Here is a 288,358-nt window from a genome sequence, read left to right as displayed (position 1 = left end):
GTTATACTGAACGAGCAAATTAAAACAGCCTTATTTGACAATACAGGAACAATAAGTTTATTACCGTGATGTGCAACATAATGAAAAATGCCACAAAAGCTAACTGGCTAGCCTGTTCTATATGAAGAGAAATTAGTCTCAGTATTATTGACAAATGTGTGTATCATGATCCATAAAGTTGAAGCACAAATGTGTTTCACTATCCACAAACAAATATCGGTAGCTATTTGTGTGGGGATCGGAGTGCACAAACAGCAAGATAAAGCGCCATAAAGATGTTGGGCTTGGGCCTCATTTTTAGCCTGATGCAGACCTCTAATAATTTCACTAGACTATTACAATAAGGTTACTTTATATTCAGATGGGTTGGTAGATTTGATATAATTCAGGGGAGACTTCTTGTGCTAAGCTGAACTGAACTGATGCATAATCAAGGTTCACTGATAACCCTTTTTCTTTTTTTGATGTTTCCTGGTGGATGATATGATTTGAGGTTTTGTCATTTTAGGCATACTTTCCTCCTGCTTGCAGTTCATCCTGTTGTTTAAGGAGGGAGAACTGTCTTATCTTTGTAAGGGCTATAAATCACATTACACGTGTAATTTGACACTCACTGCAAAACTCAGTGTCAAGATTACTCTAAACCTAGCTAAATCCCCCAGTTGGGACTCCCTGCTTCCCAGGAGAAGCAAAACCAGATGTCTTTAGAAAAAAAAAATGGCTCATCCGAGCAATGGAAGTACAAATTTGATCAGGCTGCAGTGGTCAACGAGGATATAATGCCTGGTGATCGTGAGAGGGTGGATGGATGCTTTTGGAAAAAAGAGTTCAGATGGCAGGAGACTACTGGCAGTTACAAGTGAGCCCTAATCCCTTAAAGGAAAAGAATCCTTCTTCATATTCTGAAAAAAGGTCTAGGTCAGGATGACATGCTAGAGGAAAGTGTATTACATTGGCATGTAGACTCGAAAAATGCATATGGCAACCCATTTTCATTAATGAGGTCCCTAAAGCTTATCCTGGAGTGCCAGTCTAAACAGATCAAACCCAAAACCCCAGTCTCAGACTCTCAGAGCAGATACACTGTAGTACTGGGGTCAAACCTCTGGAATTTTTCAGTTCGTCCACAAGCTAAAGACCTTTAAAAAACTGTCTGACCTTTGACTTCCCCCGCGCATGCAGATACAGCTTGAAGTTAAACCTTAGGAGATATTGCAGAGCAGGGGCTGATGAATGTAATGTGTAACGAATGAATGTGAGGTGTAAGCTCTCCCTTTGTAGAAAAGGAGGTAATTTTGCTAATTTTCAAAATGCGTGGGAGACCAGTTGTTAAGACAGAGAGTTATTCTCCCAGTCTTGCTCCATTCATGGATCTTGTAGTTCTGATATCATCTTCCCAGAACACAACACCAGCGAGACAAGGCAAGCCTGCACCCATCCAGACAATGCCTCCCCATGTCATCCCCTGGAGAACCCTCATCCCTCATGCTCACTCTAATTGGCAAAATGATAGATAAATGCAATCAGTGAGGCCTGGAGAAAATTACTGGGTGTTAGCCTCTCCAGATTTGTCTTGGAGGGGACCTATCGCCACACGGCTTAAAAAAGGACCAGGGGTTGTCCTCGGCATTATCATTCCTTCGCTCTCTTTCCTTATCTCTCAGGCATGAGTCGAAGGCAAAACAACAGAGGTTGCCAGCCAAAGCAGACACGAATATTTTGAATGCTCCGCATGCAACATACTGAACCATAGACCATGTACAAATCTGCCAGACCGGAGAGAGGCTGCAGTTAAGATCACATCACATACCCAAAAGTAGAGGGCTCAATCTTAAGTAGATGAAGCAGACAATCCCCCAAAACCTATTTATCCCACCCCACTCTATGACTTGGCTGCACTTAGACATCAGATTTTATCTGATAGTTCTCTGTTCGAGCTGAAAAGCAAGATAAAATTGCAATTTAAAAAAAAATTTGTTTTCAATGAGGATGTCATTTCATGTGGAATATAGATAGATCTAAATGTCTTAAAGTAGGAAAAAGACCATCTGTTTGTGATTGACAGCTCTACATGCTGGGATTGTCTGTTTGTGATGTAATTCCACAGCACATTCTACGTGATTGTGTAGAAATCTGATGACCAGAGCTGACTGGCTTGATTCAGGCAGCTTTTATTAGTAGTGATCTTGTATTTGTGGTTGAGTGCATGGAATGACTGCTTGTGTGGTCACTTGTGAAGCCAGTTGAGTTGATGACAAGCCATGAATCCCCTCTGAACCTTTCTTTATTGCTCTCTGATGACACATGGAGATATTTCTCTAACTAAAATTGCAATGAGGCAAACACTTACAGAATTTGAAAATGTGAAAATGTGATGTTTGTCTGTGTGCCCATCCCAATGTCCTTTGTTTCATTGTTTTGTTTTATTCAGACAACCAGCGTGGCCAGACATGGACCTGCGAGCCTAATCATCTCAGTCCATTAGATTTCAAGGTTGACCCTCCCTGTTTTCCACTATGTCATTTGGAAGAATTCCCCCTCAGTGCAAATCTAACTTGTGAGTGTGGTGAGGCTAGAGCTGGTTGAGAGAAATAATTCGACAAAATCCATAGACAGAGCACATTACATTTCTGTAGCGGGCCACCTGCCCATACAATCAGTATGAGTCCAGGAGGGACTACAAGGTGAAGTAAACTCCAGAACCAGTCCAGACATGCAGCTGTGCACCGATCCCACTGGACATAGAGAAGACAGAACAGTCCGTGCAACTGTTCAACGTTTCAATGACCTCATTTCTAGTGCAGATTTTTTGGAAGCCAATGGAAAAAAGTTTTTGTATTTTTGTGTCCAGGGATCAGAAATAAAATTGCTACTACCAATTAAATTACTGCTGTTTACTGAAAGCCTACTCATGCCATCATCTTTACAATTAAAGGTAAAATAAATTGTCATTTAACAAAATTGTATTTTTACATACATTGGAACTGTAGCTGATACTTTGTTTCAAAAAAGATTTTCTTTTTGATTCTGTTAATTTTGTTCAAATACAGACAATCCCAGGGACATAGTTTTCTAGCCAATTCATTCAGCCTATGAGTTTCATAGATTTTTTACGATAACCCCCCAAGATAAAGCTATACCTGTTTGTCTATTACTGCTCGCACTGAGAAACTATTTGGGCTTGCAAAGTCCCCAAACAAAGATGTCATCAGACACCGATGGCAATTTGGTATGCATTGCCTCTGTGTTTACTGTTTTATTGTATTTCGTTTCATTTTTGTGGCTGTATAATCTAAATCTATAGGCATTTCTCTCATTTACACATGCCTAACTGGAGTCTGATTGGGTTTTTCTAAACTGGAAGAGAGTGCCCTGTGATCCAACAAATTTGGAAGACATGGTGGCACTGCTATGCAATGTCATATGCACAATAAATAATCAAAGGTCAGCAGGGTGGGACAAAACAAAAGCTAACACAATTCCTCCTTGCAAATTGGAACAGGCTACACAACAACTGTTGCTACATTCACTCTCCATCTGTATCTTTATCTGCTGTTGCTCTTACAAACACAAAAGCAATAAACTACTGATCATATGGTATTGCTCTCCTCACAACAATTCACAATGCCTGTGGTATTCAACCAACCATTTGCATTCAACTACACACCACCTTACAGGATGTTATTCCATATGGTTGTAATAGACCGAAATCTGCTACATTGCACCCTACTGTACCTTCTTTTTTATTTTGCTCCTATGTTTATCAGTACAGCAGACATGTTCTGTTCAACACAATGAATTTGTCTGGTATGTTAAGGGATGTTGGATTGATGTGCAAGCACATTAATTCATCGTACCACACAGTCGGTGACCTGTGAAACTTGACCATATGTCGACCACTCCTGAAAGGTGCTGTGTTCAGTCTGAAATTTCTGTACAAGCCTAATCGTGCTCATTACAAGCACCCCTGCATGGTTTACATTCGTGGCAAATGTCAGAGCTGAGGCCTTGCATTAAGTGGGGTCTGGATGACAGAGAGACCAGGCATAATGTAAATCACCATACCAAGACAGGAGGACACTTCTGCAACTGCACTGAATAAAGTTAAATAAAGGGTGAAATATTTGTCTTCTACAGAATGTCATAAAAGTAGGCTGCTGTTAAATCAATGCACATCTGTAAATCACCATAAATAAAGTATGAGTCATGCTATACATGTATCACTTTTTGGACCGCTTCCACATGCTTTACCATTTGACATCTGCTATCATACCGGAACTAAGGAATTTTAAGCTGTGTTCATCACGCACTGTTACCAAGCCTTGCCCTGCAAAATGAATTAGGCAGTAAGTGTATGTAGCTGCACCCATCAAAATAAGAATGTACTGTGTAATCTGTAAGTATTTGGATAGTTTCGCAATTTCTATTGTTTTGGCTCTGTACTCCAGCATATTGGATTTGAAATAAAACAATGCATATGAGGTTAAAGTGCAGACTGTCAGCTTTAATTTGTGGGTATTTATATCCATATTGGGTGAACCATGTAGGAATTGCACCCCCCATTATATAATAGTTTGATTTAAAATCCAATGTCCTAGAGAACAGAACCGAAACAACAAAAATGTTGTCGCTGTCCAAATACTTACAGACAGCACTGTATGTTCCATGTGAAGAACTAAACCATATAGAATTTTACAAAATTGGGTTCCATACATATGTAGACTTTTGAAACAATATGCCACAAGCCAGTCACATTTTGGTACCAGCTTCATTATGACATTATGACACCACAATGCTGAACAGTGATCGCATTTTTGGCATATGCCTCATTATGACATCACTGTAATATGTCCCATTACAGGGAGCCATAATCATATTCTTGGTAACAGCCTGATTATGACATCACAGACTACATCTGAACCCATCCTCAAATCCTGTGAGGGCCTGCATCTCAGCCCTGGAGTGTGTCCCTCTGGCTCCCCATGTTTACATCAGACCTGCCCCTTAATTACCTCTATGTCTGAGAGATCCCCTCCAAGGGCCTGTCCCAATCTCGAGATAAAACACATTAGAGAGCGACAATGAAAAAATATGCTTATCTTCATCTCTCCGCTAATTTCCCCGCATCTAGCCCTCCTTTGAGTTGCGTGCCGCCTGCTTCTTTTTGAGAGTCTGACAATTTTATCTGCCCACTTCAAACAAAAGACAGACGTTTATAACACAATGTGAAGCAAGGGGGCTCTTGCTGGCTAGCAGCGGGCTATCAGCCTCCCCCTCACACCCTCTCCGCACGGAACACAGATTACCTGCAGGGAGCTCTTTGTTGTTGCTCTGGGAGCAATGGGGGTATTTGAGTTGCAGCGGCTTGATTGCTTTGGAGATTGCATGTACATGTCTTATGCGCTTTTACCCCGAGGACTTCCACGCTGACTGTGTTGATCTGCCATTGACTGTGTGCCACTGACAGTATATTAATATGCTGTCTGTAACTGCCTATGTCGACACCTGGCTCTGGCAACACTAAATACAGAATCCAGGAACTAAAACAAAAACAGCTCAACCATCTTTTAAAAAACATTAATTTGTTGTGATATAGTAATGGTTCTAACTGTGTTTTTTATTTTAGATTTGCTACTGATGGGGGTGGGGGGTAGCATAGAATGTGTACTTGATATGCATTACTTGATTTATTTAGGAGTATTAGGAGTATATAGGGGTATTAAAAAACCTACGTCTTTGGGACAGTCACTCTATTGTCAAGGTCTTGATTTTGTGCTTCTTGTTTCACATGTTTGACATACCAGTGAGAGAAACAAATGCAGGTAAAACATATGAAATCATGTCAAACACATAAAGCTGTGGAAATAGCAATCATGTTGCAAGAACAGAATTGCTGCGGGTTGCTAGGTCCCTCGCATCGCAATAATATTAATGGTGTGAGCTGTGAGGAAAATAAATCCATGTTAATTGACAGGTGGAGGTGTAATTTCATTTCCGTTAGCCCCCTGAGCTTAATTTACAGCCCCCTGATTATCTCTGGGGGCCACAGATTTGTCAGGTTTCGTAGAGTTACGAGCGTGACTGGGCTGTGGGGCACACCTGTCCCCAGGGTTCTGGGGCTGTAATGAACATGCTTAGTGTGGGCCGAGGGCGTGAGAAAGCCTGTCACCCGTCTATGAGTGGTGGGGCCCTGGACTAACAGTGTTGAAGTTACCCCCATCGTAGCACAGTCCAAAAAAACTCAGACAGCAACAATGTGTTATTAATAGCACCTGACCCGGCTCAGAGATCAGTGGGGCACCCGCCCAACATCGCCCTGCCAACACCCAGCCCCCCCACGTCTGGTCCGCCATGGGCACATTTTCAGCGTGACACAGGGGCCACACCAGCTCCGGCTGTAACAGGTGAATGTCATTTTTTATCTCCCTAATTCTGTGCCTGCCAACACAGCTGTGAGTTTTCTACTCTGGGACAGTTAAGGCCCTGAGCAGAGGTGTCACACATGCCACCCCATGAAGTGAGACTGTCTGTGACCCTGCTGAACAGGAAAGGCCATGTCAATGAGAGAGAGACAGAAAGAGAGAGCGAGAGATTCAAGTACAACCACTAGCCTAAAACACCCAAAATATAAATGTGCATATGTTTCAACTTGCTAGGATCCTGGTGTGCTACGTGTCTGTTTGTAGCTATATCCCCATGCACATAAACCAGAGAGAGAGAGAGATCCATAAGTAGAGGAGACTATGATCCTGCCTGGTTTCAAGGTTTAGTCTTCACCTTTCAGTTTTTCTCCTGTGGTTTGTATTTTCATGGTGTGTTCAATCTCTGTGGCCAAATGGGTAGACATGGGCAATGGGGTGGCAGATAAATATGTTTGTCATTGTTTAAGTGCTTGAATTCATCTCTAAAATGTGGTCTTCTTGGCTGGGTCCAGGCTAGTGCAGAGTGTGTGAGTGTGTGTGTGTGTTTGAGTGGGAGAGAGAGAGGAAATGAAAGCTAAAGCGGGGCTGGACACAGATGAAAAGAGCCGCCATTCCCTCAAGAGCTCTGGCATCCACCTGCTCCCTGTAGTCTAGAGTGTGATACCTGTTGAGGAACGAAAGAGACGCTGAAATATAGTATCGCGTCAAGGAACACCCTGCACCATCTGTCTCCAGCTCACGGCTTATATGGAAGCACGGCGGGGACATCAATGCACTACAGTGACGCTTTGATTTGTCACACGTCTCTGCTGCCAAATACCAACCAGGCTTGTCCAGTGAGTCTGACAAACACGGGTCAAAACCTTTTGCTGAGTAGAGCTAAACCCATTGCTTGGTCCCACCATTTATTAGAACTGCTGTGTAAATGTTAGAATTCAATGTGGATGTAACATTTTTATATACACTCCACTTACAGTATACAGTTGGATATTTTACTGAAGTAATTCACAACCGCAGTTCCCTGGCTAGGAATCAAACCCTCAACCTTTAAATTAGAAGCCCAGTTTCCCCACCGTTATACTACACTGCTGTCAAACAAGGTTTAGCGTATTGTGTACCTTCACTCATTTCCCTCAGTGTTGCAGGAGCTTCTTCCTTCTCAGAATGAATTTGATTCACGGTGTTCCAGCATGTTTTGGGGCGTGTTTTATTGGCTGGGTAACATGCATTGTGGTGAGCGGTCGGGACGCCAGTGCGCTCTCTCCCTCCTCTGGGACGTGTCCGCTCTTGGTGAGAGGAGTGTTCAGCGGCTCTGAGAGATGACAGGGCTATGAATGATGGCCGTTTATGGCAAAAAAAAATCACCTCTTTAACTCAAGAGGCTGTAAATTACGAGCCATTAAGCGGCCTTTGAAGTGTGGAAGCGGCCGCGGGTGACGCGGCAGAAACACGCCCGCCGCGGATTTTAACGCACCACCAGCGTGCCAATCCAACGGCGGATTTGTGGATTCCTGTGTTTGTACCGTTTCTCAAAAAATTCCATTTCACAATTAACACAGAAATGGAATGGTTTTCATCACCTGGAATGAAATGTATTACATACCATGAAGAGGAATTCAAGGAGAGAGGTAATTTCATTTGCTGCAGTTTGAGGTAGATCCTCCCATTCCGTATCCCTCTTCCACACAACTTCTTTTTCACCAGGTAAATGCAATGTGAATGTTAACAGGACAAGATGTGGAGCCATTACTGAGTTAAAGATCCAATGATTCCCACATAAGGGAGTGTGGGGGGTGAGTGCTGTCCAGTGAAAAAATGGCCACATATGCTGTTCGTAACATTGAATGTGAATGAACATGGTGAGTAAGGTGAGGTTAACAAGTCTGAGATACATTAGACTGTATGATAGGGCCCAAATAAAACAGACTATTCTAGCTCACATGCACAGGTTCTATTATTGTAACTCTGTAACATATATGAGCACTGAGGTTCCAAAAGAGGAATGATATTCTTTACTCAAGAACTATGCAAATACTCTGCTTATTTTGAAGAGCGCTTTGGCGCGGTGTTGCAGAATGTGCTTCAGAATGCAGGGGGTGTCACAGTGAGTGTGTGTCCAAATTCCCAAGGTCATTTAGGATAGCGCCAATCCTATTTTAGAAGCATATTATGATCCAAACCACCTGCTGCTTCCTGGAGTCTGATCTGGAGCCATGGTGGTCAATCAAGGTCATGCATTTATTATCAGGAATGGTGTCCTCTTTGCAAAAAGTTAAAAATGTAAATGTATATTCATCTGCCACTTTCCTCAACTGCATTTTATAAATTGGGGTTTCCCAGAGGTCATTGGAGGCACTGTAACAGTTCTTTCCTCCATCGTGGACTACTATGGATGCTTCAGAATTAGCCTGCACTAAACTGGGGGGGCATTAATAGTCTTGTTGGAAATAAATATCATCAGGCATCCGATCCATCACGTGAAAGGGAGCCTGGTCCCTGCTTGGATTTCTGCCGCACCATACAGCGCTCCTTCACTGTGCTGGGCCTATGCATTGCTAAACTCCAGCTGGATTCAGCTGGTCGGACAGTCCATTGCCCCCATTGGCCCTGCCCTGTTCGACCATAATAATCTCACCTTGAAAATTCAGCCACTTCCTCACATCCTCTCCCTGAATCTGTGCAGCTAGGGCTGCCGGCCATCCCACTGAAGTGCTCAGGGGGCAGTAATCTCTGTGAGTCCTACTCTGAATGGGGTGCAGGGCAGATATCAGCACTCTTGGAATAATTCTCAAGACAGGATGAAGCTGTGGTAGGGGATGACCTGCCACCTTCATCTTTTAAAAATTTTTTTTATCAGGAATCAGCAATCGGAGAGGTTTTCTGATGGTTGCATTGGTAATATAATAAAACTAAGCCAAGTCAAGTTTTTTTTTTTCTTTTTTTTTTGCAGGATACTGGGGCTGCTTTCAAAATGGCATTGGAACACCCCGTGGGAGGGCATAGCCTGAGGATAATACTAAACCACATTCATCACCAGTGTACCTTCTCCTCACTATACATTTGACATTTTCTTTGATGTGGGAATATCTAGAGGTTTCAATTTACTCTACTTCACTGAAAAGTACAGGAGAAGGGGCTCCAAAGGGACTCAGTTGGTAAAGGTGGTGATCATGAGCAAAGGCTGAGCCTTAATACCCAGGTATCACAAATCTGAGTCTGGGCTACATAGGTAACCATCCATGAAGGATAATGCCTTAAGTCTGTTAGGGTATCTTGCGTTACCATTGTATTAGCGCCCCCTTGCTGCACCCCAGCTGCCATCAATACCTGACCAACAACAATGACACTGTCTGCCACAGCAATGCATACAAACCCACTTTTCTTCTCTATCTCTGATCACATCTTTAAATATAATCCTCTGATGGAATAATCATGCACCATGGGGTTACGAGAAAAGTTGGGAGTATGCATATATTGTACATTTATCTGTTTGCAAGCAGTATTGCCAGACTGCCATGCTAGCTGCCTGCTGGTCATACCTGCTGAAATAACGGTTCCATTCATAAATATCACTTGTAATTGTGTTGTGGACATTTCATAATCCACCTGTGCATTTGGGTTAGGGAAGGGATGGTGTAATTCCGAGTGGGTTTTTGTTTTGATCATCATTTTTTTATTTTGTTTGCCTTACAAGAACACCTGAAATAAATTTTAAATCATTTTCTCTCCTCCTGTGTGTGACGTTCAAGTCGGCTTTGACACAGCCAGGCAATCATAAATAACCTCTGAAACTTGAAAGCGGTCTTCTGTCAGGTTTACATGGACCGTGGGCATGTAGAGGCAGAGCGGAGGCCAGTTGGCCTCTGACATTCCAGTGGATTCTCAGTACAAATACTGTGGTCAGGGTCTTTGGTGAGAAGGAACATTAGCAGATCTTTGCTGTAAAGTGTAAATGGAGCCTAATCCTCCATTTAAAGCCAAGCCTAAAGCAGAGGCTTTCTCAGCAAGGATTTCCCTTTCTATAGACCCCCCGCAAGCTATCTGCTATGCAAATAACTACAGGGGATTTTACACAGGATTACACCTCAGCTCCAAGTAAGTAGCGGGTCATTGTCATTGCTTAACATCCATCCTTCCATACATCCATTATCTAACCCGCTTATTCCTGGTCAGGGTCGTGGGGATTTCTTAACATCACAAATAATAAATCGGTGTGTGTGTGTGTGTCTGTCTGTCTGTCTGTATGGGTTTGTGTAGGCTTCTGCATGAACATGCATGCATGTGTATGTGTTTGTGTTTGTGTTCATGTGTATTTATGTATGTGTGTGACTATTAATGTACACTTATTTTGGACACACTGTCAGAAAGAGGACTTGTATGAATTACATAGTATATAGTACAGACTGGAGCCAAAGAGAATAAAATGTGTTCTGGCCAAAAGTCATTAAATGACATGGATATAGCACTCACCTCATGAAAGCTGGAAGATTTAAGATTTTTAGCTGCAATTAGTCTAAAACGTTTAAACAGGTTTGATGCCTTCCTCAAAGAAATATTTTAATATTATTACCTGAATGTTGTATTGATAACTTATTTCTGGCAATAATTAAATTGCAATGAATATATAATCAGTCCAGTTAACATTATATCACATTAAGGCTGTGAGGAGTTTGCTGAATGTTCACCTTGGTGGCAGTGAATTGATCTCAGTGTGTAATGTGGCAGTATTACTGTGGCTGTAGCCATAGTAACAAAGCCCAGTTGGGACCCCACACATGGGGGTTGGTTTGGGGGAGGAGGGTGTTGTTTCAGTGTAGGAAATAAGAGCCTTACCCATCCATATAAAAGCAGCTATTTCTCACAAATGTCAAGAATTGAACCAGATAGACTGCTACTGTTTTATGAATAGAAAAGAGGTGTATACTGCAGCTGAGGAGTTGAGGTTGGTGCCCCGTAATGTGTGTGCATGTATGTGTGTGTGTGTGTTGGGGGGGTGGGGGTCGGGGAGGAGGGCTAAGATGAGACCACACACTTATACATTATTTCCCCTGGTTGTACTTACAGGTAGCAGTTTATACAAACACTGCATTTCAAAATACTGTGAAGAAAATCAGTGCACATGGTAGGACTATTAGAACATTTCACGCATTTGCTCTACAATATGACATTGCGATGTATTATCTGGATTGCTAGAAGACAAAGCTATGTGCATTTTGGCACCAAGAGGTGCCTAAAATTGCATACATACATTCATATATACATGCATTAGAGTACACAAGCTGAATCTATTTTTGAATTTAGGCAACTTAAAACAGAAAGTCAGGTGTGCAAACATCAAACTTTGTACTTCTTTATGGACAGCTGGTACAGCCAGTCTCTGGTGATAAGATCCTATTAGCTGTCATGGGCGTTAATGATAATTCATGCACAGTTCAGTCTGGTTTCCTTTAGCTGTTGATGTCAGCTTGCATTAGCTGGGACAACAGCTGAGGAAAATAGCTCTTCATGAACATAATCCTTGAGTGACAGCTGGGAGTAAATCTAAAGTAGGTGGTAATTCCATGAAACATGAGTTTGATTATTTTATCCATTGTTGAATGTTGCAGCAATGACGTACTCTCTCTCTGCGTTTAATGAGAACAGGGCAGTTATTGTACCGTTACTGTTGAGCAATAAGTTGTTTGCCTCTAACAAAAGCTTAGGTTCATATTTTTAATTATTATTATTATTACTGAAAGTAATAAAACTGTTTCAGGAATAGTTTTATTCTTTGACTTATTTTTTGATTGCACAATTTGATGTTCTTTCATCCAGTTGTGATCAGTAACGTCTATTACTCTATGCCTTTTAGCAGGCAACCCATAGTTACTACAGTTATGAGTGATGTCATGCTATTTCCCATGATCATCATGAAATTTTGTCACCACTTTTTTCAAATACATCCTGCAGAAGCAATATTCTTTACTTTTGCTTTACTTTACTTTGCTTTACTGTTGTATAGCAGATTATAGCTCTAGTCCAGAGGGACTCACAGTGCAAACACAAGTTAAATTCAGAGGTTCAAATAATGCCGGGGGAAACTACAGTCCAACTACAGTCCAGAATAAGTGAAAGAATCGGAGGTTAACTTGTTAGCAACCATATTAAACAACATTATATGAACAAGAGCAAATAACCACCAGTTCTGATAAAAGAAAATCTTTTATCACAGAACTGCAGACATGCAGGCTGGGGGAGGAGACATTGCAAGTTCCAGTTTTCAGTAGTGTTGCATTATTTTTCCAGTTATATGCAGTGTCCCTCCATAGTCCATATTTTTCAGCAGTGTTCTGTAATTTCTCGCAAATCACATTATTATGTATATTCACTTCAATATGGGCATCCCCTTCAAATCAAATCACAAAGCAGAAGTGTAGCAGTGCTTCTCAATGCTCCACGCCTTCAAAAGGGTAACACCATTTCAGGATTTTAGTTGTAAAAGGTTTCCTCCCGTAAGCCACATTTTACCAGTTTTTAACAATTCTCCCACCTCCTGCCAGAGCACATGCTAGTTAGCTGCCCCAGGGTTGGTAATTGCAGTTTAAGATGCTCAGGCCTATCATTGGAGAAAAGTGGGAGGATACGACCAATAAAATCGTCTGAGATTCAGTCGATGATCTTGGCCAGGCAGCTGGATTCTCTGTGATAATTAGAAAGTCTGCCAATCTAGAGCTTCTGTTTCCATCTTGGCCATTCGACCAAGGCTCATCAAGTCTTACTTGCCATTAGTCTGAGGTGTTAAAGTGTAAATACTTTTTTACTTGCATTTTTGGCCTCTGTTTTGTCATTCGGTTGAATTCAGTCAAGCTTGCTATTCTTTATTCAAGACAATTTATAGATATCACTTCACACTTTTCTTCCACACCACATATTTATAACCTTTAGTATGATCCCTTTGTATAAACAAGTTCCAATTAATTAAACACTAACGGTTTATATGAGTCCAATAGGGACCATGTGTATACTATTAGAATTAAAAGTACATTGTAATAATTGATTTAACTGAACATTTTACTGTGTATAGATTTACTTCAATTTGAATCCATAATCAGTGTAGTGTTCTTGTTAGAGTTGATTTGATTTCTTGTCTGAGCTTGTCAGAGTCACTTTGAGATATAACTATTATTGTTTCCTTTATGTTCCCTAACAGGGATAACATATGGCTATAACAACGCTTGTTGGGTTGGGAGTAAAACAGACAGTGTTTGTTTTCCAGATCTGGCATTTGCCATAACAGCCTAATCCTGATGTTGCCGGAGGGCTTTGGCAGCTCCCATCGACCCGGTGCTGGGATATTTTCCCTCAGTGCTCCAGAGACAGAGCCCCAGAGGGCTCCCCTCCCTCTTCCTAATCGGCCTGCTGCATAATGAAACCCCACAGGATCCCACAGGATGGCAGAGAAGCTGGTGAAGTACAGAGCATGGCAGTGGGAGAGCTAGCTCTGGAAATGTCACTCACAGAAAGAGATGATGAGAAAACTGATGGAATGAAGCAGTGTGCTATCATACTGCCAGACTGTAGTACAGTACATTCACACTAGTGAAGGCTAATACTGCGCTTTCACATCGGCTGAGTGAAACACTGCCTGTTTACATTGCAGGAGATAGCTACTGTGTGTTCACACTCAGAAGCGTTTCCCTATATAAAGTGTCCAGGCCTAGGGAGTTCAGGGCTTGTAATCCAGCCCTGCTCACTAGCACAGTTGGACAGACATGCTCTGCATACCATCACACTGTAGCCATCTCTCAGCCTATTGTCAGGAGACATTATCATGCTCCGCTATTCCATCTTCCACCCATTTGTCTCGCTTTGTGTTCTCCGCCATTATCTGACTGCCCATCTGCTCAGACATACAATGCTAATACCTCAGAACTGGGTGCTTAGCAGGACAGAGGGTGCTGCGGATTGCTCGTCGCTTATCAGAGCCAGTGTTTGACAGTGGGAATCCTACGTCTGGGTCTGTATGAATATAAACACCTGACACTCGTGCCCCCACTTCCAACCCTCCGCTTCCCCTCCCCTCACCCCCTTTCTCACTTTGTCTCCGAGTCTCATTCATGTTCTTAATATATATCAGTTTCCTGACCATCCAGTTCCATTGATATGGGAACCTGCTCATTTTTACAATCTTGACTATGGTACGGGAACTCAGTCTATCACAGTTGATCAAACCCTGTAGTAAAGACTACATTATTACATTATTATATTTTCTTTTATTTACTTCCTCGGGCAGAAGCTAGAATACTACCCCCAGCCAATATGCACATCACTGATGCCCTGCTCCCCACTGGTACTACTTTAGCTGGCTCAGGGATTCTTGAAATGCCCACAGCATTCCACGAGTAGAATCTTGGCAGGACAGCTCCCGTGACCTACCCTATTGCATTGACCCTGATGTCTGGTGTAATCAGCTTGATGTACTAAAATAGGGCAGTTAAATCTACCAGTGGGGATTTTTATAACCTGAAGTTTGGAGAGGGTGGTTGAGGCCAGTTAGAGCCCCCCTGCTGATCTGTAGAGAGCAGGCACAGCCAGTGCTGCTTTGTGTCCCTCCGCCTTGAAACAAAATGGTTCCCCTTTTATCCTTTTCATATTCGAGAGGAAACAAGCAATCCCCACCCATGCGCCCAAGGGTATTTACTGACACATACCTGCAGTGGGACACTTCCTAGCAAAGCACAACAAAAAGAAGGTAAACGCAGGTGAATCTTGTAAACAGGTTTGAGCAGCCAGGTGGTAAACAGCCTGTTAGAATTCATCTCTCACAATGGCTCAGCAATAGACATCACCCTTCTCTCTGTAGAGCTTGGCTCTGGGAACAATGTGCACAGCCGGCCAGAAATGTCCGAAGGTCTCCAAGGCAAAAGCAAACGTGTTCTTAGTGCTTGCAGGTATGCGTCAGCGCCGGCCTCAAGCTAAGCGGTGTCTAAACAGAACACTGGTCCAAGTTACCTGTCCACATGATTTGGAATTGCTGAGTGAGTTCTTTAAAGACACAATGCAAAGTCCCCTAAATAATATTTCTATTTATTATGAGCAAAGCGTCTGACTTGATTTTGAAACTCTGAAGTGAACCTTAATAGCTTCATGCCCCCTCAACACCCCCATGCCCCATCCTTAGCCTGCCCCCACATGACTTCTGTCTCACATTCAGGAACTGATGGTTCACTTTTTCTCTGGGCCTAGTGTTTTTTTTTTTTTTTTTTTTTTCAGGGAATGTCTGTATATTTTTCATTGGTAACACATGTTGAACAAAAAATTGAAACCCCCTTGCAAAAAAAAAAAAATTCCCCTTTGCCTCACATAGCCACGTGTACATGTCATAAATCAGGACTCATACAAGGAGAGGGGTTAGGAAATCACTCCAAAGAAGCCTGGCCCAAAGTGTCCAGTGTTCTGACACTAACAGATCGGGCTCCACTAAACAGTATGGGCCCAGTCATACTGCTAAGTCGTCACGGTTCTCAATAAAGAGAAACACCGCATGCACACACGGACTACTATTGAGCACTGAAACCTAAGGCCATTTTTCAAGTGCCTTCAGAAGAAAGTTTATTATTTTATTGATTTTCATGCTGTTTGCTGTCATGTAGGTGTTACTCTTCTTTTTTCAGTGATGACATTGATTCCTCAAATCTCTCAACACAATAACATTCTCTCTTCATTTGCCCTTGCTTGCCAAACTTTATCTGTCCCGTCTGGGTCATTAAACAAACAAGAGTTTTTCCCTCTTTTTTCCTTTTTTCCCCCCAATACATTTATTGCTGCAATTCTATGGAATGATGTATGGTGTTAAATAATAGGTTTTGGGCCCAGGATAGGAATGTTTCTGACTTGGGTTACGTGTGTAACTGCGGCTGTAGCCACTCACCACTCGCATGCTTGGTTCTTTGCCCTCAGGTCTATTATGGGCTAAGTGATCTCTGGGGAATGATGCACTCAGCCTGACCTAAGATCAGCCTCTGCTCTCCCGTGCTCGGCTGTGCTTTGGCTGCTCGGTGTCGAGGGGATTTGAGTGCAGCAGCACATCTACCCTGAACACCATTACATTCCAAGTATGCATTACATTACATTCATTTGGCAGACGCTTTTATCCAAAGCGACGTACAAAAGTGCATTTTCATGATCGTAGACAACTGCTGAACACGGGTTCAGTCCTCAGTGGGGGACAGCAAGTGTCTCTCAGAAAAAGGAAATGTTGTCCCTCTTGCAGAAACATGTACCGAAAATGAAATGAACACCGTGTGAGAGCCCGAAGTCACAGAGCATCTTGATGAAGTGCAAACAGAGCCCCCCCCCCCAGACACCTTGAACGTACGGCCCAGCTTTGTTCGTAGGTACATTCCAGCTGTGTCCTGTTTAACGATTTGGCAAGTGCAGGCGGTTAAACATACACTCACTTCAGAACCGCCTTGCTCTGTATACCACAATTAAATCTATATTACCAAGCTGGAATATGTTCTCCTCGTCGAGACAAAGAAATGTGCCTTGATGTTGCATGAAAACTATTTTATAATTGTGGGTGATGACTGTTTTTATAAGTCAAGCATGATTCACGTTAATTTGCAGTAAGGCTTTGTAATTGTTCAGCCTAAGTCCTGCATTCGCGGCTTGGTTCAGATTTGGGCTGTAAACCCTATAAAACTGACAATTCCAATACAGCATGCACGTGAAGGCAGGATGGTTCAGGGAGGATGCAATTATGATTGAGCATCTGTGCTATAACGACACAGCAATACTGTGAGAACATTGTTTGTGCTCTGGGTAGTACAGTAAGTCCTCATTACAGTTAACAGACCACTCTGGTATCTAATCAATGTTTTATGCTCATCAGTCTCAGTTCCATCCAGCACCCAGCTCACACAATATACACTTATTATTATTATTATTATTATTATTATTATTATTATTGTTATTATTATTATAAATAACACATGGTTTCGGTTTTTTGTATAAAAATAAATATACCAGTTATGATTCTCGGAGTGAAATTTCATTTATGGAATACCATGAATAACTGAGATGACTATACAGTACTACTGAGAGTTAAGTTTTAAATAAAATGTGGGGAAATCAGTACACTCAAGTTTTTGGGATGCTGCATTTCACTCACCTTCATATGCCATGGGTTGTTCACTGCAGGACTAACGCAAAAAAGTACTGCTAATACACAAGTTGGGTGATGTTCAGAGCAAATAATCTGTTCCCCTATGACATTCATCTCCCTCTCCATCAATGAGAAACCTGGGACCTATTCCAATGAGATTCATTTCACACAACAAACTCTCTCTCTCTGTCTGATTTGACTCAGATGTAAATCAGGATGAGTGTGTGTGTGTGTGTGTGTGTGTGTGTGTGTGTGTGTGTGGAGCAGGACAAAATGTAGGTGAATTCCAGGTGCAAGCTAGGTGGTGTAAAACTGTGTTTCAGGTCATTAGGTAGTTAGCCAGAGGAATTTTCGGGTGACAGCCTTATCAATGTTGCCTGTCATTAGGAGCTCATTTGTCTGATGGGGGAAATCAGGCTATGACCTGTGGACCTCAGTGGGGTGTGTTCTCTGGGTTATGCATGGCAGGATGGGAGTAAACTGGCATTGTGCGTCTGGGTGTATTTGTTCAGCAGTTGAAGCTGGAAGTGCGGGGCATTGGCATTTACTTGGCAGATGTGCCATCCCTGTTGAGAAAGACAGGGCGAGATCCTGTTTTGGCAGCGCTGCTTAATACCTGACAGGAGGAGAAATGTACTGCCATGCCTTGAGCTTTGGCTCAGAAAACCTTGGCTTGTATGTTTTTTTTTTTTACAACCCCCGTCAAATTGAATATCTTTGTCATTACCTCAGAATCAAAATGGCAGATACGTAGAGAATCCTTTCGGAGTCTGTCTGTATACTGTTTCTCATATTTCTCTTTGTTACCATATAATGCCGATTACATTGAAGAGCCAATACGTCAGAGATATCTTCATTTCACAGGGGAGGTCTTGGGGCAATGGGAGAGAGAGGTTCCTTGAACCTCCAAAAATGGGTGGCAGCTGGGCTGTCATGCATTATAATCATTAATTTCACCAACTGATCTGAACCAGTTATATCAATTTGTAATGGGGTCTTTTGACTAGTTAAGACTAAGGTAGATCAAGCACAGAGTAGCAGGAATAGATTGAGACTTCTATATTTTACTCTAGATGGCATCACATACTTTCTAACAATCCTGATTCTTTGTACTTTTAAATAACCAGCTGCACATTATTAAATCCACCACACGGTCCCTCATGTTCTCTCTCACATGTCTCTTGTCAGGCAGACAGAAGGCCAGAATTTCCCCGGTGACATCACATTAAAATCACCCTCTTTTTAAACAATAATGCATATTTGAACCAATGCATATCTGAGGCTTTGTGTGCAGTTAAGTTAAGCCCTTGTGTGCAGAAGGAGAAACAACCCCTCAAGGGGGGCTGGGGATGTGACAATCAAAAGGAGCTGGGTATGAGCAGCTTATACCTCCAGAAAGGTTCAAGTCTCTTATGGAACAGAGGTGGAAAAGGGGGGGTGAGGGGGCAGACCTGATCCCTGGGCTTTCGCGGGAAGCTCTCTGCCGGCTGCGCCGCGGCCCACAGCAGCCCAGACTTGTAGCGCTCACAGCCCTCCAGCGCAATGGCAGACGAGACAAGTGCCCGTCTTAGCAAGGCAGGTTCTACCTTCTGCCCCAAAACAATTCCTGCAATCCCTCTCTGCGCTCACACAGCTCCAATCCACTGTCTGCCTTCCCTCCCTCTGCCCCCGGAGCGAGGCGGGGTAATTATTCTGCAGGGGATCCTGCCACCCAGGTTCCAGCCCCGCTACCAAAGGCCAGAAGCGCGGTAAACACGAGCTGTGGTGATGCTGGCGAGGCACACTGAGATGTGCTGTTGCAGCTCTTGCATTGCCTCAGTGTGTCACTTACTGTGGAAAGCAACTAAGAAGTTTCTGATGCTCTTGTGCTCTTTCCCAACCGATTTTGAACATGAAGCCACACAATATTGTTCACTCAGATTAAAAGAAGCATGCTGTATTGTTCTTTTTCAGATATAGTTTAGCAGCTTTTTGTTATGGCTATTCAATGAGAACAAACAAAGGCTGAGACGCCAGTGTTGTTCAAACAGCTCATTTCCAGTAATCATTTCAACACCAGCATTTACATTTTTGATGCATCCGAAATAGCTGATGAATAACCATTACTTAACCTGTGCTGACAGGAAGGAACATGACGGATGTATGAGCAATATCAGAATTTCCCATTTTTCCCCGCAATTGAAATAGATGTGAAGATGTCCAGCCATGATTGGTAAGCAGGCTGAGTAATATTGGAGGGAAATGGTGCCGTCTCTGCCCTGAGACATACTGAGATCTGGGTTCTCTGTGTTTCCTGTGGGACGCTATAGGCAGACAGATTTGGGCCTGATCAAAGACAGAGAGAAAGACGCAACATCACTACACAGCTGCACTCAAAGTTCCTGGTGTTTTATAATTTAATTTAGCATTTTGATGCATTGCAGTTTTTTTTTTTTTTTTTTTTTTTTTGAGTCTAGTCCACTCATAGTGTTGTTTCTCGTAAGTGCAACAGGTTGTGAAACATTACAGCTGCTTGCTGGACTTCAGTCAGTGTGCCTGAAAAATAATGCAAGTGTTTATTTGGACATTTGAGTAGGGGTTGGAGCTAATTTACTCTAATCACTAAAGGTGTATGAGGTGATGGACATGAATGAGATCATCCACCTTTTGTACCTGTTCTTTCAGGCATGGGACAGGGGTCTCACAGGCCCCAAGTCTAAATTCCCCATCCATAAATCCACACAGTCCTTCCAAAGATAGCAGGAGCAGCAGCCAGATTGCCAGCTCACCTCATTTGGAGTAAGAATAATGCCATCTCAATAATAGCCTCTATTTGGCTGAGGGGCAGAAGGACACATGGCCATGTACTGTGTCGTGCTAGCATTCCCTTGTTAATGGAAAAGCTTGTAAGGATTCCCAGAGGACAGTTTGTGCTTGCTTACAGAAACTGACAGAAGAGCTCTGGCTGACACAAGTAATTATGATGGCCCTAATTAAGGGAATACGAGGGGTTGCTGTTTGGAGCCCTTTCTAAATTGTTTTTCTATTTTCAACCTGCGGTCCGTCATTGGGCTCTTGAAAAGCATGTCCATTTCCGAATCACAGCTGTGTGCCAGAAAACAATGACGTGTGTTGCAGCACTCATTACTGAATGCTAATGTGTGAGGAGAACACGCAGCAGAGGGATTAGCTGTCATACTGAGCAATGTAATGGCTGCAAAATGCATCAGCTTGACATCAGGGCTATTTTCTCTTATCCTATACAATACTGGATGGATTTCTTGATGAGCTGCCATCGCGTTTGATCCTCAGCTGCATTCCACTGCCGATGGGGTAGAGCTAACAGCTGAAAAGCAGGTTGGTAGGCACAGTGCATTTTGAGCGTGTGCCTGAGAACAGAATTCTGTCCCTGCAGCCACACTCTGAAGGGAGTGCAACGGAGAGATGTCATTAGGGCGAAGTTCCTAGGAAGGCCTAAGCTCTGGCATGGCCAGTACGGGACAGGAAACGGACGCTGATTCAGCAGTGAGATCTGTCACTATCACTCTTGCGTTTCAAAACCACTCCTCACGGCCTACATCCTCTTTGCCATTCGGTTCCCTTGGCAACCAGTCAAACAACCCTTTCCTCCTCAGGAAACATTTGGCTGCACATGCGATCCATGATGAAGTTTGAAGGCACTTCTGCTTGTCTGAGAATGCTGTTAGTGTACACTGATAAATCTTTATCCATTTATCATAAACAAAATCTCAACTTTCTTTCCACCCTCAATTCACTGTATGTTACCCAGAATACAGAGCCAGTGGCATTTCAGCAGCTCTATTCAGCAATATTTCTGACAGTCATGAACGTCATTTAACTTCCTTTAAGTATTAAAGTGGGTTTAGGGAAATCCTGGGCGTGACTACTGGTTATCCCTTGTGTGTCATCTCCTCCACTAGTTTTATTGGGCAGAACTTTTATGTGTCAGTGTTTCATTTGGTGGCTGGTAAACTCAAATATAAAAAAGCCTACATTAATTTGTGAGGAAATTGCATACATTTACAGTGCAGGGGGCAGATGACGGTGCAGATTGACTTTCTGCTGGACTTTCATCTCCCACTGATATGAATCATGAGCTGAACACTGAGACCATTGTTGGAACATTTCTTTTCAAACATTCTTAATTTTGCATGCTTAATTATGCAATTCAATGAAAGGCTTTTTTTTGTTTTTGCTTCTATTGAAATGTGTCATTAAATTTCTTCAATCCTTTCCCTTTGTTTCTTATTATTTTAATTTTTAAAAATCAAGTACTGTGTCATTTTGAAAACTACTGGAGTCTTGAGTTTGATCTGCAGATACCAGTATTTATACACTGCCTCCTGCTCCCACTCTCAGGAAGTCCTTCATTCTGGGGCCACACAATCTGGCTCAGACAGAGCGTGCCCTCTCCCATTAGGCTTAATGCTCTGCTGTGGCATCGACTGATACCCCTGACACTCACCTGGGTAGAAACCTTGTTCTGAGGGGGCAGCTGCCTTTCAAAGCCAGGCAGCTGCTAAACAGTTTTTAAACACAAACATGCTGTACCTCTCGCTGCCTACTTTTTAAAATCACTCATCTCTCATCTCTTACATTGGCTGCCAAGGCAATACACAGAACAGGGTGGACTGATTTCCTTATATTTGTAATCATTCATACAGGTGGGTTAAGGCTTTTAAAACTGAAAATCTATTACAGGAAAAAAAAATAACAAGAAAAAGGTCTACAGTGGATGGTGCACCATGTCCCCGTCTATTCTCATGATGCTCGCAGCCTCCACAATGTGACCTTTCCATTGGCATTTAAACATTTGCCGGGAGATTTCTTCTTAGCCTTGTTTGATGATTGCAGAGGGACCTATTAAACAGTCCAATGGGGTTAGCAGGATGTTTTTCCACACATATTGCTTAAAGGTGTCAAAGGTTTCTTGCAGCACATAACTGTTTACCATGAACAGAAAATGATAAGCAAAAGATATTAATTATATAATAAAAAACCATTTAATCAAGAAAAGATGGTATCTGCATAAAAAGCATTGCTGTAATAATAATAATAATAATAAAAAAAGTTATTATTAACATGAAAAACAATTTTGTAAAATCCTGAGGAAATGAATGACAATGAAATAAAATTCTTTGATTTTCAAAAAGTAAAAACTATGAGCACAGAAATACCAAAACAACATTGATGAAGGAATGAATCATTGTTCCAGTTTGAAATCGGTTCAAGTTCCTCATTTCATATTTTAAGCTGTCAAAGCAATAAAAGCTGTGTAAAATCATGGGTTGGAACTTTCTATTCATCTGCTTCATACTTTATTTATCTTCTACCTTTCTACTTTCCACTTGCTTTCTACATTAGAGACTGAAACAGAGCACTGGCGGTTACTGTATACAGTACAATGGCCAAATCTCTGAGTCAGCCGTGATGCATGCTATAATGTACAGCCTATGAAAGATCTCTTCAGCTTAATGAGACTTTGCCTTGAGTTTTTTGAGATACCTTAGAATGTGATTGCACACACCTATTCATCAGTAGGAAGGAATGTGTTTGTTTAGTTAATTATTTGTTCATTCTGTCAGCATTGTTTTCAGCCCTCCCAAAAACTGGTTATTGTTTAAATAATTAAATCCATTCCTGTCCTGCGTACTTAGCAGCAGAAGAGGCCGTAAAATTTCCTGGCCTTCTAACAATAGATCATTTTTCAAGAACTCTGAAGTAGAGAAAACTTCATTGCTGCAGATTCTTGATTTTACTCACAGTTATTGTATTTAGAACATTTCAATGCATAGAATAAATGACATATGGATAATAGGAGTCAATACTTGAACACACACACACACACTTGCATGCATTCACATACACAAGCGTGCCTATGCCAGCATACATAAACACACACATCCACTGTTGAGAATGCGACGGCTCTTCAGACATGCTCAAATTCTCTCCTGGGTTTCTGGCTGTTTGAACTGCTTGGATGGGAGCAGTTCGCTCCTTCTTCTTCCAACTCAATGTGTGAAACATGGAAGGAAATCAAAGCGGTTTCTGCGGAATGACTTGAGGTTATGGTCTGAGTGGGCTTGCCAAGTAAGAGAATGACAGCGGAGAGAAGCTGCAGGTCAGGGGGTGTACAGTGTCACTGGAGCCAACATTCCTAAATCTCACCAGGCGTAGGTAAAAAAGAAGACAACAGACATCAGACATGCCCTATTTCGACTTAAATCAAATAATTATTTAGTCATTATATTTTGATACGTTTTGTGTGTGTGTGTGTGTGTGTGTGTGTGCGTGCGTGAGTGCGTGCGTGCGTGCATGTGTGTGTGTGCGTGTGTGTGTGTAAATGTATAGCTTTAGACGCAAACATAGCACAGAGATTATGAGCATGAGTCTAACCAGCAATGCAGCTCAGTGAAACTGAAACACAACCTTCCACTCCCCTGGGAAGTGACTGCTGTTTCATTTCAAAACCACTTCCAAAAACCACTTTTAAGTTTCCCCAGGACCACAAATGGAAGCCAAAGGCAGAGTACAGTATTATTTAAAACAACAGTTTTCACGTGCTAATCCACATCCCTCCTGTTAGCCTTTCTGCCCATCAACGCAACAGATGAAACCTTATGTCCAACAAGACCCTTGATTTTGGTCAACAGGTTCAGCTGTAATTTATGTTATAATATTAATGTTTAGGACACAATCTAGAATGAAGTTATATTGAAAGTGCATATCCAATATGTGTGTAGAGTTGAGAGCTGGAGGTTCTTCCCAGGAGCGGAGCAGTGGTCAGGCAGGAGGAGAAGAACAGTAGAAGCAGAACTGATTGTGGGGGACAGAGCTGTTCTGGGGCTATGGTGCTTCTGATTGGCTGTTTTTGCATGGTCAGTGCTATTCTGTGCTGAGGTAAGCCAACACAGCAGCACCAGTCCCTAACAGCAGGCCAGTCCCCCTCTGATCCCTCTTGTTCCTGGATGTCAGAGCACCCATGAGTGTACGGAGCAGTGTGTGTGTGTTTGTGTTTGTGCGTGTGCATGTGTTTGCTTGTGTGTGTGTGCTGGTTTGTGTGTGTGCATGCGTGCGTGCGTGTGTGTGTATGTGTGCGTGTGCATGGGTTTGTGCGTGTGTGTGCGCGTATGTGTGTGTTTGTGTTTGTGTGTGTGTGCGTGTGTGTGTGTGTGTGTGTGGGTTTGTGCGTGTGTGTGTGGGTGTGTTTGTGCATTTCTCCCTTTTCCCATTGCCTCTGAATCTTTATCATCTTAGTATCATACTGTTTTGATAAAAAAGAAAAGAGAAAAAACTCATGCCATTTTCAAATCATTTTTGAGTTGCAAATTAAATTTTCTTTCACAAGCTCAGACACAAAGTTCTCCTAATGCTTGTGCCTCAGATCTGTATGGGTATGTGTCATGGGCATCTCACTTCAGTATTGAAAGAGTTTCAGACTTTATTTTTAAGTCTCACTGAAGTTCCCCTCTCAGGTTATGTCTTTACTAGGGCAAGTTGACAAAGATCCTCTTTGTTCAAGGTGAGATGCCGTCAACCACTACATTATCTTTTTCCATTTAAATGCTAATGAGCCTGCCAGCATAGTAGCCAAAACACAGCCAAGACTGGTGAATTTTTAATATCTTATCTCACTGTCAGGTAACAGCTTTTCTATTGAGGTTGAAAGATTACTACATGTTGAGTCATTAAACTCAACAGGCCAATTTGCCCCACAGAGAGAAAGGAAGAAAATTGTGTGTGTGTGTGTGTGTGTGTGTATCGCCATGACATTCTGAAAGAAATATCTATGTCCAGAACCTGGACTTTTGGTTAGATGGCAATTAATGAAGTGGCACTTTTAGTTAATAGCTAAGATTTACACCTGTCCCTGTTTAAATTTCTTTCTTACACATTTCTCTAAGGTTCAGTGCCATCATTTCAATATGCATTATCATAACTTATATTATTTATTTTGGGGCTTCTTGATTTGAGAATATAGGCTGGAATAATAAAAAGAAAAAAAAGAAACAAACGTCCTCCTGGATTCAATTAAAACCACGAGTACATCTTGAGGAAAAATTGTGTGGATGTTTAAAAGAAGTGGTTTTGAAGATTTGCTGAGTAAAGGAGTCAGCAGGCAAGGAAGCAGATCCGAGAACAAAAGATGTTTTGTGAGTGAAATTTCTATTGATATGAGAATGAAGCAGGGTCAATATAAACATGCAGGCTTTGTGTTGTTTTGTAGACTGGAGAAAGCTTGAGGTTATGAGGTGAGTCTGCTGTCTGAACTAAACACCATGACAAGGGAGTGGGGGAGAAATTACAGGAGTTTAATTAAGTCTAACTTACACCAAAAGATTTAGAGAGGCTTTGTTTCTTGTCACTGAATTAAAGTCAGTTTGAACACACATATGCATGCATGTATGCACACACACACACACACACATGCTTGCACGTACATGAACACACACACTCACACACATGCAGACACAAGCACAAGCACACACACACACACAAACACATAAAACCCAGTAATTAGAGTAGAGTTTATTTACATGCCACAGTATCACCAAGGTAATGATTTTCTGTAAACAGCTCCAGTGTTTGGATGGTGCCCCTCATGTCAACATTGGGATGACTACAAACTGGGAGGTGCTCATCACTGCTAATTGGTCTGATGGGTAGAGAAAAGAAGGATGTCCATCTGTAAATGTTATGATGACATCTCTGTGGAAAGAGAAGCAGACCACATTGCACCACATCACACGTTTGCCAATCGAAAGGCAGGTTTAGTAAGGATTGCCATTTCTTTGTTTGCTATTATGTTGTTCATTTAATTTTTAAGTGAGTAAACCCTCTACCCCCAATTTCAGAACCTATATTGAGACAAAGAGCAGAACAGAAACTTTTTAACTGACCATTCGCCAGGCTAAAATATTTTAATACTGGATGTGAACTTCCAAAGTATTTCATCTAAAAAAATGCATTCCTCACTTAGCACAGTCATAAAAACAACACTTCAGTGAAAATTCACAACTGAAAAAATCACAAAAAAGTAGAGCTGAACTTTTTAATGAGACCAGCCACAGAAGGGACAGGGAATGGCAAGATAGCTCTCTGTGGCACTTTTTCCCAGAGGAATGAAGATGCACTCTGCCATTGTTTGAACAGATAACTTTGGGGGGGAAAGTCGACAGACTTTTATTAAAGCAGTTCTCTCCCATTTGGGAAATGTTTTGTGAAAGGTCGGACTGACAGTGTGTGGAGCAGACAGCAAATGTTCAGGACTCATCCGGGACTGAAATAGAGGATTCCTTTTCTCTTTGTGATTCAACGTGGACATTATCCACTTGCAGGTCACATTAATATCACAATACAATTCATTTATCTACACAAGGTTAAAAACACGTCTGACAAACAGGGAAGAAAATAAAATGGCAATAATTACTAGCTCAGAAATAGTCAGGGCAGCATGGGGGTGCAGTGGGTACAACGGTCACCTCTCAGAAAGGAGGTCCTGGCCTGGCTGGACATTTACGTGTGGAGTTCTCATGTTCACCTCGTGTCCGCATGGGTTTTCTTCGAGTACTCTGGTTTCCTCCCACAAAACAAAGACCTGCAGGTAGGCTGATTGGAGACTCTAAATTGCCCATAGGTATGAATGAGTGAATGAATGGTGTGTGTGCCCTGCGATAGATTGGCAGCCTGTCCAGGGTGTATTCCTGTCTCTCGCCCAACGCATGCTGGGATAGGCTCCAGCACCCTCCACAACCCTGACCAGGATAAGCGGGCATAGATAATGGTATGATGCTCTGAATATGTGACTGGTGAGGTCTGATCCACTGTATGTGTGATTGGCAAGGTCTGATCTTTTGTATGCATGACTGGTGATGTCTGCACCTCTTTACATGTGACTGGTGAGGTCTCATCTTTTACGTGTGTTTGGTGAGGTCTGAAACGCTGTACACATGATGCACACATACAACAAAAACACAGACACATACTCACACACGCGCACATGCACACACGCACACACACTTTGTGAAAGAGAAAATTGTCCTACATTTTAACCCCTGGTCTCTGCAGCTCTTTCTTCTCCATGGTGTAGCATCTGAGGTCATTCTCAACTTTTTACAGATGCAGTGTGATAAGTGTTTTCCCTGAAAGGTCTCACCCAATACAATCTAACCTCAAAACAGCTTAGCTTTTGAACCTGCTCTCTCCATGGTCACATCTGAACCTCCTAATCTGGAGTGCATGTGTAGAGCGCCTGTGGGGTCCAGGGAAAGTGACTTTGAGTCTGGCCAGAGACACCTTCAAAATACAGTACCTAAATGTCCATAGGCGATAAAAAATAACAAAATAAAAATCTTCCAATTGAGACTGGCCCCATTCCAAATTCGATTTCAAAAACACGTTTAAATGAGAGTGGACCTGGCCCGGAGCTGGCCGCGTATGATGAACACAGCAGCCACCCTCTGCAGAAACATAAAAGACAAAAGGCTGCCTAGGTCAGAGCTATTCCATATGGAGGGTGTCTTAGATGTGCAAAAACAGCGCTTTTATTGAAATTTGAAAGGACACTTTGAAAACAGTGAAAATAGGATATATGGGGTGTGGGAGGGGAGGGTTGGATGAGCAACTGAGCAAGTGAAGTTGATTGATGTTTTTTGTGCTGACAAACACACGTTTCTTTCCTGGAGATTTGCATAGTTAGGTTGCCAGTAGCCACCAGAGGGAATGTGTACCATTTTTTTTTCTTATGAAGATCATAAATACAATGCACAATTATACATTTACACTCACACACACACACGAACACATACACACACACATGCATAAAAATTTCCATTAAAAAAATTGTTATGGAGTATCCGTGAGTGTGTTCATATTTATTTATTAATTTAATGGGAGTCTTTTTGAGCTCTATGACAACTCATCTAGTTTACATTGCATATTTTGTATTTATACACCTGGAAGCACTTTCCTCAAGGATACAAGTGCATTGCCAAATCTTGGGAATCTAATCTGCAACTGTTAAATCACAATCTCCTTGGCTCTGTGCATGATGCACAACATCACTTCTACAGACATGGTTGATGACATTCAGACTCAAGGTCACTTCAGACAAATTCAGTTTTCCTCCTCTTTCAGGTCTACAGTCTGGTGTGAAGACGTGTGGATTGATTATTTGTCTCTAAGGATTTGTATTGTATCCAAATTGCCAAGACAGGTTGGACAGTGCTGTCAGGCATTGTTATCATGGACAAACTTGCCAAGCAGTGAACACATAAGCAGCTGGAACAGGAAAGACTTGTACTGCAATGCTAATCCACAGACCTGTAATCTCCACACTGTCAAAGTATTGGTGGACAAGTGCTTTGCCATTTGATGGAAAATGTGCAGCGAGCTGTTCTACTCATCCTTGTATCCTTGTTTCGTCTGAGCTCAACTCTCAGCTGTTTTCTGTACATAGCACAGCACCTGCATTGCAATCTTCAAAGCAAAGGCTCACTGGCAAAAGTTTGTCATAAATTAAAATGTTTTTGCTCGGTCGTGAAATTATGAAACAAATACAATGCAGTTCATTTAACAGGATGTTTTTGTGTTTTTTTTTTTTTTGTTTGTTTGTTTGTTTTTTGTTCCTGTCATTGCCAAAGACTTTGCTCGTCCAAAGTAGAATTGCAATAGATATATACCAGTAATTAACAGTTCAAACTGGATTTGTACAACTGGAGTCGTAAGGTGATTAGTGCTGAAAGGCTGTTGTGCTGCCTATTAGTTTAATGGTGCTTTTAAAAGGACACAGCAAATATTAATAATATCAACATGTAAAAAAAGAGAAAAGTTTCTCTGAATGTCACAAAGAACTCAAAGAACTGAAAGCTCCAAGAGCCACTGGACATGGTTCAGATGTTTTCACTCAACCATGAAATTCACCCTGACAGAGTTTGTACTGCGGAGACCGTAAATCACTAAAAAATATTGAAAGTCTTAAACATTTATTTTATTTTATTTTATTTGGCAGAGACAAATAGGAAGACTTATGACAGCATGCAGTTCTATACCCTCTGATACGGAAATATCCCAACAGGTGACAGAGATGCTAGAGGGGACAGGAACATGGAGGACACAACAGTCTATCAGATAGAATAACAGTACATCAGTCATTTGTGCTTGCAGTCTGCATTCACTAATACTGTATGGTAAGGATGAGTGCAGTGAGACTTTCCAACACCCAATCTTCACTCTGATTTTATTTATGATGCCCCCCCCCCCCCCCCACCCAAATCAACTGACAAAATCTTTTAACAAATGCTCAGATTACCAGGTGTGTTCATTCTGACCTGTAAGAATGTGCCATGACATATTGAGTCTCTGCCAAAATGAGAGAGAGAGAGGAGGGGGGACTGGCATTATATTTCCTCTGCTTTTTTGATGGTTGCACAGATAATACAATACATTTGAGATTTAAGATTTAGAATGTATTTCAGAAATGTAAGAAAAGTCAAGTTTTTTAAATTTATTTTTTAAATTTTCTGCAGGACACTGGATTTGCTTTCAAAGCAAGCACTGGAAGAGTGGAGCCTGAGGACAATTCTAAACCACATCCATCACTAGTGCACCAAAAATATACACAGTACACACACACACACACACACACACATATATATATATAATTGGCATCGGATGCAACATTTACACATACATGTAAGAAGTACAATACCACAAAACCACACATATTTTTCAGTAATTTGAATAAACAAAATGCATTATTAAATTACATAGCTGACATGTTAAAAAGCAACTGGCATATAAACCATCTGGATAGGTTTTAATGTGTTTCAGAAAATATAAGTAAAAGAAAAAACTGCAGTACCCTGAAATCAAATTCAATAATCTACCTGTAAACCCAGAATCTGAACCGTTATGCCAAGACTGCCATCCTTAAGTGGATGCTGTTAATAGACTCACACGTTGTGCCAGCTGGTTCGCGGGTTGGTAGCTTTCTTCTTGCTCTTGTTCTTTTCTGTCTTTAACAATGAGCCATGCAAAATGCGTGCTCACGCCGTTCACGTTTCAATGCAAGAAGGTGCGTAGCCCTCCTCGGTCAATGTTAACGAAGTAAAATGCATCTGAACGCTTATGTACTCTATCGGAGGCGGAGCAAGTAGCAGCAGCAGGAAAGGTAAGTCCACGCCCCATGGGTGTGTCCAACGCAAATGAGAGCATTGCATCCACCTGCCAGCGCATTTCTACAGCAGTCAGGAGCCACTTAGCGCGCAGAGAGAGACAGCCTGGTGTTTGAGCTTTCAGACCAATTAAAGAAAACACGGAATACTTGAAGTTGGCCGTCTCGAGGATTTGCCAGTCGGAGTATTCTATTGCTTAAGATCGCACTATCCTAGCGAATACTAAAGTGGAATTTTTCAATCAATGAAAAAGGCAGAAAGTGGCGGCAAATCAGACCAGAAATAGCCCGAGCTCGAGTGCTTTTCAAGATAAGGGACCCAAGCCATTTGACACAGAATCGACACTGTCTATTCATATATATATATATATTTTTAGAAAACGTCAATTTCAGTGGATTCCTGACTTTTCCTAGATGACTTTTATGAGTGGGATCTCAACTGCCTGTGGCGGAGAGTAGCTAACAAAGAGGTAACTATTTACTTGAACTTTTCACTGACAGCAGGCAATGTGCATCATTCCTTCCAAAAGGATAAAGGAAATTTACAGTATTTTCTATTATCAGACGACTGATGTGACAGCTGTTCAAACCGTTCCTTCAGATGTCATTGAATTTACAGTTGTGTGTAAGCTTTTTTGAACATTTGATATGTTGGATGTGCCAATTGAGTTGTGCATTATTATTATTATTATTATTATTATTATTATTATTATTATTATGGCAGTAGTAGTAGCAGCCGCAGCAGATGTTATGTATGCATTGGAATGGTTCTAGAGTTTTTCTTCGGAGTCCGAGTCGTTACTTTTAGAAAATGCTTTGATTTCCAGAGTTAAAAAAACTAATTCCAGTTGCATGTGCGATACTAAGTGGGTGTATGTTAAAGAATGTGTGTTATATCTGGTTACCTTAGAGTTTATTTATGAGTAGTCTGGTTTTAAAGGCGTTTGAGGTATATTCAACTTGCTCGTAATTTGCGGGTGATGCGCTCATATTGCATAGCTCTATCTCTCAACGAGACACAGCTAAACGTGCTAAACCTCCGGCTTCTCTGAACTTTTACTGTACGCAGTTTCTGTTGCCAGGATTTTCTCTGTCTTTCTCTTCCTTTTTTGCAAGTCCAGTCAGTTCGCCAGTGAACTGTCTGTTCAAGCAGACTTGCCAGAAAGGCGCTGGGACGCGCATAAAGTGGAATGGTAGCCTACATTACGCACAGCGAATCCAATGTGCTTTCTTTAACCATAACCTCAAGCAGTTAAAGCAAATGGGCCACAGTGTAAATTAGTGCCTAATGTTTTCGTTAATTGTACTTAAACAATCAAAATATTCTATATAACGACATTCTTATCTGCTGTATAAAATATTACACCCTACTTCTACTACCAACGTCTTATGACAGATCCATACATTTGAATGAAACCCCCCATTAAATGAAACCACCATTGAAACCACCATTAAAACTACGTAGGTAGCTCACTATGCTATTACAAAATCTAGGCTAAAGAAATATAGCCTATAGATCTAGATGGAGAGTCGAGGTCTAAGCTATACCTCACCGGTCTCAATTTTTCTTTACACATTAATAAACCTACATTAAGCGCAAGGTAGTTTTAAATGTGTCAGGCTAATAGTCTACACAAGCAAACGAAAAATAAATAAAATTCGCGTAGATTATTGTAAAACCCTCTATGCACGGTAGTTTTCTCTGGAAATATATCATCATTGGGGTGACTAAGGTTATTTCAACATTGTAAAACAACGTGTATTAGCCTACTTTCCACACATTTCAACTTGAGCCTGAAATTATTTGCGCATGCAATGGAATGTAACTCCGGTCCTCCTAAAGTAATTGGGTATTTTAAATGATCTTACCATGACTTTCTATTATAAATCTTGCGTTTGTTAAACGATTCTCCCCTAGAAAATGTGGTTTAAGCCCGCTGCTTAATATTTACAGGCGCAAGACAACCATGCCGTGCATAGTCAGTGGCTAGACACAGATCTTAAAGTTTGTTCTTATAGCCTAACTGTTCTAGCGATAAATCTATTCTGTCATTGTGTTGTCAAAAGTATTGGAATATAATCAAGTATATAATTCGACATGGCAAATTGATTACCATAAAAAAATGTACTGATATTAACACTGTACTAGCTAAATTGATACTTTAATACTATATTAGCTCGTTTGCTGTGAATGATGATGATGATGATGATGATGATTATTATTATTATTATTATTATTTCCTTTAATAAACCCCAATAATTGTAGCGTAATCCCTTTTTATCGACTTCATATGCAAGGATTGAGTTGTCATATAGCCTACTTTGATTAAACTTGTCACCAATACGCCTTGTTTAGCTTTGCCCGCCGCCGTGAGCAATCGATGTACGTGTAGCTTGATGAATATTTCTGGTCGTTGACTACCTTTGTTATCATTCACTTATGTGAAAGCCATATCCAAAAGGACAGAACGTAATGGAATTATGATTTCGTTGGATTTGTTTTTCTTCGGGCCACATGCGGTTTTCCAACGCAAAAAAGATTAGCATATGTTCAGGAAGCGTTATGAAACCACCACAAGCAGACGTTTTGTACAGTAGCCTAGGCTACTTCGGGTGTTTGTTGGCATTCACTCACTGACTGATTTTGAGAAAGATCTGGTTCATGCATAAAATAATGTGACGTTGCCAAATTATGGGAACATGTGTTTCGTGAGGAACTATATATTTTGGTTTTAGTAAAACCAAACATGAAATAAAATTAAAAAAAACAGGCCTTACGCCAGGATTTAGCAGTATTTATTGGCCTTAGCTGTAATGGTTGCTAAATTTTTTCCAATTCGGTATTGGCATGGGCAGGCCCGACTACATGTCTTTTTGTGTTTTAAATATAATCTCATCAAATGAGTCAATATTAAATTAAACGCAGCAGTGAAACCTTTTAATTATTTACTGATTTTTAGTCAGCAGTTTGTTTTCTTTTTGCCAGACGGTTATCAAACACCTCTTTGTGCCGCATACCTAGCAACAAGAATGCCAAAGTCGTGATGCATTTTTGTTCATACTATAGCCTGCTGGCAGATATTCCCGTTAGAGACGTATATGAGCTAATTTAAGATATTTGATCATATAATTTTATAAAATCGGCATATTTATTTTACATTCCCTAGTTTCTGAGGCATTGATAATGTCAACCGGTTTCGAAAATGATGCATTGGATTGGCCGCACATTGTTTTTATGTGCGATAATGGTTAAGAGCAGTTAAACACTTTTCAGTGCCGCGCAACGAACAATCCAAATGACAAAACTAATACGACATGTTTGATAAGTAAAACAAGCGAAAAATTCGCATTTTAGTCTTTATAGGCAGTTATATTTTAATTTTAACTTACCTTTTTAACCAACTAGAATAAATAAATAAATAAATCAATAAATCAATAAACCCTCCTTTATCTTCGCGGATGACTGACTCTCTGCTGCAGGCCTACCTTCAGGCAATATTGTAGCCTATGCAATGTATAGTGTTTAGAACTTTTTTTGAAATCATTGTTTTTAAAAAGGCTATATTATAGGTATGGATTTATGGTCAAACGCTGCATTTTTAATAAGTTGGCCTGTGTAACTTGCAGGTGGGAGGGTAGTGGGGTTTGACTAGATAAATAGCAGGATAGTTAACAGATTACTTGCAAATAGCTGAGGTCTGAACAGCTGGTTTCATTCACGCATGTAAATTAATTATTTTCAACAATATCACGATTTCTGTCCTCTTTCTCCTTTTCTTCATCTTTTCAGCTCTTCTGCAGCTTGACCCAATGTTTAGTGAGATAGATTGCCTTGGATTTTTACAGTTTTGTTAGATATGGGGTGATATTTAAAATGTTCTTCAGTGCTGTTTTTTTTCTGTGCTCTTCACAGTGTATTTTCATTAAGATTGTAAGAAACAGAAATCTACAATCAGAATCCCAGTATAAATTACCTGGAAAAAGTGAACAGGGGCAGGATAAGTCCACAGGATGAAGCTCATGGTGTTTAGCATTTCAGGGTGAAAGTCTTGTTATGTTGGTTAAGTATTTCTGGGGGAACTAGCCTGTCTGTTCCCCATTCACCATGTATCAATACATTGAATTGTTCCAGTTCACTTTTGCTGATGCCAGTTTCTCAAAAGGCCACAGCTTTTTACTCAATGATGGGCGCACCTAAAGCATCTACATACAGAGGACTATTGTACTTGTATTGAGGCAGAGGCACTTGGTGACATTCAGGATGATGAGTTGTTTGATTACATAGGCTTAATTTATAATCAGGAACACCTTTAACAAAATCTTTGCCCTGGGAACGTTTGCTTTACGGTATTGTGCATGGTTACTTTGAAATAGAAACCTGTACGTGGAGAGTAAAGTGACATGACAGTAATTGCCTGAGACAATTATTCACTTTTGGTTGTCTTCTTTGAAGTAACCTGCTCTGTGTCTTCTCAAATGTAGAAAAAGGAATATTACAAATTTAAAAGGTAATGATAGAGGTGACGTAGTTATGGAGGGACCCTAAATTAGTGAATGGGGGTGCTGAAGGTATCTCTAGCTGTAAAATAATCAATCACCGGAATAGGATGTAGTGAACATAGGTTCAGTTCAACATAAAACAACACTATTCAATGAGTCGGAATGGACTGTCTGCTCTGGTTAGGGGTGCTAGGCTATGATTCTGTTTGATCAAAGGGGCTACGCTTATGCATATTTATGGTTGGAGTTTATGAGTACTTCTATAAACATCAGGAAAACTACTGTCTGTAAGTGAGAATTCAAATTTAAAAGGTCAGTATGAAAACAGGAGGCAGAGATAATTAGATGTAGCCTATTGAGAGGTGAGGAAATGCATAGAGATAATTAATACTTGAAGATGTCACTGTTGCAAGTTTAACAATGTAGGACAAAATATGTATTTCATGCAATGAAATATTTTGTGATCACCCCTTTGCATCTGTATGTTGAAATTGACAGAAGACTGAGCTGGGCTTCGTATTGCTTTATGATGTAGAAGTTCTTGCCACTGAGTGATTTTGTTTCTTTGGCATGGAATGGCTGGAACTTGGCAGTTGCATGAGATCCTCTAGCTTTGAACCGTACTGTTTCTTATTCAGTAATGTTTCAGACATTCGGAACTCACAGTGCAGCTGTGTGGTCTTTTCACTGTCTCTCAGACCTCCCCACTCAATCATAAGACAGATGTGTGTGTGTGTGTGTGTGTGTGTGCGTGTGCGTGTGCGTGTGTGTATTTTGGACTGAGAGACTGTTGCACCCTTGATAGTGACCATATCAGTGATATCAGAGCGACGGCTATACAAATAAAAAAGAAGCACTCGCATAAGATCTGGGCAATTATTCAAGTGCTTTATGATGCGTATGTTCACTGGATGGACAGGAGTGGGGGCTTTTATGAAGTGCATGTTTCTGAGGTGTGTGTCTGCTGTAACCTGTAAAGCATATAACCTGCAGTGTTTGAATTTTAATTTCACTGAATGACTTTACCATCATTTTCTCACAGGTAGAGGACACTTCTACTTCTACTGAATTTTTACCTTTTCATCAATTACTTCCATCGAGCTGTTTTATTTAAATACTCATGAAAGATTAATTAGTCTAATAATTGATACTAGGAGCAGTTGTTGAAAGCAATGATTAGTTCACTGAAATTGAACAGTTAAGATTTCGGTCTCCTCTGTTTCAAACCTATGAACAGCCACTGTTGTAGATACACACACCACCCAGTAAACATCAGATATAAAAGCAGTCTGGAATGTTTGATTATTTTAAGACATTTAACAGTTTCCTATAACATTAGTTTTATCTGTGATAAAGACCTGTTATCTGTTTGAAAGCAAAAGATTGTAAACATCAGTGTTTGCATTGGATTCAACTGGTTTATTTGTTTAAAAAACCATACTGGCAGGAATAGTGGCATTCCAAAATGCATGAATCATGGTCTAACCAGGCTTTTGTACTGTTCACTTTGTATGGGCAAGAGATTATGGTTTGGGTTTAAGCAGTCTAGCAGATATAACTCACCTTTATTTTGACTGTGGCCTGGTGTCGTCGCATCCTTCAACGGTGCCTTTTCCTATCCCAGCTCTATCCTGAGCAGTGTTTCAGACCTTAGCTTAGACCATCCTCTCTTCCTTTCAGGGACCTGGGATTGTTTCTCTGTCACAGGAAGCAGACACACAATGCTACTGGACGCTCAGTGGCCATTTCAGACCCTCGTGGTTCTGACGATATGGGCCCTGGGATCTCAGTGTGACACTCTCTCCACTCCACGCGTCTTCCTCTCCTTCAAAGGTAAGGAACATCCTGCATGCATTACACCTCTGAGAGTTTTCTGACTTTTGGAGATTGGGGAGAGCTGGTGAACCCCTTTTTCTTGTTTCTGGGCTGACATACGTCAGCCTCCCCAATGGAGGGGATTTAGGTCCATTTACTGCCATTCCAGCTTGTCCTGTGGTTGGTGGACCATCATGATGATTAATCATCAAATTGCCAGTTCATGCGGGTTCTGTGCATGAACTGGCAATTTGGTGATTAATAAGTGGTCAGATCTGGCATCCGATAAGCACTTCTGAGGAAGTTATGGAGAGACAGTGTTCATGTTTCACCACGGCCCTTTCCTAACAAACAGAAAGAAATCATGCGGCTCTAATTCACTTCCCCTCAAACATCCTGTCTATGGAGATTTCCGACAGCTGTTTTCACTCCAGTACGTAGTAAGAGTGACTGAAAACAACAACATAAAAAAAACCCACGAAAAAAAAACAAATCAAATCTACAATGAAGGCAACAGTTTGTTGAGTGATGCCGTCCCTGCATGTGCTTGCTTATTTGCTTTAGTATCACTGCAATCATTCAGAGGCCAGTAATTCCCAGATCAAAAACTTTTCTTTTTTTTTGCTGAAAAACAGAGGCTGTGGGGGGTGGGGAGGAATAGCCTTTGACTCAGGACCACATTACATGTCTTTACATTCATTTTTGCTGCCTCTTATCCAGAGCGACTTATAAAAAGCACAGAAATACACAAGTGCGCTCAAGTATGTTAACAGCAGCTGCACTCAGAAAAGGAGCAGTAACAGTAACTCATCTAGAGTCTAGAATGTACAATCAGCTGTACTGTCAGAATGCTGAGCTATCCTGCATGCATGTTCAAGTAACTTGGCAGCATAGCTAGAATGAAAAAAGTAGGAATATTGGCTATATATATAGTATATATCCTAAATGTTCCTACTTCTTTTTAAAAAAATCTGCTTTCTTCAATTGTTCCATTAAATAACTGAATTAAAATAAATTTCCTGCTTTGGCCAAATTGAAATTCAGTTAACCCCAGCTGATACACAGCGCTCTAACAAATACATCTTTCCAAGTTTTTAGGAATAGTTGTTACCCCTGGTAGTGGAATGTGGTTCGGCAGCATTGTGTGGCTTGTGCTATGGCAGTTGTATGGATTAGCCAGGGAGCATCAGAGTATGGAGAGAGTAGGGATTAAGGAAAAAGCAAATTGCCTGGATCGTCAGAGCAGAGCGATGTTCCCCTTAGCCTGTCCTCCTGTGGTGAGATCAGACCTGCGATTAGCAATTGCAGTCAAGGGGACAGCAAATGCTTGTGTTTGCTTTGCTCTACATTCCCAGAGCTGGAGAGCAGGAGTTGACTTCATTAAGAAGGCAACTGCAGCTCGCTATTATAGGCTTTTTCCTTTTTTTTTCTTTTCTTTAATCAAGTCGGATTTAACACTTCACTTGGTACAAATCCAGAGCTTGCCATTTATTTCCTCTTTTTTCAATATGGCCTCAAAAGTTTATTTTCTTTCTCTATTTACTCCCCCCCCCCCCCCCAAATCTCCGGCACTTTGAAATGTATTTTATGTGTGTTCTGTGTGTGTCTATGTGCGTGCATGTGCATGTGCGTGTGTGTGTGTGTGTGCATGTGCGTGTGTGTGTGTGTGTATGCATGTGTGTGTGTGTGCAACGTGTCTCCACTGCCCCTTGGATCTGTCACTTCCTTTCGGGTCAGATCACCTTGTGCATTAAAAGCTGATCATATAGAAAAGCAGGCTGAGTGCTCAAAATAAAAAAATAAAAATTAAATAGGGAAACCTTGCTTTGCCATAAATGACTGGTAATCCTCAGTGTTTCTCGTGAGAGTAATGAAATGCAAAGAGACTGATCCCAGGGTCATTTTAATTCCATTTTAGTCTGTAGTCATGTATTTTTTGTAATCTGGTTTAATGCAGGAGCAGGGAGTGTACTGACACAACATGAAGTGGTTTAGTTTGAACATGAAATGTCTTTACTTTTGTCGGATTATTGCATTCTGTATGTTAGGTGTGAACAGAAAGCCAGCCTTCTGAAGCAGCAAACCCACATGAGGAGTTAAGAAAGTGTTGTTGTCTGCATAAACAGCATTACATCAGCAAAATTCTTTCTTTATACTTACCTGTTTGGTTGCTTTCTTAGCAGAGTGAAATTGAACATTCTGCTGGTTCTACATCCATAATCCTCAAGTATTAATCATTATGTTTTTATTATTTTTATTTCCAGTTTAATGGGTTTTAGAGTTCCTGGTTATTCCTGTATTTGCATTATAACTTCACTGTTATCTGTGGCTGGATGGCAACCTTCACTCCTTATATTATCATGTTTTAACATTACACTCATGTTAAAGGCATGGTTTATTCCCCATTGGCCAGAAACTTGTCATATGATTATTTTATGAACCATGGCCTCTAGTGTCTGCAATTAGCTTCAGCTAGAATATCTCTATTTGGGGTGCAGCCAGAGAGGTATTAGCTAAAGTTCGGTGTTCGATGGTCACAACCTACCCCCAACAACAAAAGCGCTGCTGGCCTTTTCCGCTCTTTTTCAGATTTTAATGAGAATGCATGTCCTGCTTCTATTGGCTGACCCTGGAATTCAGACGTGATTTCCTTGTGCACACACAGACGTTCTTTATTTGAAAATGTGCATACGATATGTTAATGCTGGTGCCGCTAATTAAATTCTAATGAGAAACGTGGTGGCGGTATCCTCTCAGCAATAGCATGAGTCGAGTCGAGTTGATCTGTCGCTCCACGCAAAGGTCAAAACCTTGACCTCTTAAAGCATATGCACTTGTGTTTGCCATTAAAATGGACCTGGCTCTTCCTAATGAACCTGGCCCACTCCAGTGGCAGAGTCAATGAGTGTTGTTTGTGTTCTTCAGTCTGAGTCTCCCTCCTCAAGGTTTTCACACTGATCCTTGCATCCTTGCCTCTTTCTTTGAAAAATGAGTGAAGCACATAGCAACTGTAAAACTCCAGCCTACAGGCAAATGTGAAGATATGTGTGTCGATGCCTTGGGGGGAGATATTATGAAGAACTTTATTCATTCATTGAAATAATTGCACAATCTATTTTGTTCTCTTATCATGTTGCTGTTTGGATGCGCTTTCTCAGGCAATGTAGTTTCAGGTATTCCTCAAATAAATGATGAAATACCCTTACAGTATTGGAGTGGTTTTGGAAACCAGCTTTTGTATTTTTTTTTTTTTTAATGTTATTCCTATTTCTTTAATGACTGCAAACACCACTATTGAGCACCCAATGAAATTGTGTAATCTGCACAATGCTTTTCAGCATCTGACTTGCATTCTGCATGATTGCTGTTGTTCTGTAGTGCAAAGGGTTGTGATAATTTGCTGTCAGTTTTATGGCTGCAAACTGGATCTAGACAGGTACAGAGAAGCGTGCATGATCAATATCAACCACAGCATATACTGCCAATGAGCATATTTGAGGAGCGTATATACAAATATACAAGGCAAGAGACCTGCCAGTGGACTTTGGCCAGGCTTATCTCTGTCATCACACCCAGCTGGTGTAGAAAAAAGAAGACTTTGACAGGAAAGTCAGAAGTGAAAGTTGATTGGCTGGGAGAGTTCTAGTAGGAATAGCCAGTGAGGGTGAAAAAAGGCTCAGACTCAGAAGGAAGGGGGTGTGAAAGGAGACCCTGTGGAGAATCGATTACTTGGAGGATCTGGTGAGGACTTAGCTGGCAGTGACCCGAGAGAGGAAAGTCCACTTTTTCCATTAAAACAGAACCTGACCTGGGTTAATCACACAGTCTGAAGGCGTCCGAAACCTCAGCCAGAACCAGCAGGGATTAAAGTTGAATGAGGAACCCATTATGGGTTTCATGGCTTTCATTAGATGTACTTTCTGCCTATGACTCTTGGGTGTATGCTGGAGCCAATGGTAGATCTTTTTCTTCTGTCAGTACAGATTGTGCTTCCCCCTTCTATCCAGCCAAATAGCAAAAGGATATTTTCACAATATTATTTCAGATTTAGATTTTTGTCATGGAGCTGTGGCACAGAGCAGAGTGCACCGCATTTGGAACACACTTCTACATCAGCAGCGAAAGCCAGATCTGAATTCAGAGGGATTGTGAAGGGGCTGTGATCCCTGCATCCGTATGTGACCAGCTATGTAAATGTTTACATGCAAGCCTCCATGTAAACTCCTTTAGAGATGCCATCGGCTTTATGTGTGTCACACTGCAGATTATTTCTCTTCCTCAACATCGTAAACACGCCCGTTGTAAATGAGTGCGCACCGGATAAAAAGAAAGAAAGAGAATACAGAGAAAATAAAGAATGCCTTGAGAAGCCATTACTCAGCCGTTTGAACAGAAAAGTCTGAACATGTTGTTTTAATCTTACATTTTGCCATATTGTGGCTCAGCTGCTGGAATGCTTGCCTGAACACAAACCATGGCCAGAGAGGGCCCTTTTTATGATTGCAGTTCAAATTGGTATTAATGTCAACGCACCCACACGCTTTGTAACAGGCAGAATTCATTTCTCTTAGCAGTGCAATCATGTAAAGCCGGCTCATTTTTGCTTCTTCTTTCCCTCGTTAGGCCAAAAGAGTCCTGTTTTCTTTTATTGGGTGTGAAAGGTTAAAAATGTTCTCGCTCTACACTAAAAAAGAATTTTTTAAAAACTCCTTCACCAAGGTAATACGGTTTATGGGGCAGCAGTGCCCTTAGAAATGACCCAGGATTCAGAAGCTGTTAGAACTAGCCTTGATCTATATCAGCTCTGATAAGGCAGTGTGTGTATATCTGTGAGAAGCAAACAAGTTTCCTCATGATTAATAAACTCAAAGAAGCCGCCTTCAGTATGACACTGTAAAGACAGAGGTTGACTTTCCACTCCACCCCCTCCTCCCTCCCTCCCACCACCACAGCCTCCTGCATTGGTCTCTGGCGGTATCTGTATGCTGTGTTTCAAATGACTGGAGACATATTGATTTATTTGTGCTCCACGTTGGTATCAGCTGTTTTCTCAAGGCCCCGGTGCATAGGACAGAACACGAGGGACATATTTGAAAAGCAGGGGAAAGTGTAAAGCCAATGAATGTATAGTGAGTGATTGTATGCAGGTGTCGGTTAAATGTTGCTTCTTGTTTGCCAGCCAGTTGTATTGGGTCTGTTTTAACAGTGCAATCAGTTGCTTTCACAGCCTACTGGCTGAGGGTTTAAATTAAATAAACTTGTAAGATAATGTAACATAACATAATATTAATGTGTGTGTATACATTTTAGGGTATTCAGTGTTGACTAGTGTAAATAAACAAATTTTTTTATTAAAATTGAATATGAAGAGCAAGTTGAGGATAACCTGACAATGGATTTATGGAGTGAATTTTTGTTTATGAAGAACATTCAAGTTCAGGTTAGTAATAATTAATCTGTCTGTGTGGGCTCTCTGTCACTTCATTCAGCCACAGATGCTAAATGTGGAATGGCTTGTTTCTGAGCTGCAGGTGGGACTACACTATGTTGTGGGAATGCTCAGGAAGACCCTTTTAAAGTGCCATGGCATCACATCAGATTATCTCCTGCTTGAAAATGAGGGATGCTGACAGAGGCCAAATCCACTGGGAGAGCTGAGAATGTGGGTCACCATTATCGCCATATCCGTGCACTACTGCAGCATTGGGCGTATCCCAGGGCAACATGGCTCCGCCTCCTCTTTAGGCAGAGAAGTGCCCCACCCTTCCATCCTGCACACGTCTGTCCTCTCGCAGTGCAGTGAGCGTCCAGCATCTATTTTTGTCCTCTGGCTAAAACACACACTATTTTTGGTGTGGGGTTAGGACCACCTCTTGGAGTAACAGGGTGTTATGGAGAGGGAGAGCCCTGTTATGTTGAAATGGTTTAATATGTATCCGATCACTTAGTAGTGTTTTTTCTCATTTTTATTTATTTGAGGTTTAGCTACATACTGAGACTTCTTGTATTAAAGGATAAAAAAGAATTGAATAGGTACTATTCAAGGAAGTGACCTTTCACCATCTAGGGGTTTAATGAAGCATTTCTTTGCAAGCATTGTTGTTTCTTTGCAAGTCATTGGGTTCTTTTCTCAATGAAGGTTTGAGTTGCTTGATGATTGTGTGAATGAGTGTGTGAGTAAGTGAGTGAAGCATGCTGCCAGTTACAGGGCTGTCTCCCCTAGTTACAGGTAAAAGTGTGTGTCCTAGCCATTTGGAGGTTTTGGAGTATAAATGTAAATCATCTTCGAGTATATCCTCAGTGCTGGCCTATTGCAGTCATAGCTTGCTTAAATGGCGCCCTCTCACACAAAGAATCTACTATTCACTGACTTCTCAGGAGAGGACACATTAGAGAACAGGCCAATTCTCGTGGCGTCCACTTTATTACTGGTTACCCATTATCCACGCTTGAACTTCACAGAAATGTGATTCTTGCAAATGTACATAGTTGTTTGAATTATTGTAACCTATATTTTCAGAGATATTTCAGTGGCACAGAGAAAATGTCTTGTGCTTTTTCTCCATCTGGGTATGTTTTACATCACTTACATGTGGTGCAGCAAGATTTTATGTTTACATTTTTTTATTGCACTCGTACTGTACCTACAAAGTTCTCTCTAATGAACTGGTCCTGGAATGTAGCCCTATGTTGAGTTTTCCTCTTTACCAAATGTGAAAGTGAACCAACAAAGACAGAAAGTAGAAAGAGGTACGGTGTGTTCGCTGGTGATAAGAATATATTTCTGTGTATGGTTCAAGGAGGGAGAGAACATGTGTGGGAGTTTTTTTTTTTTTTTTCAAAGCTCAGAACTCCTGATAATCAAGCAGAATAAAGTCCTCTCCAACCCCTATGTCCCATTGGGGTTCTAGGTTCTAACAGTGCTTGTTTCAACCGTACTGATACCAGAGCTTGAGCTAAGTGCCTTGGGTTGACCCAGTCAACCAAGTGATACCCTGCTGTCAATGGGAGGCCGAAATGTCAGACATGGGACTCCGGTGAGAAACGACAACCAACACCAGTCTGCCTGAGTGGATTGAGGTTACCCTCGCCAGCCAGGCCAAACCTCCCATGCAGGACAAACCTGAGAAAGGTGTGCCAGGCCCAGAGGGGAACTCTGTGTCAGAGCGCTCCATTCTCTCAGTGACCTGCAACAGAAAGCAAGTGCAGGGCCAAGGGCACCCCTGACAATCAGTTTGTATCCCAGGATCTCCTTGTGATTCGATAATGAGGGTCACATGATATGAGCTTCTCCATTACTCTGGTTCTATATCTCACCCTTACTCTTACCTCTACCCTTACCATTACTTTCTCTCTCTTTGTATGTCTGTCTGTCTGTCTCTCTCTATCATTGGAGCATTACAGGCTTTTGTTCTCTTACTGTAAACCTGAGATAATATGACAGGAAATTAGTCTGACACCAAGTTTGCCTGTGACTCACACACTAGTTTGATCTAACAGTATATTAGATTGTGAAAAACATGTCTGCTCTTGGAAGTGAAGGTATATTTAAGTACAGTACTTAACCTGGGCAAAAGAAGAAGGGAGTGGTGGCTGAATATTTGGACGCCTAGCCCTTAACACTTGTTAAAGCGGCAGTGTATTTGCATGTGGTGGATGGTAAACGGTTCAGGTCCATGCAGTTGTATCAAGCAGTGAGACTGAGAGAGAGCATATTCCAAATCCACCCAATACCTCAGGATCAATTGGCATGATCAAAATATATTTGTTTTTCCAACTGTCAGGGGCACCCTGACTGCTGACCATCACAGCGTTCGCAAGGCTCACTCACTGTATACCTAACTGAACAGGACCGAGCCCAGATAGACGCTGTCTTTTTGATGGGGGCTGTGTGGGAGGACGAGGGGGTGTTGAACGAACATCTAGCTGAGTCACACATGAGGGTGGCATTACAGTGTATGTCCCAAACACCACAGTATTCTAACATCTCTGCACAGCTTTCCCACAAAAGTACCCCTAAAGTATGCATTGCTACAACAATGTAATTTTCCATCTGTGTCGGCTCCAGTCTTACCTCCTGTGCTGTCAGTCTGTGGTAAATCATTCCCACTTGGCCCACTCTGAAGTTTCTTTTTTCCCCCACTTTTAAACACTAGTGCCACAGTGGGAACACTGGAACACTGGTTTTCATGTGCTCAAGAATCAAAATTTTTTGTATTAGAGAAATGTCTTTAGTTGTTTCTGCAAGATGGGGCCTCAAACTTTTGTTCGCATAAGTCGAATAGCAGCTCATAAGCCCTGTGAAGAAATCTGTAAAGTTCTGAAGTCATGTGGGTGGTCCAGCCCTTAATTTCATTGTTGGAGTCTGAGAGAACATAGGTTTGGGTAGATCCTGGTGGGGAGGTGGGGTTTTGTGGGGTTAAAGTTCACACTTGCTTTTCTTACAGCTGTTGCAATCAGTACAGCTGGACACGCTCTGCTGAGAGAGACAGACAAAGGAAAGGAATGAGACAATATTACTCGGACTAAAGTTTTCTCAAGCTCTAAATGATGCATTGCAGTGATAATGCCATGGCATGCTCTTGTTAATGTTCTCCCTATGTTGTCATTTCCTGTCCCCATTCCATGACATCACTTTCCATTTCCCCATTTCGCTGTGCACTGCAATGGTGGGAAAGACAGCTGTGCAGTTGCATGCTGCCGTATCACAGAATGTCTCCCAGATAAAAAGGACACTCACCATGTCCTGCTCCACCAGTGACAGTGTGCAGTCTACATACATTTGGCTAACTGGTGCCTTTAATCATGGAGCAACTCTTTGATTCCCCCCTCTGAAGGGCTAGCAGAGAAAGCAAAGGAGCAGGAGCAGAATTCACTCTACTCTATTTCAGCTCACGCAGGAAGTGGGCTGTTTAAGAAGGATGCCCTTCGGTCAGACTTTCACCTGTGGATGTCCGCTGGCATTAGGTTTCCATCGCTGTCAGAGCCTCATGTTGATGGAAATTGAGAACACCCCTGTAGGAAATAGCTACGGTCTCCACTGTTGTCTGTCTCATCTTTCACGTCAGTGTTGTTGCATCTGTTGCAAATGACCATGAAGGAACATTCCATCCAGTGATCATGAATCACAATTTTTTTTTAACAGGACAGAAAACATATTTTTTACCCGTATGACAGAACAGTCATATGGGTAAAATAAATTTATATAAATATAATCTAATTTTACCTGTATTTATCACATCAACAACTTTGCAGGGTATGACAGCCACCATAGTTGATAGCCCATGCCATTTACCCTGGATTTGCTTATTTACAAACAGAGCTTTTGCAAAGGTTTGGTTTCTCTCTTATGGATGATTCTGGAAAACCATTGCCATTACCCATAAGCAGGCTTGGAAGACAGCAGGAGTACCCGGTCCTTTCTCTCACCCCACCTTTCCTTTATTTCTGTTTTTCACATTCACTCAAACTCAGATTCTTAGTTTCAATACTGACTCGCATTCACCTGTCTTTTAATGGAAGAAATACCCTTTTTGCTTGATGGTTTAACAGCGCTTTCACCTCTAATCGCATGCTCATTTTATTTATTTATTTCAGAGAATACAGTAAAGTCTCCTGGCTGGAGGACTTAGGAACTGGAGAGTTGTCTTTACCTGTGTCCAGAGTTCATTTTGGTTCATGCTGTAGCAATCTGACTATCTTGATAGAGTACCAGTGAGGGATGCCATGTTTACAGCTTCCCTATGGAGCAGTTACCATGCTCACAGGAAGGAAACTCATTTTATTCTGTTGTCCCTACTCTGACTGTGACACCCCTTGTAGATCATAGTTATTATTGTGGTTTTCCCCCTTAAGACACTTTTCCTTTCAGCAGCGGTAAGTTCCTTGATGAATGGCCCATTGCTTGTGCTCTCTCTCTCTCTCTCTCTCTCTCTCTCTCTCTCTCTCTATTCTCTCTCTCCCTCTCTCTCTCTCTCTCTATTCTCTTTCTTCCTCATTCTCTCAGTCATATAAGAAGGGGCAAAACATTTACTGAAAAAAAGGGAAAAACCATGATTTGTGGCCATCAGACTGGTTTACTGGTTTATTTTGTAGCCTCAGACTCTCTGAGTCTTCACAGGGGCAGTAAAGCAGTGTAGTGGGGTGTGCGTATTTGTTTGTGGTGTGGTTTCTAGTGTAGTGGGGTAACATGTTCCCGACAAAGAAGGTCCTCATCCTTGGCGTGATGCATGCACCCTGATTCCCATGACTGCATATAGCACACTTCATTCTCTCAAAGCAGACCAGTCCTGTCAAACAGGTGTAGCGGCTTGCCATCGCAGACAGCCGTCTGGTACAGATGTCAGCAAGTTCTTCTCTTGAATCCTTCTTTTCAGAGTGACACTTCAAAGGGATATCCTGTACGTTTTAGAGGCTTTGTGCTCCGCCAAAGTACGGCAACAAAAACAATTGTGCGAAAAAATAATAACTGACACCAGTGGCTTTGTGAAGCATATCCGTGTGTCCGTGTGCTTATTAGCAGGGCCTGTCAAACTGAGTGAACTTTCTTAGATGTAATGCTCTTCTGCTAGAAGAGTTAAGTGCCAAGTAGAATAGTAACCCTGACAGATTACAGGATGCAATTATGAGTGAGTCAATTCTAACTCATTGAGATCTCTCCAGTGTGAGGCTGAGGACATCACATTGGCCTCTCAGGTTCACGCACTGACTGCTGGCAGTTATCTGATGGCCTGGAGATGAAGTTTGATTGAAGGAATGATTAATTAGGGTTAATCACCTCAAGAGTTGTTTTTGTAAGAGTTAGGAATGCTGGGGGAATTAAATAGTGCGCTTGGAGTTGTAAGTGTCATTAGCTGGCTTGGCTATCGGAGGGCTGCAAGGCTGAAGAGCTCTGCAGGAATGCTGGGAAAAGACCACTTGTAGTCATGGTGACTCGGAGGACTTTTAGGAGATGCTTGTCTGAACCGTAATCTTAAGTGTCGCTTTGTCTTGTCATTGACTTGTGCTTCTTTCCTTCATTAGCATGATGGGGTGTAACAAAAGTGGACCACTAACAGACTGGGGTCTCTTTCATAATGGAATCACAATGAGACCAGGAAGGATTTCCTTAAAGCTGTCTTTTCTAGCCTCTTCATTTTATCCTCATAAACGTAAAGAAAATCAGTCCCTCTCACCTCTCCATGAAAAGGAAAAAGAGCATATTTTGAGGGGCATCTTTTTGATGGCTGAACTGTTATGTTTGGCCTGGCTGTAGTGGTAGTTCTCATCTTTTGCTGTTAATTATTTGTCACAGAGTGGACTGCTCATTCTGTTGGAAGCTGAGAAAAACGCTTGAGCTCTTTGGCTAGACGGTATTTCCTGAAGTCACAGGGGTCAGCTCTCATCCTTTCCTCTCCTCACATGTACTGAGTTCTGTACATTTCACCGAGGCCATCTGCTAATGTTACTTTGGCTAGTGTTGGTTAGCCATTACTCTGAATGAAATGGTTTAAAGGTTATGGCGTGTGTGCGTGCGTGAGTGCGTCCATCGGTCCGTCAGTCCATCTGTGCGTGGGGGGCATGTGTGTGGATTATCATGTGAGAACCATAATAAGAGTGGTACACACAAAATAAACAAGTGCACAAGCATGCACACACTCATACATACAGACAGAAGGACACACATGCCCTCTGCCCTCCAGATGAGCTTGCGGTGTGGGAGTTCTCTCCAGAAAGGTCACTGCGCGAGGTGTGACCCGCGGGTGAAATTTGGAGGAGTGGGGTCAAGGGCAGCATCCCTTGTGTTTATCCAGCCTGCCGTCGTTTATTACCCTCTGCCTGTCAGCTCTGGATTCAGTTTCTGCAGCCGGTGACCCATACAGCCACTCTGACAACATTTGGACAGTTTGCAGGGGAGAGGCCTTGTCCCGTGGCTAGTCCGACCAATGTCTGGGTTCCAGAAAAGGGGGAAGAGGGGTGCGAAGGGGGCTGTGGTCACTCGAGTGGGGGAGAAGGAGGAGCGTGTTCTGAGAGAATGGTTATGCGCAGCGCTCTCTCTCTCTCCATTAAGGACTATGTTCTGTAGTAAAGCAAGGCCACGCACTCTGTCATTCTCGGTGTGGTTTACATATAGCATTCTGCTGACCCTGTGTGCAACAGTACAGGGTGTCAGATGTGTGTCGGCAGGGAGGGTAAAGAGGCAGTGGCTCCTAGACCTGCTATCCGCAGGAGATGGGAAGTGCAGGGCGCATGGGTGTTGGATTTCGGGGGGCTACTGTATACACCAGTCGGGCCCTGGTTCTCATCACCTTCACCGCATGTCTGAAGGAGAGTATGAAACTTTGGTGAATAACCAGCCTGTCAATGACAGTGATATCCCAGTACTGATCATTACACTGGAGCCAGAATATTTTGGAAATGATTGTGAACTTTAGTCCTATTCTCTTTTAACCATAATTTCCTTTTACAGCTAGGGCTCAACATGCAGCCAAAATGTGAAAAATGCACAAAAACAGAATCATTAAATTGGGTGGACACGCTTTTTGTGAGCAATAATCCTTTAGGGATTAAACACGTAATGTATTTATTCCAGTGGACCCAAACTTAAATGCTATAATAAAATGCTTGCGCCCTCTGCAAGCGATAAACAATATGAATAGTCAAAAATGTACTCTTTGGTGGTGGACCTACTTGTATAAGCATTCGGATAGACTTTCATGCATTCAGATTTAAATAATGTATTTATGAAGGCGTAGCTATTGTTTCTTTTAACACTCTCTTTTCTACCTGCCCAGACCCAGTCCTTTCTAAGAAAAGGAAGAAAGTATGACGGAGCTATGTGCCGAGCGGGGAAATGGAGAGCAGCCGTGCGCGGCTTGATGCAGCTTTTGAAGCATTGTGTTTCGCTCGCTCTGCTGTTTCACTGTCCTGGACGTTTGTGTGAGTCGGCGGAGTAGGTGTTAATAGTTACCGTAGGAGATGAGCCTCTCATGAGCGTCTATTGATGTGATGCCAGGCCCCCCCCCCCAACCCTCCTCCCTACTCCAACCCCTCCACCCCCCCCCACCCCCCCCCCCCCGCACCCCAAGCCTGTTTTTGTTTGCAAGCCCATCTCTTCAGCCTTTCTCAAGAGCTGCCTCCAGTTGGGGGGTGTGAAAGGGGACCCGTAGCGTGCATTCCTGTTGTTGTCAGTGTCGCCTCCGCACTCCTCCCTCTCTGGGGGCTCTATGGCTCAATACCAGCGGGGCGTTTGTGTGGGTTAGCCCTTCATTCACAAACTTCATTCACATTCTGAGAGACCCGGGGGCGGGCGCAAAACTGGCATAAGGCGTTTGTCAATGAATGCCTCCTCAGCACACAGATGTCTGTTTATATTGTTGCATACCACACCATGGGTCACGGCACCTAATGGGAAAATATATAAACGTTTACTAGCGTAGCTGCCTACCAGTGTAAAACAAAATGTAGAACTTTTGATTGCTAAGCAACACTTGGAGCTAAAGTGAGGCTCTTGTTTGCAGTTTCCCTCTTGGCTGCATTTGCCATGTCAACATCAAGTCCTCTGTTACAATTTAAAAAATGTGTGGATTACAAATGCAAGTGGGGACAGCTAGCTGTTATTTACAAGAGTTGGGCAATGGTATGACGTAATGCACTGTAGGAGAGAGCTTTTCAGTAGACATTAAGGTCAATAGACCTTTCTTTTTTAACCTGGCAGAGCAGTCTGTTTATGTATTTCAGCGAAAGATAATTTGTGATAACGCATTTCATTCTTTATCATACTCAGTGAGCTGTTTTTATGATATCAGGTTGCCAGGTTATAATTCTGAACATCATCTCCCCCCCGTCGATGTCTTGTGGTCCGAGACTCAGGGGGCTCTGCCATTGGGAAACCATTATTTATAACAATGGCGGAGCAGAGGTCACCCGTCCATGGCTGTGAATTCTGCAGGGATTGTGTTTCAGAGTGACAGGGGAAAATCCTCTTAGATAGTCAGGGCACTGTGGAGCCAGGCTTTAGGGCCCACTTGGGGCCCCTGCTACCAAAGTAGGGGCAAATAAATATGCTTCTCCATATGCATGCAGGAAGTCTGTTCAAATACATGTTGACATGCACTCTCATGCATGCGTGCATGTGCCTGTGCACCTGTACCAAAGAAATGAGCTTCCTGTTCTGGGATCAGAGATCAGGGGAAAACAGCATCCAAGGTACCAAGAAAACCTGCACTTTTCCAAAAGTTCATCCAGAATTTGTCTTGTTTTGCAAATATTTATTATGCAGAGGGTGGGGGTGAACTTAATGAAGTCTCTGTTTAACTTCCTAACTTGGCTGCTTGCTTCTTCCTTAGCCTTTGAATTGGGTTAATGAATATTTTATTGCTGCTTTACTGTGTTTAGCATGGTGATGATATTTCATTTGTCCCCGGAGGGGCATCCCGCCGCGTTTCCCAGGACATCAGCGAGGCCCTTTTGCCTTTCTGTGGGAAGACAAGCAGGTTCAGAGCACATAGAGAGAGGGGGAGAAGGCGAGAAAGAGAAACTGGGAGAGAGAGACAGAGAGAGAGGGTTGTGATTTCACACTCCCACTCCTCGGCACCTCTGTTCGGCCCCAAGGCCAGGCCGCAGACCCCTCAGTGGAGATACAGTGAGGATCAGGTTTCAGGTTTTTGGTCTTATCTTGAGGCAGAGAGACAGAGAAAGATTGCAAGACAGAGTTGAGAGAGAGGGAGAGAGAGAGGGAGCAATGGAGAGAAAACTATCGGCTGGACATGAAAAAAAGACCATAAACCATTCCTCTGGATATGTTAGCGTGTCCTCCGGTGGACCAGATGATTCCTCTCTGTGTGCTGCTGTAGGTTTGCAAAGCCTTCAACAGGCATGGCTCTGTATCTTTATCACCGCTTTCCTTGAGAGAGGAACTGTAATTCTGCCTGCAGTGGAATGATGTAGTGTGGCCGTGGTAACCAGCGGCAGTTTACATGGCCGTGAGTGAGTGAACGGAGCTTGTTCCACGGCGGCGGTTAGAGGGAGATGTTTTATAGGAGTCGCGCATGCCCTGCTGCCTGTTGGCGGGCCTCCGGTGTGAGAAATGGCTTTTTAATGGCGCCCTTTAACAGAAATAAGGCAGGGCACATAAAACAAACCCTGGGGATTTTTCAAGGGAGGAAGGAGTGGTAGAAAACAAACACCTCTTCCTGTTTTCAATCTTAATGCAGCGTTGAATAAATCAAGCCTATCGGAACTAATTGGCGGTTGAGCGATAATTGATGATGTGTAGAGTTATTGTGAGTTAATGACGCGATGGGGGGGATGCTTGCACGATGGAATTAACCCCTTAAAGCCCACGCTGATGCTAGGCAGGTTTGTTGCAATGCCAGATCATGTTTGTTTGTTGTCAATGATCTTAAATAATTGCGATTCCAAGCGAACATATGTGATTTCATATATTGATTACACATATTAATTCCATCGGATATCTGAAGGTTAATTAACAATAGGACTGCTATGTCTGGAAACCGATTTGTCCCTGGAAATGCTGGTGAAAGGTGTGTTCCTGAAAGTAATGCTTTGGGAGATTTAATAAATCACAATGTAAGTAAACTAAACAAAGTCCAGCAGTGGTCAAAAGATTTAAAAAAAACTCAATTTTAGCTGTTGACCATTTTCTTCTGAAAAATGAAATGTACCAAACCTCCTAAAGGCTATCCCTCGGTCACACAAAAGCAATATTAAACCTGGCTGTTGGATCCCTTGGTGGAATCAAGTTTACGATAGTATTCATTTATTTTTTGTCATTTTCTTCTTTAAAAGTATATATTTTTGGTCCTGCGGCTGTGCCACTGGGATTCTAGCATTACCTTTCTTTTTCAATCTCAAGGTTATTTCAGCTCTTGGCAAGCATCAGCGCAGCAAAACGGTCCTGCAGGGCTCCTCGTGATCAGCCCTCTCTCCGCACTCATCATGCTGCTCCGATCGACTCCTGCTGCTACATTTAATCAGTACCACACGGGGTGGGTGAGGGGTTGTGAGGCTGTGACCTGTCACTCACATACCTCCCCACACACACACGCACATGCGTGCGCACACACAGATACGCACACTCACACAGGCAGACACACACACACCTACACACACACACACATATGCACGAGTGCACACACTCACGCACACAGGCACACGCACACACACACACACACACACACATATAGGGTCTTCACAGTGCCAGCTTGTAACAGCATACTATGCCTCATGCCCATTGACATTGCATAGTACCTCAGTGGCATTATGACCGAGCGAGAGTCTGATAAAAAGGCTTTGGATTCTAATAAAATGTTTTAGCACTTAGGGGTCCCTTTAATTAACCCAGCAGCTAACAATTTTTCTCTTTTTACGGTACTTTGTTTCTTCTTCAGAAGAAAAAAGCGCTGCATGTGGGCACAATATTTCTGTGTGGCTTGAGCACCGGACTAGGGTTTATCACAGTGTGTTCTTTTCTATTTGTTATCCTAGATAACCAGAACCTGCTGCAGACCATTCATTAGTGTCTTTATCTATCCACTCAACAGTGAGACAGTTAATCGATGAAAGATCATTGAGTTGTGCTTCCAAGCGTGGGATTCAAGCTCTTCATCATCACATTCGTATTAGTTCCCTGTCTGGATAAGTTTCTTATTTCTACTTGTGAAAGCTTGGCAATTTATTTTCTGAATTTGTTGCTTCGTGTGTTTAGTATATTTGAATTACATCTCACCTAGTTTCGTTAAATACCATGGACTAAGCTTTGTGTTATTTTCAGGTGCCTATGTGCATTAGTGAGGCATTTGTAAGAGAAAACGTTGGAAAGTCTGGTTTAAAGACAAAATATACTGGCGCTACAGTCTGTTTCATAAGATAATGGGAGAAATTTTCCCATATTTATCATCCTGCACCAGACGGAGTGAAACAGGGTCACTATTTTATTATTTTTTTTGTAAAGGTCTCTGGTTACAGGCATTCGGCAGCCATTAAACTATTTACTGTTCAGTCGGCATGGGACTGAGTTCAGTCAGATTTCAACTGATGTCTGAAGCCGAAGAGGCAGGCCCAAGGCTCAGACTCGACTGCTTTCAGATGGGGTCCTAACAGTCACCTGTTTAGAATGGATAGAATGAGAGATATGAATGGCCCAGTAACTCAGTTAAATTAAATGCTTTGTCCCTTAATGTCTTTTCTAACATGGCCGATACAGACAGTGTAATCCCAGTTTGCTGGTATGGTGTGCAATAAGCATATTCTCTGGACGCCTTGGTGCTGTGTGACATTAATGTTATCCCAATAGTATTGTGAATAAATACGCAATCTATGCTTGTTGAAAGTAATCTAAGGTTAATGCCAAAACTGTTTCACTTTGGCTGCAAAATAAGCTTTTAGTTGAGATTTTCTCACTGTTGACAATGGAGATGGAAGGATGTATTATGGTGAAAACATTAAGGGTTTTGAAATGCATATAATTAAGAAATGTAAACAGGGTTTATGTTGTGTAATTTACTCAACCATGGCTTTTTTTCCTGCAAATTTCTTGTCACACCCTTGTACAATACATTCCAGTGCAAAACTCATAGCTCCATGGATTATGTACTGCCATGAAGTTCATGTTGAGACTAAATCCCACTGTAATTAATTTCAGCTTGATGTAAAACTGAAAGCATTTCTGCATTAGTTTGATTGACTGTGAATCATGCAATTCACTCAAGTCTTAAAATGGAGATTTCACATCCTCTTACATTGTATAAGGGGGAAGTGAAAAAGTATTTGCCCCAGGTAATTTTCAGTGAGTGAGTTGAAATTTGTTCAGTTTTGACTTGTCTGGTATAATTACTGTGGCGATATACAGTGTGTGTATATATATATATAGCGAGAGAGAGAGGGTGAATGAGTGTCTTGTGAGATTAGCTATTTATCTATCTATAGATACAGTGACCTCCATAATGTTTGGTACAAAGACATTTTTCTTGATTTGGCTCTGTGCTTTTATTAAAGGGTTATATATATATATATAAATATAATTTAATTAAATTAAATATTAAATATGGGCTTCAATATCTCCAGAGCTGTGGGTGCTTTTGTTTTGTTGCAGTCAAGATACCAGCACTTTCGAAACATGCAAACAAAAACAAACAAACATAACATATTGATGTTCCCTGTCCAAATCAGATGAGCAAAGCATGACCACCAGATACAGAGATTAGAGCGAGTAGCTTTCCTTCGAGGGCGATATGACATACAGCAGAAACAGCTGTGGAGCATACGGAAAGGTGAGTTTTAATCTGATATCGGGCCTTTGCGGAAGGCTCAGGTGTTGATTTGCACGCAGGCATCGTGCGATAAGGTGCAGTTAGCATCCGGCTGGCATGGCAGTTGCGGCAGCCCCGCCCCACCCTGCCCTGCTCACCTCATTTCTGGCTGCCAAGAGGCCGGATCTCTCTGACACCTCCTCTCTCACACATTGAGCTGATAAATCGGATTATGGGAGTTTCACTCTAAATGCCCTTCTTCATCGAAACTTGTCAGAGCCCATCCCATGCAGGCGTGTTGACACTACTCAGTCTGTTACCAAAGAGGTGGAAGGTCGCAGACAGACCTGTATTTTCCTTTCTGAATATGTTTTCTTCCCTTCTTTTTGTGAGCTAAGTTTCAGATTGGCCAGTCATATACATTGGCCCATTCCATTTCCCATGCCTCTCTTCAGTAATTGTATAATGCACGATAAATGGTAATCAATGGGTTCAAATGAGCCTTTACTGGAAAGCTGTGGGCTTGAAACCAAGACCAAGCTATGCCATGTAGTTCCAGTCATGCCGTACAGTGGTTAGGCTTTGTCTCAAGAGAGGAACCATTCTTGCTGGTACATTCATTATTGATCTGCCAGATCCACCTTATGTGTTATTTTAATTAGTTAATCTTAATAAAGGTCTGATTCACTTTTCATAGTTCTATAACAGGAGCATACATTACTGACTGAATGTGTAAATTTAGACATAGGCCTTTGCAGCATCAGAGCCCCTCTTCACCCCTCACCCATTAGATCTGACCAGGAAAGCGTGTTGCGGAAAATGAGATTAGCGTCCAGGGACCATGGTGTAGATGGGGGACGATGGCTTTTCCATGTTATCCCTCCTAGCTGTTTTAACTGGGTCCATTCAGCTGTGTAATATTCCACCATGCTTTCATGAGCCCTGTGCCCACAAACACAAAGAGAGGGAGAAGGAGGGGGAGAAGGAGGGGGAGGGAGGGAGAGAGAAAAAATTTCAGGGAGAATTTCAGAGTTGTTATTAATAGTTGTATTAATGTTGTATCAATGTACTTTCTGCGGTCGTACAAATACACATTTGTCATACCAATGAAGCTGGTTGAAAATGAAAATTGGGAAGGGAGAGAGAAGCTAAATAAGAGAAAATAAAGAAAAGCTGGTAGCTTTTACCTTGTCTTAGTCTGGCCCTGGCCCTGTCACTGTTGCAGTGAAACACACACCAACAAATTTCATTTTATTAAATGCCTCATTACTACACTTTGAGACAGGCTAGTCGTGACCTGCAGCCTGTTGCTCCAGTATGACAGTTCAGAAATACGCTAGTTTGATTGTAAATTCCGAATGAGTTAGGGGCGCCGTAGAGTTAAGATACAACTTATAATTTACACATACTGTGCTCCCTACGAGGTATAAAGTCATTCCTAAAAAAAAGCCAGTGACATAGTGCTGTGATTTGAAAGACTGGAAAACTTGGTGGACCTGGAGAGTACAACTGAGCGTAGTATAGGCTACATTGGCAGCGCATTCCCCTCCAACAAAATCAGTAGGTGTGGGATGCGCTCCCTACTCTGAATCACCACATTTACATTACGAATAATGATTTCCGCAATTTAGATTGGTGTTGTCAGTACACACTTTAATCAATGGAATTTGCATCATTTGAGACTACACTTGTTTGCAAACAAGATAACATGACCATGATAATTGTCTGTTGAAAATGTATGACTTGGCAGTAAAATTACATTTGCATGTGGTTAGCTCTGCCATGCTTTAACAACTCTGGTAAGAGCATTAAGGAACGCAATGCCTGCAGGGTAAACACTCACTTTTAAGCCAGAACTTACTTTCTTCATTATTGAGGGAGCATTGGAGGACCGAACAGCCGCTACCCCTTGTTTAAATTTTGCTCACACAGTTGTGGGACAACTCTTGTACAAGATTTTGTGAACGTGCAAAATCAGTGTTAAAGTGTAGCCAAAGTATTAGTGTGCAGACAGAGTGATTAGGAGGTGAATTGGGACCAGGTCCACAAATCACAATAGATTTGCATTCTGATGTTGATTGGCACTAGCTTTTTCCTTTTCACCAAGCTCAGATACAGAAAAAAACCGGCCTTTTCTCAGTACAGGAATAAGCTCCACAGTAAATGATAACAGGGGTTCTATTCTAATAAGCATAACTTTATTTCATACCAAGCCAATGAGCAATAAATATCGCACAACTGTAGTGAAGGCAGTCCAAAATACATCCACTAAAGTCACATAACGAATCACCAGCTGGAATAGATGCTAGTTGTTGAGGTAGATAATATGTTAAATAATGATAATTTGACTTGCATAACTTGCAACGGATCAATGTACACGACAATGTTTGGTTTATGGAACCATTTACAGTCGACCTAGTTAAGCTGTAGCGCAAGTATCCACGGTGCAACTGAACAAAGACAGCTTAAGTTTAAAACTAACTAGTTACAACTGAACATTTAGTGTTGACTTCACACCCTAACTTACGTTATACTGGTGCAACAGGTTGCTAATTGGAACTCCCACCACACCCTCCCCTCTCACTTTGTTTTTTTGCAGAAATGGTCATAAAAACCACATTTAGTTTTTCCAAGGAAGTCTGTGTGAGAGCTGAGGTTCATTACATTCCAAGATAAAAATGATACTTCTCCATTTCAGATAAGCCTGATTTCAACATCAAGTCCTCCTCTAGGGTCCATGTGTTGCTGGAGCTGGACATTTTTTATAATACCAGTATGGGGCTCTGGACTTTGACAGTAAATAAAGAAGGAATTATTAATGTTGTTTGTGCAATTTCGTGGCAATGAAAGTACCAACCATTGCAAGCCTTGTTGCTATATATATTCGGATGTTTTTGAGTAGATTGTGGAGAGCTTATTTCCTTTTGGCACTGTGTGGTGTCGACATTGACTGCCTTACCTGAAGGAGCCAGGGTTACTGGTTGGCTAAATGCTCAAATCTGTGCTTTATTACCGTAACCTGAGTGCAGGGAAGAGTGCAAGTAGAAGGGAGTTTCCTGCAGGCCCAGGATGAGGAGGTCTGTGGCAGGGTTCCAGCTGAGATATGGATCTCAGCTTGGCATGGTGATCTTGTGTGCATCTCGAGCGTAATGCACCTTCTCAGGCTACAGCCAAAAACCCAATTACCTGGAAAGGCAAATGTTTGCTGATAGTTATTGGCTCACTCATACCAGTGCCCCTGTTTTCCAACCCCTTTCCCTGTCTGCTTCGCTTTGACAGTGCATTGATCGATATCTCTCTCTCTCTTTCTCTCTCTCTCTCTCACACACACACACACGCGCGCGCATACACATGCATTCATACCAAGTTTGTCCTTCATGCATGGCGGCTCCATAGAAGTTTCTGTCCATTTATCCTACTCAAGCACAGCTGTCTGTGGCCTACTTGTTCTCTGCTGATTCCAGCACATCTCTCCCTCTCTCTGACACCATATTGGAAATAGCTGGGTTTTCCATCCATTTCTTTTTATTTTCTCCCCTCAAGCATGTCAGTCACTGTTCAGGACACTGGGGTCAGAGGCAATGAAGGTTGGGGGGGTACAAGGTCGTGGAGTAGGATGTCCCTCCTGTCCATCAAACCTGAAAAGGATCAGCCAAACGTAGTGCTGGCTGCAATGAAATAGAAATGTCCGTGTTAGGGAGGGTCCAGCCACTCAGTCACAGTGTTGCCCAACCATAAAGGGACCAGGCTCACTGACAGATAGTAATCCACTGCACTGCCAGATCGCTTGCCTGCTACCCCGTTTATTAGCACTAGTTTAGCAGTGGTGAGAGGTGAAAGGGGAGATGAGTATGGCTGCAGGACACACAACTCTAATGGGGCTGGAGATAATCAATATAATGTATTTATACTCTTCATGAGTGTATTTATATGGATTTTTCATCATGGATTTGGAACGTTTCGATGAGGAAGTTGAGAGCTGGAGACTGTGGATAGATTGACCCTTGTGGCTCAGTAAGGATCATGCTCTGGATTGCCAGACGACTGCTCAGGCCAGAGTTTGATTCAATTAGAGCTGCTATTCCCCCAGAGACAGCTGTGGGTTTTAAGATGGCTGATGTGGGTGACCACCGTGGTTGTCCAGGTCAGAGATCTTAGGCCTGCACGAGGGGAACCACAGCAGTACAGCCTTCAGGGCTGACTGTGGAAGCAGCCAGTCCTCCGTGTCTATGTGGTTTCAGTCTGTTAATGAAGGAGGCCTCTGAATTGAAGTGGAATCATCCAGAGGAAATCAGCTTGAGTCTGAGACCAGAAGTTAGAGTACAGTACCCAGTGATGGCCTGTGCTGTGTGGGTAGACCCTTACGAAAAATCAGAACTCCGCATGTGAATTAAAATATTCACGTGTGAAAAGAAAATGTCACATGGGAAAATGTTTTTTTTCACATGCAAATAAAAAATTTCCACATATGAAAAGGAAATGGGTCACATTGAGTCATTTGCTTCTTCACATTTTCACATTCAACTACAATTTTCACATGAGGGAAAAAAAACGTGACTTGAAATTGCATTGGCTACCTTTTTCTGCTCTCATCTCATCAAGTGGGATTGTTTATATAGTTTGCCTGTATACTCTTCACATGTTGGGTGTTCACATGTTGTTTTTTACACTTGACTTCTGATTTTTTGTTAGGGGAGTTAGAGTCTCAACCCAAATGTAAAATAAAAAGTGGTGCTTTCATATGTTCCCCACCTTTCCCTTATTCACGACCAACCCTGTCTGTTCAGTGACATTTGAGTGCAGGAATGGAGATTAATTTTCCATGACTCTATATAACACTTTTGCAACACTTTTTCCAGTTGTTAAATGTTCTTCCTTATGGGTCATGTGATTTCCTTGTTCTGGAAAAATAGTTCCGGAAGGTGCCTCTATTCCACATAATGTAATGTATAGCATGCATAGTAATCTAGTTACATTATTATTATCTAATTACAACTCATAGATCAGATGAATATTTAATAATATTAATATTTGACCATCACTGATTACAACAATTGTTCTAAATGTATTATTATACAATTGAATACATTTCCAGTACATTGTCGCATACAGGGATGTTTTGCAAGCAATGTAAGCTAAATTACCAGTACTCATTCTGTTTATATGAAATTACTTTAAAACTAGACAATTTATTATTTAGCAGGTAATTGATATTATTAAATGTGTCTGCTTTAAAGTGAGACTGAATGTATATTGCAGTACACTAAGACATTATTTAAACTGGATTTCAAAGCGTGATTAGTGAAAAAAGCAGGATTCAAATAAAGGGAGAGGAAGAGAATGAGAGAACGAGAAAGAGGTGGTGAAGGCTCTCAGAGGGAAGAGTTCTGTCACTCTCCTCTCCCCGTTTCCCTGTTTCATACTTATATTCTCACTTTACTCCCAGTCTCTCACCCCCCATTGTGTCCCGTTGTCATGCCCGTCTCAAAGTTATAAATTAGCACAGCAGGAGGATACCACGGGTGAGTGGGGGGGGTAGCCTTTTGTGCCTTGTTCATGAGGGGGTCAAACTGGGGCTATCGTATTTATAGGAATGCTTCGGCTGTCAGAATATGAAGTTTATGTTTGTTATTGAGATGATAAAAGGAAGGAGAGTTGGGGGACACCATCCTGAGTCCCCAGGAAGGAAGGGTTGGAGGACGTTTGTCAGGAGCGGTGGGGGTGGTGGGGGTGTGGACTGGTGAAGCACTCCACATTGCATTGTGGCAAAGTGCTCTTTGTCTGGGAGACATTGAGGCTTATTAGATATTTTAAGGTAGTCCCATTAGAACAGATAAGCTGAGCTGGACTGAGGCACTCAGATCGATGACTCATTATAGAGAGATTTTCGCTGATGTGCTGAGAGAGGTTAGTGGTTTAGCTAAACTGACACTAACACTCCCCCAATCCCTTGGCCCCGAGAATGGCGCTCTAGGAAAAACTCCAAACAAACCAAGCTTTCTTGGGGTTTCCTCTTCAAAAAGGAAGTGTAATGTTTGAGCCTTCTTCTTTCCAGTGTGGTTGAGTTTAATAACTTGCTGGTCTTCTGTGTATATTTTCACGTGTGGGCCAGTTTTATTTTGGAATGTCTCATAATCATTACCTGCTGCTTTTTATTGGACGAAAAAATGCCACCTGTGGTTTTAGCTCCCGTTCAGCTGGAACAAGAATTACTCCATTAACAGAGAAAATGAAGAAAGCGCCCAGGCTAAGGCCATAGGTCTTTGCAATTATTTTAACTGCGCTGGGGCCATGTCCGCTTGCTGCATTGATTAGCGGGTGTGTTTTCTGGTTTTAATGGAATGGGTTAGTTGGGTTTCGTTTTTTTCCTTTGTAACGTTAAGGCAGCACAAGCCACTGCTCCTGTAGAAATTTCATTTTCTGAATCACAGCACAAACCTAATTGCAACACCGCTCGGCTCCCAAGGGCAGATAGTCATTTAGCCTTTTTCTCCAGTGGATCAATATTAATAACAAATATGCTTCACATTTCTGCAGCATCATGCCTTATTTTTGACTGCTTGACTGCTTGGGCCTTTGCCTTGCATGATCATGGTGTGTTTCCTACCACAGAATTTGGCCTGGAGCCAATCAACATTTATCCTGAACCTTGACTTGCGAATGAATGTTAGCATCACACAGGGTCTGACAAGTTCTTTTTGCGATTACCAAATTTTGTGAAGAAGAAAATCATTGTGAGGCAAAACTGAGGAGAAACTGATGGTACATTGAGTTCAGGCCTGTGCTTTTGGATGCATGCATAACCCTTTGTTCTCCATGAAAAGGACAGTGTACGTATACGCCTATGTTTGCATACTTCCGGGCCAAGGCATATTATCCACAGGACCATTGCCTTGTCTCTCCACCAGTCTGGAGACAGACGTGTATCACATCAGAACTTCTCTCTGGGTCTCATTACGTGCTATAGCTACCATGCAGGACGAAGCCTCACATATGCATGATAAAATCAGCTGTATGTTTCTCTCTTTTCACATGCTTGTCTCACGCTTGTCGGAGGACGTCAGCATCAGGGCACAGGCTTTATGGCTTTGTTGACACAAGCCTAAGGCAGGGACGACCCCTCTTTAAGCCCTAGGAGACGGCGGGGTCAAGTGGGTGTGAGTGGAAGAGGGGAACGGGTGGACGTCTGTGACCATTGTCCTGACGCTGTCTCTAATGGGTTGTAAATATGATAACCCCGTGATCCCGTTGACCAGAGAGGGGACTCTCCTCAAGTCCATCTACAGACTCCGACTGGAGGGCGGGGGTTGGTGGGGAGGGTGGGGGTAGGTGGGGAGGGTGGGAAAAGCAGTAGAGAAGAGAAAGTGATACAGAAAGCTTCTCTTTCGCTCTGAACACAGACCGCTGAAACACGGAGGCACAGCAATGGGCTGTTTGGGTACTGCTTAGTCACAGTCATGCATTTGTTGTAATTATTATGATTATTGTTATTGTTATTATCATTGTTATGAAGCTAATTTAATGATCTAAATAAAAAAATGATTGTTGTTTTCATTTCAGATTTGTTTTTATTACAGATTTTAAAAATTGTTATGAAAGCCTCACTGTCTGCTCTCAGAGAATCTGACTGATAGTCAGTAGATTCAGATTAAATGAAGAATGAATCAAAGGTGTGCCTCTTAAATTTGTCACAAAAAATATCTCTAAATGATTTTAGCTTTTTTTAATTTGAGGCAAAAATGTATGACCAAAGAGTTTTTCTTCTCTGTGATTTGGAAGCAGATGCAGTAGATTTAGAAGCAGAGTGGAGAAGTGTATGAGTGTGAGTGTTGTGGCAGAATAGTCAATGGTAAATGATGCATTAATGGCTATAAGCAGAGTGACCCTGCTTGTTTCAGGACTGGGAGGGGGTTGACCCGGGAGGCGTGCTCTGACTGTAATTGACCCGAGCACACAGAGAGCCTCTGTCCGAGTCAGGGCGGGGCATGGCGGAGAGATTAACCCCGCGGCCCGTGTAAAATCGGTGAAAGCGGGAGCCACGGGGGGGGGGGGGGGGGGGGGGGGGGGGCAGCAGCGATCTTTCATTATCGCCCCCTTGCTACCCTCTCTGCTGCTCTGTCCATCCTTTGCCTCCCTCGCTCTCTCCGTACTTTTCTTAAGCTCATGCTTTGGATGACAAATGAGAGCAATTTACCGCACAGTTCAGCACGGATGGAAAACCTTGAGGCCTGATGCCCTGGACTTATTGAACCTGCGATCAAGAAGGATTGAGCAGAACTGTGGGGCGCCTGCGGTTCCGTTCACACAGAACCGTGTTTGTGCTTCCTCACTGCGGTTCTCCTTCTCTTTCCAACGACATACCTTGGCCCTCATTGACAAAGATCATTCCAGGGCCTTATTGTTTTGCTGCAGTGAAGTGTAGCCGTCATGCCATTTAGGGGACAGTAGAGAGTCCACACTGCAAAAAACCAAAAAATAAGTAAATCTCAACAAGTATTTTAGTCTTATGTTGAGACTAATAATCTTTGCTAATTTTTGCTAAATAAGACAAAAATATTGGCAATGAGGTGAGACAGTTTGACACGTTTCAAGATTGGGCCGTGGGATCAGGCAAATAGTAACTTAAAACAAGCTAATATTTTTTACTTGAGTGAAAGAAATGCAATTTTAAATCTAATTGCAAGACAAATACTTGTTATGACTTTTTTGCAGTGCATTCACAAACAATTATAAACCAATACTTTCTAACACTAATAGTGTTTCTAATCACATTGATACGCCTTACTGGGCCTTGAGTAGTTATTGTTGCCCGTATCGATCCCTGTCAGATTGCATCAACATCACATTCCCGGTTTTGAAGGTCAAACAATGTCCCACGCAGTTTCATAGCTGCTGAATTAGCAGTGGCCAACCGTTTGTGTGCATTGTGTACAGGTCGGGAGATGAACAGAAAAGACGCTGTTCAGCCATGTACCAGTACCACATTTTTTGTGGGGGGGGGGGGGGGGGTATGGGTGGGGGATGTGTACTCTCTGGACTTTTCTTAAGAACCAGGGTTGGAAGAAGAATGGAAGAATTCAACAGGAAAAATTGTATTTTCGCTCCTCCAAGCTGCATATCGAATTCAGCCACAGAGTCGATTGAGTGTGCTGAAATGCACTACTGGCCTATGCAGGCTGCCAGCAGCCCCAGCCTCTGCCTCCAAGGGTCACTCTGCAGCCAATGGGAAATTTACGATCACTCAGATTTGGAAGATTACAAAGGCAGCAACATGCACAGGTCTTAAGAAGAAATTATTACTATTCTTATTGCTAAGTCAAAGAAGTATATATCTAACTGGAACCTTGGGGAGGAAATGTAATGTATCGTCATGATACTGCGCAAAGTTGGAGATGAGGAGTTTTCTCCCTGTTTCTCTTACAGCTGATGAACTTTATTATAGCCCCCTCAGGTGAAGTCTGATCGAAGTTGCTTTGTGTGGTCTTGCAATAATGTTACAGTGAACAATGGAGGGTGGATTATGGCCTCCCCAATGTTGAGTGATATTCCCCCTGTGTCTCCACACACCGGGAAGCTTTGGCAGGAGGTTTGAGGTGCAGAGTTGGGCTAGAGACGTTCTCACATAGCCTCAGGTCCCTGCGACATAGCAGAGAGTCCTACTTCAGACAGCACATTGAGAGGACTGGAGATGGTGGGGCATGTACATGCTGTATATGGGGAGAGAGCTCGGAGGAGCATGGAAGGCCCCTCTCTTCTCATCACTGCAGTCCCAGCTCTCTGCAGACTGGGCCAAAGCAAACACCAGCGCTTATTCCACCTCACAAGGAATGTGGTCCATGAACTCTTTCACACGCTTCTTTCTTTCTTTCTTTCTCTCTCTCTGTTTCTCTCCTTCTGTTGGCCCGTTCACTTATTCTTGCTTTTTTAATGACCTCCCACCTCACAAGCTGTCATCTTTTCTTTGGTATTTTGCCAATATTTCACTTTTAAAGATATACAAAACTTTTCTGTACAGCGTGTTTCTTCCAAATTCTGTCCTGACTGAGTGAATGTGTTCAGGCATTTGGCTTGCAGTGGTCTGGTGTAGCTGTGGAAAAGACAGTGAGCTACAATGTGACAAAATAGCTGTACACATTCTTCTCTGCAGCCTGAACATTTAAACTGTAAGGCAGCTTTGCATAAATCATGTCTTAATTACAAACCTTGCAGAGCTGATTGCATAATTCTGGGATCAGAAGCATTTTTTCCCCTTTCTGACTATTGAGCTGAAAGACATACTTTATAATGAATGTAACTATAATTAGGCAGCACGCCATTGTGAAATGTAGTAATTTATAAGCCTAAATGAATGTATAATGAGCAGATGAATATATTAAATTGATTTTATTTGTGCTGTTATTTTATTTTGTTTAGTTTTGGTTGTATGGTTGTTTTCTCGATTGAATATACTGCATAATGCAGTTTAAGATTAGAGCAAGTTTGACTAGGTTCTGTTTGTCTGAATACTAATGTAACATATGTGACATTAAGAATGTGATGTCTGGCTGTGTAAGGATTGCTCTATTGCTAATTTCGTGAGACAAGCACTTGCGCAGTCATGCTTAAGTTCTCTCAGAATCTCTCTTGGGTTGCCTTGTGTGAACCTTTCAGGGGTTTGTCGGTCTTTCGCCAGCGTCGGCTCTGCAGCCATGTGAATCTGGCTGTGACAGCACAGCCGCGGCGAAGGTTTAACCCCGGCAGCCCATTTCCATGGAAGCGTGCGGCAGCGACAGCGGAGGCTGCTTTTGAACTCTGCTTGGTAAGGGGTCCGGAGGGCCCGGCAGCAGACAAAAACAGTGCGCTGTTTGTTAGCAGCTAATCGCCTTTATTTCAGATGAGCGCCCTCTCAAAAGAGAAAGAAAATGATGAGACAAAAAATTTGACCCTGTTGGCATAAGCGTGGGAAAACGGGGTTTGTCGTGTGATCCCACTTCCTGCTATGCCAGCCTGGGAAAGGGGGCACCTGGAAAATGGAGCACGCCTTCGGTGCAGGGTTTGGCTCCAGAGGGACACTACCCCTGTGCCTTTGATCAAAATCATCAGTTCCTATTGAATGTCCATGTGAACTCTTGTTTCACAGTTTCCCCCACACAGGAAGTGGTATTTTCCAGTCACAGGGTGGGGTGAATGAATTGAGGTGAAAATGAAGTAAAAATACCCCCCTCCCTGAATAATACAATGAGGCAGCCATGAGGAGGAAAGGCCCTGAAACAACACTCATGCATTCCAAATAACGCAGGAACAGAGGGATTGCTGCAGGAGGCACCCATTAATAACTGCTAATGTCGCCTGTCCTCACTTCCTGGAAGTAGTGGAACAATCGCTGTCCACAGTGTGACCCAAGGCCATCATGTAGGTGGCCTTAAATTTTGGAACACACACACACACAATCACACACCTGATCGCAATCTTTGGACATTTTATGCACACATATGCGTGTGAATGCATACAATCACATTTACACACATTCATATCATCACTCACATGTATGTGACCATTCTCTGGAAGCTTACCTGTGTATATCCACAGTGGAGGAGCATGGTCTTTAAAACATGGCCTTCAAATTGTGTATCACAGACGCTCTTTGCTTTCATGTCAGTCTAACTGCAGAGAACTGTGAGATTAGGTTCCCTCTACTGGCTATAGACAATGGCCACCAACCTTCACAGGAACCCCCCTTCCAGCTCGTCCCCTCCAGTTTTTTTTCATTGACCTGATATCTGGATGACACTCTGATTTGGCTAATAGTAGCTAGATTGTTGCTTGCATTGTCAAAGCAGAAGTGCAATGGTAGAGAGAGGAGAGTAGATACGGAGGCAAATCTTCCACTGAGAAACACATGCAAGGGCCTCCAGCTTCTCCCTTTCAAGCCACTTCAGTCTCCAACACTCCTAGCACACCCTTAACTCAAAGTACGTGTGTGTGTGTGTGTGTGCGTGTGTGTGCATGTGCTTGTGAAATCATATTAAAATTCCATAACTAATTAACCGTATTAAGTCCCCTTATTATGATATTATGATCCCTTTGTTCACTGTAGGCCTAAAAAGGAAAACAGGAATTGGTGAAAGAGGAGATTAAATCTAAACTGAGATAACATTGAACGGAACAGATTAGCTTAAAATGGGAACAATCAGTTTGTGGGCAAAATTTAAAACCTACGGTTACAGTATGTATAATTGCTTATGTACAACTACGGATGGACTTAGATTTGTGAGCTTGCATATTAGGTGTTAGTGACCACATGCAAATGCAAAAGGATTTTGCACACTGGCTAAATGTATTATATCACAACATCTTGTATATGCAGTAGTGGCGGCTGGTGACTCAAAGAATTGGGGAGGACAGGAGAAAAACCTGTCCTCCTGTTTTAAACAAGTTGGGTACTTATCTCTACTGTCATATCTTCAACAAAAAAATGAAAAAGGAACAAGATTAATTAAAAATAAAACAACATATTTATTCTGTTCTTTCCAGATTCACCATACAGGCATAATGCAGAAGATCAGTATTTATCAATGGTGTCAGAAGTAACAAAAAGCAGGCCAGCTTTAGAGGGGCTGTGTTAAACAACCTCTGATTTAGAAAGGAAAAACAAAAACCCATGAGAATCTGGAATTAATAAAAATTCAGGAAAAAAAAATGAAGTCTGTTAGAGTTATTCTGCCTGTGGGAGGGTTCCACTCACTTCACATGCTGGGAGATCATCTTCACAGCTGCTGCGAGGCCTGTTGTTGATGGGTTCCCCATCAGAAGCCATGGCCAACAGTACAATCTGTTAGCCATAGGACTCCCCGTTAGCCAAGGATGCCTCTCCTACCAGGGCCTAGATTCACGTACGTCGCTGAAACAAACCAGGAGGATTTCATGCGTTTCATATAAACTTATCTCGTTAATCGAATTTGGGCTTATTCCTTTTCATGAATGTAAGTTACGATTTGATTAGTAAATCTGATGCTGAATCATCCCAGATAACTGCGTGCACACGCTCTGAAATGCATTAGATTCATATAAGAAGGCCTGCCCTAATGGATTCATTTTTTTTTCCCAAGAGAGAAAAATGGTTTATTAATTTCAGCCATTTTCTTTTTTTTTATTTTGATCTTCCTCTTGCCTCTCAAAAAAATAGAAGCATCCTCCTCTCCTCTCTATGGACCAGCTTTGTGTGATATGCAGTTACCAGGAGTCAATGGCATGCCATTTTTGGAAATTGACATTGAGAAGCTGAATCTGCTCATGTTTGTGTGCGTATCATCAGGATCAAGAAAACAGTTAGCGTGGATGCCAGCAGTTAATGCACAGGATATACTGGTATCAAGCGGAATATGTTTTTTCTCTTAGTCTCTCACTGTACCCGTTTACATTGCAGCAGCTGACATTAAAATCCTAACTTAGGTGGGCTCATTTATAGATTCCTTCCCCTACTCACACCCCTGCCTCGGTGCTGCTGTGTTTGTGACCTCTGACCTCTGTTTTCAGCGGCATTGGTCCCGCTGCAGTTCAGACCAGAGCTGGGACAACAAACACAGCTTTATCTTCATTACAGGGACATGCTGGCCAGCCCCAGCAGTCTCCCCCATAAGCCCCTGTGCCTCCCATGGCCCAGACAATCATGTTGAGATGTAAACAGAGGGAAAGGCTTTCTCTCCTCCAGGTCAGCAGGATTAGCACTCTGACATGATGCAGAAACAACAGGAACTTCTGTCCACATCTGCATGGGGTTGGGTTTGCGCTGTATTTTTTGTTCTTGGTACTCTTAATTTATTCCTTGTTCTGCTCTTGCATAGAATGTCGAGGTGCTTGTGTGCTGTCAATAATATTTTATTTCACAAGGTGTCAATTCTGCTGATTTCAAATTTTCTCACAGTGATCAAGATAACAACTACAGCCTGGGCATTCTGAGTTGGAAACACAAGAATAGACATGAAAATGTGATTTTAGTTTTCTGGCTTTGACATGCTAGATATGGTCCAGAATTTAGAGATGTTTGATGGCCTCCTGAGAAGGTTAGTGACCTCAGTCTATCTGAGTTTGTCGCTCCTTCTTTTTCTCTCTGTGCTGTCTTGCCTGGCTGATGGCTCTCTCATTGTGATTCAGCTCAGGCAGCAGTAATGCCACTTCATTCCCACAATCCCTGATTCCCAAGTCTGCTCAGACCCAAGGAGATAACCCTGACCCCAAAGTAATCCTAGATTAAATTAGAGCAAAGAGAGGCTTTGCTGCCAGCCCGTGACCTTTGACCCCTGCCTTGACTGCCGCCTTGGCCGTCATGTCTTGGGTCTCACACTTGTGTGTGTGTGTGTGTGTGTGTGTATGTGTGAGAGAGAATGTGAATTCTTACTACCAGAGTGGCGGTCTCATTTTGGTGTGTGACGGCCAATAACCACAGAGCTTAACAGCCATTTTTCAGCCCAGATTAATTTCTTTATTTCATTTTACTGCGGTGCTGCTCTAGTGCCTGTCACTTATCTGTGGTTTTAGAGGATTTTCTCCTTATTCGGGCTGCGTTTAACTTTCATCGTTATCGGAGAGCTCTGCTGTTCCTCGCTGGCCGAGTGACAGGCTCTAAATCACAGCTCTGGCCATACTTGAATCACCAATGCAATCTGGCTCTAAATCCAAACCGCAGTGCTTCTGGTGGAGGAAAGGGCTAACACTGGTCTTGCCAGTCAAATTTTAAAATAGCACAGATAATAGATATATGGCACTATCTTTTTCTTTTTGGAGTGAATACACCTGAAATCACCTCAGATTTCTCAGTCATCATATTTTCTGTATATTTTTGGATTGAAAGAAGTAGAGGAGGTGCCTGGGCCAGAACAAAAACACCTATTTCCTCTGCCTTCAGTTTATTTTTAAATCAACAGGCTTCCTTTCCTGGGTTTTAATTAACAAGCCCAGTTAGAAAACCGGTAATTGGTGTGCGAAAGGATGAGTGTGTCTACATCTTATCCGCCCTATGAGGTGCTGTCCTCTGTCCATCTCATTTACCTCATGCTGTTGTCAGGTGACCAAGCAGGCCTGTCGTGTTGAGGCGGGGTGTGAATATGCAGCGCTGTAGTGGATTTCTTTCTGCAGTTCCTCCTGCTAAATGACCCCTGCATCTGCTTACACAGCCTGTCCGTCAGCACCGAGGAGTGGGCAGGAAATGGAGGGGTCATTGGTTTGACAGGACACGGAACCATGGTGGTCAAGATATTTATTTGGACAATAAAATTGCCACTCATTGCCCCTCAGAGCTGATACTCAAGGCCAATAGGATTTGGTGCCATTCTATGAGGAGGATGGGGTCAGAATATGTGGTCCATAATTTTAGAGGCGGTGAGCTAATAGTCCCATGCTGTGTGTATGTGTGTGTGCGCATGTGTGCCGGGGGACTGATAATGAAGTGTTGATATAGGCGAACAGAGAGCTGTCATGATTTAGCATTTAGCAGGTATGGTAGTCAGTGATAGGTTGGGGGCAATATTTAACAGATACTGAGAGTGCGAAGGGGGTGTTATTTAGCAGGACCTTCACTAAGAGACACTGCAGACTGCAGAAAGCAAAGAGAGGAGAGCACGAATGCAGGCTTGGCAGGGAACAATCCGTGGAATGGGCTGGTTACACCCGGCTCTTTATTAAGACTCTCAGGGTGAATGCAGAGCGGGAATTCGAAGGACGCGCAAGGAATGTCTGGGCAGGTATGCGCCATTGTGTGCTGCCGGAGGAGATGGGTCGGGCTGATAGCAGCTCCACATACAGGTGCCTGATGACAAGACGCCCGTCGCACCCCTCCTAAAACCCGCCGGCATGTTTCATTACCTCCCGCTCTTCAAAGGCACATGCTGGGCCAGGGCACAATGCGGGCCTTTCTGCATGACGCTAAAGCCCCAGCTCAGCTCCACCGGCTCTCTCAAACTTGGCGAGGGGGACAGAGATCAGTCGCTGATGCCAGGTACCAATGGAGGAACCCAATGGATCATGGGAGAGTTATTTTTTGAAGAGAAGGGGCAGTGGAGGGAAGAAATCAAGTTTGATTTTGTGCAGTCGAGTTGCTGGGTGTCTGGGAGAAACTTGTCTGGTTGAAGCATGTCCAAAGCTGAAGCCATGACTCTGTTTGTTTGTGCACTCTGCTACGTGTTTCCCAGAGGCTGTGTGACTCAGACACGGGCACACAGCAGGACCAGGGTGGTGTGTCCTAGCTGTGTAAAAATACAATAACACTTACACCTATCAGTCTTCTGCAAGTGTGATCTCTTCCTCTGATTTCTCCTGTACATGCTAAGCTGTGGATTCCTTCTGATCTTTAGTCAACAATCTCACTTCCTTGGTGTTATTTCCAGATTCATATCTGACCTTAGGGTTGCAGCTGCTCGCAGCCTCCTTTTCAGCAGTGCTGGGTGAGACTTGGCATCCAGGCCTTTTGAACTTTTGATCTTCTCTTGTCGGCAACACCTCTTGCCTTTCTGTGGTGACCGCAAGCAGTCACAGAAATTGCCCTTGTGTTTATTTGTCTTTGGTCATCATGTGTAGAGCCATGACGACAGCAACCCATTAATATTTTTGGAATGGAACATAGAATGAAAATGTCTTTCAAGGAGGAACAGCTGAGTCAGTCGGGAGATGTTTCCTTTTTTCACAGTATTCATTTTCTTAGCAGAAGGCTTATCCAGAGAAGCTTATACACCCTTTTTGGGTTTTTTTCTGTATTTTGTCAATAAACTGCTGAATATTATGGTAGCTACTGGACTAAGTTCCTTGCAAGGATAGGGCCCAACCAAAAATTCAAACCTACCCTACATGCCTAACTCCTGAACCACTATGTGTATTGCCACCAAAGGATCTATGCTACTAATCACAGGTTGTCTCTCTGAAGAGCACAGCTGTTTTCACTGTAGTAACAAGCCATTCCCATAACAAATGTGCACATTCTGCCTAGGCTGGGTGCTGAAGATGGATGTCTATAAAGGTACCTCTGCACAGAACAGACAGTGGACACAGCCAGACCACATTAGGGGATTCTGGGAGCATGTGGCTGTAACTGTTTCTTTAACCTGTCAGTCTTATCCATGGCAGCCCCTGCCCTCATCTCACCACAGGGAATTAGTGTGAGAACGCCACCCGAGACATTCACAGCAGAGTCTAAATTATCCACATTGTGACATATAGGTGTGTCAGATTCACTGTGGGCCTCAGTCTGACAGTTTCGGGTCATGCTGCTTGGGAGGATATTGAGGTGCAGATTATATCTTAGATTCACAAATTATTTTGCCTATGATGGGTACAGCGCTGTGCTCCGTCTATAGCTATTTAGCTTTGACCAGGGTCTGCAGAAGATATGTATTGCAGAGAGCCAGACTGACTGATGGCTCAGTGCTACACAGCTTGAAAGGGCATGTTTTCGTTGGGCTGCTTCTGGAACCTGGTAATTGGGTGTAATGTCATTTGCATCCAATGGCCAAATACCTCATGACATTTCCATTAGAACCCGGGTTCACACGGGGTTAAACATGAGCACCCTGGCTTGAGCTGGAGGAGTTGATCACAGGTCAGTCACTCCTGGTGAAAAACAAGAAATTAAGTGACCAATCTTAAAGTGCACTTCACTCACAAGTCATAAGCACAGTTTACTCCTGAAGAGAAGCTATGCAAACAAGTGTGTAGAGCAGCGAGGCCAAAATTTCATGCCGCTGCTGTTCATTTTCAGTGGCAGCATGCGGTGGGGTGTTTATGAGTAGCATCATGTTTCAATGTCCGGTGGCTCCCAAGGCTAAGAGGTGGCTACTGCAGGGGACATGAAACTTTCAAAGCTCATGTCGCAGCTGGTTGGATGAATCATACAACACAGCCGCATAAAAGGGGTATAAAATTACCAACATTGCAGCTCTTTTTGTTTTCATCATTACTCTCTTATTCCCTGGAGCCATAAACCACACATGATGGCCCCATAGTTCTCTCCACAAAGGACAGTTTGTAAAACCTAAAGCACGGATTCTTTTTTTTGCCACCCTCTTGTTTGAGCGTGAGAGTATGTTACCTCATCCGTCGCTCTTGAACACTGTAATTAACTCTCCTGTCATATTAACTGTGGGAACTCAAGACTGTGGGCCCTCCATCAGGGCTGTTTTCAGGCACCACAGTCCTATCTATGCACAGGATCTCCAGAGCATCAGCTGATCTGTATCCAAACAGGTTTGCTCCAAATCAAAAGATACCCTTCATAATCTATCCTCTCTGCACAGTCATTGTTATCCAAGTTGGCTTACATTTTTTTACATTTTACAGTAGCTAGTATATTGATTACTGCTGAAGCAGTTTAGGTTCGGCAATTCAGAAGGAGTATTGCCCAAGGCTGGAACAGCAGTGTTACACCTATTGTGGGAATCAAACCCACAGTCTTAGGGTAACTGGTTCAGATCCTCAACCACTGCATTGCATAGCAGCTATTTAAATGTGGCCTGTTTCACATCAGGGTTTCAGCAAAGCTCACCTGGCAAGAGATGAGCTTCAAGCCCAGGGGCCTTTTTAGATCTTACTTGGATAGGATATTGCAGTGTTTGGTAATATTACCTGGCAACAGTGAAAGATCATTTCACCATCCAACAGACCGACAATACACCGAGTTGATGTTATACAGGTGGTTGTCATCTATCATGCAATAACCTGAAAGAAAACATAGCAGACTCAGGACTGCCAGGGCTGAAATCCTTCTCCTCCTGCCCCACCCTGTCTCTCCTCTGTAGTGTCAAGCCTTCAACTAACCTCAAAATTCAAAATACCTAGCCCCCCTCCAACCCTTACCCAATCTCCCATCCCTCTAACTCCCCCTCCTTATTCTCCCCCCATCCCATCAGTCTATTAAAGGACTGCCGTGAGCCTTCATGCTGATACATGCTCTCCTCTGTGCTCGACAGTGGCCAGCCTTTTAATTTAGCTGATTTGGAAAGAAGAAGAGTTAAAGCACACGTAATGCAAATTACAGAGGTATGGGCCAGCATTTATTTTTATTTTTGTTGGTTTTGTTGTCTCATGTTGAACATTGCCTGAAAGGTTTTCCATCATCCAGTAATGTTCTTTAATTCTGGATTTGGTGTAAAAGGAGATGTGGGTAGGATTGTGTACTGTAAGGTGATTGGAGATGCCATAATCTTTCCAAAGCTCAATTTCTGGAAGTTCCCACGTTCTTAAACAAACCACACAACACAAGTGCGACTTAATGCATTCACTGTGTGTTTATTTGGTTGAAAAAAGGTTCACTTTTTCAGATTTGGTATTACGCCAGCTCAGTGGCTTGAGCCGGAATGAAGTTTTATCCAGTTCAATATCCATTGCACGCTGCTGAAGGTTGTTCATACTGCACAATGATATTTGAGGGAGTTCTCCCCTGGCTTTCCGGGAATTTTTCTGACTGAGTAATGAAAGATATGCTATACATGGGTCCCTGAGGCTATCTGTAGGTTTGTTTAGAAGCCAAATCTTGTCTCAGCATTGGAAGGAAGGAGGGGCCAATTCAAAAAGAGGGACCTGTCTAAAATCAGCAGCTCCAGTGATCCATTTGTGGTTTCTGGCAGGGACTGCAGCCATTCCGGCATGACACAATGAGCACGGTCCAGAGGGCTTAAAGCCCCTGCATACGGGAGACCGCTTTCCTGGCTTTCAGGAAACAGTGTTTTTAACTGAGCCGGGGCTGAGCCCAGCGGAGGCTGGGCTGTCTCCCCACCGGATATTGAACCATTATGTGTGTGTGCACTGGCGGTACTAAAACTACTTGTGTTCTGGACGCTAATCAATGGTCAGCTGATATGACTGGGAACAGTGGATTACAACGCTGTGGTCAGTGGTTCTTTTTAACAGAAATGTGCATTTGATTAATTCCAGATATTGTTATTAGGTAATAGCTCTGGATAGTCCATGGGCACAGTGGGATGGTTCTGTCACCCATTGTGTCGATGACTAGGTTAAAGGATGAACATATGTTTTTAAAAGAACATTTTCCAAAGTGAGGAAATGAGAGACAGCAGACAGGGTATTCTCCACACTGCCAAGCAGGGGTTAAAGATGGCAAGATTTGGGTAAGAATTTGGTGAGGAGGCTCCTGGCCCTGCTTAGAGGGTATCAGCTGAGAGGTTGGGGCTGAGGAGGGGTGTAGGGAGAAGAGGAGGTGTTGGAGGAAGCCAGGAACATGAGCCTTCTGGGGGATGGCAGGGATTAAAGTGCCCAGTGAAGACAGCTCCTCTTCCTGCTGCCAATGTCAATGGGTGCACCTGTGCCCTTGCTCGGGTTTCGTGCTACATTGGTGTGACCTGGAAAAGCAGGGGTTGAAAGGGGTGCCAATTTGTGATTCAGGTGATATCAGCCCATTGGGTGGGGGGGGGGTGGGTCGGGGAGTGGGGAGTGCATCCTTTGCTGTCATAGAGATGCATAGTCCATGCCCACCACAGGACCCAAAACGTTCTATATTGAGATGGTCTGCAAGACTACAACACTGCCCCCTGTAGGGCAAGGCATCTGGACTCAGCTGTTTGTGCCCATCAGCCAGAGACACCGTGTCACCGTGAGCATGGCTCTCCCTGTTGAGCTACTGCAGCCACACCTTACCGAAAATGTCAGTCCACAGTACAAAGCAGTAGCTTGCACAGCAGTATGCCATTAGCGCCCATTCGGATGCTTGTAACGGCACAGTTTTACCTGAGTGAGCCAGCCAGTAGCAATGGCTTATTGTCTGTGTGTGTGTGTGTATTTTTGCAAGAGAGAACAGCGGGGTTGGTGCTAGTCAAAGCTAAAAGAGATTTTCCAAGCTCATCGGAGTGGAAAGCTAACTGCATGGCCCGTTTGGGGTGTCCATCTCCAGGAATTACCTTCCCATTCTGCACTGCTGCCCACCTTGAGAGGGATGTGGTATCAGGTTCCCCTACCCAGTAACACACAGTCTCACTTTCCCTCTCTAATGGGCCATTTCCAGTCCCTGGGGGGGGGGGGGGGGGGGCAGGGCCACCCCGGGAACAAAGCTCTGCAGTGTGTCCAGCCCTCCAGACCCCCCAGCCAGAGACAGCCTAATTTAGCACACTGTGCTCGTGCGCTTTAATGATTTAGCGGGCCCTAATGGGAGTTATTTGCGCTTTTTCCGATGTGGGATTCCAAAGCCCCAGGATAAGTAGATGCGGTGAAAACACTGTCCTGCTTGAGGATGAGAGGCAGACACAGTGTTTTGAGCTGCACCATCAGGCCTCCAAAGGCTTTATTTCTGAAAGAAAGCTTTCATACATGTTAAAGATGGGGGTCCCTTACTTTGAACATCCTGACTGCCTGGACAACAGAAGGAGTGTGTGTCTGTGTGTCTGTGCGTGTGACTGGCATGGTGTCTGTTGAGCCCATGCTCATTCCTTAGCTAGGTCCTAACAGCTTGCCGACCTGCCAGCATGGCAAAGCATAGTACCAGCCAGTGCCGCAGTACCCTCCTGCTTTTATCACAGGGTTTACACCAATATTTCGCCAATTCAGGTCCAAACTGTGATGTGTTCTGGTGGCTGGTGGACCAATGTATGAGCAGGATGGTCAAGAAGATAATTGCATTGCTTCTATTACGAGGGCTGGATCAACATTTGATGTTGACATATTCCATCAGTACCTCATCTTATGGGATGGAAGAGGATAATACACAGTAGCTGGGACACATTAAGCTCCAGGGTTTGTTCGTTCTTTCTTTCTTCTTATTTTTTTCTTTCTTTGCTTTTTCATAGACCACAAACCAGGAAGTTCCATTACTGTAATATAACAAGCCCTTGTGGCATTTTGTGTAAAATATCTTCCCTTTTAAAACTGAAGATTTCTGAGTGAGTTTCCACAATAGCCACAATGGATGTTAAATTATCCTTCTTAGTAATGCATCAGTGTGTGGTCTACAAGCGTCAGCATGCTTCGAGGAGGCTGTTCTGACCCACTGGTCAATTCTTATAACATAGCAGACAGAACAGGATTAATTTCTGCTTGGCTTGTCGATGCGGACTTTGGAGAGGAGGGATGAGGGCTTTCCAGATATTGTTTCATATTGTTTTAAACCCCCAGAAATGCAGAAAAAAATTGTTGCATTGTACCATGATGGAAATATGTACTTTAATACATGTATTGTTGTTGACATATAGCTGAATATATAATAGGAAAATATGGATGTGCATTGTACTTGAGGACACTTCAGGTATTTGCGGGGATGGGTTTGGTTTTTATGTGAAGAAACTGAAAAATTACAATAACAAGTGTGCGCCTGATGTCCAGACACTGTATTCTGTAGTTTGTATCCAAAAGACTACTGTGTTTGTGTATGTACATATGTGTATCTTTCACAGAAGTAAGTGGATTGGGGGGAGCTTGTGTAATGGAGGGCAGCACATCAGTCTGTCTGGCATATCGTCTGCTGGAGGCAGAGCATGCTGCTAGGTGTCAATCAACAGTGTGACCTGTTAATAGATTCTGTAAATGGCAGGCACTCTTATTCAATTATTATTTATAAATATAGAAACATTAGTGCTATTAACCATGCGTTAATGATGTAAACTACAACTCCACTGAAAAGTGACTCATATACTATACCCTCATGAATATACTGTATTGCTCAAGTATTGCTCAAAATAAAATATCATTTCAGAATGATGAATATGTGATATTTACTGGCTATGAATGGGCATTTGGACTTATGTTTGGTTGTTGGAACATATGTTCACAGTGGTAGAATATGGGTTTGAGTGTGGTCATGCATACGCTAGCCATGTGTCATCAGTGGCATGACTCAGGGCCAGAATCATGCTTGTGGTTTAAGAGGTGGTCTACCATCAACCAACAAGTTCACCATGAACTAGACAGCTGTGCTTATGGGAAGTTGAAAATGTTGAAATATTTCATTGGGAAGCCAGATCGAGGGAACGGCAGATTCAGTTTTGACTTTGTTCTTTGGAAGAAGAGCTATGGGGAGATTAAGATGGCTGCAAATCCGTGAATAGAACGCATAGCTGGGTGACGTGATGATTGATGCTGAGAGCGCACCCCAGCACGTGCCCACCCTCTCGTCCCAGCGGCAGCGCGACAAGCATTTGTTTGGTGTTTTGGGGTTTATGAGACAAGCTCCTGTCTATACACCAGCGCTGAGCTGATGAGACAGTCTCAACAAACCATCCGTCAAACCTGTCTGAGAGGATGCTTGGGGGTGGGGCGGTGGGGGTGGTGGGAGGAGGGTGCAGGGGTCAGGTTACTGTTGACAGGGCTGCGGCGGGCAACTCTTAACTGCCGTGCAACCACGGCAACACACCGGCTCGCAGATGATGAGAGGATACACCTAAATCCGTGATCAGGGTGTCTCCTCTTCTAAGATGAAAGTGAAACCCAATGAGAATCCTCATCTGAAAGGCCTTCACAGGAACCAGGGCCCTGATTTGTGGCCTTGTATTGCAATCAGCAAATAGTACTCACGGTTTTGGGTGTTTACACACAAATAATAAACCAAAAGTATCAATTAAATATTGTACTTAGTGTGTTCTGTTGGAACATGCAACAGACTGTAAATTATCCAAATTACTTCATGTGGGACAAAAACAAAACAAAACAAAAAAAACATCCAGATATATCCTTTAATAACATGGTGTGGGGGTTGAAATTGAATGAAAAATAAAAGATTTGTCAACAAGATGGAACAGATATTGTTATTTGTGATTAGCTAAGCATGCATGTGTGGGTGTGTGTGTGTGTATGTGCGTGCTCATGCTTGCTTGGTGCCCAGTGAAGTTGCATTGAGATGAAATGAGGTTAGAGTTAAGCAAGAGATGGCAGGTAGCTTGCTTTCTGTCATGCACCCAACCCTACTCTGGGGTTTGTGTAGTTTGTAAAATGAGAACCATCCCTGTTTTCATAGCTTTCACAAAGGTAATATTACAAGAGGACTGGATGCCTTGTTCCTTATTCGACCTGACATACAAAAAAAAACATTTCTGTGGATTTAAAAGAACTTGAATTTTGAATAGAGTTAGTCTGAAATTACCCTCTCTGGCCTGTAAAGTGCATTTTGTCCACTTGTGTTTGTGTGTGTGTGTGTGTGTGTGTGTGCACGTGCGCATGCATACATCCTTGTGTTATAATCCTTCTTTTCTGATGTCTCTCCTCTGTTTTCTCCAGAGCTAAGGTCCACTGGCACAGCCCATCATTTCTCCTTCCTGCTCAACTCCACTGACTATCGCATCCTGCGCATGGATGAGGACCACGACCGCATGTACGTGGGCAGCAAGGACTACATCCTCTCCCTGGATCTGCACGACATCAACAAGGAGCCACTGATTGTAAGAGATGACACCTTCACATCTCTCTCCCCTCTCCTCTGACATGGCTGCCCTATGGCGTAATACTAGGTACAGAGCTTGGTTTAATATACCAAGCCCGCATACTTTGCGTGTGAGGCCATTCAATTGGTCTAGCCAAACGGCTGACTTGAGGCCCATTTGCAAATACTTCTGATAATTCTGATACACACAATTGAAATTGCTCATGAAGGGCTAATTGTACAGTAAACTTCTGCTGTATCGTTTTTCAGGATTACAGCCTTTTCAGGCATTTAGGCTTCACAGTAAGAGCCCTGTCTCTCCTCTCTGATCGGCCAGCCCTTCGTTTGTATTGGAGCGCGTTCACAGTCCTTGTTTTTGCAGGGCGTGCAGCTAAGCGCTGTTATAACACCCTGGAGTGCTCCTTCAGGACTAATTACGGCCTGTGTGGACCTCGCCACCACCCCCGATAGCTGGGCCAGGGTCTATAAATCAAACTGATGTGGAATGGAGTGTGCGATGAGCTGTGTTGTTGCTACAGATAACCTCTTCTGCCCGTTCAGATCCACTGGCCGGTTCCCCCGCAACGGAAAACCGAGTGCATCTTATCTGGGAAAGATACCAATGTAAGTATTTGTGTTGATTCTGTTTACTGACGCTAACAACCTTATCCTTAATGACTCATGGGTCTTCATATCAGCCAATGGGCAATGCTGTGACTATTATTTGCCTGAATAATAGCTCTGTGTACGTAATGCATTTAGCAATCACAATTGACATGGTAATATATCTTTATACAGTACATGTGGGTGTCTGTGACATGTGTGCATATAGGGCTTCAACAAAGCCTTTTGAGACTGGGAGTGCAGTGCGCTTGCATAGCTTGGCTACATCTGTAAGGTGTCACATGTTGCGAGTCTGAATAATAAACAGTTTGGAAGTGTTGGCTGACCCGTTGCAACGACAAACCCAACAGTGGAGAATGTCTTTGAAAAACAAGGGATGGCTGTCTGGTTCAGTAGTGCCTGTAGTCTGGCCAAGTTTATGCCAGAATAGACATGCCTAGCTGAGCTTAGAGAAGATCAGCCCAAACTAGCCCAGCTCAGACCACACTTTCAAAACATTGAGCAGGTCAGACCAAACTAGCGCAGCTTAGCTTAGACTAGCCCAGCCCAGTGCTGCTCAGGCCAGCCCAAGACAGTACAGATGGGACTCCCTCTCCCTCTTCACACCCTTTCATTTGGACTTCACTCTACTGTCTGCTCAGACATAGATGGATACATAGCTGGAGCAGAAAACAATGTTAGAGGTGTTAGTGAAATGTCACTCTGTAAACCCAATTTTCCGTTGGAGCCTGTGGTTGAGGCGTTGCTTTCGGTTTGCACAATATCAAACTGCAGAGGAGGAAACTGGAGGGGGCTTATAGTGAGCACTCCAGGGACCATTCCCTGCAGCACAATGGTCTGTAACAGTGCACCTCATGGGCAGACGTACCCCCTCTTTCCCACTCGCCTTCCATCTGAGACACAGACACATAATAACGTTTGTGCTTTGGGGACCTAAAAAAAGACTTTATGACTGGTGGGTATCAGGTAGATGAAGGCAAGAAACTGGACACTCAACACTCCAAAACCTCTGGGTTGAAAACCATTCCAAAAAAACGGAATAGATCTTTTCTCTTTGATGTGAGAAAAAATGTAGAGCCTCTTCTCAGTCTCTTCTTTTGATTAACTCCTTGTGTTCATGTGTGGGGAGTCTTTGGTAAAGGTGCAGGTGGGAGAACAGTGTGTTTGGCTGAATCCCTGGGGGAGAGAGCTGATGTGGAATAGAACCCCAGTTACCTGTTATTTGCAAATAGTGGGTTCATTTAATCGCCACGAGCTCTGGCACTCAAATCAGTGTGTGTTTTGTTTTAAGATTGAGCCACACTGTTGCCAATCATTATTTTTTGTTAGGGATTCCGTATTGGGGGGAGGGGTTGTATTCCAGTAAAAATGCTTAATTGGCAGGTTTAAGACGTGTAATGCAATGGCTAGTGCTTCTCTACCCCATCATTCAGGTGGTCTGGAAAACCTGGGTTAATTCATATGGAGTTGTGGTAACCATGGGAACCAAAGGAACATTGTGTAATTATGAATGTCTGACAAATTATCAATTCATGGAGTGTAAAGAGTCTCTCTGTAACATCTATGCAGTGAGAAGGTGAAGACAAATCAACACAATGGGATGCCTGAGTGGAGTCCTGCAGAAGGACCCAGTCACAACTAATCAATCTGCTGAATGATCTCATACAATTGCACATCTGCTTCTTACACAAGCACACTGCAGAAAAGGCTTTTTATACATGTTTTATTTAACTGTTTTTACTTAAAGAAAATACCTAAATATTCTTTCATTGAAGATCTGAGAAAGTCAACTTTTTAGAGGAACTTGAGGGCATATAACAACCTCTTCTCTCAGAACATCTTGCACCAGTTATCTGTGCAGTGGCACAGATGTGTTAAGCCCTCCTGCTCTGACCACAAAGAGGGTGGTATGGAGAGAGACAAAAACACAAGGAAGAAATTCCAAGACTGACGCCAGTAAAGTTTACACAGAGAGTCACCAAGGAAGGCGCCAGTGTCTTGGTACTGTTGGGTCTCTGGGCTTTTGTTTTGTTTTTTGTTTTTTATCATTTGCACCTGAAGGACTGATGTTAACCCCATCCTGGGCCCTGTGAGAGCTTGCTGAGGAGAAATATGTAGCCTCAGGATGCTCTATAATATACAGATTCAGCATGTGCAGTAAATGGGAGTTGGCGGGTGCCAGGGTTCAATGGACCAAATTTTCTATTTGACCTCCATCCAACTTATCAGAAGGCTTCATGAAAGCCTTAAGTGCTTCAAGATGTTATTGGAGTAGCAGTGTGGTGTGATGTGGTGATTGAGAATGTCATGTTTTCCCAATGGATCCACCATGTGAAAAATTATTATGGATAATTTATGAGATAGTAACATGCAGAAAAATTGATGTATTTTCAGTAAAGGCCCATTGTGACTAGATCTGATGGATAAACTGATTATAAGTGCCATTGGAGAAGTTTCCTACCATGAGAACAATTGATTATTTATATCAGATCTAAATGTAACATGTTGCTGTACATTTGCAAGATGATTGGAATTTGACCAATCAGCCATTAGGTCCAATTGATTTTCCCTCATACAGAACATTGGTCCTGTTGGTTTCTGTTTTGCTTGGGGGGGTGGGTGTGGTGACTTGGGAGGTAAAGTCCCTTCCTGCCTTTTTGATAAGCTGGCCACTGTACTTACTGTATAGGCAAACCCAGTGCAGGAGAGTTTTTAGTATGCTCTCTTGTTTTTGTATGCTTTTTAATGAATTATTTAATATTTAAATATCAGCCTTCATATTTTCTTAAAGGAATGAATTGATGAAGTATTAATGTTTCTTATATTTTTAGCTGTAAGTTATCTTGTCCAGTCTACATAATTTTGTTTTGTTGGTTTAGTATAATGGTTGGGGAATTGGGCTTTTATCTGAAAAGTTTCTGTTTGATTCTCAGTGGGGGCTCTGTTGTTGTACCTTTGAGCAAGATATTTAGCCTGAATTGCTTCAGTAAATATACAGCTATAAATGGATACTATATAAAAAGGTAAGCTCTGAGCAAGGACATGGGCTAAATATAAAAGGTATAGCCTTCCGCTGAAAATATTCATTGACTGTCTCAAATGTTTGGCTTTTGTCACATACAGTCGGAGGTCATCTTCAGTAGATTGCTAATCTTCAAATGTTATTGATGATGAATCCCTTCCTTGGGCCTGTCTTTAGGGGGAATGTGGAAACTTCATCCGCTTGATCGAACCATGGAACCGGACTCACCTGTATGTCTGCGGCACTGGAGCCTACAATCCCGTGTGCACCTACGTCAATCGAGGACGCAAGCCTCAGGTAAAGCTGGCCACTGAGTCTGGCTTCTGCCGGATGACTTGACTCACAGATTCCATGCCAGATTCTGTGTTTTCCATTATGGTTTACACACTCTTGCATAATGCCTCCACTTTTGCCACAGAACTTTCTCCAGACTGCAAAATTGACCCGTGTGAATTAATTTCTGCCTTTAGTTTACGATGGTAGACATGTTGAATTAGTTGTTCTTCATTTGTTTTGAATGTTAGGGATTTTAGACTGATTGAACACTAATGAACTGAAAAGGCCTGTAAATCGAAGTATATCTCATTCATTTGTAAATGTCAGTATAGACAATGCGAGTATCTCTCTAATAGACAATCACTGAGTTAGTATCGAGCATTCATGTGTGTTAGCTAGAAAGATGCACAGAAATGCTGGATGCAGTATTGTCCCTGAGACGGACAGCATGAGAGTGACCCCTGCTGCTAAGGAGGTCCACTGCAGCCAGGCTCTGAGTTCTGGTAGTAAAAAGACTGTGTGTAGTATGTGAAATGTCCCACTGCAGAAGTGGTGCCAGTTTCATGTCTGAGAGGCTCTGAAAGACTATAATGAATGAGTCTCCCTTCCATCGTCAAGCTTGTACCCCCACATCCCCAAACCGCCACATCTCCACCCCCTCTGCTGGCTGCCATCAGAGCCCCAGCAGCTGTTGTCCCCAGCGCACCGTTATTCCGCTACATGTTTAGTCTTATGGTTTAATTGGGAGGCTTGAATTTCCTCCTCCAGGCCGAGCAATACAATTTTGGTGCATTTCCTTCTTATTTTTGGACATCCCCACATTGCGACTTAGCCCCTCCATTGCCCCACTTCTTTAAATGCGGTTGTTTTTTTAATGCCAGTCCGGGGGCTTTTGAAACAGGACTTAAATAAAAGTTGTTTGTTCAGAGTTTGCTTCCTCCAGGGCCTGGATTATGGTGCCAGAGGCCTTCTGGACACCACCCTGCCGATTCCTGTGCTTCCCACTAATCTGCCCTTAACCAAACACTGGGTTCTCATGCACGTCTGCTAGTGCCATCCCTAAAGCAACATGTCTGAAGCCCAGCCTGCTTGTTCTGCCCATCCCCTCTGTGCTGTGTAACTCCAATCCTCGAGTCAGGGTTCAGAGTTCACAAAACGTAAAAGAGTGTGTTCCATCATGGGAACAAGCTTTATAGAGGGCCAGAAGAAAGTCTCCTGTTTTGCATTAACACCATAAGTCTTTTCTCTTTCATATGAAATGGTCTGGGAAGGGTTCACCTTAAGTGCTCTTAGTTGTCCTGGAAACAAGCATCCTCTTAACTGTCCTGGAAACAAAGTCAAACATCGTGGAATTTTGCACCCTGAACACACTGCATTTCCAGGCAGGAAACCAGGTCTGAAGCTGCTGCTTATTGAGTTTTCACATCATCACACATAAGTCTGTGTCCACACACAAAAACATGCACACACACATGATTGCACATACAGTAAATCTTTGCACATTGTATGCACACATATGCATATCATCACTCACATGTACGCACACACTCACACACATTCCAAGCTGCCTGTTTTGTCAGCATAGCTTCCTGTACACCAATAGATATCACTCATATCTTTGTTCCCTGTACACTGGATAGTTTAACTGTATATCAGCAGGCTTTTAGCAGGCTCACTTTCCTACGTGAGGCAGAAAGCAGCCAGTGAGGCTGTGTTGAGTAGAGGTGTTCACTGCAGATTTTTGGAATGAATCAGGGTGTTTTCAATTTGAATGTTCATGTGTTCCTTCCACTATTTTCCAGCGCAGTATCATAGTTTCATGGTATCTTTTCATTGTATTTCTCTACTACAAGGACCATCAATGTAAGGAAACACTGCCGATCTGTGTTTCCCTTGACAGAAGGAAGAGTTCACTGCCCTTCATTTCTAGCTGCTTAATCCAGCATTTACTGTAAATGTCCAATTACTTTACCTGTTTTGTTATTGAAGGGAAGCTGCAAGGCTGTCCCAGTTTGGTGGAACTATAACTTTGAAAGTTTAGTTTGAAAGTTTTATGAAAACGTCTTTAAGTTGCCTCTTAGTAATGTAGGGGTGGAGTGAGTTTGAGCAGGTGAGTTATTCCAGAGCGTGGTGCCAGATAATTATCTTGTACATTTGGGGAACAAATTCAAGCCAAGCTGGAACTATGCTATTAAAACAATGACTGGTGAACTAAATGGCAGCTCGAGTTAATAAAATATAAAACAATTGTCACAAGCATACACAAGATGATGGAGGCGAAAGGGTATAATCAATTTGTTCAATTGTGAGTTAGTCTTCAGTCTCCATGTTCATGTTCCACAGGTTTTTGCTCTAACTTCCCAAGTGATCACATTAACTATTATCTCTGGATGTGCATTCATTTATCTCTGGATGTGCATTCATTTATTCAGTCTTCGTTCCTGAATTGTTGATATATTAGGCGGAGGTCTAACATTCTTGTATTCTGCTGTTGTGACAGAAGTGTCATGGTTGGCGTTTTCTCTCGGTGGGAGAGAGGTCGGCCAGTCACGGCCCTTGGCGGCTGGTGTCACGGTGGGCGGGCTCCGGGTCAGTCCCATGGCAAGTTTCCCATGCCGGGCCCAGTCATTGTGCATATGGAGGAGGTGATAACCCCCAGCGTGTGGTGTGTTCTGTTTTTAGGCCCCGTTGCACCTGCAGACGGCACCGTCCGGAGGGAGGGCCAGCAGAGCCGCGGACCTTGGCGACACGGCCGATCCAATGGGAGCGCAGGTGGGACGTGGGTATGGGTCAGGCGCCCATCGCAAGCCTGGGCGGGCCTGTCCGCCCCCGAGCCCCGCCCAGAATGGGCAGGGGTTCGGGGTGCTGAACCCACTGTGGGCCAGGGCCAGCACGCTCTCTCTCTGTGCGGGGGGGTGCATGCCTCTGCCACCTAACACCTCATTTTTTAAAGAAATTTATTTTTGCTCATTTTATCTCACGTTGACATTTCTGTCATCCTGGGAGGGGGCCCAGCAGCCCCCTGTAATGGGAATCTAGTGAAGTCGCCTGTTTATCTCAGCTAAGCATGCAGCTTCTCTAGTCCCTGTCCATTTTCTTCTTTCATTTTATGAATGTTCGTTTATTCTCTTCTCTTTTTCACTTTTGCATTTTTTGCCATCTTTATTTTTTGACCACCTTGGGCATCCTTTTGCACTCTCTCCTTCTGTTTCTCTCTCTCTACCATGGTTCTCTTCTTGCAGGAAGAAGGCTGTTTGAAAGCCATTGTAGAGGGAATGTTGCTTGCCCTCGGCATCCAGACTTCTGCATGTAGGCTGCTGCTGTTGTCAGAAATGTTCCAATTTTTCATGGCTGAGGGGTGTGGCATGGGCTGTCACTCAGAGCAGATGTGAAGGGTCACCCTGAGTCAGTGAGGTTTACGGGGCAAACCTGCCCACCTGTCAGATTGCTCCACTCATCAAAGTGGTACAACTGTGCCATGTTGCTTATCTCTGCTCCGGCCGGCAATCTCCACTTGAGCCTTTTAGCCATGAAGCCGTTTGTGCTGCATGCTTTGTCATGGGGATGGGGGTGAGATAGTCTTGGTCTGTATTCATTTTTTGTGGCTGGTACTAGAAGTCGGGAGTACAGAGGCCTTCTCACATGCCTGAGAAGTGACTCAGGATGTGAGAGGCTGCTCTAAAAAACATGCATGTGAGCACTGCCACTCATACTCTGCTATCCCACCATCCCACCCACCCCCACCTCACCCAGCTCTCTCCCAACCAACTCTCAGGAATGCTCACTAACCACTCACTCTATCTCTCTCTCTCTCTGTCTCCCTCCCTCCCTCCTTCCCCACTCTCTCTCACTCTCTCTCTGTCTCCCTCCCCCTTTCTCTCTCTTCCCCTCCCCCCCTCTCTCCCTCCCTCCCCACTCTCTCTCTGTCTCCCTCCCCCCTTTCTCTCTCTTCCCCTCCCCCCCCTCTCTCTCCCTCCCCCCTCTCTCTCACTCTCTCTCTCTCTCTTTCTCTCTTTCCCCCTCCCTCCCTCCCTCTCACATGCTCAGTTTGACCTGCTCCCACCACAGCTCTGTTGGTCCAAGGCAAACACCAGGCTTCATGTTCATCTGTTAAACCAATGGAAATAATAGACCCACGTAGCCCTGCATTACTTGGATGTTTGAGGTCTTCTGCCATTCTGGGCAGAAAAAGAAAAAGTAACCCCTTGTTGGCCTTCGTCTTCAGCGCAGTGTCCTGTTGTACATGCGCAATATGTTGTGTTTCCCCTGGAGGAACGTGGCAATGGAAAATTGATGAAATACGTTTTTGGCAAATATAGTCGCATGACTTGCTTAATATTAGTTTATATTATTTGCTTGAATGTACATTGACATCTAGCATGCAAAGGGAGATGCGAACATCTTCAGTTTTTCATGTAAACACACTGCAGTTGATTTTAATTAAGGGTGTGGCTGAGTTAGAATTAGGCACTGAGAAAAGACAGCTGAAAGGACTCTGGCTAGCTGCTCTCCTTTGTGAAGTGGGTGATGATAGAGTGAGACAGTGATGTCTCCCTTTCCATCTCCCCTCCTCCCTCTGAGATAATGGGAGATTTTTAGTTTCGAGTGGTTCTAGTTCACGGCGAGGCAGCGGGGAACATTATCACATAGCTGGTCCAAATACCTGCCAATCTACTGCAGGGTGGCGTTCTACGGACATCAGGCAATCAGGCCTCAGACCCATTCTTCAGCTCTTTGGTGGATTACATATGTCAGCAAATGAGGGCCATTGGTCAAGGGAGAAGTGGAGGATGTTTGGATGAAAGATAGTTTCGAATGAAACACTTCTGGGTTTTTTTCCACATGTTTAACAAAGTCAGGACATCCTCAATGCAAAGGATTATGGGTGTTGAGGCACTCTCTTCATCTTGTGCCATCCATCAGGGTTTCTTCAACATGAGAAGGAAATAGAAGCATAGTGCACCCGCTTAATGCTCCCTGCAGAACAGGGATCATTGCTATAGCCCTAATGTGGTCAACAGCATTATTGATGGTAAGTCTCACATGCTGTTTCCCCTTTCCAGGAATACATATTCCACCTGGAGCCAGGCAGAGTGGATTCTGGGAAAGGGAAGTGCTCCTATGACCCCAAACTGAACAGCGTCTCTGCTTTGATCAGTAAGTACCACCTGCCTGAGTCACATGTTCCATTAAACTGAGAATGCAGAATTTAATCATGACACGGTTCATTTTAGATCCCCATAGAGCTGGTAGCAATTTAGCCAGACAGTGTGGTTCTGTTGCCATCTCTTTAGTCTCTTATGGTCCAGGCATATTTCACAGTAGTATGAATGGGCAACCCTCCCGTTAAAGCACTTCATTTCAACTGGGCTCAGGACAGACAGCTTGGCCACTCTTTTCCAAGACCTTTCCCACAGAACAAAATGGTGAGTGTTTGTTACATTCCTTTATGGAATGATTGGTAATTCTGACTACTTTTTCATCATATTTTATAATGTACTCACTTTAGGCCACATTCAAAAGATACATTCAAAAGATAAAAATAATTCATTTTTTCATTTTTGGATAGTTCAGTAGCACATTAGTGGAAAGCATCTGTTGTATTGGAAATTTAAAATGCCAACTAAATTCTCTAGACATTCTTGTTCATCAAATAATAATAATAGCAGTGGTGGTTGTAGTTACTAATGTGATCTGATGATATATATATATATAATCTAGAAATAAATAATACAGTGTTGAAAACACTGACCTCTAAAAGCAGCTTTTCTCACAGTGGCCTCCTGGCATTCTGAGGGTGGTCCGTTTGCCCAAGATCAGACCGTGCAGCAGTTGCCACGGTTGTAAGTGGATCCTTGTATCTCATCGCTGCTGGATGACACAGACATCCCAGTGTAAACTGCCAGCTGTGCTTTCCCACATTAACACACACTTCCAGCTGACCCAGGCAGAATCAGAGGGTGATTTTCACACGGATTAACCTCCCCTCTGTGGTGGGATCAGTGCTGAGATGGGAGGGCCTGCACATGTATAGGGGGGGCACTGGAGCCCCTGTCCCATTAAGGATCACACATTCTACTTCCAAACCCAAAACCTCAATACCAGGACTCTGAGTGCTTCCTGTGTTTCTCTATCTCTTCCCAAAACTGATCTCACTGCTAGTGTTTAGAGAAAGAGGCTGGGGAATTCATATAAATCTCCCTTTAATCTTTACAGAGGCCCTGTCTTATTTATCCATTCCTTTTCCAATCTCCACCACCTACCCCCCACCTCCTTATGCAAACACCGCCACCGCTACCTCTATCTGCCAGCCTGTCCAGCTTTCGTGTGGCTGCCAGCTGCATGCTGGGACACCTGCTCCCACAGCCGGGCCCCTGACAGCTGCTGGAGGATCCCTGCCCTGTCTTCCCCACTGCTTAACAAGGCCTGGTCTCTGGGACACATCGTGTCCCCTCAGTGAGCCAAACGCTCCATGAACGCTTCCATCCAGCCAAGCACAGAGCACCACCTGTGCCTTTGGCCTTTGGGCCACCATGACCTTTGGGGTGGATCTGTTTGGGACGGGGTCTCTTCTCACATGTACTTTCAATGATGGCATGACTACTTTGGTCTGTACACGAGGGAGACTGTTTATCTCTCTGCAGTTACATTATTGTCCCTCTCTACATTCTGTGTGTGTCCCTCTGGACTTCCTGTCTTTCTCTGTGTACTTCACTGTGTCATTGCACTTCATGTTTGTATCTCTGTCTCTCTCATTTCAATTCAGATCCAATAACTTTTTTGCTATAAAATATTTTGCACACTGACAAGGACTACAGCTAAAGAAAAATAAAGAAAATGACTTTTGAAATGGCACAAGTTAAAATCAATTTTATATACTTGAGAGGTACTGAATATCTTTTTTTACACACTCAGAAAATACTTGACTAAATATGAATAATGGAACTAATAGAAAATAAAAATTAAGAACCAAATTATGACTGTGTTACAGATGGTGAGCTGTATGCTGGGGTCTACATTGACTTCATGGGAACAGATTCTGCGATTTTCCGGACTCTAGGGAAGCAGACGGCAATGAGGACAGACCAGTATAACTCCAGATGGTTAAATGGTACCAGTTCACTTGTGTCTTATTTTTTCACTAGATTCTGGCATCTAACCAGCTCTCATATGCATTGTAATTAGTGCCACTTAAACTTTTCCTCTGTGAGTTTAGCATGGGGTGTCGCATGCTAGAATTTTCCATTTGGCACCAGTTTGGGTGCAAATTAACAAGCTGGGCCTTTCAGCCCTGTTTACTTCTATATTCCAGCTATGTTCATAAAGGATTTGTCATTGCCATGGGCAACACCTACTGGGTGCTGGCTTTTGTGCATCTAGTCATGTATTTGGTACTTCAGTCTACATGGAAACATAAATGGATGCAGAAATGTGCCTGTTTATTGAGTTTAGTAGATATAGGATACCTGATTGTGATAATGTTTTTTCATTGTGAAATAAGTGAATGTGTGTGTCTATAAATGATGAACATGAAACAGGTTTATCTTTGCAGTTAAGAATTTTCTCATCCCCAAAACCCAGCTCCACTCTCACCGGTATTTTCTAATTTCTGTCTCTCTCTCTCTCTCTCTCTCTCTCTCTCTCCTGCAGACCCCTCATTTGTCCACGTGCACCTCATTCCTGATAGTGCTGAGAGGAACGATGACAAGCTCTACTTCTTCTTCCGGGAGAAGTCTTCAGAGATGGGCCAGAGCCCCATAGCCCAGTCTCGTATCGGCCGGATCTGCCTGGTTAGTGATACAACTGGTCAACCAACCAGGCTGCCTGACAGCCAATAGGCAACAGGTCCTGAATACTGGTCCAGAGTACAAACAATGTGAAATAATGTTAAATGGACAGGAAGTACTTTCTGGTATGCTTGGTTGTGGAGCTATAGTTTGTTTAACACCAGTGTGCTGGAATCTGCAAGCAAACAGTTAATTCATAGAAGAAGGTACTTGGACTGCCCCCTCCCCAGTGTGACCCTGCCGCCCTTTGACCCTGTCCCGGATCGGAAACCCAGACCATACTGGAGCTGAAAGCACTGGGCGGCAGTCCAAAGCAAGCCCCCCCTGACCTGCACCTCGAAGGGGAGGGGTGTTGATTCACCAAAATGTCCTGATGAAGCGCTGCCCCCATTCCCCGCTGAAATACAAATGAATGGATCAGGAAAAACAACAAATGAAAGGGGGATGATTTATGCCTGTGGATAAAGAGATAGACTGCAGTTAATCTCACCAGGTCCAGTTTACACTGCACAGTCCCCCTGTCCTCCCCGGCCTCTTCCCTCCCTTCGGGTTAACTGGGTGTGGGTCAGCCTGTGACCCATATAATAACCCCATCATTTCTGTTTTTGTCGCAGTCGGCATGTCAGGGTCTGGGCTACAGAGATGCTCCCTGTCCCTAGCTTGCCTGAAGCAGCAAATCCTACTTTTACATTCATGCCGTTGACTAGCTCAGCTCACTGAAAAGATAGATTGTTCAAAACCTGTGGTATTTTATGCACGGTAGATATTTAAATAAAAATACATTACTGTCAAGCACATATATTATGTTAAATACAGAATTTTTCACAAAGTATGATTTAAAATACCGGGGCGTTAACAAATCTGCGGACATTTATATAATATAATAGTATATAATGATATATATACAGTATCAAATATAGATAAATGCCTCTCCTGTGTTCTCCCATTTTCTAATGTCCTTCGCAGCAAGTTTCCTGGTCATAGTTAAATATGTCTCAGAGAAAGTGGGGAGTGGGGCCATAAATCCTCTTTAGAGGGGTTTTGATCACCCCGGCAGATAGCGTTGGAGTGTGGCCAGTAGCGGCGGCAGATGGGATAGGCTCAGTGTGTTCCGCATCTCGTCTCTCCGAAGCTGAGCTGACATTTTGTGCCTGCTTCAGTGTCTTTTCCCACCGCCGTGTGTTTGACATGAGAACAGAGTGTAGCGCAACGTCAGTGTGTGTGCGTGCGTGCATGCGTGTGGTTCTGAACAGCCTCTCTCCTCTCCCTGACAGAATGACGACGGTGGTCACTGCTGTCTGGTGAACAAGTGGAGCACCTTCCTGAAGGCCCGGCTCATCTGCTCCGTCCCGGGGGCTGACGGGATCGAGACACACTTCGACGAACTCCGTGAGTGTCATTCCATGCTCTCGACAGAGTATTAGAGTATTGTCCTCTTACAGTCTGCAGTCAAAACTGTGCTATATACGACAGAAGAAAAACCTATACTAGAATGGTGGGGTTTAATGTGATCACAGATAAAATGGCTGAGGATGTCATGTAGTCCCACACTGTCAGACTAGATCTCTGCTACACTCCATTCTGACTCCTTTGCTATTCCTGCTGAAACATTACATTACATTATTTATTCTTAGCCGAAACCTTGTGTGTAAAGTTCACATTTTTTGTGTACTATCTATTTTTTATGGATGGATGGAGTTAGGAATTCAAGTCAACTACCCTACTCAAGGGTACAACTGCAGTGATTTAAACCTGTAACCTCTGGTACAATCCCAGTCCCCTGGCCACTATACTGTACTGCTACCCAAAGTCAGCTAGATCAAGTACATCAACTTGCCTTGGCAGGAGAGTGTCACCCTTAGGTAACTTTATGGAAGTGCAGCTTGGGAACCATAGCAACCACTGCCCGGGTCATTTTGCATGGCATGCTTTCATGAGCCAAAAGGGCACTTATAACAAAGTTATAGAAAATAAGCATTTCCAAGGAAATTGTAGTTTTCTTTCTGTGTATCAACTTACATATATCTGCCCTTCCCTTCTGCAAAACATGTCTGTTAGTTGATGCGTGCAGGGCTAAGAGGTCAACTGGCTTTCAGTGAAAATAATTTGGTGTAATGGGAAATAATGCTCTAAATTGTGGGTCTCTTGGGCAGTGTTAAGTTCTGACTTCCCCACACCTACCTCGCCCCTCTGTTGTTCTACAGCCCAGCCCTACGTCCCTCCCTCTTCCCCTCCTCTCTCCATCTCCCTCTCTGCTGTGTATAACTGAATGAGTGCATAAATGTGATTTCCAGCAGCAGTTCTGAAAGTAGTACGTTTATTTTGGCCGGCTGCCACTTGGAGATCAGCTGTAGAGTGAGTGAATGGGACAGATCGCTGATCAACAGGGGGGTCAAGTTTCTCTGCCCTGTCCTCTCTAAATACACCCCCTCCCCTTCTTGAAATTTACTGCCCCGGTACTACTGTGCGCTACTGCCCCCTGGGCACCTCCTTCGCTATTCTATTTTCTGTGTCTGCTTGTGAAATTACAGCTCATTGCAGAAATATTTATAATCAATACTTATTATCTATGTTTTATTATTCATTAATACATATTCAGTTGTGCAAGTTTTTATTAGAAAAATATAACTTATGCAATTCCAGTTGGAAAATGCATCATTTGTGGACCCCAGTCATGGAGCCATGGCAAGGAGGAAGAAACAAATAGTTGCTTGTCCTCTTCTTTCAAGATGTCTGTCACAGAAGGCTTGTTTTCATGCTATAATACAGGATTTGTTGAAAAAATGTTCTTCACCGGCTCTTGTCTCAAACAGATGGCGATTTTTATCAAGTTCATATCTGTCTTGTTGTCCTTGCCAAATCTTTGTGTACGACATTCTCCATACTGCAGTGGGGGACTTCCATTTTTCTATCACTGATTTTGAATTACAGAAGTGGTGAGGGAAGTGCAATGAGGAATATATGATGAACATATATATATATATAAGTAGACACAATGGCTTCTTGCAGTCATTTGCACAGGTTAGTTCTAAACTGCTAATGTCTTTCATCTCTTCTTCCATTTCTTGCACCCAATTCTTTCATTTGTTTATTCAAGTTCATCTCCACATTTCATTTTTCCAACTGAACCGAAATGCTGACTCTGCAAAGATTGAGACTGTATCACACATTCCTGTGTTTAGGTGGTCATTGTTTAGTGCAGCCCCTTAAGTGGCATTGAACTGTGGGTCTCCGGTCAGCTTGAAGCTGTCTGGACCTACTAGTACTCAACAAGAGTAAAACAGCACCGTGTCAGTTCATTGGCTGAAGAGTCAGACCACAGGAGACTGGCGCTCCAGAGCCTGAGCAGGTGGTTTTAGCTTGCCGTAATAAAAATGTCAGCGTTTTCCCCTGGTTTTAATTGGGCCTTCGTTTACCCTGGCGAAGTTGGCGGTTTCGTGACGCGATGCTTTGGAAAGCTGGAGCACATTTGCGAATGTGGCTTGCTCTCAGCGCTCTAATAAAGCCGTAAAGCTGCAGTTTAGCGTGAGCTCTGGATGGCTGTTAATGACCGCCAGGCGGAGAGGTAAACCTGCCGCGCCAGGGCTGCCGCTCACCCGCACCTGGCAGCCGTGGGCGACCCCACTGCGTGTGAAAGCCTGCACTGTACCGGCTCTCACATCAGGCCTAACTTTAAAGAAATGAAAGCATGAAAGCGGACTGACTGCATGGCCCTCGCCCATTAGAAAATGGGCAGCCATAAAATTCTTAGTTTTCACAGTGCACCAAAATAAGGGGGAAGGGAGGGGGGGGGTTCTTTTTTTTTGAGAAAAGTGATGAAACTTTAAGAATAACTGTTGAGTCCTTGCAGTAATATTATGTGCGTGTACCTTTGCGTAAGCATTGTTGGAAACCTGGGGAGTTTAAACAGTTGGAGAGTTTCAGTTCCACTACTCAAATAGCACAAAACTGGACTGTGGCAATATTGAAACAACAGGGGGCTCCATTTTGAAACAACAGGGGGCCCACTTCCAAAGCTGTGTTCAACTCATTTCACCACAAATGATCCACTGTGATTCTTCTACAAAATTATATCCAGAAGAATAAATTAAGCACATGAAGGAAAATAAATGTGGTGATTGCTTGACTAGTTTATTTTACCAAGTGAGAACCACAGACAAAATTAGTAACACATGCTTCCCTTTTTCCATTGAGGCAAAGGATAAATGGCCAATGCAGGTCATTAAATGCATCTTTTTTTTCCATTTACAGGTCACTGCTGAGAGAGAAAGAGAGAGAGAGAGAGGGAGAGGGAAAGAGAGAGAGAGGGAGAGAGAGAGAGATTGGGGGCATGTTATGAGAGGATAGGATTCAGGCAGTGTCCCTGTCTCTGTCTGGACAGGCAGCAGTCAGAGGTACTCTAGCTCTTTCCGGAATCTACCAGGAGAAAGAAAGAGAGATGGATTGTGTACAGTTCCTGCAGAAATAAATTCTTTCTTCACAGGAAAGGAAAAATGTGCAGAGTGGGTTTTATTGCTGTACAAAAGCTGGTGGTGGGGGGGTGGGTTCTGAGTCTGGCTTCTTTCAGTGAGCTTATTACCTTGCAAGTGTTGAGAGCCCCCGAATGCCAAATGCTTCCTCACACTAGTCAGAGATTTATAATTATTTTTACTGTTATTTTGTCATATTGTTAGAGCTGTGGACTGCCTCAGATGACCGAGAGTGAGAGTAACATAGGCCCTGTCTCTGGTTCTCGTAGTAGTGGTGGAGTAGTGAGTCTGGGCTGTGGGGTCATATTCTACCTGATAACACCAACAGTTCCCCTTTCTCTGTCTGTAGTGACCCATGACTGTTCCAGTGTTGTGGCCTCTGAGGGCCCAGCCCGAGTGGCTCTTACCAGCTGGCCGGGATGATAATTGAGGGTGGCAGAAAGGAGAGGGGGAGGTGGGATATTGGAAACACGTGCTGTCCGCCTACCCAGCTAGTTATCATTGGGTCTGAGCTGGATAGCTCCTGTTTACCAGAAATGAATCCCCCATAGATTCTAGACCTCTTCACCTGTCCGTGGGTATTTTCTTCTATGATAATTGCTTACTGTTGGAATATGAAGCTGCCTATGTCTGTACTTCTCAGCAGTATTCCAGGAAAATGCATCTCCAGTTTTTTAAAAAGGGAAACACTTGTTTTATTGTTTTATCTTCATCTGTGCACCACCACCTTGTTTTATCTTCATCTGTGCACCACCACCTAAAACAATTTGCATTTATGTGGCAGATGAGTTAGTTTCTTGGTGCTGTACTTGCTTGAAACATTTTAGAATGTTTTTTAAATCAGGGATGGGCTGTGATTTGTTCTTGCACAGGCTTGCAGAAGCTTACGGACTCCTTGTGCTCTCTGTCTGTCTCACATCACCTGTCAGGCACGCTGCGTTGAGCTTTTTAATTTCCTTCACTGTGGAGAATGGCATGCTGGAGATAAGACTTATATTACTCTGGAGGGTGGGGTGCAGGTTATGGGAGCCGTCAGGGTCTTTAGACGTGACCTTACCCACAGCAGGTGGGAGGGTAATCAGCATCCAATCACACGGCTCCTGGGACTCACTGGGCTGCCGCTGACATCACCACAGGTCATCCTGTGTCCCTCCCATGGAGGCCATAACCATGCCTATAATTGACTATAACCCAAGATACAGGAGCCCTTCCACATCCTCCTGCCGCCCAAACGGGCACGTCATTGTCGGGCTTTTTCCGAGAATTCAGGAAATCGAAAGGCCCTGACCGTCACGCCTTGAATAACAGGCCACTCCTGGTGACCCTGCGACAGCATTATCTCCATCCAGCCGACTCCCACACACCCACCCACAAGCTTGCTCTGCAGCCGTCAGCTTAGATCGTCACTGATAGGGCACAGCCCTGAAACTTCCTGTGACATCATGCTTGTACTTACCAGGGAATCAGGCGGATATCATTTCCCCCATTTTTTTTCCCGGAAGCACGCACAATGACTGTTGAGGTTGCATGGCAGGATGGCAGGTGTGGTAGCTGATGAGCTCTGTTTTTCTCTATTACGTACTTGCAGCCTTGGCCTTCGCCCTGCCCTGATGCGTCCTGCTCTCCTACTGTCCTCCTGTCTGAGAGCAGGATGCCGGGGTCCAATAGGGACAGTGTGGGAGGAGGGGACCCCCCCCCCTTACTCTCTCCCTACAACCTCTTTGAGTCTCACTGCCCTCACTCCCTCACCTCTGTCTCGAGGTGCAGCCCTTGACTTCCTGTCTTCATTCAGTCTGGACATTTCCATCGACAGAAGCAATCCCCACCCACCCCCAAGACTGACAGCTGTACAGACAGTGGGACATTCAGTTCAGAGAGAAACCATTTTTGCTGTGGTTGGCCTCTGGACACACCTTCACTCTGAGTTGGGCCAGCAGTGTGAAGCCACTCATCAGAGAGCAGAGAGCACTAAACTGCCTTTCTCTCTGTGCTTCAGGGGACGTGTACATTCAGCAGACTCAGGACACAAAGAATCCCGTCATCTATGGGGTCTTCTCTGTGTCAGGGTGAGTAACTGTGGTATTTAATGCCTATTTTACCTTATCTATACTGTACCTTGTATCTCTTACATGTATTATTATTAATAGTATTATTAGTATTATCTGTGATTAAACTCCGTATTGGAAGGGGGCTTTGCGGAAGACCCATGGAGCATAGGATGTGCCCTGTACAGCACACACTACAAAGAGTCAAACAGGAAGCCTTTAACCTCACATGGGAGGCCTGCTTCCTGTAAAGCACTGAATTGGTTTCCGCATTGGAACTTTTGGATAACAAGCCATCAGTCAACACTTACACTAACTGCCCCCAGAACCGTCAGAATGCATCAAAGAGAACTCACAGCTGCCACTTCTGCTGTGGGAACTGCGTCTGACTGTCTGCACATAGAAAATGATTTCTGCAGTTCAAACGCTTGTGTGGTCCTGTCCTTCTTCCAGCTAGGATCAGTCACATTACTGACTCCATTCTCATTGGTCAAAACCAAGCCTGGGAACCACAATCACTTAAGGCCATGGTACCACTAATACCGTATGCTAAACACACCAACGTCACAATCAGCTAAACTGTCAACCATACAATCTGGGCTTTATGCACTCTTGTTACTATGGATCCAGCAAATTTCCTCCCTATTATGCGCACATGCACGCACACACACAGACACATATGCACAGACCCACATACACACATACACAGAGACACACACACACAGACACATATGCACAGACCCACATACACACATACACATGCACGCATGCACACACACACACACGCACTGACTGTGTCTCCTTTCTCCCTCTTTCAGGTCTGTGTTCAAGGGTTCTGCGGTGTGTGTCTACTCCATGGCTGACATCCGTATGGTGTTCAACGGGCCGTTCGCTCATAAAGAGGGACCCAACTACCAGTGGGTGGCCTACACAGGGAAGATCCCATACCCTCGACCCGGAACGGTGAGCGGCGCTACCGTCCTCTCCACCCACCACCCCCCACCCCCCACCCCCCAACACCGCCGTCCTCCTCATACCTCACATCGTACTCTACAGCTCAGTCAACTCTCTGTCCATTAATCACTGGGGAAAAAAATCTTTTATTGTAAAAACACCAGAAACAGTCTTCATCACAGGGAGCTGACAATTGATTTGTTTTCACTTCTGTCTCCAGAGGGTGAAGACAGTGTTGGGGCGTTACCTGAGCCCAGCTGATAATTCCAAGTCAAGCAGCTGGCATAATAGACATAAAAAATGGGCTGCTGCTTTCACCAGACACCGTCTAACAAGTAAATAAACCCCCTCATACAAATCCCCACCCCCAACAAAATTTTGCTGGTGTGCTGACATACTGGTACATTTCTGTATGTGGGCTGCTTAATCGAGTCTCTCAATGTGTGCACTGAACATGCAATCCAAAACATCTGCTCTTTGAAGCTGTAATTTGAATAACGAGCATGCCTCTGGCTGTTGGGGTAAACAGGTATCTGATATGTTTTGAGGAGTGAAAGTCGTAAGTAACAAAATGGGAATATAGCATACTGTGGGCCCATAAATTTAAGCCATGTTTATGTTAGCAGCAGCCCCCCGCCCCCCCATCAGAATGACAGATATCTCAGATATCCCTGCCCTAAATGAGAGGGCTCAATCCCTTAGAGAAGGGATCACCAAACTTTTTTAATTTGTTTTTTTATCTCAAGGCTCAATAAATTCACCACTCTGTGGCTGAGGACAGAAACCACACAGACTGGTTAACTTTTTGGCACCTTTATCCAACACCAATTACCCCAGCTGCAATGCAGTGCCTTTTACATCGAAACATGTCTACGTTCTGATGCAGTTGAAGCATGGGTCTAATAATGCATGCTCCTAATACAAATATTTAATAATTATAACGATTACAGCATTATCAATGTATAAATCACAGTGGCTGGGATTCAATCAGAATGTGTCCTTCACTTGGTCTAACAGTTTAAAACAAAAATACGTTTTTTTTCTTTGTAGACAATTTGGAAAATTCAGTGATAATAAAAACTAATGCACCAAAATGAGTTTGTGAAGAAAAGGTCTAACGCTTGCATTTACTTGTAAAATCAAAGTTAAGGACGAACATCGATTGAATTCAGGCTAATACTTGTTTCATAAAAAAAGGAAAATGAATTAATTAAACAGTTTATTCTTAAAAGAGAAGATATCTTTTCTATTCTGCTGAGGACCCCTTAGGATGGTTTCCCACATTGGGATGAATCCCTGTTGCTTCTGAGGCTGTGGCTGTCAGTGGCATAGATCAGTCTCCTCAAATCCGTCTAACCCACAGTGCCCAGGAGGGACCTTCACCCCAAACATGAAATCCACCAAGGACTACCCTGACGAGGTCATCAACTTCATGCGCAACCACCCAGCCATGTACAATGCTGTGTACCCAGTGCACAAGCGCCCCCTAGTGGTGAGGACCAATGTGGACTATGAGTTCACCACCATTACCGTTGACCAGGTTACAGCAGCAGATGGAAACTACGAGGTGCTGTTCCTGGGGACCGGTGAGTCACCACTCTACACTCCCACACCTTACTACCATCATTATCTTTGTTTTTCTCTCTTCCATGTAGGTAGTCCCGTAATCCAAAATGGACTATCTGCACTGAATAGCAAATGCCAAAACACCCCTACACAGAATATTGTTGATGTTAATCTCTTGGGACATAAGGGGAAGTTGTTACTGCTGGGATGCTTAGAAATTGACTGGGGGGGGGGTGGCTATTGCCTGTCACACAATTCTATACAATATAACCAGAACAGTACAGTATTTTACAGTATATTTGTTTGCAGTAAGGGGTGGTGGAAAAGAAAACACCAAAAAAAGCTCTCTCTAACAACTGCTGTTTGTGGTGATGCCGGCGCCCTCAGTTGGGTACAGTACACTGGTACAGTGGCTGGCCGTCTCTTCATTAGCATCCATAATCTTCCCTGTCCTCTTAGTGCTGACTAGTGTCTTTATGCTAAATCTGAGCCAGACCGTGATGTAGATGTTAACTGCATGTTATCAAACTGTGACCATCCATGTGCCACAATCACAGTGAACTGCAGTGGGTTTCTGTTAAAGCTAAACAGATCAATGGCCAATACCTTTTTTTGTTCAGCCAAAGTGGCTTTACCAGACAGAGTTGGTCTCCATCTTGAGCCTGCAATAGGATTGACCTCTAAATGTACAGTGTCTGGTTTTTTGACAGGAGCCGAGAATTTGATCCTTTTAGTTCAAAATGAATGGTTGCCCCAAAACCTGAAGGCTTTAGCTTGCATCATCTTCCCATTGTAAAAGCTTTGGATCCTGTGCCTTTAGGGCACTATAGGCTGCTGGGATAGGATCCATCACCTTAATCCTCCTACTGTTGCTGCCAAATATCTCTCTGTGAACCTTTAAGGGGAATGACATCACTCCCCCAGAATGCAGCATCACTGCATTCGCTCTCTGCTCTCCTTGTTTTCCAGCCTTTCATGTTCCCCCCACCAACCTGATGCACTAATGGATTTTATAGGGCTCGAAGTCCGGCATGAATGTACAGTAGAGCCGTGGACTGTTCCTTCCCTTTCAGCGTCTGCAATGTAAATGTACAGTGTGCATCTTTAGGTTTGGGTCTTTGTTGAGCCTGTCACTATTATAGATCAAAGATGTGAACACACCCTGGAGTGCTGCAGGGGACACACCAACATGGCAGGCTTTAATGGCGTGGCCGTTTGGAATCTGTGGTGCTCCATAGAGGCAGCAGGCTGGGAAAATGGCTGAAAAATATGAGATGGGTTATGGTCCCCTTGTGTTTTCCAGATCGAGGGACTGTTCAAAAGGTGATCGTCCTGCCCAGAGATGACCTGCAGACTGAGGAGCTGGTGCTTGAGGAGGTTGAGGTGTTCAAGGTGAGTGCATCTACTCCAGTGTAGAACACAGCGCCAGTGTTCATCAGACTTCTGCAGTTAAGGGAATATTGGAGGATGAGATTATGCAGTGAACGCTGATTGATTTATTCTTTTTGAATTCCAGGTTCCGACTCCAATTACAACAATGAAAATTTCTTCCAAAAGGGTAAGTGCCTGCTTTTAGCAGTGTTGCAAACAGCAGTGTTGCAGTATCTGCTGACTATTGCGTCTCATAACACCTGCAACACAGTTTATTTTCAAAACACATTTGACTAAATGAGAAATCATGGGAGGAAAACATGTATTTTCTTTGATTCAAATGCCAAGAGCTATATATGAAATTGCGCACAATTATTGCTTCCCCCATAATTCACATTATGGCTCCATTCCGGGAAGGACAATGAAGATTGAATGGAAAAAGGCTTGAAAGTATATTTCATGATTGTCTTTCACTGTAATTATGTTGTTGGCTTCAGATTTATGGATGACATTGCATAGACCTGCTGTCTGCCTGGCTTTTAGATTTCAAAACAGCTTATTATAAAGCTGAATTAACCAACAGAAGGAGAAAAAATAAACGAGGAAGGTAAAGCATAAGTACAAGGCTCTTTCCAGCAAACACACAACATTCTCACAACATAAATGCAACATCATTTCATTGCTTTAATTATTCAGAATAACGTGTACGTTTTTAGCGTCTCCTTCCTCTCTGTGATTGGTTATTAAAACACATAGCATTCTCGCGATGCTTCTGAATAATTAAAGCAATCAAACAGTGCTGCATTTCACCTCCTCTCATTGGGTGAAATTGGCTCCCCACATTTTCATTGGCTGAAACAGGCTCCTCCTCCCTTTAATTGGCTGAAACAGAGCTGTCCAGTCTCTGAAGTCTGTGCCCTCTCTCTCTCCACAGCAACAGCTGTACGTGGGCTCGGCGGTGGGCGTGACCCACCTGGCCCTGCACCGCTGCGATGTGTACGGCGAGGCCTGTGCAGACTGCTGCCTGGCCCGCGACCCCTACTGCGCCTGGGACGGCAAGTCCTGCTCTCGCTACTCTGCTTCTCAGAAGAGGTGAGCTGTGTGTGTGTGTGTGTTCATGTGTGTGTGTACGTGTGTGTACGTGTGTGTGCGTGTGTGTGTGTGCATGTGCGTGTGTGTGTGCATGTGTGTGTGTGTGCATGTATGTGTCTGTGCGTGTGTGTGTGTGTATGCGTGTGTGTGTGGGCGTGTGTATATGTGATGAATGACTTAAAGATCTTCTTTTTTTTTCAAATATTCTGCTTGTTCACATTTTTATTCAACCCTTTCAGGCGTAGCCGGAGACAGGATGTGAAGTACGGCAACCCAATTCGGCAGTGCAGGGGCTACAATTCTAACGGTGAGCCCAGGCTAAGAACCCGAAATAAACACCTTTTTCACAGTATCTATATCTTTACTGTTGTACCAAAAATTAGAAACTATTGTCATGGTTGCCATGGTGCTGTGTCTGCTGTAGCCAATAAGAACACGCTGGAGATGGTGCAGTATGGCGTGGAGGGCAGCAGTACCTTCCTGGAGTGCCAGGCCAGGTCTCCTCATGCTGCTATCAAGTGGCACCTGCAGAAGGACAACAGTGACAGAAAGAAAGAGGTGAGTGCTCACCTTTCTGTCATACTTAGCTCCTCCCACATGAGCCGTTCTCACGTGCAAGCTCCGCCCACCTGAGTGGCTTGTTCTGTTAGAGCACTGCCTCAGCGGGTGGACCAAAGAGTGAAAAGAAACAGCTGCTGTCTGCCGGCTCCCAATGTGGATGACATTGCAGAGATAAAACAGGCCTGCAAATACAGTTGGCTGACCTAAACGGGGAAGAGTCTGTGATCAAAATTGGTTTTAAGACCTCTGCTGAACATATGTGATCTTTCCTTTCTCAATCCTGTTTCCTCTGCTGTAATAGTGAGAGAATAACCATGCACACTATTAAAGGTTCTTGGCATAAGGTGCATAATCAACATGTCACATTGGTTGCCACTGCTATAATTGTCAGCATTTGTACAGGCAGTGGCATTTTTGGCAGAGAAGGTGAAATGGTTACAGGAAACGTCACTGCGAAAAAACAATGTTTCTCTTCACCACTTAATTTGCCTTTGAACTGCATAATGTCAGTGACATTTTAGGTCCTACTGTGCCAGTATGTTGCCAGAAATCTTAATTTGTACTGAATCACAGTTAGGTAAAGCATTCTAGGCTTGCATATTAAGTCTCATTCAGCAACCTATGGAGTGCATTATCAATGGAGGATCCAGTGATGAAGTGCAGGCATACAAGTCTTGACAGGACATGTCTTGTTAGCCTCAGTGGCTCATTACTGTAGGAGGCTTTGGGAAGCCATGGCGTCCTCCTTTGTTGGTCAGCATTCCAGTCGGCATTACTCACTTAGCTGCGCCCTTGCTTTGAACATCTGATTTAGAATATTATGTCATGGAAACAGCATGTGCGGGAATGCAATCAACTTAAACCACAACAAAAACCCTGACTGATATAGTCTCCACAACTCCAGCATCAGTCATATAAATGTGGGCTCATTCATGACATTGAATGCAGGGTGCAGGGAGAGGTGGGTCGTCAACTGGCAACTAGAAGAGAAAACTTGCAGGGAGCTCCACCCTGGCGTGGGCTCTTGGTTGTAGTCATTGCACACAGTAGGCAGAGAGCATAGGGCATTTCCCCTCCTCCCACACCACCCACAGTGCTCTCAATAAACAGAAGAAATAGGTTTCCTGGGAGGGGTGTTTCAGGGACATGCAATTTGATATGTCACAATACAGCCCATTTTCACTACTGAGCATGGACCCCGTTGACCAGAGCTGTCCTGTGCTGCACTTGCAATCTTGTATTATTTATGTGCTATATATTATATACAGTATATTCATATACTCTCTCTCTCTGTCTCTCTCTCGCTCTCACTCTCTCTGTCTCTCTCTCTTTATCTCTCACTCTCGCTCTCTCTCTGTCTCTCGCTCTCTCAGATGCGGTCGGACGGGCGTGTGCTGAGGACAGAGCAGGGTCTGCTGCTTCGCTCCCTGCAGTCCTCTGACTCGGGCCTGTACCAGTGCACGGCCACGGAGAAGAACTTCAAGCACACGCTGGTCAAGCTTCAGCTGGTCGTCCTCTCCAGCCGGGCCGTCAACAGCATCCTGATGGAGACGGGCGGGCCGGTGGCGGCGCCGCTCCAGTCCAGCCCGTGGACGCCCAGCGCGGGCCAGTACAAGGACCTTTTGAACATTCTGAGCCAGCCTGAAATGGGCCTCATCAACCAGTACTGCCAGGACTACTGGCATTACAGCAACGGCAGCCCTAAAGACCCCGCACTGGGGGCTGTGAAAGGGAAGGACCTCAAGGAGCTCAAGGAGCAGAAGAAACCACGAAACCGCAGGAATCACAATGAGGAAACTGGGACACAGGAGACATGAGAGGACCCCACCACCCCTAATGACCCCCACCCACATACACATAAAATGAGAAAGACTCAAATCAGAGAAATAAAGAAAATGGAAAGAACAAATCTTCAGAACTACAAGCAAGAGACACAAAAGTGAAAAGCAACAACCACGTTCCTTTTAACAATAAGAAAATAAGATACACAGTATTTATTGTAGGTTGTACATAGTATCATTCTGTGGATTTCTTTGTACTTAAATAGAAAAAAGGCTCTTTGTGTATAGGTACCTTCTGGGCAAATATTATTGTTTATTATTATTGTTATTGTTATTATTAATTTTATTGTTGTTTTTTTGAACAAAAATGTTTTCCATCTTTTAAAGTATCTTTTGACATCATTTCTGTTACATTGTAAGAGTATACTGAAGCGTACAGCGTTTGAAATGAACTAAAAGGGTTATTATAAACAGGGAACAGGGACTGGGTGAGGGGAGGGGAGGGGAAGGGAGTATGTCTGAGAGGATCTTATGGTTTTGACTGGAACCATGGCTGTGTTCCAAAATTCATACTTGCATACTACCTAGAGTGCATAGAATTTATTTTGTAGCTGACCAATCAAGTTTGTAGCTGACCAACCAATACTGTTCCAAAACTCAAGTACACAAGACTTGGTGCATATTCATAGAAATTCCTGAAGCACCATGCATTGAAGCATAATTTATTCTTTATTTTTGTTTCCAGAATTCCTTGCTGTTTAAGTAATGCAGTTTATTCAAATTCAGAAAATTCTAAGAAAGCTGTGATTTTTACGCAATTGCTATTGAAGTGTGTTTCCTAAACATACTCAGTTTGAAATGCTATGAGGTATTGCTAACTTCTTTTGAAATATGTTGGTTCATGTATTCAGTATACATATACATACTGTACGTCAAGTTCAAAGTTATTCTGTGAACGTGTATTCTAAATTGAGCCAGTTTGTTTCCAAAATACACATTCGCATATTTTATGGATCACACTTTCCAGTATGTTAGGTAGCCCATACTGCAGGTATACAGCATGCAGGTATTTATTTGGAACACAGCTCATGTTTCTGAGTATGATATGCTTCCCATAATTCCCTTGGAGCAGTGACTTGTGACAACCAGGTATGCAGGGTCTCTAAACCAAATGGGTTACCAACAGTGGCCTCGCATGTGACATCAGTCCACACACATCACCATGTGTGTCTGTGTTATTATATACCAGTATCTCACACACAATACCAAACAATATTTCTAAGTGCTTCGCCAGTTTTGAGTTGTTTGCATCATAATTAACGTGTTCACCTGTGTCAGCACTGTTTTGTTGGTTTTCTTGGTCTTGACTGTTTCTTTATTTAGTTTCTCAAGGCTTCTGAGCACAATCTCTTCCAACCTGAATTGCGATGAACATGTTGCCACTGTGTATATATTCTACTTCTTAATATTGTACATGTGAGACCACAAAGGTTTTGAGTAGTGCATTGTTTCCTAGGCAACAATTGTTTGCAGATGTTGGGGATTTAAAAATAGTGTTTATGTAAATCATAATTACTTGTAAAACTCCAAAATATCAATGCATAGCTCATTAATCAAGTTGTCACAATAGGATCCCATTGCATAGTTTCACTTGATACTATTTTAATGAGAGATGTCATCGATGATGATTGTGTAATAGAGAAAAATTCCTTCTTCCAGCTTCTACATAGAGTTCTGTCAGACAAAAGGAATAAGGTTTATGAGGATCTGAATTGGTGGTTCATATTGCCTCCGAGTACAATAGTGGTTACATTTTCAATATATGCACAGTGTGAGGAAATTTAGGTTGAAGAAATCTTCACATTTATACTTCTGTAGCAATGCAATTTAATAACATCTCATCCTGGAGGTACACAGCAACATAACAACGTCAGTGTTTTTGAGGGGTAGCAGAAGTTTGGAGTTCACATGGTATTACTTTGCCATAAAGTAAAATCAGATGTGTTTTTTTAAAGCAGGTAAAATATATACGTATAGTTTTAATGCATGTAAAAATAATTTACATATATGCCGACAGTTTGCAAAGATACAGATGCTTTGAGCTGGAGGGAAGATTTTGGCCTTCAGCACAGAGAAGCTCTGCAATAATTTCTAACATCTTCCTAACCAATGAATTTTTTTTTCTCTCGACAGAATAGGAAATTCCCATACCTCCATTGTGAACACTAGCTCAGCCTGGGAAAGAAAAACAAAAAACGTGTAAATACACAATGGAAAATTACAGCAGTGTGTTACACATGCCAACATATGAGGAAGCTTATTTTTCATTGTGTGCATGAAATGTTTATGTACTGTATATAAATATGAAACTGAAAAGGCTATGTTGCTGTTTTTATTTTCCTCAGATAACAGGAAATGGTGAACTTTCTGTGTGTGAATAATAACACTATGCCTAAGGGGCAGACTCGAGGTGCTTAAGGAATGTGCTTTAGTGGAAGATGATGTACGTTGAAATATTGACACTTTTTTATACTCTTTTATTCAGTGTGGGACATCATTAGTTCCTGTCTTACCAAACTGCCCCTGTCTTCCTCCAGTTCATACAGGGAGCTACAACAGACGGTTGTACAATTTGTTGCTATTTTTAAGGCGCGTGTTTTTTATTTTATTTTTTTTTATTTTAATGGTTTATTTAGGAGGACTGTTAATTGCAGAAAAAGACTAAATGCACAGGTGACGTTATTGTAATGACTTTCTCTCTTTCATTGTTGATGTTGCTGACTAATAAATTAAAGCTCTATATTTTATAGAAATGGAGTGTACTATTTATATCTGAACAGCTTTTTTGTGACTTTTGTGATTGTGTGTGTGTGTGTGTGTGTGTGACAGAGAGAGATGCAGTTGACACAAAATTTGTGTGTCAACATTTATTTGTATTCGATCTGGAAAGCTCTTTCAATGAGGTAAGCTTTCTTTCACAGGAGCTTATTCATTTAAGGGTAGACATATTCTGATTTTAATTATCAATATAGTAAAATAGTGGATTAATAGGTAATGCAATTTCCATTAGGCATCTTTTTCAGTACTCATCCCCAGTAGTTCAGTCGGTTATGTGTGCTTACTTGGGCTAGTCAAGAGGAAAATAATTGTAATAAAGTGAAAAAAGACCACACAAATTTTTTTGTACTGTCTTTTACATTTTTAGCTGCTACCAATGTTTTGACTCTTGCCTATCACAAGGATGTGGAATAAATTTAAATCCAAGAAGACCAAGGAAGGATTGCATATCTGCATATGGTCCTTTTTGTGTAAGTTGTGTATATAAGATACAATTTTGTAGACATGTAAATATACTAAATGCCTATACATTTTTTCATAGAAGGTGTAATTAACCAGTAAAATTTTTGAGTAATTCAGATTGAGCAATCAAACAGTTTTTCCCTTGCAGACAAGTAGGCTCCTGGAAAAAATCAATAGAAACCCTTTTCACTTTTTAAATCTATAAGAGTAGCTGCTTCCAATCTTTCAGACTTGCTGAAGAGCAACCCCCCCCCCCCCACACACACACACACACACATACAAAATATACTGTACATATACTGTAGCCCCCCTGCTAATTAGCACATATTGTTTACATGTTCAAATGCACAGTGACAGCAGCTACAACACCAGAAATTTTCCACCAGCATTTAAAAAGACACTTTGAGTGGTGTTGTATATCTGCATTATTTTATATTACATTCATGGGGACCATTTACTGTAGTGATATTAAATGAAAACAGGTTTCATGGAAACACACAACACAACACAACACCCCCCCCCCCCCCCCCATTCATTTAATTCATGTTAAGGAGCAGAATCAATCAACATGGAAAAAATGACCGGCATTGTAATTCTCTGAAGGCATGCTATCTGTTAAGACTGGTGCTATTTTGGTGTAGTCCACCCCCGCACTGGCACTACAATGGGAGGTCTAGGGGGTCTGTGAATCAAGACCAGCCTCAATGGCTGCTTTTGTCTCTGATGGTCTCTGCTGTGTCGGGCAGGGGGTCGTGGACAGGCGGGTGGGATAGGCTCTCATTACCCCCAGTGCCAGTGTGACCCGGGACGCCTGCGCGCAGTCCCCCGTACCCCTCCGTCCTGCCCCGTGTCTCTGCTGTCCCTGCTCTTATCTGATGTAACCCAGGAAGAGATCACGGAACACAGACTGCGTGGGGGTGTCTGGGTCTCTTCAATAACCCTTAACCCCCCCCCATTCAAGATAAAAGGAACAGACAACCAGGGCCTGTGTTCCTCCCCATAGATGAATGCAGTTTTACCCTCACTGTGGTCCAGCAGGCGCTGCCTCTCTTATCCCTCCAGCCAATCAGAAACCGGCCAAACAGTTCAGCTTTTCTATTATGTGATATTAGCGATGGTCATTAGTCATTGCCAGCATCTTGCTGGAAAGTATTTGTGACTGGGAAAGCATTCCTCTCATTCCCTGAAGGCTTGTGCTCACGTCCTCATTGCAGATCACGCTGATGGGAAGGATGTGTCCCGCTGCGGCTTGTGAAGGGAAATTACGGAGAAGGCCACAACACACACCCTAACCCCTGCCGCTCACACTGGAGCTGATGTTCTACGAGTGACATCACCATGTGCACAAAGGCCGCCTATCCTATCAGAATCTCCGATCAGGGACGGCGGTCATTAAGAAGCCGCCTCGACCAGCAAACGCTCCCAATCTGTCTGTCTCCCTCCCACGCAGAGGCATGCACAGCAACACGCACACGCAAACACACAACAAAGGGTTCGGCAACACAAAGCCGTTTGAGGAAAGCCAGGCTGCTGGGGCAGGGTTTTGGCAAGTGCTGAGAATATGCCATTGTTCAGGACCAACAGGAGTGCCCTTGGAGTCCCCATCATTGAGGGATGCAGGCTTTTCAAAGCAAGCTGAGCTAACAAATGCGCTTGCCTGTGGATCTGCATGGCTTACACTCTCTGCTGCCGATCTTGTTTCAGACTTTGTTTTTTACAATATAAAAGTGCATCTGTTGAATGAAATGTTGATTTTTGGAAAACATTCTGATGTGGTCATCAAACATGGATGTTCTCAGGTTTTGAGTGCATGCTCTGAGTAGATCATAATGACTACAGAATCTAATAAAGTGTTGGGAAACTGTGAGGATCAGTTTGTAGCAGCTGACTCTCAACCCATATAGAAGTTCCTTGATTCCCCACCATACAACTCTCTGTACTGTAATCCCATCTCTATCTGTACCCCGCTCTGCTTTTACCTGCCTGAACACAGTTAAGAGGGTGGACTGTCTGTTTTTCAGGCACTGGGGCTCATCCACGCACCACAGCATGGCCTCAAACAAATGAACCATTCAGCAGCCCAGCCTGTTCATTGTATACATTTTTTTAAACTGAATAAAAATAAAAATATTAGGATTGGAACTTAAATGCTGCAAACCCTCAACCACAGCTAGTGAGTAAAGCAGAATGAAGGGTAACACTGCCACCTATTGGGGGTTGTATGTAGATGCCTTTCATGACAAGAAAAGAGCATAATGCACTAGCTGCTTTGGAAAGTTAAAGTGAAAGGGTTGTATTAAACATAAATGCACTAGCTTTCCCTTGTCAATACACTTCAATAAAACAGCATGGTACTGTATGCTTGATAAAATTAATTGTGTTGGAGACTGAGGCCTACTGGATAGACCACTTGAAGCCTGAGCACCACTGCATGGAGCGTGTCCCACAGATATGCCAAATGAAATATACTGGCAGATATGATGAAATTATATTTCCCAAGCAAATCAGAAATGCTGTAAGGCCCTTTCTCCCAGCATGCTGCAATGGCTGTAGGTCCAAGAGCTTTAATTATATTTAACAGTGGAGAGATGCATGTTATCTACATCAATTTTCACGTTAAGGAATAAACCTTACTGGCATTTCTCTAGGTGGCTTGTTCATGTGACACACGTACAAACCAATGTGGGTGTTCTTCTGAGCGGTAAAACTACCAAATGACTATGTTGTATAAGAAATAAAAGTAATATAAACTCAGTGGCATCACTGCTACAATGATAAAATGATGCTAGCTGTAATTAATATTCCAAAGCATTTTAATACAATGTATATGCTTTGGATAACTGGTGTTTTCAGGAAAAACTGCAGCCTGGAAAACATGAATAAAGTGAATGTTACAAGGTGACTCCTTCATCGACAGTGTATCCAACAGCCTTGATTGTAGTGGTCACCCTGTCACAATGAGGACACAAATCAGATTAAAGGAATTATGTACAGGCGACATTACTGTAACTCGATTGTGATTTTGGTTACCATTGTTCGGCTTTGTTGTTCACATCAGGAATGTGTACACAAGCAGGGTGTGTACACCAGAGGCGACAGTGTCATTCTTTAGGCTAACTCAGATCTAGACAGAAGAATGGTAGCGTGCAAGTGTGTGTGCGTGCATGTCAACAGTTACCAACACACAGTTTTGAGGATCTTTTTGCCCTCAAAGTGGGATGGGCCTACAGTTACTACCCAGCCACAAATAGGGGGGGAAACATAAAATATGTCCACTTCATTTTTATGATGCTATCATAAATTGGGTCCAATGAATTTTCTCCAGTGTAAAATTAATTTTAAAAAAGCCTTGTATATAAATATTCCATAAACACGACCTACAAGTGTAAAATAAAAATACAATTTTCAGACATTTTACAAGAGCTCTATATTTATACTGAGCCTTTAAATATATCCTTGCACCGCTAAGCATCTCCAATCTTTTAAGTTCCATTTATTCTTTAGTCAAACTTTAGTCAATTTTGGTCTCTAAAAAGTATCCCATTTTTACACTAAAGCTTGATTTTAATGCAAATGTGAAGTACAAATGAATAATGGATAAATAATCTATAGATCTGCTAAATGGATATCTAACAGTAAACAGAATTTCTGCTTTGATATCTGCAATTATCAATTCAGGGACAGGAAATCCATTTTAATTTCTTACCATATGAAACATCATTTGTATTAAACAAACCTATGTTCATTAGAGGCCATTGGATTGGATTGATTGGGAGCAAACACGTAAAGAAAAACAAAACTTTGAAGAGCTGTGCAATAAACACAACCCTCTGAGACTCAATACGCAAAGTGCACTCTTTCCACGAGAACAGGACTGGACCCAAGACATCAGATGAATTTCCAGACTGTACATGTTCCATCAGGTCAAGCCCTGAATGTGCATCTGAAGAACTGAAAAAATCACCCTCAAAAACCCAAAATTTATTAAGCAGTCAGAGACAAAAACAAAAAATGCAAGAAACACAGACAACAGCGTTCACCTGAATAAAAATGTTAACATTTCTTATTTACAAAGTCTATAAGTGAATGAATCTGGGTTTCGCACATGCAGTTACAAACACATAGGGGAGAATGAGCCTCTCGTTTTTTGTAATAGTGTAAGATTTCGGTAAAATGCAGAGGGTGGTTACGTACTGTAGCTCAACACCAGATACACAAGCTTTTACCCACACGGCCCCAGTTACTCTCCAACAACACCTGGTCCCCACATTAAGCACACGATAGCAGCACTGCATCACTAGGCCTAGGCATAGGAGAGGTGCCTCACAATAGAGCACACATCAGAGAATGGAGGAGAAGCCCCTAAAGTTCAGTGTTAACAGGATAAAGCGCGCTTTTAGTGGAGTCACATGGCTTCCCATGCTACAATGAGCGAGACTGCCGTCAGAGCACTTCACCTCTCCATAGGGTTCTATGCCCACCACTGTCATTCTGATCAAGGGCACCCATATGGGTTCCTGAAAATGCACAGGCAATAAGAACACTCATCTGTGCTGATACACTTCATTGGCTTGAATTGTCGGTCCAAATACGCTTTAAAAAGATGTTCAGCAAATGTCCAGCAAGCCTACAATTGTGACTATGCACCATTACAACCGGATTGGCGATGTTTTTCAAGCAAGATACTCCAGTAAAGCTGGCAAAGCATGGGCAATCATGGCGGCACCATGTCTATAAATATCACGACCTCCAGTTTTACACATACAGTGAAAAATATTTACATATATTCAATGTTAAAAAAGCTAAAACAAAAAGCCCCACAAACTAGAGCCAGTTCTGTAAGTCTGATGAAGTCAGGAATCTGCTAAATTCAGTAAAGAAGAGATTCAAGCACAGCTTTCCCAGCGGCTGTGAAACTGGAGCACTGGGGCTGGTCTCCTCGAAGCAGGTCCCCAGAAGCGGCTAATCACACCTGCTCCTGGAACACAGGGGGCAGTCCGAGCTCCTGGGCCTTTTCTTCCCACCTCCACATCCTCTCCCCCCTCAAATGCCAAACCCAAGCAGCAGGTAGACAGGAAGCTGAAACAACTACCCTTTCAACCGGAAGGACCAAGGTTCAAATCTCTGGCGAGGGCGGGATCCCATCCCTGAACACTCCGCTAAACCTGAATTGCTTCAGTAATGCTTGAGCTTCCAGCCAAGTACAGTCTAAATGGATGGTGTAAAAGAGTGAGCAGGGTAAGCTGTACTGCATACAGGACATATCAATATTAACGCTCCTAATAAAGTGAACCAGACTACCTCTCACCCTGAATGAATAAAAACTGCCAACCGTTTCTTGGATTTGACTACAGAAAGTCTTCTTTCTGAAAGTTTTCATTTCACTGCAACTTGAGTATTTTCGTTCAGCATACATGATTGTAATTTGCAGCTGTAATGGCACCGTGGTTCCACACCTCACCTCACCTGTCTGACTGATCTGTTCATCTCAGTGTCCAAGAAAAACACCCAAACAGGCCAAAACGGACAGCACAAAGACTCTTTCGAAAAATGACTAATAAAACTCCAAGAAGGTAATTCTATCTAAAGGGTTCTGTGCTCCAGTGTGAGACAAACAATGACCGATTCGCCCTGAATGAGTAGGGAGACCGGACAGGACTTCACATCAGATTAAGGATTCCATTCACAGAATCTGAACAAACATAACAGCCATTGCTAAAGTTGGTGCAGAAACGGGAGCAGGCCTGATCTGACAGGGAACAGCGATGGATATGTGCAAAACATCCAGTTGTGTAAGGCTGTCAGAGATCAGGTTGTCTAAAACACTCGGTGTGATGAGGCCAGCTCAGTTTGAAAGGATGACCGTTCCAGTGAAACGCTCACGACAGACAGAAGCATCTCTCAATAAGACTCAATAGCTCCACAGACCTCGAGCAGTTCAGTAAGGCATTATGGCGGAACATCCAGCACAACTTAGCTAGCATAAGCTCTCAGACCATGAGGCATCATTGTGGCCTATAATCGACACATTCACAGGTTACAGACTGCAGGACTGGCTGACTGACCGGCAGTGAAGATGACCACATGGCTACATGAGCGGTGTGATTGAGTGTCTGACTCACTCAGTCACTGATTATGGGCCGGATCTGCTGGCTATGACACTGACTGACGGACCAACTTTGAGTTTGACAGACTATGGGACTGACTCGCTGATCAACTGACTGACAGACTGATTATGGCCCAGACTTACCACTGTGAGACTGGCTGGCTGACTGACTGACTGGCTGACTGGCTGGCTGATTGGCATTCCAACCGCAGGCTTTTTTTCTATCTAGGCATCTAAAAAGGAGCAGCCCTCATTCATATTCCCCAGTAAGAAAGCAAAGCTATAGCATCCAGCTCCAGCACTTCATTCACACTAGCTTGTGCTTTATACATCACACTGTGAACATTGCATCGCACAATTTCCATCTGTTCAGCTTATTTACATAAGTGCATTAAATACAAAGGGGCATCTCCAGAGTTGTCACAATACATCCACAGAAAAGAGGCCGTCCACCTGGAGGAGTAAATGTCAATGGAAAAAGAGTAGAATCTAATTAAAATGTGCCTTTCTCCATTTCTTGAATGTTACCTATTTTTCAACGTGAGTTCTTTTGTCAATGAACACATGGCTTAGGTACACCAGGTTTCACAGGACAAAGCATTTGCAGAAGGCACTTTAAACTCAGCAACCCAAACTGGTTCAGCCTATGCAGTTTCGCCTCATGTCCATTATACTACATTCATGCTTACAGTTTCTACATTCATAATACACATACTCACTTGGGTAAAAACCAGTATTTGTTAAATGTTTCTAATTATTTTACTTCTTCTGAGCTTTTGTTAGTGTTTGGGGGACAGCTTTACCGCGCCTACAACATGTCTGAATTGGACTGGCCGAGGGGAACAATTCATAAAACGCTTCCTGTTTCAAGGCAACAGGTCCAGAAAGGGCAAAGCCCATCCCCACCTCACGCCAGGCCCAAGTGGCATGAGATGTTCATGGATCTGGGTGCAGGACCGATAACCCCTACGGAGTAGTCTTTTCTGCAGTGGCAATTTAGCATGCAACAGGCAGAGGGCACTCAGATTCCCTGGTGACAGTACCATGACAACTCTGGGACTGTGGAGAGCTGTTGGGGGCAGGCAGCATCTGGCTGTCCGTATCTTTAGCAGGGCGTGAGACATGCTGTGAGCTGGGTGTGTGTGGGCTGTGGGGGGGAGGAGGCGTGAGAGGAACTGAGAACCGGAGAACGAGAGAGCGACCACGCAGCCAGGTGGGAGCATGACATCATCACTGGGTAAGTAATGGGAGACAGGGCGGGAATGGTATGGCCAGTGGGACTTGGGGGGGGGGGGGGGGGGGGGGGGGAGTGGTAGGGGAGGAGCCAGGAGAAGGGAACAGGACAGGGCTTTGCTCTCAGCTCCTCCGGGACTTTGAGTGCTGGATAAGCCACTGCAGTGTGATATCTGTGGAGAGGAGGAAGGAGACGGAGGGGATCAGAATCAGAGCACTGAGAACAGAACACTGCACACAGATAGCCAGCACTGACATAATCAGCACTAACTAACAATGCAGACTCATACAGAGCTCTTTAAGACACAGGCACACATACACACATGCATGCAGGCAGGCACACACAAACACACTACTGACTTGCACAGTAATAACTCAAATCTCACATACATAGTGCTCATACGGCTGAATAAAGGCTGATTCTGACATCCTGTTCTGGATCACGTATCTACAGACTGTGCTCCACACCTCCGCTCCCCACTCACCTATGTTATCCTTCTCTTTACAGGAAATTGAGTAGCAGCAGATCTCTCTGTCCTGAATAGCTGCCAGGTTCCTGTGGAGTAAAACGCAGGGGGATAATGAAAGAAACGCCGCCCCTCTCCACCAGGAGCAGTTTGGGCTTAACCACTCCATCCACTGTACAAACCGCTAATAGGGAGTTTTTCCCTGCTGATTTTGTGAGCACAGCTCTGCGGATCTCCAAGGTCGAGAGCGAATACCACTGTTCTAGCAAAACGCTTCACATAAAATGGGAGACACTAATTCAATTTTATGAGCTCGGCTGTCTCTCCGGTTGCTTTTAAAACAGACGGCACAGGGCATAAAATGTCAAGCATGCGGAAGGCACGTTATTATTTCCCAGATGCTTTTCAGCGTAGCGCAACGTAACACATCATTTTTGGGTGTACCTAAATTCCACAACCACACTGACATGTAACACAGCCATACCTAGATTTCAGAGTTCTTCCTTATAAATCTACATACAAAATAATTTTACTTCAGAATTCAACCACTCTGTAAGGCCTAGGAAGTCACATCATTTTCAATAGTTCCAAGGTTAACAACTGTACCTGTATTTGAAACGGCTTATTTTCCAAGTAAAGCACTGTACTATATATATGGTTCAGTGCTCTACACGGAATTGCTCCCATTAAAATATGAATGCAGTGTCACATTGTAGCAGCTGACAACAATACAATAACAGAAGCACGAGGAAATGTATGACGAGCAGGTTTCAGATCTAGTCAGACCAGTGGTATGGTGATGGGCTAATAGAAACAGGGTTCTTGAGCAAGTACTTACTCTCCTGTTTAATTCAGCTTTACACTAGGTGAGAAATGGTACAGTTGGCTGGGGTACCCTCTGAAATACTTCACAGGTATACCCCATCACACATTCATTTCACTGGGGTTTCTACTTTTTAAACAGATGACTTTATTCCTAGATTTCTGTCTAGGGTACCAAACCAGCCGGTTAATCTTGTTAACCATAGATCATTCAGACCCAGGCGATCAGGTTGACTCTGGGCATCAGAACATTAAGATGACTCAAACTGGAAATTTGCGTCAGGCATGTGACTGCAGCAGTCAGGAGCTTACGGAGCTGCAATCTTCCGCCAGCAAGAGGAACTACAGAGTACAGTACAGGTCACACGTTAAAGGCTTACCAGCTTGTGAGAGACACTGCACATTACTCACATTTTTTCAATAAGCTGCTTCTCATCCAAAGCACTGGGAAGATCTCGTTTGTTCCCTAGCACTAGCACCTGATGAAGGAAGAAAATAAGAAAAAAAGAAGAGTTCAGACAAAGCCATATATCTTCCCCAGATTTTATGGCTCTTCCTCGCGGTAATTACAACCCCTCTTTCGCCTACCAATCACCAAAGTTCATCAGTTTCAGCTGTATCTCAAAAAGAAAATAAATAAGAGGGGATGAAAAGATATCAGAGGTCTGGAGATACATCACTTTTTAGACAGCTAATCTATACGACTTCTGTTCCGTTCCTTCTGTCCTTGAGCTCCCACTGGATCTCAGTGTATATTTTTTATTTATTTTTTAAGCGTAAATGTGCATCGTCATTGGCCCCTCTCATTCTGATCTATGTGACCAAGAGGATGGCTACTGACATCATCTGCGATTACGGTCACGCTCCCCAGCATGGTACAAGCTGGATGAATCAGGTTGGGACAGGGTGGCTAACAGTAATCGCAATCTGTACTTCATCTATAGTTCAGCGCTCTACACAAAATCGCTCCTAAAACAGGAATGCAGTTTCACTTTTTAGCGGTTAACAACTCTATTTGGAGACAAGACAAGAACAGAAACACGAGGAAATGTATGACGAGCAGGTTTAAGATCTAGTCAGACCAGTGGTATGGTGATGAGCTAATAGAAACAGGCTTGTTGAGCAAGTAGTGGGGTACCATGTGATATACTTCACAGGTATACCCCATCACACATTTACTTCATTGGGGTTTCTACTTTTAAAACAGGTAACTTTATTCCTAGATTTCTGTCTAGGGTATAAAACCAGCCGGTTAATCTTGTTAACCATAGGTCATTAAGACCCAGTGGATCAGGTTAGCTAAATGAGCCTGTACATGTTCCTCTTGGACACTCTTTACAGTCCTGTTCCTTCAAGATGTACACACAGATGATGTACTGTATGGCAGGATCATGTACATGGCATAAGCATTCGGATAATATCAATGACTCTCTGCTTCCTGTTGTTCTAGTCATGCTATTATTTCTGGGATCACCTTCTGAACAGGAATCCCATCCCTAATGCTAATGGGTCATTGCTGAGCGCAACTCACCGGGATTCCTTGCAACTGAGGTTTGTCTAAAAGGTTGTGCAGTTCATTTCTGGAGGCCTCGATTTTTTCACGGTCTGCAGCGTCCACCATGTACCTGGAAGCAAACAGTTCAGGAATTACAGGTCATCACAAAAAAACAAAAGTATTGCAGTAATGTCTACAGATTGCAAAATATTTCACAGATCATGAGTAATTCTATCCATTTTATTCAACTGTGCCAACTAGTCCAAGATCTAGGCTAATCAAAGTGAGTGAAATTTAAAAAGTGCCCACGGGGGAACATAGTTGAGAAACAGACACTAGACTAGACAACCAATCATCGAGGACATAGCTCTAATCACCAGAACACTCCCATGTCTGCCGTAGGATTGTTTAGCTAAGACTCTGAATAAGAGCGAACACACTGCCAGTCAGTGCACACAGGCTACAGCTCCACCCGTTTCTGGGCTCATAAAGCCTCACGCGAGCCCGTCGCTAGCGCTAAGCCGCAGACAGGCGGAGGCCACTCACACGATGGCGTTGACTCCTCGGCAGTAACGCTCCCACATGCTCCGGAAGCGCGGCTGCCCCCCTATGTCCCAGATCTGCAGGGTGGAACAAACAGAGAGCATGGCCTCTGGCCCTGAGTCACGGCTGGACACCAGCTTACATCAGCAGCTTCAACTGTGCCATGTGATTCTGAATAATAATAATCATAATAATAATAAAAATAATAATATACACAGCACACTTATAGTATATTCCTAGATGCTGAGTCACCATAATGAAATAACAGGAATACCTTTATGGTTACGTTGCCCTTGGTGACCTTTCGCATGTTGAAGCCCACCGTGGGGATCATGTCCTCGCTGAACTGGCCTGACTGAAAGAGCAGAGAAACGCAGCCACGTTCAGATCACAAGAGAACTTTACTTGGGCTCCCTGAGCACCGTAGAGGCACGCACACATTGGCACGCTCACATGAGCACGCACGCACACATCAGCACAGTGACCGGCATGAGGAGAACACAAGGCCTGCTGGCACGAGTCTGAAGCGCATTTCACAACACAGATGGTTTTTGTAAGAACTCGAAATAGACGTGTCATTAAATTACAGTACGTACAACGGCCAAGAGCACTCAGCGCTGGAAAAGGGTTGTGAAACACACAGATGTATTTACTAAAACAAAAAAAAACCTTGCTACAGGGCCTGGTGAGCTATCGTACGCTTCGTACGTCACATCCCTAGCGTGAGGAAGTGCTGTAGGTGGAGCTCACATTTACTCTACGACAGACATTCTCTAAGACAGAATTTACATATCCAGGCCGCTACAGTATGTTCAGGCCAGCCACGCTCATGAATGCTTTCGTTATTAGAAGAGGAAATCCGATTTGTGGGCACAGCACGAGTCATATGGGGGCTGTGGCGAGGCGCTCCCGCTCTTTTCGAGACTGAACAGTGCTTCTCTGTGTCAGCCTGGAGCACATGACTGCCGTCGGGTCACCTGACAGGGGCTAAATGGAAGGGAGTGAGGCAGGCTCGTGATTTTCCAGCAGGGGTCCGCGCATCCGTCCCAACCTGCACCCGGCACACACTGCTGTCCCCCACAGCCCATCCAGACAAGGGGGCCAGAGAACCCTGGGGCACAACCAGGTTTACCAGTCTTCTGTCAAGGGACAGTGCAAAGCCCGGGTACTTTTATAGCACCCTGTTTCCTTTGATGTCAAAACCCACATGGTGTTCCACACAGGCAGTGAAACCTACAGGGTCAGTTAGGCCGAATCAGTTTACCCCACTATATTACACACATCAAATACCCTGCAGAACCCCTCTGAGGAGGCAGGAGCCTCCCGACCAGATGGGACACACCTGGGGTGGGCTTGGATGGGCAGTGCTCGGAGTATGAGAGTGGAACACTGTTCAGGGCACCAGTGTGGTGGAATGATGAGAACGACGAGAACAGCAGCAAGAGCAAAACTAACAGAAGCAGCGTGCACCATGTGGTCAGGGCAGTGGTCGTGATGCTTGTCGCAGCAGCCATTCTTTTTCTCAAATGTCAGTTCAAAGAAAGTAACAGGTGGTCAACTGACTTAGTCCAAAATTATTCACTGGCAGAGCTGGACCAAAAGAGCAGGGCCTGGGAAGCTTTCTAGAATCCATATTCACACGGCTGGAAACCTTTAGCACTTTGGTGAGGATTCAGAGACGTTGGCCCACTTTCTGACCTTTCTCCAGAGTCTCACTGCTAAAGCACCCAAATAATTCTCTGCTTTACTTCACCTAAAATGTGGCTCTGTGCTTTACTTCATCTAAAGAGTGGCTCTGTGCTTTGGCTTCTCTGTAGAGTGGCTCTTTGCTGAGGCCACTGTAGTTTCTGTTAATTACTCACCATGCGCATGTTAGCACTGCTTCTTGGCCCAACCCCACAAACTATGATCACTTAATTAGACAGCCCATAAGCCATAAATATGTCAATGCACAAATGAAGCCACACCAGACTCAAGGACTGAACAGGACAGCAGGAATCATAGAAATGATAATGACAATGATCCCAACCCAAGTCATTAAGTAACAAAACACAGAGCAGAACTCTCATATTAGGAAATATGCTTAAAAACCACCAATGCAGACAAACATTAGCAGTGGAAACATGATATTGAAATTTGCAGAATGGATGTGGCCATCACAAACATAAGAACAGATTTTCCAGTGTTGCTGCTCTAATGGAGTCATTAACATTCCAGAGTGAGCACAGGAATGTGTCTAAATCTTTCAGCTGGGCATCTAGATAGAGTTAATCCCCTGCTAAAGTAGCTCTGCTGCTGCATTATTATGGGGAGTGGGGCAAGCACTTTGTTCTGCATAACAACACAAGTTGTCCCACAAGCCTGGCCCTTCAGTCTTCACCACCATTTTAAACTCATAGCTTCATGCCAACTTTCCACCAGCCCATCTTAATTTTGTTTACGCAGTCCGTTCATTAGACACTCCAAATACATGCATTTCTCTGCGTAACCCACACAGCTGTCAAAACTACCCAAATTAATGTGAATAAAAACCCTTATGAGCTCATGAGGACCTTTTCAAATATTTTTGCATTTTATTTACTTTATTTGCCCATGTCTTACAGACATGCAAAGAGATGTGCAGCAAACTGCCTGACTGAATTAACTGTAAAAATGTAGCCTATTCCCCATTGTACCCCTGCCAGGCTTTCATGCACTACCAAACGGTACATTTCCAGCTCTTAATGCTCTTAATGACCTTTGTGCTACACAGCTGGGGATATTCAAAGGCAAAACAACTCTTCCTCACCCTATTCTCTACTTTGACTCATGTCCACTCATCTGCTGAATCCCAGAAGTGGAAGAACGACATTCACAATCAACATCTGCATAGTCAACCAAATCACTTGTTTGAAGAACCACTCCAAAATCATGAACAGGAGACAACAGCAGGGAACCTGGAATGGCAGGCACAAGCCTGCAACATCCAATAATGTTTCTTTCAAGTAGCTAACTTTTTACCCAGGCCTATTCGTTAAAGGCATTCCTGGTTTTTTTTTTTCTTTATTGCAGTTATAGTGTATGTTTGCGAGCAGCCAGAAACTTTTTTTATGTATAAAGATGGTATTTTAGATATTTTCAGAAATTTCTGACCACCTGTCAGCTTTACGATGGCAGATATGGGCATAAGGGTTTATGGCCTAAAGCAAAAGAATACAGTTGAAGTAATTCAAAAACACAGCTACACTCTGCCTCCAGAAATTCTGTAACAGAGAATCTCATTATTCTTAAAAAAATCAGGTTTAATCTTATTTTGGTTGGAGCCATTTCTTATGGTACGATGCAAGCCATTTCTTAGTCGCATAATATAAAACAAATTGATATTTGTGTTTATGATTATGAATAAAAGCTAGAAAATGAACCTGTTTGCATATATAGCCTCTGGCAACACAGCCACCTTGGGAACCAGGTTATGGCCCCAGTGGGTTCCTCTATATTCTCTCAGAAGATAAACAGGGAACATATAATGGCTATACACACACCCCTCCACTTCCCTGTGCTACTCTGTATGGAAGAATGCTCCCCTACACAACATCAGACACAAATGGATTGGCAAGCTTCAACATTCACCTAACCCAGGAAGGCCCAAAACCACTGCAAGAACCGGCCATGAAAACAACAATCTAATTCTGTCTGGCTCTGGAATTTAAAAAATACTAATAAAAAAAAAAACCTCACAACTGAATAAATAAGCTTAAGCCCAATTCATCCCAGAGGGGAAATGAGTAGCCTACACCTATACGCAGATCTAAATATCAACTAGCCTAATCTAAAGCTGGCTAAAGTTGGTCTTTACGAACAAAGTTGATCTTTAGAGCTCACACATCCTCTCTCCCCTCTCGCTCTCAGGAGCTGAGTCAGCTCTTATACTGCACCACAGTAAAGAGCACAGCCTCTTACAAGTCATCAGGGACCACGAAACACCCAACATCGTCTTTTCATTTACGTTTCACTAGCTACACGCCATCTTCACGTGCATGAGACTGTTGTGATGATGCACACAAAACTGGAGTACGCATAAATGACGCCAGTGTTTATGCGTACTCAAGCAAGCAATAAATGCAGCATGTAGCCTAGTTACAGACATGCAAATACAGGGTAGACAGTTGACAGCATTCTTCTGAGGAGCCAGCAGCACTCACATGTCTTTTACTGAGAGCTGTCGCTTAGCACATACAGACATTTGAAATTGATTGCACAAAGCTTGCACCTATCCAATTTTCTCCAAGGTCTTTTGGTGCCAATGCATTTCTGATTTATTTCATTTATTTTAGTTAAAGAAGAAAAAGTACCCAATTAAACCACATTTTGACAACAGACTATTTCCTATAATGCAAAAACTGCACACTGAAGAAGGCACTGCGCCGAAACGCGTCTGTGCTGAGATGTTCTTACAAAAATAAAATTTGTGCGGCCCTTTTTTTCAACTCTAACAGACTATGTCCCCCACAAAGACTACGTGAACCAACTTAATTTAAAACACAAAGCAGTTTAGTAAGAATTATTTGGCTGAGACCAGTAAAGGCCTTTGGTTTTTTAGGAGTGGATTTAGCCCATGAGGTCTACACTTCAGTTCCATTCTATTAAAAATAATACATAAATAAAAAAAAAAACAAACATGAGGACAGCCAGTGGCAAAAATGCGCGTGACTCTAAAGCTGATGTGATAGCTTCAGGATGGGTATCCTGCAGTGACGTTGCAGAGAGCACACGAGTTACGATCCAGCAACAGAACACTGCAGACCGTTTGAGCCACCTGAAACACCAGCACTCTCACTTACTGTCCACTGACTGAGCACCACAAAAGATGATGTAATCCTTAATAGCATAAAGCAGAAACGTGCCAGCGGACGTTGTGTACCAATGCAGGTGCAGGCTACTGCATGCCGTTAATCCTTCTATCTTCTGAGAACAAGACCAGGTAGCCTATATCTTGAAGAAATTAGCATTGCGAAAGTTGTCCTGATTATAAAATGGTTTCCAACGTTAACCTGGGCATAACCTGATAAAACTCAACATTGCCACAGACATTTGGCTCCTCTGTACAGTGGCACAGGCATTGCTTTGGAATAACTCAATCTTCCAGTGCATTACGAGCCAGGTGAGGTCATAAACTCACAGAAACCCTGATGTACAGTACAAACAGAGAATCAACACCCGTTTGATAAAGATACCAAGCTTGCCTATAACGTATGGCTTGACTGTGGCATGCATGCTAAAATATGAGAATACTTCAGAGTTCACAAAATCATAAATGTATTCATTCAAGCCTAATAACAATTTTCGAAATCCAACCTCAAAGAAGGAGCCATGAGTAATCCTGATGGTAGGGGTCATACCCACATTTCTGGGGGGGATGTGACTCAAAAAAGGTCTGAACGACCAATCTTGTGGGGTTGGGTTGGACACATGGTTTCATGAACTTCTTTATGTGAAAGCCAAAAATGAGTGAAATCCAGATACATGTATGATTTGCTAAAAAGGATGAAAGAAAGATGGGTTTCATAGCATCAAGATCAGCTGCAATGATCTGTCATTGTAATATCATCTCAGGATTCACAGGAATCAGTCCAGGATCCACGACAGACAGTGAAATTCCCTGCAGCTGGCCTCTGCTCTCAAGATTTTACTGAAGAAAGTCTTTACACTAAGAAATGAGTTCAGGAGTAGATACAGAGCTCTATACCGAAAGCTGTTTGGGCTGCACCATGGCTGTTCAGAAACTGGTCCGCAATAAGCAAACCGCATTTTACATCCCCAAATGCTGTGATCTTACGCTTCCTCAACTACTTCAGCAAATGTACAGTTGTATGAATCTAGACTAAAACATTTTATATGATAAAACAGCCAAATTGCTCACATGAACAAAGTATTTGCATAGCTGTAAAAAACAAAATGCACTTCTTAAAAAAATAAAAATGAACAGATACTAGGCTATAGGTTGCCTAGATATTGACCAATGGGGTGAATTGCTAGATTGGGGAATTTCTGTTGATATGATTGCCTGGAAAATTCACAAGTAGCAGAACATGAAAAAGAAGAAAATAAGGAAGAAAAAGAAAATAATCCAAACTTGGACCTTTACTCTGCAGCCATGTGAAGCTGTATATGAATTATGTGTGTTACCTAGGGTCAGAGGGCAGAGAAGTTAATGTGAGTGAGACTGAGTTATATCTGAGGCAAACACTTAATATGCTGCTTTAGATGTGGGAGTATGCCATAATAACCTATAAAGTGACATATTTCAGATTTGCCAATGCAGTTATACAAAAACAAAAAAAATGGAATGTGTATAGTAATTCTCACAACACCCCACACTGTTGTCCCTGTAAATTAAGATTAAACCTCTGTATTGTCAGCAGTGTCCAACTGATTACTCACATCACATTCTCTGTTATTCAAGTATTAGTTACGGTTTCAAAAGCCCGCGAAACACCAACACATCAGCTCACCAATAAAACGCTGCTGTGATTTATGAAACGCACAGGGGGAATTACTTAGCCATTCATAAAGCCTCACTTTTATTTTGCGTCACTATTTTTGCATACTACGCATGATTCATTATAAGGCAGCTTGCTCTAAAATCCTGACTTACAGGAGACAAGTTAACATGTTGTACTCTTAAGAAGTTCCACAGATCTTTTATAACAAATACATTCATTTGAACCCAAATCTTGTGTATACTGATATACTTGTGTATACCATTTACCAAAATTATACAGCTCCTGCTTTTTTATTCAAATTCATGTCATGTGAATATTTTTGTTGTTCATAGACAATGAATTCAGATTAATATTATAAAATTGAGATGGATAATGAAGCAAGCAGAATATTATACAATTTAAATGGGTAATTAAGTAAGTAGAATATTTAACAATATACATGGATAATGAAATGAACTAGGCTATATATTATACAATATCCCCCCAATTCACTTATTTTAACACATTAGGCTACAACCAACGATTTTGCCATTGGATCTTTTCGATTTATTTATTTATTTATTCAACAGGACACAAGTAACATGCACAATCAATTAGACAGTCTGCTTGGGCAGCAGTGCAGTATAATAGGTAAGCAACTGGTCTAGTAACCTAAAGGTCACTGGATTGTTGCACCCCTGAGCAAGGTACATAACCTGCACTGCTTCAGTATATAGCCAGCTGCATAAATGGATGCAATGTAAATGCTATGTAAAAAAAGTTGTATAAGCCACTCTGGATAAGAGCTTTTGCTAAATGCCGGTAATGTAATGTAATATTGTAACTGAAGCAATGCACCTAATAATATAAATGATCTATTTTAAATGGGAAAAATGTTATTTATTAGTGTAATTACATTAATGTGCATTACTGTTATAACAAGGAGTTAATGGTTCAATCAATGACGCAAAACACAAGTATCTATGACGTACACTCTCACGTGATGAGAAGCGTCTTAGGCCCCTGATATCATAAAACAGATCACGTTATACAACAATGTAAATACAAACTTTCTCTACATGATCATTTCAACAAATTTTCATGTCTCCTATCAAGTGTTAGGCTACAAAATATCAGAATCTTGGGTAATGAATATACATGTAGCTAGCCAGCCACTGCAGAATTTAGACAAAGTTTGTAGCAACTAAAGCGGTTAAATCTGTGACAACTACTTTCGTGTCATGTCAGTTGTCCCAACGTGCTGATGGGATATTAAGTCGAGCTTGTTCAATCATATCACTGGCAAACTAGTTCGCTGGACTTCACCTACAGTCAGGAGTGTTGCGAAATTCTGCGCAACATTTTGCCTAGAGAAAACAATCACAAAGATACGAAAGGAGGCCTCGATAGTTACCTTTTCCCTGGCTCAGCTCATTCATGATTAGCTGTACATGCCGGCTGTATCAACATATGTAGGCAGCTAGCTACAAATAAATATGGAAGTACACAAATTATATAGATTTCCAAAATAAAGCAAGCTAGCGAGCATATATTGCATGCCATTTCAACCGGCCTTGCTCTGACCCTCAACACCAATGGCATTCTTTGGAAAATATTAAAATAACGAAGAGAACAACAAGCCTAGCAAGTCGGCTTGCTATATTTTCACACAGCATGTAAAACCCTATATTAACAAGCTAATTGTAATAAATTATACGTAGTAGCATCTTGCTAGCATGCCAGCTAGCTATGTAGCTAGGGTGTTTCCATGCAGTACTACTGACCATAGCAAGCCAACTTAGCTGAAAGCAGACAGCTGACGTTACCAACTATAAAAACACACATAGTTAGCCAAATTTTTACTTTTTGGAAATTAAATAGCGAAATCACCACCTTCGTAATAATGGGTAAGCATCTACTTCATTCACAATGTTATAAATATATGTAAAACAGAAGCTAAACTAGCTAGGTAGTTAGCCAGCTAATGTTAACTTACAGCTATCACGTTGACGAAGGTGGTCTTCCCAGAATACTGAAGTCCCACCAGAGTCAGTTCCATCTCCTCCTTCCAAAAGAGGGACCTAAACCAGTCCAAAAGTCGGTTTATGAGCGCTAACATCTTGATATCGACAAACAATCGGAAATAAACAGAGTGCGGTTGCTGTTCCACCAGCTGCTATGTGCACAGCGTCTACAGGAAGTGTGGGCTGTCATATGACTATGAAACTGCACGGGAAGCTCTGTTAAAAGGAAAGAAAGGTGGACAAGTTTGGTTTACTGGAACAGATATCAACAGTTGGAACAACGACATCTTCCGGTACTTAATTGTAAATGTTTGAATGTTTGACAAGTGAAATAATTTTCTAACAACATTGGCAGTTCAAGTATACGTGCATATAGTATATAAACGTTGAGTTTACTGTAATTAAAATTGTTATGGTCACACATGTACTATACGGTCTTGTAAGACGCACTTTCTTCTTTTTTTACGTAATGTAATTAGTGAAATAGAAGCGTGAGTTCCAGTCCGAATTTTTAGGGGAGATTATTGACAAGGAAAGAAAGAAAAAGCCCTAAATCCACCACTGGTGTGCATGGTGAAATAGCTCCGTGCTGGTCTCATCTGACCACGACACGGTCCAGTCAAGCCTCAAGTTCAGTTTAGCAAAATCCAAATACAAATTTTTGTTGATTGCCTTCAAAAGAGACTTTTTTTTATTGAAGATATTTTAAGAAGCCTATTGGCTACCAGGCAGGTTTACAACTGTACCAATGGTTTTACATTTTCTTAATTATGATATATACTTTTATACTTAATAGTAGGAGATGGTTTATTTATTTATCCTTGTTTGTTTGTTTGTAGGCATTGCTATCTGACTTGTGAATGCCAACAACCCTGTATTTTCTTTGCCTTTCATGGTGATGGGTGACATGGATTTTTATTTCCATGGATCAAAAAAGTACCATGCAAATGCTGTGGAGGAATATTAGCCGACTCTGCTTTGCAGAACTGCTTTAATTCAGACAAACTGGTTGTTTTTCAAGCATGAACTTCTCATTTCAGGTCCTGCCACAGCATCTCTATTGGGTTCAAGTCTAGACTTTGACTGGGCCACTCGAGAACTTTAATTTTTTTTCTTTTCAGTCATTCAGATGTGAACTTGCTTTTGTGTTCTGGATCATTTTCTGGTTGCATAACCCAAATGCGCTTCAGCTTCAGTTCACAGACAGATGAGCAGACATTCTCTTTAAGAATTTTCTGGTACAGAGCAGAATTCATGCTTCCTTCAATAACAGAATGTCGTCCAGGTCCTGAGGCTGCATAGCATCCCCACACCATCACACTACCACCACCATGGTTCTCTGTTTGTATGATGTTTGTACTGTGAAATACTATATTTGCTTTACGCCATAATTATGACCCATGTCATCCAAAAAGTTTCACTTTTGACTCATCTTTCCATAGAACATTATCCCAAAAGGCTTGGGAATCATCCAGGTGCTTCTTGGTAATTTTTACCTAGCCAGTCTCGCATGAATTCCATTTTTGCCCAGTCTCTTTCTTATTGTGGAGTCATGAACACTGAAATTAGCTGAGGCCAGAGAGGCCTCCAGTTCTTTGTATGCTCTTCTGGGATCTTTTGTGACTTCCTGAATGAGTTGTCGCTGCGTCCTTGGAGAAATTTTGGCAGGCCGGCCACTCCAAGGAAGATTAACCACCGTTTCATGCACCCTCAATTTGAAGATAATGGCACTCACTGTGGTTTGGTGGAGTCCCAGAGTTTTAGAAATGGCTTTGAAACCATTTCCAGATTGATATATTTCAACAACTTTTTTCTCATCTCTTCTGGGATTTCCTTTGATCATGGCATAGTGTGCTTGTAGAAACTATGTGGTGACTACTTCACTCTGATGGTAAGGCTCAATATGAATCAGGCTTAGATTCAACAGGGCTGCCTGCAATCAAGCCTGGCTGTGTTCAATCATCCATCCATTATCTATACCCGCTTGTTCTGTTCACAGTTGCGACAGCATTCACTCACACACCTATGGGTAATTTAGAGTCTCCAATTAGCCTACCTGCATGTGTTTGGACTAGTGAATGTCGGAGTCCCTGGAGGAAACCCACGCGGACACGGAAAACCCACGCAAACTCCACACAGAAAGCCCCAAACTGGTTTCAAACCCTAGACCTTCTTGCTGTGAGGCGACTGTACTACCCACTGCACCACCATGCCGCTGTAACTATCATTATTATTATTATTATTATTATTATTATTATTATTATTAGTAGGTGGTATTGCTCGACGGTGGTATAGATGTTTCAAGTGTGCACATGTTGTTCTGCCAATAGATGGCAGTAAAGCGCTATGATAAAAAGTTTAATTTGATATCCACACCGGTTACAGGTTAACTTTACGATAAAAAGTCCTCTATTGCTTTTATTAGACGCGAAGCACCTATTGGACCTGGCTTGAAACTAACTCATTAGCTTACACACTCACTCACTCACGTTTAGATGACTGAGGATTATTCACAAAAGGGAGCTCTTACCTCTCAAATAGCTGAAATTCTGGGGTGCTACGTAAGAGCGGTGCTTTGAATCAACGACTCTATGTGTCCTTGTTTTATTAGGAGTGTATCGAAACCGTTTGTAGGACCCGAATACAACTATAGGTAAAACAGATGCCTGTGCAAACCGTATATAACTCGCTGCAATCCCCACCATCGTCTTTTTCGGATGCAATCTTATCCAAAAGGGGTCGGTGTGGGGGCAGTAGCCTAGTTTCTTTTTTTAGCCCAGCACTACGACGGATTCAACTAATTAATGAATCACGGTTTCAACGGTTTTGCCCTTATTTGTGAGGCCTTGGTCGTGCATGCAAACGCATAACAGCAGTGTACATATACAGATTTATTTTTTATTTCGAATACATTTTTCGAAATCCTGAAAATATTCCGGCGTTCGCGCGTAAATTCAAAGACATAGGCTAGAATAGAATTATTTCTATAAATGCATTCCACGGTCACTGCGTTGGTAACAGCCAATAGGGTTCGTGAGCCTTCTGTATGAAACGGTGAGAGGTAAAATGAGGTTAGAGGCTCGTTCGCCATGCTTACGGACAGCTGAGCTCTCAGTCTGAATCGCGCCCCCTCAATGCAAATCAAAAGCTGTGAAGTCAACGGACCAATCACAGTACTCCGATGCTGAGCGAAAACAGTGTGCCAGTACATGTGACAATATGCAGCAACGGAACTTGGAATAGGCGTCGACAGTTAAGGGCGCTCCTCTAAGTGGACGATTCTTTGCTGCCAAACTACCCTGAAGGCGCGTCAACGCTTTATTATGTATCATTAATTGTACATAGTTTTCCTGTAAACTCAAAAGAATTTATACCGATGGAGAAGAAACCAATGAAATTGTTCTGCTAAAATGCGTAGGCTATTTAATGAACCTATTAATACCAATGAAATTGCATTCATAGTAAATATTTTAAATAAGCCGAGACGGCGGCATATGTTATCCTAAAACGACGCATCCAGCGGTGGGAGGAGGAACGATTATATAAACGCATGATGCAGGGTTGCTATGATACTGTTTCCTATATCGAAACTGACATTAAGGTTTTGTGATAAGGTAAACAGACGTCCTAAACCAATTTATTCTTATATACTCGTTCTCGCGCTCGTGTATCAATATAGTTTATCTGGAGTTTGGATGCACTTTGTAAATTGACCATTAATGGTCTGTTTTTACTAATAAAAATTAATTTTTGCTGTCGTGGAGGTTTTAGGCAATCAAAATGAAAAGATATGCATATTGCTTGGCGTTGGTTAAAATTAAATCAAAGTGTTTCGTGGAACGGTTTTTTTTTTTTTTGAGGTGTACTGTCTACTTAATCACTAGGTCTAGGTGATATTCTAAACTAGGTTCTACCCAGCACGTAATTCAGTCTGACTGGAAGCACAAATGCATACATGTAGGCTAGTTATAATTACAGCAAAATATGAAGACACACATAATGTTTCATATAGCCTAACATACTGAACCTCAGAAATGAACCCTGAGGGTGAGATAACTATAACATTATCTAGTCTGACAGTACGGAGACCGACAGGTGAAACGGAATGATAAAAAAAAAAAAAAAATTAAATCACGTGCACAAGATATAACTTGTGCTCACTAATTAATGCAAATTGTGTGCACGATATGTAAATCGTGTTACTATTCATGTTAATCGTGCTTACGAAATACTAACCCTCAAATTAATTCCATACACCGGTTTACAGGCGTAAAACGTGATCGTAATTTACATGCCTTAACAGTGTCTCCCGTTTCGTTCGTGTGCAGTCACTTACCATGAACGCCATAATGGCACAAGGACATATTTTTTCTTGATTTGGCTCTGTACTCTGCAATTTTAGATTTACAATCAAACAATTCACATTTGGTTTAGGGCTCATTCTCAGCTTTTATTCAAAGGTAATTATAAACACTTCGGCCATGTAGAAATTATAGCACTTTTTATATATTTGGATTCAGATTGGGTGAATGACTTGGCCAATCAAGAATTGTCCTATAGGATGAAGTTCCGTCCAATGAATTTGGAGGCATTTGATTGAATATGAGCAGGTAACATTCTTCCGTACCCTTCAGAATTCATTCTTTAGCTTCTATCGGAAGTTACATCATCAATGAAGACAAGTGAGTCAGTATTTATGGCAGCCATACATGTTGTTTGATTACAAACCTAAAATTGTAGAGTACCAACAATTGTTCCAAACATTATGTAGCTCACTGTATGTCATACTCACTGGTAAGTAGGAATGCACATTTTCGCGTTTTTAAGAGCTAAAATCTTGAAGTCACTTTCATGAAATGAATCATGTGAAATTCATGTGATCCATAATGGTTAGCCCTCCCATTTTAATACAGTTATCTAAACCTAATAACTTGCAGTTGTTTAAAAGTGACTTAAGACTTTAAAAGTATACTTACCAGCAGGAATGACATAAGTGATTGCACACAGCCCAAGCACCTGCCCCCTTTCCTCAAATGTGCCCCTTTAATTGTATCAATAAAACAATTATTATATTATTGTTGACGTCATTCATTTCTGTTAATTCATTCATTTTGGTTAAACATATTCTGTACTATAACTGGTGCCGTAAAACAGTTGTTCTAGGTTCATGTGCCCTTTTGTCACTTTGAGCACCTGCCCCTCAGTAGGTCTCTGCATGGCCATACACCATTTTCATGATTTAGATCTCGAGTGCTCAAATAAAAATAAATAATGAACAAATCCCATTCAGTGTCACCTGCTGGTCTCCGTAGTGGGAAATCCGATTCTGCCTCCATTTGATTCACGCAGGCCAAACTGCTCTCTGGCTTATGTAAGTATTATGTAACAACGTGTTATTGTTGTGCTGTGTTAAGGTAAGGTTACTTTGCACCTAAACATGTTCACTCACAGCCATGAATCAACAAAACATTTTCCACAGGAAAAAAATACTTTATTAATACACTTAAGTAATTTATATCAACATTTACTTTATAGACAAAATATGTACATCAAGCAACCTTCTGGTAGGTCCCAAAATGAAAACCCCAAGTACCTCTTCCTATACAAAACTAATATTCTGTTTAAAACATTACATTCACGTTTCTCTTTCCACTTCAGACTCCAGAATATACTCAAATACAGTTAAACATCTGTTATCAGTTTGTCAGCTTTAACAAGTAAAGGCAACATAGAACAGGCTTAACTTGACCAGAAATGAATACGGAGAGTGAGGTAAACCAGCTTTAGCGTGGTGCTATGTACATGTTCTCTTGGCATACAATGAATGGCTGTCTCAAACTCCCTCTAAATATAATGGGTAATGCAGACTTTGTAGGTCACGTATCAAAAATAGAGATGTACAAGTAGTATAAAGAAAATAATTACAACAGGTTCCATTACCATTTTCTCACAAGAACACAATCTACTTGACAAATGGTAGCGGAGTCAAAATGCAACACTAAAATGCACGTGTGATCATGTCTCACCCCAAGAATGGTGCACACTGGGTCTAGAGATGGCAAACTTACAAAATGAAAATGTTTTTGGGGGAGTGGGGGAGCTTCATGGGATGGGATGGGGAATATGTCATTTGGGATGGTTCTGGTCAACCCAATCAGACACATAGCAAATGCTGGGAGAATGTCACTGGTTATTTGGTGTGAACTGGTCAAAAGGGACAGTAGTTCCATTTCCAGCAGCTACAGGTGAAAGAGGTGTAGACCCTTCTGTCACTGCTCTACAGCATGTAGAATCTTCAGAGGCAGCATCTACTGGGTATTTTTCTGTCTTTTTCTACATTCAACCAAGGTGTGTGTGTGCAGAGGGCAGGTCCTGATCATTGGGGGCTGTCTGCGAATCACATTCAGAGGAATTACACTGACATTCAGCATAGGAGCAGCGGAGCTATCTCCCACTCTTAACCACAGTGCACTTTAATAGTCCTCATATTTACCATCTTCACAGTGTCGCAGAGCAATGCAGCAGGCTCTCTCTCTTTCAGCCTCCTCCAAGCCTTCCCCACTCTGAGTGCTGGGGTAGTGGCAGGATGTGAGAGGGGTGGCTGCATGGCTGCGTGCTCTAATAGGAGAAGGTATGGGTCATGGGGGATTGGCTTGTTGGGTGGTGAAAGGGGGGGCTACCGCTGCTACTGTTTGAGGGAGGGGCTCCTCCCGTTCTCCTCTCTTCTTCTGCCTTCTCAACAGCACCCACTTTCAAAGCATGGGGCTCCCCAAAATGTCCTCAGTCTTTGGTTTCCAAGTTCAAGGGGGGGACTTGCTTTAAAGCCTGGAGCAGGGCTGGTGAGTCCATGGGGGACTGGGAGGTGGGTACAGGGGACCCCACTCTGGGGGACATCACAAGGGACGAGGGGTGCTTCTCTGGAGACATGCCAGCGGCAGAAGCACTCATTCCAGGGTATAAGACTGGCAGACCCCCTGGGTACCAGCACTTCTCCAGCATGGGGAGGTAGGCAGCAGCAGCAGGTGGGATGAGGTAGAAGGGCATACAGAGAGGGGGCTGGTGGGGAGAGAAGCTCATGTAGCTGCTGGCACCGCCCATTATCTCCCCGCCAGAGAGGGCCTCATCCTCCGAGGACTCGGCTCTCTGACGTTTGGCTCGCGGTTCATCGTCCTCTTGCTTGATGTCATCTGCCACCCTCTCTGACAGCACATAATTGAACCCGCCCTCCTTGGCGAAGTAACCCTGCCGAGGGGCTTTGGAGTCCCGTTTCTCCAGCTCACCGCCGTAGCCGCTGTCGGTGTCTGTGTCGCTGCCGCTCTGCTCCCCGCCCTGAGGGAAGGTCCTCTGGATCACAGGAACACAGTTCTTGCCACGGACCTCTGCACCCTTGGGCAGTGGCCCGGCAGGCTTCTCCTTGCGCTCCAGTGCTTTGTGGGCGGGCTCTTCTACATAGGGGCTGGGTACACCCTGTAGCAGCTCCGTTGCCACCTTGTGTAGATGACTGATCATGTGGGAGGGTGTCAGGTCTCTTCCACTCTCCTGATTGGCCAAAAACTGAAGGACCTCCTTGGCACACATGTGAAACCCTGAGCGAAACATCTCCTCACTGGCACTGGAGCTGGAAGGGGGCTGCTCACCTGTCAGAAGCAAAATAGCACTTTAATAACAGTGAAGGAATGAAAATACTGCCTTCAATTAACAGATGTTCCAGAAAAGTGTTTAAGGAAGCATTTCATTTAAAATTACTCTATATATTTGAACAGTGTTGATGGATGTTTAGTTTGTGGGGGAAAAATTGTTGCACAATGCAATTAAAAACCGTTCTCATTATCCTTTCACAAAATGTGATATACATAGAGAAACAATGGTAGCATATCAGGTACTGGGCATGCAGTTGCAGGTGAAACTCCTGCAAGTTGTGTCCCAAAGAGCTTGATGTTTCACTCACTGATTTGCATGCCATTCTGCAATGCCATGATTTTCTGCTGCTGTTGTTCCAGGAGGCTGGTCAGGGCTTTCACGTGTTTGAGGGTAAGCTCCAACACCACTGCTTTCTCCAAATGGCCCAGCGTCTGAAACAGGAGGATCTCCGATAAGCACGTAGATCTCTTATGTAACCAGCACAGCAAGCGGAGGACAAATGCGATAGAGGCGGGGGCGGCAGTTCAGCCACACAAGCACAAACTGCTATTCAAATACTTTCCAACCAAATAATTCATTACCAAACATAATTATACTCTTATTGATCAATGTATGCACACATATTTGCAAATATCGGTACTTTTAAAAATTGCTATGCGTCTATATATAGCATGAATACATTAATTTTTCAGTTCATAAACATGCAGCAACAAATGTTTTCCTCGAACGACGGAAAAACATTTCTACATTTCCCTGCAATATCACGAAAATTCCCGTAGAGAGGTGCACGCACTTGCTGAACATGCGAAGACTACTCTAAATGAACAACCAGATGGCGCTTTAGATCTTTTTTTTTCCTGCGAATATGTTGAGTTGATTCCAAACTTACTGTAAGTTTAAGGTGCTCCGGCAGTAAATCCTTCAGTTGAGCAATGCACTCGTTTATTCGGTCACGTCTTTTCTTTTCAATTAACCGGTGGGGTAACTTGTACGTTTCCTGTAAATTCAATGCAACAAGTAAGTTTTCACATCAAAAAAATACTTTATTAAAATTGACCAGGTTAAGACACTATAGTGATAATTTGTGTTTAATCTCCACTCAGTTGTCTATCGTTCATTTTTAAAACAGCAAATATTTGAGTTTAATATACTTGCACTGATTTAATGATGGTTATACAAAGTGTAAAAGTGTAACTATACACATTTTCCCAATGACGTAAAATGAAGGAAAAAAAAATACAATAAATAAAAAGACAATTTCCGTACCTTACTGTCTTCCCCGCGTTTCATGCCCCGTCTAGGTTTATACACGTACATAGAGAAATCCATTCTGTACAAGAAAAATGACAATTAGAAACTGTCACAGTTTTATTCGTATTAGCATTATCACAACACTGTTATGGGTGCAGTGGTGCAGAAACAGAGGCGCACATTTTCATAGCAAATTTAATTCGTTTTGACTTACCCTTGCATGTCAGCGATCTCCAGCGACGAGTGCTTTGCCATACAAGGTGGTGGCTGCGCACTTGTAATCCTTTCCATTTAGTTTCTTTGTGAAACCCAAAAATACACAATAAAATCTACTTTATTTTTCCCACTTATTCTACCGTATACAAAACAATATTCTCGTAGTTGATCTACAGTTCTTGGCCAAAAGTCCTGTGAATAGCGTTTTGTTTCCACCGTAGGTCTGTCTGTTTATTTATATAAATCGTTTAGGTGTTTGATTTACTGTTATTTCCCTTGATGTTGGCTTTCTGGAATAGTTCGATACCAGACGATGTTGCTACACTGCCATCCAAGAGTGGTCGGCTGTAGTCCTGAAGCTGCAGCCCTGGTTAAGTGTATGAGTGTGGGTGGATTGCGCTACGTGTTAAATAAACCCTGTGACTACAGACACGTCTCTCGCTCAGAAACTGACCTACCTCCGTCACATGAGCCTCACGTGTTGGACAGCGCTTTCAGCTGAACTGAGACCAGCCCATTTTCTCTCGCTAAGGAGAATCCGCACGAGAACGTTCCTCCTAGTCATTGCAGCCGTCCTGTCCCGTGTAACACCATGCTTTACCCCGACTACTAGTGGGCTAGAACAACCCGGGGCTGAACGTGCACGTCGACCGTGTTTACTATAGAAAGTGGGAGAGACTTTCTCTTAACATAAAACAGCGTCCCTCTCCTTCGCCAAATGTTCTTTTTGTTTGTTTGTTTTTGCAACTGTATGACGCAGATATTATAGAATAAGCTATTTTAGTTGATATATGCGATAAATACACATTCGATTTTTGGTTTAGGGTTTCGAAAACCATCTGAATTGTTATTTTAGTAATTTGACAAGTAAAATTATCAATCCTACATCACCTCACATTAAACTGAATTTTAACGTTAACTGAAATTGAATTCCATGAGTCTTCGCTTTCCTTACTTTAGTGAAAATGAACATTGATATTTTCGAATGAACAGTCCATAACTTCCGATAGTTTGTTAGGAAGGCTCTAAATTAGCCATCGTATCCGACGCTAATTAAAATCGACCATTTCTGTAGCGACTGCAAATTATTAAATAAGAAGATACATTTAAAAGTGACCGTTCTTGAAAAAAACACTAGATGTGTTACCCTACGTATTCGCAATTTTGTAAGCAGCTTTACCCATAGCTAAGAGGTCATGGCTGCAGTTATACTCGATTTAGATTAATGAGATTTTAAAGAAGAGCATACGAAACGGTAGTCTACGCTCCTGCGGCAGCAGTAAATAGCATTTTATAAGTCATGCTGCATGTAGCATACAAGAAGCGGCGACCTCTTAATCGATATACATATATACCACACACAATATTTAAAGTTCATTTTTATGCACCAGTAGATCTGTGGCAAACATGCGAATTATTAACATTGTCCACACTAGGTGTGCATTTTAAACTCTGGTATATGTTTGTGTTGCTTGTAAATCAACTGTAACGCTTGACACGATTCTGTATTGTGCTAGACCATTTGCTTATCCGCGTGCACCTGTTGGGCAATGTGCCTCCTGTTCTCGGCTCGGTTTGTCTGGTGCAACAGTCACGTTGATCTCCTCATGGCTGAGCGCGGAGGACTAGATCACCGCTCTTGACGTCAGCCACTCATTACCACCGGGAGTGCCGAATGTTTAGACCTCCATGCCTAGCACAGGCTGTGCACAGTCGCATGGCCACTACTTGCAATTAACGTGAGCTCGCTGGATTTGTATTAGAACTACCTGTAGCAACTGGCAAGGCGCGTCAGGAGAACTGAATCACCGGTTGCGCGACAGGTAGTGAATATATTTAACCGTTTGGTACATGGGAAGACTGCACAGGAAAGTCCCCTGGGATTTGATGATGGCAAATTAATGAAATGATTACATTAATAGGCTATTATTGAGTCAATAAAATGCGAATTGAATTAGCATTTTCTTAGATGAAAACTACAAAACACATTAGTATTAAAAACATTTAAGGTATTCAATACGGTACCCATGGTGCACTTATTAATAAATATTACCACACACTGAAAATCCGTATGCAACGTGTAAAGCGCGGGTATCAGAATTTTGTCCTGGAGGGCCACAGTGTGTGCTGGATTTTTTGTGTTTTAACACCGGTGGTTTATTTAAGTCGTTAATTACCTATGAGTCAATGCACTTTGTTCGGAAGGCTTTAATTAGCTGCTGTTTAAAAGGAAACCACAGGCCCCAGGCCCCGAGTCAATTAACGTGTATTAATATTAAATCTAATAAAAAACACGTTTTCAATGTACAAAAATGCCACGTTACTCACACATTGGAAGCACTGTCTATATGTCATTCATTCAAATCTAGGCCTGCCACTAAAAATATTGATATCAAAATTATGCCAAATTACATGAAACAATATTGGCTGTCTTAGCTCACACAAATTAAACAAGCTGTATTCCAAAGCAATGCTGCCCAATGATTCCTAAATAGTTTCAAGTAACTTCAAGTAATGTTTATTGTGTGAACTGGACATTTAATGTGTCCATGACTATGAATAACGGTTAAATGAGTATTGTACCTTATAGTAGGGGGAATTATGCAAAAAGTCGTTACACGGCGGACAGAAGCATGAAATTTGGTACACATGTCCCTTGGGTGATCCTAAGTCCTAGAAGGGGTTCCCAAAAAAATCTTAAACAGGACGTGAATTATTGAATAAATTCAAAATGGCCACCTAAACAGTTGGCAGTTGACTCAAAAGGCACCCAAAGGACTTCATAAAAGCATGAAATTTGGCACACATGTCCCCTGGGTTTTTTTATTGGACCTGTGGTTTGTAGTTGTTCCAATGATCTTCAGTATGCACTTATTGTATGTCGCTTTGGATAAAAGCATCTGCCAAGTAAATGTAATGTAATCTTATTTCTGTTGGGAACTCTGAAATGTGGCAAACTCTCGGTGCTGTATAGGTATGAGGCATGTCACCCCACCAAACTGTAACTTGGCAGGATGGAATACCTGCCATCCTAATAATCACCCTCCCATACACCTGCAAAAAGAGTTCAATATGCACAACTCTGTGATTGTTTACTTTTCACTGTACACTGGGATTCCATAGTGTAATGGTTATCACATCTGCTTTACATGCAGAAGGTCCTGGGTTCAATCCCCAGTGGATCTCTAATCTCTAATTTATTATCAGTGCTCATACTAGAGTACCTTTAGCATCTCATTCTAGAGATCTACAGTCTGAGCTTCATAATGGGCATGTTAAGCAGGATTTCCATTATTTTCAAATATTATGAAACAACCTTGCTCAACCATTGCTATGATCTGTGTCTGTGCTCACTTCTGCCCAGTCCTTGCTTGCCTTCCTGTATTTTTGAGGTGCGCCACAGGAGAGGCATACAACTTTACTGCAGTAGCTAGGCGAAGCCATGTAAGACTGTGTAAAGATGCAAAAAAATAAAATAATATTAAAATAAAAGCAACAATGAAATCATGTGTTTGTGAATAAGAATGCTTATGTTACAGAATCTTGCCATGCTTCCAGGCAGGCTAGAGCAGACTGAAACCCGCTGGTGCTGTGCTAGCAGTGGCTGGTGTAGGTCAGTTCTATCACCATTAAGCTAAAACTAGTTGCCCTGGAACTTTGCCGCGCATGACAGCAAAGTGGGAGTTCTTGCTATCGGATATGGCACCTGAGCATTTTGGCATACTTGTGACTGTCTCACTGGTATGAATGCAACTGTATTTTTGAAGGAGATATTATTCCAGCAGTCTGCAATACAATGTTACGAAGCTACCAACATGGCTAGCCAGAGTAAAATATCAAGCTAGTTATTTTGTTGGTGCGTGAGTCTTGTCATCTTGGGGGTGTAGGTGAGGTTGAGAATGGAGGAGATGTTTTTTATTGTAAACACAGGAACAAAGCAAGGAACAAAATCCAGCATAGTAATACCTTTAAAGCTGTTATTTCTTAGGGAATCATTGCACAATAAACAGCATGCTAATCCAGGTGTACTAGCTACTGAAATGATAAAAGAGTAAAGGTTTTATATTAACTTTGTTTTGTCCACATCCTCTGTATTGAACACCAAGAGTGTCACGTTGATAATTGAATAAAAACAAATAAATAAAATAAATGTGGAAATATAAAAATGAATCAATATAAATATATAAATAATCAAAAAATAAATGAATAAACTAATCTGTTAATTAATATAGAAACATAAATTCAATTAATTTATTACTTTATATTTTGTCTTGATTTTTAAAATTACTTTTCAGATTTATTTCACATTTATTTATTCATTTATTTCTGGATACATTTTTCTATTTATTTTCATATATTACTTTTGTTACATATATTTATGAATTATTATTTATTTATTTCTGTATATATTTCTGTATTTATTTCTGCTTTTCTTGACGAGCATAATCTGTCAGTCAATTTCCTTTGGTCCACCCACTAAGTCTGTCGTTCCAAACTTTTATGTGTTCAGAGCTTTCGACAGCATTTCTCAACGTGAGCAAGTACTTAAATGGAGAAGTCCATTTCTCAGATACTGAGAGAAATGGCGAAACAGGTTGATGGTCAGCCTCCGTCTTATATCTTGTGGCCACAACATATCTAACTGAACTGCTCCCTGTTACCTCTCCTATTCTGTAATGTTGAGATTTGCAAAACAGATTTTTATCAGTTACAGTGTCTTTATTGCACAATTATTTTTACTATTTGTGTAAATTTACGTCTGCCACCTGGTATGTAGTGGTAGAGTGGCAACGATCGGCATCCGATCTGTCTTCCGTTTCTTTCAATATGTAAGAAATTGACTTCTCCATTAAAGCATTTGAAATCACGCATTTGAAATCACCCTGAGAAACTCTAGTTCTGAACACATGGAAGGTTGGAACGTCGAACTTGGTGTTTAGACAAAAGCAAATGATCGGCAGATTGTAGAATATATATTAATAAATAAATGTTAAAATATATATGACAATAAATTGTGAAAAAAATGTATGAATACATGTATGGATACATGTATTCAACAAAAAAGAAAATAAAGAAATATATATACTGTATATATTGAAATAAATTAATGTGGAAATAAATCAGAAAATTAATTTAAAATAATTAAGGAAAAAATTACTTAACTTTATTAACTTAATTAATTACACTTATATATTTCTATATTAATTAATTAATTAATTAGTCATTCATTGTGGCATTCCTGACGTTCCACATTACTGTGCTAACACTGTAAGGTGGCTGTTGTGTATGTGCTTGTATAATTATTAAGGTCTACAGCAAGAAATGAAACAGATATATATTGCTGAACTGCTTGAGGTTAAGATTTTATTGTTCAACAAAATAAAACAACTCGTGAATGTTTGTCAAACAGAAGACAAAAAATAATGGTTACTAATATTTTCCGAAAGGCAACAAGAAATGAAGCTGGAAATTTAAAATAATGATTTGGTCAGAAGAGCACAGAACTGGATTGACAGGAGGGCCAGGGTGGAAGGGGATAAACAAACTGCATGCCATTTGGAATTTTCTTCGTGTCAAATGGGAGAAATGTGAAAAACCAAAGAGTGAAAGAGCCCATAGATGTGCATGGATAGCATGTCACAGCCCTGACTCTTGTGCCAGTAAATCCTGAACGAGTGTGTGCGAGGTATACAAATAAACTGTGGTCAGCTCTCAGCACTATTCAGGATGGGCAAAATTTGAGTTTCAGGCATAGTTTGACAGAAGATTCAAGAACACATTTCCTCACCAGGGATGCAAGCAGCTGTGACCACAGACTTGTGTCACAAATGTCTCGCATGCTGGGATTCATAGAAACAGTGGTAAAAAGATGTCCTCACTAGTAAGAACACTAATTGCTGTGAACAATTTAATGAAAATTTCCCTGCAACTAAGTCAGTCTGAAAATCAGTCATTCAATCTCTCAAAAGTGTAATGTAGTAGCCTAGCCAAACTCAGACATTGCCCTCCCTGCAGTAAACAAGGTGCTTGTACTGTGTCCTGTAGCCTACATCTGAGAATCTCCCCGCTATGTTCTCCAGGCTCATGGCCCATGAAGCAGTGTGGTCCTTTTGATGTCACTCAGCGTGCCACACGAGTCACAGCAGTGTCAGACCGAGCCAGGGGATTTCAGAGAGAATTCTGAAATAGACTCTGGCTTTCTCACTTCCTACCATCATAATGAAACATATCAACCTACTGGATCGGAGGAGGGACATAGTTCCTTCTGTATTGTATGGGGGATGCTCTCAAACAAAAGCAGTTTTGGAAAACGCTGGTCATGCCTGCATGGCAGATAGTTATTTCAGTGCTCTGTTAACCAAAACCAACCATTAGCAAAAGATCATGGCTAAAGTTCACACCTCAAAATTCCAGTTGCTTAACAATGCATAATAACCAACTGAAGATGCTGTTGAAGCTGTTCTGTTAAAGCCTGGTCCCTCTGTGGTCATAACACAGTGTACTCCCCTGACCAGTTTCCCATTCAGGGGTTGGATGGCCTGGGACAGGAGAATGCTCAGTGGAGGGGTCAGAACCAGAAGGGAAATAGAGGAGGACCAGAGCCACAGAGGTTACGTTTTCCATATGAGACTAATGCAACCTGACTACACATAGCCCTGTTATATTAAACACCAGATGTGGGCGAATCATAGATCTAGACAGGGTTTAAGCCTTACAGTATGTGACTCCAGTTCTGAGTGCTTTTGAGAGTCATGCTTGAAACCAAAGAGGAAACCAATCGCTACAATGGCAGTCAAGTCACACCAGATATAAACATTTAAGCCTACATCATATTGAGGACTTAATTTTTTCATGAACAAACAAAGAGTAACTATAAGCTATAGAGTTAAACTATAGCATACAGTAACAGGATGCCAGGAGAAATATGAAGGGCTGGAGGTTTTAAGTGTGACAACACACAACTCACTGAAGTCCCACTGCAAACTGAAGCCATCATTGACTCAAAATAATTTATTGCACATATGCATCATAAAACTGTGTAATGCTGTTTTGTACGAGGCAGAAAACATCTTTAAGGAAAGTCATTGTTTTGCTCTGCTAATTGACAAAATGAAATGCTGAAGCTAGTTTGAGGACTATAACCATGCAGATTTTTCTCAGTGCTTTCAAAAAAGCTCAAATGCACTTTCTGTATGGCTTGTGCTTGTGTCTTGTGTTTAATGTTATAATTGAATCAGTCTGCCTTGGAGGAACTAGTTTGTAGTCAAGACAGTAAGTATGTCTGTTAAATTGAGGTTTTTCTGTGTTAGCGTGGCAATCGTGTCTCAGGTTTCATGGCTTGCTGCAGTATTAGTGAATACCAATAAAAACAACTGTTACAGCTTGTCAATGTGAATGAGACTCATATATATTTTATTAAATAGCTTTGAATGAATTTACAATTCCAACAGCATTCTGCCCTCTCATATTGGTACTCTACAAAGATCGATTTTTCAGTAACACTGGTGTAAAATTCTATTTATTTCTATAAATGGAGGCCCCTATACAAAGAAAACAACAGACGTGTACAAAAAGAAATGTTTTCAGTTCACATAATTGAGAAAGCAATGTCGTTTTTTTTTGAGTGGTGTAAAAAAAGACAATGTATTTTTCACAGGTAGAACTGTCAGTGCACTCCTAACAACAAGTCCTAATACCAAAAACAGGCGCCAGGGATAGGTGTCATTCACAAAAAAGAGCAATATAATCCATAAATGGTGATTATAGAAACTTTACTGTAAGAGCCTGCAATTCAGAATAAACTAAATTGAAAAATCTATCACAGCCCCCACAGCTTTAAATGAACATTATAAGCCTACCCCAAAAGCAACTGTTCTAAAACATTAATTTCCAACAGATTGTATGAATGTAGATATCATAAAAGACATTTATAATACAGACATATAAATGGTGCAAACACTTGTCAGATGTGTTATTTTCAGAAGAACACAGGAACCTATATGTTGCTTCCAGATAAATATACAATTCCTATTAAGCGCCCTGTGAATAACTTAAATATAACTTAAATATATACTTTGAATGAAATAAAATAAATAAAACTAAAAAGGTCCATACAAGCAATGTTGACTTGGTCCAACTGCTATCCTAACTGAAATTTCTCCTACATGAAATCTCTAACAACAGATTTCAGATTTAATATTTTTTTCTCCCAAGGATTTTCAAAAACAAGAAACAAAGACAATCCCAAAAGACAAACAAAGACAATCTCTCTTTCAGAAAATGAATATGTTCCCTTTGAGGACAATTTACAGGTCACACACACTGACAGTGGCTGCATATCAAAGTATTCATATTGCACATAATACAAAAATAAGACATTAAATACTGCTCACTCTACCGGTTGTAAATACAAAAAGACTTTCTTTCGGCAGGCCTCTTGTCGAGCTCCAGGGTTTGTTGCATTCCTCTGCATGGTGCAGCTCAGCTGTGCTTCAAGTTCACCCAGTAAAGGCCATGTGATTGGGGTTTACTTTCATTTTTATAGAAAACATTTGGCACCAATCCCAACTGGACAGTGTGGGGAAAAGGTTATGGAAGAGGGAGTTGTGGACAAAAGGATGGCTCATATCTAGGCGCCTAAACTTTTATATGGCTAACTGTTTTTCTTTTTTTTTGTTACAAAATACTTCTGCTTCTACTGGTACACTACGCACTGACACGCTCAGCATTTGAAATGCTTGGACTCCTATGCGAAGCAGCAGCTCCTCCCGGATCCGGCTCTCCAGTGGGCGTGGGGGGCGTCAGGATGAGGGCCTTCAGGCAGGCTGCTGGGGGTTGACATTCATGTGCGGAGGGTGGCCCAGGAGTCCGATGCGCTGTTTCTGTTTCCTCTGCTCTGTCATCTGGAAGGAGGCACAAGATGGAAGGGGATTGGCTCACAGGGCAAACGCATGGGCATCTGCTATACCCCCCGTAAAAAAATGTTACAAAACACAAGAATATGACATACAAATCATAAAAAACATTACATGTGGAGAAAGCTAAAAATACATTTTTAAAAATTATACCTATGTCCTATTTCTGTTCAGCTGACAGAAAGGGAGGTTGAAATTTGGTAAATTCTGAAGCCTCTGAAGCAAATCACTGACTTCAGGACAGTGAAAGTGATGACGAAGGAGTTCCACAGCAGGACTAACTAGGATTTTGGGTTCTGAGAGAGAAGTGTAGACTAGCCAAGCAGGAATAAAAGACTGATCGGTCTCCCTCCTGCAGATTCAGAAAGTGACCCCATTCTGACACAAACGACTGGGCAGAATCAACCGAAACATGAATGAAAGTTTAATGAAAGCCAAATAAAATAAAAACACCACAAAGGGTGGTGATGACACCGGAAATACATTTGTGCAGGACACACGCTCATTGAGTTAGTTATACGTTAATTTCATTACCTCAAGTTCTTTCTAATGAGATCAAGAGGCAAGGCAATGACCAAGCATGCCCTTGGTTTTACATAATAAGCAACATCAACCGTGTATATACAAGGTCTTTATCAAGGAGGAATTTGACCTTAGGCCTTTGGGTTCCCATGCTAATGAAAGCCGACTGAAGACGTAATGTTCTTTGATCTTTAACTACAAATGAGGGGAGACATTAGCATACCTTCTGCCTATACTGCTTTAAGTGAGTGTGCTAAGTACAAAGTAAGTTTAGACTGAGACTTACAGGTTAGCAAATCAGAATCCATCATCTAGAACAAATAACCACTCTAACAGTTTTTACTATAAATATAGGTTACCAGTGCACTACATACTGAGTACAGTGTCTGACCTTCTAAACAGAACATGCAATATCAAACTATAATAGTATAAATAACATTCATACCTGAATAATAATAATAACAATAATAACAATAATAATAATAATAATATTAATAATAATAATGGACATGTTGGGGAAAACTCTGACCCACGTAATCCCACTTCTTTGGAGTTTGACCTTAGAGTTAAAAAAACAGAATTGGCACAAGCACCAAGAATTTTGGGCCTTCCCCCCAATTCAGTTGATGCATTGTGAAAGTAAATGAGATTAAAAAAAAATGTTATCTTTTCCAGAGACTAGACATGTTCTTTCAGCTTCACAGCATCAGTTTCCCTCTGTCTGGTCCTAAAGTTCCTCTTAGACACTTCTCATTTTGCCCCTGCCTCACCTCTACCCACACTTCCTCTACCTTGTTTCCAAAAATGGCACTTCTTGTCAGACCAGAGGTCTTTCCATCCGCGTTTGCACACATAAATTGCCATTCTGCTTAATTGACGGTAATCATTTCTTGACTCTGCGGTGAGCTGCTCCTGTCACAGCGTACCTTAGCCGTACTGCTTTTAGCCATTTTGACGGAAAACCAATAATGGCGCAGCTCTGGGAAATCTTTCCTATGTTGACACCAAGCGCTGATTCATTCTAGGTCAACACATTTCATTATTATTCATGACGTGCACAGAACCGGTTGAAATGAACCCACAGGGGCACTGGTGAGACGGAGGTGACGACACGACACATGCCTCCTCCTCGTCTGCTTTCGATTATCCACCTCCGAAAAGCAGTCCGAGGCATTTTTAGCACACTACTTGAATGCTACGATGACAAAACCTTTGAATCTAATGAAAAATCACCACAGTTTCAGAAGAACATGTATCAAAGCACAGGCATATGTGGTCACGGTCACATGCCGTGTCCAGACGAAGACAAGGAAAAAAGCAGCGAGCCTCACCTGCTCCTTGAGTTCAGTCAGCTGGCCCGAGAGGTTGGACACCAGCTTCATGGTGGACTCCAGCTTCTCCTGCAGGCTCCGGATTTCGTTCTGCTCACCCTCACCATCCATACTGACCAGAGACATGGCCCGCATTCGAGGAAACCAGTCCAGATTGTGCTCCTGTCCCACAAGATTCACAAAAGAAGATATGTAATAATAAAAAAGTTAACTATTGTTTCTTTGATATATATGTTGCTGCTCCAGAAGCAACCCCTTGAGAGATTCTGACATTTGTACTGTTAACCTTGAGTCAGATACTTCAGACTGGTCAATTCACAATAAAATTAATTCAGTGTTTTAGGCCATAGTTTAGGAAAAAAAGGTTAGCTGTTGTTCTGAGTTTTGTTTCATTTTGCCTTATTTTTTAAACTACCCAGTAGTTCAAAGAAACAATATGTTAAAAAAAAAAAAGTTTACTATCCAGGGTAACATGGACGAGGGCATATGCCCAACTAACAGACGTTGTAGAGGATGTGGAAAATGTCAAAGCAAGGTTGTTGTGTTACTAAAAATAAGAGCACTATTGGGGAAGATGCATCTCCAAGGGACATCTTTGCTGCCGACACCTCTGGCTTGCTCACAGGGGGACAGCACAGATGTCATTCTAATAGACTTTACATCCTCTATGTGTGGCACAAAATCAGACTGGGTCTATCAAGTACTATCTGCCCAAACTGGCAAAAAAAAAAAGAAAGAAAGAAAAAAAAACATGATATAGGTCAACCCAGTAATAATAATAATAATAATAATAATAATAATAATAATAATAATAATAATAATAATAATAATAATAATAATAATAATAATAATAATAATAATAATAATAATAATAATAATAATAATAATAATAACAACAACAACAACAATAATAATAATAATATTCTGATGACTCCAATATGTTACACTGTAGAAAAGTAGTGCCTCTTTTATTTTGAGCTTAGCAGTGACTTTGTTAAATTTGTTTTTGATACAGCTGACATTCATAATATTTATAATCCCTAGTTTTAATTGCATTTACACTGAAATTGCATTGCATCAACATGAATAATACAAAAATATTGCAGAAATATATTTAGAGAATAGTAATTTGTTTGCGGTGATGGTATTTTGCTTTTAGTTTAAAAAAAAAACTAATGAACTCATCATGACATCACATGCACTATTGCCCCAGTTGGCAGTTCAATGCCTCTTTCATTTATGTCATTCACATGGATGAATCCCTCTTTGTCTCGGTCCCCGTTAAGAAACTGATCTCAGACACATTCTTTGAAAATAATTAAATGAGTCGGTCACATGACAGGTGAAACGATTTTCCACACAGTTCACCATTGCTAATAAAGAATGGATCAGTTTGGTTAAATCATCGCAGCAGTTGAATTAAATCATTAGAGCAGGTGGGCCTGAATAACAGTGGGGTCCCTAGTCTCTGATCCTGGTGAACATGAAAGGGCTCGGTATAAGGCCAGTTATTCATGGAGTCTAAACTGAATCACTTTCACTAATTAAATCACTCTTGATGATGCATATCTACCAAGCAAACTCTAGTTTACCAGACACCAGCATCTCTGATTTTCACCAGATGCCTTCATTAAATATAATAGATTTATCATGTCTAACAAAGCAATTGTTAAGAGAAATGCAGAGAAGCTACCTAAATTATCAGTATATGTTTGCCCACTTTACATAAATGAAACCTTTATTTCCTTCCTCAGTCGAACTCTTGGTAGTACAGTCATAAAGGTAGACGTTTAATGACATATCCTGCTAAAAGCACTGGGTCCAAGTGTGTGGGACAGAATACTGGTGCGGCAGTGGATCAGGAGAGTGGGCCAGCCCCCTCAACACAGGCCAGCCACATACCGGTGTGAACCGTCTTGACCTGGCCTCTAGCAAGACTTTTCCCATCCGCACAACATTACAGTGTTTCTCCATGCCCAGGCACTGCAATCTCAGACACGAGGGTGGACCCTCTGTCTGCCTGGGGGCTTTACTGGTACTCTCCGACCCAACAGGGGAACCACAGAGACTCATTCTGAGAAGAGGAGTGCAGGCCACTTCCTGAAGGCAGCGAGTTGCAGGGTCTGTATTTATCTCCCCGGCACGTCCACACATCAAATGACACAGCTGTGATATTACTGTCATCTCACCATTCGCTCAACACCCAAAGACCGCTCTACCAAATACTCGCTGCTGCTCTCCTACCCAACACTGCTGTACCTCAGTGACACAGCTGCTCTCCAACCCAACACTGCTGTATCAAATTGACTCAGCTGCTCTCCACCCCAAAACTGCTGTACCATATTGACACAGCTGCTCTCCAACCCAACACTGCTATACCGCACTTCAACACTGCTCCACCACATAGACTCTGCCAGTCCCTACTGCAATACTGCACTCCTGCAGCACTAAAACTATCAATTCATGCTCAGGCTAAATACATGGCTCAAAATAAAAACTGTAAGGTAATGGGGAAGCAAGGTCACCCAGTTTGATCTACAGCAAGTTTCAATGTCATTAACTCAATTACCAGCATGTAGAAGCTCATCTGAAGGCTAAACCCTATATTTGAAGGGCCTTGTGAGTTTTCACACAAAGCCTAGAATTCAACACCTTCTATTAAAGTCACGTTGACATTTTTCAGTAATACTCTGTGTCAAAGCATTTTCTTCCACCCACCTCCCTGCCCCTCCCCCCTTCCCCCTTCAGAGATATTTATATTTGATAACAATGCCAGTAATTCTCAGATCAACATCACCTCATCAAATTCAGCTACATCCCCCTGAGACCTGCCAGAAAATTCTTTTATAAAGGATTTTTTTAATCCTTTTTTTTATAGCAAACTGAATCAGAAGGTGATTACAAATTTAAGGACAGCCCTGAGTTTTGCTTTCATTTTACAGATTGCACAGATGTAAAACTTTCAACACCTGTGTTTTTGATATGTGGGGGACCACGGTCAAATTACAAAGACTACATTACCAAAAGATCTACCATGATTAAATTGCATTTTAACAGTAATATGGGGCACCTAGTAGCTATTCTAAATTTAGCATTTAGCATTCTTTATTACCACTGTGAGAAGTAGCGTCTGGGTTGATTCAGTGTAGGAGTCACTCAGAGAAATCCAATCAGAGGAGCTCACTGTGACCCTGTGTGGGAGCTCCGCTCGGCTGGATTCACCTGGAATGACCGGCTACACTTTGAAGGACCCCCAGACTGTCAGGTCAGGGAGGATTAGCTGCTATCAGGTGACTCCTCACACGACTCCATGGCGCCCCACAATTAGAGTGGGGGCAAGTCGCGCGTGACCCGGAAAAAATCACATTGCCATCAATCAGAACGGCGCCCACCGATGAGATACACGGTCTCCCATCAACTGGACAGCTGCTTCACAACAGTAGCCACGCTTGGAAAAGCTATTTACGGAGCACAAATATTAACATTTTGAAGTCAGTATTTAATCATTTCATATTTCAATATTCTGTGAGTTCACAGGTGCGGGGGTATGAGGTAAGATTAATAAGGAAAGAAGAACTCCCCATTCAGCGTTATGTGCTCCCAAAGCAAATCTAATGGTCTCAATATTTCAACCTACAATGGTCTTAGCCAGCTTTTAAGTAGCCATTAAATCGGTTTTCGGAGCAAGTTAAAAGGTGTGTGGGTATTACTTATTTTCATATTATAACAATCAAATGCTGATGAATTTTTTTCCCAAAAGCACTATGAAACTACAACTCTGTCAGAAACAGAAAAGAGATCTACATTCATTCACTTTTAATATGAATAAACCTATTAAAAGGCCCTCCAAGAACATGGATTTGAAAGAAAGGAATACAATTATATTATTTTTGTTAATTAACAAATTGATCCAAATAATCTCTTAGTGACAGTCTACTATTAGTGACCAAATATGTAAATAATCAAATCAAATTATTCTAAGTAAATACCCATAGGAACCAACCTCAAATCAAACAAAAACATTTTTTAGGTTGATAGTGTCTGGAGTGAATAATTATTAAATACTTTCAGGGAAATACCCAAGCATGCCCTTGAATGTGGGTATGGATTCTGTTCTGACAAAATGTATGGACATTGGGTCAGGTGTGTAGGCAAATGTTCCATTTCCCACAGTGCTCAGCTAGGAAGGAAGGTGCTGAGAATGACTGAAACTAGGATAAACACATTCCACGCCAGGGCTACTCTGCCTCTCATTTCCATTTATACACCAGACAGGCTTGAAAAAACATCTCAGGAATTCAACATCACAAGACAGAGATCACATAATACAATGGCAGGTCTTTAAGAAGCTGGTAGACTCACTTTTTTGAAAAGATACAGTATAATTTAGAAAAAATCACTGGCCCAACAATATAAAACTAATGTTTGGTCTCTACACGTCACAGAGTCCGTTCTTCGTTTAAGGGTTGAAATTTTTATAAAATAACAGCCTCTTAATTTGGCACATCACTGTTGACATGTTAAGGCTGCTATAAGATAGATGGCTGGTGGGCAGCATCATGTGAGCGGTTTTATTATTATTTTTTATTTAACCTTTATTTACCCAGGGTAGGTTCGCGGAGCACGGATGCTCTTTTGCAGCAACGCCCTGCTTCACACTCATACACATTCACACCTGGGAGCTGCCCAGTACAACCACAATTGTTGGCCACTGAGCAGCTCCACTGGAGCGATAGAAAATTTTTTAGCCAATTAAATCAGGGGATGATTCAACAGTTTTGCACTGCTTGTCATCATAGGAAGATATTTCTGATGTGCATGAGAGCAAAACAACAATGCGCACTCACGCACGTACCCATGATTTCCATCTTGTCTACATTACCTAATTTTACTCTCAGGAAACAGACTTTTTCAAAGATCAGATATAATAGAATAGAAACACCCAGGCATATCTGCCAACACCCCTGTGATGAGGCAATTCTAACAGTGGCTCCAGACCCACACTGCCATGATGGAAAGCCTCCATACCCAGGCCAAATGAAAGACAAAACAAAACAAAGATTAAAAAAAAAAAAACTGTTAAATGTTGCAAAAGAACTATGAGCTACTTTCATTCATACACATTTCCCAAAACTTCTAGTCCAAATTTTCAGCCTCCGAATCCCGCCCCTCATTACCCCCCGCCACACCACCCTACTCCACACACTCACCCCCCTCTGGTCATTTCTGTTTGCGAGATGTGGATGTTTTGTAGATCATGCACATACCCTGATCATCTGGGCGACGTAGCTCTCTGGCCCCGTGTACTCGGTGGAATCCTTCACCTTCACGAGAACTATAAAGAACAGGTAGTGCCACATATTGTGCTCCACCTTGATGTGTTCCTCAAAGGTGACCGTCTTGTTGTCAAACTTGTCCCGCTCAAGTCCTGCAAACACACAGGCACACATGTTTTTGGGGAAGTGGTGACCTTTCTTACTTGTGCCACGTCCCGAAGAGGTATGGAGGTTTTGCAACAATGACTGAACACAAGCCAAATCCTAAAGTACCTGTAGTTTTGGTTTTGTCTCATTGACCATAATGTCTTCCATTAAAAGATAGTCATGCTGTGGGACACATCGCCAGCAAATGTCCCAGAAGTCAAATAATTTAGACATTTAACTACATCTTCAAAGCTTTTGCTCTGCTCTATGCAATCATAAATGTATGAGGTTTTTTACATGCCGAAGTTCTCGTGGCTCATCTTGTTACAACCATTGGTTGTAGGTTGTGAAGCCCACATAACAAGCTCTCCAGGCAGGACACTTGAATGTATTCCATAATCCTAGTACCCTCATGACACTAAACAGGGTCCTGAAGAATGGAAATAATGCTTAGACAAAGCAGCAGTAATCGGAAATGCATTTATGGAAAGCAGCCCTGCTTACTGCTATGTGAACAGACCGAGTGGGAGCACTGTCTTGCGGAATCTGATCTGAGGCTGTTGACTCAAGCGGCAAGGAGCAACAGGAAGTACTCCTCCACGGCAGCCATGACTAAGCCTTCGGGGAAAAGGGGTGTTGTGGGGTCATGGCCCAGTGCAGATGGGGCCAGTGTTTACTTTACCAAAAAAAGCATCCCTTATTCTGAAGGCAGCCCAGCTGTGCAATAACCCACGACCTGGCCTCTGCTTACTCAATGCCTGGCAGACTGCTTGCACGCGGCTGTTGCATGCTCGGGACGCACCCATCGACCTACCCGAAACTCCGCCCCAAAAACAGCTCACGCATCCAGTACAGACTGAAGAGATTCTACTCACCACAGATGAAGCAAGTGGTTTTGAGGACCTCCTCTTTCTTCTGCTTCTCGCTCCTGAGGTCAGCAAAGGTGTCAATGATGACTCCAAAGATCAGGTTGAGGACAATGATGATGACCATGAAGAAGAACAGGAGGTCATAGATCACCCTGGCAGCGAACAGAGGCTCCTGCCAAGGTGAATGTCAACATAGGTGAGACAGTGTCTAGACTAACCACCTTACATTCTCTGATGTTTTAACATTAGGCAGTCATGTGGAAACTTTATAATGAACTATGATGAGCAGGCAGCACGTTTGGAAAGAAAAGTCCCCTCTCAATTCCAAGCCATCCATCCATTCATTATCTATACCCGCTTATTCTGAGCAGGGTCGCGAGGGGTGCTGGAGCCTATCCCAGCGTGCATTGGGCGAGAGGCAGGAATACACCCTGGACAGGCCACCAATCTATTGGAGGGCACACACACCAATCAATCACACACTCATAACTATGGGTAATTTAGGGTCTCCAATTAGCCTACCTGCATGTCTTTGGACTGTGGGAGGAACCCGACATACCCAGAGGAAACCCACGCGGACACAGAGAGAACAAGCAAACTCCACACAGAAAGGCCAAGGCCAGATTCGAACCCAGGACCTTCTGGCTGTGAGGTCACAGTGTTACCCACTGCACCACGGTGCCACCCAATGCCAAGCCAGTGCATTTTAAATTAATACATTTATTGCAGTAATCTGTTTCAAGAAGTGACTGATGCATCTCTTATTACAGAAAACTGTTCTCATTTTTATTCTCGCTTTCAGAGATGGTGTAGAACCTCACAGTTCCCCTGTTGCTGCCACAGGCTGCTATTCCTTTCAAAAGAGTGGATGATAAAACACAAAGCCCTATCATCTGTTCAGTAGAGGAAAGAGCATGCCTTGCTTCTCGCTCAATCCCTGAACAAGTGATTCCTAACCATGCTCAAACCACATATCACTGATCTTATATTTTTCTGTGTCTTTTTGTGAGGACCAATTGTAGTGTTATTCATGGGTAGGCAGCTCTTTTATGGGGGTTTTGTATTCTGTTGCTCCCTCTGATAAAAAACCCACCGCGAACACACTGACGGAAAGAGTTGAACAGGGTCTGATTTTAGCCTCTGATAACAGGTTTCAGAATGCTGAATCATGCGCATTCACCACAAGTGCTTGGTACATACTTATACATATGGCATTAACATTTCTCTCTGTTGACGTGGATCCCCACATCTTCGGCCAGAGCTGTATTCCATGCAGAGAGCTCTTAGTCCTGAGCAGCAGGGGAGGTGATTGTTTTGTGAATACAGTTTTGCTACATATGAGGACTCAGGAGCCTTTTGACTTGAAATGTCATCACAGAGAGCTGCTGGTTTTGGGGACATGTCACACGATCAGGAAACAGGCATGTCCTCGACCCGGCTTCTCTGGGCACCTTACCCCCAACTGCCCTCCCCTCCACCACAAACACACATATGCGTACACACGCAGACACACACACACACACACACACACACACACACACACACACCTCCTTGGACGGCTTGCGCAAGACATCCCCCACTCCTCCTCCACTCCGCAGCCCGTGACTCAGGACAGTGACGATGCACATCAGCAGGGTGTCACAGGTGCGCTCTTTGTCCTCGATCACCATGGCCGACGGCTGCGTGAACACCGCTGGAAAACACCAGAAACACAGTGTCTTCAATCGACTCCTCTGTGATAACAGGCAAAACATCCAGCCTCACCTCCATTGCTATAGACAGCAGACTACAGGTATAGCAGTTCATGGGATTCATAGCAAACTGTAACATGCAAATGGTTTTGATATGCAGTAATTTGCTGCCACGTACATAAATGTATGTACCTACACTGCAAGGCCAAAAGTATGTGGATACCTGACATTCAACCTCCACTCTTCTGGGAAGGCCTTATGCTGTATGTTTGAGCATTGTTGCAGGGATTTGCTTCCATTCAGCCAAAGGAGCATTAGTGAGGTGGGGCACCAATTAGGTAATAAGGCCAGGCTCGCAGTTGGCTGTCATGTAGTGGACATTGTTTAAATTGTCATGGTCACCCACACTGACCCTTGAGACTTTTATTTTGAAATGCATAGGAAGTAAGCAATTCTAGTTTCACATTTGTAGGGATGGGAATATAGCTAATATACTGCACCATCACAGTTACTTTAAAAGCCAACCAGTACTTTATTTACATATTTGCTCATTGTCTTCATAAAACTCAAAATTTGTTTTTAAACTTGGGGATTTCAATGAAAAAAAGAAGGACAGAAACCCAAAGAGTGGTGGGATTTTATTAACAAAGGTCTGAGACAGAAAAAATCATCAGCAAAGAAAATACATGCTGTAGATGGTGCGGAGAATGGCAAAGCAACTGTTTTGAATGTTTTTTTATACCACAGACTGACATCCTCAACGACACATCCATGGAGATGGAGGTCAAGCAGCTGGATGAGTGGGCTGCATCCAGTAATATGTTGCAAAATGGGAAAAGTCAGAGGAGCTGAGAATTTTACCAGGAACCCACCACAACCACCCCCTCTTCTTCTGGTGACCTCAACAAAGTAACTTGCCTTCCACCAGGACTCTGACCTTAGTGGAGATACGCACGTGGAGCCTCAAAGAAAGGACGAAAGCCACAAAACGACTCCACTTCCTGACTGTCCTGGCAAGACACGGCCTACACTGTGACGACCTGATCACCATCTACAACCACCCTGGTAAGGCCATGTCTGGACTATAGCGGAGTCCTTCTGGTGAGGTGTAATAAAAGACAAGAAAAGGTGGAAAAAGTGGTCCAGAAAAAAAGGGTCCGTAACTATCTCCAGAGGCAGCTCACTCCAGCCAAAACTCCCTTCTCTACAGAGCATGAGAGAACAAGCCGCAGTAGAACTGCTGAAGACATGGCACACCCACAACACCCCCTGCACAAGATGCTCCCACAGAGCAGACTAGCATGCACAAACAGGGTGCTGCACAACAGCAACAACTTGCTTGTTTCCGGGCCAAGACAAACAGGACTTAAAAAGCAGTCCTACCCACTGCTTTTAGGCTTTTTAACAATCTACATTAAGAAGAACTCTCCGTTTTTGTTATATTTATCTCCGCAGTGTTTTGTGCCTTTTATGATGTGGTGTTTTTGTGCTGCATCTAACACATGCAGGTTTATGTCTTCTTAGTATAATGTACATTCTTTCAATGATTTTCAGCTTATTTTATTGTAAATTGTTAATTCCATTATTTCAGTGTTTCTTTAGTGTGAGCCAGAATTAATAAACTCAAAGAAAAAAAAACATCCCCTTTAACCTTGACAGTATGGTGGTGCCACAATGTGAGTGATATTAACCCATGACCTCTGATCCCCGCCCCCTTTTCTCTTGGAGATGCATGGGGCCTGAGAAGTGCTTCTACCCAACAGGCCACACTTCCATGAAGCCTGCGCCAGCAGATTTACAGCTCAGCACGGTCTACCCTGGGGCACATGCAGTCTCTGGGGTGGGGAAGCTGACTTAAGGGCTTCTGGGGACATGGCAGGCCCAGTCCTCATGACAACGCAGCAGCCTTACCTTCCCCCACAACCTCTGTAGAGCAGTTCTCGCCGCTATCCTTCCGACACACTCCAGCTGACAGGAAGTCCCCGACCATGCTGGCTCCGCCCTCTGTCCAAGGCAACAACAGGAAATTAAAGCAATGTAAAAAGGTGGAAAATAAATACACTAATATGGAATAAAGTACACAAAATAAAATAGAAATAATTTAAAATACAATAATAAAATACAATTTGCTTAACATAACTAATGTATGAAAACATATACCCATCACCACCAGATTCATGTATGTATGTGCAGATTATCCATCAATTTCTATTCAAATTTTGCATTTTATATACACATTTGCCTACAAAAAAATTGAACATCAGGAAAAGGCAACAATAGCCATGAACTGTATATCAAAAGCAACTAGGGTGTCAAGTTTTTGAACAATTATGTAACTTAATAAAGGGTCTTATAGGACTAGATGGTGCCGCAATCAGTGATTTCACTGAGTGGCCTCATCAAAAAAAGCTTTACTCTGCTTTTCTAGGCTTTTAGGAAATCTCTGCTCTCTCCACGCTAGTTTTGAAATGAGCAGACTTGGATCCTCAGGGAGACATTCAACAATCACAGTTTCCCACAAGTTCAGGTTCTGAGAACATTCTGAGTAGTGATTTGACAGGCAGATAGAGATAGCCGAATACTGATATAACTGCCTATGTGTTTGTACCATGGGGGTACACTGCAAGAGCCCCCACGAGGAAATGACTTCCATTCATACTCATTGTCAGAAATGCAATCATGATCATCATTAGCGTCATAGTGATCACCATCATGCATTTAACTGACGGAGAGAAGCATTTACTCTCCATTACTGCATTTCTCAAGACCAAACTACTATAAAAATGCCACACAATGAATACATTTGGATGAAATTATTGCAGACAGATTTATTCAGTAAGAGCTCTGGATGTTACGGCAAATGTGAGAGTGTGTGTGTGTGCGTGTTTGTGTGTGTGTGTGGGGGGGGGGGGGTTTGGGGTTGGGTCCTGGCAGGCTCTACCTATGGTTTTATTTGGTATCCTGTCTACAGCCAGGATGAAGTCATCCTTGAAAATGATGTATCCCACAATGGAGAAGAGATAGACCAGGATGAGCGCCAGCACTGCGGTCAGGACGATGGACCGGCCATTACGCGTCACACTCTTAATCACGTTTAGCAGAGTCTCCTCTCTGTAGACCAGGTCAAAGAGCTGGACGAGGGGAGACAAGACATTGTCAAAAACCTGACAGATATTAAAAGGTGTAAGAGCTCAAAGACATTACAGTAGAACAGAGACATTATGGAGTATAAGAGCAGTGAAACATTCGATTCCATGGGCTGGATTCAGGCAACATGATCTTAACTTTGACTTAAAACAAATGCAAAACACATTCTTTAAGCCAAATTTGGTGATTATCTGAAAATAATATTAGCAAATATTTGAAATCAATTCGAATCTGAAAGACAATTCTTCCTTTCCTGAGGGGGAAACTTGAGAAAACTGACAACTATGCACTCACCAGCAAGCTGTAGAAGAACACATGGACAAAGACGCCCAGGCTGCAGATTATAAGGTAGAGTAGATGATAAAGGAACTCCACGTCCATTATCATGGCCTTGTAGCCCCTGGTAAATGTCCCACGATTCCCCACAAAACTCATCAGGAAGATGATCTTATTGCAGACCTTTAGGGTTTCAAACAGACAGAATCAGATACTGTATATGTATAGTCAGGCTGGATTTTCATCTACATGACCTTGCCTAAAGGCATAGGCAGTGCACACACAGAATTCAGGTCTTAAAGCCACTGAAGGATGGGAGCACTGTGTTATGATATGGCTAAGAGTGTTCACCTGCTTTACTGTTAATATTTAAAATTTCAGCCTCAAGGAAGAGCTTTGGAGAACGAGTCCTAGTGAGAGCATTTGAATCGGCCATTCCTCCAGAGGTTCAACTGACTCAGCCAGTGGCTGTAACAGCCCGTCTCTGGAATGTGCCAGTGACGCATTACACACCAAACCTCCATGAGTAACAAGGGGCAGAGGAAACTGCTTGGGCTGACAAAAGTGTAGCCAGATGATGTAGGAGGAGGAGGAGGGGACTGGGCTTGGGCCTAGCCCTGCCTGACACACTCACATTGAAAGCACCGAGCAGGAACAGGGTGGGCTCCAGGCCCACGGAGAAGATTAGGCGGAGGATGGTGGACGCGATCAGCGCCCGGATGCCGTGGGGTTGGGGCAGGACGATCACAATGGCCAGGGACACCAACATGGCCGTCCAGAGCAGGGCTGACAGATGGGGCTCCAGAGTGCCTGAGGGACAGAGCAGGGCCAAAAATGTGATCAGGTTTAACTAGTGGTAATTTTGGGGTCTATTTAAAAATAAAACTTTGGCCACCCCTACCACAAAAAAAGCAAAACCTGCATCCCTTCCCATATACAAAATCTCAAGAAACTTTTCAGTATTTAAATATCCAAAATAGTACATAATAAACCAAATTCAACTGTTCAAAACAAATTTCTAATAAAATATAAATCCATTTCACTGGAATTGTATGTGCTATTTCCCAAGCACAGCACAACTGTCTTCTTGCACAAAGTTCACAGCTGTAGTATCATGTCTCTGTCTCAAAGGAACTAGTTAGTGAGCATGTAAGAGACAAGACCTAGGGAGAGATTTTGTACTTTATAATTGCTAAAGTTCACTTCAGGCAACTTTGTTTGATCTTGAAATAGGCTACTTGCAATTATTTCTTTCTACTGAACACTACATTTAACTGGATTAAATTCTGAATATCTGTCAAATAAGAGTGTGCTCATAAATAGGTATCAAATTTTCTTCCATTCTAAAATGCATACTAACATTCAGTACTGATATCTACATTAATTCTTATCTGGATAATGCTATACATTACAACATGAGACAAGCATACTGAGGTAACTATAGCACAGACTTGAGTGGAGAAGGGGTTCAGATTATTGATGAAATGACAGGCAGACATACACGTCTCTCTGTCACTCATCTGGGGGCCACCAGGCAGTTTGGAGCCGGTATATATTGTAATATAAGTTGCTCTGCCTCCAGAAGCACCCAGATCTGTCTTTGTAAATTGTGATACTGCATTTTTTTGTGCATTTAAAAATGAAAACCCTGACTATGAGAACAGTGCACATGTTTCTTTAATAATTTCCTTTCCTAGCGAGCTAAGTATGGTCTATTGCATTCTGCACTGGCAGAGAGAGCTGTGAACTAAAAGAGAGGGGTTACATAACAGGGAAAGAGTGTCACAGTGGGGTGTGTTGTACCTCTGTGAGACATTAGGGTGGAACTCTCTAAATCCCTGGGTAAGTCCCGGACTGGTGTCACCAAGGTCAGCGCCTCACATGCTGCCAAGCCCAAACTCACTGTCATGTTCAGCGGCAAACGAGCAAAATGAGGGAAGTTCACATCTCAAAATGATGGATTGTAACAGTAGTCCTTCTGCTGGTTTGTGTGTGTGTATGTGTGTGTGTGCATGTGCACACGTTTGTGCCTGTGCATATGTGTGTGTGCGTGTGTATGTGTATACGTGTGGGCATGTGCGTGGTGTACGTGTGTACACGTGTGCATACGTGCGCATGTGTGTACGCGTGTGCATACATGTGTGTGTGTGTGCGCGTGTGTACGTGTGTGTGTGTGTGTTTCCAAGGCATTATTTGAGCTAGCGTGCAGCTCTCCTCCCCCACCCTCTCCTCTCCATGAGGGGATCACATGACAGGTGGCAGTTACATAACTGCCGCCGCTAAAAATACAGACGCGCCTGAAAGATTCATGAGCGACGGTCCGTGTGGCACCCTGGGTCCTGGGGCTGACAACACAGCGCTAAAGCTCCAGGCACAGAGAACCAGCTGAACCAGAGACTGACGTGCTCCCTCGAGAGAGAGAGGTTCCCATCCCAAACCCCGCTCATCTGCCCTCCCATTCCCGCACTCCCCGGGTTACAGGAGGACAACACAAATCACCACTGGCTGCCTCTCTCACAGCCCGATCTTAACTCCCGGGGAAAAGAAAAAAACAACAAAAAAAAAACCCAAAGCGTTTTTTTAAAAGGGACATGCACTCTGTCCACTTCCTGAGCCGGGCCAGATTACCCAGCTGCACAGTCAGCCGTGACAAACGTGCGCTCCTCATGTACGGCCCTGTGCACCAGCAGCCAGCGCGGACTGACCTAGTTCCAGGGCTCTTATCTAATTTCCATATCCACGTTCCAGCGCTGTTTGCAGGAGGGTGGAGGCACCAGGAGCCACTCGCAGCACAGCTGCACCAGGTCAAAGGTATGCAGGCCTTCATGTGACCGTCTGTAAATCAGGGCTGCCGACAGGCTTCTGGACAATAGGAATGTCTGTACACTTCCACTGACTCACTGACTACTTACACTGGTTTCCAGGTTTGTCTAAATTGCTAAAGTAGAGTTAAAATGTGTGCTCCTTATGTATACAGTAGTAATGCTGTAAATAAATTCATAGACAGGCTGACAAAAAATGGTGTAGATAGATGACAGACATACAATAAATGATACAGAGCTAAACAGACAGATATTAATTGTCCATAAATAAATATATAATTAACATTCCAAAAGTGTACCATATAAGGATTTAGACTGCGGTTCTTAATGGTTTACCTTCTTTAGAAGACATCGTTCTCTAGCACAGGCACTGATAAACATCTAATTTTCATTTGCAGGGATTAGCACTTAACGGCCAGGTAGAGATTCATTGCAGCGGTATTATCAGTGACGTGAACATTTTATCTGCGCAATGGCTGCTCGATTGGTTCTGCTCCTCCGTCTCCCCCGGTTTGTGTGTCCTGAAATGCACTGCGCCGCCAGCAGCAGCCTGCTCCATCAGATGGAGTGTTACGCTGGGATTTCAGAAAAGCTCAGACACTGCACAAGGCGAGCGGCGCCTTCTAGCTCCGAGCAAAAAGGACTTCTTTTTTCTGCGCTGCCGAGGGAGTCTGGAACAAAAGGGACCGCGCTGCTTTACCCGAGAGCGAACAATCGAAAGTTTATGTGAATCACAATGTCGCCGTTCTCCCTGCGCATCTCCACTGAGACAAAGAAAGACCTCATGGCTGTGGGTACAAACAACACCGCAGACCAGAGACAGAAAGAAGCAGCCCGAGAGAGAAAAAAGAGAGAAGAAAAACAGAAGCATGAGAGAAGAACAGGTACTCGAACCAAACTGCTTCCCTTAACTTCAATACTGACACTGCTAACAATCCACCCACTCCACTCACACCCACTATCTGGGGCTTTAACACCGTTTGCGAAAACACATACACAGAAAAGCATTCCAGCACTTTCATAGCAGGACTCATTTTCCGTAGGCTCCTGAAAACCCCCTCTACCCACCACCCTCAATACGTCTGAAGACACGAGTCGAGGACAGTAGGGTGTCCCCCTGGCCTTAAACTCATCAAAAGGAACATCAGTAATATATTTACAGATGCACTTAGACATTACCTTGTAAAGAGGAATTCAGTTATCCAAATGGGTGTAATTGGCTTTAAATGAAGGCAGTAAGGATCCCAAAACACAAAATCACATTAAGGAAGAAAAGGCATGAAGGAACTAATTGGCAGATTTCAGTCTTGAATGTTTCCATTGTTGGCACATCCAAAGGGATTAACATGTCTGCAGAACTGACGGTAAGAGTTGGAAACCCACACCTCTGCGTCCTATCTTCTACCCAAAGCCGGCTGAGGGGCCCTGATTGCAACCACAAGCAGCACCTTGGCAGGTAGTAACACAAATGCCCAATTAACAGGAGTGAAGTGGCCCATAGCCGAGAGCCTTAAGTGAAGATTTGGAGAGCCGGCATCAGGTGACGCATTTGTGACGGGCATTCAGCTCTCAAAGTATCGATACCCAGGTCAGGTCATGACAAGGATTCTGTCATATGGTCAGGAATTCTCTAAGGGAGAGGTAAACCAGGGCACTCAAGCGTCAGAGGAGGGCCGCGTTGCTGAAAACCAGAAGTCCCTTCTCTTTCTGAACAGGGGGTGTGCAATACCCTGTGTGCATACATCAGCAACCGTCAATTCTTCAATTCCAAGGAACTCTAGGAAGTGGTGTAGATTAGTGGTTAGGCTGCTGGGTTTCTGCCCAGAGACCAAGGAGGAGGGGCACTGCTATTGAGCCCATCAGCGAGGTGCTTAGCTTGATTTACTTCAGTAAATACAGAGCTCTATAAATGGATAATGTATAAAAAGTTATATAAACAAAGCATTGACGCAGTGTGGCGGAATCACATGACTTCGCACTATTTGGTGACCCAGTTTTAGGTCCATTAAAAGGTAGGTTTCTGAAAAGCTAATGTCACAATGTGAATGTGCACTCCACTTCAGCTCTGTGGTCTGAGTCACTTCCTCCTGTTTCCTGTTTTCTGACAGATTTTTTGTGGCACACAGGACAGGAAACACTCACACACAAACACCAATAAGCAGTCACTCACTCACACACACGCGCATACGCACACGCACAGACAATGAATTTAGACCCTCAAAAATACACACACCCTCACACTATGCATTTAGACCCTCAAAAACACGTGCGCACACACACACACACACAGGCATATGCACGCACATGCACACACACACACACATGCATACATGAAACACGCATTCCTACACACAGATAGATACACAAACAAGCATACACACATACACTAATGCAAGCACGTACGCACACACACATAAACCAACCTTCATGCAAGTGAATAAATGTAAATGCATCATATAAATAAATATAGCGAAATCTTCTCGAGGCTTAATGACTGCTATAAACAGGATGCCTTCCACAGCCGTGAAGCCATTTCTGATCAAAACAACGGAAAAGCTAGCATTAAACACACCGTGTACTGCGATCCTGCTTCACTGGATCAGAATTTACCTCAGTGAAACCATTCAAAGCTCATAATGAACTCAAATACCCTCCTCAAATGTACGGCTACTAAAAACTATCTTTAAGTGCTTTTTCCACAAAAAGTAGAAACATGTAAAATATGACTGGCAGCAAAGTCCCTTGCATTCCCGCCTCACCTTGATTCACCAGGTTAATCATTGCTAATGAAAACTAAGCTCTCATTGGACCTACCTGGTTAAATGAAGATTATTTACCACATGGAAGAAGCACTATCGCATAAATTAGATAAGCTGCTCGCAGGGCCACATTTCAAACATAATCCATTATCAATTTGTGAATGTACAGGACAGACTTGCCTCCACGAATGCCGTCCAATGGGTAGAAGAAAGCAACCAACAGGTTCATGAGCACGGCCAGGTTGAAGGAGATGCTGCTCCAGAAGGACATGTTTCGGGAACACCAGTACAGGACGGGCTGGGCTGGAGGGAGGAACCACATGGTCTTCACAAACTGGACCACACCATTGCCCCCTCCCCCAAAACTGATAATTTTATTAATGTGCAAGCAGGCACTCCACAAATGACTACACACCTCAAATTATGAACTCAGCTCTATTTAACCCTCCACACTCACTGCTGTCGCATGCACATGCACAGTTCAACAATTTAAATGTTCTCAGGATAAAGTGGTCACCAAACCAATGTGTCATAAAGGCAATGCAAATCTGCCACAGGGCTCTTCCTTTCATGCACGTAGTATTTCACATTATATAAAATCTAGTCATATTGTTTAATCCAGTTCATTTTCCCCAAAAAGTAATTTCACTAATATACACATTTTTTGGCTGGCAAATATCAGGTCTTGAAAACTGAAATTTAAGTTGGCTGAAGGGGTCAGTGTCTAGGAATCATGCCACAGGAACCCAACCCTTGCAAGAATACCACTGGGCACAAAAGATGCAAGACATCTGTAACCCCGTACTGAGCCTGGTGACACATTTGCAAATGCAACACACAGTTATGTCATATAATAAGGTATAGCTTTTACTTTGTTTGATTTTGAATTTAAAACTCAAAACGAGGGGGGAGAAATTTTATACTGGTTTGCGTGGTTCATTCTCAAAGCTCTCAGCCATGGCGAGTCGGGTTCCGTGTGAAAGCCTTTACTAACCAGAATGGAACCAAATATAACCAAACAGGCCCCCTACTGAAAACCACTCAAACTGGTTTTTTGTGACTGCAGGGACACAGCAATAAGTCATACCACTTCAAAGCCAGCGGCTGAATCTGCCAAACAAAATTTGGATTCCACCCCTCGATGGGGATTTCCTTGGCTGAGAGTGAGCATTCAAAACCATTTTAAACCAATCAGGAAAGAAATACGCATACTTGTCTGCACGCACGTACACATCATATGCAATGCTTCCGTTGTCAGTAGTAAGGAAATAACTATATATATATATATATATATAAAAAGCTTCATCTCTCCAAAGTGAGGGGACAGAGGCATTCATGGTTTAAAAAATCACTCTAAATCTACTGAACTCCTTCAGGAAAGATGGGCTGCACTTAGCTATAACCTTCAAGCCTAGACCCCGACCCTGAACCAAGCACTTGGCCACGGGGGGCAGTTTGGCAGCAGGTCTCAGTCTGCTTTTGAGAGGAAAGATTAACCCACTGAAGTGATGCTTTTCTGATGCACAAAGAGAAGGACTGCTTGTGCCAACCTGACAGCGATCGTAGCACGCCATCTCTGCTTTCTGAATCAATCAGATGAGACAGACATCGTATGTCTAATAACCTCAAAGGGCTGGCAGTGTAGAGGATTAGTTACACCGCTCATTTAAGTAGATTATTTTAGGTTTCATTTCTCAATTTAAACAAGCATTATGTATGGGCAGAACAGATTAATTTTTTTTTATCGTTATACATGAAAAAAGCCGTGTTTCTTTCACATGAACATGCTCACTGCGAGACCAGAGAACTGTAGACAAAGCGCTGAGAGGGCAGCAGGCGACGGCAGCACAAAATTCCTCAAACTTATCAAACTGATATATTTACATATGCTCTAGCATGCTAGAATGCTCTAAATTATCTTAAGCATCTAACTTATCACATTTACACATCCTCAGTCCCCCCATCGCCCCCATGTCCAGAGCAGTTCGTTTCACTGACTGCAAACCAAAACCTGGAGCTGCTCTGGGAGGGGTGCTGAGGGTGGGGTGGGGGGGGTCAGGGAGGACAGGAGGGCATGTAAAGAGCTACTAGGCGAGAGATAGGGAAAGGAACGCACAGGGAACCGCTTTGGTGTTACCGGTAGCCTCTTGAGTACCTCGCAGCTTCTTCTGCCAGTTCATCTCGTTGAAGAGGTCCTCGGCGCGCAGGAAGAAGTCGTTGATCTTGCTGCCCTGCTCGTCGCGCTCCGTGGTGTAGTACACACGCAGCTTGGACTCGCTGGTGAGGAACTCGCAGATGTTGGGCACCGGGAAGACTATCTGCTCCATGGTGCGATCCAGCCGCACGATCTGAACACAAGAGCCCTGTCACTGCGTTGCCCTATTTGGCAGGGCTTGACTACTCTAGCACCAGGCCTGGGGAAACATACACAGGCCCTGATAGGCCCTGAGCCCTTAGACCGAGAGCTCCTGGACTAATCCACACACCTTGCAGGCCATGACTACTTCAGATTAAGGGATGTTTATGTAGGCCCTACGCCAGCCAGGACCCCAGGGTTTAGGAATAAGAATAATAACAAAATTAATGGAGACTGAGGCTTCCTTTCGATTAGGTGTTCCCTTGTGTTCTGAGCTCAACAGAAAATCTGACAGAAATTGAAAGGGAAGGACAAAAAACAGGAGGACTCCATCTGCAGTTCACAAGCAGTTCAGTATGCCACGCAAGTCTTGTAGTTTCACATGAGAGTTTTCTTTGGATTAGGAGTTATACCTGGGACAAAGATATAGGTGTACCATTGATGTTCAGCACTTTTAACAAGTAAAAGCAGGAAATACAACAAGCAACTAACAAGTGTACATGTTTGAAAGCAGCCTTGAAAAAAACAGCAAGACCACCCCACGCCCTGTGCACTACTTCAAACATTTCACCTAGAAGGGGGCAGTCTGTCCAAGTTTATATGAAACAATTTAGAATTTGATACACTGAAGTGCACTTTCTTTTCAAAAGAAATAACAGCTGAATAAAGAAAAGACAATCTGACTGCATAACCTTGGGGAGAACTCAAGAGCAGTGAAGGAACACAGTCACAGACCTAAAGAGACACTGATGAATGCAGAGATGCATTGGAGCCGCCAGAACCCCACGTGTGCGGGCACTGACCTCGATCTGAGCCGTGTGTTTGGCATAGAACTCCAGGGCCTCGTCTCCCTCTCCATAAGTGCCTCCAGGTTTGAGCATGGCCTGCAGCTCCTTGTTGTGTCGTGCCAGCTGTGAAATTTGCAGCAGGAGAGATTGGGGGGAAAATGAGAGAATTTGAAGGTTGGAACATTGCACATGCTGAAGAAGTTGTGCGGGCAAATGCTTGTCCCAAATCTCCATGTTCCAATGCCTGCATGCAAAATTCCTATAACAATTATAATCCTTTACGAATGACTGATTTCTCAAATGCCATAACGTTACTTTTTTAATGTTTATTTTCTCAGGAAACTCCAGAATATTTCCATCGGAAGTGCAACGTGGTGAACATGTAAGAACCGAAAGGTACAGTTAAAGCTACAGATGGCTCTATAGTTAATGATGGCTCCACATCACATGTTGACCCACTGATGTCATAGGAAAAAATGCATTATGAGAAATGCCCATTGACGTACAGACAGGTTTCGATATTACTCTACGCGCTAAGCATCATGTACCCTCTTCCTGGAGTGAAACACTGCACTTATTTTGTCACATAGAATTAATAGAGATTTAATAGGAAGAGAGGTTATGCAGTTGAATGAGGGTGAAATAAAGTTATTAGAGATAAAATGTTAACGTGTTATATCAGGCAGTTAAATAAAGATTGCTTGTTAATTCGCAGCAGTAAAATTAGATAGGAAAGCAAGTTTCAAGCTGATGGTCGGAGCTGGAAAACTGCATAAAAATAACGGGCTGTGTGTACTTCCCCGTAAGATCAAAACAACTTTGCAACTAGAGATCCACAAATGCAAGAAACTTTTGACTCATGTTAAATCTTTACATTACACTACTAGCTTTACGTTTATTGAAAATTTACATCTATACATTTTTTAAATAAAAATAAATATATGGTTTTATCAATTTATTTGTATTTTGAAGAAAATTGCAGAGCAGGATACGTTTAGTAGATTTAGAAACATCACCCATTGCGATATGATAGGGGACTGTCATTAAAGTCTCTGAAAATGCAATTACTAAGGCACTGTCATGTTTCTTAATGTTCATATCAGAAAATAATCTTTTCATACAAGACCATTAGGGCATTCAAAGTACTTCAATATAAAAGTGTGTTCTCAGCAGGCACAAAAATGCCAAATATATACTTACTTCAACTACTGTATTACTTGAGATAAGCTTGGTCAATATATGCTGCCTGACCTTGAACAGACATTGACAATGTAATAATGGTTTTGTTTAATTATACATAATAAACACAATAAATGAAGTAAAAAATAAATATTTAAATATTTTCACTGCACTGGTGCTTAGCTCATCAGAGAACCATTAAATAATGCAAATCAGAAAGGATAATGCAAAAATAAAGCTATGGAATACAAGGTTATGATTATGCTTGTGCCTGTCTGTTTGCCAGATCAGGTATACTGACCCACAAAACATGATCAATATACCTGATCTGGCAGGTATATTGACAATTTTAAGATATAATCATAGATATTTATCAATGTTATACGGTACCTAAATGTATGCATTTACAGGATTCCTATGAAACAAAGGTAATTTTAAAGTAATGTAATATAAAATTTGCATAATTAAGATATCCATACATGTGTGTTTTGTTTGTGTGGATGTGCGTCTGTGCGCGTTCGTATATATGCCTGTGAGTGACTGTGCCCATATTTGTCTTTTGGTGCATGTGATTTGTGTACATGTTAATATATGTGTGCATGTACAGATGCACAGGTTTGTCTGTGAGGGTGTGTTCATGTACATCTTTGTCTTTGCGTGTATGTGTGTGTACGTGAGTGCATGTATGGTTTGTCTGTGAGTGTGTGTTCATGTACATCTTTGTCTTTGTGTGTATGTGTGTATACATACACAGGTTTGTTTGTGAGTATGTGTTCATGTACATCTTTGTCTTTGCATGTGTGTGTGTGTTCATGTGTATATGTACGTGTATGTTTATGTATAGATGGACCGGTGAGTGCTCCCAAACTTTCCCCACCCCTGGAGTTGCACACCAGTGGAAGCGAGTGTCTGTACAGCGCAGTCCAGCCCTGTAGCTTCCCCCACAGAGCACAGATTTACTGTACGCAGATAGTACAGTGCATGCTGGAAAGTACCATCAGCCGCACTGCAGCCAGGCCTACCTGGCACCGTGCTGCAGGCATTACTGAAACCCAAAAAACCAGCCCAGACTGAAACTGAGGCGGTCTGGCTGAGCCTCCCGAGCCGGGTCCGTTTGGTTTGCGCACACGGGTGCGAGGGCTGACAGCAGTGTGGTTTAACATCTGCGGTTTCCCGCTTGCTGACTTAATTTTTTTTTTTGTGTGTGCATGATTTGCAGAGCCCCGACTTTTCGCACCTGAAAGGCCTTGGGCCAGCGAGCAGGCTTCGCTTCGCTTGGAGCGTTGGCTCATTTTTAGAAACTTACGTAAAAGCTATTAAATGAGGGGAACTGCTCAGTCATAACAGCTTCAACGGGAACATAACTTGAATGAACCCACGGCAGCACTGTGGTCTCAACAATGGAGCAGAAATACTAAAAAATGTCTATTCAATCACTTTCAGTCCTGTTCTGTTTTTTCCAAACCCGAGAGACCAGGTTTCAGCTCTCTCTACATATGAAGTGTCTGAGCTCCACGTGGCCAGCTGCCTACCTGATGAGCAAGGATGTAGATATTGTGGCCTACGTTCCGAGGGGAGGCAGCATGCTCATCCTGGGCCTCCTCATCCTCACTGGGCTCTTCGTACTCCACCTCCCCTTGCAGGTAGGCCTTCTTGATCACCTCCACCTGCAAATGGCACCCGGGGATTGGCTTGTCAATCAATGCAAGATCTCCATAGAGACCCCTGAAAGGGAGGGTCCCATTGGCGCATTCTAGGGCCATTGGGCCTTACTGACATATGCTCACATCACATTTCATCTTCCCCCCTCATGAAGACTAATGACCTGTCCTTTGTTGTGTTTTGGTGTAGAACATAGATATCACAACTGGTTGCTCTACTGGCAGGGACAGCAGCCTGCCAACTCATTGGGCTCACCAGTTCTTTGGGCCTCATGTTGTAGAGAATCCTCTCGGCATTCTCGCTGTCATGGCGACTCTCCATGATAGCCAGCAGCAGCTTGGATGCGTTGTTCTAGGGGAGGGAAAGAGACCAAAAAGCACATAAGGATCATCATAGTACAGCAGAGCTGAAATATGAAATATATCCATTTACACTTTTCAATTCTTGCACTTTTATAGCATAAAGCAGAAACTGAAAAGAAAATAGCAACTAAATCTTTATTCATGGTTAAATCTTGGTTTGAAGAAAATAAAACAAAACTGGCAGGTTATAGGATTTTCAGCTTTATTTGGCAGCAATCCTCATGTGAATTTAGCTGGTTCTGTGGGTTTGTGAAAAATCAGACTGGGCACTGATTAGGATATTAAGTGATATTAATGACAGAATGTCACACAGTGATATTAATGTAAAAGGAGCCACTGGTATAACAAAGCAATATAGACAGTTGGTGACAGCAACCAACCCACCTTGAGTTCCAACACAAGGTCCATTCTCTTCTTCCCCAAAGGGTTGATGTCATTGAGGATCAGGGCGATGATGATGTCAATGCCATTGCACTCATGAGTGGCGATGCAATTCTACAGAAGCAAAAAATAATGCAGCCCATCGTCTCATGAGGAAAAACAAACAATGGCCATGATTGTATTTGAACAGTACACTGTGCCCTGAACCACCTGAAATCACAAGGCAAAGGAGCTGGAGCCTCTTCCAAATAAGGCATGCATAACTCAAGTGGCAGTTGTGTTTTACTATGCAAGATTATAACTTTATAAGTGTTACCAATAAGACCAACATTGCTGTTCATAGGTGCTGAGCAGATTTTGGAACAAATTAAAAATGTTTTTTTTTTCTGTGCGTGTGTGTGTGGGACAGCGTGCTTTTGTGAGTACAGGTGTGTATGTGTATGAAATATAAGAGTGTTCATGTGCGTGTGTCTGTGTGTTATTGTGTGTGTGTGTATGTGTACGAGCGAGTGCATTTCAGTGTATGTGTGTAGCTCACCTGGTTCTCGTGGCAGGGGCCCTGGCAGTACTCTGTCAGGCTTTCGACGGTCTGGTTGATGAGCGCCACGTTCTTCTCATTGATGTAGAGCCCCAGAAGGCCCAGGCCCCCCGTGGTGCTGCCGCAGATGCAGTCCAGGAACTGCAGCGTCTCACACACCAGGTTGTAGTTATTCTTGTTGTTCTGGCAGCGAAGAAAGTTCTAAGGGGCAAAGAGAACAGGGGGAGAACAGTTTATGTGCTGTGTGGGTGGACCACAGGTCAGAAATGGGACATGATCTAGATCAGGAACTCCAGGGGTCACGGGTCACAAATATCAAAGTCACACAATCCAAGGAAACCTCAGATAGCGAGATAAACTAATGAGTTCCAGTCAGAGCTTTTTTTATGTAACTGCAAAACTGTTTGGCAAAAGGATTAACTCATCAGTAGAAAACTTTGCAGGCTGACAGTGCCTGGCAGTGGGTCATTACCCATCACCCAGGCCATCACTAAGAACAACTGAAACCAGGATGCTGAACTCTGTCTAAACTACTGAACAAGGACTCCACTGACCACAGAACTGAAACCTGTTCCTCCATCTTGACGTAGAGGACCTAACCCTATTTAACCTTATTTTAAGACATTTGTTCTAGTCTATAGGGCCTTACCCTTGGAACTGAAAAGCTTCTTCATTCTGGACCTACGGAATTGACCTCTGAAAGTACAGCATCCACTGCATAGTGAAACCAGACTAATCATGTGACATCTGCATCCGTTTTCATTTCTGTCTGGCGGTGCATATTTACCAGGGCTGCAGCTTACCGGGGGCAGTCATTCAGGGCCACATGTACATACATAAAACTTGGGGCCTGACGAGTGTATGTTGGCGCGTACGCAATCGCAATGGTCAACGGTCAACAGGGAGAACTGACGTTGCTGGTATTCATACTATGCAAATACAATGGGGTAAGCTCCACACGATTACTTGTGTCATACCAAAGTTAAATATCCCTTTAAAAGGTGCAGTCCAAAAACTCCTGTTTAGTGCATTGAATATCTTCATTGTATGTAAGGAAACCGATGAATCTGTTTGTGTGCCGAAAGAGCGTATCCAGCACTACGGACAGCGTATGGAAAAACGCGGACTCTGGCATTCCAGCTGCAGCGGCAATTGTCGGTTGAAATGAACCGGATGTGAGATAGTGTAATGCTGCAAGGAGCTTGCCTATTGCTGGGATGGAATGGGAACACAAACTGCACATACAGCTCTTTACACCAGATAACGTTTCTGGGGTAGAATGCGTCATATCTGCCTCTGAAACTAGTCGCAAATCTAAGAACATCTGGCCCTCAGAATACATTGAGACGAGGAGTTTATTCTTTCAGTCTAGTAAATGGGAGAGCTCCCCCTGGTGGCTGGCTGACCTGCAGCTCACGATTGTGGTTCTCGCACAGGAGCTGCATGAGGCGCAGGATTGGCTGCATGATGGTGATGATGACGCTCATCTCGCCATCCTCCTGGCCCTTGTCAGCTGCGCTAGGCTGGCTGTCGGTCGACGCCAGGTGCTCCTCCGAGTCGGCCTCGCGGCGGTACGTGTTGAAGGCCTTCTTGGTGACTGACGAGGCCTCCAGCAGCTGCTCTCTGACCTCCTCCGTCACCACGGCAGCTACATCCTTCACTGTTTACACAGGGTTGGGAGAAGTCAGGAACAAACAGACCATAGCTCACAGCAAAACAAACAGACTGAAGTCGTATGGCCCTTTCATCGGACAGAGCGAAGTAAACTGTTAGCATCTTACACCGACACAGGTTTTGGGATGTTTTTCTGTTTGTGTTATGAGGGACATACTAGGTTTTCATAATCAGAAGGGTTTTTGTTTGCTGGGATGTACAGCTATGGCTCTAAAAGATTAATGACATGATGCATGATCCTGTTAGCAAATATTTACTAGTGCCTTTGCACTTTGTACAGCCAGCTCTCCATAGACAGGTGGGGGAGAGACAGTGACCTTCTTACACCACAGCAATGCAAATTGTCCCATGTGACCTCTGACCTTTCTTGCGCATGGGCTTCTCATCCTTGTCGGGTGCGTCATCGTCCTTCTTCTTGCTTCCCAAGTCACTGGTGTTGACCGTCACTGTGGCTTTGATCTCCTGCTGAGCCAGCTTCATCCGCTCATAGAACACCTTGAAGAACTTTTCTGATTTCTTGTCTTCGGTAAGCCGGCAGTAGAACGAGCGCTACGAAAATGGGGAAAACAATTATAAACTGAATTAAATATTTTTACATGACAACAGAGTGCATAATGTTATATGTGAACGAGCAAAGCTTTCAGCAAAACAAATAATGGCAAAAGATGTCAAGCAAGTTTTTTTTAAAATAAATTGCTTGAAAACAACTTACATTTCAGCCTTTAATAGTTACACTTGCAAGTCTCGTTTATGTCAATTGTGCTTACGTTTTGAAGTCAGAAAGTTAGAGCTCCAACAGCTTGAAGCACTGTTTACTGACAGTGGAGCGGTCCATGTCCTCGTGGTTACATGAGGCCGTTTACACTGGCACGGAGATAACCTGGCAGCATATCTCTTCACTCACCTGATTTCACACCACCTGACATACTCCTTGAACCCTCGGGTTCTCCTGGGCCAGTGCTGATAAGCTGTTTGTTACTTAGAGCTGTGTACAGCGGTGCAGACCAAACCCAGCACATTTGGCAACTATACAAGGAAACTATACAAAGAAAGTCCACACACGCATACACGTGCTCCAGTGTATATTTTGCAAAGTTGTGATCCACAAAAAACCTGTAAAATGTACTAGAAGGGGCATAGTGTAGAGTACAGTCTTCATTTCCTTCTTTTGCTCCCTTTTTTCTTGTAGCAACTGTAGTTTGGATATGCACTCCACTATACTATAAATGTTTTGCTATGAAAAAGAAATTTCTTTGTAAGTGTTTACGTTTCATGGTGGCACGCACGGTTTTTGGAGATATGGGGTACTTTTTTCATATTTTTTATTGCTTATTTGTTTACAGTTGGTGCATCCTGTCCCATTTTCACTGAATGATCCCACACTGACGTAAGTCCTCTAATCCGCTGAGCGCTGTCTGGTGTTACAGTAGACCTACAGCAACAGTGAAACCGATAAGGAAAAAAGAAAGAGGGAAGGAAAATCCTACCCTACTTTCAAGCGCCATTTCGGCCTGGGGGACGTGAAAGGAGAGATTGGCCGGAGGGAGAGAGAGATATCAGCCGGTAACTAGGGCAGTTTTGAAAGCCCTGTTACATAACCAACCTTCTTTCCAGGTTGGAGCAGAAGTCAGGCCTTGGCCAAATGAGGAGAGAGGTAAAACAGTAGCGCAGGAAATGAAACAGATGACTGCAACACTCCAACAGCGCTCGTCTGGCTTTGCAAGCCAGCAGAAAGCGACAGCTAAAATAAACTAATTACAGTTTGCAAGGCAGATGCACACACACACACACACACACACACACACACACACACACACACACACACACACACACACACACACACACACACACACACACACACACACACACACACACACACACACACACACACACACACACACACACACACACACACACACACAAGCTGACAGGTGAATTTTGAGCCAGAGAATGCAGGTTAAACCTGTGCATAAAGACTTGCTGACCCGATTTGCATTTTCTCACACACGCATACACAAGTACAGACACACACCTAGTGATCATATCACATGTAGATTTGATCCTGTAGCGCAACAGAGCAAGTAAAGTCCCTCAAGCACAGGGAAGCATTTCAAAGAACAAACCAGCAATCCATAAAAATTTAAATAACGATTAAAATCATAAGGCATGGTTTACATGCGGCCCTCCAGACAATCAGCATGGATCAACACCAGCAACACTGTGAGTACGCTCAACACCCATGCCTAATGAGCGCAGTCAAAGAGTGGAGAGGAAAGCAATACCATCACTAACACGTCCAAGCTCAAATGTGCAGGCCAGCTAATAATCCCAGCCAACGTTGGCTACATTTCCCCTAATCCTATTGCTGGAAAATCCAAAAGAACTGAACAGAGCAATATGCTCTCTGTATTGAAGAGACAGCCCTAATACATATAACAGAAGACAGGGAAGTTAATTACACAGCCAGCCTCAGGAACACAAACATGTGCCAAATACAATTCACTTCAGTTCAGTTCTTTTTAAGCAATTTAAGAGGAGCATTTAATTCCATTCACCCTGGGGAGGGTGAGGCAGTGCTGGATCCCGAGGACAGTCACAACCCGATTGTCATAACTTGTCTCTGCAATCAGACACCTCTACAGAAGGCAAGGCAAGGCAAACACTTCAGACCAAATCCTTCTTGTAACGTTTCTCCTGAATAATAGAAAACACATGACGGCTGATCTCCAAATAAAATTCACAGTGCAACAAATTGCATAAATAAAATGCACTGCTGTGAAGCATATTTGCTATAATTTCCAAAAGGATTCCACATTTGTACAATATTTTGCAGTATTTTCAATATCCACATGGCAGGATGGTAAGAATGTTCCATTGGCATAATGCATAATAGGGCATGGTAGTGCGGTGAAGGGGCAGAAGGGGCTCTTTGCCAGAAGGTTATGGGTTTTATTCCTAGATGCACTGCCCTTGCAAAGTTTTTTTGACCCTACATGTATCAAATATATTAAAATTTCATCTCTGAACCCTTGTCCTGGACATGTCATCCTAATACATGAAGTAATGTATCCTACCAGCGTCTGAAATGTAAATAGCATGTGTAAAGCATTCATTTGTGCCTTTCTGAATTAACTGGTACTTATAAACACATGAAACATATGTTCTGTGGGCTGACACATAAGCATGTTATAATTGCTTTGGGGCCTACTGCAGTTTTAGTGGTTACTTAACTGCCCCCCCCCCCCCCCCCCCCGCCCCCATGGTGACAACAAGATGGGAGAGCACTGCCCATGGAACCTCACACTTTTTCAAAAGAAGAAAGACAGGGAACAGGCATTAAGTACTAACACTGAGACTCACAGTATTTTTCAGTGAATTTGTTTGACATATTGCAAAAAAAAAAAAAAAAAAAAAAAAAAAAAAAAAGAAATCAACTGTTTAGCAACCTGCGGCTCACTGCATTTCACAAAGCACTGGCTAAGGTAACAGCAAAGCACACGCTGGGATCGGGGGGGGGGGGGGTGCCGGGGCCTGGCGGCAATAATCCCGCTGAGCTGCTTGCATAACATGCACTTTTACACTCTCTCTAAAGATCCAGGTCAGCACCCCCCGCCACTAACCTGCCCCCCAACTTCCGGGGGCAAACTCCTACCGTTCACCCAGGTGCACACGGCACAAAAAAAGGACTGCCTGTGTACACTTGGCTCTCACCTATGCTCACACACACTGGAAGCACGGGGTCACAAAAGTTGTCCCAGCATGCAGTTCTCTTTTTGCCAGCAAATACTTACAAAGTCTGTTGCTACTCTTTGGCTGAAACTAACAAACGAACACCTCTTTGATAGAGACACTGATTTCCAGTCTTATTACACTGGCTGCATATTAAAGCTCATTCATCCACTTCTCACAGACTGGTGGAACTTTAACATGCAGCCTCCAGCTCAAATTCATACTTTACATCGCTTCCCTTTACATTGGTATAATACTGTGGTAATAAAAGAGAACTGTATATAATGTACTTGTGTCAACTATTTTCAATGAATAACAATAACATATAGTGTTAGCTTAATTTATCAAAAAACAACAAAAAAAGCGTTTTCATTTATGAAAAGTATCTCCAAAAAGTGGACTGGATGAGATTCTGGAAATCAGCAGCGTTAGAGGACAGAAATTTTATAGAGATAATTGAGAGAGAAAAAGAGTGAGAGTATGAGAGACAGATAAAGTGTGTGTGTGTGTGTGTGTGTGTGTGTGTGTGTGTGTGTGTATTGGAGGAACACCAAACAGGAAGACAGCCCAGTCCAAAATTGCACGGGGGGAGAGTCAGCTCCAGTAAGATGTGTGGATTTGATAGAACTGACCTTCAACGAGGGACAGGGGCCTTCCCCGAAGTCTATGCTAGAGCAGTGAGTTAAGCCAGCATGGGAATTTTCCCTTTCAGCGCCTCTCCAACTCTCAAAACTGCACCCCCACACATGCCCAAAGGACCCTGACGTAGAACAGCCCACTCATAAGTATTCTGTACACAGCGAGGCTTCTGACCACCCCCTCTCTCTCTCTCTCTGAGCAGTGAACGCCTGTCCACCCCTTTTGAGACGGTCCCTAGGCGGAAGAAGGGTTTTCAGCCGGCGAAGCGGAGGCGGGGTTCTGCAAAACAAGGTCATTCCGCTTTTCTTCACCCCCCCTCCCTTCTGTCCCGCTACTGACATCAACAAAGGACCGTTATGCAAGCTCTATTTATATCCGCTCGGCTCCCTCCCTGCAGGCATCTCCGCACACCGCTGGAATGGGAGCTGCAATCAGCAGACGGCCTGCGCCACGCCCCCGCCTCGCTCGCACCCTCGCCCCCGCCTCGCTCGCACCCTCGCCCGCATCCCGCAGCCGCTAACACCCGGTCTGTTCTGCAAAACAGGCGCCCAGGCTGTGGGTGGATGCGCTCTGTGAGGGAAACGCCGCTCGTAGTCTCATTCCTCTACCTTCACTTTCCGCACACGAACACGAACACGCGCAGCTCTCACAAACTCACTAGAGCACAGACATGGCCCACCCACACGCCTTACTCACTTTCTCTCTTCCTCTCTCTTTCTCTCTCAAGCATACACAAACTTCCCAGCTGCCCCCCACCTACGGAAGTGCTTTTGGAGTTTTTCTCCTCGCTCTGTCTTACAGTTTCGCCCACTCTCATCTTCACACCAGCCTCCCATTCATACACTGGAGTACTGTCTCATAGCTCTGCCAGACCCGGGGATGAACAGACTGTGGCACTATCCAGGACCAATGCAAACCTGTCAATCAATCAATCAATCAATCAATCAATCAATCAATCAATCAATCCTGTCAGGTCTTGCCATATAACAAGGTTTTATACTTTTTGCCCTTTTTACTCCCAAATATAGAATGCCGAATCATGCCCAAACAGCAATGCCCATCACAACTGCCTTGTCGATTTGATGCATGTGATGTCACCACCGAAGCATGTGATGTCACTGCCGCTTGTTGACTTACTTCTCGGTCAACAAGTTGGGCAGGAAGACGCTTCACGTTCAGCTCAAAAGGTGAATGATGGGAGTCCCAATTAGGCCTAAGTGTCAATCTGCATGGCTTTTGGCCATAGTCAGATTTCATGAATCATATAAGAATGGGGGGCCCACGTTGCTTTTGATAAATGTAAACATCACTTTGCATTTTACATGCAATGTTTAAAGAGAGTGCTTCTTAAAGCACATGACAGTAATGACGCAGCGGAAGGATTAACAAAAAAATATCTTTGGACATAAATTAAACAAATCCCGACAATGTGTACATTAGAAATATCACACCTTAATGCTATGTTTTAAATATGCATTAGCTGATGCTCTTACACGTGTAAATAACGTGACTTAAGTATGTGCTTTCCATTTATACACCCAAAATGTTCCCCACCCAGGATTTAATCCTGCAAATCCTGTTTCATTATAACTTTGCCACTCCTCAAACTGTGCCACATACTGTTTACTGCAGAAGACAAAACATACAGTATGTATGTGTAAGAATGAAGATGTATCAATCTGATTCTTTGTTTTGTGAGCCAACTTAGAATATATATTCTATAGAATTCTCGATTTGGCTATGTATTCCACAATTTTAGATCTGTAACCAAACAATTCACCTGTGGTTAAAGTGCAGATTCTCAGCTTTTAAAGAGTATTTTTATACATTTTGGTTTTCTCCGTGTAGAAATTACAGCACTTAATTACACAATCCCACCATTTCAGGACACCATAATGTTTCTGATTAGGCAGGTGTGCAATTGCTTCCTTAGTGTAGGTATAAAAGAGCTATCAGTATCTAGTCTTGGCACATCTTATCTGCTCAAACTCATTGGACAGTGCTTCATCTTACAGCAAGACAATGATCCCAAACATACTGCTAAAGAAACAAAGGAGGACTGGCTAAGACATTCACCCGATCCCAATCCAGTTTAAATGGTAATGGTAAATGGACTGCATTTATATAGCGCTTTTATCCAAAGCGCTTTACAATTGATGCCTCGCATTCACCAGAGCATTTAGGGGTTAGGTGTCTTGCTCAGGGACACTTCGACATGCCCAGGGCGGGGGATTGAACCGGCAACCACTCTTACCTCCTGAGCTATGTCGCCCCTCAGTTTATCGTGCATTTCATAGGCTGAAGATAACATTTTAGGCAACTAGCTCCCAAAATAAGCAAGAGCTGAAGAAGGCTGCAGTACAGGCCTGGCAGAGTGTCACTAGAGAATATACTCAGCACCTGGTGATGTATATGGGTCATAGACTTCAAACTGTCATTGCATGCAAATTAGGCTAGACTGAGGTTTAAATGTGGACATTCTATCCTTCTTCCCACTGAATCATTTCTACCACACTTAGAGTACATAACACTGTACAGTCTCTTCACCACTCTTCCGATCTAATGTGAAATGCTGCTAGGCACATGCTGTTCATTAACAAGTTCAAAATGATAATCTGATCACACCCTCGCATCCCTAAAATCAAGGAATCGTCAGCACGGAAAGCCAAATATTTAACATGCCAAAGAATAAACATAAGCAAGAAAATCTACAAATGTGATTCAGATATTTGATGAAACAGCATGTGAGGTGTGACATAATATTCTGTATTCTGACCTCTTACACTTGCATACCAATACCTGTTTGCTAAGCAAATGAATAAAGATGATCATTTGGATAGTAAGGGTCTCCCTTAAATATGAGGGAGTCACCAACAGCGTCTGCACCAGAGACTGAATCAGCAAAGAACTTCAGTTCATACGGTCATTCTCACAGTGACTGCAATAATTCCATTAAGGACTTGTAGAAGGGAGAAGCAGAAATGTCACTGTTGCAATTCCTTCCCATGTCCCCACAGCCAGGAGTTTTCCTATAGACAAGTGAATGCAGAGGGTGGCAGTGGCTGATGGTGGGGGTGGGCAAAGATAATCCATTATTACTATGCTTGTGCACTGCCGGTTAATCTTCTCACAGCCCCTTTGAATTGATTAGCCACGGTTCACGTCTGCTCTTATCTTGTTCATCTCCACTGTCTGGGGCATGGCAGTGGAGGGGGAGCAGTGCTAAGGTACGATGCTCCGCGGCATGGGTGTTGAGCTGCTCTAATGTTCACACCCCGGCTGCCCGTTGCTATGGGGTGGGCGTTGAGTTTGACGTCACGGGCCACTTAGCCATCTGCGGCCGCCGCGCGTCACCCGACCGGCCCGTTATTACTCACAAATGTCTGCCCTTTCTTGGTGCAAGGGCGGGAAAGCCACAGGCGCGACATCTCTGTGTGCTCTGAGGACGGATCTGAAAGGTGAGAAAGTGAGAAAACTCACGGGAGGGTCAGACTCCCAACTCCAGGCTAATCGCTGCACTGGCTGATGGCTAAGGAGGGAGGAGCATGGCTGACTCCCATAGGAAACAGCGTGGGCAGCAACAGCTGTGCAAGACAGCCCTGTTCCGGAATGCAGAGCCACATCGTCGACAGACTCATAACACCCACCGCACTGTCTGCAGCAGACTATGGACTATGAGAAACCCGGCAGGTGGTGGAATAAGACACCCGATGGTGGATTCCCCAGATTGGACCGCGTTTCCTCACTGGGAGGGGCGGTGCTCAGCGTTGGTAAAATATGATCAACTTGCACCCACTGTTCCTTGCAGCTTTGATAAGATTTTTAACACATTAAACTCTAATGTCATAACAAAACTGGCCCCAACTAATCTCAGCTCCTATCAAAATGTAAACTACCAATTTTCATGCAATGCAAATTAATTACAGAAGAAGGTTTTGGTATCAGAACTGGGCATGAAATGCATTTCCAGTGGCGGCTCAGAAGACGTGGTGCTCCCTGTCCACACTGTGTAATACTCCAGCATTCCCATGATGGGAAATTAGGCTAATACTAACAAAAAAAATTATTCATAATTCATTAGTAAGGCTTTCTAAGAAGAAAGTTAAAAACTCGTACCTGGCACAGAAACCAAATTAATCTCAGGACGTATGTGCAGGTTTGGCCCAGGGCCCTTTGTGTTCAGTAACACAGTTCCTGCATCTTATGGGTTCACATGTGCAACACTGGTGCTCAGGGCCTTCTGCTTTTTACTTCATTCACTTACACTATATGGCCAAAAGTATGTGGACACCTGACATCCAACATCTCTTCCAAAATTACGGGCACTGATATGGAGTTGGTCCACCCCTGGCTGCTATAACAATCTCCACTCTTCTGGGAAGGCTTTCTACTAGATGTTGGAGAATTTGCTTCCATTCAGCCAGAAGAGCATTAGTGAGGTCAGGCACTGATTGGCTGATTAGGCCTGGCTTGCAGTTGGCTTTCTAACTGATCCCAAAGGTGTTGGGTGGGGTTGAGGTAAGGGCCCTGTGCAGGCCAGTCAAGTTCTTCCACACTGTTCTCGACAACCATTTCTATATGGATCTTGCGGTGTGCATGGGAGCATTGCCATCCTGAAACTGGATAGGGTCTTGTCCAAACAGTTTGGGAAGCACAGAATTGTCTAGAACATTATTGTATGCTGTAGCATTAAAATTTTCCCTGAGTGGAACCAAGGGGCCTCGCCCAAACCATAAAAACAGCCCCAGACCAAAGGTTGTGCAGATACTTTTGGTCATTTTGTGTATTTACTGTCTCCCTTAAGAGTGGATGCGGTTGGCCTGTGCATCTCAGTTTAACTTTTTTGTGGCCTTCTGCTTGTTTATTTTGGTGTACAAATTGCATCCCCGCTGTTGATTAAAACAAAAATCCCAAACAGATGTAATGGACATAGCATTATGTAAGTGCACAATATATGCTGTGTGCTGTGTTTCTTCTAGAAGCAAAGAGCATTTCTTCCCTCCAAGGGATTTCCTGGGATTGTGAGCGAAGGCACCATTTTTGAAGTTGAACAGAGACTTGGGCAGAAAAAGACAGATAGTGCTGCTCCTCTTTTGAATTAAAATAAGTTCAAATTAATTTGAATGAAAGGAAATTGAATTTAATTCAATGAAATTCCAATGCTTAATTGATTGCATTTATCACTTTAAACTTTATGCCAATACAAATGACATACAGTATAGTTACAAGGACATTAAAATAAAATTTAAATTAAATGAAATTTTAATTTATGAACTGAAATCATTTTTAAAATTCTGAATGGACTCCAATCCTGATTTTAACATAATAAGACATTTTGGCTTAAAAAAATCAAACATTCACATTGAGAGATACTGTTCCAGACTGCCAATCTACAGAATCAGATCCAGTGCGGTAAAAAAGAAATTTCTTCCCAAATTCAATCCAGTTCACAAATACTTACATAAAGCCAAAACTAAATGTGGAAGCTAAACACATGCACCACATAGACCTACAGGTTGCCAAGAGACATTCCGCTAAATCTTTCATTTGATTACAACAGGTGTGTTCAATTGCTTCCTTCTTGACTGGCCAAGTCATTCACCAGATCTGAATCCAAGATACTCAGCACCTAGTGATGTCTACGGGTCACAGACTTCAAGCATTCATTGCATGCAAAGTACTCCACATGACTACTTTCATTTGCATAAAATGAATATGTCCCATACATATGGAGTCCTGAAATGGTGGTGATGGGGGCACAGGGGGTGTGTCTTTGTCCTACACATTATGAGATCACTGTAGATACACACACACGAACACACACACCACACACGCACACGCTCAACACAGACACATTCACGCACGCAGACACAAAGGAATCAGGTGACTAACAAATTGTTCTGTTTTGATGTACCAGACGTTATATATCGAGCCATGTGAACCACCACGTGATCACGTTGATGAGCATTAATGAGAGGCTGAAAGAGGGAGGAGGGGGGCAATTGTGAGGCAGAGAGAGAGGGAGAGTCCTGTTTGTTCAGACAGGGGAGGCCCTGGTACTCCAGTTCCTCTCTCTTCTCCAGCAGCTCAATGTGACCCAGCTTGAGTTCAGATGGAATGTTTGGAAGCCTAATACTTCCCTGCGCTGTTCAGCTGAATGGCCCTTATGTAACGAAGTCACGTGAGAGTCTTTGTGTGCGAGCCGTGGGAAGGCCGGGTATCATCAGGTAAAATATCTATGCAAATACAGGCCCATTATGTAAGAGCCTGCTTGCGCAAGCACTTGTGCTAATACCACGTCGGGTAGGAGAGAGGCTTGTCCTAGAATCAGACTCTCCGCCCCCGTGTCCAACCCGCCCCCACCGTCCATTTTCTCCACCTTTCCGCGAGGTTGCCAAAGTGCTGCGTTGCCACAGCAACCCTGGACAGGCTCAGCGGAGCTGTGCGAGGGCGGGCCGACTGAGGCTAGCCGGCCGGCGCAGAGCCTTGGCCCTCTCCCAGCAGACCATTAATTCACCATCCGCCTCTGCTTCCTGCTCCGCCCGCTACGGCGTTCTTCAGTTTCCAGAAGAATCCTTCACCTGGGTAGCGTGGAGCTGAATTATTCACATCTGCGTGGGACGGGGAACAGGTGTCCTCGGAGCAGTGATAAACAAGCAGTCTGAGAGGAGGATGGCAGCTCCGGGTGTTCCCACAATGATCGACTCTCTGCCCACACGGTTTCCTGAGGGGAACGTTTTTACTTTATTTGGGCTGCAGTTTCAGGCTGTTGTTGGCGCCCGTCTCCCTTCCCTCCAAAATCCACTCTGGGTTCTTCCTCAGGGGTGGGGGAGGGGCGGGTAGGATGTTTGTATTTTCTTAACAGCACCCAGCACACCTCTGCACACGGACGGATAAAACTAAACAACCCCACAAAGCCCTGCCAGCGTGACCTTGGGGCGAGCTTATCGGCAGCAGCTCCACAGCGTTTCAAAACTCCTCCTTCCGCCCAACCCTGCCTCACACAGATGGGTTTACGGGTCCAGAGAATTGCGACATTAGACACTTACGATAAGGGCATAACTTCTGGGCCTGAAACCATGACAATTTTGGCCTAACTCCAGGTCAAAAACAGCATGTGAAATAAAGACATTTCAACCACAGTGGACAGGACATGACAGTGGTAAAAATGCTATCATTTTGATTGCACTGTAAAATGGTCATGCATGGGAGCAGCCACAGCAGCATGGGGGACTCCGTTTCAGCAGCTATCCTCATCTCACGCACAGCACTGTGTAATATGCACCTGTAATTACGCTGAAGATGTGTACTACTTACAAAACAGACATTTTACTTCCCTGCCATTCAGAACAATACTTGTAATGTCAGCAATCCGAACCAAACAGAAAGAGCACAGCCAATCAAGTCAGCGGTGCACATATTAGAGAAATGAGTTTTTTCTACTTCTGTTCCTGAGAAACATGACTCACCCACAAACCACTGTCTCTAAGTAACAGAGGCTGACCAAAGCTATGATCTGATAGCTTATGCTGAAGCAAATGTGATCATTTTAAACACAGGCAGTCACAAACATGATATAAAGGAAAAAAAGGAAAGAGCAGGAATGAAGTCCCCACGACTTTCAGTCTTCTAGCAATGAAGCCAGCAGAGATGAATCCTCAAATGCTCTTGTATATGCAATAGGCGTTAACAGGTTTCAAATTCTCCTCGGCTTGCGGATAGAGTACAGGGACAAAGTACCGCATTGCTACGTGAGAGGATAGTCAGGGCTTTTAATGGGTAGCTGGGGGGTAACCAGAGAGACTGCGGCAGCTCAGACACACTGACCTTCTGCTGGCAGGAACGTTTCTACACTCCTGGGCGGCTAAAATGCTACTTTACCCATTGACAGAACCCACCAACCAGCCAGTCGGATATGCCTCACCTGTATGACAGGGTTCCCGCCTTCCAACAGGGCGATGGCCAATAGGATGCTCTCCTGGAAGATGCGGTCACTAGTTGCATTCATGATGAGATCGATGACCAGGTCAGAAGCTCCCTCTCTGTCCAGATGGCACTGCACCTCAGCCATACTCATGTCCCCCCGAGTTACCGCCCCAGATCCCCCGGTTCCACCTATAGGAGAGAACATCTACGGTCAGCCTCCTGGACCTCTGGGGCTCCAACCGCACCCTCACCATGCTGACCTAACAATCCCTACCGCAACATTCACCAGTCTACTCTGACCACAGTGTTCCCACAGGTTACGGCACTACATTGACTGAACTGTATCTACAGTAACTTCACTGCCTCAATAGTGTAATCTCGACCCAGAGTGAGATCACAGTGAGAACTGTTTCACTGTGATGGACCTGTCAATGCAGAGCCAAGAAGCACACAGAGCCCTGATACTATAACATAACAAACCAACTGGAACAGGCATAAATACATAAATACATAAATACTTTGAAAAGTATGTTTTTCATACATGCATTAATTAGATTATCTTTAAAGATAAAAATATTAGACGGATAAATATATTATCATCAGATATAATGTTATAATTTACCAGCTGAAAATGACTTGAATGCCATTAACTGGTTAATTATATGATTTTATTTTTATATACTTGTGCCTAATGTGATCTTGTCACTCATGCACAAGCACAAGACTAAACCAAACACTGGGCACATACAATCTTACATGCAACCGTGCAAAGACTGCTCTCTAATTTCAAGACCAGGTGCAATCAGGAGACAATTCTCAAAGGAAGTAGGCTCCCGCTTGCGTTGCCTGGCAACCAGCAGGCCTGGATCGAATGTGTGGAAACACTTCCTGTCATTTGGGACACGGCCAGCCCCACAGCATAAATGATGGAGGACAAGGACAAGACGGTGAGCAGGAACACACCTCTTTATCACGCGGTGTCACCAATTTGCCGTTGGCATGGGGTACTGCGCAGTTTGTGCCACAGTCCACTGTACTAGTTTATTAGTAAAGTTTATCAATGTGAAAATAGTCTCCGCAGCTATGTAAGAATACTTTAAAAATACAGATGTAAATGTGAAATACATAAATATATATTTTTTTTATTGCATTTTGAGGAAGTGCAGAGACATGAAGAAAAAGAATGTTGTAACACTGTGCACGTCAGTGACCATGTCCAATTGTCCTATATAAACAATAAAACAGCACTGACACACACACACACAGACAGAGAGAGCGAGAGAGAGAGACACACACCCGCACATTAAGTGTGCACAGATAGCGTGCATGTGTAAGATATGCACATGTGTACGTGCAGATTCACAGACAGGTGCACGCACTCTCGTGCTACTTCACTCACCTGCCTGGACCTTTCCCTGCGCCCCTGCAGTGAGGGGACCATTGCTGAAGCTCGTCAGGCTCTCTCTCCTTCCCCCGGGCCTGAAGTTTCCATAGTAACGGTTGACCAGAATCTGCCTCAATGCTTCACGCTTCAGTCAGAAAGTCAGAAAGAGAAAGCGGTCAGCTGTCACTCATCGCTGGGCTAGGAACAGCTCTCAACACAGGCAATTTCACATTTACCCCCTCGCCCTCCCCACTACTTCCCACACGACAGTCACTGCATTTCACAGCCATGATCTTCATGAAGTGGGTTCTGATCTCAATAAGGTTAAAGCATATTGATAAGGGGATTAATACCTAAACATAACTGAATTAGTGAATTTAACAGAATAAAACTTCAGTCAAGTTTCTGTGAACACAGAGATGTACTCTCACTTTCTCTCCATCTCCCTTTTACCATCTTTTATTGATAAAAACAATCGATAGCACAAAAGCCTGATCTGGGTAGAGGTCGCCTAAAGCATGACTCATAGCTGGAAGGAAATCGTCACCTGGAGTCATGGCAACAGGAGGCCAGAAGGAAAAGGGATGATGGGCAGACTTGAGGGGGGGCGGGGGGCTGCTGGTACATGGGAGGGGAGCGGATCCCAGGAGAAAGAGAGTACATCTGTCATGGCTGAGGGTGGGTTTGAGCTGCTTTGCAGAGACCTTGGCCATGTCATCGAAGTTCAGTTTTGTACCACAACTCACACTCAGTCCATTATTAGTCAATGGTAAGGAGAGGCATAGGTAAAAAAGGACTGCATTTACATTGGAAATTTCTCCATTACAACCAACATCTGTCAGAAAGAATTCACACAGGTTCCTGTAAAAGACCGTTTTCATTTAGACCTTAGGTATACATGAGGTTATTTGGGCCAGCCGGCTGAATTCATATACAAGCTCAAAAATATAACAGTTCTCAAATGAGAACTGACACAAGCTGCGGGCTGAGGCAGATGAAATCCAGTTGCACACAATGCATTCCTCTCGCCAGAGCGATACACAGCAGATTGGAGGGTGTGCGCGCGGACAGTTCAAACTGACAGGAAAACAAGGCATCGCGGACATCAGTTCCTCGCTAACCCGATCGATGCGGGATCAGACTGCAATGCTGCAGCGGTGAGCCCTGAGGCTGGAGAGGATGTAAAAAGGAACATTTCTAAATTAAGGATGAAAGTGCCAAGGTGAAAAAGCTTAGAGCTTGCCGATTCGCAGAGGAAGACGCACGCAAGCTGACACCTGAAATATCGTGATGAGTCACCACGCATTACCACCCAGATCCAGGAGTAGGTGTGAGTTATGGATATCATCTGCCACAAGGGGAAACCGAGATGCGGGAGCAAATTTCCACCGCCTAGAACTCTTTGCTTATTTATTGCCCAAGCAATCTCGACCCCCCAAGTGCAGCGGGCTCTGTTACCAGGTCACCGACTGGCCCCACCGCTGCAGAATGTTCCGAGACATCCTCAGAGAGTTCTGGGTATACCCCCAACGTCTTTGAGGAGCAGCCCCGCTCTCATGCCCCCTCCCTCCCAAAACCCACATACTTCAGGGTCTTAAGAGGCATCTGCTCCAGTGAAGCAGGGAATCCCTTACATAAGCCTCATCACATGGAACCGTGCTGCTCCGAAGCCCACATTCTGCACCCGCTTCAATACACACACACACACACACACGCACGCATGCACACGCATGCACGCACACACACACACACACACACACACACGCACGCACACGCACGCACGCACGCACGCACGCACGCACCACTCTGAAAAACCCTTCCAGAAAACATTATTGCTAATGATTTTTCCCATCCTCCAGTAAAAAAAAACTGTGGCGCTGTACATGCCTGAGCAGACACAGGTGGCTATAAGGGAGGAGCCCCGGTCTGTGTATACCGTCTTTGTGCTGGCTGGGCTCAGTTTGCATCCAGCCAGCGCGAGGGGGGGGGGGGGGGGGGCTGGGGCTGTGGGGTTACCTACCCTCTTCTGATCCTCCAGTTGCTTCTGCGGCTGGTTTGGATCAAGCTCCTGAGAGTGACAAGTTAGCAAAAGGCAAAAAAAAAGGAAAAAAGTAAATACGGGGGGGGGGGGGAATCAACAAAAAAAAAACATAAGTATTAATACTTTGCAGATTTTTCACTTTAATGACATGCATGAAACTGGGTCAGGTTATATCATGCAGTCAAGTTGGGGGGGCTGAGGAAAGATGGGGGTGTTGCTTGAGGTGATAATATAATCATGCTGTGCTGGTGACGAACAATCCACTCTGGTAAGGAAAGTGACAAATAAAATAAAATAAAAAAAACTTAAATAAGCCTACAGTAAAAAAAAAAAAAAACTGTTGCTGAACATTCACAAGAGAACACTTTCCAGTACTCAATATGCAAAAAAGGACAGACATTCTTCCGATTTCTTTGCGTGGAAAAAAATCTTCCCCCAAAGTCCACAGAAAATGCTAGCAAATTGTGCAGTCTTTGCTCTTTACTTTAAAGAGAGGGGTACCGATGGAAGCAATGTGGGGCTGCTGGGGGATACAGGTCAGGGGCAGAGATGGGCTTGATCCAGGTTACATAATGACACCCCTGCAATTCTGACACAGAACAGGCTAAAGCTCCCATCTGCCACCCAGAAACACAGACTGATGATCCTCTCAAGGCAAATGAGCTGAAGATCAGCGACCCCTCGGGAAGACAACATAGGATGAACGGAGCATGGTCACATGGAGGGGATTTGGTGTGTGTGGGGGGGGGATCCAAATTAAGGACCCAAATAAATGATAAATGAAATTAAAGCACAAGACGGTGGCTAGGGTTTGAAGATCTGAGGTAGAAAGATGAGGGGGAAGGGGGTCATAATTTCCTAAATGACTGGAATGATACGTATTGATACTGGAACGACTATATATATATATATATATATATATACATATATATATATATACGTATATGTCTAGTGCGGACAAGGTGACAATGTGCAGTATTCTGCAGCAGCCCCTATTTGCACACTCAAGGCAAATGCGGGAGTGGGAACACACCTCGGCAGGGACCTCTGGCTCAGGCGGGGGGGCCAGCTGATTGGAGAAAAAAGTCCTGAATTAGTCCCACACCACAGTATGCCCCCAATACCCCCCCCCCCTCAACCCTCACCTCTCCCCGCCCCTCTCCTCCACTACCGCCCCTCCCTGAGCAAATGAACCAGCGGCCTGCAGGGTCACCTGCTTTGAAAAGTAAATACGGCCCTGTGAGGAAGCAGGACGCGGCCCCGCCCACTCCTCCGGTTCCCGCCTGGTAACGGCGGTCAGATGACTGTCATGTGCCCGGCCGTGCCAGAGTGCAAGACCAGGGGCAGAGATAAGAGTTTATCCTGACTGTGGGAGGATAAACTCAGCCCGGCCTTCCCTCTGTATTGCCACTCTGCACAAACTACAGAAATAAACATGAATATTTACATATAAACATATAGATCCTGAAAATATATGTCTGCTGATTAAATGAGTTTTTCCTCCCTCCACAAATGGCCACCCTGAGTACTGCCTTTCTAGACTGTCCCAAAGCGATGGCCTAACTGCAGGTGCAAACCATGTGCATAGAAGCAAAAAAGTAAAAAAATAAAAATATATACTGAACTAACCAATGATATAAAACAAATCATCCAGAGTGTGGATTAATGGCACTCCTGAAAATGTCCGCCTGGTAAAGCAGCTCTCCCTGATCCGCATCGCCCACTGACCCACAAGGCCCAAACAGAACAGAGCAGACTTCCACAGACGTTCAGGCACCAGGACCCCTCACACACGCGGCCCACTCTGTATGAGCCGCACGGCCTGCCGAAAGGCCAGCGGAGAGACAGACACACGGCTGGGCTGCGCACAGCAGCTACACAAGGCTAACACAGCGCCAAAAGAACCAGACAAACACGTAAAGCAGGCTCTCACGTTCTCCTTGATTTACGCTGAAGAGGGGCTGACAGCTTCATCCACACTGTCCGGTACTAGTGAAGTCAACAACGTGACCCGGAAGGGCAAATGCCATTTTGAGCGCTGGGCCAAAGGTGGTCCAGTGTTGTGTCATTTTGCGCAGTCATGAGCTGGATATGAAACAGACTGTCGGACTCTCACCATTACACCACAATGCCTCCTCACAACATGATGTCACATCATTACTCGCTGGTCTGGAAAATGCTGTTAGCCAGGTCTGCAACTATAGCTCATATTAATCCAGTGAATGCGCTTATGCCTTTTCAACATTTAAAGTTGCTGTAGATAAGAATATCTGGTAAATGACTATAATGTCATTTTTAAACAAAGTAAACCATACTACTCAGGCACTTCAACAACTGAAGGTGGGTTTAAAAAAGCAGAGTGTAACGGGGAAGCGTTCCTCTTACTACCAAATGAGTGACACTGATACTGACACATTAGCTTGGCTGTGCAGCATTCGGGGAAATAGAGAAGTTTCCTTTGCATGCACAGATGCTGCGTCGAATGGTTTGCCCAGAAGTCACAAGGTGTGAGTTTTCTATAAATCAACAAAAAAAAAAAAGAGATTTGGAAAGTGTACTGCCATACACAAGGACAAGTCAACATTTAGCACAAATCATGACTCGGAGAAGCACAGGTAAACATTGAGGGGGCCAAAGGGAGAGCTCTGATGTACACCACCTTTCAGGATAAGGTGGTTGGATAAGTTACAGCATTTGCACAAGTCCCACCACAACCTGCTTGACCTCAAAGCAACACTCACACCCTTTTGAAAAACCATAAGAATAAATAGAAATCTCCCTAAATGTGCCATCTGTTTATTCCAAATATCAATTTTCAGGAGAGAAACCTTAAAGGGCTCTCCCAAAAATTTGAAGAATAAGCACTCTATTTAACTTTTTTAAATAAATAGGCAAGGACAACACTTTCCAAATAACATGTTGAATTGCCTATTATCATTTGTATTTGTTCCAATATTTCAACATGTATTTGCTTGTGTACATCTCCAATATACAAAAAAATAAAGATTTAGATTTTTTCCAAAAAACAAACAAAAAATAAAAAAAACATATACAGTAGTTTCATTGCTGAGAATCTACCTAAATCCCCTTCACTGAAGTATTTATAAATGGATGGTGTCGTGCTTTGAAGAAATCCATCAGCAAATCCCACCACCAATACTGACAGACATCACTAGGAATAGCAGGGGTTCTTCCACAGCTAACTGGAGTTAAACTTCTGGAACTGCGCTTCACTAAAGCACACATACACAAAACGCACGCACACACTCATGCAGGCACACTCACTCATTCACTCATTCATTATCTAGGCCACGTCTTGCCACTGAGAAAACCCACTTCTGAAGAAAACAGTTTCAATGTCTGTTGAAATACCACCCATTATATGTCGTGCCAAGACGACAGATAACGCCAACATACACATCATACTATATGCAAATGTGTATTATCTCCATAAGACTGCAGATAATGGAAAAAAATATAACATCAAGCCCTCAGGCAAATACTCCTGGCCACAAACACGCATGCACAAACACATAGAAGTGCACAAGGGATCTACCCATCTACCGTCAGTGTCTTCCACTTAATCAGCCCAATCACTCAAGCATCTCAAATACACCCGTCTGACAGGTGAACACCCAAATTATGCCAAGAATATAGTCTTCCGGCACTTGAAAATAAAACGCCTGCGTCATTCGCCTTTGTTATTAAATACACCACATGTTAAGCACGCTATTAAGTCTAACAACATTGGCAAGGATTGTGATTTACTACTTAAAACAAACAATGTGACCAATCCAGTTTCAGGGCAGATTAAAAAAAAATGTAAATAATTTGAAAGATACAAGCCTAAGGAATAGGAATGACATAGTATAACACAGAAACAGGGGTCATGACAGTACATAAGAACTATGTCCATTTGTCAGAGATCTGTGGTCAGACTGCCACTGTTATTACTAGTACTACCACTTTAGTTCCCAAATTGTTATTATTTTCATAATAATAATTAATTATGTTACTATTTTCCAATAACAAAGAAAAAGAGAGAACAAGAGAGAAGAGAGGGAAACGGAGAGAGGGAGTTACAGTAAGCGTGGGCTCCTAATCCAGGTTTCGCTGGCCTGTTTTCCGTCCGACACTATTACATCAGAGGCAAACCGAGGGCCAGCGGCAGGCTTGAAACAGTTAAACACGCCAACAGCGGGGGCCAGAAAAAAAAGCGCCAATCGCCTCCCTCCCCTTTCCCTCTGCTCCCTACCACCACCCAGCGCGAGGTGCTGCCAGTGTCTCTCAGCAAACAGCTCCGCCACACTTTTATTGGCAATTACTGCTGAAGGTCACACATCAGTGGAGAGTCTGAATTCCAGGAAAAAAAAAACCCAACAGCAGATCTTATGTAACCGCCGCCTGAGAGCTGGCGGGAGCCCAAGAATCTTTCTGCACGCAGACGGGGAAACTGGGACACTGCCGCACGCACCAACTGAAATGCTCACAGCTCCCCCTGCTGGAGAGCGCGGGCGGCTCAGGGGGAGAGTGCCCTCATCTCACACATCGGAGTTGTGAAGAGGACAGCCGAGGACAGCAGCGAGCAGCCTCCATTTACCCGCCCAGATCACTGGGAGCACTGCAAGCAGGAGGAACTAAAGAGAGGCCGGGATGAAGAGAAAAAAGAAAGAGAGAGACCAGGAAGGAGAGAGGGAGGAAAGGAGGAGGAGGAACAGAGTAGGAGGCCGGGAGGAAGGAAAGAGAGATAATTGGCAAGATACACGAGTGCACAGTGCCAGAGAGAGAAGGGGCTGAATGAGTAAATCTCACATGAAAGGAACAGGGAGAGAGAGAGAGAGGGAGAGAGAGAGAAAGGGAGTGAAACAGAGAGAGAGAGAGAGAGAGGGAGAGATAGAGTCAATAGCCCAGTGATAATAGAGATCATACATGATCATAAAATATGTTCCTGCCGCATACAGTATAGGATCATAAAGTATAAAACCCCACTGGTTACAGTATGTAGTCACACGGTATGCAAAATCCTGCAGGTTACAGCATGTGATCATAAAGAAAGCATACGAATCCAGTCAAACAATCACAAATATGAGAGACCTGCAGAATGCAGCAAATCAGAAACATGTCTGCTCTTCCCTGGGGAACACATGCGGAGCAGAATTCACTTAAGAATTTTTTAAAATGAATATTAATACAAACATAAAAAATACCACAGTCCTGCCCATAAGAGAGAGACTCAGTTACCAGGTGCTTGTGATAGCAGAGTGAAGGAGGAACACATGTTTCTGTCACAGCCACAGACCGTCCCTCTATTGTACTCAGATCATCTCGATCGTCTCCTTACATCACACTGTGTCTGCGAACAGCTCTGATCTCAAGATGAGAACCCCTCTGACATTAAAGCCTACGCCACACCAAACCATACAGCCACACGTTTAACATGGCATTAATGTTATATGCGATACTGCCCCACGCCTTACAGTGTCATGCTACAGACAACCGGACAGCATTCGGTGCATTGCAAAAGTACACTATAATACTCAGGGGCTCTCTAAGTAAGAAACTCGCTTCCCAAAATCTCTTTAATGTGCCGCTGCAATGACGCACGAGTATGCTGTAGTGTAAGCCATCGTTCAGGCATTTATTCATCTGAAATTCACGGCCTGCTGCAACCTGCCTCTCGACCCACCGCGCGCGGGGGAAAAAAAGCCTAAACCGAAGGCGCAGGGACAGGTCACATGACAGAGAGGCAGGAGTGAGAGCGGTCGGCCTGCGTTCAAAGGTCCTTTCCTCTGGCGGGAGGCCGCGCCGCAGGCAGGCGACGGGCGAGACGTGCGCGGCGAGAGCGGCGTTACGTAAGAGCGCGGCGGCCGGCTGCCGTGGGGAAGTGTACATTTCAGCCGGCGCCCGGGGACGGGGACACCGTGTGCCCTTCCAGGCAGGCACGTGCCGAGCGTGTTTGGCATGGCGGGGCAGAGGGGGCGGGGGGCGGGGGGGTTTTAGTGACCCGTGCATTCTCCAGACCGTATTATATGAGGGAACAGAGTGTTCAAGCTCGCAAGGGCCGGATTCTCCAGAGCCGTCAGTCTGCTGCAAGGAGACCGGTGCTGGGGTTGAGCTCTCACTGAGGGGCGACCAGGGCCCCGGGGCCAGGCTGGGGCTGGGGTTGAGCTCTCACTGAGGGGCGACCAGGGCCCCGGGGCCAGGCTGGGGCTGGGGCTGGGGTTGAGCTCTCACTGAGGGGAGACCAGGGCCCCGGGGCCAGGCTGGGGTTGAGCTCTCACTGAGGGGAGACCAGGGCCCCGGGGCCAGGCTGGGGTTGGGGTTGAGCTCTCACTGAGGGGCGACCAGGGCCCCGGGGCCAGGCTGGGGTTGAGCTCTCACTGAGGGGCGACCAGGGCCCCGGGGCCAGGCTGGGGCTGGGGTTCAGCTCTCACTGAGGGGCGACCAGGGCCCCGGGGCCAGGCTGGGGCTGGGGTTGAGCTCTCACTGAGGGGCGACCAGGGCCCCGGGGCCAGGCTGGGGCTGGGGCTAGGGCTGGGGTTGAGCTCTCACTGAGGGGCGACCAGGGCCCCGGGGCCAGGCTGGGGCTGGGGTTGAGCTCTCACTGAGGGGCGACCAGGGCCCCGGGGCCAGGCTGGGGCCAGGCTGGGGCTGGGGTTGAGCTCTCACTGAGGGGCGACCAGGGCCCCGGGGCCAGGCTGGGGCTGGGGTTGAGCTCTCACTGAGGGGCGACCAGGGCCCCGGGGCCAGGCTGGGGCTGGGGCTAGGGCTGGGGTTGAGCTCTCACTGAGGGGCGACCAGGGCCCCGGGGCCAGGCTGGGGCTGGGGTTGAGCTCTCACTGAGGGGCGACCAGGGCCCCGGGGCCAGGCTGGGGCTGGGGCTGGGGTTGAGCTCTCACTGAGGGGAGACCAGGGCCCCGGGGCCAGGCTGGGGTTGAGCTCTCACTGAGGGGAGACCAGGGCCCCGGGGCCAGGCTGGGGTTGAGCTCTCACTGAGGGGAGACCAGGGCCCCGGGGCCAAGCTGGGGCTGGGGTTCAGCTCTCGCTGAGGGGCGACCAGGGCCCCGGGGCCAGGCTGGGGCTGCTGGAATGCAGAGCACCCGACCTGCTGGCAGCTGCTCCTGTCAGAGCCGTCTTCACAACGACCCATCCAGCCACTCCCTTTCTCCCTGCAACCCTGCCCTCCCTATCATGTGATATACGGTTATTTTCCCTCTTGCTTGGTTTTTCTCTAATAGAACAGGAGCATTTCTATGAAATTTAAGTGTAGTATACCGTACAATAAATGGTAAAGCATTTCTTCTTCAACAATCTCCGTGCAAGAAATGTTCTGTCACAAGGCTGTGTCCCTCTCTTCCATCATACACCTGCTGGTATTGTCTGAAGATGCATTCCTTCACTGGACTCGTCAGATGACAACGCCCTCATGCCCAGGGCAGCATGTTTATATTCCACCACGGTTCTATGCTATGTACATGGTGATTGTGTTCAACAACAGAGCTCTATGGTATCCACTCTGCCTTCACAGTTCATAAAAAAATCAGAAGCAAGACACACACACACACACGCACGCATGAAAGCACACACACACACACACACACCCAGACACATACGTACACACACACATCCTGCACAGCCAGTTAGCTTCACGCTCCAAACTGAGCATTTATAGGATGGCTCCATGCTATTAATATTCACACCTGCTTTCCCAGAGGGAGGCAATGCACTTACAAAACAAGGGCCCGCCACACACATCCGATCCGCTCTCAACAGACAAGCCCCACCCCCCCCCCCCCATAGTCCCCCCATTTCACCAGCTCAGTGGAACCTTCCAAAAGGGCAATTCCTTAGCCAAAAGAAGGGGGGGGCAGGCACCAAAAGGGGTTAGGATTACATACTCACTCCCCAACACATTGTTCCTTTAAAACAAATCTGATCTGGATCGTGGCTGCCTCATTTATCTCAAGTCAGCTTTCAGTCATAACCCACCTAAATCTTCCCTTTTCTCTTTATCCATCTCTAAAGACTATTCTTCCTGCAGCATTATCAACACCTCAACAGCAAGAAATTAATATCACTTTGCTCAATGAAAGTGAATCACAGTACAGTGCACAGAACACAGCAGGACATGCAGACATACATGCATGGCCATACACATGCATGCACACATGTGCATACACACAAGGCCACACACACACACGCATCCACGTTACAGAGCAATATTGTCAAGTATTTAAGTGTTGAGTATTTCCATTTAATGTTCTTGAGAGACTCCTAGATTATTGCAACATTTGTATCATGATACAAGTCGAAGCATGAAAACTCATTATGCCCCTTGCCTCACAAATGACACGCTGATAAACAGCCAAACACTCTCACACTCACACATGCATACACACACGCACACACACACACAGTTGCGATTTCCTCTTATACGTCAGAGAGTGCAGAATATCAACACTATCACACTATCAAATTGGTGTAAACAAATGTGGCTAATCTGCTACCAGCCAGAAGTCTTGTGTGGGAGATAATCAGTCCTTTATAAGTAACTAAAGAAAGGGTAAACATGCCATGTCAGGATTAATGCAGGATATGTTTTAAAGTCCAAGGGATGTTTTTAAATGCCATATAGTCACAATGATACGCACATACTACCCAGGGGTAATGCCACTTGGAAGCTATTATGAGTAGTCAAATTACTTTCTGCATCACCTGCAAAGACTATCTGATGGCAGTCTTATGCAACTTCTTATGAGAAGGGGTGGGATTAAAGCAGGCAGCCGCTTCCCAAACACAGCTGAGAAAAGGGCTTTCAGCACGTGCACACATGCTGGTGCCACATCTACAACCGGGTAAGTGCCAGCACGCAGGGAAATGTTAATCCCATGGAATTACTGTGGCAATGCAGGCACGAGACACAGGGGGAAGGCAGGTGTACTTACTGGCTCTGAGAGCACTAAGAAACAGAGCGGGAAGGGGGGAGGGGCTGAGGGAAAGGAGGAGATGCACGGGAGGGGGAAGGGTTAGGAGTCAGCACACGACTACACAAAATATAAAAGAACGAAAAGAAACTAGCACAGCACGGCTAAAGACAGAAACAAAATGGACAAAATAAGTTAAAAAATGATCAACCTCAGCCACATCGATCTCATCATCAAGGGTAATCAGCTGGAAGAGAAGAGTATAGATGACAGTCAGTAAAGGAAGATGCGTCAGTATCAAGGTTTACAGAGATCAGGTAGAAACAAAACCAAAAAAAAGACATTCCTTATTAAAATGTTAGTAAAGAAGATAATGAAATTTCACATAAATATTAAGAAATAACAGCATTTCAAAGCATTGGTCAGTATCAACAAAAACTGAAGCAGATATCACCCAGCCCAGAGAAATGAGATTAGTAAAGAAAGAGTTTCACAGCAAAGAGCAAAGAGCTTATTAGTCTTTGGGGTGGGGGGGTTAAAACATGCTGCTGATGCCATAATGAATACATGCTGCTGCTGTTCCTGCCGTCTGCGTCAATTCCACTAAAGTACAGGCCAGTACGTACATGGGATGACATCATGAGAGTGGGACTCATACGGAGTTTTAAAGGTCCAGGAAACTGTAGGTCATATTCCGCAGAAGTGACAACTGATAGTGTTCTTAATATTTCTATCAAGTTTTTTTTTTACCCAATTATAACCATTAACTTGTGATAAACACTGTTGAATTGTCATGACCTGTTCAGCAGAGAAGTACACGGTGGGCGTGCATCCAGCACTCATTAACATTCCTATCCATAAGACTCGACATAAGAAAACCAGTCCTTGTTGCTAGGTCAGAGCAGGCTGTCCCGTGGCAACACAAAAGAAAGCAACATAAGCAAGGCTTTACCATTGTATAGCTAAACCTGCAGATCATTCAGTATATAATAATGTTGTAACACAAACTCCAGACATTAAGCCCGAATAAAGAAAGGCTTTGATTCCTCATTTCCAAGATTGAGCTAATGGTAGGCCTATTTACCGATCCATCACATGTCTGTTCTGTGGCAACGGGGAGTGACGCTAGCAGCAAAAGTTGGGAGAGAAGTTATACCCATTTGACCCCGCCCACTGAAAACCAGGCGTTTAGCCAGCGGGGAAAGCAAGCCAATCTTAGCACAGGCTTTTCCACGTTTTTTTTTTTTTTTGGCAACAATTATTTTATAATATCTCTGGGCCATTTGTGAATACAAAAAAAGTATTAAAACCACATATGTTCAAATAATTCACAGGATTTATTTTCCTAGACCTTTAAACAGGTGATCTGTGTTTCAGGACAGGAGAAATGTAAGGGCACAGGCAAATTGTGCGTGGGTGCGTGCGTGCGTGCGTGCGTGCGTGCGTGCGAGTGCGTGTGTGCGCGTGGGTGTGTTTACCAACAATTAATAGAGGCCTCAATAAGTTAAAGGCATCTCCTGCATGTGGTCAGCACACTACATTCAACTAAGCCAGGCTACACAGCTAAATTGTACTGATCATAAATATAATCGTAGTTTGGGTTCTGATACGCACAAGTGTGTCATTTGCAAACGTACAGCCTGAACTTTAACACTGCCACCCCTAAGGGTAAATAGATAAACATGCATTCAGTACTTCTTTGATTATCAGATAGGCAATGCTGAAAATAAAAGTTGACCACCCACAAGAGACTCGGAAAACAGTCCCCGTATAATAGCTGCTTGGCCTTACTACACAAAGTTTTATCTCATAAAACAGCCACTGGACAACTGACAGCAACCAAACCCCTCAGAAACACAAATTTCAATTTCTCTTCAATATTCTCTTTCCAGGGCTCACCAAAAAACAGCTCATTTGCAGCAACCGGTGGCCCCACATTTACCCAAATTTTCACTTTTGCTGCATTCAGAGGGGCCGATAGCCAAGGGCCGCACGGGCTGCAGTACCTTCTCGCTATAGCCTCGGTCTTTGGCCATCATCTCCCGCAGAGTCTGCAGCACTTTGATGCACAGTCGCTCCTCGTTCTCCTCCAGGAGCTGTTTGGTGTGCTTGATCAGCCTGGGGAGAAGGGAGAGAGACATGGCCACCATGTTATGGACAGGCACACAGTGGGGTGGAGGTCATTCACTTTTGGGGCCTACAAAGGTCAAACATCCAAGCGAACCAACAGTGCTGTTGTGTACGGGCAGATTTAATGTGTGACCAAGAGAAACTTAAGACTTCAGACTCTGTCATGCGTTATTGAGTTTCTTGAGGCAAACATGTCAGTTTCTAAATGAGCTCCCAATAACTTTACTTCCCCTTGCCAATGGAAGTGAGGATGCTTACAGAAATAGAACCGAGTGTTCATCTTTTCACATGTCTTCTACTTGAGACAGCAATATGGGTGAACAGCCCAACTAAAACATTTGGAAGTTATGTGGACTTACATCCTTGAGACTAAGGGAGAAGGAAGCAGCTAACATCAACAGACTGATAATAAAGCCAGTGAATGTTAGTGCAAGTCAAGACTACACACAGATCAAAATTCAGAAAAAAATGATACTTTTAAGGAAGTTTGGCTCATCTTGCGGTCAGGCTACACATCGCCCACGGCTCGATACTGAACAATGATGGGAAAAGCGAAGGAAGGAGCAGATTTTTTTTGTTTGTTTGTTTTATCTTTTAATCACAGTGACCTCACATGCTGTGCCACGTGGTAATCCCCTGGCACTTACAATAAACTAATCCGCAGAGAGGCACCTGTTGAAGGGCCTCTCCAGCCTGGCAGATTTCTAATCCGGGCAGACAATGCGCTGAGGCGTGCCTGTGTGAGCGGGGTGTGCCGGGGAGCCACGTGGGGGACTACAGCCCCCAGCACCTGTTCCTCTAGACGTCCAACCCAGAAGCACTCTCTACATATTTACATCACCACAGGAACCAGCACCTCGCCTCCATTTCCTTTTGCCATTCGGAGAGCACTACTGACAATAAATGATAAAGCCACGAGCCTACACACTATATACGCTGTTAACATGACCTCATTGCAGTACCGTAAGAACTTGTCTTGTTAAAAATGCTTGAAAATAAAATTATACAGCTAGATAGTTATCTCATATGTTAAATTAGTTGTGAGGCCAGTAATAATAAACAGAATCTGGCAGCTGGCTCAAAATCTGGTGCAGCATCAACAAATTTACAATTAGGCATTTCTGATGCCATTTCGGTAGCAATAACATTTCTGTAGCATCGCTACCGTATACTGCTGAAATCGAATTGGCCAATGTGACAAATTGACCCATTGTACCTGTCCCACTACAAATAAGAGCAATGACGTACATAGCAAATGTTTGAAAATGATCGGCTGGTCCCGGACTTAATCGGGGAACATTTGTGCGGGACACCCAAATTGGCTGTGACATCTTGTAGAGCGCGCCCGGCCTTACTTGCAGATGAAGCCTCCGCTCTCGCATTTCCTCCGAGCGTCCGTGTTCTCTGGGAACAGCAGCTCGGGCCGGTGCAGCACGTCCACCAGCACGGAGAGCTCGGCCTGGACCAGCGGCCGCAGACGATCCTCCAGGGCGGAGACAATGTCCTGCAGCAGACAGAGTTACAGAGAAGGAGCCGTTACCTAAAAATAAAACTGCACTCTCATCATGTTACAGTCACACCTCTGTAATGCTTATGGAAAGGAACCAAACACAGACCCAAGTTCCATTTTATTTTATTTTTTTTAATAACCTGTAAAAAAACTTTTTCTTCTTCTGGGGATCTGCTGTGGCACTGACAAGAGCTATGAGCCTGCAGAACGCTGTAGAACCGCAACCTACGGCATAATGAGGAGGACTGCACCCCATTGCTGCAAATTTGGCTTAAAGTTACAGCTGAATCTGAGCCAAAAAACTGCAGCTTGAATTATTCCACACAGTGACAGCATGGGCTGGAAGAGTGGGCCGTGTCCTGTGGGGCATTCAGCTGATAACTACCGCAGATTCAGACAGATGGAACTCTCTGGACAGACTCTGGACAGCTGTAGCAGGAGAGTGAGTGAGAGTGAGAGTGGGAGCACAAGGCCGTAATGCGGCCTACTGCCACCACAACTTAAACATGACATGAACTCCGCTGAGTTCACCCCTCCCCCCCACCCCCCTTCTCACCCCGCCTCCAGAGCAACGCCATGAGTGACACTGAAAGGATGCTGGTTGCACCACTGAATGTTTAGCGCAACACGCTCTGTGTGGGTATGGGTGTGGGAATGAGCGTGCGTCTGTGTGCATGTCACAACCTCCAACAGATCAGCAGACAGCAATGAAACTGAGTGCAGTCTGATGTCCCTTCAATCACAAGCTAATGGCATGGTCAGCAAAAGAAGAATACATAAATAAATAAATAAATAACTGGCCAATTGTTTGTTTTGTTTGATAATTATAATTATGACCAGATGACCAAATGGTAAGTATTTTAATGATCAGTTGATTTTATGGAAAAATGACTTAATTTCAGGGAACTGAAAAGTTTCTCACTCCTAAAGCATCTTTCCTTTCGTGTTTTTGGATACAGACGCATCTAACATCCTGTTCCCCTGATGCTCAGAAATCCTGCAACATGCCCATAAACCATTCATATTTTCAAAAGGAAATCTAATTACAAGAACTACAGAGAAAACCTCTCAGGGCAAACATCCCACAATTACTACAGACAATATATGAATTGTTCCAGAGTCTCCAAAGAAAATATTTTTCCTCTTCCTTGTGCTTTATGAGGTTAGAAGCTACGGTCTTGTTCTGTGAGAGTTATGTGTTCTGACACACATGCAATCACATTCTCCATGCATGATCAAAAGGAAGTTACCATGGAACTTTACTTCAGCCTTGAACTTGCTATGTGTCCATTTCCCGTTTTTGATTATTCTTAGACCCTGCTGGCTCTTAGAAGTCCGACTTTCCTTTCCAACTGAACCGACTCATCCTCTATAACAATTCCCGCAATAATGATGTCAGCGAGTCAAGACATTAAGAGGCCATTTTAAATCTCATTCATAGCCCTTTTTCTTCATCTCCCAGTTCAGAATACTCACTCGTATTCATACAACCATTTCATCAGTGAAACAGCCTTCACCACTCGTCTAAAGTGGTACCACCCACTGCCTCACTACTACCCTACCAGCTGAGCCTCGGTCATTATGACAGAGGAGAGCATTTTGCTCCATGCGCCTCAGCAAGGTTTCACAGCTAGTGCACTTATCTTCACTTTATTTTCAGACATTTTTTGGTTTCCAACAGCCACCTGCAGTCTCTCGATGATGTTCCTGTAGTCACGGGACGTGGTCAGTGTGGAGTCCCTCCTGGCCGAGTTCCGTGCCGACAGCCTCCAGCTCATGGCTGTCTTCTGAACAATGTTGTTAGACTTAACGAAGAGGTTGTTCACCTGACTGTCCAGGTCCACAGGAATGGCTATAGCCCGGCTTTTCGCTGTATAACAGACACAAACCACAGTATACCCTGATAAAGGACACTGTGTGTTAAAGAGTACAGGTCACCTGATTTGAAAATCATTGGCTTGAAGCTGGACGAAGCAGGATTAGTATTGGTGTTATGGCAATAATGTAATTTTAAGAGTGAGACAAATTTTATTAAATGCAAGCCTGGTAGACTGAGACATCCTCACATGCATTTAACAGTGGGGCCATATTTAGTATATAAAGGGTTGTGTATTAGTAAATCATTTGGAATGGATGTGCTGCACTACTTACCCACATCAGAGAGCACTTTGATACAACCCTCAACAGATGCCTTCTGTGTGGGCATCAGCCAGGTACAGTGATAAACCCTGAACACTCCTTGTAAGAGCTGAACAAACACAGGCTGTCGTGTCTACAGGAAAAGAGATAAAAAGGACAAGTAAAAAAAATGTAAATGGAGAAAAAGAAAGCAACAAAGCAGCTCAGATAATATCAGTATCACATCTGGATCACAACTTGAAGCAGCCTCTCAGATGTGCCTATTAGAGAGCCTACACCCTAGCACCCACAGTGTGTCAAACTGATCTCTCAGAAACAACCCATCAGTGTGAGAGGTTAACACCGTCCGTGGCGTAACTTACTGTGGTGTCACACAGGAAACAAGCGCGTACCAGGAATTTGGGTGGGAGCAGGGGGGTCTGACTCTGACGGAAAGGGGGGGGGGGGGGACTCTGTGACTAAGGAATAGGTAGCTAATTAAATCTGAAGGTACATACATTGTATCTTGACATGAAATAAAGCATGGAAGTAAGATATCCATGAGACCTCTGAGCAGACAAAATGGAGCCAAAACTGGGTTACTGCACTCAAAAACAGGTCTTGTGACAGTGAGACAATTTCATGTGGCCATAAATGTGGTCTCATGATCATAGTCCTGTCTTGATTACAACATCCCTTTCCTCTAAATCTACAGGAGGAAATGGACTTTCAGTGCTCCAACCTGAAACATGGCAAAGGGGTTTACATCTACTGGAAGCACTTCACTTCTACAACTGGATAGTTCAAACACACTTAAACTAATAGGCCAGCAGGGGTTGCCTGGTATGTAGCCATTTAGCGCTTGATTTGTTTACAACATGCTCGCCCTTGCAAGCCTATGAGGTGAGTGTGTTATACATGACACCACTAACACCAGGAAACACCCTGTGCTACCAAGAGACCAGACACAAATACCTCTGCCATTTTTCCCAGAATGGATGCCTGCCATGGGAGAGAGAGGGATTAATACAGTCACTGAACGCTGCATGTTCAGGTCAGTCGAGGCTTCGTGTTCCTCCATCAGCTACAACAGACTGTTTTTTGAACAATCTGCCAATCTGGAATGGGCAGGTGAAGAGAGATTCCCTTCTACTGCTTACAAACACCATAATCAAGGAAAGTGGGGTGCAGAGGGGACATATAATCCTAATCACCTCAAGCAGAGCCACAGCGCTTCCTTGTCTCAGTTCCTTGTCTCGCTTGAGAAAATGAGATTTACCATTTCCCATGTCAAGTGCCCATACTGAAATCAGCGGAAAGAGTTTCTAACGGTGCATCTTTATTCTTACTGCTGATTAAGTGAAAAAAGCACAGACATGGTGGGCTGCTCTGTGGGACTCCGTCTTCTCTCCCTGAGGGACATTCAAGGGTTAGCAGTGGCCGGCCCGATCACAGCCTCGATCACAACGTTCCCGGTCCATATTTTTTATTTCATGGAAGGCTACATCGCCACATGAAAATTCTCTCCTGATAAAAGTATAAGAGCACTGCAGGACTGTAAAGACAGAATGGCTGAACAGAGAGCACTGCACACGTCTGAAGCCCTGCTTCCACCTGGGAGACCTGCAGAATGCCCAAAAGCCAGAGCAGGGACCCAGAACATCAGCAGCAGCACACCCAGCCACTCCATACTGGATGAGTCAACCTTCTCGTAGACCCAGAGTCTCTAGCTGTTGCATCATGAGCAATTATCATTTCAGACATAAGTAACGTAAGAAAGATTAACGATGATGGCAGCTGCAAGGAGGCTCTGTCGCTGTAGAGGACCAGCACATCCGCGCCGAGATCACCAGCTGCGGGACGTAAATGTGGCGAGAGACGGTATGCCGCATGTTACCAGAGTGGGATGAAAGGCCAGGGCAGGGAGGCACCCATTCAGAATAAAGTACTTTTGCCTGCAGTCTAAAGGGAATCTTATTCGGTGTCTTTGTCTTAAACACTCTGAAGGTCTTTGGTTCCATTAGGAGTTCTGGCGTGCCATTTCATATAAAACTTTCAGATGTGGCAGAAATAGAATGATCAAAAATTGCTTTATATTTTTACCACAGTATCTATAGTACAAAAGCTTTGTGAAGGTGAACAGAGAAGTTGCGTGACTGAGCACAGGGGGAGAAGGAGGAAGTGGTGGAGGGAGGGGAGATTTCATGAGGTAGAGAAGGGAACTTCCGAGGAATTCTATTTCCATTAAAAAAGGGGAAAAAAGACATTGCAAGTGGTTAAACCTAAACACAAACAAAGATCTCCGGACAGGCTCTCAGTTGCTTTCATCAAGCGCAGACAGGAAAGTGACTAAGCCTTACTAGGAAAACAGTGGGCTGTGGTTGAGCCGCCATCTTGTTCTAATCAGTGGTTTACCAGTGCGATTAGGCACCCCTGCGTATCGTGGGAGTTGTGCATAGCACGGAGGGCTTTCTTGCGAAAGGGACTTGCCCAGATCTGGGAAGTGAGGAGTTTAAGACCTCATCACATGATGTGACTCGCCAAACTGTTCCTGGAAACCACTGAGTGGATTCCTCAAATCAGTGAAAGCATTTCTAAAGAACTATGGAGAAAGAGGCAATGCTCCAAGAGCTAAGATTCCGACTAAAGGAAGACATTCTAGAAAAAACAAACTGTCCCACAGGACCCTAGCTGATACTTATAAACATGTGCCGTGCAACCTATGTAGGAGAAGCGCCGTATTATCAGTAATCAAAGTCAGAGAAGGAAAAAAAGATACTCTTCACACCTCTGTACAGGGTAACATGTTAACTCTAACAAACCACTCTTCTTGTACAATAAGGCAAGCTCCCCCTCTCAAAAATAAATAACATTTCTCAGGTTTATCAAGTGCAGATAATCACAGTGCTGGTGTTTATGCTGGAAGCACTGCGCAGCCTGTGAACTCAATGTGATTGCAAACATCTGATTGCATTCTGCTGATGTACAGCATTAATGTGCTGTGAAATTAGATTCATGGTATATTATCCTCATGTAATTCCATTATCGCTGGATTTTGACAGCACATTGGCTTCGCACTTTGATTTGTTAGTTGAACTTTGTATTAACATAAACTTCTGCACTTTTTCCAGAGCAGGTCAGGGCAGACTAGACATTTCGACCATGTACTGTAACTGAGTTGCCATGGTTACCTGTAGACTGGTGCTCTGATCAGAAAATGGAGAGCTGAAGAAGGTGGTGACGATGCCCATGACCGTCTCGGTCACATAGTTTTCCAGAATGGCGTCCGCGTGCTTCCTGTCACTTGTGTTGTTACACACCTACAAGGAAGAAAGTTCAGCTCAATTAACACAGACAACGAGATGACTGGTAAAGCACTGTGTCAATCACAACACTCCACCTCCTATAGGCCAGATAAGCAGTAAAGGCTTCCCACAGTGAAGGAGGAGGCACAAGTGCTTAACCACTCACACTTCCTGTGTTCCCTCGCAAGAGGAATACAACAGCAGTTCTTTATTTTTTCCCAAAATTATACAGGGAAATTAATTGGATCAATGCCAGAACATATTTTACAGACTAAAGGCTACTTCATCCATAAACGTTTTGTAAACTGGTAAAGCATAACATTCAAATGCTCTGCTCCTGCTATCTGAAAGCAATCACAATTATACTGTAACCAAATATTACAAAAATCACTGAACAGTGTGTGACCTTTCCTTTGGTAAGTTTCAGAATACAATGCGTATGGATTTTTAATTACCCGGCAGATGTCAACCAGGAAGTTCTCAAAGAGCTTCCAAACATGGTTGCTGGTGTATATTTCCTTCATCTCCACCTCTGTGTCCACATAACAGTGATTCAGGAAGTTTATGTAGGCAATCTTCACCTGTGGGACCAGAAGGATGCATTTGTTTCCATCCACAGTTCCACATGCTCCAGGTGGTCCTTAGAAAAATGAGCTCTCTAAAACTTGAAACAGTAGTTTGAAACAGTAAAGGACCTGGGCTTGCAAGTAATATGTTCAGGTTCAAGTCCTTGGTCGGACACAGCTGTTCTACTCTTGGCTACAGAACAGTAACAAGATGTAAAAAGGGATAAAATATAATATATAGTGCAACCTATGTGGGTTACACTGAGTAAGAGATCATTTTAAAGTGGAGAAAAGTAGTTTACTTTTGGGCCAAACACAATGAATATCCAAAGGTTCACACAATCTTCCTCCATTGCACCGAGAAGTGCTGGAAAGGGGTGTGTGTGTGTGCGTGCTTATGTGTGTGTGTCTGTGTGTGCGCGTATGTGCGTGCGTCTGGGTTGTGTGTTTTATGGGGACGCAGCAACGGTGAGAGATGAATTTCAAGCAGCTCATTAAATACACCGGCATTCAGGTCTAGCCTTTGTGTGACACTAGGAACTCTCCAGGGGTGCTGGACATCCGTGATAAAAGGGCATCAGCCAGATAAACAAAATATCAGCATCATGGCAGATTTCCATTGTTGCCAAGCTGGCCTCTGGCCAGGCTGGCCCGCTCTCACCTCGGGGATGCAGTCCTCGTGAGTGGCCACACGGACGATGTCATCCAGGGGCAGCAGGGAGTTGCACTTGATCTCGGTGTAGACGTTCTTGCCCTCGGTGCAGACGGCCAGCAGCTCCACCAGGTGGATGTGGTACATGAGCGGGCTGTTCTCGTCCACGCGGTCGCGCTCCGACCGCATCATCTGCACCAGCGTCTGGAAGGAGGCGCGGTCGTTGTAGAAGACCAGCACGTCCTCACCCGAATTCACCAGCTGCGGGACGCGGAAGTTGGGAGAGATGGTAAGTCACATGGTACCGGAGCGGGATGGAAAATCATGGCAGGCGGGCAGAATAAAACTGACTTGCTGCAAATTTTGCCGAAGTGCCTGCAAGTGGTGCACAATCACTTATTACTGTACATCCGAATGAAAACATAAATAGGAGTGCCAAATAAAACAAAAACATTTACACAAAGAGCCACACATGCATGCACACACGTCCACAGACACAGGAAGCAGCAGGAAAGACAGGGCGATACTGTAGCACATCACCTCAGCCATGACGATGTCCTGGCACTTTTTGATGAACTTGTTCTCCGCCTTGACGATGGTCTGCAGGAACTTGAGGTACTGGACGTTGCGGCCGTGAGTCTCGATGCAGTGCACAAAATGCTGCACCACATGCTCGTTGATCTCGCTGCACAGCTGGAAGTTGTTCATGAAAATGTGCTGCATGGTGATGGCCTCCAGAATCTACAGGGAGGGAAGCAGAGCACGGCTGAGTAAAGATCAAAGCGCTAGGCTCTGGATGTTAGAGGGTCAGATCCACAGAAGGACACTGCTATAGCGACCAATCGTGCGACCAATCCCGCTCCACATATGGGACAGACGTGAATTTAAGGGATAAAATGAGAAGGAATTCTATGAAATAAGTAAATACAATAATCTTTATTTAAAAATAAATATCAGCTTTGATATTTCCCTTACAGAGGATGACTAAGTCTATTCTATAAAGGTCCTAAATGCAATACTAAAATAGCTCATGAAAGTGCAGGAAGTGAAATGTGCTGACATTCCCAGCTGAACCTGGAAAGTTTCCTAAACTCTCTCACAGAGCCTCTACTCACCCCTGGGTTGAGGAAGAGGCTGAGGTGTTTGTGGAGCAGTGCCTGGTTCTGCTGGTTCCCTGCACAGAAGTTCTGCAGGAACTCATGGGCCAGCTTCATGATCTCCTGCATCCGGACATCCTCCCCCTACAGGACACGCACACACACACACACACACACACACACACACGAGGGCACAAGCAGGATGTAAATGGGCTGTGTCAAGTTCATTGTGTGATTCAACTGGTAGACAAAATTACTCCAAAGAGTTTCTGTGACATCCTGTCCCTTTGGGGAGGAGCTTTGAAGGTAAGGTAAGGATATTCTAAGAATGATTGGGCACCTTCTCGTAGGGGATCTGCAGCAGCTCCAGAATCACGGCATGGGCCCCCATGTTCCTCAGGAGCCTCTGCTGCTGCTTCCTGCTCTTCTTCCCTGAGGACCCCTCCTGGACACACAGCTTACTGAGCCTCAGCAGGATCTGAACACATCAGAGGGCAGACAGACCGTTTCCACCAGAGTCCTTAGGCATAATCAGGCCTCACCTCAGATTATGACAAATCTGACCAATATGAATTATAGGATGAGGCTTAATTCACTATATGTGAGCTAATACAATAAACAAGGCATCATATATATATATATATATATATAACTGGAAAATGCATTTGATGCCTTACGTTTGACTGATTAATTTGACCTACTGTTATGGAATGAAAAATTGAGCTTAACTCACTAAACTAAATTGTGGCTTAACTCTTAACGAGGCTCCCTGCAGTTAGACTGAAGAAGGGCCTAAATAGTGCAAGTTCTCTTTATAATGGCGACAGTGTATGATAAAGTTTAGGGAACTGAGATCATAACTATGAGGTTCAATTCCCCGGTGGTGCATACTGAATGTAAACTGTGTAAGTCACTCTGGATAAGAGCATAGATCTGCTCAATGTGCAAAGTGTGCATTTGTCACTGATATGAGATACTCAGGCGAAGGTACACAGTGATCAAAGACAGGAGAGAAAAAGCACCTCCTTCACCACTCTGTAGTTGTAACTACTGGTGCTTTCTGGCTTCTTCTTTTCTGAGCCACCGGAACTCGAGTCTCCCTAGAAAGAAAAAAAATAACCAGAAAAGGTCTTTAGCTCCTAAAGCAGATTTTGGACTCACAGTAAATCACGATAACGTGCAGGAGCCCCACCTTTTTCTTGTGATCGGATTCACCTGCAGGCCCATCCCCCGCATCCAAGGCCTCATCTGGCCCCTGCCGCTTGTACACCCACAGCTCCGACTTCTCCACGATGGAGCGCAGCTGGTCCAGGTCTGACTTTATCTGCTTGTAGTTGTCCACATCCTGGCTGGTCACCAGGAGCTGAACCTGGAATGAGGGGGGTCACGGTTTCATCAACAATGCGAAACATTTTGGAATTAGACTGCAATTTGCACTGGAGCTGCGCCACAGGGTACGATGGTGGACCGAAAAGAAAACCAAATGGACCAGTGCTGTGCTATATAATACCTGCTTGAAGGCCAGCAGCACCTCCTGCCTCTGGCTGAAGTGCCTGAAAAGCAGATGCAGTGCCCCAGACACCAGGGGAGGGTAGTCATGCATAGTCAGGTGGAGCAGAACCCTTAGGAACGTTCTCCCTCCATGGTCATCCAAGTCCAGGGGCGTGTTCTCCTCACTGGGGAAAAATGAAGAGGTGTTCATCTTTAAGTGCATTAGTTAATCAAATTCCAAATCATTCACAAGGAAATTGAAGATTAATCACTTAAAATTTAAAGAGCCTCTTCGCCACTGACACGTAAACACCAGCTGTGATCCTAGTAGAGACACTGGAACTCTGTTCTCCAGGAGCAGTGACATCATGTGTTTGACAGTTATATCTTTGTGTCACTTACTGTATTCAGGACATCACATTTCTTCAATCATCACAGCATCCATCACACATTTAAACATCTGCGTGTGTCAATGTGTTGTTGCATTCCAACTGATTTGTGCTTCAGATTATGTAACATTCAGCATTGTAATTAATACATATACATACACACACACACACACACACAAACACACCATCTGGCTTTATGGCTTTGCATGAAACTCTTTACCTTCCACCAAATATCCCTTCTGCTTGTTCTTCGATGTTCTCAAAATCAAGTGCTCCTAAAGGAACAGGAAACACAGCATTCTTAAAAACGGTGTCATCAGGAAACATACTAGATTTTTTGCAAGCAATCATTAAATAAACCACATACTGTAGCACACTATACAATGGCATTGTTTTGCAAGGGGTGCCCTGATTCTGACCTTGATCACGATTTCAATATGTGCATTGACAGCGACACTAGTTACAGCTGAAAGATGGTGGGGAGGGGTGCAGTTGGGTGGGGGATGGGGTTAAATCCAACCATCAACCCTTGTATTGTAATGCTAGGTTCATTGCTTTTGGTGACAAATTAAGTGCTCTTAGGTGAGCAAAGGTAAATAGGCTAGGACCTGATTTATGCCACCTAGTTCAATCTTTCTCACCAGGCATGATCTTGGGCCCATCCTGACTGCCCCCTGACGTCAGGTCCATCTGGGAGCTGCTCTCGTCAAATTCCCGCTTGAAGATGCAGAGCAGACAGGAGATCCGGTAGTCCAGCCGCACGTTAAGAATGAACTGCAAGACAGGGGCAGAGGGGCTTTACAGCAAGGCCTCCCAAACCACACGTGTGCCTGCTGCCTTTCTGTTCACAGACAATCCTGTAAGCAATCGATTCAAGTTGAGACCATGGGTATACAAGCAGCCAGGATGTTTTGTGAGTGGGTATTTACTAAACAATAGAAGAGATAAAATGGAACAATGGTTCATTGCCATTAGATTTTTTTGAAGTATAAATTCCCAATAGGTCAATTTTAGGTTTGAGCAACCAGGTGTTCATACACACAGCTTTTAGGAATTTTTTTCCCCCCAAACTTGCCATGGCTCCAAAAAACTGAATTTCAGAAGTCCTGATTAGAAAGCTCGTGGCAAAGGTGTTGGGTAGCAGAGATGTGCGGTATAGGTCTGTTACCTGCAGTATTTCAATGATCTTCAACTTGGTGTCCATCACCAGAATGTCTTCCTTCTCTGGCTCCACCTGTGCCTTGACCACGTCTCCATCTGGCGGGTTGGTGGGGGTTGAGGGGAGGAAGCCGCCTCCCCTCAGGACTACCTGTGTCATCAGCTCACCCACTCCATGGATGGACCTCATGACATTACTTCCTGCAGACATCAGATGCAAACAGCTGAATCAAACTGCACAAATAGGTCTCATCCTGATTGGGCCATTTGTATATCATTCCCCACACTGAGCCAATCACACAGCTTATGCAAACTGAACTCAAACATCGTTCACAGTACTAACCAAGCGTTTCATCCTGATTGAATAATGCACAAATACTCATATATTAACTTCACCAATTACATATTATTAACGCTACTGGGCCAATCGCTACTGACTATCATCTCATCATATCAGAATGAGACCATTCATGCATCAGAGATGCGCTTTCACACTTGCTTACCTTTGGTCTCATCTCCCTTCTCCATTTTGTTCATGGGGAAGATGGTGCTGACATGAACACAGTCAAGAATAGCCAGCAGGATCTTAGTCAGCCTCAGCAAGTCGTTGAAGTTATAAAAGCCAAAATAAATAAGGTTTCGGGCTAAATTCACAACCTTAAAACGTGTCAAAAGAAAAGGTAGAATTAAGGGATAATTTTGGTTTGTTACACCTCGTTAAATCTGTCACAGCCCAAGCCGTTTCAAGGAGAACCAACCTCATATGTGAGTTTATTTTTCTCCTGGTCAGAAAAGGGGATGTTCTGACTGACCACGTCTCTCAAATAGTTCTCCACAAACTCCATTGTCTGGGCAAAGCGCTCCTTGATCTCGTCCCTGGTAGCTCCATTGTTGTCATAGCTGTGGCCATTAGAAAAACAGCATTGTACACCCTCTTTGTTCCCACTTTAATGAAGAGCCAAAGGTATGTGAAAACACAGACACTGAGACTGTTTACATGAGCATTACATCATCTTCAGACTACTGCAAGGGCGACAGAAAGAATTCTATCATTCGATTAAAATCAAGGAAGCACTGCTAAATCCCAATGACTCACTCATCGATGGCAATTTTGGAGGGGATCTCGGACCAGAGCCGGGCGTATTTGACGGGTGTAACCTGCTCCTGGGGGTCGCGGTCCACATGCATGTGCAGCATCATGCGACAGAATGAGGCACGCAGGTCATAGGGCAGGTCTTCATCGGACATGCAGCGCAGGATCAGGTCCACGTCCAGCTGGCCAGAGATCTTGTTGATGGCCAGGTACTGCCGGTCCAGGCACATGCGAGCGAACAGGTTCAGCTGGTACCTGATTGGACCACGTATGGAAAACAGATTTCATCTCTATAATTATTAGCATAATCTTTTCTCAGATCATACTAATAAATATAGGGGGGGCAACACACACACCATATACACAGCAAGGTCAAGTCATGCAATAACATCAGTATTCCAGGCGCAAAGTCGAGTATGCTCAAAAATATGAAAGTAAGGGTCAGGTAGGTAATGCAATAACTAAAAATACTAAAAATTAAGCAGAGTAGCTACTGTACATACCCAAATCAACCATACTCCCAAAGCTCTGAACTATAATAAATACACACCCAACAGAGTAAGCCAGAGTAGCTATATACTCAAGCTTAATCAGGATGAATGCACAAAACTACTTTACGTGGTACCATAACAAAAGCTCCTGCCATTAACCTGTAGTAGCTGACCACCTCCTGGTCCTCTTTCTGGCCCTCCTTGGCATCCTGGGCCAGCTCTCGAACGCTCTTGCTGCGGATCTCCTTGCTGTTGTCCTTCCAGAAGAGCCATACCTCCTCTTCATCCTCCTGAGACTCCACAGGGCTCTCTCCATTCACAACCGCCTCAATCTCAAACCGCGACAACACGAGCCTAACATCACAGAGGAGGGGCATGGAACATGTCACACAAATAAAAGCATCTATCAGCCTTGCTTCTTCATCACTCTCAGTCACCTACTGAATTGATGAAGACCACTCAAGGCTTTAATTTAATGAATGATATTATGCATTTCACTTTGAAACATTTCCTTCACATCAGCAGAGTTGTGTTTAACAGAGCTTGTGTTTGTGTTGTTTTAGCCATTATTTATGTGAGACTTTTTATTTATGAGGTCTGCAGAGCAGGTAATCTCTAAACCATGACAAACATCCAACCGTGTCAAGTTGCTATTTTAAAAAGACTTGATTGCTATTGCGACAGCATTATGTTTATATCCGATTACACTGTTCTTTTATAAATCGCTTGCGTCATAACAGGAAAAGCATGATTTGTTTTATGATAGCGCTCATGCTAAACACTGATATGCAGATTAAGAGTGAAATCTTGAATAGATTTATTTTGAGCTTAGCTGAGCTCAGCTCAATCATGAATATGAGCTAAGCTCAAATGGATATTCATATGTTCTCCAATTAGTTTTTATGAAAATGTACTCATAATGAAGCAAAACATTTTTTTACAGTTTTTTCATTTAAACATCTTAAAAGTTGCATAAAGCATTTCTTCTTCATGGAACGTGTTACAAATTATAGCACCTTCTATTTTAACACATTTATTCAATCTGAGTGGTATTTTCTTCTGATAATATGACTTAAAATGAAGGTGTTTGAACAATATGTTTTAAGAGCATGCAATTACTTTTGTTAATTGTAGTGCTTGGGGTAAACAACCAATTAGAGGCAGTTTTGTTTAGTTGAATTGAGTGAAACAACCTGTAGTATGACAACTTCAGCGGCAAAAATCGCAGTGTTAATGGATAATACAAAAATTCTCATCCAGTAAGACCACAGACAGCACCCCACCTTCCTCTCTGCCTGGATTACCCAAGATCCCTCAGAGGATGACTCACTACAGCACCCAGAATCCCATAAGGCTGCGGCGGCAGATGGGAGCTCTCACTTGGTCTCAATGAGGATGTCACTGTTGGCTGGGTCCAGAACCGCATTGCAAATGAGCTCCTGGGTTACAGGAATGGACTTGTTCATGGACACGCACAGGTCCGACAGGTAGTCCAAGAACCTGTGGGGAAGGCATGAAAGAACAGGACACATCCCATGAGCCATACATGGGAATATGGGTCAAACGTAGCCGCGTCTGGCTCCCTCAGTGAAAGAATGAGCATAGACTAGGCTAGAAGCACGTCTGAGCTTTGGCCTTGCCTGTGGCACCGACTAAAAATATACGACTGGTGACTAATGTGTGCTTTTAGTAATAGAGCCAAGTACGGCAGTCCTTGGGGGACAGCTGCTTTAAACCTCTTTACCTAATGCAATGATAAACATTCTGCATTCAGACTAGCCTGCATTCTGACTAGCAAGGTTAGAAACGCCTGTGTTCAGGCAGCATTTGGTCAAGCTGCTTGACCATGCAGCATTGCGCCTTTGAAAAACACGTTATTTGTCTGGTCTGGTGGCTCACTGCCCCCAAATTCCAGCCTGCCAGACTGGAGGCGTTCCTTCGCTCCCCAGCCCAAAATCCACCACGTTGCTCAGGTTACCGACAGCGCCAGACATGACCCCTGATTCCTGTGTGCCAGCGGTCACAACAACCGTGATTTTCTATTGCCATGCTCTTCAGACAAGCGCACCTCTCATGTCTGTAGGTGTACAGGCATACGTCTGTGCAGTTATACATTCCACAGTAGATCAGACCGAAGCAGATTACTGCACGCATAAGAGCTGAAGTGTTCTAATAATATTTTTTTCGCCGGGAGTAGTTAAATGACTTCGCTGCATCTCACCTCGGCTCCCGGTTCTTCCTCACGAGGCTGACGAAGGTGTCGATCTCGGCGGCCGTGATGTGCTTTTCCAGGAGCTTGCGGTTGTTGTGCAGCAGGGCAGTGATGGTGTCCTCGGCCAGCACGTCATACCCAATCTGTTTCTGCATGAAGCGGAACTGCTTGGCGATGTACTCCTGAAGAAGTCAGAGGGCAAGGGTCAAATCTGCAAGGTCACCCATGGGTCTGGCCTTCTGTTTTAAAAGGGGAACTCCATCCAGGTTTTTTCTTTTATTTGTAGAACAGCAGGTGTCCTCCTGATTAAAATGAGCTCTCCGAAGAATCTCTATCGGTAGTGCAGCGATATAGCCCCAAATTACAAATTACTGTACATGCTCTAGGTACCTGTTTTACTACGGACTACAACAGAGTGGCCACTTAGTCTATGGACGAGCGCCAGACAACAGCAGTTACAGGTTTCCACATCAAAATATAAATGGAAGAGCTGGGCGTTACTAGTTGGTCTGGAATTGGAAGCCGTTGGTCCACTTGTTCGCATGTTAGCCACAAAAGAAAGAAAAATCAAGGTTTATGGTGTTCAGTTTACTTTTATGCTTAAGTTTGACTGAAAAAAAGCTGCTTTGCTGCAGTGTGGCAAATAGGAAGGGTTTAACGTTGGCAAAGGAAGGGATTCATTTTTACTGGCTACCACAAAATGATGGTGAGAGAAAACAATGGCTGGCTGCAATTGGGAACACTAAATATTCTCCAGATACACCTGAGGCACAGCTAAAGAATGTGCAAGAAATTAGCAGGCACTTTTGCTCAGATGATTTTGAGGAGAACATTTGGGCAAGACTATTGAATAGACCGAGTGACCGTCTGTCAACCCCTCCTTCTCCTAGTATGGGAGGTCGGATGGGTATCTTCATACTAAATTACCCGCCCATTTCAGTTTTTCAAAAAAGAGAAATAGTAGGGGTATACGCCTTTGACATATACCTCAACCAAATTTGCTGCCGATATTTCTGTGCAGAGATTGCTTTGGCTAGCTACAAAAACAGACTTTACGCCTTAATCTTCTGAATGAGGTTAAAGTCATTTTGCAGTGGAATTCCCCTGTAAGTCATAAGCACGTAATCTTTAGGATTCTGAAGAAAACCGCAATATGCCCAATAACGCAAAATGATGTTAAACGTAAATGAGCATGAGGAAGCATTCTATTCATCTTCAGCCATAACCAATATATTAGCGCACGAGCATTTCATTATTAACTGTAATTAAGTTACCAAACCTTGTCCTAATAGGATTTTGCTAATAAAGTCAGATCAGAAAACTACAAGGCACTGCTGTTCCACATGGTAACAGTCCCAGCGTATGGTTACATTCACCTTAACACAACGTGACACTGATCTAAACGAAAGCTGTAAAACAAACAAACCAGCACACAAACAAAAAACTCCCTGGTAGGGGAGATCGGGGCTGCTTAGCACAGGGGTTGGCTGGAACACAGCTATTTTCCGGTCCTTTGTAGATCACAGGCACGAAAATATAACATCAAAATGTTTTCTTGAACTGCAGTCACGTATCATGTTAAAAAAAAAAAGTACTCTTTGTGAAGCAAACATTTCAGGATTGTTGTATCAAAAGTTAAAAAAAATGGCCTTCACACTAAACGAATTATACATACAGTATATTAAACACACCAACACCACAGCTGGCTGGCACAATCCAAAAAATAGCTGTGCCAACCAACCACAGTTATTTTTATATTATATGCATTTCCATTGTATATTTCATTTATTATATTTACATGAATTCCATTGAACATTCATGTTTTTTGGTTCTTACTTGAATTAAATGTCAAACGTGGTTTCTTTTGGTAGCTTCATTCTTTGTACCTATAACATTTTAACACTGTGACAACCAACCCCCGTATTAGGGCATGAACTTAATCATTAGTCACTTAATTTTAGAAAACATTTGTGGGCATTAATACATATTTATTTAAGCTGAGACCTTAACTGTTTATTTGCTGCTGGTTAGAATATTATAATATGAATCATGCCACAGAAACATGGCAAAGAGTAAAAAGTGTGCCAAACAACCCCAGTCTCCCCTATTCCACAAGACAAAGGCAAAAAGAAAATTCACTTTTAAGGATGCTTTGATTATGCTCCCATATTTTGTAAATTACAGATTTTAAAATAATCCATGCCTGGTTTACAGAATAGGATTATTATGACAATTTAGGCCATTTTAGCAGGCATTTTTCCAAAGAAGTTAGGACACCCAAACTTGTAGTTCTCATTCCCCACATTCTGATGCCCCACCTGGTTCTTCCTATAGTCTTGCTGGGAGTGTCGCAGGACCCGGTAGCACAGGCGGCAGATATGCCTAAAGGGGGCGTGGCGTTGGTCACCAAGCTCCTCCAATCGCAACATGGGGCCATCGCCACTGTCTGTGAAGGGCGCCTGCAGCAGCTTGAAAATCTGTTGGCATGAGGTCAAGAGCAGAGAGAATGCGTAAGCGTTAGGAGTTGCATGCCAAGCATGTGCAGGCTTCAGGTATGCCAAGGCAATGGGGGACTCACTTGTTTTAGGATGTTCTGCTCCCTCATCAGCTTCTGCCTCTCCCGGTTGGGCTTGTTAACCATGATCTCCAGGACATCCTGCCCGCTGTTGGGAATGTCCACCACAAAGAAGACCAGATCCTCCAGAAGCTTGGTGACAAACCTAAGAACAGAGAGGTGCAGACAACCGAAGATTCAACCAAGGGTCAAATAAGTAAACACGCAAATACACCAGAATTCAGAATCATAACTGGTTCATCACTCCATCCAGATGAATTTGGCTCCATAAAACTAAAACACAACGCTGGACACAGCAGCACAGGGCTCACACCTCCGCTCATTCTGAGTTATGGTGCCCTTCTCCAGTTTGCTTGCAATGGATTGCAATACTTTGCTGGCGTCGTTGGCAAAGTCCAAGTCTCTCACTTCCGCAGGCGGGACTGGCACGATGGCAAAGGCCTCTTTATCTTCCTTGACTGCAGATGTGCCAATCTTTAATAAAGCAAAACAACAATGAAGCTAGAACATCATAGAACAACACTCAAATCACCTGAAAGATTGGATAAATGTGGCGGGGGGAAAGAGGTGGGAGTACGGAGTGAGATGAGGCCCTTAACTCACCCGTAACATCACAGGCTTCTCCTCCTCTTTGTCTATGGGATTGTTGGTGCTGTGGACCCATGTGTTCGTGCACAAGTGTCTGAGCCTCACATAGGAGCTCCTGAGTCAGAAAAACATGCAACACTTCAAAGGACTGTCTCCGAATATGCATTTCGGATCAGGGTGTATCTGATCAAAAGAACTTTGGTGCATCCCCATTCTATTGTAAATGGACTGCATTCTTTTGTCCATGGATCTGGCTTGCGGAGACAAGGAAACTAGGGCTCATCAGCTGGATGCCAAAGACAGTGAACATTCAAAAAAATTTTATTTGTGGAAAAAAAAGAGGATCAATCAATGAAAGGCCAGTCTTCAACAGATCTGGCATGGATATTCCATCAAACACTTTGGCTAATGTGAACAGATAAAGAGCATTACTAGATGGGATTAAAGTGTGATCATGTGGGCTCCTTGTCAAGGTTTAACCCTGGTTGATGACAGTAACAGTGTTTTAGAGAGAGTGTCCTTTCAGGCCTGCCTTAAAAGGAGATGCTTTCCCCAGCACCTCCCACAGTTTAGCAATAATCCAAGGCCTTTACTGCCAGGACCATTGAAATTTTATTTGAAAAGGACTTATGTCACAGTCCAATGTGGGAAACGCACATTAAAGTGAAGCCAACAGATGATAATAAACAGTATAACACATGATCCATCTGATGGAAAAGGTTCTGCTGAACACAATGGGCTTCATTCATGAAACATGGGTATGATCAGATTTGATTGTTAGTTGTGCTCACAAACATTTCCACAACCAATTTTGGTATTCATAATTTTATCTGAATGTTAGTAAGATCATAAAAAGGTATACTCCTCCACACTGTATCTAGCACGAACTCTTATTAAATAACACAAACATTTCAGAATCTATCCTTCCTTGGTGTCATTGTTTCAAAAACACTTGCATTATTTAATAATAGTTTGTGCAAGATACAGTGTGCAAGACCATAACATTTTATGTATTTACTATTTTCTCCAAGCACCTGTGTTTTTTTTTTTTTGCTTGTTTTTTGTAATTATTTTTTTGCATTTTTTACATTTGCCAGGTGTGCAAACCTCATCTTCTTTTCAATCAATTACTTTAGATGTCTTTGGTAAGAAACACGCAAAAAGGCATTAGCAGAAGATCGTCAATGCAATTATTCTCGCACACACACACAAACCGACAGCATCAATCAAGGGAACACATGTTCTGCTTCTGAGAAATATTCATGAAAAAAGACACCACAACTTAATGGATGTTTTGCTAGATCAGTCAAGAAGTCATCTGTTCATCTTGTTTATTTTCTTTGAGCCTCCCAAATTTATTTTCCAAGGGAAAAAAAGGAGTGATGGAGAACTTAAAACAAGCTGACAAGACTGTTTGCTTCACCTGCAAATGTAAACAAAATGACTTCTTGTCACTTCCTCCACCTCACACCACCCCGCCCCTTGTGTGTATAGCTCCCTGCATGAGCAGCAGTCACAGGACACTGGCTGTATTCTCCGGCTGCATGGGACTCTGTTGCGAAATCGACCGTTAGCCTAACAGGCTTACCTTTGTGTGCTCCTGAGCCTGCCCACAGTTAAAGCCCAGCCAATGAGGCCCAGGGGTTATTTCAGGTTAGATGGTCGAGTGCCAAATAAAACAAGCAGATGCACGACAACATCACGCGATGCCTTTTCTCGACGCCCATGGGAGGTGCTCACCTTATCTGATCTCCTGCTTGCGCACAAGCGGTTGAGCGGAGTTATGTGTGCTATTCAAAGACACACCCCCTCTCACGTGAGGCCGTCATTCTTACTGACACACGGAGGGGAAAAAAATAATAAAAACTTGTGTGCCAGCAATGCTTGAGGCTGATTCGAATACTTATTGTGCACTGCCTTCCCTTCAGTTCACAGGTTACATTAAATCACACTCAAACACATACTAAGAAACCTGCCTCTTTCAATCTGAATCACAAAAGACACTCCTGTGACACTGTGAATAATGCCCCTAAATGTGTCCAAAAATGTACCTAACTAAAATTACCTTTTTGAGAACATGCATACAGTTGGATTATTATTATTATAGGAAATACAGGTGTCTAATTCTTCACATAGAAAATGTATGGGGATTATCTTAGGTCTTAGTAGCAACCCTTTGAATGTGCACAGGCCATTATGGAAAATGTGTGTGTGTGTGTGTGTGTGTGTGTGTGTGTACGCGCGTGCGTGTGTGTGTGTGTGTATGTGTGTGGGCGTGCGTGAGTGTGTGTGCGCGCGTGCGCGCGTGTGTGTGTGTGGGCGCACACATGAGTATGTGCACGTGTGCTTAGGTGGCAGGTTCTTATGCAACATCTGGGAATCGTTGGAATCTAATGATTTCTTGTGCGTCAGACGCTGTGACCTGTGGTCACTATGTTTTACTGGTGTAAACAGACAAGGGACTTTCCTGACACAAATTTACTTGGCAGTATGAGTGGTTCATTTGGAGCCACAGAACACCACCCTCCCCCACTTCCCCATTCTCCAACCACACCCAGTTAAGTGGAAAAATGCTTGCCTCACAAGCGTTGGCCCAACACATGAAACACCACAAAGCCAAAACACAGGACTAAGCTCTGATGGCACACACAATTTTAAATTAAACAAAAGTAGCTGAGTAGCTAATGTTGGCCTCCTCCCATTACAGATATACAAATACAATATTACAACAGTCAAAACACCACACTTCCAGTTAAATGAAGGCTGGCTCTAGCAAATGCAGTAATGTCTGCTGGCCATCAGATGGGTTATAGAGTCCTAATTTACTATTTTGCAAAGATCAAGTTCTTGCAATACAAGCAGCATAATGTCTAAGCCCCATAAACCCCATTTCTGTTTCTGGCAGCCTGTACTAGCATCACCTTTTAGAGATTATTTGGCAAAGCAAAAGACAATTCGGCACAGACAAGTGCTGAATGTTTTCCATAAAAGCATAGCTGCTGAGGAAGAAACATGCTCTGCTTGAAGAGCTTGGAATGTTCGGGTAATTCTGCACGAACTGAGAAATAGTTTTCAACCACACAAGAGGATTCTGGTCTATTGGCAGTGGCCATTGCTTTCCATACATCATCAGCTCCTGCGGCATAACATTACTCTGCTTCGGTATCTTCTAAAAAATTCTAAACCTGATTGGCTATGCACCAGCAAAAGAAAAGATCATTCAGAAGAAAGAGATATTGTCTTGAAACACATTGTAGATTTCCAGAGCACATATATGATAAAGAAAATGGTATATTCAAACTTTAATTTTAACTATTAAAAAATGTATTTCCTCTTAAAGGAATATTCAAGTTTCAAATTAATATAACTCAAATATGATAGCCCAAGCTGGGTTTTTTGCTTAACCATGGATAAACCACATATGTGTAGCAGCCTTTGTTTTGCATTTACTTGTTGTCCCTCATTTATAGAGGAGGTTCCTGGGTTATGATTACAGTCTGATGCTGGCAACTATTTTGAGAACAACGGCACAAGGCTCTTGGCAATGAAGACAGGCGTCATAGAGTAGGGCAGCTGAGTGACCTAAGCACCCTGAAAAGAACAGGTCTGCTGTAAACATGTCACAGCCAACCGTGAACAATATAGTACCGTCTGCTTTTCACAACAAGGGCACGGGGATGGCCATTTCCATTCAGGGCCCTACCCTCCAATGAACTACCTCTGTATACTGCCAAGAGGGGTAAACCCATCGTACCATCCGGATCAACAACGGTTTAGGGTTTCAGGGAATTCTGCCAATAAATGTGACCGTGACCGCAACTGACTCACAGTTTCAAAAGGACAAGTGATGATGCATTGGCCAAAACTAACCTTGTGTTTCCCGTAGCAACCTCGGACAAGTGATTACAACTAAGTAGCCTATGAGTGCATTTATGTATTTATAGTTACTTTCCAAAGAGTGAGGACTGTAGTCTCAGAGTAATTGCCAAATCTGATATCATACCATATTCCCATCGAAGCATCCAGTCACATCCAACACTGTTCTTGCGATACACGGCATTATTAAGTGTCACGTTGTCATATTAAATGTGCAGAGTTGGTGGGGGCGGGGGGGGGGGGGGGTGGGCAGGGAGGTACTGGTCTGTACCTGGGCACCAGGGAGTCCCCCACTCTCAGAGTGGTAGGGTCCAACTCGAAGATGGAAGAGATGTCGTTGCCATCAGGAACAGATATCAGAGTGCACATGGCCTTTTCCTGGGGGGTACGTAGACGGGCACGTAGGGCTTCATGTTCAGAGTCCAGCTGTTTAGGGGGGGGAAACAGTTTGGGGCCTTTCAGTACATGAAAGACTGAAAAATCTTAGCAACTCCTGCAACATCAACTTTCGCAACCATAGTGACCAGCTCGAGTGAGACTGAAGGGCATGAGATGAAGGAAACTCCATTCATGAGGGGGTTTAGTGATGGGACCATGAAGATGATATGGATCTTAAAATGATCTGTGCCCTGAGCAATGACAAACAGAGCTGCAGTCACTTTTTAAGTAGTAAACAACATTACATGACTCCACTAAAGTATTAATATACAGTACATATGAACTATTAGTCTGTGAGAAGATGGGGAATAAATAGGTTTACATTTTATGTATGTAGCTGTTGTCCTGCTTATGTCCACTACCTGCATATTATTCATGTTTAAACGCCATTTACTGGGTTTAGTCAACAATTAATTATAATTTATAGTATTGTATTTTACATTTATTTGACAGAGATTCTCTAAATCAGAGACTTAAAAAAAAACCCTAACTGCAAGATGCATATAATACAAGTACTGTAAGTACATCAATATACATAAAGAAAAGCTCATAACCCCACCACAATTACAGGACTCGTGGCCTGGATTAACTGGATGGAGTTCTGTGACTTGCAGAGATCTATTCTACCACAGGCCATACATGTATATATTGTCGTTATTAAATAATATAATAATTCATAATTTACAGTAATCTATACTCACCTACACTATTCATATTCACCAGTTATTAAAAAAAAAAAAACAGAACTACGTCGGGAGGCCTCAGTGTTTTTCCTATTTAAAAAAATATAAGTTGGCATGCATACTATTTATAGCGACATACTGCCATCTATGGATGGGAGCACGTACAGCATGCTGTACAGACCACACTGATGATATTAATAAGTGTTTAAATCATGACACCTAGTGGTGCATTAGTCCACCTGTTAAAATGACAGTTTGAAAATTGAATTTCTACCTCTAGGTTTCAAACTGAATTTGTTTCATGCAATGACATGCACAGACAAATGCATATATTAGTTTTTACCTGGAAATTAAAGGGGATAAAATCCACCACCTGGAAAGAGAATGGGACCCAGCATGGGATTTAGAAGGATAAGGCCTCTGTATGGATTAAACACATAAGCCATTCATAAAGCCTACTCATTTACTTACACATTCATTCAGTAAAGAGCGGGACTCCTGGCACTCTTCCTCATAATCTGGGTTCACCTGAAAAAATACACACATGTACGACACTAAGACGCCATCTTCCTCCAAATAAAACGCAGAACAAGTGTAAGCTCTTACAATTAATAAAACAGGGCAATAGTCATTTTCTAACAAAAATGTTTCTACATGCCCTGCCTGCCAGGTAGTTCAAATTACAGCGAGCTAAAAAAAATGCATATATAACCAGAAAAGGAAAAGCAAGTGTTCCACTTTACAAGGAAACGGAATGAGCAAACAAGAAAGTATAGAAACAATATAATAATGCAATGTGGATGCGTTAGTAAAATGCATATCGATCAATTAAACATTAAAGTTAAATATGTATATTTATACAATAATGCACAAAGAAAAACGAATGAACATTATAAATGACAAAGGGCAATCTGTTAATTTTGCAGGTCCCTTGTATTCTGATATAACAAACCGACTGAGGTGACCAGACAACAGGAAGTGGTGTGTATAAAATGCACAACACACCTGACTCACCTCTGCAGCCAGATAGTGTCCAGTGGCCAGGTGTTTGAATCTAAACAGGCTGTTCCAGTAGCCAGCCCCGCCCCGGCAGGGGTCATGTTGTACCACCTGATAAAAGAAATAAATTATAATACTGAAATTTTTTTAAATGACAGGGGTTGGACCCCAGGTGCACAACACAAAAAGGGGTTCAGGGATTAGTACACCTAATACTTTAATAACTACCTCCAGACATTTCCTGTAAATAGAAACCTTTCTTCCTGTCAAGGTGTGCTCACCTCCACTTCCCATAAGGCCTTGCTGCTGGTGGCAGAAGTGGCAGACTGGCGGCCGGTGGTCCTAAGGAAGACATACTGCTTTTTTCGGTGGTCATCACAGGTCAGGAATTTCTCCTGTTCTGCATGAAACAGCCGTACTACATCACCCTGAGGACAGGAGTAGAGAAAACCTTGCCATTAGACCACAATCACTGCTTCACAAGAGTCAAACAATCAACAGCTACCCGTAACAGCATGTTTCACTCTGCAGTAAATGACTGCAAGATAAGCAAGGCAGCTAAAACAAAACACTATCTCCTCGATTACAGAATGTTTGTCTTCAGTGATGTACAGTACGAATCCAGGAATACAGTGAGGTAATGCTTACCCCTTTCAGTATGACTTCCTTGTTGTCACTCCATTTCATAAACAGAACAATTTTCCAACTAGTGTTACAGTTCACAGAGTTCACCTGAGGGGAAAATGAATGAATGGAAACAGAGTTTAAGTATTTGTAATATGCGACTACATTAATTTTTAAGGACAAGCACTGTTATCTTCACCTTACTAGACATAAGGATCACAGATCAAATTACCTCTGCAGGTTTCAGATCTGTGGATTGCACAGTGGGCATGTAGAATGTGCATGGAATTGTGACTTGCTTGTACAAACTGTGCTGCGGCATTCATCAAAACTTTTACTTAAACATGAAAACTAAACTATTTTACGTATAAAAACCCATCCATTCCTCTGTATTAAAAAATGTATGTGATGGGAAATGATTTCAAACCCAGTTTGCTTCTTCGCCAAAAGCAAGCAACGCAGAATATAAATGATGTTACAGTAAATATACTCATGTCTTTCTCGTGGCTGTTCTTCACTCACACATCAACACAAAGGTTTTTGGCCTTTAGATCCTCACCAGAGCTCATTGGGGACCAAGCCCTGGCACCATACCGATGGACATAAACCTTGCACACACTCACCTCGTTGCAGCCTGGGTTGTCCACCAGCTGATGGCTGCTAGCATGAAGGGGCTGACCAGCATTCACAGGGTTAAGAACCACTTTGTCCCCAATCACCACCTGCAGACAGAGGTAGACAGCAATTATCCGCGAACGCATGCACAGATATGGACAGATAAGTGTGCATGCAAAAAAAATCATGCACTTACACAACCACTTAGACGCACATGTGCGTCCAAGTGAATGCACATACAGACGCACACTCTCTCTCTATCTTTCTCTCACAAGTGGCCCACATGGGCCCCAGGGTCACACAAACAATACACAGAATAATGTGCACTCTGCTGAAGGATGTTTACCATTTCAGGAAGAGGACACTAATGTCATTACGTCCTTCATAGCAAATATTACAAATAAAGCAGTCCAGCACAGAAAGGCTGGCTGAGGAACACATCAAGGTGAAGTTCCCGGAGCTAGCAAACAGGACAGTTTGGCACGTGGGCTTGACTAAATTGAATTTTGAAGGTCAAATGCACTAGGACATCGCCATCTAGTGATCGGTAGTCATTCTGGTTTTAATAAGAGGTTTTATTTTTTCTTGTATGAAGATAAATCTCTCTCCTTGGTGCTACTGGTTTTACAGTGCACCCTTTAATTGAACAAACTGAATAACACAATTCAGAGCTCTTTCACTTATCATTATGAACACCGGAGGTTAAGGATATGGGCTCGACTTCAAAAGTAGTTGGCCAGAGATTCCTAGCACTGGATTCCTGAACGGAAAAATCCTTGAAGTACATTTTCCCAGCCTGCACCATGCTAACTCTGAACTAGGTTATGCAGTTATGCGCACGTGGACAGAAGAGCAAGAAGTAGTCTGTTTTTTCCTGAAAAACATGCACTGTCCCAGAGTTCAATAATTTAACGTTTTTAGCTGTGAACACCGTCGCTGGGAGCTTGAAGATAATGAGAACATTCAGTGAGAGAGAGATCTCTGTCCTTAAGTCTTAGGGTTACATAACCTGAGGATGTTCTCCCACACGTCTTCACCTGGTGATTACATCATGCCTCAGACCCACCGCGTAAGCATTTTTAGCTCCCCCAATCGGTTACTGACTGCAGCCCATAAACCAATCACCTGTTTTTTTACAGGTACCTACTAGACACTTGAGGCCATAATACAATATAATATCATGTACTGTACTAATAATTCCTCCGGTTATGGCCCAGGGGAATGCAGTCATTGCTGCAAGGTTGTGGTGTACAGATGTTTAAGAGTGTCAGATGTGTACACCCTGAGCCAACCAGAGGAGGATGGGTTCCCCCTTTGAGTCTGGTTCCTTCCGAGGTTTCTTCCTATCTGTAACAGGGAGTTTTTACTAGTCACTGTTGCCTTAGGCTTGCTCCTGCGTAGTTTAGGCCAGTGTTGCCTGTGAAGCGTATTGTGACAATTGTTTGTGAAATGCGCTATACAAATTTTGATTTTGATTCACCGAGGGCCTTCAAATTAAAAATGGAACTTTATAGTCATGTATTTTTGTTTTGTTGCCTGACACATTACATCAGAAAAAAAAACATCATTCACAAACCCATTCTGGGTGCCACAAGAATGATCTTACTTGTGGTTCACCATGCCTCTCTCATGGTCACTGCCCTCATCGATTTCCTGGAATTTGTCTGAACTTGTCTGTTACCACACAGATCCACTGGACTGCCGGCAGAGTTTGCGTTAATGTGCAATCTCTTTTACCAGGTCGGTCTAAGTTTGGCCCACCCGAAAGGGAAAAGTATTCAGACCCTTGTCATTTGATGCAAGGTAGACATAGAGTCTCAAAGATCTCCTTTACTAGTACACAGCCAGTGTCACTTACACTGTCCCCAATGGAGCGAAGTTTGTAGAAGGGCTGGATGTAGAACCAAGAGCCCTCATTTCCTGCCGAGTCCAGTGTCACCCTCATGGCGTTCTTCTCCAGCAGGGCCGGGAGACGCTTGTTCACAGTCAGGTACTTATTGCTTTTCACATGCAAAAGCTGAAACACAGGTTGAATCTGTGAGAATCTGTTCGGAAACAGCACTCCAAAAAACAGGGACAAATTGATGACCAGAGCCAGAGTTGAAAGACACAGAAGATCACATCAACACAAAGGATACAAATATAGGCAATATTCATCTGAGAATCTCATGCTGCACTGTACAATTGTTTTTTTTTGTTTTGTTTTTGCGTTTTATTTTCAAAGGCACGTTACATTTTTGATGGAATATTTGATGATCCAGGACAGCTAGGAAACAAATAGGACTTGCTCTTCGCAAACTACGCAAACAGTATACACCATTTTTATATGACCCCAGACAGCTTGGCATTTTTTATTTAAAAAATGCAAACCATGTAAATAAATTCTACCCAAATTCTTGGAGCACTCAAAGTCACATATGAACCATATGAATTTGTGGCAGAGTGAGAGGTGGTGACCACTGGGGCTGTGTTACTATCCTGAGATTGACTCAATGTGGGGTTATTACAGACAAATGTCTTCCTCCCCATAGAAAACACAAACCATTCATCTTCTGGGGATATGCTGTTCCTGATGACCAATCTTTGGACAGCAATGCGGTCTCAAAATCCTTTAAATGCACAATGAAATGAACCTGCTGGTAAGTGGTTCTTCTGTCCTTATACTACTGTGCACATGGTCTAAGTAGTTCAGGAAGCAGCTCTGCCTGGGGCCACAGTATGTGACAGGGTGACGAGAAGTGAACTTGTGAGCTGCATGTGATATAAACACAGGGGCCAGTAGGCTACAGGCTGGAAGGAAATGTGAGGGAAGCAATGGTGGACCAGCCCTGCACACTCACAGTGACTCCACAGTAACTTGTCTAAAGTGTCTTACAGTACCGCCCAGATATAGCCATCTTTATGGGGCCTACCTCACAAATTTAACACCGCAATGCAGTATTCAGCCTGGGGCCTCTCTTACAAATTCATCATCCAGGTCACTGGTTCCCAATCTTGTTCCTAGAGATCTACAGTCCTAGAGGTTTTCATTTAAACCCTAATTTGGCACAATTTAGGACTGATTTAGATACAGTAAATCTCCAGGAGCCTAACTTATGTACCTACTGCTCTTTTACCCTTGGGACCTGGGATATTAAACTGGGACTGCAGAGGGAGCCAGAGATGAGACACAGTTACCACTGATGGAGACCAAGGTTAACTTAACTGCAGCAGGGTTAAAAACTGGGGCATCCTGTGTCCAAAGGGGTCAGTCCGATTGCTAATATCCCAGATGATCAAAACTAGCAAGCACGTGTCCGTGGCTATCTGCACGCTCTATGTAAGACTAGCGTCCACGGTGGAACGGCGCAGTCGGTTCACGTTTTTTGAGCAGACGGCCAGCTGAGTCAGAGCATCGCCACATCTTCCAAGCGTCCCTCCACTTCCTGGCAGCTTGTCGCATGACAAGCATGTTTATCATCACAGCAAAGACATCACGCACCTGGATGACGTTGCCATACTGAATCACCGTTCCTAGCAGCTTGCGGTTCTCAGACTCGTTCTGCTTCTTCTCCAGATCAGCAGCATGCTGCAGTCAGAAAAGAAACGCGTTTGTGAACAATTTCATTCGGGTCATCTCTTCGATCTCCATTACTTACACACTGACAAAGTGAACTAATGAGTTCTCTTAATCTCCACACCTAATTGAATGGCAAAAGTCTTCAGAGAAATCCTCACACATTTCACAATGGACAAGTCTGTAATCCATCATTCTGACAAGCACTTTTCCAAAATGCATCAGGTTAACATCATAGTATACATTTCAAAAAATCATTACGGTGATACAACTTCATCACAAGTAAAGTCAATAGATTTGTGATGCAATGGGAGACTCTGGCATCCTAATGGAGAGGCAGGTGAGAAACATTGATTAAACTGGATTAAAAGAACTCACATGTAGTTTGTTTAGGAGCACTGTGTCCGTTGTGTTACTTCCCCCAGGTTTGGCAGCCTTCCAGAACTGTTTCTGTGCAGAGTATCTGTTCATGGGACACAGCTTGAACAAGCAGTCTGGGGAGGGAAGGTCAGAGCAACAGTCCTTTAACAGGGTACAGTTCATGTTGGGGTGAAATGAGCCTAATATCCACAGACAAATTTAATTTTGGCTACAGAATGTGACAAAGTGGTGGTGATGCCAGCGGTTTGTGTACACTTGTTACCGCACTTTGCATAAACACATTAACCTGGTCAAACTGCAAACCAGGGTCTCACTGACACCATTTCCACACTCACAATGCACAACTAACACTGCGAGAGTCCCTGACCCAATGCTCATATTTTCCATCCGGTTGGAAGGACAGCTACCTGAGAGAGGCAGGGAGAGGTGATTATCTGTGACAGGAGTAAAAATAGCCCATCCTGTGAACATACACCAGGGAACTCTGGGATGAGCTGCCAGGAGACGAACCGAGGAAAGGGTGGGCAGTCACACTGGTGAGCCAAAATGGACGGTCATGGAACTGGGATGGGGCCTAAGGAGGTAAGGACTAGGTAGGCCAAAGAGAGGTGGGGTACTGAGCTGTGGAGGGGGTATGGATGTGTGTCTGTGTGTTGGGGGGATGAGGTAGAGATGAGGGAAGGTTAGACAGTACAAAGGATGTGTATGCTAGGCTGCTCAGGAGGCTCAGGAAGTCAATCAACTTCCCTGCAGGTTTCTTTAACAATCTTTAGCTGTAAGAATAAAGATGGCAGGCCATTCGGAAGCAACAAAATAAAACACATTATAAGGAGACAGGAGACAGGAGGGGACCTGCTAATGCTGAGGAAGATGAGTATAGGACTGCCCTAAGCACAATAGCAGCACAGTGCTTTAAAACAGCTTTCAGAAAATGTTCTAATTCTGGAATATGCACAATTCAATACGTCCCTCAACTACAATCCACTGTCATCAAACTGGCCTTTTCAACAATTCCTTGTCTTTGAAAAAAAAAATCATTTTTTAGAAACCAATAGGCCTACATCCTTACAGTTTGTCAGGATTCAGTCACGCAGGGATCCTTCGAAACTAGTGGCCTGTAGTGAGCTTGAACAAGGGAAGAGCAGCAGAGGCCACAGGTCCCCCATATCCCTTGAAACTAAAACATTAACATAGTCTAAAGCACGCACAGCTTCTCTTCTCACCATTTACCCAAAACACTATCTCAACCGCCCCACACAAATAAGATCTGATTTTCAGGACATGAAGATTGCATTGGCAATTTATTCCAACAAAAGAGGTAAGCACCGGCCAACTTTAGTCCATGCATTGTAATTTAGCCTTCACATTTTATAGATACTCAACACAGAAGTATTTATTTGATAAAGGATTAAAATAAAAAAAGAACCATTTCACATTTATACTGAGCCATGTGCAAACAAAAACTTCTAGTTTTATTTTCTAGATATGGCTCTGAAAAAGAGGTTTTAAACTCAATGTGATTTCTTTGCAAAATAAAAGTTAACCAAACAATAAAAATACTTAACATTAGCTTTTTTATTACAAAGTTGTTTTGTTGCTTTTTTAAATTTGAGAGACAAAATTGGGATAACTGAAAGACATGGACTCAAAATAATTTCAAGAAGTTCACGATTTATTAATTACACATTTTTTGTGAGACTGAACAAAAACACTAGTACCTTTAAAAAAATGTATTAGTACAAGAAGTCATTTGGTTACACTTGAAGTGCTGCCACCTCAAACCACACTGTGGATAGAACAGACTACAAAGCCAACAGAATCTACAGAGAACCGGAAGTGGAGGGAGAGACCCTCGTTTCAACTTTTATTCACATAATGGAGGAGACCCTGAACGTGCCTTCTGAAAGAGCTCACCTCAGCCTCAGAGATCACACTAAAGCTATTACCAGCACGTGGCCTTCGTCTAAGATCAGCCTTTGAGTGGCAGGCTAAATCCCTTCGGCTACTCGTCTTTTTAAATGGCTTAAGTGGGCTATTAATACTGAACAGGGAGATTTATCCTAGGTGCTCTCTGACACTATGCAGCCCTGATTCTCCGCCTCTCTAAGGGAGGCCCTGCTGTGGGCAGGGGAGGAATGAGCACCAGCCCAAATAGACCCTGTGGGCCATATAGCTAGACCCTAAAGAGCTCAGCTACAGACACACTAAGCTCATACAGATTCAGACATCTGCAGGGCCAGAATACACACAAAACAGTCCACACACAGTAGAGAGCTGATATAGATACAGACACCTGTAGACAAAATATGACAAACCAACAGTATTTACAGTGAATCTAACGGATGCAGAGAGCAGATGGACTCTCTGGCTCCACAGTCTCCTGCTCCCGCAGGCAGGATACACTGGGTTCAGACCTATGTGGGGGCCATCCCCAAGATGAGGGGGGGAGTTTGTGTGCTGTGTGATGGGGAGAAAAGCTAACATAATAACAAAGATGGGAGACAGGCACAGCAGCAGAGCCTGCCCAGTCTGCGTAGCGTGGGACAAGCATTCACACACCCCAATAAAAGCACTCAACAACACCTTAACACTTTGACCCAGCTCACAGCCACCACAGAAACTAACGGCTTTTTTCACACAAACCATAATGATGCGCGTTGAGATCTCAGTTTCGTACTTTCACTTTCCAGAGCACGCAGGATATGTGCAAGGGGCGTGACGCATTCGCTGCAAGCGGCCCTGATGGCCTTAGTCACTGTGTTTGCCACACGCCGGTCGGCCTCAGGAAGGTGACAGCGTTCTGCAGCCTGCGCTGTGACTGCAGCACGGGCGGGGGATGTGTGGAGATGCGCAGACATGCCAAGCGAACACGCATTCCTGCACTGTATCGGCTGCAGGTGGGCGCGTGGAAATGTCACACAGCGGTTCGGCTCACACGTCGTCACACACCGCAAACTCTACCAAGCCTGCCTGAGACACGTAGTTCCTGCTGTTCACCAACAGTGAATGTCATATTATCATATCACTATGGCTGCTACTGCTACCCCCATACACCACACTACCACCAGAGCAGGGCTGCCCAACCCTGTTGCTGCAGACCTACCGTCCTGTAGGGTTTCACTCCAACCATAACAAAGCACACCTCATTCAACAGCTATAGGTCTTGTTGAGCTGGTAATTGGTAGAATCACATGCCAAATTATGGTTTAAATGAAAACCTACAGGACAATGGTTGGATCTCCAAGATTGGGCAGCCGTGCTCTATATGATGAGTGACCTCCCTCTTCCCCCACTTTACAAGACAACATGCTCTTTTCCATTCTGCCACTGTTCCACACACAGCAAAAAAAGCTATGTGATCCCAGAGAAAAAACAGAGGATGAAATGTACATTCCAGGTTTCGCTGGTTTGATATAAATTTGAGTTTACAGAAAGCCGTCCATGTCTTCAGCGCCACCCTGACATGAGCTCTGCCCAGTCCAGCACCTCACACAGTGAGCCAGTGTGCAGCAGCCTGCAGCTGTGTTCTCATAGGCCAGGGAGAACTGGCTAGCACTGATACTGCTACAAACAAACCATTGTTCCTATGGCCTGGGTATCCATTACTACCCAATCTGAAAATAATCACCTCCAATATGCAATAACCTTGGTCCCGTGGACACCGCAGGCAAACAAGCTTATCTGTGACATACTCAAAGCATCTACCTGCATGTGCATCTGCCTGTTACAGTGCATCTCTTACTGTGTGTGATCCACTTTGTGCTGTGGCCTGGAACTTAATGCTTTACAGGGTCTACAGTCCAGCCCAGGCAGCATGGGAAGAGTTTCCATATGCGTGTTACAAAGAAGTTCATCCTGTGCTCTGTCCTTTCTGAATGTCAAGACTGAGAGACTGACAGAGCCACATTTTTATACAAATGCAATACAAAGCCACTTTCCCTTCCATTTGCATGCAGGCAGTTAGAAAGGCTTATCGCGCTGTAGCACCTCATCTGCATGGCTGAGAAAAAGATAGACCAGGCATTCAACAATAAGTAAGGATTAATAAAACCAGAGATTAGCAAGTGACCCAGGGCAATAAAAGTTTGGCACATGACTCAGACACATCAGTGCATAGCCCTGTATATTATTCTTATAGCTACCCATATTTTAAAACAATATAGAAAAGCAGCATGATGTTCATGATGGATGAAATTTACTGTAATGACCATGTAATTGTGTGTTCATTTTGAATAATTATTCATTATTATTATGCCAATGATATAAAGGTTTTTACTGTCATTTAGACTACTGAATATCCACACTTGTTGTCCAAGGTCATTTGGCCACACGACAATGGCTACGGTTAAAGCCACTTCATGCGACTTTCCGAATCAGAATTCCAACATCCAATCACATCAGGCCAGATTTGAGTTGCATCCACATTTGACAGGTTAATGCAGGCTTTGTGATCAGACTTCAGTTTAGATTTCATGATCCCATTTCAATATTAAATAAAACAGCAGGAAACAACACTTGCGCGTTTGGTGTTTGTGAGGCTGTGCTTTGTTTCATTATATTCAGATGGTGTAGTCAAGGTACGGCCAGCAGAAGATATGCAATGATCTATAGTATACACAGCAGCTATACATTTGCAGGAGTATAGCAGGAAAAATACATACAGCACTATGGATAAAGGGGTTACAGTGTAAAAGAGGGAGAACCCATAACTGGAAAAATTCATTTAAAAAAAAAAAAAAAAAGTGAAACAATTTATAGTAGACCAGTGTTGGCTGGCATGCTGGTCTACTAGGAATTGTTTCACTTTTTTATTATTTAAAAAAAAATTTTTTAAAGCATTGACCGAGATCATCCTCACCTGCATGCTTGCAGTGTCATATTAGGCTACCCTTCATGTGTTATTGTCACACTCGTGTTTTCATGGCCAAAGAAACTTGGCCCGAACCAGATTTTGGCCCTGACATGGTGCCCAAAAACCACAAGCTGCTGAACGTGCTGATAAGATAATTTAATATTTTTAACAGAGAAGGGATGCAAAAATACCTCAATGAGACACAAGCTCGGAATCCAAAGGCATGAAAGCTCAAGGTTACGAGATTACAGAACAGAACAGGAAATTGGGTTTCCCAGTAGCAGGTCATTTTTGTTTGGTCAGATTGGGTTCAAAGGCTGCCATATTTCCTAACTTCAAGGATCCCTTTGTGTTTGGGCTTCATGCCAAAGAATGGCATACTGCACTCCACTGTACAGAAAGATTCAGTCCGCAGAATCTAATGTATTGACCCTTTATACTAGTGAACACTTGGGGACTATCTATAATTTCAATATAGCCTATAGCCAGATTATTACTATAGAATTCTGAAGTTAGTCTGCTTAAGCCCACCAGGTATAAAAAAATATTTTGCCAGTTGGTCCAATTCAGCCTTTTTCAGCTGGTACCAGCCACAAAGCATGAGCTTCCCTTTAAGGAAGTCAGTGGGCTGGAATGCACTCATAGCCTCAAAATAAAAGCGCAATTATATACAAACAAAACAAAAAATAGGCAATAGCAGAATATGCATTGTTCATCAAAACATGCACAACAGCTTACACCAAGCTGAAAGAAAATATGAAAATAAGCTTCCCTCTGTCCACCCACCCACCCATACCTGTATCATCTATTTATTCATGTGAATGTGTCAATATTTGGAATGATGTGTACAAATAAAAGCAGTGAATTAAGTCAATTTAAACAATGACAAATCCAAACAAATTTCAGATTACATCTTGTTTTCTCTTCTTCCCATTTCACCCTTATCAACCCCTTTTGGAAATACCAACAGAATTACCAAATAAGGCAAGCAAGCAAACCACAAAGTAGAGCCCACTGAGCAGGCGATCAAGTTATCGCTCTCCTCTATCCCTTCAGTGTTGCTTCCCTGTGGCACCCTTCTCATTCTACTCTTACTGTTTCATACGACTCCTATATCAACCCTCTCCCACATTCTACCCTCTTTCAAGCTGCCCTCTCACTGGCTATATATACACCAACATACACCCTTTGTGAAAAGAAGAAATGCTGGTGCCAATCAGAACTCTGCATATACAATCTCTTTTGCAGTATAAAACCCCGTACAGACTGACCAATCAGACGTCAGAAGCTCAAACTGTACTGTTTGCAGTCTAAAGCTAGGCTTTCGCAGTCTAACCAATCAGAAAACAGCACACACACACCAATTAGCAGTCCAAAACCAGCTCGGCCGTTTGACTAATCAGAACTTGCTACACACTGTCCTGTTTCAGGTGACCATGGAAACATAAGGATTCCCCGTCTCCAAGGGGGTCCTGCGTGATCTGATCAGAATGGGTTGGGGTATAATCAGCCCATCCTAAGAGCATGAGGGCAGGAAGGCTTATCGGCAATCCGCACACATGTCAATGGCAGCTCTGCATGGAGCCTCCGTTATGAAGCCTGTTGCCTGCAGACAGCGTATCTCTCACAGAGAACACTCCTGCAGGAGACAAGCCTGAGTCTTTAGAACACATATGCGCAAGAAAAGAGACTCAGATGCATTTTTCATGTAGCCATAAAGCAAACAAGTGGAAGTTCACTCCAGAAAACTGCATGCATATCACTGCATGCAGCCCCGGCAGCTTTCAAAAACAAAGAGCAAAACCCACCTCACAGAAATGCAGGCAAGACATCCCTCTGCCTATACCGTTTAACAGACGAAAAGGTATCAATTTCATCCGGATGACCTTGATTCAGATAAATGAAGTTGCATTTGGGAAAATCACATGTCTTTTTTAATAAAATCCTGTGGTGGGGGACTGCCAGCTCCTGCATGGCCTCCATTCTCAGCCCCATTACAGTAATATGCATCCAGAGTGTCACACTGATCAGGAAGCCTTTCAAAATCATTTTTCAGATTGCACTGCAGTTCCCACTGCCAAAGTCTGACACGTCCTTGAAATGTGTCGCTTCTGGAGGGAACATCTGCACATTGTGGCACATCCAGTCTGCAAGGACTTGGGCATTGTGGAGTTTTCACATCACTCAGCAGAGCTCTTAAGTGGCCTTGTTTTTGATAACACATAAGCAGGCAGTACTTTTAAGGTAGAATAGTTACTTTTAATAGTGGTGTGCAAATAAAATCCAAAGCCAAATGGGACAAAATGCACTGATCTGGTATAGGGCACAGTGAGATACAGAACCATGGTGGTCTGGTATAATGTGAGATACAGAACCACAGTGTTCTGGTATAGGGCACAGTGTCAGATACAGAACCACAGTGTTCTGGTATAGGGCACAGTGAGATACAGAACCACGGTGGTCTGGTATAGTGTGAGATACAAAACCACAGTGTTCTGGTATAGGGCACAGTGAGATACAGAACCACGGTGGTCTGGTATAGTGTGAGATACAGAACCACGGTGGTCTGGTATAGTGTGAGATACAGAACCACAGTGTTCTGGTATACAGCACAGTAAGATTCAGAACCACACTGATCTGGTACCATGCAATACCCAAAACCACACTTTGCTCTGTGATTTAGGACAAAACATAAGACCCAGATCCAAATTGATGTAGTACTGGGTACAGAGTGGATCACATTACACCACTATATCATGGAACCAACAGCCACGTCTCAACTAGGCTACACTTTAGCTGGCATGCTACTGGGTTGAATGTCCAGTTCCTTGCCTATTTAACTAATTTTCTAATTGACTACAAAAGTAAAAGCTTGCCTACTTCAAGTTCATTTTCAGGGTTTTTCTAAAATATTTTTCAGATATTTCAATATTCTTTTTGTGGAATGAAGGACATTTTAAATATTTCAACCCAGAACATTCAATCCTTTACCAATTACATTTAATTCAATTATATGTATGTTTGTTACCTTTTTTATGCATCTGTGGCAAAATATAGTTGCATGATCCTCGTTTTATCTAAGAGAAAATAAATAGCCTAAATGTAGCCTAAATGATATAAATAAATCACACACCGCTGAAGAGACAGGTAGCTAGCCACTGATTCACAGGTGAATGTATCCGAAAAGTGATATTCTCTTTCCTGTTGTCCTGGAAACCAGGAGACTATACCATTTCACAGAGCTTTGAGTTATGAAGCCCTAACTAGTTCCAGGGCACTTCTTTTTAATGCAACTGTCTGGAAGGCTGGCATGCTTGCCATTCAAATGCTCAGTCTGCAAAAGTTCAGACTACATGCAAACTATGGAATCCTTGGATCCAACACTGACAGCTGTGCTCAGCCGTAATCATCAAGGCAACAAAGTGAGGGCAGGGTACACAATCCTGGAGTTAGACTGAACTGTCGTTCAAAAATACACATAGTGAGTGAGTTCTGACATTCACCGAAGGATGAACACTCTCAAATACACACTAGTACAGATAGGCTACTTCACTATCTCAAGATGACCCACAAAATTTTCATACGCTAAGGAAACATGAGCTTTTCCCCCTAAGATGCATACTCACTCGCGCATGCCCTCACTCCCAGATACAGTGACACTGAAACACACCTCCACCTTCAAAAGACACAAAACCTCGCAGATGCACAGACTGCTGTAATGGAGGTGCAAGCTATTTCAACACTGGCGTCTACAGAGGAGCTGGAAGACAGAGATTATTATTGTGGTTTTGTGTTGGCTACTTTTTCCAAAGAAGGCTACCCAATTGATATTTCAAACGTTAAAAAGATTGCATGGAATGATGGGGAAAGCTTTACAGTATGTAGTATGGGAATAACAAGCTCTTAGAGTCACCTAATAGTTCAAGGCTTTCATTAAGGCAATGAAAACAAGGGGGAGGAAGGCTCTTAATTCTAACTGGAGAAAAGCTGTTACTTGATCAACCCGTCTCACCCCTATGGTAGAACACAAATAATAAATTGAGTGTGTATTTCAGTACAATATAATTAGCCAATGCACGGCAAAGACATCTATTCTTTTCTTCTTGAATCTCACTGTGTACCCCCTGCTGCTCACTCTCCCTGATGCAGAATTAGCCTACATACTGGCAAGGGAGTCGCTTCAAAGACTTGAGGATTTCCCTAAATGTACGCAAAGATTTCCCCGTAAATTCCTGCAAAGGGATGAATAAATCCAATCTTATAGGGATTAGGCTACTGCTCATTCATTCTAAAGTCAGACCCATCTGCAAACACAGCAAAGGAAAGGGTGGTGTTCTGAATCACACTAAAAACCCAAGCAGATCAAGCAACACATCAAACCCCAGGGTTACTGCAATCAACACCAATGCTGGATCATAATGTCCAGACCAGCCATGTGTCTAACACAGAACTCTAAAGTGGGCCATCTTGAATCACAAAACATGGAATTACTCTTCAGCTCTATTAGCTCTATTAAGTTTCCACTGAATAATTCAGAGTTCATCGTGTTGAAACTTGTCCTATAAATCATAATCTGTGCTTTAAATCAGGAGGACAGAAAACTCAGGAAAACTACAGTATGCACCCTAAATAGACAACATACATGCATCCCAAACTCAGCATATAGTGATGCATTGCACTCTGTTTATAGACCACAAGACTTTATCTCGAAAAATGTGCTCCAGAAATGCCAAATTAATGATTGATTATGCTCACTACCAGCTCCAATATGCTTCCCACGGGAGAAACGTTTTTTTTTTTTTCCAGCAATGTTTAATTCAGGAAAATAAAGAGAGAATGGTACCACAGGTAAACCAAAGCTAAACAGAAACAGTCCATCTCCACCGTAAAGACCTTGCTTCAAGGTGTGCTGATGATTGTCTGAAGAAAAATAGTTGAGTTTTACTTAGTACGAGAAGGCCAATGCCACACAAGCTTAATCAATATGGGAAAAACTTAAATTGCACTGCTTCCATTTTGCAGCACAAGGTTTTAGATCTTCTGATGATGTCTATCTTTATGAATTCCTGTGAAAATAGCCCTTCGTAAAATTGTAAATTAAAAATAATTTTTTTTTGTAGCCTATGTGTGCGTGTGTGGGTGGGTGGGGGTGGTCACTTGAGTGCTTCAAAACGCAGGGTAGTATTCATAGAATTCTATCACAAATATTCGAACAGCCACCAAAACATTTTCACATTCATACATCATAGCACAGATCTTGCAAGGTCAGCCTTTAATGAGAGCATAGTGTCACCAAGAGGTGTGACATTACAGCCTCTGGACAGGGAGTTTGAAATAAAGTGTACCTCCCCCTCTCTCTACATTCACTTCAGTTCAGTTTGCTTTCTTAGCTAGAACATGCACATTACCAAAGTATGTTTACAGAAACAAATGTATAACAATACTTTCACAATTTGTAATGTTTTGCCTATAGCCTCTCAACTCAAGTGTGAAATTCCACACACAACTGGAGGCTTACCTCTCTCAAGGTAAAAATGAAGGTTCCCTAAAATATTATTCATGGTCTGCCACAGGTTTCACCAGCAAATAAGTTTTTAAAAAAAACACATATTCACTGTCATTGTATTTATGGTAATTAGCCTATGTGTAGCCTCTCATAACATTTAAGGCACAACACATAAACAAGACAAGAGCAGACAGATAAAAGAAAAAGATTAGTATTTGTGTGGATTTTTTGTACTTCTACTATGTACACAATTTGGAAAAACAATCTTAAAAAGGATCAAAACTCACAGCTGATTCATGACATCAGAAGTGGGAAGACATCTAAAATGTTCTTACATCGATATAGGCCTATATCAAACATGATCGCTGCTTGAAGATTTCAGCTCATGGGATTCAACCCCACAATGTAAAGGCTGTAGAGGGAGAAAGCATTCCTCACCTCGAAACTTCTTGGGAGGGTTGTTGAGGTCCCCAGTGTCTGGCTGTACCACACAGCGGTCATCTACAAGACTGAGGAAAAATAGCAGTCAATGACACCTGTCAAAAGCCAGTGAGAAGACATGCTCACACATAATGCAAACACACATAACACAAGATATGGTGAACTTAAGCCACTTAAAAACAACTTGAAACTCTCTCAAACCTGTATAATGAACAAAAAAGACTCAAATCATTGATAACTCAAGACCAGGAAGATCCTATGACCTTTTTACAAGGTGATTCCAGACCAAGCCAAGGATACGATTTTTTTTCTCCAGCTAAGAGCACAAAGCCTGCCTATTACACTATAGCCTACCTTACATCTAACCTTTCACACACAAAACATGTATGCACAACCACACAACCATGCATATTTACACAAAAACACACACAACACAGCCACATACATACAACCATAAACTCTCAGATCAACCATAACTTCTCAGATGGAAAATCATCCCATTGCCTTCATCGCCACAACTAAAGTGTCCCCCAATGAAGAGCATATAATTTACTCATGAACAAGTTCGGCCAATGAGTGTTCATTTCGCCAATCCTGTTAGCCTACCTCCAGGCCACACATTGAACAGAAGGCTGTGCAAACCACCTGTTCTTCAGACACTGCCAGGTCCCAGCTTCAGCAATGTGTACTGAAGTGGGAAAGATCACCAGGAAGCTGGAGAGTAAAAACCATGGAATGTAGCCTATATGTGGCCAGTTTATCCTCTTTGCCATATGGTGCGCATGTCTGATACAGTGGGCGAGAACTGCCTTCCCTACAGGTGCCAAATGGCCACAGGAAATCAAGGACTTGGACCCCATTCCAATGCAAAATAAAAGCGCAAAGCCATGTGTGGCCAGAGGATGAGGAGTACTGGAAGCAACCAGGATTTAAAGCATTTTATACCCACAGTGCAGAATTCTGTAACCAAACTGTCTGTGCTAAAAATAGCCTAAATGCCAATGCTGAACAAATACACAAGAGATTTTTCTCATTCTTGAGCACCATGTAATATGATATCAGCAGACTGATTATGATACTATCTGGTTTGGGACACCGAGTTTGTCTCTGCACAAGAAAGGGGAAATTTACTTTCAGGGTTAAACATGGAACATTGAGGCTGAAAACAAATTTAGAATAACAGCCAACTGGACACTGTCCAGATTACACATCTAAAACCCTCCCAAATTTGCATTGCATCACACAGTATGCAACAAATCTGCAAGGGTGCCAACATTACACTTCAAACTGAGATTTTTAACCCTAAAGATTCAGTCACATAAAATACCACTCCCTTATTGTTGGTGCAGAGAGAAGGCCTGTACATCTGCATGTAAACAGAAGTATTAAAAAAAACATTCATTGTAAAATTCCATGTAAACAGCACATTCAGAATATTGTCTTATTCAGAATAATGGCAATGACCAGAATATTGCGTGCACATAAACGGTCAGTGACTGTCAGCTGAGGTCAGCCAAGGCCAATAAAATACACACCAGCTCTAGACCCCATGGATTTGTGTCCACGCTAGGGCTTCCAACCAGGAAACACACATAGTGTAAACACATCTGGCCAAAGGAAAGAGGAGGTGACACTTCAACACTTTATTCCTACTCAAGGAGGGGTAGCCTACTTCATGCTCAAACATGCCTCTTACCAGCACGGTAGCCTGGCTTCAGTGACATGAATTGTTTAATGATCACATAATTAATAGATTAAGAGCATAGAGCCGAAGAACACACAGTGATAACCAAATGGGCTATAATGGTTATCACCACAAGTATTCAGGGTGAGTGTGTGCACACAGGACAGCATTTTTTGCATACATTACAGTACAGTTCTTAAGAATAATCTTTCAGACCACGCCCATACAGAGGGGTAGAATGTGGTATATCTTGTTCAGGTGATCTAGTTTCCCAAAAACCATACATTAAAAATGCTAAACACAAAAGAAAGCATCATGTCTTGTGTAAAAGCCAGTCAAATTCAACTCATGCTTGTATCTATGTGTGACAGTCTTTGCCCATTGTCAGAAAGTGCACGATCCGTCCTGTGAGAAAGGTGATGACCATGCAGAAACTGTACTGCGTTGCCCAACACGGAACATGCTGTCAAGGCATTATTCAATAATCATGTTCCTCTTTCATGCCTGCGTGAGACAATGTTATTTCTGATTGGACTGTTTAATCTCGCCCATCAGTCTTCATCTCTTATCTCTCTATCAGTCAGATGCCAGGAGCACCATTCAGGGCTCAACGGTGATGGTGAAGAACACAGAACAAAGCACTAAACAGGAAATCGCGCTGTGCCTATTTTCAGCAGGGGAAGGGAAAATGTGCTCTCCTGGCGAAAAGCTGCAAGCTGTGATATGCACAGCCACAAAGCTTTGCATATCAACAACAGTAGCCTACTGAAATTGTGTAATGACACCAGGCTCTCTGTTTCTAAAAAATACACTGATGTTCACTGACAAATGATATTATCCTGAAGTCAATGTGTCAGGTGTTTGGCAACAACAAACACCCCCCCCTCCCCCCGCATCTGCCTGAATCAGACCCTACACAGCTGTGGAGTGATACAATTGTCATGCCATCACAAGCATGCCTTCCAGTTTGAGCACTCCATTTTTCAGACATGCTTTTCAAGGGAGAAAAAGATAGGGAACCCAGCACAGACCACTCAATTCCCCCAGATTAAAACCCCAGCTCCCTAACTACCACAATCCATGTAAACATCTCCCAGAAATGATCTGCCATCACAGAAAGCATCTTTCAACGAATTCTCCTGAATAACTGGTTTGCCCAGTTAGCAGTAATGGAATACCCTTCTCCGAAAGTACTTTGACAATGATCTCTCCACCCCTCCCACCTCCACAAAAACATGGCCTCCTGGACATCTCCTTGAAAAAGCACACCCAAGTCAGAGCACCCACACAGAGTTTTTTAAGAGCACAAACTCCTGCAGACAACTGTGCAGCACAACAAGATGCTCATGCATTTCTATTTTCATTCAAGCAGCTATTTCAGTGGTATGAGGGTACATAAAACAATGCAATTTCAATAACTGCAGTGTGCCCGCAGGTGATGCTTTATTTTGAATATAGTGTAGGCAACTCCTTTACGCTATGAAGTCATACACTATACCAGGAAACAGCTTATGCTCTAAATCCATTCATTCTTCATGGACAGACATGAAGACAGACAGGCTGCAAACAGCACTACTGACTTGAAACATGGCAACAAATTTTGTGTTTATCAATGGGAACTACCATTAGGCAGACACAGTCTGGTGGGCTGAAACAGTACCTTATGGTAAAGAGAAAGAGAAAGAGAAAGGGAAAGAGAGAGAGCAATAGAGCGAGAGAGATGATCCATGCACCATCCTGTCAATCACTATACTGAGTGACAGCAGGGAAGAGACCTTTGTGGATGCTACTGATGGTAACGTTATCACCTTAGAGAGTGGGAGACTACATGCATGCATAAAGGTTCTGTGTGTGTGTGTGTGTGTGTGTGTGTGTGCGCGCGCATAAGTGTGTGTGCGTAAGTGCGTATGCATGGCAAAAACCAGGGAGGGACTATAAAAAATGGCTATAAAAAAGGCCCATAGAAAAGCCAATAGATGATCAAACACACTCACCCTAAAGTGCTAATAAATCCATTTGTTGATCCTTCCGCATACAGGGAGCAAATGTCCCCAATGTGGAGAAAGCTGGACATCTTGTCCGACATTTTTGTCAACGTGGATTGAGCCTGTGAAAGAATCAGATGACAATGTTAGCTGACCTAGAAAATAGCACAGAATTGCCTCCCCCCTTTTGTTCTTGTTACCCTCTCCGCCACAAGTGGTTCTGAGTATGCTTTTATTTTTGTGAAAATAATTTTTTAAATAGCAATAATAAAAAAAAAAGGTCAGAAAATTTGCAGTTCCGTCAGCCCTTCCAGAATCAATAAAGCTGGCATCTGGATAACTGCTCTCATGAGATGATTATTTTTGAGCAATGTACAGCAGGCAGTCCAAACAGAACTGGTCAAATCTGACATGTTTGGCTGCGAGTGACCCGCTTGCTCATTGTGCCTCTGGCCTGATGGAGCTTCAGTTCTACCATATGACCAGACCAGGAAATATGAGCATTTATGAATCCCAGCTTTGAGAAAAATCAACTACAACCCATCACTGACCACGAGCACCAAGCAAGGTGCTATTATTTATCTGTCTCCCTCTGTACCATTGCAAATACTTTCCCACAAAATCATGCCAAACACAGTAACACTACCAAAAGTGAAAAATGCATGTGCAGAAAATAGATTCTTAATAGTACATAACTAACCAAACTTCCTGCATGGAAGACACACAAAGAAAATACATTAAGTGAACGTATTATGCAGCGTACAGGGCTGGTTTTAACTTTTCATAATGTTCATCAATTAGACTGACATATTTACCCTTGAAGACTCAGACAGAGAGAAAAGAAATAGAACAGAGAGAGCAACATCTATTTACAGACCCTATTGGGATCTGAACAGATATGGCTACAGTAAAAAGTGCTGTTGTTACTGTACTGTATTGTATGTGCCCACCAAACGGAGCTGCCACTAATTTAGCACACCTGAAACATTACAACCCCATCTTCACTTTACAGATTTTATGATAAAGGCAAAATTAGCAGTTTTATCACCAACTTAATTTAGCCCATGGGAACTCATTGGATTATCCACACAATATTCCACTCATGCAAGCAGTTCCTGTTGCCAAATACAGAAAGAATACCATGAGAAAGTCCTAAACCATCAATCTCAGCAGATAGCATAGGAAATGAATGGCAATGGATAAGCCAGCTCCTCAGGAGGTATATGCATGAACGAGTCTTCTATTGAAATCCATTCCAGCATATTATTATTATTATTATTATTATTATTATTATTATTATTATTATTATTCACAAAGGTTCTAAATACAAAGTCATTAAACCACCATGCAGAATAACGGCAGTCAAGTGCAGTCAGCAGTCAGAGAAGTAAACATAAGTGATGCATTCCTGTATTAGGAATATGGGAAAACAATTGGGAGCGATAAGCATCAACCAAACTTCTGACTTTTTATTACGCCACGCGTCTTCATTGACAAGTTTCACAACTTGCAAGTTTTTTCATTGAACACAGTTTGATAGTTGACAGCGGCTTCATTCATTGACGACCGCAGGTCTCCTTGCAGGTGCTATTCCACTGAACACAGTTGAACTCGAGATAACGGACATTAATGGTCTCCCATACAAATACAAATAGCAGCTTAACCACTGAACTCAGACAGCCAGCACGTTTCAAAGCACCGGTATGTCATTCATCGTTTCAACACTTAGTTTCCTCCTACATTAAAACTAAGCAAAATGTCAGTGTAGCCTATAGGCTATGCCGAGTGACCTCCTTCCTCAAGAGAAAATAAATAAACTAAAGTTTAACCCCAATATTTAAGTTACTTCCCCACCGCTGTCAAATCGTTTAGGTCTGACTTCAAGCAAATCGTTATTTGGACGTTTCGCATTCAATAATGTAGCCTAAAATACTCAATGTTCTTACGTAGGCTAATTTAATTTATTCCTAACCTAGGCAAGATGCTAATAGCGAACGACTTCATTAATACAGTAGCCCACGTCTTCTATAGCTCTGCTTGCTGTAGAAAAGAATAATAATATAGGGCTATACATTGCGTATTCTCCCCTTAATGTCTACGACAATCAACATAAAATTGATTGAAAAGGCACACTGTTTACTAGCTACAGTTGAGATTAAAAAAAAAAAAAAAAAATTTAGAACTACGAAAAAATTTACTGTAAAGTGTAATCTACGCGACGCAGTCGTCATCACGTCAGTCACCGGTAGCTATTCCAAATCGTCAGTATGAAATACTGTTCATTTTACACATAAAAATTACTCAGTCAGAATAGTAGGCTAGCATAAAATACGAAGACACAGAAAGATATGGCTCGCTAGCTAGCGACAATAGTTAATCCAGACAGTTAGGCTACTATTTCTTCTGACAATTTCGTGTTGAACATGCAATGCTATAAAATGCATCAAGCATGATGCAAGTCATGTTGAGCCTGCTGTCCTATAGACTAAAATCCGAATGAAAAACCCATCGTTGCTTTATCCGGAGGTAGCTGTGTACAAAACATTTAAAAAACGTTGCATTGCATCGTGTACTTCCTTGCTTACACAGATGTCGATGAAGCAGGACAGGATGCCTTCTTCTGAAAAGTGTACAGAGTTACGCGCAACTTTACCTTGACTGAGAGAAAAGCTTGTCTTAAATAGCAGCAATTTGGGCTTGATCAGCGCAAAAGAATTTCCACAGCCCAGTCTTCATTTAATTCCATGATACCAAAACTCCCGACAAGTAAAGGCGGACGTTTAACCGTTTTATATATTTTCCGGAGCTCCGTTCTGTACTACCTCCACATGAGCTCTAGACGTGCATGGTTTCACAGATTATTATATAGCAGCGGTGGCGTCTGGGAAATGTTGTTTCAGTTGTGAAACCCCGTCCGTGAAAGGTGACGAAAATTGATCGCTATTTATAGTTGCATGAACACTACAAGTCCCAGGATGCGCCAATGATCATTTTAATTATTGTCTTTACTGAAGTTGTGGAGAGTACGCACAAATCCATATTCACTTCAAATATATGATTTATAAGAATGTTTCTATGACGTATAGCTTGCTAACACCTACTATCAGATCTGTTCAAAAAGTCATACCAGCAATACGCTCCCAACAATTAAAATTTTGTTCTCTGCATCAGGACCAAATAGCCTGCTGTGGAAGGATGTTTGGGAAACGTTCATACTGAAGATCTGTATTATTGTTGAATGCATGTTTGAATGATGTGCATGACAGTGACGGCCATAAGGGAATAAAACTCATATTTCTGCAAAGTGAGCAGCCAGAAAAATAACGATTAATCAGTACATTAGAAACGTTTTTGCTCGTGATTCTATCACATTTCTAAGGTAGTACTGACCTCACAAAGGATAAAAACGTACAGGTGAGACATCAGCTGATTTGTCACGTGGCTTCAGTTGTACTGAAAAGATGGCTTCGCGTTAAATAACCCCGCATCGTAAAAGTCAGTGAAATGGGTTTGCCACAAACTTTGTGATTTTTGTGATTCTTTATACATCCGTTATCCGTTATTACACGGAATCTTGTAAGATTGGAGCTAGACGTTTACTCCCTCTGATTCACAAGAAGATGCATAATATGTTCCTTGACAAAACAAGATACTTTTGACGTAGCACAGTCTAAATATAAGATTTTGCCGGCAGTGAGCGAAGGAACCGGATTCAGTTGTTCCTAGTGAAAACTACAAAACACGTTGACATTTTCCTCTTCACACCCCAGTCCCCAACTCACTGTTGCGCTGACTTGACTTGGGAAAACAGAAAACTGACATGTTTTCTACTAAACTTTTTTTCCAGATGAATTCTGTTCAAAAAACATTTGGATGGAGATCTTGCAGTGTTCTGCTATAGAGAGTTGGTAATCTCTTGATAAACTATTATCAGCTGTACTATCCCCCCCCCCCCCCCCCCCCCCCCCCCCTCCCCTCTCTGTACTTAAGCTGACCATTCAGTTTCATTCTGTGGTGCTCAAATAGAAACCCCAATTTGTATACTAGCTTGAAATACACAAAACAGGTTTAATGCATGTGCCGTCTCTTACACAAAAATATATATTTTCCCCACTGGTCAGTTGTGTCGTTTCAGGTATATGGCCTCCCATACATGGGAAGCATAGAATCCGTACTAGATTATTTTCCCTCCTTTTGTTGATGAACACCCTCTCTGTCCCGTTAAATCAACAAAATCTTTATTTTGAATGATAGATTTTTTTTGTACAGTACACATAGTTCAAATTCAGTGATAGTGGAATGCACACAAGTTTATTTTTTATATAAATCCCACACACACAGCTGGACATTCTACATTATTGTTACAGCTTTCCACTGAAATATGTGTATCCTCCATTTCATTTTATTTGTGTTCTCTTTGAAGGAGGAAGGAAGTCCCTGAACCCAGCCCTTCACATTGCCTCAGCTGCAGCCTGCAGGCCAAGTGTAAATGATAGATAGAGCTTGCACCCAGTCACTGAGAAACAGGTAACCTACAAACAGGACAGCTATGTTCTCTATGTGGAGGTATTGTATCTCATTGTTGGTATGCATATGCGGACACATGTGTCTTTGCGTGGCTGCGTGTATGTGTGTGCATGTGCCTACAAGTATGTGTGCCTGTATGTGTCTTTTTTGAGTGGGTGTACAGTATGTGTGTCTCCATGTGCATGTGTGTGTGTTGTCTGTTCTATGCTTCATTTTGTACATTTGTAACACACTGGCCCACAAACCCAATATAACTGATCCAATTTTGTAACTGGTTCACTAAAAGCTCTTCCCTTATTTATTTATTTATTTATTTATTTGGAGCACTGGCACTTTGATATAGTTTGGCAGAGACATTAAAAAATATCACACTCTGTGATTTTGGGGACTGTCCTATGTTCCCTGATGCACTGATCTATATCTCATAGCACCACAGATTTGTACCAGACCCCAGTAATGCTCATTGATTTGAAGGGGGAAAAGAATAAGTCTTTAATTGACTAAAAAGTCTGCACTGAACAGTATTGCACATACAACTTCTGTCTGGGAGACCAGTGACCCAGTAAAAAGTTAATCTGTGAAGAAGTTTCATGGGTTTTTCTCAGGTTCAGGCTGACCTCCAGAGCTATGATTTACTGTGTTACGTACTCATTTGCATACCACTAGGTGTGTGTGTGTGTGCGTGTGTGTACATACATGATTACTCACACACAGACACACACTCATCTCAAATTATCTCTGTGCTCTGCATAGGTCATTTTTTAGGTAATGGATGAGGTGGGGTTGTTATGGAGAAGTGGGAGCCTACATTAGCATTAGCATAAGATACTAAAAAGATGGTTGTTTCTTCCCCTCTATTTCTCTCCATCTACCCCGCATGGCACACAGGGCTTTGAAATGTAAATACTCACCCAACATTTGATTCCCACTTGCCTGCAGCTGGTGCTTTGAAGCTTATTCAGAGAAAATAATAAATAAAAAGAAAAACTGCACTACTTTCATCACTTGGCCCTGTCCTGCACTGTAACAATGAGTCTGAAATTAGTGTGTGATGCATGACAAGACAAATATTAACCTACAAAAGGTAAATCTAGACATTTTATATTGGTTAACATGCATGTTACAAACTACAGGCCTGTCAATTTAACATGCATCACATGTAAAATACTGGAATCTATCATTAGAGACAAGTTGGAAGTATTGCTTGAAAACAGCAACATCCTAAGGGATAGCCAGCATGGTTTTCACAAGGGAAGGTCATGCCTGACAAACCCTCTGGTATTCTTTGAAGAAGCTACCAAGTGTTTTGATTATAACAAGGCTTATGATATTATATACTTAGATTTCCCAAAGGCATTTGATAAGGTACCACATGAGACTTGTTAGTAAAATAAAGACAGTGGGAATCAGAGGATGTATTTCAAAGTGGATTCTGAACTGGACACAGGGCAGAACACAACACAAAGAGCAGTAGTAGGAGGGATATTACCAGAGCAGGGAACTGTTGGAAGTGGAGTCCCACAAGGATCGGTACTGGGACTGCTGTTCTTTCTCATTTATATCAATGAGCTTGATAGGGACACAAAAAATACATTAGTCAAATTTCCAGTTGATACAAAACTGGGAGGTCAAGCTACTAATTCAGAATCTACTAAAGTAATCAAAAAAGATTTAAATAAAATCCAGAAGTGGGTGGAAACTCAGCAAATTAATATAGCCAAATGTAAAGTTCTGAATGTGGGAAATAAAAACATTAGGAGGCAGGATTACTTTATAGGAGGAACAAAATTGGAATGTGCTCAATTTGAAAAAGACTCGGCAGTAATGGTTGATCAAAGCCTTTCAGGTTCTAGGCCCTGTGCTGTAGCAGTAAAAAAAAAAATTTTTAAAGCCAACTGGATGCTGGGATATATAGCCACAGGTATAGAGTGTAAATCTAAGAAAGTTATGCTTATCTTATACAATACATTGGTTAGATTACACTTAGAGTATTGTGTGTAGTTCTGGGGACCGTACTACAAGAAAGATATAGAGGCTCTGGAAAAGGTTCAAAAAAGAGCAACCAAATTGATTCTTGGTATGAAAAATAAAAGCTATGAGGAAAGACTTAAGATGCTTAACCTCTTCAAGATTAGTAAAACGAGACTCAGGGATGATTTGATTGAGGCTTTTAAATTCATAAAGGGGATCAACAAGTTAACTACAATTGATTCTTCAAGTTGAGTTCTGTTAGTAGAACGAGGGGACATAAATGGACATTACCAAAAGGTAAATTTTTTACAGATATCAGAAAGATTTTTTTCATGCAGAGAGTGGTCAATGTGTGTGTTACACGGATGGTCGTTCGGCAGATTTTACAGTGTACTTTGGCGATGAGACTCAAACTCGTGCAACCCAAGTGGGATGTTTTATTTACAAAAGTGCCCAAAACAAAAGAATAAGCACATCAGTTGTATCCATACAATAAACCCACCTTTTGCCAGCCACACAACTGACAGCAAATGACCTGCTTATATACTACTCATTACCCAGACTATACCATTTCCATACAATATTCGATTATGTCAGAAGAAATATTTATGCACATTAGACATATATTATCAGTTGCTACTTTATGTCTAATAATCACATATCTTATTGGGTATGAAAATATTATGGAACACACTTTATGGTCTACCCCCCTTCTGAAATAGCCAATTCTTCTTGTCCCGCGCTTCCAATAAAATTCCACAGAATCGTGACATTCGTATTACGTCATTCCAGTTTGAACATGGAACAAACAGAATAAACAACGGTTAGTAGAAACTCATAACACTGCGTTTATACGACATGGTATGCAATAAATATATCTATTTAATGTTTGAAACCAGATGTGTATGTTTAAGTTATTTGCAGTTATGGTGGTGAACAGATTTACAGTAGTGAATGTACAAACACGTGTTTGAATTGGCAAACCGGCAAACATAAATGGTGCGCACTCCATTTTTGGAATCGGCGTACTCGTGCCAAACAACTGCTACCATAAGCAGATACAAAGTTAAAACCCGATCCTTTAAAAAAAAAAGTGTCGCAGGAACGGAGGGTTCGCTCCATTACAGTGTGGAATAGTCTGCCAGGTCACGTAGAAGAGGAAGAAACTCTGGGGACTTTCAAGACAATGCATGATACGGTGTTAGATCCTATGTAGTCTGTAAAATAATCAGAGCACTAATTTAGTCAGGAAAATGCCGAGGATTGTTGGGCTGAATGGCCTGTTCTCGTCGTCATGTCATGTCATGTTTATTGCATTGTGCTCACATGGTTGACAATTGTCTTCCAGCTGACGTTGATAGACCCAGATTAATTTAAGTGCTAAACTGCTGCCCCCCTCAGCACTAATGTTCTGAAAAAGGTTGAAATGTTTGTTCGCCTCACCTTTTTTCTTCTTCACCTGAGCCTTTTTTGTTTATGCACTTGTTTGTATGTGAGCTGAAATAGACGTGTGTTCATTTGGTGAAGACTGATATATTTTTAAAGTGTCCGTTTAAAGTTATTTTTTTCTATTAATTCCATATATGGGCTCTGCTACTCTGGTCTGCAGCAATATGTGGCCGCACAGTCACATATCTCAGAGAAAGCAGTTGCCATGGGGATTGAAAAAGGAGCCAACTTTGGAAGAGGACTGACATGTTTCCTCCATAGGACACTCATATGCAGAATTCATAACCTCTCACCTAACAGCAAGTTGTTAGGTACAGTTGTTTTGTATGTTCACTTAATATCCCACATTCTCAATATATTAATTTATATATTCTAAAGATGTAGCCTACACCTGTTGCACATATTCATTTTGATGGATGAATGTGGTGTCAACCTTTTATCAAACTCTTTGTAATGCATTTTTAAAATAAACTTTTCTTTTGAAGGAAGATGGCAGAAAGGATAACCCTGCGCAAGTCAGTTGGTGGTGTTCCGTTTCAGTTTATCTTATGGACCCTAATGTAATATGGGCCCAATGGTGAATTTTATTTTCATTTAATGTAATTTACCCCCCCCCCCCCCCCACAGAAGTTATGATCCTGTGACAGGTCTAAGACCAGTAAAAGAACAATCTTCATCATCAGTCCACATGTATGATATGTAGAAGTCATCAGGTCTGCAGCCATGATTCAGAGACAGAGCCATATAAAGAGAGAAGAGGTGTGTACTCCAATAAACTACAGAACTAAATACCAATGCAACATTAATGCAGATCTCTTTAGCCTGCTCTGGGGCAGTCCCATGCAAAATGTGACTGCCACATTTTATTGACTAGCTCAAGCGAGATCCTTCGAGCAATCACCGAGCACAGAATTGGCAGACGGGTAAACTAAACTGCTAGTGTTGCACCATGCAGGTTTTACAGTGCTGGTGTTCCAGGCAGCCTTAACTGACCTGCATTTGCATAAAATGAGGAAGTGTGCTTCGTGAGTGTCTTCTCCAGGGAGCGCAGTCACTCTTTGCATAAACTCTGCTGAGCCTCTCAGTCTATTTTAGTTTGCTGTTGGGTGCTTCATTGTGACCTGTTATTCAGCTGCCATGCAAAATACAAACACATCCCTGTCTTCAGTCCCTACTCTGATTGGCTCTGCATTTTCAGTACTGCTTACCTTTAAACGTTAACCATTTGACACTAGGGCTTAGTCACATTCAAATTATGGGAACATTACTGGACATTGAGGTACACCGGAAGCAGTCCAAATTGAATTTTAAAGCCAGGTGGTGGGGCAGAATGATACAACTAGTTGAAACGAGATCAGGAAATGGGCAGTGATCCATGCCCTAAGGGTTTAACATCTCCAAGACAATCGGCTTAATCAGAGGCTTAATCAAGCCACTGTGACGGTAGTTGAGGGGTGGTGTGGTGCAGGAGGGGGAATTAAATTAAATGTTCATATTGAATTAACACTCTTCTTAATAGAGACACCGATGACCATCCTGCAGGGATAGTGTCCTCTCAGCACTCTAAACCCATGACTTACTTTCCAGTATGGTCCATATCACACAGACCAACCCCTGGGCTGATAAGCTGAAACACAGTGAATGGGTCAGGTGTGCTGTCACAGTACATTAACGTTTGACACTTCCTGCTGAACAGGGGAATTTGTATTTCGCTGTAGGAGAGGAGGCCTGTCAAAATGAGCTCTGTTCCTGTCTCACATAGTGATGAGTCACTCAATAACTACCGGCGATAGCTAATCCTAGAATTAATATGTGATAGGGAGGATCCTGACTGGGGTGGGCAGGTCATGCCACCATTGGGCAGCCAGTAGGGAGAAGAGTTGAGGCCTGCTGGAGAAAGGGGCAGGTGTTGCAGGGAGTAGACAGCTAGGTGCACGATGGCAGCAAAGCGTAGAGCACAGGTTGGGGTGTAGGGCTGGACCATGGCCTGAAGGTATGGGGTGGGGGTGCCTTGTACACCAATGCCAGAGTTATGTTTCTTAGAGAAACACCAAAGAAATGTTAATGTCTCTCCTTCCTGTAGGTCTGTCAAAGGGTTATGGTGACACTCAATTGTGGCAATGTTCTCCCAGCCTCACCAGGCCAAGGACGCTACTCTGTAGATCTCACTGGTGATAGTTGGACTTGACTGAGTTTAAGACAGGCTTCCAGACAAACCCATATGTTTTGGCAATACAAGTGCTTGTATTTTCCATGCCAATAAATCACTTTAAATTTGAGAGAGAAAGGGCGGGGGTGTGAGAAAGGATGTGCGAGACAGAGAGAGAGAAAGAGATGCACGGAGCAAAAAAATCACATGTTCGCTGTAGTACTAACTGGAGCAGGGGTTGTCTTTGCCACTTAGTGGTCCATTGTCTGAATGAACCGCAGTGTTCAGTCAAGTGCACAGCCGCATTATGGGAGAGATCCCTAAACACATTATTCTGTGCTTTTCAATGTGTTTTGTTTGAACTCATCTGGAAGTATGATCCCTGTTTGGTTATTCTGTAGCTGCTCCTTGCCATGTGTCATGGTGGAAATCACATGGGAAGCTCTGTATGGTCCCTGGGATCACAGATGAGTATGTCCAATACTGCTACACTGTGCCGTTTCATCAGTGTGATGAGACCTTGTCGTCACTGGCAACCAGCTTGTTTTCCCTCAAGGTTTATTAGCTGCTAGGAAGTAGCTCTCCAAATGAAGGGTGATTATGATGTCAGATTGCTAATTTGCATGTATTTAAATGTTTTTTTGGAGGCTGTCAGGAGACGGGGGTCTAATTTACTGACTGATTGAACTAGAATTTGTAATGGGTTCTTCCTGCTAACCAGGGATACAAATATATCACCAATCACCAGGATGCCATGGTGGGACATGGTGTACAAACTGCAGCCTGAACTGTCGCAGAATTGTTTACAGATTTTAGGGGCTAGGTGCTGTTAGACTTATTTTGAGTAAAATCTACATTAAATCCTTTAATGTGTAGATGCTGTGTATTCTCACTGATGAGTGCCACAGACTGTGATGCTACTGGGAGCAGACTGCCGTTAACGATGGTTGTTGCCAAGTGAATCACAGTGCACTCTGCAACCCCTCATCTGTTCTATAGACTGCAGCACAACCCTCTTATCTCTTGTACATTAACATGCAGAATTTTCCCTGTCTATTCCTCTCTATTCATTAAATAGTGCTTTATTTTTGCTCCTGTCCTCCCCTTCCTAAGCCCCTCTCTTCCTTTCTTCACTCACTAAATCACTCCTCTCTTGTTATGTGCTCTCCTTTCTCCTCCTTGTGCTAGATCCCTTGTACTTCATATCTCCTTGAGCAACACCAAGGGCTGAGGCACCTGGCCCATTAGGACTCACTGTCCTCAGTGCCTATTTGTCTGTCTGCGTGTGTGTGTGTGTGAGAGAGAGTGTGTCTGTCTGTGTGTGTATGTGTGTGTGCGCGTGTGTGTGTGTCTTTCAGAGTTTGTTTCCTCTGTGGATGCGGTTTCTGAAACAAAGATAGTGGTGTTAACTAAAAAGATACATCCATCTGACAGCATGCTGGTGTCAAGTGAAAATGAGTCTTGCTGTCCTGCTGGTCCCTGGTCTTTTATGATGCTCACAGGCCATAAATCATCTCATCACTGAGCTGCTGTGAGCCCAGAGGCAATGAAGATTATCTCAGATGAGATGTTCTTCTGTCAGGAACCCAGGCTAATTCTGAGCGAAAGGGGAAGTAGTGTCCTGGCCGTGTGTGTCATTGATCTTGCTTTGCTCCACTGGAGAGGAACGCCTCCAGACACCAAACCCTCTTCATGACGCCACCCTGTGTCTCCATCTGGCCCAATGGAAATGTGAAGGCACCAGAACATCCTGCTATTTGCACAGCAGGAGGGATGGGAAGGTTACAGCGAGCTATTGTTCTTAACACTATCAATGCTTTGCCAGCCCACCATACCACCTTGCATGTACCCTTCCATTGGCAAAGAGCTGGTACTAAGCATATGTGTGTTTTGTTAGTATGCTGCTGGAGGACACAGATTGGCCAGTAGGAGGCACTCTTCCCTCTGAACAAAATTAAAAATCCAGGTCCCCAACACCATGTGATGTAGAGTTGGGATGTTTATGTTTATGTGCCCTGTTCACATTTAATGGATAGTAAATAAATAAATCTCCTGTTGGAAAAGGCTGGATGACTGTCAGGAATTTTCTCAAAACACAGCCCTGCTGGCTTCTCCCCTCCCTTTTCAGTGCCTGTGCTATTCCCTGCCTTATTCACCTCTGACCCTGGTGGAGACACTGGGCACTTTCTGTTGGCATTCATCCTTTTAATGTCAGGTCTTCCTTTCGCTTTCAGTCCTGCCCTGTTGTCAAAATAATAGACCCTCTCTTTGCTATAGAGCTGTGCCCTGCATGGTAGATTTTACTTCACTAAAAATAAAAGACAATTATGTGGAGATAATGGTGCTGCAGTCCCCATGGTAATATGCTTATTAAACCAACTACCCAGGCACTATAATTAGGTCCAGTTTGTGTTATGACTTCCTTTGCTGCTCTGACTTGTCTCTTCACATAGCCATTATTCACCTGTTCCTTGCTACCCTTTTTTGTGCTCCTCACTGGGGGCTACCAAAGGCTAAAGTTCAGACCTGCTCTGGCCCACTGTTAGCGTAGCAGATAAGGGGCCATTTTAATAGGGATTGTGCTTCTTTTTTTCTTTTTTGCATTGTGCAGAACACTAAATGTCACACAGATGAAGTACCAAGAAAGATTTTTAGCTATGGGCCATTACAGATTTTAGCCAGAATCCTTGTGGGTGTGTTTGTTTGATAGGCAGCCATTTGGTGCGTGTATCATAACATGCACAATATGGTCCTGAATCTGCTCCACTAAGTGAGGATAATCTCAAAAACCACCCCAGAAGAGAGGCTGAAAATAGCAAAAACCAGCACAGATGAGTGTGTGAGCAATGTAATTTTTTAAATAGCTGTCAAGCAGAGGATAATACAAAGAAGTACAAACAAAAAGAACAAAGCAGTACTGTGTGTGCACGCGTGCGTATATCTGTGTAGTACATTTTTGGAGGACAAAACAAGGAAAGAGAAGAGAATGGGAGAAAATGGGGATATAGCGGGGGGAGAAGGGAGGGGAAGAGGTAGGGAGGGAGAGAGGGTGATAGCACTGAAATAGCTCTGAATCTGGCAGAGCAAATCAATCCTCACAGACACAGGGGACAGAGGTATTCAAGCAAGAATTTCAAGATGCATATTCAAGTATCGCAAAACCAAAGGTGAGTTCACAAAAAAAGGGTTTAGGTTTGTTAGTATGTTAGAGAATAAACATGCTAGGGGATAAACAACTTCTTGCCAGTGCATTCAAACGACCCTAGCGTCGGCATGTAGAAATTAAGCACCAGTCACTATAGCAGGAAATAAAGGCAGTCACATATTAGGCTGAACGTTTATAGCTCAACAACAGCTGTGAAACATTGTTTACCTTTTGAATGTATTACTAGCCTAGCTAGAGAAAATGGGGGTCAGTTCTATAAAATGATGAAACGGGTCCTGTCCAAAGGACATGCAGTTTTAGAGAAAAAACCACACAAAGCCCTGGGGTCCTAGCACAAAAATAGGACACTGCCTTGCAGAAAACACATGCATTTGTGGGTGTGGAGAGTTCTGGGAGATTATTTGATTTGAAGCCCTATCCCTCAGTCTCCCTGACTGACAAAAGCAGGCATGGAGCATGGAAATACGATTGGGGTGGGGGGAGCCAAGAAATCAGCTATTGTCCAATTTGAGTTAGCTGATTCTAGCGTATGGGTTTCTATCAATCATTGAGAGTCTGCTGACACTGTGAAACATGGCCTGACACACGAATGTCAAACGATCATCCAAATTAGTTATGCAGCTCCAGGGTGGTAGACATGGATTTCTTAATGTTCCCTTTCCATTGTCAGTTCAAGCTGCTCACTGGAATGCACATTGCTTCTCAATTTTACAACATTGTCACATTCTCTGACTGGTTACGAGAACCACCAGGGCCATGCAGTTACTTATTTTCTTTTTCTTGGTTGAATGTCATGTACTGAAACTGCTCTCAAACCCCTTGACAAAATCATTCTGACGGTATTCTCTGGGCAATAAAGAAAGGCAGACTTCCTGAAATTAAATGAGAACTAGCGATGGAATATAAAATGTTATCATTTCAATGGTTCCCTGTTTAAAGCCTGGACACCAGAGGACCCAGAGAGCTGATAATGTTCTTTGTCGATGGTGTAAGAGATGGTGTTATCAGTGTAGGACATTTACCACTAAAAAATAAAAAAACTAAGTAAGCTGACCGAGAAAAACACATCACAGAGCAGAGAAGTTACTGCATTTGCCTTTTAAACAAAGCTAGGCTGTGGTTACTGTGTGCTCCTGTCAGTGCTAAGTGCTGGGTACACAGAAACAGTCAATTCTGTGTCTGTTTAAATAAGCACTCTATTTCTGGGGTTCAGTAGTTCCCCCTTGAATGTTCTGCAGAGCACAATGGTTTTGTACAATGGTCAGGCTTTAGGGTCCTGGGTAGTGGGAAGGTATTGTCCATACGATTAACACCAGTCACACTGGGGAATTATCGTAAGCCATCAGAGATGGCCCCATCAGGAGACCAAGCTCTCTGGAACACCAGCTCATGTCAAGATCCTGCCACAGTCTCTCCGTTTTAATGATAGTACCAAGGCACTCCTGGAACACCAACTCGAGAAACGGACTAATCAGCAGCTGGTGCCATGTGACCATGTGAGAATGGCAGAGCCTGAGCCATCTGGCTTAGAAAACCAGTGCTGTAATTTTCTGGGTTTAATAGCTGCACAGACAGAGACATGACGATGGAGTGGAAGTAGAGAGCCAAGCGTCAGAATGACCGTATCTCCAATCTGATGTAAATACACGGGGCAAGGCAAAAAAAAAAAAAAAAACTCCACATCCATTCAGTCTCACAATTAAACAGCCTGTCCATTGTGAAGTAAAAGCTGGAGCCAAGAGGACCTATTGAATCCCAATAGTGATTGAAGTCCTTCTGTGAAGAAATGTCTGATTTAAAAGCTTACCATTAAAGATTTAGCATGGCACATGTTTAGTTCTTTATAATTCAAATACATACTTCCATTCATTTATGTCATGAATTATGTCATTAATGTAGTAATCATCATCATCATGTTTACAGTAAGTGGTACATATTTTCCTGATTCTGATCTTAATGAAATCATTTATATTGTTTATCAGTTTCATCAGTTTATATTGTTCAGTGGCTAAATGTTATACATGATCATGGCAACTTAACATGCCCCACTCTGCCAATATTTAGTGTCCTCTAAAATTATTCACAGCAAAATAAACAAAGAAGCCATTGTAAAAAATCAATACAGTTAATGACCTATATTTTATACTCAAAACTGGTTAAAAAAAAATTATATTATATTATCTTAATACAATTGCTTTGTCAAGATTGTGAATAATTTATTAATAATAATAATTTTCAACCATAAAATTAAAACCTCACCCTGGGGCAACCTCCCTCCCTCAAGTAAGTATGTACGTAAGTAAATAAATCAATCAATACATAAATAAATATACCATTCTTATTCTATTTGTGCAGTCACTATGTGAACTTGATGCAGGGAATTGGTTCAAGTCCAAGTCATACACGATAAAGAACATCAAAGACAAGCTCAGGATTTGTTTCTCCTCACAACAGAGAGGCCCTAGAGGGGCCGTTGATCTATGAAGCGGAGGCCTTCCTGAGAGCATGTTAGCCAGCTAATCCCTCTTCATAATCAGGTAATCTAGTTAGCACCCTTCCTGCTGTGCTGCGTGTCCCGCTCCAATTTTACACCTTCCATCAGCCCTGGAGTGCCATACCTAAAAACACAGGCTCTCAATCACAGGAAGCCATGATAGTTTGCAAAACCATGTTCTTTATGCTACACAGACTGGTAAGAATTAAATCAAGTGTTTAAATAGGCAGGACGTTTTTGGGAACTTAATATTTCATATGTGTGTCACCCCCTGCTCAGGAGGCTTAGCCAATAATAAAAATGCTCCATTCAAAATCAAAAATAAAACCATTTAACTAGGTCACCTAATTTCTGACTGGTTTGTTCGATCTGCTGTCACTCTATATTAGCCTGCTTCACGTAAGAGAAATAATTATAAATAAATAATAATATAAAGGTGATTTTAAAGTTCATAAGTAAGTCTGTGAAAAAACCATCATATGGTAAGTCAGCAGAAACTTGTTTGTGGTTCAGTTAAGAGATAAATTACGTAACGTAATAGGCTATGTCTATAGATCGCCCATCATGTCATTCACATGTACTACACATACATTTTGTCCGAGAGCCAAAAAAATGAGGAGATCATCAGACTGCAGCATATGAATTTTTGTCATCTCTGAAAGATGCTACTGTTCACAAAATTACAAATAAGTCCTTTCAGAGTTTACAAGGTGAAAGCAATGTATCTTTTGGGTCTAAATCGCTTCTTTGAAATGCGCGAGCTTGGATGCATTGGCCAGCTGGGACTACTGACAGATTGGACAGCTCACCCTCTTGCTGCTGCATTTTTTAAAATTTCAGGTGACAGGACATTGGTCAAAGCTGGTCGCCATAGCACCGGTCACATCTCTCCGGCTTGAACCCTCTGAAGTGCCCCACTTTCTCCAAGATGTGTTGCCTGCCTATTCTGTCCAAACCTCACATTTCTTTCAAGATTTCCCTTTTACTGACACACAACACAGCTGCTGCTGCTGCTGACTATGCTATGCGTCAAATGGTCAAACAGAGATCCTGTTGTCTGCTTAGGTGAAGAGATGTACAAGATGTCTGCTTCGATGAAGAGATGTACAAGATGTCTGCTTAGATGAAGAGATGTACAATATGTCTGCTTAGGTGAAGAGATGTATAAGATCAGATGAAGTACTAGATGACATTAGGGTGTTAGAGTGAAGAGCGAGGAGGGAGAGAAAGAACGCTTGAGGGGACAGACCTTCACAGGCAGACCTGGTTGCTCAGAGAGGACAGGCTGTGCTCACGTTGTCAACTTCAAGAGGTGGAGACTCTTCCACCCCTTCTTTCTAATCTAAGAAAAATACAAAAAAAGTAAAGAAAACATTCCATTAATTGCACAGGTTTACCCAACATTTTCAAAAACTTCCTGACTAAGAAACATGCTACAATGCTGCTTCCATAATGCCAAAAAAGCATTTTTAATTGAATTGTCTTAAGAGAAGGTGTTGAGCAACCTGTCAGAGACACAGGCTCACACAGGTTCAGATGTTGAACTTTTCACAACACCATCTTACCCATTGAAAATCCAATGATGGCATCTTGTAAATTATTGTCAAACAGTATCACATTACAGAAAGATCACATCTACATTTTACTACTTTTTGTGTGTAGTGCTTCCTATGATGGAGTTTGTGTGCATGTATTTAATTTTTGTGTAAGCTGCTTTTATTTTTATGCAAAATAGCCATATTGCATCACCACAGCTATTGGTGGTGATGCTGTAGGATCATTTCTGTGTAACTTGGAGAGTAGTGCTGAGTTCACTGTGCACCTGACTTATGTGCACCTGAAGTGCACTATCCCAAAGCTTTCCGAAAAACATTCTGACAAAGTTAAAGGAATAACTGTTAAAAAATACACAAAAATGTTTTCCATTTTTGAGATACCATTTTCTGGAAAAAAGCAAACCAGTTTAATTCCCTCAGTGATTAACCTTGAGTCAAGCAGAAATAGAAGTACTTATTGAAATTCACATTTGTATCTGGGACAACTTGATGCTCTCTCTCTCTCTCTCTCTCTCTCTCTCTCCCTCCCTCCCTCTCTCTCGCTCTCCCTCTCTCTCTCTCTCTCTCCCTCCCTCCCTCCCTCTCAATGAAGACAAATTCTCTTGATGCCTGCAAAGCCCCTGAAAATATAGAAATAGATTGCAATATTTTTTTTAATTCCACTGAACTAATAAGTTTCATTACTCTAACACATATTCACACAGGCTTCTAGGGCACTCTGATTAGATAAATGCTGCCCTAATTATTTTCTTTGCTAAACAAATAAATAAATGGATGTGTCAATGGCTAACTTGATGGTAAGACATAATTGCGCTGGCTCATAATACTAAATAAAAAATTGAAAAAAAAGAACGAATCATCTTCATGTTGTAAATTACTATTCATGTACTACTATAAGGAAGAAGGAAGAAAGTTGCACTTTCATACAAAATGAGAGAAAATTAACTTATTTCATCATTATCACTCTGGGCTGTGGGCTGGTTTTCTTTTTTTGAATTGATACTGTGCAGATTCTCTTTATCTGGGCTAGTAATACTGAAGACTCAGTGAATACATTTGGAATCATATATGGTACATACCCATGGATATACACTTAGTTTGCATAGCATATTTCAATCAAGTGATACGATATATTCAAATAAATCCTGTGTGTCATAAAAACAGCCTTCCAACACACTGTGTTAGTGAAGTGTTTTCATAATTTTGCCAACAACAGGCTTCATTGGTTTTAAACTACTGATGAAACCCCTTTGACTATTAATGGGAGTGACAATGTGTTCTGGCACGGTTAATTGTACTTATTAAGTATACTTTTAAGCACATTAATACTCTTTTAAGTTATCCACATTAGGTCCTGTGCAGGCTGATATTGCTTACAGGCAGAAAGATTTACCTCTGCCTTTTAGAATGGTAAATAAAAAATAAAAAGATTTCCTGTTTACAAAGATTTTAAACTGGCATATTACAGTTGTTCATGGTACTAATATGATATGTAATGTTTATGATATTATGGCACCAGATCGTTTTGATGTGGTGACCACAAAGATGTTGGGCAGTTGTTGGCCACGACTCCATCAGGCTTTACCAGCTAGTATTAAGGTAATGGGGAGAACTTACGTTTACTTTTGGCATCCTTGCTTTTGCGAAATGACCATGCTAGCACCATAGTTATTCCAGCTTTGCTTCCATGCTGCCAGCAGGGGTCCAGTCTTCAAACTGGAACTGGTGACTAATCACTCTCACTTCTCCAGTTGCCATGGGGATTTTTGGGACTACTTACTCATCAGTAACGTGAGTCACGATGGAGCGGGATTGTGCTGGTATTTGAGTCTAGTCACTGTGTTTGATGATGAAGTGTCAAAATCACTCAGTAGTTGAGAGAAATGTGCTGAACAACAGATCAAAAATGTCATATATTTGCCAAACGTGCTCATATTAGAGTGAACGTACAGACGAATTGAGCTCCATCATAGGCCAAAGACATTTTTTTTTTCTTGATTTGGCTCTGTACTCTACAATTTTTCATTTGTAACCAAACAATTCAAATGTAATTAAAGTGCAGATTCTCAGCTTTTATTGAAAGGCATTTTTTATACATTTTGGTTTCACCAAAAAAATTGCAGGACTTTTTATACACGAAAAAGACAGTCACACACTCAGTCAGAGCTGTCTTAAAAAAAAATGTTTTCCCTGAAAAAATATGTATATATTCCATATCTTGTTACGGTCATAGGTACCTATACTAGTATATACAAAATTTTTGGCTCGTCCAAAATCAAAAAAGAACCAATGTCCTAACCTTTCTTTAACCTGCTGAACACAGCCGTAAACTTACCTCGACCCTTAGACTTATGGTTTTCATAACCCTAACCCTAAGTTGAGCCCTAAAACGTAATTGAAGCCATAGGAACTTTTGAAAACATGTGATTACTGATTTAAAATTGTGGAAAAACTAAGTCAAGACTGTGAATTCCTTATTACAAATGCTAAAAAATATATCTGAGGCCTTAAAAAAAATGTTTTCCCTGAAAAAATATGTATATATTCCATATCTTGTTATGGTCATAGGTACCTATACTAGTATATACAAAATTTTTGGCTCGTCCAAAATCAAAAAAGAACCAATGTCCTAACCTTTCTTTAACCTGCTGAACACAGCCGTAAACTTGCCTCGACCCTCAGACTTATGGTTTTCATAACCCTAACCCTAAGTTGAGCCCTAAAACGTAATTGAAGCCATAGGAACTTTTGAAAACATGTGATTACTCATTTAAAATTGTGGAAAAACTAAGTCAAGACTGTGAATTCCATCGTACAAATGCTAAAAAATATATTTGAAGCCTGAAAAAAAAAAAAATGTTTTCCCTGAAAAAATATGTATATATTCCATATCTTGTTATGGTCATAGGTACCTATACTAGTATATACAAAATTTTTGGCTCGTCCAAAATCAAAAAAGAACCAATGTCCTAACCTTTCTTTAACCTGCTGAACACAGCCGTAAACTTGCCTCGACCCTCAGACTTATGGTTTTCATAACCCTAACCCTAAGTTGAGCCCTAAAACGTAATTGAAGCCATAGGAACTTTTGAAAACATGTGATTACTCATTTAAAATTGTGGAAAAACTAAGTCAAGACTGTGAATTCCATCGTACAAATGCAAAAAAATATATTTGAAGCCTGAAAAAAAAAAAATGTTTTCCCTGAAAAAATATGTATATATTCCATATCTTGTTATGGTCATAGGTACCTATACTAGTATATACAAAATTTTTGGCTCGTCCAAAATCAAAAAAGAACCAATGTCCTAACCTTTATTTAACCTGCTGAACACAGCCGTAAACTTGCCTCGACCCTCAGACTTATGGTTTTCATAACCCTAACCCTAAGTTGAGCCCTAAAACGTAATTGAAGCCATAGGAACTTTTGAAAACATGTGATTACTCATTTAAAATTGTGGAAAAACTAAGTCAAGACTGTGAATTCCATAGTACAAATGCTAAAAAATATATTTGAGGCCTTAAAAAAAAAATGTTTTCCCTGAAAAAATATGTATATATTCCATATCTTGTTATGGTCATAGGTACCTATACTAGTATATACAAAATTTTTGGCTCGTCCAAAATCAAAAAAGAACCAATGTCCTAACCTTTCTTTAACCTGCTGAACACAGCCGTAAACTTGCCTCGACCCTCAGACTTATCGTTTTCATAACCCTAACCCTAACCCTAAGTTGAGCCCTAAAACGTAATTGAAGCCATAGGAACTTTTGAAAACATGTGATTACTCATTTAAAATTGTGGAAAAACTAAATCAAGACTGTGAATTCCTTAGTACAAATGCTAAAAAATATATTTGAGGCCTTAATAGGATTATTCGTGGATTATATCTATCGTGAGTCCTGATGGGGGTACACACTGACTGAGGTAAAACTGGCTAGATTTCACAGATTTGAAGACTGCAAAATCGCTTAAAATATTGTCTAGTGTACGGCCAGCATGAGACAGCCCTGCTGTCCAGTCCAACCCTGATGAACACCCCTTGAAAAGTTGCAATTTATTTAAAAAATAAAAATAATTCCTTCCACACCAGTGTACTGGTTTTTTTTTTAAATCCAGTTCTGTCAGTGTTGTTGACTCAGGTTGCTTGTCAATGTTCATCCCCCAGGCAGAAATCAAACAACAGCTTTGCAAAGGCCATGGATAAATCCCTAATTTGTGCACACTGCAAGACGGTGATGTGAAAACACAATCATAATTATGTTGTGTACGTTTGGAAGAAACAACATATGAACTCAGGGTTCAGTCTCCCTCCAGTAGTGATGCTCAGTCTTAACCAAAGAGGATCTGTATCAGCAAGGCCAGGCAGAAGTTCTGCCGCTTTACTACACTCCCCAATGAGACTTCTGTGCTGCTTCCATTTCTAGGTGATCCATGGTCTCCGTGGTAATTAACCCAAATGTGGAAATTAATAGATAAAGGGTGGGGCCAAGCAGGAAGTAGGGCACTGTAGGAGTGGGAGGTTTTCAGAATGGCTAAGTGGAAAGTGGGACACCTTCGCCTCTCCTGTGTCAAGGGAGTAGGGTCTGCTGCTATAACGAAATACCCACAGGCACTCTTTAATTGCTCTTACCCCCTGAGATATAAGTCCAATGAAGAGTTTGAGACATTTTTAAGAGGACACTTTGACACAAAAACACACACTGATATATTATGCATACATGTCTATAGGTAGATATTCTGGAGTTAAATATGTATATATATATATATATGTGGTTAGAAAATGGCAATATCCAAGGCAAATGTCATTACACCCACATACAGTATGCAGCTGAAGAAATACCACTTACTGTAAGTGCAGCTCAAACTGTAAAGCTCAAGGGTACAAACAGCATTGCTCAAACTGGGATACAAGAATACTTGTCTGCATACACGTTGTGGGCCAATTACCCCCTTTTTTTGGGACAGTGGGCTCTGACGAGGTGGAATAATTATAGGATAGCCTCCTCTGTGAGCGTTTCCCCATCCTGGCAGTCCATCTGTGTGCTGCATCTCTCCTGGACGTGCAGTGGTGCTGACCCACATAGGACAGCGTCGGATGACTCTTTCGTCAAAATTCAAAATGAGGATGGAAGTGTCTTGCGCCACATCTCTGGAGGGACCTGGCACACATTGCTCTATTTATCTCTGCATCTGTGTCGGCTTTTGAGCAGAGGAAGGAGAGCAGAGGGCCAAACCCATAGGCCAGACTGCACCGCTATCTGTCTAACCAAGGTGTAACCTCAAGCAGGAAGGTGGTTTTGTAATAGTGGGGGGGATTACACGTGTATGGGAGAGCCAATAGATAAGCCAATGTTCATTCAGCCCAGGAGAACAAACAGCAAAGACCAGACAGCCAGGCATTTCTAGGGCCCCATTGTGTCAATCTGGATCATCATTGTAGACAGTGGTGTAATTACTGTCATTGCTCAACTTGGGCTCCAGAGACTGCTGACAAACACCTGGCCAGCCATAGCTGGCAGCCCGTCACTTCAAAGAAAAAAAAAGTAGACACCCTGGCTGAAGCACTGTGTGTGTGTGTGTGTGTGTGTGTGCAGTCCATAAGTAACAATGGACAATGACAGTTTTTGTTGTTTTGGCTCTGTACTCCAGCACATTGGACTTAAAATGAAATAATGTGAAACAGTATGAGGACAAAGTGCAGACTATCAGCTTTAATTTGGTGGCATTTACATCCATATGGGGTGATTCATGTAGGAATTAAAGCCCTTTTTATACATAAATGGGCCATCACATTCAAAGTGTATCATTTGCATACAGCACGCATTTAACGTAATGCTTGCAGACATCGTTTCATTCACCACCTATTTCCCATCGCGGTTATTAACAATAAATCCATAATACTCCCAAACAACCCACTTAAACCGCAGAGGATCCTCTGTCATTGTTTTTTCTCATGCAGTTGCCATTTTGCAAGCTGACCGACAGGCTGGAGATTCAGCTGTAAGCTGCACCGCACTCGCAAAAACTTCACCTGTGTGATTTTTTATATAAATTAAAGCAGCACAAGTTAAGATTAGTTAACTGAGTTAACCAATCTTTGTATTCCTTATTTTCAGTGTTGAATGATATCAAATAGAAATGGTCAATATAACCTTTACATGACAATTGTTTATGTTTTTTATTTGTAAATGCCTGTTTAAAAAACACAGCTGGATATAAGAGAGGATTCTTGAAGCCATCAGCAAACCGAGCCCGACAAAAAGAAGCAATAGATTTCCTGAGAAAGTTGTCATGTCTTTTTTCAAAGACTGAAGAGTCAGTATTTCCTGGTCTTTAAACATCAATTCATTAAACATTGTGTTTGGTTAACAGCAAGTTCTGTTAAAAATGTAATATACATTATTTAAAAAATACTGGGTTCCAATTCAGACGGATGTTTTATGTTGCTTTTCAATGATTTTGTAAGAGGATTTTCCAAGAGTATTTAACTTCCAGACATTGCTTGCACTCACAGTGCTTAGTTATCACTTAACAAAGCTCTGTAAGATAAACTGAAAAGCATCAGAGAATGTCTGCCAGCAGCTCAGTTCACTCAGGAAATCTGACCCAAAATATGGTAAATGGACTGCATTTATATGGTAAATGGACTGCATTTATATAGCGCTTTTATCCAAAGCACTTTACAATTGATGCCTCTCATTCGCCAGAGCAGTTAGGGGTTAGGTGTCTTGCTCAAGGACACTTCGACATGCCCAGGGCGGGGTTTGAACCGGCAACCCTCCGACTGCCAGATAATCGGTCTTACCTCCTGAGCTATGTCGTATAATGTCTCAGTGTTTATATCACACAATGAAGAACAGTGTCATTGAGGAACATAAACACTGAAAGAATTGACACGACACCATTCTACAAATTTATATTTATTTTGCGCAATAACTTGCAGCATGACCACCTTTGTGCATTCTCATATGTAATGTATTCAGATTTTACTGTAATATGTACTGTAAGATGCTAACATGGCTATGTGCAGAACGGCACAATAATCACATAAATCACCACTCATCTCGACCAGAAAGACTAACAAGCTAATTTGAGGCTGAAAATATACAAGGCAAACAAATACAGGCTATTTGAAATAGATTTTTATTTCCATTTTAACTTCTCACCAATTTGGAATTGCCAACTCTGTCTGTAGCTATGTCCACTGTACTGCACACCAATATTACTATAGATGAAGCATGTGGACACCACCACTACAGTCCTTCAGCCAGTCATTATTTTACCACACAGCACTACTGGAAAGATGCATCTCCTACTGAGGATAACTTGCAGCCTGTAGGTACCTGAAATGTTGGGAGGAGCTAATGTAAGAGAATGTTCCAGGCCCTGGCCCAAGACCAACTGTGTCTTGCTATTGTGGACTTCCGGTGATAACCTATGGCATAATTAAGGTCACAGCTCAAACCTGAGACTACATGTCCAGGCTGTGTTTTTCATGAAGGCCTTTAACGAGTGAGCAATGATGAGGTCCTGACATATAAGTATTGCTGATGACAGAGACGTCCAGGGGCAGGAACAGTCTACAGTTATGGGCTCCGCAGTGGCAAGGCTTTCTTTTAAAACCTTCCTCTCCCACTCCCTTTGCCTGTTGGCCACCCGGAGATGGATGCGACCCCTTGCCTTGGGGGTTGTTGTAGCCCCCAGAGTAGTCGAAAGTGAGCTCCTCTCCAAGGGCGATGTCCCGCCCGGCGAACAGTGCCAGCCTAAGGACCAGTGAATGCACTCGGACCGGCACCATGAAGAGGTTGGGCTGGCAGGAGTGGTTGAGGAAACGGCCGACGTTTCCCACGGTTCCAGGGTCCACAATGGTCTCCCCAACCTTCCCTTCTCCAGCATGCTCCCTCACCACAATGATGTAGTTCATATCTCCGGGCTTCTGGGCACGCTGCCTCCGACATGCCTCCTCGAACCCGATCACCTCCCCAGCATACTCGCACACAAACGTCCCCTGAGGTATGGGCTCCAGTGCCCGTACCCCCCAGCCCTTACCATGAGTGGGGAACACACACAGGCTAAGGCCCAGGCCCCTCTGCACGACCCGGTTACTGCAGGCTTCGCTGCACCCACACAGGGCGTTACACTCAAATACGGGTAGGCTGTACTCAGTCTTCTCCTCCCCGAGGTATTTCAGACGCCCCTGACTGTTGTATGCCTGACTGTGGGTCTCCAGGCAGGAACAGCTCCCCTGCTGGCAGGACTGGGAGCGGCAATCGCATCCTGGAAGTGTCACCTCGGCTGGGTCAGTCTCACACCCGGGACCTGGAACATTCTCTGGACTGTACTGGCATATGACATAGATTAATCATGACATGAAGGTTAAGACCTGTTAAAAGATAATGGCTACCAAGGTAAGTTAAACGGAAGGCTATAGGGAAGTAAATCCTCAATTTTACTGTCAAATAAGCAGCTCTGAAAAACAGCTGATATCTTCAGACAACCTGACTTCTAAGCAAGATACCCTATGATTACAAACTGCAAGAATACTATATGAATGCACCGTCTCAATATCTATGCTACTGCACATTCTATTAATCATTACTTAATGACAATTGCAATCATACATTGTAGAGAAGACAAGCCGTGGCACATGAATGCAGAATTTCCATTTGAAGCAAATACTGACAAAACAACACAATTCTACACTTTGTTTTATGTTTTTTTAGTAACTAGGACACCAAGATATTGTAATATGAATAAATTACAATTACGATACAATATCCTATATACAAATAGGATATATTATTTTAGCCCCTTCTTACATAGGCAGTATCACAGAACATGTACTCAGAGAGCCACCACCTTTTAGCCTACATTTTAACACCCTGTTTGTTGAGAAAAAAAAACATTTGTTGAGATGACCACACTAGTTAAGATTTGAGGAAGGAGAAAATCTACCGAAAGTATGTGTATTGCTAAAATTTACCTTTTAGATTAGATTTTAGTCTGAATTAAGGAAAAAAAAGTAATATTTCTCTGACCATTATTTTAAACCAATCTGAATCAGTGTTTTAAAAAAAAAAAAAATTGAGTCATAATGTTTATATATATTTGTGCGTCTTCATAAGATATGGTTAAAAGCTTGTATTATTTAAAGCAACGCCTACCACATGGCTGCAACGTGCTGGAAATAAGAGTTGCATGACAATCAGTGAATGTAGGCCAATGGTAACCAACCCAGTTCCTGGAAATCTACTATCCTGTAGGTTTTCATTTCAATCCTAAATTGACACACCTGATTCTACTAAATAGCAACTCAATGAGATCTGTAGTTGTTCATTGATGTGGAATGTGTTATGTTGGAGTCAAAACCCACAAGACGAGTTTATGCAATCTTGATAACTACAGGAGTGGTAACCAACCCTGTTCCTGGAGATCTGCCATCCTGTAGGTCAGGGGTGGCCAACCCAGGTCCTGGAGAGCCGCAGGGTCTGCTGGCTTTTGTTTTTACTCGGCACTTAATTGATCAATTAAAGCAGTTGATTACACAGTTAACTCACCTCACCTGGTTTGTTTTGTCTAAGTGGTTGTTGTATTTATGGTGAAAACAAAAACCTGCAGACCCTGCGGCTCCCCAGGACCGGGGTTGGCCACCCCTGCTGTAGGTTTTCACTCTAACCCCAGCACGCATCAACAGCAACTTGTTCAGCTGTTAATTAGTAGTCGGGTGTGGCAACTTAGGTTGAAATGAAAACATACAGCTGGTAGACTAGTTACCACTAAGCTAGAGAGAAGTAAACACTGTGATGAAGACCTTTAATATACAAAAAATTGCACACTAACAGCCCAAGCATATATATTTCACGTTTCTGGGTAAATTCCGCTCCACGCACAAATCTGTTTAGCAGTGCATTGATCAACGTTAAATGAGAGCTGACCTAATGACAGGAATGTGCTGCCGTTTGCTGGTGCACCAGCGACAGTACAACATACTCCAATATTATTAGGCAACAAGTAAAAGGAGTTCAGTTAACACCATAAAGTAACTGGAACGTCATACACATACTGCATGGAATCTGCGGCAACCTCTACGAATTACAGTTGATTAACTTAACTGTCCAAATTGCTTAGCAGCTGACGATAGCTACAGGCTAGTTTGGTCGCAAAGTCCTTATAACACGAAGGCAGTGTCCTGTTAAATGGAAAAGATAGTCTAAACGTCCAAAATAACTAAAGTTATACCGCTAACTAGCTAGCTGCCCTTACTCTATTATTACATTTAAGGTATGTATCTTACGATTAGTTATTGTATGATGCAATGCATTCCTGGCAACAGAGACCGCTGGTAATCTAGGTAACGTAAGTAATATGGTAGCTTCAATGGGCTAAACTGGTTAACTAATCTGCTAGAATTTTTTCAGTTCAGACCCCTATCTTTGTGTTATCAAAACGGAAACGCCATGGGAATCGAAATTTGCTACATAGCATTAGCAGTCTAGCTACCTGAAATAGAGGCAAATCATCTTGACTGACACTGCCTTCGAAGAAAACTGGAAGATTTTCAAGACCATTGCACGCATCTTGATTAGAGACGAAGCTCATGCTCGTGTATTTTGCTAGTTTCCCCGGATCAAATACAGTCAAGTCTGCAATCTTATTTTCAACTAATTTCAGAGGTTCACTTCACGGACTGCAATTTCAAACATTTCCAGGAAACACAAGAAACGCTTCCGGTGTTGAAGAGTCAATTTATGCATAGAGCGCATATGCCGAAGCAAATGAACTGATTCATGCCTCCATTCTTGTTTTACTGGCATCTAGGGTAGATGTTGGGAATAACACAGTCTGTTCTGAACAGATGAGGAGGAACAGCAAAATGCAGAATTAATATGCTTTCAAAAAGCCCTTCACATAAACTGCAACTGTTCTACCATTGAGCTAACTGGCCTACGTAGGCGTAATTGCTTCATAATATGGAAATTATTTAATAACCCATTCCAGGCACTTTAAATGAATTCTGTTAGGTAAAGAAAACATGGAAGGCCTTCTATTTTTCCCATTCCACTAAAAGTAAAAGTCTTTGGAAAACGACAGCTTCACTGCTAAATAATAACACAAAAAAACATTAATTTTATTTTATCTTGAACTACAATAATCTCACTTTCCTCCCTTGTAGCGTATACTGGCAGTAGTTGATGTTGTACAGCAGGGGGTGCCATGGGACTTGACAAAAATGCAGAAACTACATGGGGTAATTAAACCATTTATAGGAATGCCACATGAAAAGGACACCAAACTTCAGGTTATAAATCGGTTATAGAAAGTATATCTCTCCTCTTATAAGGTTATATATACTACAGTATATATGACGTAGTGCTGGTTTCAGTTTCAACGTTTCTTACATTAAATTGATTCTGTCCATGAACAAATAAATCTTTGATTTGCACAATTTATACTTTAAAATTCCACTGTCCAAAGAAATGAGTCCATGCATGTTATTTGTAAAAATAAATAAATAAATAAATAGTATGTCTGATGAAGCCCAAACTGAATATGAGTTCTCTTCCGTCTTCAGTCATAGCTCTTATTTGCTTGTTTTATTTTACAGCTTTCTGAGGTCTTAGGTGGATGACAGACACACATGCATTCATGCTTGACTTGTGGCTAGGACAGGACAGAATGCAGTCATCTCATTGTGTCCATATTATGAGTGAATGAGCAGCGCTCACTAAATAAGGGTGACAGACCCAGTCAAGCGTGGCAGTGAGGATTGACTTTCTCAGCACAGGTGGAGTCATTGATGAGAACATGCACAGTGGTGGCTACCACCTGGGTTGCCATGGACACACAGAGTACTGTAGGGTAGCCTACAGCAGAGGTGACAGTTTAACCTCCCTGGCGTGATATCAGATGTCCTCTGAATATTAACTGGTTTCTCTGAAATTACACAATCCAATTTCTCCTCAAATAAATTGACTGCTATAAGATGAGTTCTTATAATAACTTAAAATCATGATAATAATAGCTGTTAATATAAATGTAAATAATCACTCTGAGTGACTTCTATTTTTGATTACTGTTATATATACACTGATGTAAGTGTTTAAATGTTGTCTAAATTTGTTGAAATGTCAGTATTCTATCTGGCCTTTATGGAAGTACTGCTTGTTGTGATATAATGGTTGTTAAAGACAGGTTTTCTTTTCCCAGTTCACACTAAAAGCAGGCCGTTAACGCTAGATGAGCCAGGGCAAAGCCATTTTAAAAGGTAAATGACTTTGCTACTGTGCTGCTGTGAAAGCTAAATAGTTACCCATCCACAAATTTTCCTAGATATGTGCATTTAGCACCATCATGCTGCTTAGAAAAGCGGGACCATAAATAAACAAAAGATGTAATCACTTCCTACTTAAATTGCCAACTGCTGTAAAAATGAAGGCTAAAGTGTGTAGACTTTTCAAATAATGTGTTTTAATTAGAATATTTGGCATATCCAATTGTTTGTCTGAAAAATCAATATTAATGTTGTTTAAACCTTTCTGGATGGGCTTAGGTGTTGTGAAAATATTGTACCTCCTTGGGGGCATGCTGAATGTTCTCTGGTCTTCAGCTGAATAAATCACCTGACTTGACTGGTTATTTACTAGTAGATGCAGCCAACCATTGAATAGCCCATGCTATTTTTTTCTGTGGAGTTATAATAAAAAAATAAAAAAATAAATAAAAATAATAATAATAATAATAATAATAATAAGATGTGTTCATCATGGAAAACCTTAGAACTACAGCACTGTTTCTTCTGTTTTATTTTCATTTAACATTTTAACCAATTGTATTTGTGTTTACTGAAGCTTTAAACGAAAGACATGAATGAAAGATGTCTTTGTTGTGAGCTATTAAGTGGTGCTACACTAATGTCTCACCCAGGGCATGAATCCTGTAGCTTTGCTGTTGCAAGTGTAGCTCCAGAATCAATACACTACACGGCCATCTACAACAGCAATCCGGTTTGATAAAAGAAAACGTAATCATTTTTGCTTTCTGTCTTTGTTCTCTATTTCTGTTTTGTTCTTTACCACAGTCATCCGCGCTTGCAGGAAACATCACCTTGATGGGCCCTGTGAAATGCTTGGGTAGCTGGCACAGGGGAGAGTCACTTGCAATCAAGCTCTCACTGGGTAATGAAGGGAGACGAGGAAGTCTTTGAAATTTTCTTTGTTCTCAAAGTCAAAAGAAAAAGTGGATGGGTCATGGTGAATGATGTGGAATGGTGGATGTGTTTCCCTTATGCCCAGAGCATCAGAACAAGTGATCTGAAACTAAATCAAACTGCAGGGGCTGTGGAGGAAATCTGTGGGTGTTATGGAGGGGGTTATAGGCTCTTATCTAATTCCCTTTAATGCACTTCCACAGTGAATTGTATTTCCAGCTTTCAGTATACTTTACAATGTACAAACTCAAGGGACAAACTGTCTGAGTATACTTAATTTGCCAATAGACAGTTTTAATTCACAAATTGTCCATTGTCTTCAGCAAGCTGTAAGGAAGTGTACGGTTAGATTAATTATATTATGCTTAGGGGAAGACCTAAATTTTATTTCTTTATGCCCCTGGATTGAGGATCTGTTCTCTGTAAGAAACAAAAGCTGCAATGATCCACAGAGAAAGGTGAATAAACTCAATCATTGGTCAGCAAGCCATCAGTAGCCTGTGACGTATCATCAGTAAAATCCAGTGGAGGATCTTGGGGATGGGTCTCAACTTTACATGCAATGTGGTAGAAGTAATTTTAAGAGCATTTTGAATTTATGAAGTGCTGTTTTGGAGTGCTGGTAAATAGCTGTCCAACAACCAATAACACATGTTGCAAAGAGCCTCACACGTAGTATTGGGGTTGGATTATATAATGGGTTCATTTGATGGGATTAACTATATTCATTAGTTCAAAAACCAGCCAAACTCTGCAAATAAACATGGAAAACCCCCACCCCCCCATTCTCAATAGCAAAAGAATGCAAAGGTGGAAGGAAAGGGAAATAATGACCTCACATGATAACTCATGCATCTTCTCCCATTTTGCTCTTTGAGGCAAACCCCCTAAAGGTCACCAAAAGGTTTAAGTGGATCTATCGAATAAAACCAAATCAAATTTGCAGCTCCCAGACAAATGTAATGTTATGCTGAGGCAATGCATTTCCCCTTGGCAAGATCAAATGTAATTAACTGCTCATCACAGGTTGTTATGACAGGTTGAATTTAGTTTGCAGAACAAGATACCTATCCCTGATTATGACAAAGCTATTGGTGGTTTTATCTCCAGAGCTGTGTTTACTTTATAGCCTTACCTCAGCACTACTGTAGGTGTTCATCACTTAATTTATTATCTTGAGTTTTATATTCTGCTTTTGAGAAGCATATTTTTAATAGGAAAGATATTACTTCATGTAGTATTATTTGAATATGAGTTACGCTTTATTTGTGTAGTATTGTTTTAAGAACAATCAGGTCATAGGAAATGTTGCCATTTAAAGAATAAATAAAGACTAAATGCAAGAGGGGCCTTTTAAGAGGGAGTTACTCTTAAATGCCAAAACATATATTGTAGTGTCTCTCTATAAATATGAATAAACATACACAAGTTGAGCAATGCTTTTTGATGTATAGATGTTTTTCAGCATGTAATTCAAAAGTAGCTAAGCTCACATAGAGTGTCAGAGGAAGATCGTTCATATGTGGGATTGTAGGCAGTCTAATGAGCCAGTGGGGGTCAACTCGAGAGCAATGACCAGCAACTGTCGGCACTGGCACAGTCCGGTCTCAATGAGGCTCATCCATGTACCACAATACTTTCCTCAAATATATTTCCAGCCCGAGACACTGCTACAGAACTGACAATACAAGGTTTCATCTGCCTTCAGCAGAACTGCAGTGCTAGTAATAACACAAATTCTTCACTAATGCTGAATTTAACATAAAAAATGAATCTCCATGCTGTGGACTTTCTTCAATATGAATTTATGTGTGTGTGTGTGTCAGTGTGTTTTATCCATACTTCAAAAGGTCAGAGTTTATTACATTAACACATAGGGGATCATTAGAGATGAGTTCATCATAGTTATGCATGCTTTTGTATGGTTTTGCTGTGTGTGATTCAGAGAAGCACAATTGAAACTCACTGATTCCTGAATCATAATGTTGAAGAAAATGATTATATACCATGCATGAAATTGATTGTTCACAGTACAATTCAATACCTGAAGTGAAGATGTACGGGTGTGTCCATGCACAGACTTGGGTTTTGATGGCAGCAGTGATTTGATGAGTTTGATGTGAGTCTTTGTTTCTCCCTGGACCCTGGAGGCTGTGGATGTGCTGTGTGTCTATACAGAACAACTAGCCTGACTTGGTTTTGCTGAGCCAAACTTGCAGAAGCATGACCAGTTCAGTTTGGTTCAGTCGGAAGGGCAAAAAGCACTGTGCGTTTATGCGAAAAGAACCAATAGGAGGATGGGGCTTTTGCAAATGGATTTGTCCAGATCACACACTTGAGTCGCCCTGTATAGGGGTGTCATCCTATTGAAAAACGAAAAGAACTGTATATCACCAGTAACATCGCATATGTGTTTAACTCTAGATTAATTCAAGAGCGTTTGGTACCCCTGCTGCAGGACTATTCCAGCCTCAAATAAGATAATCTTGCTTGTCGCCACCTGTTACATTGGATATCATTACAGAATGTGTAATCACTGCTTGTAAGCTCTGTTGTGCCGTACTGTGCAGCTAAGCCAGCCCATGTGAATGTGAGTTGGAGCCATTATCTGATTGCAATGAGCCATCGCCCTCATTATTTTTGCACGGTCTACGAATGCGCCGCAGTGTGAAGCAATAAAGCCCTCCCTGCCGGTGTAGCGCCTTTAAAAAGTAATGGTATTTACATTCCACCACATTAAGCAGAATTCCCTTCATTCTGCCATGACATTAAAGAGTCCATAAAGTGCCAAATGGAAGATTGGCTGACGAGTGTGTACGTCGGGTGTTTACCAATGATGTCACATTAATCCTGCTACGGCTGTGTGCGCCCCTCTTCCAGCACTTGTTAGGGGTGGGGAGAATTGACTGTGCTGTTTCTGGTTCTGATGACGGTCATCTTTAAATGACTTTAATGCTGGGAAGATACACTTGTGGGTGAATGGAAAAATGTACTCATTAGTTATGCTTTTAATGCTATCAGAGAGATTCTGTTGCTGTGGATACTGGACCAACATGCTTTGAAAGATGAGCATGTAGACAGAGTGTAAACATTTCTGAGCCCTCCTTCTGTTTGGTGATGTATGCGGTGGAACATTGTCTTTTTTCTGCACCACAAAACCTGAGCAGTAACTTTAAAAATGTGATTACAATCGTTATAAAATATCCGGTATTAATTCAACTCTAACCAGTAGGGACCATACGGTATTTACTCCGTAAGAGGTGATTTAATCCTGAACATTTTACTGTGTACCATCCCTTTCATCATCACGATTTTATTTTAAACAATGAAACAAGACAGATAGATAACAGACACTCAGATTGACTGATTTCTTTTCTGGAATATTTGTAACAGGTGTCATACTGAAAACAGTCACCCTATCAATGGCAATAGTGACAGCACTCTGGAACTAGCTGATCAATACAGCTTCATTATGGAATGGTTATATAAAAAAAGGGTGCAATGTCTTTTTTCTCTTGAAATGGCCCTGGAAACACAAAAGGCCTTGTCATGGTTTTGGGTGTTAACGCCATTTCTTTTCCAGCCTGCGTCATTCTTTTTTTTTTATTACGGCCATTATGTTTTTTTTCTGCACCTTTTCTTCAGTTATTACGGCCTTTTAGTTTTCTTCATTTCCATGATTGAATTACACGCGTGCAAATCTTTTTTTACGATTTGCACCTGTTGGCCTTCTATTTAAACCCCTAGCAAACTGATAAGCTTTGCTTTAGTGTCAACTTGCGTTACACGAAAAGCCGGTAACTTGGTCTGTTTTGGTAAGAGGTTTAGTTACTTGTTCAGTACTAGAGCAGTTCTTCTGCGTCCTTTGACTTACGCGAAGAGGAACTGCGGAACTGAATGTTGAGGTTATTGGATTGTGTGTCAGGGTGCGTGCGTGGGGGGTTAGGACCCAACCGCAGAGTGAGGGGAAAAAACTCAAAACTCCCAACGGTAATTGAAACAGACTTTACTTAACAAAACAGGACAAAAGAGAACAAAAGGCCTCACAGGGCAACTCTTCAAAAACACAAAGTAAAATCTACAAAACTCACAGGAAACACAGAAAATCCAAAAGTCCAAAAGCACGTGGAAAACAGAACCTGGGCAGGAACACATGGGGCAGGAACATGATCAGAGGCATACACCAACAAACAACCAAGGATCCAGCACCTGAGTCAAGGAAGAAGGAAACTTAAATAGAACAGACACTGACGAGACACATGAGGGCACCATGAACAATCAGGCCACAGAGAGGGAAGGGAAAACGAGACAACCAAAAAGCAATAATTGAACAATTGAAAACAATAATACAATTACACAGGGTACAAGCAGGACACAAAACAGAAGTGCCGCCATCTGGCGGCCCAACAAAGAAAGACAGAGACAAAACACAGAACCATGACATTGTGGGCTACAAAGTTAGCTCTACTATCTTTACTCATTTCTCCTACTCTCCTGTGGTTCGTTTGACAGTCCTCTGTGCAAGGGCTGTTTTCTTAAAGTTCTCACGTTCACCATTCTTTTCAGATTTCTGTTGTGTTTTGTTTTAGTACACTCAGTACTCCTTAAGCCTTAGTTCTTCACCCTGTTCTCGGGGCATTGAAGCTTTTTCTTTGGGATAGTCTCCCATAGGAGTATTGGTTTTCTTTTTGTTTATTTTTTTTTTCTTTCCCTATCCTTTTGTCTCTAATGAGTGGTTATTCCGCCCCAGGTGGTTAACTTGAAGTATCCTGCTCAGTCGTGTTTGGTCTCCCTAATTCCCCACTCCCTCACAGGGAAGATCTGATGTAACATTGCATCTTTACATTGCAGCCATATTATTTACAAGTCAATTTGCAGGGATTATTTGAAGTATGACCCTGACAAACATGGCCGACAGGTGAAAGGTTGTGTGATTGCTGGAAGGGATCATCAAGTAGGGGATACAGCCATCATGGTCGGCCTGCCACCATGGTCAGGTCATGATCTTGGTACAAATGAGCGTTACTCAAAACCCAGTTAACACTCAGGACAATCCATGCAGTGTAAAATGAAAAAACACCATCATGCAGATTTATTTCCTCTATCAACACACTGACCTCCAGAGCGGTCCCTTCAGCCCATTGAATGCAGAGAAAAGCCTCTAAACCATCTAATAAACTGAAAGCATCAGCTGTTTCATTGAGGAGGGGATTTAGGCACAAGCACTGTAGGAGAACACGCTGAAAAAATAAAAACATTAAAATATGATTTCAGAAATGCACAACCTTGCCGAGCGTTAACCCGACAAACATAAATTTCAGGGTCCCAGCGAATGCTACAGTACTGCTGAATTGCACATTATGATTGCAAATGAGTCAATTAGATGAGCCAAATTCTTTTGGGAACATTGCTCCAGCAATCACTTCATGCTTCACAGTCTGGATATAACACAGACGCTGAGCATCAGTATGCATAGTCTCTTACATCTTTTCAAAAGAAGAGCACAACATTTTCATTTTTGTATAATATTCTGGCTTGGGTAATGATCAAGGTTTTCCACGCTTGCAGTTTTGTACATGTATAAATAGCATGAACTATTTACTCTCACAATATCCTACATGTTCTCCTGTAGTGTATCAGAACTCTGTGAGATAACTGTGTAGTACTTGTTTCTGTTACTTTCCTGGAATAGATGGTGACACTTGTACAATTAGCCAGCCATGTTTATTCACAATGTCTTTTCATTAGCGTGTTTGCCATTTCATAAGCTAAGAGAAGTAGTTTGCGATCCACAAGGGTACAGATTTGATTTAGTAAAGGACAAATACAAAATTTCCTTCCCTATGCTCTCATTAAGCATCACTGAGAAAATGGGAAAGTTATGCTTTCAAAGTATACTGTCAGTTATACAATTTGCATATACTGTTATGGGTTTGGGGTGCAGTTTCGTTTTTGGCCTCCCAGCCTGATTATTACCTCATTGGATGCACCAGTTTCCATTTATTCCTCCCTATGCCGTGATTTTGGCCACCTGCGTGGTGCAAGGCTATTTAAGACACGGTCTGACTTTCAGTGCTTGCTTCAGTGTCTACTTACGTTCACATTAAGCCGGTAAGATATTCAGAGCCTGTTTAAAAGCCTCCTATTCTCTCGCTTCTAAAGAAGTGTTTCCCCCTTAGAAGGTTTGTATTTCGGTCTGTGTTTCTGGGCTTCGTGCCGGCAGACCATTAGGGCTTTACCTTTTCGTTTTCGTAAGCTGCGTCTTAGGTTCTTGGGTATCTCGATGTTCAACCCCAAGTTTTCCTTTTTGTTTTGGGTCTTAGCTGCGATTCAGTTATGTTGGGTTTCCTTGGTTTCTATCCCAACTGTTTTCATTCCTGAGTGGTGTTCAGTGTTTTTCTTTCTGTTTCTCGCCCTTGTTTTTACAGGGTTGTTTTTGGTTTGGCTGTTTTTTTAGGCTTGACAGGGAGTTTGAGTTTTCACTCCTGTCATTCTGTTTTATTTTTTCCCCTTCCTCGTTTCCTCTAGCCTCAGTGGCTTATCACCTCTATCATTCCCTTCCATTCCCTTCTGTTTAACTTAAATGTTCATTATTTACGGTCAGTATTTTAAAATCTGAAGGGACAAACAAACTCAACCTTAATATGCACCCTTTATTTTTAATTAGAAAAATATCAACAACCCATTTTATATTAAAAAACCAAGGACCTACATTACCAACACAGGGGGTTGTTAGTTTTACAAAGCTATTTGTTTGTACCCTCAACAAAACACTTCTGCTGGATTTATGACTTTCACAGGACCATTTCCGATTCCCTTCTGTGGTTTATTTCTGAGGCATTCCATCTCCCAAACCCCTCTGGGTAATGGAAGAAGCACCAGTCATTTCCTCATTGATTGGACAAAAGACATTGGAGAGAGAACTGGTGAAAGTCTACAACACGCCGACAAATTAGAAATCAATGTCTGACAAATTGCATTCAATAGAGCTGGATAGCCACAGGTGACTCAGCTACAGCTGTTTCTGCCTTTATATCTACTTACAATCACCTGATGGGTTACTCTGGTGCACAACATACTGAAAGCACATGTACTGTCATGTAATACAATAGATCAACAGTGCAATCATAAGAATCCAATCTCTGTCTGAATGTACTAGCAACACTCATTTGTCACTGATCCTGGCCACAGATTTGGCCACTGTCGTACCAGCTGTTCTTCTGCACTCAGACAGCTATGAGTTTGTGGATACAATGTAAGCGTATGACTGTGTGTGAGTGGCTCGCCAAGAAAATGGCTCTGCTCATTGATAATCCCTCCACAGCATTTAGTCATTCAATCCATAGTCTGTGGGGAGGTAGGAATGGGATTCACATTTGCAGCCATTAGAGAGGACAGGGAGTCATTGGACCCCCAAAAACAATTTTCCTTGTTTGCCTTCAATAATTTTGCTGAAACTCCAAATAAAGAAAGCCATTGCTTGTCATGACCTATGTGAAAGTAATGAATGAATGATGACTTGACATTTATAACTGTTTGCTGCCTGAAGGTAGCAACAAAGCACAGCCTACTGATTAATAATGGGCTGTCTGCTGCATTAAACATGCACCAGATCAGTAAACCTGTAGATCTGTGTAAGTGCTATTTTATTTTTGGGGTTGTCTTGTAACAATTGGTTATATTTAATAATTTAAAAAGGCCAGAGTTTAGCAGACTTCCAGTTGTCATAAGTGAGAGATACAGCTCTCTTTGGATCAGTGGTAGCTTTCCTGTAGGGCACAGTGAAAAGTACTAAATGGTCTACAGATGATTTCATCAGAGGATGCACATTTATGAAAATATGCACACAAGATAACTGCCAAAAATAATGATGTCTCCTTTATACTGAAATTATGGACACGTTAATGGTTCTGCAATTTTCTTTTGCTTTTGTGTACAATGGGAAAGGTTGTGTTTCTAGGAAGGCAGCAATAATTGGCATTTTCCACCATGATGGAAAGTGTTTCTGTGACAGATATGCTCTGCAGTAAAACTCAATGCAGCAATGCATCCCCATTAGTTTGCCATGACGTCTCTATTCCGGAGAGTTTTTTGTGATTGTGGCTGGTCTGCATTTCATGTATTTGAAATGGCTGGAGGAAAACACTCCTCCAAAAATGGGAGCCACTCACGAGAGGTCCTTTAAGCAAAATCAGAAAGGAAATATTATGTAACCGGCAGGCGGTAATGCTATTCTCTTAGGACTCACCTGTATTTAAAAATGTGAAATGCAAGCAAGACGATTGTCTACACCAACCCCCCGCCCCAGCAGCATATCCAAAAACAGCAATGAGAGACAGCATAATTAGCATTTGTTCCTCATTCAAATTTTAAATTAAATGCAAGAGCCTGTCTGTCACTGTAATTACGTCCAAGTTGCAATACAAGAAAAACTGCAGCAGTCATTTATTTCCAGGAGATAGAAATAGCATAGATCACCTTGCCCTGCTTTGAACTATGCTTCTGTACCACAGCGATATTTAACACTTTACTTTTTGAAAATTTAAGCAGACATAATGTGAAATCATTCTAAAGGCAGCTTGTGTTAACTTAGCTAAGGGAGAGAGTCAAATAAATAAATTGTTTACTTAATTATGTACTCACTGTATAGCTTTTAAACGCTTGGTGTGGGGGATATGTCAGAGTGTGAGCGCAGTGCTTTTGGCCATTCATATTCCATGGTCTCCCCACAGCCCTACCATATGTGAATGGCCACCAGACTGCCATGTTTCTTTGTGAATGTGTGAAGTTGGGAGGGCATTCCCACAAGCCACAGTGATGGGTATGAACTATAATGAATATTCTCTCTCCTTACTACTTGACAGCAATAGCAGAGTAATCCCATAGACTGGACTACATGTCCAATAATGCAGTTACATAGATGAGGCGGGTGCCTCCCCCCTTATATTGTGGGAAAACATTAATGGACAGTAAGCTGATTGCTTATATTGCAACAAGTTAAATGCATTGAAGACAGAGATGGGAAGTATTTTTGATGTGTGGTCTTTCATTAAATTACCCCATCCAATGAATTCTTGTGGATGATTATACGTAGGCCAATAGTAAAATGACTGACAAGAATGAAAACCCAAAAGCAATAGATGCAGATTATTCTGCTGCAGATTTTCTACCTTCAGGGCAATTTACAAAGTGAATTATAGGCTGTAAGTGCATTCAAGAAGTTTATGGGAGCAAGCTAAGACTAAATATAAAATTTAAAGGTAAAACTCCAAACTTCTTCCACTAAGAGCTGTCAGTCTCATAGATAAACAGTTGTATACTGTGGGCCAGGAGATTGCCCTCTGCTGCACTGACACTATATCTTAGCCTTCAGGTATGGTGCAGGATCCTCTGATGCTCTAATTAAATAGAGCTCCATCGAATTTCATGTCCCCTAACCAACTCTGTACTAGATGCAGGAGAAGACAGCCCTTGTAATGAAGGGTGCTGTGCTGTGCAACTCTGCTGATGTACCCTAGGATTCACTGATTAGCACATAAGGGTGGCTGATTAAAATCACCTGATTAAATAGGCTGATCTGTGTGGAGCACTCTTATTAAGCAAATTCAAACAGAATAGCAGATCTTCTTCTTTTAAATGGGAAGAAGTAGTATCAAGTTCTCTCAAGTGGCAAGCTGTCACTCCCATTGAAAATAAAAAAGTTCAAAGTTCTGCTTACGGCATCTATGCCATTTTAACACCAAGTGCAATGTCATGTGATGTTACTACTGATTTTCTGTGACAATTAACCCTTCCTCTACCGCCTCCTTTATCATGAAACCCTGATGGGAAAATATCCAGTACCTGTATATCTATTCCCTATACACCCACATACTGCACAAGCTTTGATTAAGATTCTGTCATGGTTTTGGAGTGTTTACACCATTTCTTTTCCAGCCTGCATCGTTCTTTCGTTTACTACGGCCATTGGGTTTTCCCTGCGCCTTTTCTTCAGTTATTACGCCCTTTTAGTTGTCTTCATTTCCTTGATTGTATTATACGCGTGCAAATCCCTTTTTACGATTTGCACCTGGTGGCGTCTATTTAAACCCCTAGCAAACCAAATAGCTTTGCTTTGGTGTCACTTGTGTTACACCAAAGCCGGTAACTTGGTCTGTTTGGTAAGAGGTATAGGGTATTGTTCAGTACTAGAGCAGTACCCTTTCTGTGTCCTTTGTTTTTACCTGAAGAGTTACTGCGGAACTGAACTTAGGGGTTATTGGATTGTAGGCTACAAAGTTAGCCCTACTATCCTTTCTCCTTTCTACAACTCTCTAGTGGTTCTTTTGGCAGTCCGCTGTGCGAGGGCTGTTTACTTAAAGTTCTCACGTTAACCAATTTTTTTCAGACTTGTTTTGGTTGTTATTTCTCAATACTCCTTAAGGCTTAGTTTCTTCACCCTGTACTTGGGTCACTGTGACAAACACACCTGCCACAGGCCACCGAAGTGGCTTTCCTTGGGGCCCTCCAGCACAGAGACACAGGGAGGAGATGTTAAAACAGTCCACATTTATTCACGAGGGTTTGGCAAGATGGTAACACCAAATGAGCAGATGTAAAAACCCTGTCATGACAGAGAGCTCCCTGGTGTGGGTGTGGATGGCAGATTTAACCTGTGTGCAGTGATTACCTCACTACGCACAGGTGCAGCCACTCCTGTTCCTGGGTCCAATTAGCCTGGCCAATTATCTAATTCTTAACCAATTATCCAATTGGCCAGGTCTAATTAGCTTGACCCAGGGCAGGTGTGGCTGCTTAAACCAGCCATCCCCACACCACAGTCACTAAAGTTTTCCTTGGGGTAGTCTCCCCAAGGAGTATTGTTTTTCTTTTCATTTATTTTTCCCCTATCCTTTTGTCTCTCACAAGACTTAGTAGTTATCCCGTCCAGGTGGATAGCTTAAAGAATCCCTGCTCAGTTGCGTTTGGTCTCCGAAATTCCCCACTCCCTCACAGATTCATCCACGGATAAACCAATATCTCCCAAAGAGACTGCATTTCTCAGTTAGTTTTCAAATTGTCAGACAGAAACATCTTGTGGTGAAAAGGGGCACAAGTTCCCCTTTCTGACTGCATCACTGAAAAAAAGGAGTCAGCAGGTGGGAACCATTTTCACCTCATTTGGATGACATTCTCCTCAGGTGACTGCAGTTTGTGGCTTGGTCTCAAACAGCATTCTCCTGATTCACTTGTGTTTGTGTGTACATGTTTTTTAATGTGTTCACAAGTGCAGTTTTTATACAGCAGTTACACAGAAAGCTCGATGCATGCTGACATAGACAAATCTCACCTTGTAAAATATTTCATTGTAATAATAAGCTGGTAAACTGAGAACATAAATGAGCTGCAGGAAAATATATTTTCACCATTATCAGAGGGTATAAATCACCCCCATTCCTCTCTATTCCCCCCATCTCTTTACTGTCCTCATCTACCTCTTCTCTTTCTCTACCTCTCCCTCTTCCCCGTTCTCTTCTTTTCTTCTCTTTCTCACAGTACCACTCACGTCCGTGGTCCTGCTCTCTCCCTCCCATTTCCCTCTCTCTCCCTGCTTTTTCAATTCTCTCCATCATAAATGAAAATTCCTTCTGTGGCCCCTCCCCTGTGAAAGAAGGACTAGGTGGGTGATGAAGTGGGTCTGTCGCTAACGACTGCCTCCTCTCTATAAATGTTTCAGGGAGGGGAAGAAAAAGTGACAGCCATTGATGTTGAGAGTAGCTTGTGAAATGGACATGGGGATTGATGGGTTTTCCTCTGCGATGTGTCACTGCTGCGACAGTTCTGTCCTCTATACTGAAACTGCTGGGCCTGGGTACCGATATCAATGTTAGCACATATATTCGTCACACTGTACACAAACCTGTACAGAACATGTCTGTAGATACCCTACTGCACACATGAATCACAGAACTGTTGATACATTAGCCTGCATGTTACATTAGCTTAGTTTAGTTGAATGGCATGTGTTTTATCAAATGAATGCATAAAGCCCCTGATCTTTGAATGTTTAGTATTACAATCACCGTAGTTGTTAAATCAACTCACAGTTCATAGAAGCCCAAAATAGCTGTGTTCTGTTTCAGAGTTCATTAAACGTTGCAATTCTTATGCCACTGTTGCTAATAGCCACAGTCCAAGAAAATATCTTAAGACTGCAATGTAAAAATTGCAATGTCATAGAAAAATATGAGCCATCATAACACTTGGATTCTTGGTTGGTTTCACTGGTTAAATAAGTATTTATTTATTTATTTATATTTTTTGTGCAGACAGTGACACATGCCTGATACTAAAGTAATCTGTAGTCACCATTCTTTCGGTTGATTAAAGTCCTTAAGAATGCACTTGCTGATAATTGATACCAACTAATTGCTGCCCACATAAAATAGATTTCCAAATTTCTTCTCTTTCTCTCTCACTAAAGGCAAATGTTTGCAAAGAATTACTGTATATATTACATAGTTTTTACACTTTAATGAAATTTTATTTGATATAGTGCACTTGCCACTGGATGCTTCTTAAAAAGAATTTGCTGGAATCCTCTTGAATCTCAGCCCGGAGAGAAAGGGTCACTTGCCCATCATGGGTGAGCAAGCATGTGACTCTGTACCTCTGCTGTGCTGTTGCCCATCTGAAGGACGCCTCAAGGGGAACGGATATGTATCACGGCTGAATGGAGGGTGTTTTTGTGAGGGTAATCAGGTTTCACA

General features: G+C 42.8%; 5 protein-coding genes and 1 non-coding gene across 23 annotated transcripts; 2 read left to right on the top strand and 4 right to left on the bottom strand.

The window, feature by feature from the left end:
• The first annotated feature begins 30,819 nt into the window (after positions 1-30,819).
• LOC118210921 (semaphorin-3F-like) lies at positions 30,820-107,977 on the top strand. 2 transcript variants are annotated; one of them, XM_035387429.1, is made up of 19 exons: positions 30,820-31,212; positions 36,923-37,075; positions 79,486-79,646; positions 80,189-80,251; positions 83,451-83,570; positions 86,232-86,321; positions 88,613-88,706; positions 90,541-90,660; positions 91,200-91,339; positions 92,611-92,725; positions 97,802-97,871; positions 98,669-98,813; positions 100,168-100,390; positions 101,674-101,762; positions 101,887-101,928; positions 102,676-102,833; positions 103,073-103,140; positions 103,258-103,391; positions 104,768-107,977. In XM_035387429.1, the coding sequence occupies exons 2-19, from the start codon at positions 36,964-36,966 to the stop codon at positions 105,209-105,211; spliced, it is 2,388 nt and encodes a 795-aa protein (XP_035243320.1). In that variant the 5' UTR covers positions 30,820-31,212; positions 36,923-36,963; the 3' UTR covers positions 105,212-107,977. The 2 variants fall into 2 exon arrangements, with proteins under 2 accessions (XP_035243320.1, XP_035243322.1); XM_035387431.1 differs by lacking the exon at positions 86,232-86,321.
• Positions 107,978-115,105: 7,128 nt separating this feature from the next.
• Positions 115,106-127,833, bottom strand: arl8bb (ADP-ribosylation factor-like 8Bb). Its single transcript, XM_035387428.1, has 7 exons — positions 127,599-127,833; positions 119,416-119,496; positions 119,145-119,218; positions 118,635-118,728; positions 117,515-117,582; positions 116,300-116,370; positions 115,106-115,987 (listed from the first exon to the last, which is right to left on the bottom strand). Exons 1-7 carry the CDS (start codon positions 127,719-127,721, stop codon positions 115,938-115,940), a joined length of 561 nt encoding a protein of 186 aa, XP_035243319.1. The 5' UTR covers positions 127,722-127,833; the 3' UTR covers positions 115,106-115,937.
• A 5,262-nt stretch (positions 127,834-133,095) lies between these two features.
• bhlhe40 (basic helix-loop-helix family, member e40) lies at positions 133,096-137,328 on the bottom strand. The gene is made up of 5 exons (XM_035388780.1): positions 136,733-137,328; positions 136,534-136,597; positions 136,157-136,264; positions 135,575-135,698; positions 133,096-135,263 (listed from the first exon to the last, which is right to left on the bottom strand). Exons 1-5 carry the CDS (start codon positions 136,807-136,809, stop codon positions 134,407-134,409), a joined length of 1,230 nt encoding a protein of 409 aa, XP_035244671.1. The 5' UTR covers positions 136,810-137,328; the 3' UTR covers positions 133,096-134,406.
• A 2,519-nt stretch (positions 137,329-139,847) lies between these two features.
• On the top strand, positions 139,848-139,919 carry trnav-uac. Its single transcript has one exon. It is a non-coding gene; the product is annotated as a tRNA-Val (tRNA).
• A 4,201-nt stretch (positions 139,920-144,120) lies between these two features.
• On the bottom strand, positions 144,121-247,966 carry itpr1b (inositol 1,4,5-trisphosphate receptor, type 1b). 14 transcript variants are annotated; one of them, XM_035388771.1, is made up of 62 exons: positions 247,741-247,966; positions 245,097-245,209; positions 241,416-241,486; positions 230,617-230,732; positions 230,164-230,250; positions 228,541-228,699; positions 226,691-226,789; positions 226,092-226,175; positions 225,725-225,871; positions 225,450-225,554; positions 224,916-224,972; positions 224,788-224,817; positions 223,595-223,749; positions 219,463-219,562; positions 219,173-219,333; positions 218,863-219,004; positions 218,603-218,761; positions 216,294-216,466; positions 215,453-215,572; positions 214,232-214,426; positions 213,585-213,836; positions 213,247-213,388; positions 212,992-213,145; positions 212,499-212,689; positions 211,972-212,104; positions 211,551-211,605; positions 210,961-211,126; positions 210,643-210,819; positions 210,473-210,550; positions 209,791-209,928; positions 209,469-209,594; positions 208,894-209,094; positions 208,363-208,614; positions 207,591-207,716; positions 207,022-207,150; positions 203,864-203,984; positions 203,398-203,582; positions 201,558-201,706; positions 200,079-200,190; positions 198,284-198,319; positions 190,182-190,217; positions 189,128-189,175; positions 187,123-187,252; positions 185,722-185,912; positions 173,792-173,978; positions 173,162-173,415; positions 171,756-171,956; positions 171,221-171,331; positions 170,730-170,825; positions 170,345-170,479; positions 167,649-167,756; positions 166,645-166,837; positions 164,670-164,792; positions 159,543-159,718; positions 158,927-159,091; positions 158,427-158,616; positions 157,397-157,489; positions 155,342-155,487; positions 153,801-153,966; positions 152,770-152,930; positions 147,503-147,664; positions 144,121-145,637 (listed from the first exon to the last, which is right to left on the bottom strand). In XM_035388771.1, the coding sequence occupies exons 2-62, from the start codon at positions 245,186-245,188 to the stop codon at positions 145,551-145,553; spliced, it is 8,334 nt and encodes a 2,777-aa protein (XP_035244662.1). In that variant the 5' UTR covers positions 245,189-245,209; positions 247,741-247,966; the 3' UTR covers positions 144,121-145,550. The 14 variants fall into 14 exon arrangements, with proteins under 14 accessions (XP_035244662.1, XP_035244656.1, XP_035244657.1 ...); XM_035388765.1 differs by having other exon boundaries at positions 166,606-166,837; positions 247,741-247,965; XM_035388766.1 differs by having other exon boundaries at positions 166,606-166,837; positions 225,459-225,554; positions 247,741-247,965.
• A 21,343-nt stretch (positions 247,967-269,309) lies between these two features.
• On the bottom strand, positions 269,310-273,132 carry setmar (SET domain and mariner transposase fusion gene). Of its 4 annotated transcripts, none has more exons than XM_035386958.1 (2): positions 272,903-273,132; positions 269,310-270,743 (listed from the first exon to the last, which is right to left on the bottom strand). In XM_035386958.1, the coding sequence occupies exons 1-2, from the start codon at positions 272,999-273,001 to the stop codon at positions 269,874-269,876; spliced, it is 969 nt and encodes a 322-aa protein (XP_035242849.1). In that variant the 5' UTR covers positions 273,002-273,132; the 3' UTR covers positions 269,310-269,873. The 4 variants fall into 4 exon arrangements, with proteins under 4 accessions (XP_035242849.1, XP_035242851.1, XP_035242852.1 ...); XM_035386960.1 differs by having other exon boundaries at positions 269,310-270,738; XM_035386961.1 differs by lacking the exon at positions 272,903-273,132 and adding an exon at positions 271,567-271,759.
• Between the last annotated feature and the right edge of the window lie 15,226 nt (positions 273,133-288,358).

The sequence above is a fragment of the Anguilla anguilla genome, chromosome 13, assembly GCF_013347855.1.
Source record: "Anguilla anguilla isolate fAngAng1 chromosome 13, fAngAng1.pri, whole genome shotgun sequence".
Classification (NCBI taxonomy): Eukaryota; Metazoa; Chordata; class Actinopteri; order Anguilliformes; family Anguillidae; genus Anguilla; species Anguilla anguilla.
This window is presented reverse-complemented; position numbering and strand designations above follow the sequence as displayed.

What these genes read in the sequence shown, in the direction of transcription:
- LOC118210921 (XM_035387429.1), top strand. Translation starts at nt 36,964, where the DNA reads ATGCTACTGGACGCTCAGTGGCCATTTCAGACCCTCGTGGTTCTGACG. An exon ending in TAACTCCAGATGGTTAAATG is followed by an intron (nt 90,661 to 91,199) that starts GTACCAGTTCAC and finishes TCTCTCCTGCAG; the next exon opens with ACCCCTCATTTGTCCACGTG. An exon ending in CAGGGGCTACAATTCTAACG is followed by an intron (nt 103,141 to 103,257) that starts GTGAGCCCAGGC and finishes TGTCTGCTGTAG; the next exon opens with CCAATAAGAACACGCTGGAG.
- arl8bb (XM_035387428.1), bottom strand. Translation starts at nt 127,721, where the DNA reads ATGTTAGCGCTCATAAACCGACTTTTGGACTGGTTTAGGTCCCTCTTT. An exon ending in CCTTCGTCAACGTGATAGCT is followed by an intron (nt 119,497 to 127,598) that starts GTAAGTTAACAT and finishes CTGCTCTTTCAG; the next exon opens with TCAGGCCAGTTCAGCGAGGA. An exon ending in AGGGCAACGTAACCATAAAG is followed by an intron (nt 119,219 to 119,415) that starts GTATTCCTGTTA and finishes TCCACCCTGCAG; the next exon opens with ATCTGGGACATAGGGGGGCA.
- bhlhe40 (XM_035388780.1), bottom strand. Translation starts at nt 136,809, where the DNA reads ATGGAAAGGATTACAAGTGCGCAGCCACCACCTTGTATGGCAAAGCAC. An exon ending in GAGATCGCTGACATGCAAGG is followed by an intron (nt 136,598 to 136,732) that starts GTAAGTCAAAAC and finishes TTTCTTGTACAG; the next exon opens with AATGGATTTCTCTATGTACG. An exon ending in CGGAGCACCTTAAACTTACA is followed by an intron (nt 135,699 to 136,156) that starts GTAAGTTTGGAA and finishes CTCCTGTTTCAG; the next exon opens with ACGCTGGGCCATTTGGAGAA.
- itpr1b (XM_035388765.1), bottom strand. Translation starts at nt 245,188, where the DNA reads ATGTCGGACAAGATGTCCAGCTTTCTCCACATTGGGGACATTTGCTCC. An exon ending in AGCGGAGGCTTCATCTGCAA is followed by an intron (nt 200,191 to 201,557) that starts GTAAGGCCGGGC and finishes CCTTCTCCCCAG; the next exon opens with GCTGATCAAGCACACCAAAC. An exon ending in ACCACAATCGTGAGCTGCAG is followed by an intron (nt 171,957 to 173,161) that starts GTCAGCCAGCCA and finishes TTTGCCCCTTAG; the next exon opens with AACTTTCTTCGCTGCCAGAA.
- setmar (XM_035386958.1), bottom strand. Translation starts at nt 273,001, where the DNA reads ATGAGCTTCGTCTCTAATCAAGATGCGTGCAATGGTCTTGAAAATCTT. An exon ending in ATGATTTGCCTCTATTTCAG is followed by an intron (nt 270,744 to 272,902) that starts GTAGCTAGACTG and finishes GTCATATGCCAG; the next exon opens with TACAGTCCAGAGAATGTTCC.